Genomic DNA, 288,358 nt, shown 5'->3' with positions numbered 1-288,358 from the left:
CTGTGCCCTGGCCAGTGTGGGCAGCTGGCTGAGCGCTGTCCCATGCACCAAATGGTTCAAGTCTTCAAGTCGCAGTCAGAGCACATGCCCAGGTTTTGGGCTCCATCCCCAGTGGAGGGTGTGCAGGAGGCAGCTGATTGATGTTTCTTTCTCCCTCTCCCTTCTTCTCTCTTTAAAATTAATAAAAATATTTTAAAAAATGGTTAAGATGGTCAATTTTATGTTATATGTATCTTACCACAATTTAAGAATTTTTAAAGTTGCTGGATTGAAAAAAGTAATTCATATTGTAAAAAAAACACATAAAAATGTGGGATGTGGAAGTCCCCTATAGTGATCCCAACCACTATGAACCTGTACATATCCTCCCAGAATGCAATAAACAACACACATACATACCTGTATATATATTTTCTTATGTTCTCTATCTATAATCAAATAAATCAATAATATCACCCATATTGAACCAGTTATCCCACTTCTAGGATTATATCCCAAGAAATCAGAAACACCAATCAGAAAGTATGTATGCACCCCTATGTTCATAGCAGCACAATTTACCATAGCTAAGATTTGGAAACAGCCTAAGTGCCCATCAGCAGATGAGTGGATTAAAAAACTGTGGTACATCTACACAATGGAATACTACGCTGCTGTAAAAAAGAAGGAACTCTTACCATTTGCAGCAGCATGGATGGACCCGGAGAGCATTATGCTAAGTGAAATAAGCCAGTCAGAGAAAGATAAATATCACATGATCTTGCTCATATGTGGAATATAATGAACAACATAAACTGATGAACAAAAATAGATCCAGAAACAGAGAAGCATCAAACAGATTGTCCAGCCTCAGAGGGAAAGCAGGGGATAGGGGGTGGGAGGGGCTAAGAGATCAACCAAAGGGCTTGTATGCATGCATATGAGCATAACCAGTGGATGGAGACAGTAGGTGGGTGAAGGCATGTGCTGGGAGGTGGGAGTCGCCAGGGAGAGGTCAATGGGGGAAAAAAGGAGACTTATGTAATATTATATGTAATTCTTTAAACCATAATTTAAATGAAAAATAAAATAAAATGCTAAAAAAAAATGCTATCACCCATAAATCTTGCCAGAATGGGATTTTACTATGCATACTTTTCTGCAACTTCTTTTCAACTTAGTAATAGATCATGTTTATCTTTCCATGTTATTATTGGAAAACATGACTTAGCATGCTACTTTTAATGATGGTGTAATATTCCATAGCAGGATTTGGCAAACTTTTTCTTAAAGGGCCAGAGAGTAAATATTTAGGCTTTACAGATCAAATGGTATCTGTCGCAACTACTCAGGTATGCTGTTGTATCGAAAAAGCAGCCACAATGATATGTAAATGAATGGGCATTGCTGTGTGCTAATAAAACTTTATTTACAAAAATTGGCCCTTGTTCTGTGGCATCCCTGCATCATTGTCCATCAACTGTGAACACACACTTTACAGATGTAGAAACTGAGGTCTACAAAGAGATGATCACATAAGTGAGCATGAAATAATTAAATCATTGGGGTTTATTTGTTAGAGCAGCTAGCATTCTAATGCAGTGGTTCTCAACAGTGGTCATTTTGCCTCCCAGCGGACATTGGGCTAAGTCTGAGACATTGTTGACTGGGAAGAGGGTGCTACTAGCATCTGAAAACAGGGCCAGTGATGCTGCTAAACATCCTATAATGCACAGGCCCCCAATGTCAACCAAAACCCTGTCCTAACTTAATAAACTTCCCACTTCCAATCATTTTATCTGTTTACTAGAGGCCCAGTACATGAATTCGTGCACAAGTGGGGTCCAGCCGGCCTGACCCTGATCAGGGCAGATCGGGGCCGAGCCTATTGGGAGGAGGAGACCGTGGGAGGTTGGCCAGCTGGCCCCGCCCCGATCAGGGCCCAATCAGGGCCGGGCCAGCCGGGGGGAGGGGCTTCGGGCCAATAGAGGTGTGGGGGGCCAATCAGGGGTCAGTGGCCGGCTGGGGGAAGGGCTGCAGGAGGTTGGCCACAGTGGGCATCATAGCAACCGGTCATTCCGGTCATTACAATGTTCTAGTTGCTGGCTTTTTATATATGTACTAGTGGCCTGGTGCATGAAATTTGTGCACATTAAAAGGGGATTAATTAGAGGAAATAATTTAACATTGCTATTTGCCCTTTCTCTATAATAGAAGTGTCAGAGATGAAAGAAAATTAGTAAAATGTATATGAAAACCTTCCTCCTGTCAGAGTCTGGGGCGCACCACGGGACCCAGAGTCAAGTCCCCGCCCACCCACATGTGCCTCAAAATCACGTGAGACCCAGACCCACCCGGCCCCTGCCCCCATTGGGCTAGATCCAGACCTGGCCAGTCCCACCCTTGTCAAGCTCCGCTGGGCAGGGGATTTAGCCTCAGGTCCCCTGGCCTGGTGCCAGGATGGGGGGTATGGCCTGAGGTCCCCCATCAAGCCTCACCAGGCGGGGGGGAGGGGGCACGCAGCCTCAGGTCCCCCAGCCTGGCACCGGGGGGTATGGCCTGAGGTCCCCCATCAAGCCCCACAGGCCTAGCACTGGGGCGGGGGGTGCGGCCTGAGGTCCCCTGTCAAGCCCTGCTGGGTGGGGGAGGGCATAGCCTCAGGTCCCTGCTGATTGCTCGTTAAGGGTCCTTATGAGAACTTGGCCTCAGCTGTGGGTGCAGCCATCTTTGTGATGGAGTGATGGTCAATTAGCATATTCCCTCTTTATTAGATAGGAGGATATAGATTGTTTTCTCCACCATTGAGCAAATTCACATTTCTTAGCCAAGGAGAGAGAAGTGACTTTCATCACGTCAGGGCTGGGCATGGGAACTGCTCAGAATAGAGAGGGCTTATCAACTGCTGCTTGTTCTAGCCTTGCCTGATGGTGGGCAGAGTTTGGGTGACTTCCAAACTGACTGTGTGGCTGGCCGGGGTTTAGAACGTGCATCAAGGTGTCAGACAGACCCACCCCTTGGACTCTGAGGTCAGGTTACCTTGGAGAATGGTGAGGCTGAGGCTGAGTCCCAGGAGCTTTGTTGGCTGTTGATAACCTGGTGGTGATGGTGGGGGGTTGTTATTTTATTACCAGGGCTGCTCATGATGGTCTATTTTTCAAGATCCAGCCCCATGCACATCTTTGCTGTTCTGTCGGCATGCTGGGCACGGTTCTGCCTCAGGGCCTTTGCACATGCTATCCTCTCTGCCTGGACCAGTCTTCTCCCAGATGCCCACATGATTTCATTCTTGACTCGTTTGGGGACTTCTCTGACCACCTTATTTAAAATCTCACCATCACCCCCAGTAATTCTATCCCACTCCCTCTGATTTTCTTCAGTCTGGACATTTGAATAACAAAGATAAAGGAATATGCATGGGAAGGCAAGATGAATGGGGTAGCAGCAGTTTTTGTTACTTTCGGGTTGAAAGAGGATGGATTCCCACTTTCTAACGAGATGTGCTATGAACTGAACTGTGTCCCCCCCAGATTCATATGCTGAAGCCCTAATTCCTAGGACCTCAGAATGTGAGTGTATTTGGAGATTGGGCCTTTAGAGAGATAATTAAGTTAAAATGAGCCTGGCAGGGTTGGCCCTAATCTGACTGAGGTCCTTATAAGAGGAGATTAGGACACAAAGAGAGACAACAGGGATGCGGGTGCACACAAAGGAAGGACCATGAAGACCGGAGGAAACGGACTCTGCCTCCACCTGGATCGTGGACGGCCAGCTGCCCAGGCAGTGGTACTTGCTCACAGCATCCCAAGCTAACAGGATGGAACCAGCAAACACAGTAGTCAATGTATTGTTTATTGCACAGCTGGCCCAGTGTTGCCCTGTCCACGTGTTCCCTCTCGCCACCATCACTAGAGCCTGGCAAAGCCCCGTTGTACAGACAAGGAACTTGAGGTTTGGGGAGGTGGATCGGCCTCTCATTCAGGCAGAATGTGGCAGAGCCAGGATCAGGGCTGGATCTGTTTGAGTCCACAGTGGTGAGGGGGTGGGGGGAGGCGGGGATGGAGTGGTAAAGGTCAGAGGCACACAAAAGCTGGGCTGACTGAGGGATGACATCCTTCAGGTGTGGAGGGACAGGACCAGACGTGGGGAAGGACCAGCTCCAGATGGGAGCAAGGGGCCTCCAGGGAGGAGGGAAACAGGACTGATAGGCGCCGATGGAGAACGGGTACAGGCTGAGAGGGCGCGGGATGTTCTCCATGACTTCTTTCCCTTCAGGAGTGGGAGGGAGGGTCACAGCTGGGTGTATGTGTGAGGTGGACCGGGGGGCGGGGGCTGTGGGAGTTGAGGAGAATGAGAGGGCATGGATCCTGCTGTAAGGAGCAACTGAGGTGACAATTGACCAGGCAGGGGTCCTCAAACTTTTTAAACAGGGGGCCAGTTCACTGTCCCTCAGACTGTTGGAGGGCCGGACTATAGTTTTAAAAAAAAACTATGAACAAATTCCTATGCGCACTGCGGGCCCGGGACGAGTCGGCTGCTAAGCAGGACAGGCAGCGGCACCTGGCGGGCCGGATAAATGTCCTCGGTGGGCTGCATGTGGCCCGCGGGCCGTAGTTTGAGGACGCCTGAATTAGGGAAAGACTGTTCCCCAGGCCTGGAGATCTCATATGAAAGCTGGGTTGCTGTGTCTTATGTGTCTCAGCCAGTTGGAGCCTCTTTTCAAGACCTCCTGTGGCCCAGAGGTGTACAGAGACTGAGCCCACAGGAGGAAGGCCAGGCACCACAGTGGTTAGGGACATAGCTGTGGGGCACTCTGCAAGCAGAGAAGGAGCTGGGGCGCAAGGTATTTGTTAGGGCATACAACCAGATTTCAAAAGCAATACATGTTGATGGGCGAAGGACTTGACATGTCTCCAATAAGCACATACGATAGTATTTGATAAGAGGCCCACCATCACTAGTCATTAGGGAAATGCGCATCTGAACCACACTGAAGTGCCAGCTCACACCCATTAGGACTGGCTGTTATTAAAAACAAAAGAAAAATGAAAAGTCACAGTGCTGGCCAGGGTGTGGAGAAATGTGAACCCTTGTGCACTGGTGTTGTGAACGTGAAACAGTGCAGAGGTTGTGGAAAACAGCTAGTTAGGGCCCCCAAAAATTAAGTTAAGGATTACCACCTGACCTAGGAGATTGACTTCTGGGTATATTCTCAAAAGAATTGAAAACAGTTCCCTCTCCCACAATATCCTGTGCCCTTTCTTTCCAACTTGCTGGCACGATGGCTCCCGCAAAGAAGGGTGGCGAGAAGGGCTGTTCCGCCCTCATCAAGGTGGTGACCAGGGAGTGCACCCACGGCATGGGGTTCAACAAGCGCGCCCCTTGGGCACTCAAGGAGACCCGGAAAGTCGCCATGAAGGAGATGGGGACTCTGGACGTGCGCATGGACACCAGGCTCAACAAAGCTGTCTGGGCCAAAGGAGTAAGGAATGCCCCATAGCATATCCGGGCACGTTTGTCCAGAAAAAGTAGTGAGGATGAAGACTCACCAAACAAGCTGTCTACATTGGTCACCTATGTGCCTGTCACCACTTTCAAAAATCTACAGACTGTTAATGTGGACGAGAACTGCTGATGGTCAAATAAAGTTATCCAACTGCAAAAAAAAAAAAAAAGAATTGAAAACAGTGTTCAAACGCTGTACCTGCCCTGGCGGGGTTGCTCAGTGGTTAGAGTGTTGGCCTGTGCACCAAAGAGTTTCGGGTTCGATTCCCGGTCAAGTGCACATACTGGGGTTGCAGGTTCAATCTCTGGCCCCGGTTGGGGCACGTGTGGGAGGCAACCAAACAATGTGTCTCTCTCTCACATTGATGTTTCTCTCTCTCTCTAAAATCAATGGAAAAAATATCCTCGGGTGAGGATTAACAAAACACAAACAAACAAAAAACCCACAGTACCTGCATGCTTACAGCAGCATTATTTACAATAAGCGAATTGTGGAAACAAGTGAAATGTCCACTAACCAAGGAGGGAGTAAACAAAATGTGGTCCATCCTGACAATGAAATATCATCGAGCCACAAAAAGGAGTGAAGCACCGATACTCGCTACAGTGTGAGTAAATAATTTTTTTTCTTTTTTCTTATTTTTAAAAATATTTTTATTGAATTTATTGGGTTGACATTGGTTAGTAAAATGACATAACCAATTCTGTAATACATCATCTGTATATTGTTTTGTGCTTTCACCACCGAAGTCATACATCACCATTTATCCCCCTCTACTCTCTTTTATCCCCTCTCACCCCCTTTCCCTCTGGTAATCACCATACTGTTGTTTGTGTCTATGAGTTTTTTAAATTTTTATTTCTTTTAAGAAAGGGCTTACAATAAAAGAAGCAACAGAAGAGAGCCTAAGTGGGGATGCTTTGGTTCACTGAGAAGTCAAAGAAAAGGGGGCCTTGGAGATAGGTTCAGGGGGCTAGCCTGGGACAAGCAGCTGCTGCCCATTGCTCTCCTGGTTGCAAGGCTTGTGGGGTCCCTTAGAGTTTAGGAGATGCGTGCCTGACAGGGAAAAAGAGAGGGAAGGAAAAGGCGTCAAGGTTTTTTCTAAATCCCATCAGCTTTTCTCCCCAGCCCGCCAAACCCTCTCCCTTCTAACAGCTGTCAGTCTGTTCTCTGTATCTACTCCTAACTCTAACGCTAACCCTAACTGAAAAACCAAACCCTGACCCTCTCTCTAACACTAATCTTAATTTAAAAACACACACACTGTATATGTAGTATATGTAATATCTACACTAATAAAAGAGAAAGATGCAAATTGACTGTACATTTGCAACGCCCACCAGCCAATCAGGAGTGAGTATGCAAATTAACCTAACAAAGCTGGCAGGTTAATTTGCATATGCAGGCGTCGAGCAGCCAGGGGTGGGGTGTTCTGCACCGCCCCAGCTGCTCAGGGCCTCTGGGCTGCGTGGGAAGGCGGGGCCGGAGCAGAAAGGCAGTGCCAGCAGCCAGGGAAAGGAAGGGTCATTCTTGCATGAATCTTCATGCATCGGGCTTCTAGTAGTATATATAAAACTGCATACATATATACCTTGTATATATATTTAAAATACATATATATAACTTGATTCAATGTTCATCCAACCTTATGAGGTATGATTCAGATCATGCAGATTAAAAATTTTATTTTTAATTCAGAAATGATTGACATAATATTGTATTAGTTTCAGGTGTACAACACAATGATTCAATATTTATATATATTGTGAAATGCTCACCACAGTAAGTCTAGTTAACATCCATTACCTCACATACTCACAATTTTGTGTGTGTGTTATGAGGACTTTGAAAAAAATTTATTTCTTTTAATTTAAATTGTTTATTGTTGACACTATTGCAGATGTCCCCAATTAAGCCCCCTTTGCTCACATCCATTGAGCCCCTGCCCTCCTTCCTTGGCCCTTACAACACTAATGCCTGTGTCTATGGCCAATGCATATCCTATGTTTTTTATATTTATTTATTTTATTTTCATCACCATTTATCCCCTCTATTCCCTTTTTCACCTCCACCCACCTCCCTCACCTCCCTGCAGTGTTGTTCATGTCCATGAGTTCTCTCTCTGTTTAAAAATATTTTGCTCAATCATTCCATCCTCCCTAACAGCCCTCCCTCTGTGCTGTCTGCCTGCTCTCTATGAGTTTGTCTCTATTTTGCTTGGTAGTTCAATTTGCTCAGTAAATTCCACATAGGAGTAAAATCCTGTGGTACTTGTCTTTCTCTGGCTGGCTTATTTCACTTAGCATAATGTTCTCTAGGCCCATCCATGCTGTCACAAAGGGTGAAATTGTCTTTCTTTTTATGGCAGGAAGTATTCCATTGTATAAATGTACCGCAGCTTTTTTATCCTCTCATCTACTGATGGAAACATGGACTGCTTCCAAAAATTGGCTATTGTAAATAATGCTGCAACAAATATATGGGTGCATATATTCTTTCAAATTAATGTTTCAGGTTTCTTTGGATGAATTCCCAGAAGTGGAATCTCTGGGTCATAAGGCAGTTCCATTTTTAATTTTTGGAGGTAACTCCATACATAGTGGCTGCACCAATTTGCATTCCCACCAACAATGCTCTAGGGTTCTCTTTTCTCCACATTCTTGCCAGCACTTGTTGTTTGTTGACTTATTGATGAAAGCCATTCTGACAGGTGTGAGGTGACATCATATTTTAGTTGTCATTTGCATTTCTCTGATGATTAGTGAACATTTTTCCATATGTCTATTGGCCATCTGTATGTCCTCTTTGGAGAAGTGTCTATTCAGGTTTGTTGTCCATTTTTAAAAATTGGATTATTTGTTTTTTTGGTGTTGAATTTTATGTTTTTATAAATTTTGGAGATTAAGCCTTTATCAGATGCATCATTGGCAAATATGTTCTCCCATTCAGTGGGTTGTCTTTTCATTTTGTTGATGGTTTCTTTTGCTTTGCAAAAAATTCTTTCATTTGATGTAGTCCTGTTTGTTTATTTCTTTTGTTTCCCTTACATGAGGAGATATAGCAGAAAAAATATTGCTAAGAGAAAAGTCTGAGATTTTACTGCCTATATTTTCTTCTAGGATTTTTATGGTTTTGAGTCTAACATTTAAGTCTTTAATCCATTTTGAGTTTGTTCTTGTGTGTGGTGTAAGAAGGTGGTCTAGTTTCTTTCTTTCTTTTTTTTTTTTTTTTGCGCATGTATGTGTCCTTTTCCCCAGCGTCACTTATTGAATAGACTATCTCTAGTCCATTGTATTATTTTGCCTCCTCTCTGTTTCTTCTTCTTACAGCAGACCCTTTACATTTCTTGCAGTGCTGGTTTGGTGGTGATAAACTCCTTTGGTCTTTTTTTTCTGTCTGAGAAGAAAGGAAGAGAGGAACAAAGGCATAAAGAATAAAAATGGCAATAAATAAGTACCTATCAATAATAGCCTTAAATGAAAATGGATTAAACACTCCAATAAAAAGATATAGGGTAGCTGTATGGTGTATGATCTTTTCAATGTACTGCTGGATCTGGTTTGCTAATATTTTGTTGATGATTTTAACATCTATGTTCCTCAGGGATATTGGCCTATAATTTTCTTTCTTTGGAGTGTCTTTATCTGGATTTGGAATTAGAATAATGCTGGCCTTGTAAAAAGGGTTTCAAAGTCTTTCCTCCTGGCCCTCCCCCTTCCCTGTCTTGTCTATTTCTTCTTCTTCTTAAAGCCGTCTCTTTAGCATTTCTTCATTTCTTCATTTCTTGCAATGGTAGTTTGGTAGTAATGAACTTCTTTAGCTTTCTTTTTGTCTGGGAAGCTTTTATTTAGCCTTCAATTTTAAATGATTGCCTTATTGGATAGAATAGTCTTGGGTTAGGTCCTTAATTTTCATTACTTTGAACACTTCATTCCAATCCCTTCTGGTCTGAAGTGTTTCTGTTGAAAAATTAGCTAACAGCCTTATGGAAACTCCCTTGAGTTAACTATCTGTTTCTCTCTTGCTGTCTTTAAGATTCTCTTTTTGTATTTAGCCTTTGTCCTTTTAATTATGATGTGTCTTGGTGTGGATCTGTTAGGATTCATCTTTATTGGGGCTATGTGCTATCTGAACTTGTGTGACTTTTTTATTTATCAGGTTAGGGAAGTTTTCTGTCATTATTTCTTCAAACAGGTTCTTTAATCCCTTGCTCACTTTCTTCTCCCTCTGGTACCCTTATGATACATACAGATGTTGTTCTGTTTCACATTGTCCTGAAGTTCCCTTAAACCAGTGGTGGGCAAACTGCGGCTCGCGAGCCACATGCGGCTCTTTGGCCCCTTGAGTGTGGCTCTTCCACAAAATACCATGGCCTGGGCGAGTCTATTTTGAAGAAGTGGCGTTAGAAGAAGTTTAAGTTTAAAAAATTTGGCTCCCAAAAGAAATTTCAATCGTTGTATTGTTGATATTTGGCTCTGTTGACTAATGAGTTTGCCGACCACTGCCTTAAACTATCCTCATGCTTTGTATGCATTTTTTCTTTTGGCTGCTCTAATTGAATGATTTTACTCTACTTTGTCTTTCAATTGCTGATTTGATTCTCTGCTTCATCCACCCTACTTTTAATTCCTTCCAGTGTAGTCTTGATGTCAGATATGCTATTCTTCCTTTATGACTGGTTCTTTCCATGGTTCCTATGTCCTTTTTTATGCTGATGTAGTTACCACTAAGTTGTGTATAGTTCCCATTAAATTCCTTGTAGTTTCCAGTAAGTTCCTTGAGCATCCTTCTAACCATTACTTTGAACTTTGTGTCTGATAAATTGCTTGCCTCCATTTTATTTAGGCCTTTTTTTTAGAGTTTCCTCATTTTCTTTCATTTGGGTTTTTTTCCCTTGTCTCCCCATTTTAACTGTCTCTTTGTGCTTGTCTCTATGTATTAGAGTATTAGATACAACTACTATGATTCTGTGTCTTCGTGGGGAGGCCTTATGTAGAAAGTGTCCTGTGGGACCCAGTGGTGCAGTCTCTTTGAGTTCCTGAGTTGGATGCTCTAGGAAGGCCCTTTGTGTGGGTTATTTGGGCCCTCTTGTTGTAACTGAGTCTTAAATTATTGTTGTCCCATTCAGGCATGGGATCTCTCCTCAGGCTGGTTGACTGTGAGTCTCAACTCCAACCACATAGTGTGAGTTGTTGTATGAGTGCTGACAGAACAAAAGAAAAAAGAAAAGAAACAAAAACATACAAAAGAACCTAACAACAATAACAACCACACAAAAAAGAATTAGGAAAGAGAAAAGGGAACAAGAATAATAAAATAAAAAATATGAGAAGAAAAAAGATGAAGAAATAAGAATATGAAAGGAAAGAAGGGAGAGAAAAACAAAAATAAATAATAGAAAAAGAAAAATTGTAAAAAAGAAATGAAGAAAGAAAAAATTAAGAAAAGGAAAAAAGAAATAAGAAAATAAGTGAAAAAAGAAGAGAAGGAAAAAATAGGGTAAGAAAAGGAAAGAGAAACATGAGATGTTTAAGAAAAAAGAGAAAACAATAATCGTAAAGCAATTTAAAAGAACAAATAAGGAAAGTAAGGAAAAATAATTGAGCTGAGTTTGTCTCAGCAGAGTTTAGTGCATCCTGGGATCTCCCTTTGGCTCCTGCTTTTGTGTTGTCTGAGCTGACTGTTTTGTAGGCCAGCTTTGGGCCTCCAGGGAGGTACTTTGTTGCTAATCAATGCCAGAAGTTGTCCACGTTTTGCTCTTGGCAACCTGTTTGAAGCTTCAAGCAATCCACAGTGTGTGGCTGCCTCTGCTGGGCGGGGCTGTGCATAGGACGTGCCAAGAGGCACGCCAAGGCCAGCTTTCTAACAGCATGGGGCCCAGGGACGGGTCAGCAAATGGCCCAAGGCACCTCAGCTCTGCCTCCACCTGCCTCTGCCTGCTAGTCGGGCTGACACGTTTAGTCACTGAAAAGGCTTTTGGGGGAATTGGGAGGATGGGACCTCGGGCTCTTCCGTGGTGGGAGGTGCCATCCAGACTGCAGGGAAGATGTTGGGAGTGTTCCCCTGTCCCAGGGCCACATGTCTGAGTCTGTCCCAGGATATTTCCCTGACCTCGGCCATGTGGAGCCTCCGGTAGGCAGGCCACGGGGTCTGTGGGAGCCAGGAGAGTATATCAGCTCTCCCCTGAGGGAGAAGCACCAGTCAGGCTCCCCGGGAAAGTGGGGGGACAGGCCCTGCTGTGACTGCTCAGACCCAGAGGCCTGGCCTCTACCGCTGCCTTCTCAGCAGGGATCAAAATGCAGGGTGGGGCCAGCGGGATTCCAGAGAGGGGCCAGCGGGATTCCTGAGGGTGGGGTGAGCTGGGTTCCAGGGAGAGGGGGTAATCGCCTTTCCCCAGGCTGCTGCTGGGGGGTGGGGGTGGGGGTGGGGGGCTAGAGCCCACAGGAAAAGTGGTTGCTATGGTGTGGGGGAGAGATGACCAAGCACCTGGAGCTTGGCAGCTGCTCTCCATGCCTCTCCCCAGTGCCTCCCACCCCAGGCTCTCCTCCTAAGACTCCAATCCATTCCACTCCCCCTCCGCGAAGCCCCGGGGGAGTGGCTACCAGCAAAGATCCTGTGCTCTGGCCCTTTAAGAAAAGTCCTTTGTCCCCACAGGGCCTCATCTTCCCGGCAGATGGAAGCCCCGCCGCTAGATGCTAGGTGGGCGCTAGATGCTAGGTGGGCGGCCGTCCGGTCCCGCTCTGGTGCTCGGGGCTTGGCTTGGGGACCCAGCTTGGGGCCCCGCCTCACCCCTCCAGCAGCGAAGAGAGCCCTCCACAGCCTCGGCCGGCCTCCGTGGGTGAGGGCCAGCCCCTCTCACCACCCCACCCTTCCTTGTCTTCACTTGGTAATTAGGGTGAATGTTCCCCGATTTAGTTTTATTTCCAGTTTGGTTCTGGGAGGAGTTTACTCCGCTGCATTCTTGAAAACTCTTGTGTTGAGGACTTTGAAGACCTAGTCTCTTAGCAAGTTTCAAGTTTACAATACAGCATTGTCACCTACAGTCACATGCGCTGCATGACCTCCCAGAATTAGTTTATTTTATAACTGGAGGTTTGGGTCTCTTAAAAAAAATTAATCCTCATGTGAGAATATGTTTTTATTGATTTTAGAGAGGGAGGAAGGGGAGAGAGATCAACGTGAGAGAGAAACATTCATCAGTTGCCTTCTGTACTCGCCCCTACCTGGGATCAAACGCAAAACCTAGGTTTGTGCCATGACCAGGAGTCACACCTGCCACCTTGTAGTGTGTGGGACAATGCTCCAACCAGCTGAGCCATACAGCCAGCGCTATAAGTTTGTTTCTTTTGACCACCTTCACCCATTTTCCCAGTTCCTCTCGGCTGCCTGTGGCAACTAACAACCTGTCCTCCGCACCTAGGAACTGGGGTTTGTTCTGCTTCCTTGTGTTTGTTAGCTTCCTCTTATAATGGCATCATCCAATACTTGTCTTTCTCTGTCTGACTTACTTCACTCAGGTCCATCCTTGTTGCAACCGGTGGATGGGATTTCCTTCTTGTGGCTGAAAAGTGTTCACTGTATATATATTACACTAGAGGCCCGTTGCATGAAGATTTGTGCAATAGGCCTTCCTTCCCCTGGCTGCCAGCACCAGTTTTCCCTCAGCACCCAGGACCCAGGCCTTCCCTCTGGCTGGAGCCTTCAGTCTTCGCTTCTGGTGGAGCGCAGCTCCTGTAGCTCCCTCCGCCCCCACACTCCCCCTCATAGCAGGCGTCCCACCCTGCCCGGCCACTCAGTGCCTGCATGCATGCTGCCCAGAGGCCCAGAGCAGCTGGGGGGCGGGGCCGCCGCCATCTTTGTCAGGTTAATTTGCATACCCGCTCCTGATCGGCTGGTGTGTGTCGTGAAGTGATGGTCAATTTGCATATTTCTCTTTTATTAGTGTAGAATTTCCTTATCTATTTACCTGTCCGTGACACTGGGTTGTTTCCCTAGCCTGGCTGTTGTGAATAGGCTGCAATGCAAACAAGGTGCAGATATTGCTTCAAGACAGTGTTTCCATTTCCTTCAGTGAAACACCCAGGAATGGGTTTTGTTGGATCATGTGGTAGTTCTATTTCTATTTTTTGGAGAAACCTCCCTGCTGTTTTCCACAGTGGCTGCACCACTTTACAGTCCCACCAACAGTGTCCGAGGGCTCCCTTTTCTCCACATCTCGGCAGCACTTGTTATTTCTTGTCTTTTTGGTAATTTTAAATCAGAATGCAGTTTCTAGAAGCCAGCCGCCGCTCACCCTTTCACTTAATCAACTGTGCCTTTCAAGGGGCGTTTATAAAGCTCACAGGTGACAATTGGCATGCAAACATCCAAAGAGGGCCCTGGAAGGGTTCCGGGTTTAATTCCGGTTGGGGGCACGTGAAGGCTCGATCCCCAGAAGAGGGTGTACAGGAGGCAGCTGATCAATGATTCTCTCTCATCATTGATGTTTCTATCTCTCTCTTCCTCTCCCTTTCTCTCTGAAATCAATAAAAACATATTGAAAAACAAACCAAACCAAATATTCAAGGAGGTAACCAGATTGGAGTTGTTTCATTACAAGTTTTATTTATTTTTATTTTTTAAAAAGTTTTCTGCTGGTTTATTTGTCAGTCAAGCAAGGAACACCATTTACCGATGGTGAGTTAATCAAATCATGTTTAATTACAGCAGCTGAAGAAACGTGTCCAGAAAAACACAAACTTGTTTAAAACTATTAGCTGTTTGGTGTGAAGAGTTGCTCTAACAGTGGAGGACACTGGAGGCAATATCAATTAAACAAGAAGGCAAAAGATGTTGAGTGGTTTTCCTTAGCTCTTGATAGGTCAACAGATGTTATAGATACTGTATAGATTTTGATTGTTTGCGGTGTCAATACTGAATTTAAAATGCCTAAAGAACGGTATGAATAGTCCGACTCCCACTCCCACAAAGCAGTTCAATGGCTTAGCAGTGGTAAAGTTTTTATTGCAATTTTTTCAGGCTGAGATTGAAATTTTTCTGACAGAGAAGAACTTGCCCTCAACCTACTATTAATGAACACTAAATAAATAGCTTTGGAAATTAGCTTTTGCTGCAGACTTGATAATGTCTAATAAACTCAACCTAAAATTACAAGACAATACAGTGCTCATAGGCAAAACTTACAGTATGGTAAAGTCATTTCGATGACAACTAATGCTCTTTCAATCACAAGTCACATTCAGTTGCTTTACACATTGGTATATTTTCTGAGCTTGAACTACGGTTCCAGTAATTTTTTGAAACTTAATGCAAGTACAAAGGAATGTCCATATTTTGAAATTCATTTAACTGCAATTTATGAGTTTCTACCTAATCTTCAATTTTATTTATTTATTTATTTATTTATTTATTTATTTATTTGGCTGGGTACAGTGAACTTTATTGATGGTGCATGACAAAGTAGGGCTCCCTACACCCCTCCCCTTCTTCAAGGGGTCTGGGATGGAAACAGTGGTCAGGAGATTCTCAGTGTGTTGGGGATCATTCTGGGCAAGGACTCCCCAGCAGTTGAGGGCCTCTCTTCCTCTCGCTGGAGCTGGTGGTCCAGGGGGCTCTTACTCCTTGTAGGCCATGTGGACCATAAGGTCCACCACCCACCCTGTTGCTGTAGCCAAATTCATTGTCATACCAGGGAACGAGCTTGACAAAGTGGTCATTGAGGGCAATGCCAGCCCCAGCATCAAAGGTGGAGGAGTGGGTGTCACGTTAAAGTTGCAGGAGACAACCTGGTCCTCAGTATAGCCCAGGATGCCCTTGAGGGGGCCCTCTGATGCCTGTTTTACTACCTTCTTGATATCATCGTATTTGGCAGCTTTCTCCAGGCGGCAGGTCAGATCCACAACTGACACATTGGGGGTGGGGACACGGAAGGCCATGTGAGCTTCCCATTCAGCTCAGGGATGACCTTGCCCACAGCCTTGCAGCTCCAGTAGAAACAGGGATGATGTTCTGGGCAGCCCCTTGCCCATCACGCCACAGCTTCCAAGAGGGGCCATCCACAGTCTTCTGGGTGGCAGTGATGGCATGGACTGTGGTCATGAGTCCCTCCATGATGCCAAAGTGGTCATGGATGACTTTGGCCGGGGGGCCAAGTATTGGTGGTGCAGGAGGCATTGCTAACAATCTTGAGGGAGTTGTCATACTTGTCATGGTTCACACCCATCACAAACATGGGGGCATCTGCAGAAGGGACAGAGGTGATGACCCTCTTGGCTCCGCCCTTCAAGTGAGCCCCAGCCTTCTCCATGGTAGTGAAGACACTGGTGGACTCCACCACATCCTCAGCACCAGCATCACCCCATTTGATGTTGGCGGGATCTTGCTCCTGGGAGATGGAGATGGATTTTCCATTGATGACAAGCTTCCTATTCTCAGCCTTGACTGTGCCTTTGAACTTGCCATGAGTAGAATCATACTGGAACATGTAGACCATGTAGTTGTGGTCAATGAAGGGGTCATTGATGGTGACAATACCACTTTGCCAGAGTTAAAACCAGCCCTGGTGACCAGGTGCCCAATGTGGCCAAATGCGTTCACTCCGACCTTCACCATCGTGTTTCAGGGTTGTGGCTGCTGGCACAGCGCAGGAGGAGAGGCTATCTGATGAACAGGAGGAGCAGAGAGCCTAATCTTCAATTTTAAATGATTACTCTGCAATGTAATAATATGCTAAAAGGAAGCTATGAAGAGGAGTCTAATAGTATTTTCTCTCTTCCTGGTCACTTAATCATTACTGGAAATTTAAGTCATAAAATTTTCCTGACTTTCTTCTCTATTATTTTCTGATTTCTTTGTGCTGGAATTGATCCCTTTCTTCTTATGTTCCCCTGGGGAAAATGTTTAAACATATAGAACACTTCAGTGTGCATGAGAACCACCTAGAAGGCTTGCTAAAATGCAGATTCTTTAAAAAAAAATCTTTATTGTTGAGAGTATTACAGATGTCCCCCTTTTCTCCCCATTGTCCCCCTCCACCCAGATCCCTCCCCACCCCAAGCCTTTACCACGCTACTGTCTGAGACCATAGGTGTGATCTTTGTTTAATCTCTTTCCTCTCCCTCCCCACCACTTCCCGCTGAGATTTGTCAGTTTGTTCCATGTTTCCATGCCTCTGATTCTATTTTATTCACCAATTTATTTTGTTCATCAGATTTCTTGTTTGTTTATTTTGATTTTTAGATTCAGTTTTTGGTAGATACATATTTGTTGCCATTTTATTGCTTATATATATTTTTTTAAATAAATCTTTATTCAGATTATTACAATTATTTCTCCTTTTCCCCCCATAGCTCCCCTCCACCCAGTTCCCACCCCACCTTCTGCCCTTACCTCCCCCGCACTGTCCTCATCCATAGGTGTATGATTTTTGTCCAGTCACTTCATGAACCCCCCCATACCCCTTTCCCCCTGAGAATTATCAGTCCACTCCCTTTCTAAGCCCCTGATTCTATTATATTCACCAGATTATTCTCTTCCTCAGGTTTTTAATTCACTTGATTTTTAGGTTCACTTGTTGATAGATATGTATTTGTTGTTCATAATTTTTCTCTTTACTTTTTTCTTCTTCCTCTTCTTTAAGAATACCTTTCAGCATTTCATATAATACTGGTTTGGTGGTGATGAACTCCTTTAGCTTTTTCTTATCTGTGAAGCTCTTTATCTGCCCTTCAATTCTGAATGATAGCTTTGCTGGGTAGAGTAATCTTGGTTGTAGGTTCTTGCTATTCATCACATTGAAAATTTCTTGCCACTCTCGTCTGGCCTGCATAGTTTCTGTTGAGAAATCAGCTGACAGTCGTATGGGTGCTCCCTTGTAGGTAATTAACTGTTTTTCTCTTGCTGCTTTTAATATTCTCTCTTTGTCTTTTGCTCTTGGCATTTTAATTATGATGTGTCTTGGTGTGGTCCTCTTTGGATTCCTTTTGTTTGGGGTTCTGTGCGCTTCCTGGACTTGTAAGTCTATTTCTTTCACCAGGTGGGGGAAGTTTTCGGTCATTATTTCTTCAAATAGGTTTTCAGTATCTTGCTCTCTCTCTTCTTCTGGCACCCCCATAATTCTGATGTTGGTACACTTGAAGTTGTCCCAGAGTCTTCTTACACTATCTTCAACTTTTTGGATTTTTTTTTTTTTTGCTTTTTGCTTTTTTGGTTGAGTGTTTTTTGCTTCTTTGTATTTCAATTCTTTGACTTGATTTTTGTGTTCCTCTTGTCTGTTTTTGGGTCTCTGTATAATATTTTTTATTTCAGTCAGTGTATGTTTAATTTCTAGTTGGTCCTTTTTCATATCTTCGAGGGTCTCATTATATTTATCGGCCTTTTCTAGGATATTCTTAAAAAGCCTTATAACCGTGGTTTTGAATTCTATATCCAGTCGTTTGTTTTCCTCCATTTCTTTCGTTTGTGATCTGATTCTTGGACGCCGCATTTTCACTGCTTCCCTGAGTTGGTAAGGTAGAATTGTGTGCTAGGTTTCCAATATGGCCCAGTGGGTCTGCCTCCCCAGTTAACCTGAGGTGGACACTCTTGGTGCACCCCTTTGTGGACTGTGTGTACAGCCTTGTTGTAATTAAGTCTTGATTGTTGTTGGTATCACTGGGAAGAATTGACCTCCAGGCCAGTTGGCTGTAAGGATCAGCTGTGTCTATGCTGGGAGAAGTTCAGTGCTGGAGACAGCCTTATAGGATTAGACTTGCCAAATTGCAATAGCCTCTGTGCTCAGCTTGGATGGGGTGGAGTCTCAGTCTTGGCTTCCTGTCAGCCTTACCCTTGCGCTCAGGTGTGCGCTTTCAGTCCTCCGCCTTCCCCGGCTCCCGAGTCTCTGCCCGAGAGTCCAGACTCCCCCCACAAGAGCGTGGGTCCCCAGGGGCTCGCTTGGAACCGGGGTTCAGTGCAGTCAGAACTGGGGCCCAGTGCAGTCAGGAACCTCCGACTCCCTTCCACTAGGGAAAGCCTGTGGCAACCTCCGCAGCCTTTGTGCGCACTGGCACGCGCGCGCTTTCAGTCCTCCGCCTTCCCCGGCTCCCGAGTCTCCGCCCGAGAGCCCAGACTCCCCCCGTAAGAGCGTGGGTCCCCAGGGGCTCGCCCGGAACTGGGGTTCAGTGCAGTCAGAACTGGGGTTCAGTGCGGTCGGGGGCTTCCTTCCCCCTTCCGCCAGAGAAAGTCAGCCAGGCTCTCAGCCGCCCTTCCTCTCTGCGCGCACAAAGACCCTTTGCCGTACCTCCAATTCTCTGTGAGCTTTTCTCTTTCCTTCTAGTTGTAGAATTTTCACTCAGCCAGCTTTCCTGTGGTTCTGGATGGTGTTCGTTCTGTCTTTTAGTTGTAGTTTTGAAATTGTGCGAGGCAGCAGTTTAGGTGCTTACCTATGCCGCCATCTTGGTTTCTGCTTATATTTTTAATCTCTCCTCCTCCTCCTCCTCCTCTTCTTCTTCCTCTTCTTTTTCAAGAATACCCTTCAACATTTCATGTAATACTGGTTTGGTGGTGATGAGCTCCTTTAGTTTTTTCTTGTCTATGAAGCTCTTTATTGGACCTTCAATTCTAAACAATAGCTTTGCTGGGTAGAGTAATCTTGGTTGTAGGTCCTTGCTATTCATCACTTTGAATATTTCTTGCCACTCCCCTATGGCCTACAAAGTTTCTGTTGAGAAATCAGCTGACAGTCATATAGGCACTCCCTTGTAGGTAACTAACTGCTTTTAATATTCCCTGTCTTTAACCCTTGGCATTTTAATTATGATGTGTCTTGGTGTGGGCCTCCTTGGGTTCCTCATGTTTGGGACTCCCTGTGCTTCATGGATTTGTAAGTCTATTTCTTTCACCAGGTAGGGGAAGTTTTCTGTCATTATTTCTTCAAATAGGTTTTCAATATCTTGTTTTCTCTCTCCTCCTTCTGGCGCCCCCATAATGCGAATGTTGGTGTGATCACTATCTTCATATTTTGGGATTCTTTTTTCTTTTTGCTCTTCTATAGTTAAAGACACTTTTAGATCTAATTTTTAAATCCATTCATTAAAAATGCTATAGATTTCCTTCTCAAATTATCAGGCAATTATCTCACCCCTTTTTATTGAATGATGGTGTTAGAGAAAATTTTCTTCTTTACAACTGACTAGGAAGTACTTTTAAAAATAAATTACTAGCCCCAGCTGGCTTGGCTCAGTGGATAGAGCATCATCCTGTGGACTGAAGGGTCCCAGGTTTGATTCCTGGTCAAGGGCACATGCCCAGGTTGCAGGCTCGATCCCCAGTGGGGGGCGTGCAGGAGGCAGCCAATCCATGATTCTCTCTCATAATGGATGTTTCTCTCTCTCTCTCTCCCTCTCTCTTCCTCTGTCTGAAATCAATATATATATTTAAAAAAATAAAAAATAAATAAAAATAAATTACTAGATCCAGGATGGTGGCAGAGTAGGTGGATGTTACACCCATCTCCTCCCAGGACCAAACTAAAGTATAGAACAATCAACCTGAACAACTAACTAAAAATAGCTGAAGAGAAGTCTTATAACCATAGATTTAGAAAAGAAGCCACACTGAAACTGGTAGGAAGGGCAGAGATGCACAAAGGCCTGATCCCATTCCCATGGGTGGCAGCTGAGATTCTAGAGGGATATCTCAGCTGCAAAGGGCCCCCCTGTGAAGCGTGGGTTTTCAACCACCAGCTGGGCTCCCCAGGCCAAAGCACCAGAGCCGGGAAGAGGTACCCACATAACATCTGGCTGTGAAAATAAGAGGGGATTTTTGTTGGCCTGGGAGAGATGGGAGTCCGCTAGATACATAGGCACCCTCTTAAAGGGCCAATACACAAGCCATCATTCAAAGCCATTCACCCTGGGCTCTGGTGGAGCGAGGGTGGAGGAGAATAGAGTTGCCTGAGGAGAGACTGGCTTTGTGGCTACAGGGAAGCTGAAGAGACAGCCGCCAGCATTCCTGTGCTGAGTCCATTTCCCACACAGAAGACGCTACCTTTCTTGGGTGAAGAACTCCCCTCCATGCAGCATCAGCCTGGGGGAATGCAATGCCCATCCTCTTGCATCCCTGATACCCAACCTGAAGAGCGTGGGCCCTGCTGAGGAGTCAGCTGCCTGGGCCTGGGTGTAGAAGTCCTAGCAGACTCAAGGGGTATCAGTGACTGAGTTGTGTGGCTTTGAAGTGGGGGCCATTCCATCCACTTTTCAGCGAATCTGACTGGTGTCACCTCCCCTGCAGGGGAGATCCCCGAGCCCACCCTCCTGACTCCTGCTCTCCCCTGCTGAGGTCTGGACAGAAACCAGGACAGACTTGCTGTGTGGCTCTGGGGTCGGGGTCGCTCATGCTACCTTCCTTCAGGCCTGACCGGCCCCTTCCACTCACAGGAAATCTATCATCTACCAGCCCCACCCTCCCTTTCCCATCTGCTGTGATTGAACAGACTCTGGCACAGACTGAATTGTATGGTTCTAATAAGACCATTGTCCCCTGACACACCTAACCTGTGTGGAACCCTCCCTTCACAGGGCCAAATCTTGCTCTTTTTGGACCTGATATACTCTGCTGGCCTCACCCTGCCGACTCCCTAGACCAGGGGTGGGCAAACTTTTTGACTCGAGGGTCACAATGGGTTCTTAAACTGGACCGGAGGGCCGGAACAAAAGCATGGATGGAGTGTTTGTGTGAACTAATATAAATTCAAAGTAAAGGAGCGGAGGGGAGAGCAAGAGAACCGGACAGAACAGCCGGATCCGGCCCGCGGGCCGTAGTTTGCCCACGGCTGCCCTAGACTCTGCCCCACCATGAAAGTGTGTGAGCACCCAGTGGGTGGCAGCTAGACTTGGTAACCCTGGGACATTTGCTGAGTGGCCTCAGACCCAGCACTGGCACTGAGTTTGAACACCACTTGCCCTACCTGATGACTAACTGAGAACCTGCTTTGTCCAACTGGAGTATCACCAGAGTCTCTTTCAGTGATTCAGCCTGACAGGCAGCCGGCAAGCAGAGGCAGGTGAAGGCGGACCTCAGGGTGCGTTGGGACTTTTGCTGACCTGTCCCCGGGCCTGGTGCTAAAAAAGCCAGCCTTAGTGCACAGGTGGGTTCTACCACACACCCCAGCAGAGGTAGCCACAAACTGTAGTTCCCTTTGTTGCTTCAAACAGTTTGCTCAGGGCCAATCACAGGCAGCATCTGACATTGGACTGTGCCACAGTCCCTCCCAAGTGGCCCAGAACCATACATCCAGTGGCCAGATTCAGACAATATCAGCGCAGGATCCAGTTAGCTTTGCAAGTGGCATATCCGAAGGGAGATCTTGGCAGGCACCGGACCCAGCAGAGGAGAATTGCACTCTGTGTGATCAGCACTGCACAGCAGCTCATACACTGTGGTCAGGGTTGATTCTCATATCCGGCCAGCTTGAGGGTGGAGACCACCCATGAATGCACCAATAGCAATGAAGTCTCAATTACAAGAGGAGGGCCCACATAATCCCTACAAGGGACATTTGTGAAACACTCAGCTCAGGTGATCAAGTAGACTATACAACAGGTTCCCGCAGGACACATACTACTGAAGGCCACCCTACAAAGACTGGGAGCCATAGCAGATCTACCTACAGAAAGAGGCAGCCAAAATGGGAAGAAACGTGCCTCAAAAGAAAGAACAGGAGAAAGCTTTAGAAAAAGAGCTAAGTGAAATGGAGGCAAGCAGGGATAGAGTTCAAAAGAATGGTTATAAGGATGCCCAGGGAACTTAGTGAGGACTGCAAGAGCACGAAAAAGGACATAGAAACCATTAAGAAGATCTGGTCAGAAATGATGAATACAATATCCAAAGTAAAGAATACACCAGAAGGAATAAACAGTAGTTTGGATGAAGCAGAGGATTGAATCAGTGATTTGGAAGACAAGGTAGCAGAAAACACCCAGAATGGCAAAATAAAAAAAATTTTTAAATGAGAATAGTTAATGGGATTTTGGGGGCAACATGAAGTGTACCAACATCCCCATAATAGGGATACCTGAAGGGAAAGAGAGAGAACAAGGAATTGAGAATTTACTTGAAGAAATAATGACAGAAAACTTCCCTAACCACAAAAAGACACACAAGTTCAGGAAGTGCAGAGAGTCCCCAAATAAGATGAAACCAAAAAGGCCCACATCAAGACACATCATAATTAAAAAGGCAAAGGTTAAAGACAAAGAGAGAATCTTACCCTGGCTGATGTGGCTTACTGGATTAGAGCATTGTTCTGTGCACCAAAGGGTCATGGGTTCAATTCCCAGTCAATGCATATACCCAGGTTGCAGGTTCGATCACCGGTTGGAGAGCATATGGGAGGCAACTGATCAATTTATCTCTCTCACATCAATGTTTCTCTGTCTCCCTCTTCCTCCCTCCCCATTTCTTTCTCTTTAGAATCAACAAAAAACATGTCCTTGGTGAGGATTAAGAAAAAGAGAGAGAGAATATATTTTTTTACAAAATTATCTTTATTGTTGAAAGTATTACAGATGTCCTCCCTTTTTTCCCCACTGACCCCCTCTACCCGCATCCACCTCTCCCAGGCCTTCACCACACTATTGTCAGTGTCCACGGGCTCTACATATATTTATATAGGTTCCCGGTTAATCTTTCCACCCTTCCCACCCCTGCCTTCCCTCTGAGATTTGTCAGTCTGTTCCATGCTTCTATGTCTCTGGATCAGTTTTGTTCTTCAGTTTATTTTCTTCATTTGATCCCACATACGATTGAGATCATGTGATACGATTGAGATCATGTGAGATCATCTTTCTCTGACTGGCTTATTTTGCTTAGCATAGTAATATCCAGGTCCATCCATGCTGTTGCAAATGGTAAGAGTTCCTTCTTTTTTACTGCTGCATAGTATTCCATGGTGTAAATATACCACAGCTTTTTTTATCCACTCATCTACTGATGGGCACTTGGGCTGTTTCCAGATCTTAGCTATGGTAAATTGTGCTGCTATGAACATAGGGGTGCATACATTCTTTCTGATTGTTGTTTCAGGTTTCTTAGAATATATTCCTAGAAATGGGATCACTGGGTCAAATGGCAGTTCCATTTTTAATTTTTTGAAGAAACGCCATACTGTTTTCCATAGTGGCTGCACCAATCTGCATTTTTACCAGCAGTGAACTAGGATTCCCCTTTCTCCACATCCTCCCCAGCCCCAATTTGTTGATTTGTTGATGATAGCCATTCTGACAGGTGTGAGGTGATACCTCATTGTCTTTTTAATTTGCATCTCTCTGATGATTAGTGACTTTGAGCATTTTTTCATATGTTTCTTGGCCATCTATATGTCCACTTTGGAGAAGTGTTTATTTAGGTCCTTTGCCCATTTTTTAATTGGATTGTTTGTCTTCCTTTTGTTAAGTTGTATCAGTTCCTTATATATTTTGGAAATTAACCCCCTATTAGATGTATCATTGGCAAATATGCTCTCCCATGCAGTGGGCTCCCTTTTCGTTTTGTTAATGGTTTCTTTTTCTGTGCAGAAGCTTTTTATTTTGATGTAGTCCCATTTGTTTATTTTTTTCTTAGTTTCCCTTGCTGTAGGTAATATGTCAGCAAACATATTGCTAGGAGAGATATCTGTTTTTTCATGGTTTCATGACTTACATTTAAATGTTTTATCCATTTTGAGTTTATTCTTGTTTATGATGTAAGTTGGTTTTCTAGTTTCATTTTTTGTATGTGTACCTGTCCTATTTTCCCAACACCATTTATTGGAGAGACTGTCTTTCCTCCATTAAAGCTCTTGCCTTCTTTGTCAAATATTAATTGAGCATAACAGCTTGGGTCTATTTCTGGGGTCTCCGTTCTGTTCCAGTGATCTATATGCCTGTTCATGTGCCAGTACCAGGCTGTTTTGATGACAATGGCTTTGTAATATAACTTGGTATCTGGTATTGTGATCCCTCCACCTTTGTTCTTCTTTCTTAAGATTGCCACAGCTGTTTGGTTCTATATAAAATTTTTGGAGTATTTATTCTAGATCTGTGAAATATGCCATTTGTATTTTAATAGGGATTGCACTACGTCTATAGATTGCTTTAGGTAATATGGACATTTTAATGATGTTGATTCTACTAATCCATAAACACAATATATTCTTCCACTTGTTTATATCTTCCTCTATCTCTTTTTTCAGTGTCCTGCAGTTTTCTGAGTATAGGTCTTTTACCTCCTTGGTTAAGTTTATTCCTAAATATCTTAATTTTTTGTTGCAATGGTAAATGGGATTGCTTTTTTAGTTTCTCTTTCTGAGATTTTATTATTGGTGCATAAAAATGCCATAGATTCGTGGGTGTTAATTTTATATTATACACTGCCTAATTCATTTATTAAATCAAGTAATTTTTTCATGTGAATAATGGGAGTTTTACTTCCTCCTTTCCAAGTTGGATGCCTTTTATTTTTTCTTCTTGTCTGATTGCTGCAGCTAGCACTTCCAGGACTATGTTGAAAAGAGTGGTGAAAGCAGACATCCCTGTCTTGTTCCTGTCCCTAAAGGAAATGGTTTTAGATTTTGCCATTGAGTATGATGTTCACTGTATGTTTGTCATATATGGCCTTTATTATGTTGAGATATGCTCCTTCTATTCCCACTTTGCTGAGAGTTTTTATCAAAAAAGGGTGTTGGATTTTGTGGAATGGTTTTTCTGCGTCTATGGATATGATCATGTGATTTTTGTCTTCTAATTTGTTATGTGATGTATCACGTTTATTGACTTGTGAATATTGTACCAGCCTTCCATCCCTGGAATAAATCCCACTTGGTCATGGTGTATGATCTTTTTAATGTATTGCTGAATCCAATTTGCTAATATTTTGTTGAGGATTTTAAAAATATATTTTTATTGATTTCAGAGAGGAAGGGAGAGGGAGATAGAAACATCAATGATGAGAGAGAATCATCAATCGGCTGCCTCCTGCACACGTCTTACTGGGGATCAAGCCTGCAACCCAGGCATGTACCCTTGACTGGAATCAAACCCGGGATCTTTCAGTCCACAGACCAGTGCTCTATCCACTGAGCCAAACCAGCTAGGACTAGTTGAGGATTTTAGCACATATGTTCATCAGGGGTATTGGCTTCTAATTCTCTTTCTTTGTAGTGTCTTTATCTGGTTTTGGAATTAGGCTAATGCTGGGCTCATGAAAAGAAGATAGATAATCTTAAAAGCAACAAGAGAAAGACAGTATTTACCTACAAGGGAACTCCCATAAAACTGTCAGCTGATTTCTCACAGAAACATTTCAGGCCAGAAGGATTGGCAATGAAATATTCAAAGTGATGAAGTGCAAGGACCTGCAACCCAGACTACTTTGCCCAACTAGTATTTTTTTAAAATATATTTTTTAATTGATTTCGGAGAGGAAGGAAGAGGGATAGAGAGATAGAAACATCTATGATGAGAGGGAATCATGGATTGGCTACCTCCTGTAAGTCCCCCAATGGGGATCAAGCCCACAACCTGGGCATGTGCCCTCGACCAGAATTGAACCTGGGACCCTTCAGTTCACAGGCCAACGCTCTATCCACTGAGCCAAACCGGCCAGGCTGCCCAGCAAGTCTTTAAAAAAATTGAAGGAGAACCTGGCTGGTGTTGCTAAGTGGTCAGAGCATTGACTAATACCCAAAAGGTTCTTGGGTTCAATTCCTGGTCAAGGGCATGTACCTTGGTTGCAGGTTTGATCCTGGCCCTGGTCAGTGTGTATGTGGGAGACAACTGATTAATGTGTTTGTTGTATATCAACGTTTCTCTCTCTTTCTTTATATCTCCTCACCTTCCTCCCTCCCTTCCAATCTTTAAAAATCATTGTAAAAAATATCTTCAGGTGATGATTAATAACAATAATAAAAAATTGAAGAAGTAAAGAGCTTCCCACATAAGAAAAAACTAAAGAAGTTTGTTACCAAAAAACCCAAAACAGTATTATAAGAAATGTTAAAGGGTTGAAGAAGAAGAGGAAGAAAAGGAAGAAGGAGGAGGAGGCGGTGAAGAAGGAGGGACATAGTTAAAAGAATATAGTGGCAATAAATATGTACCTATCAATAATCACTTTAAATGTAAATGGCATAAATGCTCCATAGATAACTGAATGAACAAGAAAACAAGACCCATGAACATGGTCTTCAAGAGACCCATCTCAGAATGAAAGGTACACACAGACTGAAAGTAAAGGGGTGGTAAACAATATTTCATGCAAATGAAATTTAAAAAAAAATGCTGTGATAACAATACTTACATCTGACAAAAAGGACTTTAAAACAAAGGCTATAGTAAGAGGCAAAGAACACTACATAATGATTAAGGGAGCAATCCTACAAGAGGGTGTAACCTTTGTAAACATTTATGCACCCAACCTAGGAGCACCTAAATATGTAAAGCAAATCTTGATGGACATAAAGGGAGAGATTGACAGTAATATAGTCATAGTAGGGTATTTTAACATCCCATTGACTACCACGGATAGAAGTTCCAGACAGAAAGTCAACAATGAAACATCGGCCATAAATGACACACTAGATCAGTTGGATTTGATTGATACCTTCAGAACATTTTACCCCAATGCAGCAAAATATACATTCTTTACAAGTGCACATGGAACATTTTCTAGGATAGACCACATGCTAGGACACAAAACAAATCTCAATAAATTTAAGAAGATTGAAATCATGTCAAGCATCTTCTCTGACCATAATGCTATGAAACTAGAAGTCAATCACAAGAAGAGAAAAACTGAAAAACACACAAAGACATGGAGGCCAAATAACATGTTACTAAACAATAAAAGGGTTAGCAATGAGATCAGGGAAGAAAGCAAAAGATACTTTGAAACAAATGAAAATGAGAACACAATGATCCCAAATCAATGGGACAGAGCAAAAGCAGTTCTAAGAGGGGGAATTGATACCATTACAGGCCTACCTCAAGAAAAAAGAAAAATCTCAAATAAACAGTCTAACCTTACACTTAAAGGAACTAGAAAAGGAACAGCAAACAAAGCCCGGCGTGAGTAGAAGAAAGGAAATAATGAAGATCAGAGCAGAAAACAAAACAAAACAGCGTCTAACAAACAATATAAAAATCAATAAAATTAAGGTCTCTTTCTTTGAAAAGATAAGCAAGATGGATAAACCTTTAACCAGATTCATCAAGGAAAAAAGAGAGAGGATCCAAAATAAATAAAATCAGAAATAAAAGGGGAGAAGTAACAACTGACAGTACAGAAAAACAAAGGATTGTAAGGAACTGTTACAAACAACTACATGCCAATAAACTGGACAATTTGGAAGAAATGAACAAATTCCTAGAAACATACAATCTTCCAAAACTGAATCAAGAAGTATCAGAAAATCAGAATGGACAGATTACAACTAATGAAATTAAAGTAATAATTTTAAAGAATGAGCAACAAAAAAAGTTCTGGACTACATGACTTCACATAAAAAATGTTACCAAACTTTCAAAGAACCAACAATTATCCTTCTCAAACTATTCCAAAAAATTTGAAGAGGAGGGAAGACTCCCATGCTCATTCTACAAGGTCAGCATTATGCTAATTTAAAAACCAGATAAAGATTCTGCAAAGAATGAAATTTATAGGTTAATATCCCTAATAAACATAGATGCTAATATCCCCAACAAAATATTAACAAACTGAATCCACCAATACATTAAAAAGATCACACACCATGTTTAAGTGGAATTTATTCCAGAGATGCAAGTTTGTTACAATATTCTGAATCAATAAATGTGATTAACCCCAGAAACAAAAGGAAGAATATTAACCACATGATAATATCAATAGATCCAGTAAATTCATTTTATAAAATCCAGCACTGATTTATGATAAAAACTCTCAGAAAAGTGGAAATAGAGGCAACATACCTCAACATAATAAAGGCCATATATGACAAACCCACAGCCAGCATCATACTCAATAGGCAAAAACTAAAAGCGTTTTCTTAAATTGGGAAAAAGACTGGGATGTCCCCTTTTACCACTCTTATTCAGCATAGTACTGGAAGTCCTAGCCAAGAAGAGGAAATAAAAGGCATCTAAATTGGAAAGGAAGAAGTACAACTGTCATTATTTGCATATGGCATGATACTATGTATGGAGATACCTAAAGATTTCACTCAAAATCTACTAGAACTGATAAATGAATTCAGCAAAGCAGCAGGATACAAAATAAATATCCAGAAACCAGTTGCACTTTCATACACCAATAATAAAGTATCAGAATGGGAAACTAAGAAAACAATCCCATTTTCAGTTGCATCAAGAAAAATAAAACACTTAGGAATAAATTTAACCAAGGATGTAATAGACCTGTACTTGGAAAAAATTGTAAGACACTATATAACGAAATCAAAAAAATTCATGTTCATGAATAGGAAGAATTACAATCATTAAAATGTTCATACTACCCAAAGCATCCTACAGATTCAATATCTATCAAGATTCCAATGTTGATTTCACAGATCTAGGACAAATATTCCAAAAATTTATATGGAACCACAAAGACCCCAAATAGCCACAGCAATCTTGAGAAAGAAGAACAAAGTTGGAGGAATCATGCGATCCAATATCAAACTATACTGCAAGACTACAGTAACCAAAACAGTATGGCACTGGCATAAAAACCAACATCTAGATCAATGGAACAGAATAGAGAGCTCATAAATAAACCCATGCCTTTATGGTCAATTAATATTTGGCAAAGGAGACAAGAACATACGATGGAATAAAGATAGTCTATTCAATAAATGGTGTTGGAAAATTTAGACAGATACGTGCAAGAAAAAAAGTGAAACTAGACCACCTTCTTATAAGGATTAACTCACAATGGATTGAAGACTCAACTGTTAGATTTGCAATCATAGAAATCCTAGAAGAAACATAGGCAAGTAAAATCTAGGACATTTGTAGCAATATTTTTTTCTGATACATTTCCTCAGGCAATGAAAATGAAACAAAAAATAAACAAATAGGACTACATCAAACTAAAATTTTTGCACAGCAAAGGAAGCCAACCTACTTTGAAAATGAAAAGACAATCCACTGAATGGGAGAACATATTTGCCAATGATACATCTGATAAGGGATTAACAACCAAATTGCATAAAGAACTTATAAAACTCAACACCCAAAAAAACCCAAACAATCCAATTAAAAAATGGGCAAAGGATTTGAATAGGTACTTTTCTAAATAGGGCATACAGATGGTCAATAGACATATGAAAAATGCTTAAGGTCACTAATTATTAGAGAAATGCAAGTTAAAACCACAATGAGATATCCACTCACACCTGTCAGAATGGCTATCATTAATAAATCAACAAACAACAAGTGTTGGTTAAGATGCAGAGTAAAGGAAACCTTTGTGCACTGTTGGAGGGAATGCAGATTGGTGTAGCCGCTATGGAAAGCAGTATGAAATTATCTCAAAAAATTAAAAATTGAACTGCTTTATGACCCAGCAATTCCACTTTTGGGAATATATCTGAATAAACCCAAAACACAATTAAAAAGAATATATGTACTCTTATGTTCATTGCAGCATTATTTACAACTAGAGGCCCGGTGCATGATTCGTGCAACAGTGGCATCCCTCAGCCTGGCCTGAGCCCTCTTGCAATCCAGGACCCCTCAGGGGATGTAGGACTGGGGGGTTTGGCCTGATCCCTGCAGGCCAGGCTGAGGGACCCTACCAGTGCACGAATCCGTGCACCAGGCCTCTAGTATGCATATAAGATCTTTGGTTAATCTCTGCCCACCCTCCCCTCTCCCCACAGTGTGTGTCATAGCTACTGGTCTAATGGTCGAACAGTAGCTTAGGGTTTTATATATATAGACTAGAGGCCTGATGCATGAGATTTGTGCAAGAGGCTCGGCCCCTGCCACCACAGTGGCTGCCTTGGTCCCCGCCCATGGTGGCAGCCACCTTGGCTCTCGCAGCTCTAGCTTCGTCTGGAGGGTTGTCCAGAAGAATGTCTGGAAGGACGTTCAGTCCAATTAGCATATTATGCTTTTATTATTATAAATAGCCAAGATTTGGAAGCAGCCCAAGTGCCCATCAGGAGATGACTGGATAAAAAAGCTGTAGTACATTTATGCAATGGACTACTATTCAGTTGTACAAAAGAAGAAAATCTTACCTTTTGCAATAGCATGGATGGATTTGGAGAGTATTATGCTAAGTTAAATAAGCCAGTCAGAGAAAGACAAGTACCATAGAATTTCACTTACATGTACAATGTAATGAACAAAATAAACTAACAAACATTATAGAAATAGACTTGTAGATACAGAGAAGAGACTGACAGTTGTCAGATGGGATGGGGATTGTTGTGCTGGGTGCAAAAGGTGAAAGGAGTAAGCAAAAAACAAACAACAAACTTCTCATAGACCCTCAGCATGATGATTACCCGAAGGAAAGGGGGTGGAGGGAGGTGGGAGAGGGTAAAGGGGGGATAATTGGTGATGGAAGAAGACTTGACTTCGGGTGGTGAGCACAATACTATACACAGATGATGTATTATAGAATTGTACATATCAAACCTATATAATTTTATTAACCAATAAATTCAATTAAGCTCCACATACTTAAAAAATAAATTACTAAAAACTGGGGTATATACTGATATACTGATTCAACTGCCTATCCTTGTGCCTATTTACATTTATTTTAGCTTTATAAGATTTAAATATTTTTATATCTGGGAATGTTATTGCCTTTCCCAATTACCCTTCTTTTCCAGATCACTTTTCATGATGCTTATTTAGAAGCAATATTAGAATTATAAGCATTCTGGAAGAGAGAGGGAGCAGGGAACAGAAAGTCTATTCAAGAAAATAGTGGATGAGAACTTCCCAAACCTATGGAAAGAACTAGATCCTGAAATCCAAGAAGCAAACAGGATCTTCAGTTACCTCAATCCAAAGAGGCCCTCTCCAAGGCATTGGTTATTAAAACTGTCAAAAAATAATGAGAAAGAAAAAGTTCTCAAAGCTGCCAGGGAAAAGAAGGAAGTGACCTACAAAAGAAAACCTACCAGAATTTCATCCAACTTCTCAGCAGAAACTCTATAAGCCAGAAGAGAGTGGAACCAAATATTCAAATGTTGGAAAGAGAGAAATTACCAGCCATGAATAATATATCCAGCAAAATTATCCTTTAACTATGAAAGAACAATGAAGACATTCCTGGACATGGGATTTTATCATCAGAAAACCTCCATTGTAAGGGAATTATTCTACCTGAAAAAAAGAACATAAGGTCACAATATGAAGAGTAATATCACCAAAAAACTTACAGCATAAACAGGGATAATTTGTGACAACAAAAACATAAAAGTGGCAGGGGGTAAATTGTGGGGGAAGGTCTGAACTGGCAAAGGAGGATGAAGATCAGATGTACTCAAAAGAAAAAAAACTACTGTATATATGCAACTTTATTTTTTACTAGAGGCCTGGTGCATGAAATTCGTGCATAGGTAGTGTCCCTAGGCCTGGCCAGCGATCATGGCCAATTGGGGTCTTCTGGTTGCCAGCCGGGGCCTTCCTTCTGGCTGCCATCCGGGGCCTCCCTTCCCTGGCTGCTGGCTGCTGGCTGCTGGCCAGGCCTTTCTTCGTACTGTGCCAACCCCTGGTGGTCAGCGCACGTCATAGCGAGCGATCGAACTCCCAGTCTCCCAGTTGAACTCCTGAGGGGATAATTTTCATATTAGGCTTTTATGTATATAGATAAACCTAATGGTAACCACACACAAAATCCCCAAACCAGGATATATAGCTTAAAAAAAGAGGAAACAGAGGAAAGAAATATGGAATACCACCCAACAAAAAAAACAACAGACAGAAACACAAAGGAAAAGAATGAATGGAAGCTCATAGCTACCAGAAAACAAAAGATAAAATGGCAATAGGAAATCTTCATATACAAATAATTATCCTAAATGTAAATGGTCTGATTTTACCAACAAAGAGGCACAGAGTAGCAGAGTGGATCAAAAAACAAAAACCAACATACTAGTATGCTGCCTACACGAGACACATCTAAAATGCAAAGACAAAGGCAGATTCAAACTAAAAGGGTGGGAAATGATTCTCCAAGCAAATAACATCTACTGAAAAGCAGATGTAGCCATACTTATATCTGACAAAATAGATGTCAAGATAACAAAGATAACAAGAGACAAAGATGGACACTTTATAATGATAAAGGGAATACTGCATCAAGAAAACATAACACTTTTTAATATATATGCATACAACCAGAAGCACCAAAATATATAAAACAACTACTCACAGAACTAAAGGGAGAAACAGAACAAAACACAGTCATAGTTGGGAACTTTAATATTCCATTGACAGCTCTAGACAGATCAACCAAACAGAAAATCAATAAAGAAATATCTGCCTTAAATGAAACACTAGACCAAATGGACATAATTGACATTTACAGAACCTTTCATCACAGGATACCAGATTATGCATTCTTCTCCAGTACACATGGAACATTCTCAAGGATAGGCCATATGTTGGGTCACAAAACTAGCACCAACAAATTCAAGAAGATTGAAATTACATCTGACCACGATGCTGTGAAATTAGAAATCAACTGCAAAAAGGAAGTAAAGCCACTCACAAATATGTGGAGATTAAACAACATACTGCTAAAAAATGACTGGGTCAAAGAAGAAATAAAAGACAAGATAAAAATATATAGAGACAAATGAGAATGACTATACAACATATCAAAACATCTGGGATGCAGTGAAATCAGTAACAGGAGGGAAGTTTATGTCAATACAGGCCTATCTCAAGAAACAAGAGAAATCCCAAGTAAACTAACATCACATCTTAAAGAACTAGAAAAAGAAGAACAAAGGAGGGCAGAAGAAAGGAAATAATAAAAATTAGAGCAAAATTGAATGAAATAGAGAACAAAAAGGCTATACAAAAAATTCATAAAACAAAGATCTGGTTCTTTGAAAAGATTAATAAAGTTGAGAAAATCCTGGCTAAACTCACTAAGGAAAAAAGGGAAAGACCCATATAAACAAAATCAGAAGTGAGAGAGAAGTCACCACAGACATCACAGATATACTAGAATATTATGAAAGATTATATGCCACCAAATTCAATAACCTAGAAGAAATGGATAAGTTCCTAGAAACATATAGCCTTCCTAGACTAAATCATGAAGAACTGGAAAATCGAAATAGACTGATCAGAAGTGAGGGAATTGAAACAACTATCAAAACCTCCCAAAAAATAAAAGTCCATGACCAGATGGCTTCACCAGCGAATTCTACTAAATGTTCAAAGAAGATTTAAAACCTATCCTTCTCAAACTCTTCCAAAAAATTGAAGAAGAGGCAATACTTCCTAACACATTCTATGAGGCCAATATAATCCTGATACCAAAACCTGGCAAAGATAACACAAAGAAAGAAAACTATAGACCAATATCTCTGAGGAGTACAAATGCAAAAATCCTAAACAAAATACTAGCAAATCGAATACAACAGTACATCAAAAAATAATACATCCTGATCAAATGGAGTTCATTCCAGGGGCACAAGAATCATTCAACATATGCAAATCAATCAATGTACAGATCAATCAATTAACAAAAGGAAGGATTAAAAATCATATGATCTTATCAATAGATGCAGAAAAAGCATTTGACAGGATACAATATCCATTTATGATTAAAACACTCAATAAAATAGGATTAAAAGGAAAGTACCTGAACATAATAAAGGCTATATATGATAAACCCTCAGATAATATCATACTTAATGGTGAAAAACTGAAAGCTTTTCCTCTAAGATCAGGAACAAGATAAGGATGTCCACTCTCACCACTCTTATTCAACATAGTGCTGGAAGTCCTAGCCAGAGCAATAAGGCAAGAGAAAGAAATAAAAGGTATCCAAATAGGGAAGGAAGAAGGAAAACTGTCACTTTTTGCAGACGACATGATTCTGTACATAGAAAACCCTAAAGACTCCACCAAAAAACTATTAGAAACAATAAACAAATACAGTCAAGTTGCAGGATACAAAATCAATGTGCAAAAATCTATTACCTTCCTGTATACTAACAACAAAACTTCAGAAAAAGAAATGAAAAAAGCAATTCCTTTGGAAATTGCATCCAAAAGAATAAAATCTAGGAATAAACCTAACAAAGAATGTGAAAGACCTATATACTGAAATTTATAAAGCATTATTATCAGAGATTGAAAAAGACACAACAAAATGGAAAAATATCCCATGTTCATGGATTGGAAGAATCAACATAGTTAAAATGGCCATATCACCCAAAGCAATATACAGATTTAATGCAATCCCCATCAAAATCCTAATGTCATTTTAAAAATAAATAGAACAAGAAACATCAGATTTGTATGAAACTACAAAAGACCTCAAATAGCCAAAGCTGTCCTGAGAGAAAAGAACAAAGCTAGAGGTATCACTCTGCCTGACTTCAAATTATACTACAGAGCTATGATAACCAAAACAACATGGTATTGGCAGGAAATAGACACACAGATTGATGGGACAGAATAGAGAGCCCAGCTATAAAACCACATGTATCTGGATAGATAATTTTCAACAAATGAGCCAGAAATACACAATGAAGTGAAGATAGTCTCTTCAAACAAACGGTGCTGGGAAAACTGGAAAACCACATGAAAACGAATGAAACTGGATTATAGTTTGTCCCCATGTACAAAAATTAATTCAAAATGGATCAAAGACCTAAATATAAGACCTGAAACAATAAGTGACATAGAAGAAAATATAGTTATCAAACTTATGGACCTTAGTCATAGAGAACATTTTATGAACTTGACCCCAAAGCAAGAAAAGGCAAAAATAAATGAATGGGACTTTATCAAACTAAAAAGCTTTTGCACAGCAACAGAAACTGACAACAAAACAAAGAGGCAGCCAACCAGACAGGATGTGATATTTGCAAACAATAGCTCCCACAAAGGTTCAGTTTCCAAAACATATAAATAACTCATAAAACTCAACACCAAACAAACAACCCAATCAAGATGTGGGCAGAGGACCTACAAATACACCTCTCCCAAGAGACATATGAACAGCCTATAGATGCATGAAGAAATGTTCAACCTCACTGGCAATTAGGGAAATGCAAATCAAAACTACAATGAGCTACCACCTCACACCTGTTAGAGTGGCCATTATCAACAAGACAAACAATAACAAGTGTTGGAGAAGTTGTGGAAAAAAAGGAACCCTCATTCACTATTGGTGGGAATGTAGACTGGCACAACCACTGTGGAAAGCAGTCTGGTGATTCCTCAATAAATTAAGAATAGAGCTACCATATGACCCAACCCCACTCCTGGGTATACACCCAAAAAACTCGAAATCATGTATTTGCAAAGATATGTGCACCCCTATGTTCATTGCAGCATTATTCACATGGCCAAGACATGGAAACAACCAAAGTATCCCGCGATAGAGGACTGGATAAAGAAGATGTGGTCCATATACACAATGGCGTACTACTCGGCTATAAGAAAGGATGAAATAGCACCATTTGCAACAACATGGATGGACCTTGAGAACATTATGTGAAGTGAAATAAGTCAGTCAGAAAAAGCTAAGAACCATATGACTTCATTCATATGTGGGATAGAAAACTGAAACTCGTGAACAGACAGCAGTGTGGTGGTTGCCAGAGGGAAGGGGTGGGGGAGAAGGAGGTTCTAAAATATGGTGACAGGAGAAGATTTGACTTTGGGTGGTGGTCACAGGGTACAATATACAGATCTTGTAACATAGAAACCCACATCTGAAACCTATATGATCATGGTGACCAATGTCACTCCAATCTACACTAATAAAGAAGAAACATGCAAATTGACCATCACTCCGCTACACCCACCAGCCAATCAGAGAGTATGCAAATTAACCCAACCAAGATGGTGGTGGCCACAGAGCTAGAGCAAGCAGGAAGCCTGGGTTGCCCCTGGTGATGGAGGAAGCCAAGCTTCCCGCCCGCCCTGGCCTCCGCTCAAGGCTACAAAGTTTCAATTATAGAAGATAAATAAATCCCAGATATCAGGGCCTCCGCTTGGGTCACCGGGGGCATGGCCAGCCTGCAAACCACCACAGGCCCCTCTCCCAGGCTACCCCACACCCCAAGGGAACCCCCACCCTGATCCGGGACACCCTTCAGGGCAAACCAGCTGGCCCCCACCTGTGCACCAGGCCTCTATCCTATCTAATAAAAGAGTAATATGCAAACTGGCCGTCACTCCAATACACAAGATGGCTGCCCCCATGTGGTTAAAGATGGCTGTCCCCATGTGGACACAAGATGGCCACCACAAGATGGCCAGCAGGGGAGGGCAGTTGGGAGGGACCAGGCCTGCAAGGGAGGGCAGTTGGGGGCGATCAAGCCTGCAGGGGAGGGCAGTTAGGGGTGACCAGGCTGGCAGAGGAGGGGTGTTGAGGGGGACCCAGGCCTGCAGGGGAGGGAAGTTAGGGATGACCAGGCCTGCAGGGAGGGCAGTTAGGGGCAATCAGGCTGGCAGGGGAACAGTTAGGCATCAATCAGGCTGGCAGGGGAGTGGTTAGGGGGTGATCAGGCTGGCAGGCAGAAGCGGTTAGGGGCAATCAGGAAGGCAGGCAGGTGAGCAGTTGGGAGCCAGCAGTCCTGGATTGTGAGAGGGATGTCCAACTGCCCGTTTAAGCCCGATCCTACCGAGATTGGGCCTAAACGGGCAGACAGACATCCCTCGAGGGGTCCCAGATTGGAGAGGGTGCAGGCTGGGCTGAGGGACACACCCCCCGTGCATGAATTTTGTGCACCGGGCCTCTAGTAAATTTAATAAAAAAGAAGAATAAGAAAACAGTTTTCCTTTAATTATACATTTTTACATAATACTTTTCTACCTAGGTTTGGGCAGCTGTTACTCTCAGCCAGTAGGAAAGGGTCCTGTACATTGTTACTAAGGAAAGAAATGCTTTGGAGAAGTAGAAAAATTTTTCAAGGGCTTCATTACATCTTTTATCTTTATTGAAAACAATATTGGGCCAGGGTTAGGGGGGTGGGGACGGTGAGTAGGCAAAAATAGAGGTAAACTACAATAGTTGTATCTTCTGATAAGTTGGTGGTACTTCCTTAATATTTTTGTTCTATTTAGGTACAAATAAATAGTTCTCAACAGAACTATTTTTATCCGATGAGTTTAGTTGCTATCTGAATTATCTGAAACTTATGACGAAGCCTCAGTTTTGATAGAGGCCCCAGCAGCATCAGAAAACAGAAGAAGCCCATCACCCCTGGGCTGGACCTCAGCCACACTGCAGGCTTCAGAAAGTGTGGGTTCAAGCCCTAGCCGGTTTGGCTCAGTGGATAGAGTGTCCGCCTGTGGGTTGAGGGATCCCAGATTTGATTCTGCACATGCCCGGGTTGCGGGCTCAATCCCCAGTGGGGTCATGCAGGAGGCAGCCGATCAATGATTCTTATTCTCTCTCATCTTTGTTATTTCTATCTTCCTCTCCCTTTCTCTCTGAAATCAATAAAAATATATTTAAAAAATAAAAAAAGAAAGTGTGGGTTCAAGATACAGCTCTGATAATCCAAAGTCCAAATGGATAATGGAATGTCATTCAGCCATAAAAAAGAATGAAGTACTAATCCACCTACAAACTATGGCTGAACCTTGAAAACATTATGCTGAGGACTGAAGGTAGCCGGTCACAAAGGGTCACATATTGTATAATTCCATTTATAGGAAACATCTAGAATAGGCAAATCCATCAAGATAGAAAGTAGGTTAGTAGTTGCCAGGGGTTGAGGGGAGTGGGGAATGAGAAGTGATTGCTTAATGGGAATGGAGTTTCCATTTGGGGCAATGAAAAAATTTTGGAACTAGACCATGGTAATAGTTGCACAACATCGTGTGCTGAATGTCACTGAATTGCACACTTTAAAACGGTTAAAATGGCAAATTCTATATTATATGTATTTTACCACAATAAAAATAATCAAACAACAACAATAACCCAATGTATTTGAATAAGGGTCAGAAGTGGATATTTTATTTTTAAAATATTTTTTATTAGATTTCAGAGAGAAAGGGAGAGAGAGAGAGATATAGAAATATCAATGATGAGAGAGAATCCTTGATTGGCGGCCTCCTACGCATGCTTCACACTCGGGATTGAACCTGCAACTGGACATATGCCCTGACTGGGAATCGAACCGTGATCTCCTGGTTCATAGGTTGACACTCAACCGCTGAGCCACACCGGCGGGGCTAAAGTGCATATTTTAAGAGTAACAAAGCTCCATGGAAGTGTTGAAATATAGCCCTGTGGGGCGGAGGATGGACAGACATCCAGCTGTGTAAGTATAAGATGCCTGTACTTTTTCTTTTTCTTTTTAAAAAATTGTGATATGACATATAGCACTGTGCACCTTTAAGATTTACAGTGTGTTGGTTTGATACATTTATATATTGCAGACTACTACTGCGGTGTTAGCTCAAACCACAATTATGTCACATATTTATCATTTCTTTTTGTGTGTGTTGAGAACAGTTAAGATGTAGTCTCTGAGCAACTTTGAAGTTGATAATGTAGTATTATGGACTATAATTTACAATGTTGTTCATTAGGTCTCCAGATTTATCTACAAGTTAGAAGTTGTGATCTTCAACAACGTCTCCCCAATTCCACCCCCAATCTCTGGTAACCACCATTCTACTGTTTTTACAAGTTCAATATGTCCATTTTCTTATACCAATTTCACAGCCTGGCTTTGTATTTTCAAAGTTTCAAAAAGGGGAAAAATCCATGAAAAATATGAGAATATTGCACATTACTATAAGACTATGCACATCATAGGTGAGTGGTATCAGAGAAGAGTGAAAGAACAAGAAAAATTTGAACTATTTGAATTGATTAGGTAGTTTTTGAGGAGAATGTATAGGTCTCTCGGTTTCTTGGGGGGAAAAGTTATTTACATTGAATATCCTTGTGAATACTTCTTTAAAAATATATTTTTAATGATTTCAGAAAGGAAGGAAGAGGGAGAGAGAGAGAGAAACATCAATGATGAGAGAGAACCATCGTTCAGGGATGGAGCCTGCAACCCCCGCATGTGCCCTAACCAGGAGTTGAACTGCGACCTCTTGGTTCATAGGTTGACACTCAACCACTGAGCCACACCAGCCAGGCACCTGCTTCTTTTTTTTAAAAAAAATATTTATTGTTCAGATTGTTACAGTTGTTCCTCTTTTTTTCCCCCCATAGCTCCCCTCTACCTGATTCCCCACCCCACTCCATGCCCTTACCCTCCTCCATTGTCCTCATCCATAGGTGTACGATTTTTGTCCAGTCTCTTCCCACACCCCCCACACCCCTTTCCCCACGAGGATTGTCAGTCCATTCCCTTTCTACGCCCCTGATTCTATTATATTCACCAGTTTATTCTGTTCATCAGATTTTTTATTTACTTGATTCTTAGATTCACTTGTTGATAGATATGTATTTGTTGTTCATAATTTTTATCTTTACCTTTTTCTTTTTCTTCCTCTTCTTAAAGAATACCTTTCAGCATTTCATATAATACTGGTTTGGCGGTGATGAACTCCTTTAGCTTTTTCTTGTCTGTGAAGCTCTTTATCTGACCTTCAATTCTGAATGATAGCTTTGCTGGGTAGAGTAATCTTGGTTGTAGGTTCTTGCTATTCATCACTTTGAATATTTCTTGCCACTCCTGTCTGGCCTGCATAGTTTCTGTTGAGAAATCAGCTGACAATAATATGGGTGCTCCCTTGTAGGTAACTAACTGTTTTTCTCGTGCTGCTTTTAATATTCTCTCTTTGTCTTTTGCTCTTGGCATTTTAATTATGATGTGTCTCGGTGTGGTCCTCTTTGGATTCCTTTTGTTTGGGGTTCTGTGCGCTGCCTGGACTTGTAAGTCTATTTCTTTCACCAGGTGGGGGAAGTTTTCTGTCATTATTTCTTCAAATAGGTTTTCAGTATCTTGCTCTCTCTCTTCTTCTGGCACCCCCATAATTCTGATGTTGGTACGCTTGAAGTTGTCCCAGAGGCTCCTTACACTATCTTCATATTTTTGGATTCTTTTTTCTTTTTGCTTTTCTGGTTGGGTGTTTTTTGCTTCTTTGTATTTCAAATCTTTGACTTGATTCTTGCGATCCTCTATTCTGCTGTTGAATCTCTGTATATTATTTTTTATTTCAGTCAGTATATGCTTAATTTCTAGTTGGTCCTTTTTCATATCCTCGAGGGTCTCGCTTAATTTATTGGCCTTTTCTAGAAAATTCTTGAAAAACCTTATAACCGTGGTTTTGAACTCTATATCCAGTCGTTTGTTTTCCTCCATTTCTTTCATTTGTGACCTGTTTCTTTGTCTCTGCATTTTGGCTGCTTCCCTGAGTTGATAGAGTGGCTTTGTGTGCTAGGTGTCCTATAGGGCCCAGTGGCTCAGCCTCCCCAGTTACCTGAGGTGGACACTCTTGGTGCACCCCTTTGTGGGCTGTGTGCACAGTCTTGTTGTAGTTAAGCCTTGATTGTTGTTGGTATCACTGGGAGGAATTGACCTCCAGGCCACCTGGCTATAAGGATCAGCTGTGCCTACGATGGGAGAACTTCTGTGCTGGAGACACCATTATGAGGCAAGACTTGCTTCAGCGGGGCTTTGGTGCTCACTGAGTCTGCCCCCTGAGTGTATCCCTTATGTATCTGAAGAGTTGTAATCTGGATGGTCCCACTCTGACCCCTGGGTACACTGGCTCTTGGATCTCCAAGGAGGTGCAAATTTAGCCTCTGCCTGAGGCCACCCAGCAGGAGCTATGGAGAGATCTGCAGATTCCTCTTCTTTGTTTGGGTTTTGGAGGTTCCCAGATGAGGCCCAGCTGTGAAGCAATGCAAGCTGCTGTGGGGCCTCGGGCCTTCTTTTGCATGTTCTGCATCTCTCTGACTCAGCTGCAGTTTGATAGGTAAGTTTAGATTTCAAAGGACCAGGCCATTCATATGCAAAAGCCTCTGCGCACAGCTTGGATGGGGCGGAGTCTCAGGGCGGAGCACACAGCAATGGCTTTCTGTCAGCCCTGCCCTAAGAGGCCCCCGGGTCTCAGTGTCCCTTGGTAATAGCTGCAAGCACCTCTGAGAGAATGCTGCCCTCGAGTTCCGCCCACTGCCAGACAGTCCAGTTTCTCCCCGTATGAGTCTGGGTCCCCAGAGTCTCACCGGGAACTGGAGTTCAGAGCAGTTGGAAGCTTGTGTCTCCCTGCGGATTGAAAAAGCCAGCCATGTACTCAGTTGCCAGCCCTCTCCACACGTGCGCCTCGGTACCTCTGCACTTTACTTCCGCAGCTCCTCTGAGTCTCAGTGTGCTTTTCTCTTTCCTTCTAGTTGTTGAATTTTCACTTAGCCAGCCTTCCTGTGGTTCTGGATGATGTCCATTTTGTCTTTTAGTTGTAGTTTTGAAGTGGTTGTGTGAGGCAGCAAGTTCAGGTGTTTACCTATGCCGCCATCTTGGTTTCTCCTCCCAGGCACATGCTTCTTTACACACTCATGGGATTATATCTGTGCAGCATATAAATTGCTAGAGGTGAGACAAGTGGGAAAGAGGGTCAATGCAATTAAATGTTGAAAGTCAATGCCAAATTGTTACTAGGGATTGAGCTGTTTACACCAGCGATGCCAAGAGTGTCTGTTTTCTCACAAACCCCCACATTGTGTTGCCTGTTTTTCTGAGCATTGACAAACTCAGTGACACGGAAGGCTAAACAGTCTTTTCTATGTTTAAATACCTTTGTATTTCTTTTCTTTTTTTTATTTTAATTTTTTTAATTTTAATAAATCTTTATTGTTCAGATTATTACAGGTATTTCTCTTTTTTTCCACCATAGCTCCCCTCCACCCGATTCCCCACCCCACGCCATGCCCTTACCCCCCGCCACTGTCTTATCCATAGGTGTAAGATTTTTGTCCAATCTCTTCCCGCACCCCTCACACCCCCTTCCCCCTGAGAATTGTCAGTCCACTCCCTTTCTATGTCCCTGATTCTATTATATTCACAAGTCCATTCTGTTCTTCAGATTTTTTATTCACTTGATTTTTAGTTTCACTTGTTGGTAGGTATGTATTTGATGTCATTTTGTTGTTCATAATTTTTATCTTTACCTTTTTCTTCTTCTTCCTCTTCTTAAAGAACACCCTTCAGCATTTCATGTAATCCTGTTTTGGTGGTGATGAACTCCTTTAGCTTTTTCTTGTCTGTGAAGCTCTTTATCTGACCTTCAATTCTGAATGATAGCTTTGCTGGGTAGAGTAATCTTGGTTGTAGGTTCTTGCTGTTCATCCCTTTGAATATTTCTTGCCACTCCCTTCTGGCCTGCATAGTTTGTGCCGAGAAATCAGCTGACAGTCGTATGGGTGCTCCCTCGTAGGTAACTAACCGTTTTTCTCTTGCTGCTTTCAAGGTTCTCTCTTTGTCTTTTGCCCTTGGCATTTTAATTATGATGTGTCTTGGTGTGGTCCTCTTTGGATTCCTCTTGTATGGGGTTCTGTGTGCTTCCTGAACTTGTAAGTCTATTTCTTTCACCAGGTAGGGAAAGTTTTCTGTCATTATTTCTTCTAATAGGTTTTCAATATTTTGCTATCTCTCTTCTTCTGGCACCCCAAAAATTCAGATGTTGGTATGCTTAAAGTTGTCCCAGAGGCTCCTTACACTATCTTCATATTTTTGGATTGTTTTTTGTTTTTCTGGTTGGGTGTTTTTTGTTTCCTCATATTTCAGATCTTTGGTTTGATTCTTGGGATACGTTGATCTACAGTTGAGTTTCTGTGTATTCTTTATTTCAGACAGTGTATGCTTAATTTCTGACTGGTCCTTTTCCATTTTTTTGGCATTCTCATTAAGATTCTTAAAGGTCTCACTAAGTTCCTCAGCGGTTTTTAGAAGATTCTTGAGTAACCTTATAAATGTGGTTCTGAACTCTATGTCGTCCAGTAGTTTGCTTTCCTCCATTTCTTTCATTCGTGACATGTTTCTTTGTCTCCGCATTTTGCTGCTTCCTTGTGTTGATGGAGTGGCTTTGTGTGGTAGGTGACCTATAGGGGCCAGTAGCTCAGCCTCCCCAATCACCTGAGGTGGACACCTTTGGTATACCCCTTTGTGGGCTGAGTGCAAAGTGTTGGTGTAGTTAAGCCTTGATTGCTGTTGGTACACTGGGAGGAATTGACCTCCAGGCCAATTAGCTGTGAGGACCCGCTGTGTCTATAATGGAAGAATTGCTATGGTGGAGACACGCTTATGGTGCAGGACTTGTTTCAGTGGGGCTTTGGTGCTCACTGAGTCTGCCTCTTGACTGTGTCACTTATGGATGTGAGGAGTTGAAATCTGGTGTCTCACATTGACCACTAGGTACACTGGCTTCTGGATCTCCAATGGGGTGCAGGTCAGCTACTGTCTGAGGCCACCCAGCAGGCGCTACAGCAAGAACTACAATTTTCTCCTCTTTGCTTGGGGTTTGGAGGTTTTGGCACTGTCTGACCCGGTCTGCAAATTTGCTAGGTTAAGCTGTGATAGGGCAGGTCATTCATATGCTAAAGCCGCTGCTTGGAGCTCGGGTGGGTTTGTAGATTGTGTGGGGCAGGGTCTCAGGGCATCACTAGGCTAGGGCGTGGCAAACAGCGATGGCTGCCAGTTAGCCGGCTCTGCGTCTCCCACCGTGTCCCCGCGTCCTGCACCCCAGCACAGTAAACAATTATTCCTGCACGCAGCCCTGCAAGCAAGCCACCCTCACTTTCCGACCCCACAGCAGACAGTCCAGCTTCTCCCCGTAGGAGTTTGGGTCCCCCGCGTCTCCCCAGAAACTGGAGTTGGAGTAATCGGGAGCTTGTCTCCCTTCGGGTTGAAAAAAGCAGCGCTCCCAGTTGCCTGCTGCCAGCCGGATTCGTGCGCCTACCTCAGCTTTTCAGCACTTGTACACATCTCAATGCTCTTTTCTCTTTCCTTCTAGTTGTAGAACTTCCACTCAGCCAGCTTTCCTGTGGTTCTGGGTGATAGATGTTTTGTCTTTTAGTTGTAGTTTTGAAATTGTTGTGCCAGGCAGCAGTTTAGGTGTTTACCTACGCTGCCATCTTGGATCCTCCCTCTCTTTTTTTCTTTTCAGTGGTCTGTTTCTGTGAACTGTCTTTTCATATCCTTTGCCATTAAAATTTTGGAAAACAAGAGTCTTAATTATTTTTCTCACTGGAAAAAATTAATATTATGTATTATATATTATGAATGATAACATAATACATACCCTTTATCTGTTAAGTTGCATATTTTTTCTCACTTTAAAAATAACTTTTGTACAATTTTTTTCTATTGATATAATCTTAATGTTTACATAGTCAAGTGTTTTTAGACTTGGGATTTGTGTTTTGCTTAAAGAGATATTCCCTACTTTGAAATTATAAAAGAAAATTTCCACAGTGTAGAATCTTATGGTTGCAGTTCTGAATAGCGGCAGAATTCAACAAATACATTTTTATTTATTTTTAATTTTTTAAAATCCTCACCCAAGGATATGTTTATTGATTTTAGAGAGAGGAAGGGTGTGTGTGTGAGAGAGAGACATCAATGTGAGAGAAACATTGACTAGTTGTCTCCCATATGTGCCCTGACAGGGGATTGAACCCATAACCTAGGTATGAGCCCTGACTAGGAATCAAACCTGTAACCTTTTTATATTTTTTGGTGTATGGGACAATGTTCCAGCCAACTGAACCACCCAGCCAGGTCTATCAAATAAATTTTTAGTGGTAGGAACATGCCCCTGTGCCTTCTGTCCTTCGGCCTATAAGTCCAGGGATCTCAATGACTAGACTTCCTAGGATTGAGCCATCTTTGCCCTCCTGGTCTGAGTTTTGTTTTGTTCTTCTTTTTTTATTTTTTTAACATATTTTTATTGATTTATAGAGGAGAGGAGAGGGAGAGAGATATAGAAACATCAATGATGAGAGAGAATCATTGATTGGCTGCCTCCTGCACACCCCCCATAGGGGGTCAAATCCACAACCCTGGGCACGTTCCCTTGACCAGAATCGAGGCCAGGACCCTTCAGTCTGCAGGCAGACACTCTATCCACTGAGCCAAACCAGGTAGGGCATATGTTGTGTTTTTTTAATCTTCTGTCTGGTGCTGTTGTAAATTCTTTTTTTTAAAAAAAAATATTTTTTATTGATTTCAGAGAGGAAGGGAGGGGGAGATAGATATAGAAACACCAATGATGAGAGAGAATCATTGATTGGCTACCTCCTGCATGCCCCCCACTGGGGATTGAGCCCGCAACCTGGGCATGTGCCCTTGACCGGAATTGAACCTGGGACCCTTCAGTCCTCAGGGCGATGCTCAATCCACTGAGCTAAACTATCTAGGGCTGTTGTAAATTCTTGACACTGGGTTTTTGCACTATTATTCACATGTAATGTATTAAAACAGATTTCCCTGACAACACAGGAGTTAGTATTTACATTAAATTTCCTGCTTTAATGAAATGCAAAGCAGCTGGATGGAGGGACATTGTGCCAAAGGGACATGCTAAGGAAAGACCCCAGCAAGGTGGTGGTGGAGGTCCCCCCAAGCTCTCCTTGATGAGGAGAAACAAAAGCAGGGTATCAGGTGTTGATGTTCATGAACATGATATTGTTAGCATAGGCAGCTAACTATTAGTAAAGAAAGGGAGTAAAGAGAATCAGACATTGCCATGCCCAACCCACTAGGAGCTGCATTGATAGTAAGCCTGCTTCACTAGGAAACTGCAGCAGTCAGGAGCTCCCCACCCATGAATTCAAGGGGATTAGTGCCCTCCCTTCCCCCCATGGAGAGGAAGAGCCAGTTTTTCAGTCTCCCCAATATACAGCTGGTCCATTTGCCCAGACTACGGGGGGAAGGAATAAAAGGGAAATTGCTTTGCTAGGCACATGCCCAATAGAAGCCAAGATGGCACAGGAGGAGTGCTTCTACTACAAGGCATGTGCAGAGGAACCAAGATGGCACCATAAGGGGGCAGAACTTAGCCTGGAAAAAGGATCGGATTGGGTAGGAACGCAGAACCCCTGAAAACTAGGAAATGGATTGATTGTGGGGAGGACTAAAACCTAACCGAGAAGGACTGGGAAATTGATCAGTTAGTTTGAAAAACCACCTATTCCTTCTCAAGCCTGAGATAATATAATCCAAGCTTTACAAAGCGCCTCTCTCTCTCCCTCTCTCTCTCCAGCAGCTGCGTGACTCCAAACGCAGGCTCCGTGCCGGTGCATTGCCAGCTGGAGTGCAGCTGGGAAGAGACCAGACAAGGACAAGGACAGAGGCTAGGCCTTGGCATGGCACAGATTTTTGGACACTGGCCTTGGTTCTAGGCCTGATGAAGACAAGGCTGGACTTTCTTTCCACAGCGGGATGGATGGAGATGGACAATGGGAACCTGGGGTCAGCTATTTCTGTCCCAATAAATCTTACCACTACACCGCAACTTCCTATGCATGGGTCCCCAGAAATGCTTTTCTCGTGACTCTGTGAAAGGACCCATTTCCACTGGCAACAAAAGGATCTCTCTCTCTTTAGATCATACATCAGAGTACAATGTGTTTAAGTGTCAAACCAAAGGCAATAGAAGAAAAACAAACAAAACAAAAAGTCCCAAATGGTTTTTCAAAACTTTTTAAGCTTTTAATGTTGACATGATGACTCCATGAAGCTGCACAAATAGTACAGTGAACCCACGTGATCCTCTTCTCCATTCACCAGTTTCATCACTTTTATCACATCTGCTTTGTCCTCTCTCTTTCTCTGTCTCATTTTTTTTTCTGAAACATTTGGGAGTAAGTTGCTGACATTATGCCCCCTTTCCCCTACATACTTCATTCATATATATTTCCTAAAGCCAGGGACATTCTCTGACACCTCAGTACAATAATCAAAATTAATGTTGATACAAGGCCTTTTTAGTCTTCAATCATCCCCTTTGTGTCTGTTATTCACAAAAGAAGTCAGGACTAACTTTGATCACTTATTTAAGGGGTATCTGCCAGCTTTCTCCTCCACGAAGCTACCATTTTTTCTTTCTTTTATTATTGACAAATATTTTTCAGAGAGTTACTTGAAGACCATGGAAATATTCTGTTACTTCTTAAACTTCTAACCACTAGTTTTAGCATTCATTGATGGTTCTTGCCTGAATCAATTATTTTGGAGATTGCCAAGTGGTGATTTTTCTATTCCAATGATTTTAATAAAAGGCAGAGGTTGACTTTTAATTCCTAGATGCTTGCTTTTTTTTGAGGGATGGAGGGAGGCATCCAAAAGGAACAATGAGTGGTTCTGGGAAGAGGTGTCTTAATTTTCTCCCAGCAAGTCAGAACTGAAATGATTCTTTTGACTTTATACCCAACACGGAAGTCCCGTGTCATGAAGGATTTCCAGAGGACAGCATGGTCCCTTTCATGTCTTTTTCAGCACACACTGCCTGCCTGGAGCTGTGGTGGCTTTGGGGCCTCCTGTGGGTCAGAGGGAAGCCCACTGCTCTGGACAGGTTTGCACAAGAAGGAAGGGGCACAGCATTATCGAATGCATACTTCCTGACACTCTGACACTGTGTCAGCCTTTTATTTCTCCTCTGTTGGTCCTTTCTTGCCCTCTAGCAGATGGTGGGCAAAAAGCTGATTATGTTAACCCTTTTGTGTAAACCTCCTAAAGCCTACCCATTGCTTTTAGGATAAGGGTGGCATGGATTTTAACATGGTGTGTTTGAGGTTCTGCCCCTTCTAGTCATCATGCAGGAGAGGCCAACTCAGAGAGAGAGCCCATGAGTTCAGCTTCCTCCCTTCCATGCTCCAACTTCAGTGCCTGGTTCAGTTGCAAGAACACCTGTTTGTCCTCCTCTGGGCCTTTGCACATGCTGTTCCTTCTACCCGGAACACTTCTCTGATGCTTCCATTGGCTGGTTACTCCTCCTCTTCAGATTTCAGTTCAAAATCACTTCCTTGGAGAAATGTCTCCCCTCAAATGATTCTTTAATTAATGGCCCTCTTCCCGCCCTACACTGTGAATCTATAAGGAAATGGATTGGGTTATTTTGCTTACTGTAAATCCCCATTACTTATTGCATGTTAGTTCTTTTATTTGACAAATATTTGTTAAGAACAGAAGTGTCAGGTGCTGGGTATAAAAAAATGGACAAGATGGACAAGATTTCTACCTGCACGGGGAGAGGGGAAGACACACACATACAAAACAAATAAACATTTTAGGTAGGGATACAGGTGTGATGTAAATAACAGGGAAGGGAACAAAGGGACTGAGGGGGGTGGCATTTATCAAGTGTGGTCAGGGAAGGCTCACTGGAACTGAGGTGGAGCCAGGCAATGGGAGCTACAGGCAGGGGCGTCCTGGGGCTAAGGCCTGGAGACAGGAGTAGGTTTAGTGCCTTAGATGAACAGCAGGCAATGTTCCTGGCAGACTGGAAAGGCATGCCTTGGATCTAGAGCTGTGCTGGGTGGCTTCTCATGCTCTGTTTCTCCTGCCACTCACCAAATCCGACAGGCAGGTAATTGTTACATCCATCATGCAGGAGAGGCCAACGCAGAGAGAGTGAATGAAGTCATTGGTTCAAGGTTACGCTGGAAGTGAGGGGTGTGCCGGGTACCCAGGATGTCCAGAGCCTGGTTTGCACTTTGGCGAGGCCTGCACATTCTCCCAGCTGTCATTTTTCCAACTTGAACCATAGGCCGCCCAGAGGGGCCCAGGCCAGGAACACGTTGAGCGCGGGGGCGCACGTGGCTGTCCTCAGGGGCCTGGCGCTGAGCCGGAGCACTCGCGGGGCAGGACCTCTGGGGTGGGGTAGGGGCTCTAGGTCCAGACTCGCTGGCTGGGCTGGGAGGACATTTAAGAGTATCAAAAATCCAAGTAACCAAGATAAATAGATTTTAATGCAATATGTAAAAAATGAAAAGGAATGCCCAAAAGGCCACGAAGAACAATATAGCAAAATGTTAAACACGGGATCGGTCTCCCTGAGTTGGGCCTTTGGGGCGCCCAACCTCGGAGACGAGAAGAGCCGCTCAGGTTGGGCAGGGATGGGGGCGCCCCTGCGCAGGGCGTGCCCGGAGCCTCGGGCACGGAGCCTAGGAGAGCCAGGAGGGCGGGAGGGAGGGGCGGCACCTCCCTCGGCCCGGCCTCCCTCTACCCTTCGAAGGCCTCTCCGCGGGCGCCAAGTCCCTTCCGAGTTTGGATCCGCGCCGTCTTTTCTCGCCGCCTGACGGGCCCAGTTGACGCGCGGCGTTGTTTACGGGCCGAGCAGTCCTTGCTCCCGCCGCCTGCCCGCCAGCCCAGGTGCCCGCCCGCCAGTCCACCCGTCTCTCCGTCCGCCTGTCCGCTAGTCCGGGCGCCCGCGGATCGTGGTGCGGAGCCTTTCGGGCCGAGAGCGAGAAGTCCAGGGCGCAGCGCGGGGACCCAGGCCCTGCGATCACGGCCGCGGCCCGGGCTGCGCCGCCGGATTCCTAGCGGCCGAGGCCGCGCGCCGCTCCGGTGCTGGATCGAGGACCCTCCCCGGCGGCGCCTGCGTCCATCAGCTGCCCGCGAGGAAGAGGAGAACGCGCGGTGCCCCCCGGCGGCTCCCTGGGAGCATGAGCCCGGCGGCCCGGCGCGGTGCGCTCTGAGACGCCGGGACCCGCGCTCCCGCTGCCATGGGCCCTGGGGGCGGGCGGGGGGCCGCGGCCGCCCCGCTGCTGCTGGTGGCGCTGACCGCGCTGCTGGTGGGCGCCGCGGGCCACCTGTACCCCGGAGAGGGTAAGTGTGGGGCCCGGGAGTGGGTGGGGAGCAGCGCGTTGGGGAGGGGACTCCTTGTCAAAATGGAGACGCCTTTGGGACTCAGCCCTTCTCGGTGGGGGGCGGGAAGGCTGACCTTGGCCTCTGCCCGCTTGGGCTCGCGGCTCCGCGCCCCCTGCGCGGGCCCCAGACTGGAGGAACCTTCCCCCAGTGCCTGCCCCGCCGCGGGCCCCTCTCTCCGGCGCGCCTCCCGCCCGTGCCCAGTCCTCTCCGGGTCGCCGTTGAGAAGTGGGGTCCTTGGGTCCGGGCGGCCTGGGAGAACCCAGTGCCCGCGCGGCACACACACTGGGTGGTCCTTTGGGGTCCCCACGGGTAGGAGACGCTGCCGGGGCTGGGAAATGGTAACCTCCCCCCTCTTCTTGAGATCTAGGCCCTTGGCCACCTGGGACTTCGGGTCCATGTTTACCCTTTTGGCTCGTGTTCGTGTTTCCAGATGTCCGGAGGCAAACTCTAGCGCCGTGGCAACAGCACAGTTGTCCTGGCAGACGTAGTGGCGGCTGTTGCCATGCTTTATTATAATTAGCATCTCTCCCAATGCCACTGTGCTGGTCCATCTTATTTCTCTGAATTCTGCTAGTGGCCCCTGGAGGCAGATACAGTTGTTCACCCATTTCATAGAGGAGTAGACAGCTCAGGGAGGAGACATAACTTATTGCCCCAAAGTCAGTGCCAGAGAGAGGACTTGAACATCTCTGTGTGCTGCCGGGTGTCCCATTTCTCCCTGATAATCTTCCCCCTATAGCGCCCCAGGAGGTCTCTAACCTGGGGTGAGCCTTTTATACCACCTACGCCCCCCTGGCGTCCCTGTGCTGTCAGTAGACTGAGGCAACCCCCATCCTCATCATCCTCCTTGGTCCATGATACCAGGACTTTCTGGCTGTGGGATGACTGAAGAATCGTTTAAGAGGATGTAGCTGGGGTGTTGCACCTTGATGTCTGAGGCCCTGCGTTTAAAATATCAGTTTGGTTCCTTAGATTTGTCCAAAGGAAACCAGTTATGATGAGGAAGGGGTTGGGGAGGGAAAGAACAGAAGCTCCTGAGTTCCGTAATGGTGAATGAGGAATATGAGAAAGCACACAGGCTCTGGAGTTGACAAACTGGGCTTGCTGGGCACCTCTGCCAATTACACAATGTCTCAAAGCCCCTCAGCGCCTGGTATACAGTAGGCATTCCAAGAAGGGTTCCTGCTAAGAAAGTACAAGACGCATTGTTAGACCTACCCAGGTTTTGTTTCTGTGTGCACACACGTTCACGCGTGGTTCCCTGCTCCTCTGTTCCTTGCAGCTTTGGTAATTAATTGTGGGTTTGTGCCTGGGCTTCCAGGGGTCAGTAGGTGGCATTATCACTTCTTTACGGGATTAGTTTCCACAAGGCAGAGCTTTATGTTTCTTTCGTTCACTGCAGCATTTCCAGAGCCTAGAACAGCACCTTAGGTGTTTGGTAAATGTTTGTTCTTGATTTAGCTCCTATCCTTAGCTCTCCTGGGTACTCCTTTATCTCCAGGCAATACTGAACTAACAATCATAGCTAATGCTTTGCATATATAATTTCAGTTAATCCTCCTCACAACCCTATGAGATAGAGTTCATTATTCATTTTTCAGAAGGTGAGGAAATTGATTAGCTTACAGAGCCAGCAGGTAGCAGAGCTGGGATTAGAACCCCAGCTAGTCTCACTTCAGAGCACTGGTTTCTTTCTTCTTTCTTTTTTTTTAATCCTCAGCTGAGGATATGTTTGTGGTTTTTTTTTTTGTTTTTTTTTTTAAATTGATATTTAGAGAGAGTGGAAGGGGGCAGGGGAGAGAGAAAGAGAAAGAAATATAGATGTGAGAAAGAAACATCGATTGGTTGCCTCCTGTACGTGCCCCAACCGGGAAGTGAACCTGCAACCTTTTGGTGTATAGGAGGACACTTCAACCAACTGAGCCACCCGTCCAGGGTCAGAGCACTGGTTTCCTACAAAGCAGTTCTTTTGGGTCTGGGCCTCTGCACCCCAGCCCTGCAGTAATGGTTAACAAAACCCTAAGGAATGAATAAGAGCGTACCCCTTGCAGGTTGGGGACGGAGAAACTCTACAGATCACTCATCTCTAATGTCAACCAATGGGGCATTCTGGCTAGGGTGAGGGTGGAGGGAAATCATTGGGAGTGTTAAGGAATGAGGGACTCTTTCTCATAGTTGTCACCCCAGTTCATCTTCTGTGGAATCCCTTGTTGCTTTGCTGAACTGGCCACGGCTTCTCTATTTCTTCTTGGGTTAGCTGGCTCTGGCCCAAGAATACCCACAGCCATCGCCAAGTCAGAAAATGAAGATAATGTGGGATGAAGTACAATAAAAACCTACAGAGCTTTGCGGGGGTCCAGTGCTAACTGAGGTGGGAAACCCTTGCTTCCAGATCCCCCTAATTTTTCACGGCAGCATGAGATGTTTCTGGTGTGTCTTCTCTCGTGCACTCCAGGACCCTAGGAACAGAACGTCCTCCTGCTCAGTCACCTCTCTGAGGCTGTTCCTAACCTTTGCTTCTCTCCTGGAGACCTGCCCCTTGTTCCCGCCAACTCACTCATAGAGGTCATTGGGGTAAGCCCCCTGGGGTCCCCAACCTACTCCATCATTGACTTCCATCCTTATTTGATTAGAACACATCCTCTCAGTCTCAGTGGTTTTGCCATTGGGTTTGGATAGTCTTGGTTGTGGGGCTGTCCTGGGTGGTATAAGATGCTGAACAGCATCCTAGTCTCTACCCACTAGATGACAGTAGCACCTCTCCGCTCCAAGTCCTGCCAACCAGCAGTGTGTCTCCAGACATTGTGTCCAATGGAGAGCCACTGCATTGGGGGAGGTAACTTTTTTCTCCTCTAGTGCACTGGCCCACCTGGGTCCCTGCCATCTCCCCTGATTGTTCAGGGATCTCCATCTGCCTGGGAGCCTTAGTCTTTCCCCTGAACCCCATTACCCACCACCCACCTCTGGCCTTGCCCTGCCATCTCCCCCACCCCACCCCACCCCCAATCGCTGTCTAGACTTTAACCCAGTGCTCTACCCGCTGCACCTGGCTCGTGTCTCCATTGCTTTGTTGATGGCTTTAGAGATGGCAATGCCTCGTCCTAATTTTGCTTCCTGCAGCCTCACCCCAGTCGACCTCTGTGTTTGCCACCGCCCATTTCCTCCTGGAAGGCACTGATTCCTGGCAAATTTTCACCTGCTACGGGCTTCTCCTGGCCCTTTCTCTTCCCCCTCCTCCGTTCTCTTGGGCTAAGATGTCAGTGCTCTCTCCATAGTGAGCCAGTTCCCTACTCTGATCCTCTTTTTAAATTTACATATAGTCAAACTCTTTCATCTAGAACAGGAGCCAGCAAACTGAAACCAGAGGGCCAAATCCTGCCCACCATGCCTGCTTTTGCAAATAAAGTTTTGTTGATAGGAGCCACACTCATTCATTTATACATTACCTGTGGCAACGCAGAGGGTTTTGTGATCGCATGGCCTGCAAAAATGTTTACACTTTGGCCTTTTACAGAGAAAGTTTGCCGACTCTTGATTTGGGACAAATTCCTTGAGGATCAGGATGACATGCCTAATAGCTCTTGTGGTCTTTGGTACAACTTGAATGAATCCAGTTAAACGAATCACCCAGGAGTGCTGTGGTTTTTCTTTACAGAGCAGCCCTATTAAAGAAGCTTATGCATTTGCTTTGCTGAAAATATGGGTTCTGATGGTGAGAAAATAACAGTGATGGTCTCTCGCTAGCTGTTTGTGTGTGATCTTAGGATTTATTTATTTCAAGTCATCCTGGCATTGAAGGAGGATGACTTGAAATAAATAAATCCTAAGATTTATTTATTCTGCACCATCAGCTCTGTCTCCAGAGCCCCAAAGAAAGTGCTGTCTGCTATGAGGTTTTCTTTCAGGAGCCCTTGTGTTCATGTCTATTAAGAATAAGTCAGGGATGGTTGGTTTATGTTTTGCAATCAGACTGAACTTATGTGTTTTAGAATTAGAATAATGACAAGTAATGCATTCTCATTGCAAAAACAAAAGAAGTATAGAGAGGGAGGAAAAAAAGTTATTAGTTTTGCATGTATCTTTCTAAATTTTTAAAAATTTCATACAGTAAAATTGACTCTTTTTTTGGTGTGCAGCTTGTAATTGTAAACTATGCATAGCGTTGCGTGGTGGTCCCCACAGTCAGGATCCATAGCAATCTCTTCCATCACTGCCTAAACTGCCCTTGGGCCACCCTTTTGTCATTACACTGTCCCCACCCCTCATCCCTCAACCCTGCCAACACCGATCTGTTCATCCCTAGTTTTCTCCAGACTTTAAAACATATCTTATAATTGGTTAGTATTCTTAAAATTGAAAATTTTAATTTAAGTACTCATAAGATCCTCATGTTTCCTGGATTCCATAGCTGTGAATTCACTGTCTTGCTAGAATTTATTTGTAACTCTATAGTCAACATTCAGAGCACCTACGTGGTCACTCCCAGACACCTGGAGCCGTGGAGTCTCACTTGACAGTTGCCGCTGAGGTCAGCCATGGCAGGCTCTGCTTTCCTGTTTCAGCTCTCCTCGCGTGATTCATACAGTCCTCGAGAATTAAAACAAGTGCTCTTCTTGTGATAGATTGAGTGCTATGGTTTCCTCATTTTTGTGCTTTTCGTTGGTGATTTTGCTGTTTTAATGGCCCCCATGCACAGTACTGCAGTGCTGTCTGGTGTTCATAAGTGTGAGAAGGCTGCGGGGTACCTCACAGAGAAATTCCTGTGTTGGGTAGGCTTTGCTCAGATGAGCTATAGTGCTTAGTGCTTAAGGCGGAATCAATAGTGTCTGTGAAATAAGGTGTTTCGTGGAGGGTCTCCCTTCGTTCACTAGACCCTGGTCTTTTGTTTGGTGGTGGAGGTGGTGGTTTGCCCCAGTGGCTTTTGGGATTTTAGAAACATTTTATTTCCAACAATGAGCTTTTCTGTTTTGTGTTGCCAAACGTCAACAGGATATGAATTCCAATTTGAGTTTAAGGCAGGCTTGTGAGGATTAAAATTTGACTTCAAATCTGGGTTTTTCTTCCAATTCCATAAGGGTGTGTTGTCACATCACAGTTGTATAGTCACCTCTGTGTTGTGTTCCCAGGAGATGCTTGCTTCTCTCCCATGCCTTTGTGAGAATGTGGAAAACAGGTACTTTCCCCAAACTGCGTCCTTTAACATTGTGGGGAAAGATAGTGGTTGGACACAAAGGGATGGAGACAGTGGGGCCACTGTTCTCTGAGGCCTTTCCATGATTCTTTGTTGCCAATTGTTTTCAAAGATGAGTCCTCCCTTGCAGAAGGCCAGAGAAGGGATGTGCTTTGAGATGTTCCTTTCTAGTTGTACTCAGGACGTTGTGTCGAAGCACTCCTCTGGCACTCCAGCCACATGTGTACATGGGACTCCTGAAGATGGGTTGGGCCTGAGATTTGATGTGTGATGTCCTCAGGGTACAAAACTATGGTACTGACTGGAGGAGTTACCTTAGGTGTTCCTAGGTTTTCCAGAGTGTTCAGATATAGAAGGTGTTGGTGTCAGGGTGACTGCAGGTCTTTGGTCCCCTCTCTAGTTCCCTGTCCTTAAATATTGTGCTCCCCCAACCCCCACCTCTCGTCCTTTTCTCCTCTCAGTTGTTCCATCTCCTCCTGGTTATATCACCTGTTGTCACCACTACCACCAGCACTCACTTGCCCATTTCCCCAAGCTCCAGACCCACACCTTCCCAACAGCCAAGCATTCTAAAGCCCTCACACACTCAACATGCCCCCAAACTGAGCCTCTTGTCCTTGACCCCCAAAACTGGTCCTGTATCAGCCTCTCTAGGTTCATTAGTGACTTCCCTTCTTCTTCCTCTCTTCCACCTCTCCGAGGACCAAGTCCCATTGATTCTAGTTCCCCAGCCTCTCCACAGTCTTGCTCCTCTTCTTCTACCCACCTCTGAAGATAGACCACCTAGGCCAGGCCAGACAGAGTGGTGGCTCCAGCGTGCCCCTTTTATTCCTTCTCCACTCTGCTGCCATATCCTTGGTTCCTTCCGTAGCTCCCAGCTAGGTCCCTTCCCTTGGCATCTGAGTCTGGCCCCAGCTGAGTGCAGTCTTACTTCCTGAAGCACCTGGCTGCAGTTCCTGGGGTTCCCTGTCCTTCATGTCTCTGCATTTTCACTTGAGTTTTTTTGTGCTCCACACATCCTCTCCCTTTTCGCCCACAGTCACCTACTTCTTCCTCACAGAAGCTGTCAGAGGTCTCCTTCCATTCTTACCTGGCTTCCTTACCCACCCTTCTCATTCCCTTTCAGCACAGACTGGGAGTACCCCTCTGGGCCCCATAAACATTGGTCTGCCCACTGAAGATGTATCCAAGAACCCTCTGGTCATTGGCCACTCATTTCCTCTCCCCAAGGACAGTCTGTTTGCAATTTTCTATTTTGGTACATGTTTACCTTTCTAGAGACCAGTGTTTGCATATGTAAGCTGACATGTATCTATTTCCATATAAGTAATAGCATAGCACACAGATAGATCATCTTGTTCTTTACTATTAAGATCATATTCTGGAGATCTTTCTGTATCACCATAAGGAGCTTCCTTGCTCTTTTTTACAGCTGTGTAGTATTCCATCTCATCAGAGGCTGGCAAACAGCCCGTGGGCCACATGTGGTGCACCACCCGCTTTTGTACAGGTGTTCACATTTTTAAATGGTTGAATAAAAACTCCCAACTGTGATTTTGTGACACGTGTAAATTATATGAAATTTGAATTTCATTGTCTCTAAATAAAGTTTCATTGGAGCATAACCATGCCACGTGCTGTCATGGTTTAGCGCTACAAGGACAAAGTTGAGTAGTGACCGAGATGGTATTTCCCACAAAACCAAAAAGATTTGCTCACTGGCCCATTACAGGAAAAGTTTGCTGACCCCTGCATTCTATCATTGGTTCTTGGACCTGAGCTGCGTCAAGGTCACCTGGAGGGTGTGGTGCAATGCAGCTCCCTGGGCCCACACCCCTAGAGTTTCTGATCGAGCAGGTCTGGAGTGGGGCCTGCGATTTTGCATGTCTAACAGGTTGTCAAATGAAGCTAATGCTGCTGGTCCCAGGACGCTGCTTTGAGAACTGCTGCATCACGTGGGCGGATCATCATGGATTTAACCGGTCCCCTTTTGATGGACAGCTATGTTGTTTCCGTCTTTGGCCATATGGACTGTGCTGGGTTGGATGACCCGGCACAAGGCTCATATTGCATCTCTGCCTGCAGCAGATTGCCAGAACAGGAATCTTTGGGGACTGGAAGGCTTTCACCTTATCTATTTTGACAGTCCCGGTGCCCAGCACGATGCCCAGCAAACATTTGTTGAGTGAATAAAGGACGATTTCCACATGGCTGACTGCAGTTCCAGAACCGCCTCCTTTGCAGAAGTCAATTTTAAGAGCCAGTCTTTCAGGCAAGCAGAGAATCAGAAGGGCCTCTGATAATGCGGTGTGCCCAGGTTTTAATTTCTGAAGGCAAGAAATCTGGGAATTGGTTCCATGTAGCTCCAAGGGGACAACGAACCTCACTTCTCTTCTTCTCCTCATAGCTTTGATCATGCTGTTGTCATTTACAGCAATTAAGGATGTGACCCAGGCTCACACAGCTGGCAGGTGTCAGTGCTGGTGTGGGAAGCCAGGTCTGTTGGGTTTCTACTGTGCCCCCAAACTGGTACGGGTGGTGGCCTGAACCCTGAACCCAGGCTTATTGGTGAGGACCCTTGAATTTTGGAGAGAGCAGTGCTAAGACTGGAAAGAATGCAGAGAGGAACACGTGACCCAGAGTAGGTCACTGGGGCACATATTAAGAATGCTGATTCGAAGGAATGAGTGCATTCACGATTGAAAGCAGAAAGTGTAAAACTCTTAGCATTGTGAAGGATTTTCAGAACCTTCTAGATACCTTCTTTTGTGCCCCTTACACTTTCCCTTTGCTGCTTTCATGGTGGAGAGAAAACCAGGGGAGAGGGGATATTTTCCAAGACAGCTGTCATGTCAGTCTTCTTCTCTGGAAAAGTCTCAGATTCCAGAGGCCACGGGGGAACTCCAGCCCAGCACTGCCCAGCAGGCCATTCGGCATTGATGGGCATGTTCTGTGGATGCGCTGTCCAGGACGGCGCCACTGTCCACACTCGGGCTCTTGAAATTGTGGCCAGCGCCTGGCTGGATTTTTACTTTTATTTAACTTTAATTCATTTAAAGGCAAATGTAAAGTTTTATTTAACTTAGTTTATTTAAATTAAAAAAATCAATACTCGATTCTGTTATTGGAAAACTCTTTTGTATGTTTGGAATAACTTGAGGTTATGAACCTACATTTTCAGCGAGTCACTTTGTGAAATCCACCTATATAGATCAAGCATTTCTGATTAAAATTTAGCATCTGAATTGAGACAAGCTGCAGGTTAGAGTTCAATGGCATTTCAGAGGCATAGTGTGATTAAAAACCCTGTAGAGCAGTGGTTCTCAACCTTTCTAATGCCGCGACCCTTCAATACAGTTCCTCATGTTGTGGTGACCCCCAACCATAAAATTATTTTCATTGCCACTTCATAACTGTAATTTTGCTACTGTTTGAATCGTAAATATCTGTGTTTTCCGATGGTCTTAGGCTCTACAGCAGCGGTTCTCAACACACACACACAGGTTGAGAACCGCTAGCAGAGTTGCCTAAGACCATCAGAAAACACAGATATTTACATTATGATTCATTAACAGTAGCAAAATTACAGTTATGAAGTAGCAACGAAAATAATTTTATGGTTGGGGGTCACCACAACATGAGGAACTGTATTAAAGGGTCGCAGCATTAAAAAGGTTGAGAACCACTGCTGTAGAGGATCTCATTAATATTTTTTTAGTATTGCTTACATGTTGAAGTGAAGTTTTTTAATATACTGGAGTAAGTAAAATACATTGAATTTCATGTTTCTTTTTACAGTTTTAGAGAAAATTTAAAACGCCATATGTAGCTCACATATTTCTATCAGATATTGCTGCTGTAGATCCTACACACCCTGGTCATCCAGCATGTTGAGCTATAATTTGCCATCGCCCTTGACCTTTCAGTGAAGTAGGCAGAACTGAATACTCCTTATTGCATTGTTTGTTTAAGTTTCAGTCATGGCTTCGTCTCCTCCGGGAAGCCCTCCTTGATTGTCCCAGACCAAGTCAAATAGCTCATTTTTTTTTCTTTTTCTTTCTTTCTTCCTCCTCCTTCTCCTCTTCCTCCTCCTCTTCTTCTTCTTATTGTTTAAAGTATTACATATGTCTCCATTTTCCTCGATTGACACCTACCTCCGCCATTGCCACCCCTCAGGAGAAGCTCCCTCCACCCCAGTGTCTGTGTCCATTGGTTATGCTAATATGCATACATACAAGTCCTTTGGTTGATCTCTAACCCCCTCTCCCCTGCCTTCTCTCTGAGGTTGGACGGTCTGTTCAGTGTTACCTTGTCTCTGGATCTATTTTTGTTCATCAGTTTATGTTGTTTATTATATTCCACAAATGAGTGAGATCATGTGATATTTATCTTTCTCCCCCTGGCTTATTTTGCTTAGCATAATGCTCTCCAGTTCCATCCATGCTGTTGCAAATGGTAAAAGTTCCTTCTTTTTTACAGCAGTGTAGTATTCCATTGTGTAGATGTACCACAGTTTTCTGATCCACTCATCTGCTGATGGGCACTTAGGCTGTTTCCAAATCTTAGCTATGGTAAATTGTGCTGCTATGAACATAGGGGTGCATATATCCTTTCTGATTGGTGTTTCTGGTTTCTTGGGATATATTCCTAGAAGTGGGATTACTGGGTCAAATGGAAGTTCTATTTTTAATTTTTTGAAGAAACTCCATACAGTTCTCCACAGTGGCTGCACCAGTCTGCATTCCCACCATGAGGGTTCCTTTTTCTCTGCATCCTCGCCAGCACTTGTCATTTGTTACAAATGGCTCATTTTTATGAACTCTTCTAGCCCATGGAACGCTCCTCGATGGCATCCTTCTCCGTTATATTTTAAGTTGTTTGGGGTAGTTCATAGTGACCCGTAGTCTGTGAGATCCAGGGCAGCATCGGTCCTATTCCCTGTAGAACTTCCAGTACCTGGATCAGCATCTGGCCTGGAACAGGTCCTCAGCAGATATTTGCTGAAGGAGTGAATGCAGGGACTTCTCTTTCTCGGGCTTTCTCCAGGGTGTCATTGCATGACAACTATTTCATTGTTTCCTTAAGTCCAATTCACTTGCTTATTCATTAGGCATATTTTTGAAGAAACAATAATGGTAAAACTGTAACATGGCAGTTACAGCACAGACTTTGCATTTGATTGCAGGATTGCAATCCTAGGGGCAGCATCTCCAACAGCCTGTGTGAGTCTGCATGAAAAAGACACCTCCTCTGGAGATGATTTTTAAAATTCAACAAGAGAACATGTGCTCCAGGGCATGGGCCGAGTGTGCATAGAAGGTGCTCAGAAAATACTAGCTGTCACCAGGATCTCCTGCCTCCTCCTGCTTCTTATTGTCCTCCCGACCTGTGTGTGAGGCATTAGGTACCACTTATTAAAAACTTGAAGCATCCTTGGTGTCCAACCAGAGGCATTAAAAGCCAGCAAAGGCCCTACATCTATGTATTTCTGGCACCATTTCTGACATCCTCTGGGTAATTTCTGTCCCAGCAATAAATTTGTCTATTGTCTTAGACTAATAGGAACACATATGGCTTTAATGAATTGAGTCAGAGTTATTGGAAATTTACAAAAAGGCAATTCTTTATTGTCCCCTATAATTATAGTCATTTAATCTTTTTAATAAGTTTATTGAGCTATAATTCAATAGCATACAATTTACGCATTTCAAGTTTACAATTCAGTGGTTCTAAGTACATTCGCAGAGTTGTGCAACCATCACTACAATCAATTTTAGAACATTTTCACCTTTTCCATCCTCTAGCTGTCACTCCTCAGCCCCTCGAACCACTAATCTGTTTCTGTCTCTATGGATTGCCTGTTCTGAACATTTCATGTAAATGGAATCATACACCGTTGTGGTCTTGTGTGAGTGGATTCTTTCACTGAGCATCATGTTTTCAAGGTTCATCCATGTTGAAGTGAGTGTCTGCTTCATTCCTTGTTGTGGCTGAAAAACCTTTCACTGTGTGGATGTATCACATTTTGTTTATTCATTCACCAGTTCAATTAAATTGGAATGTCATATAATCAATGAGTACTTTCTTAGGATAAGTACCGTATATCCCACGCAATGTTTGGGATATACTTATCCTAAACACTTACTCATTGTTTTATCTGAAATTCAAATTTAACTGGGTATCCTGCATTTTCATTTGCCAGAGCTGGCAGCCATGCCTGTCACTGGCGGACTGTGTGCCCTTGGGTGATTGGCTTTGTCTCTTGGAGGTCTAATTTTCCCATCTGTGGGTGGGGATGGGCTTGTTGAGAGGTGTCAAGTGCTCAGTGCCTGCAGGGATCTCTGTATGTGCGTGCGGTGGATGTGACTGTAACAGGGAGCTTCCGGGCTGGGTGGTGTGAGTGCGGGGCTGGAACTGGCGTCCTTGTTGTCTGTGTCTGCGAGGTGCCTCCGACTTCCTAATGAGGGAGGGAGCGAGTGAGTACGTGTTTTTCCTGATCTAGCCTAATCTGTTCGGAATGTGACCCAGGAACATTGTTGCTTTGTTTTCCTCAAATTTTTGCTTGGCTGTTTTCTTTCTAATTTGTGCTGCTTTTGTTGTCACTTTCAGGGTGCATTTTCAAGAGGATTTTCTACTCTTCTCTAGAATAATCTGTTTGCCTCAGAGGTAGTAAGGGAAGGGTTAGTGTCTTGGAATACAATAAGTACGGGTTATGTTCCAAGCCTTATCGTCCAGGTGCTGAGAGGTGTGTGTGTGTGTGTGTGTGTGTGTGTGTGTGTGTGTGTGTGTGTGTGTGTGTGTGTTGGCAAGCAGAAGCTATATAAGAGTTTGATTCTGGTGAATGTTAACTCTAGTATAAGGGGCACAAGAAAAGGACTTGGATAGCCAACAAGGCAAGGTCTCCCCTGTCCAGTGCATAGCCACTAGCCTGTCTATTTACATTTAAATTAGCTAAAGTAAAATTAAATATTCAGTTCCTCGGGTCTTACCACATTTCAAGAGCTTGAGAGCCACAAATAGCTGGTGTCTTCGAAGTGGATAGTACAGATATAGGACATTTCAATTCCCGCAGAAAGTGGTTGGACAGCACTGGACTAGGGCGGGAGCGCCAAACTACAGCCAGAGGGCAAAACTCTGGCCTGCTGCCTGTTTTTGTAAATAAAGTTTTATTGGAACGGCCAATTTCATTCATTCACATATCATCTCTGCTGCTTTCAGGCTGTAATGGCAGAGTGGAGGAGTCTAAATGCAGACTGACTGCGAAGCTGAAAGTATTTATTTTCTGAGTCTTCATAGAAAACGTCTGCCCAGGCTTGGGTTAAGCCTTAACCGTTAAGGGAATGAAGACACAACGTCTAGAGACGGCTGATAATACTTGGGAGAAATAAACAATAACAAAATAGCTGACATTAATAAGCACCTACTATGTGCCAGACACTGCTTGTAGGCCTGTCCTGCATTATTTTACTCACAGGTTGGACACAGAGCCTTGGAACTGTGTGAGAGTGGTGGGCGGGTCTGTTTAGTGTGGTGCAGGGGAGGGAGGGATGAAATCTTGAAGGCTGCAGGAGGAAAGTACAGGGTCATGGGCAGCCATGGAGGGTGTCAGAGCCTGGGGGTGGGGACCCCCTGCAGGAGAATGGGCACACTGGGTATTTGTGAAGGAGAGATCAGATTTGCTGTAAAGCCCTTGCACTCCCAGGTAAAAGGCCTTGGCTGCCTGCCTGGAAGGAAGGCAAGTTGAGGGGAGTCCGCGAGGTGGGAAAGTGACAAATTCAGCTCTCCTGGTGAGCACCTGATCCCCATAAATCCGTTTCCTGAATATCTTCACCTTTGACTCAGTGGAGACGGCTCCCCTTGCCCCCTGTGCACCTGCCGCGTTACGCAGTCCCCTGTGATCCCTCCCAGTGTCTCCATTATGTCATATTCCACGTGATGACACTAAGGCTTCTAACAGGTACTGCCAAAGGAGTTACTTTCTTTGCCTTTCAAAAGTAAATTCTTAGACACAGACACTACAGGAAACACCACCAATCAGCGTTGGCTATGGAATTTGTAGGTCTCAGTGCAGAACGATGTAAGGATTTTAAGATGTATGGAAGAGGATTTAGCCAAGGGCAGGACCCTTCTGAGCAATACCCTGCCGCTAATTCTTATAACCCGCCCATTGCGTGTTCGCTTACCTGTCACGCTTTCTGCATATTTTTACTCTAGTGTGCCCCAGCATGGATATCCGGAACAACCTCACGAGGCTGCACGAGCTGGCTAACTGCTCGGTCATCGAAGGACATTTGCAGATCCTGTTGATGTTCAAAACGAGGCCCGAGGATTTCCGAGACCTCAGTTTCCCCAAACTCATCATGATCACTGATTACTTGCTGCTGTTTCGGGTCTATGGGCTGGAGAGCCTGAAGGACCTGTTCCCCAACCTCACGGTCATCCGGGGCTCCCGTCTCTTCTTCAACTACGCACTGGTCATCTTCGAGATGGTTCACCTGAAGGAGCTGGGCCTCTACAGCCTGATGAACATCACCCGGGGGTCTGTCCGCATCGAGAAGAACAATGAGCTCTGCTACCTGGCCACCATCGACTGGTCGCGCATCCTGGACTCGGTGGAGGATAATTACATCGTGCTGAACAAAGACGACAATGAAGAGTGTGGGGACGTCTGTCCAGGCACTGCGAAGGGCAAGACCAACTGCCCTGCCACTGTCATCAATGGGCAGTTTGTCGAACGGTGTTGGACTCACAGCCATTGCCAGAAAGGTACGTTGGGGTGTGCAGGGGTCTAAGCTTTTCTGGTGCCTTGTTTGTTAGAGAAGCTGGAGGCATTCCCTAGACCAGGAGTGGCAGACCTTTTCTGCAAAGGCTCAGATATGAAATGCTTTAGACTTTGCAGGCTGTACATAAATGAGTGTACATGGCTGTGGGTGAATAACTTTATTTACAGCCCTAGCCGGTTTTGCTCAGTGGATGGAGCGTCCGCCCGTGGACTGAAGTGTCCCGGGTTCAATTCCAGTCAAGGGCATGTACGTTGGATGCTTCTCTCTCTCCGTCTGTCCCTCTCCCTTCCACTCTCTCTAAAAATCAATGGAAAAATATCCTCGGGTGAGGAGTCTTTCCAATTGTCACAAAGAGAGGGATGAACAAAGCTTTATGGGGAATTTGTTTCTTTAAGCCTTGCTTTTCGAGAAGTGACATTTCTGGGTCAAAGGTTCTTAATCCCGATTGCCAAATTGCTTTCTGGAAATGCTGTACCAGCGGGAGCTCCTCTTAGCATTGGCACAGAGGGACACCTTGGCCAGCTCTGAGTGTTGTTTGAGAGAATCTTTCATAATTCACTGGAGGGAGGAGCTGTTCTATTTGCATTTCTTTGATTGTTATCAGGGTTGAACCTTTTAAAACATGTTTGTCCTTTGGGGTTTCTCTTCCTGTTCATGTCTTTTGTCCATCTATCTTTTAGGACCTTAGTGGTTTTTGAAAAATTCATCTGTGTGCAGTTTGCATAGATAGATGCAGGCTATTAACCCTTACCAATTGTGTTTTTAGGCATTTTGTTCAAATGCTCTAGATGTCAGTTCACAGAGAAACTTACAGGGTTTATTGAGTTCAGAGCTGGATTTGCACATGCCTCTTATGTTACTTTATGCTTAAAACGTTCCTTTCTATCCAAAAAGTAAATGTTTTTCCCCCAAATTTTCTATTTCCATTATCATCATTAAAAAATCACCCTGGACCTTTGGGATCTATTTGTGTGTATGATTTGAAAGGATGTCCATTTTCCCCAAAATAACAAGTTGGTGGCGGGGGGGGGGGGGGGGTCTTAATGCTGTTTATTGCAGAAATTTACCCCTTCATCGTTGATTTGGGATCTGATTCTAGGTATTCGTAAATACATCTGTCTTTCCTTGCACCAGGGCTGTAACTGTTCTAATCCCTGTGGTTTTATAATGTATTGCTATCCAGGGTGGGAAGTCCCACATAAACACACTTGTTACTTGTTTACTAGTATTGTCTCCTCTACCCCTTACTACATTGTGAAATTCCCTGGGAAGAATTCGTGAACATGGGAAGAAAGTGAGTGGAAGGCTTATGGGTTGTATCATAAAAGATAAGGCAAGGGAAAAAGGAGGGTCTTCTCACCTGGGCTCAAAGCTCCCATGAAGCCCTACAAGAGGAGTCCTGAGTAGAATCTGTGGAATTCTCAGTGAGGACTCCATCGGAGCCCCAGGGAGGAGGAGCCTTTCCACTGTACAGATGTTGGGTGGTAGGGAACATCTGTGAGATGGTGAGAGAGTGGGGACCACCACACCTCTTCCGAGAGGCTGGGCAGCGAAGGGAAAGAGAATCTGGAAGTTTGTGGTTGCAGGAAGGGATGATGGTTGTTATGTTGTAGAAAAATCTTGAGAATGTTGGTAGGTCAGGGACAGAGAGAAGCTAAACTATAGCTTCAAGGGGAGCTCTGTTATCCTTGATTTAGAGACCAGTGAGGTTACTTAACGTGCCTGAGGCCGCACAGCTAATAAAAGACAGCTGGGGTTTGCACCAACTCAGACACAAAAAAGCATGTATGTGTTTGTGTGACCCCTTCGTTCATAAACGTGAGAGCCACTTCTAGATGGGGCGGGGGAAGCAGGGAAAACAGTGAACACTTTTATCCCAAGGCTGAGTTCTCCAAATTTAGGAGCTTGTTTGAAATGCTCAGGGCTCATATGTCTTGGGATATAATTTAAGGCATGCTTCTGTGGGTTTATTTTTGTATCCATTTTAGTCAAAATATCTAGGACCGTATTATCAGCAAATGCCCCTGATATTTTCAGCAGGGTTTTTTTTTTTTTTTTTTTTTTTAACTCTTTTGCTCTTGAGAACAAAGCTTGTTTTTCAGCACTGGGGGTTGCATTGCTGTCACTGACACCTGCGAGGGTACTGAGCTCCTGGCATCTGGGCACCGTGCAGCTGGTCCTGGTTCATAATCAGTGGTGGGGTCCCCGGGTGAAGCATTGCCCTGTCCTGGGACAGATGTCAACAAGTGATGGTTCTTTGAACTGGTGCCCCTGTCTGTTGAGTACAATTCAGTTCTGGCTTTTTTTTAAAAAAAACAAACAACTTTCTTATTGTAATAAAATACACATAACATAAAATTTACAGTTTTAACCATTCTAAGTGCACAGTTCAGTGGCATTAAGTACGTTCACACTGTTGTGCATCCATCTTCACAATCCAGCTACAGAACTTTCTCATCTTCCCAAACTGGAATTCTGTCCCCACTAAACACTAACCCCGCCTTCCCCTCTCCCAGCCCCTGGCTCGCACCATCTACTTTCTGTGTCTGTGGATCTAACTCCCTTAGGAACATCCTGCGAGTTGACTCCTACACTATTTGTCCTTTTGTAACTGCTTATTTCATTGAGCATAATGTCCTCAAGGTTCATCCATGTTATAGTAGGTGCGGCATTTCTTTCCTTTTTAAGGCTGAGTAACATTCCATGGTGTGGTTAGACCCCATTTTGTTTCTTCATTCATTCACGGATCGGCCCTTGGGCTACTGCCACATTTTAGCTGTTGTGATTAATGTTGCTATGAATATGGTGCATGTCTCCGGCTTTTTAAATGCTGCTGTGGCTTCAGAAGATATATTCAATATTCCTTTGGATTTCTGAATGCAAAGCAGACTGAAACGAGCCCTTAGGAGACGCTCCCGGTCTCAGGAGACAGATACAGGCCTGTGAAAACTGACAGCTCATCTCGTCCCCTAGAACCCTCTCAAACACTTCCTTGAGCTTCCATTGTCCTTTTCTTGCATGCTTGCAAGGCTCTGGAAGCGTCTTGGGGCTAGGGTGCATTTGGGATGAAGGCGTTTGGCTGTCCTTCGGACCAAGCTTAAGCATTCTCTGCGGTGACCCTTCTCCCACCTGTCCCTGAAACAAGAATGCTTTAGGCAGGACAGCAGAGGAAGCTTAGGGTAATTAAAAAGAAAAAGTCACTGGCATGTGGCTCCACATTCTTCTTCTCCATCACTCTGTCCATAGATTTAGAGTGAAGATGCCAAGAGAGGCCAAATACAAGGAGCCTGCATGTGCGGGAGGAGAAGCCCGATCAGGAAACATGTTCATCAAGAGCTGACTGTGTGCTAGGCACTGAGTGGGGATGGTGTTTGGGGTCCCAGGTGGGCCAGCCCCTGCCTCCTTGGAGGGAATCTTCTGGTGGCAAATACACTGAGTGCGTGATTGAGAACCTTGCGGGGAGAGTTACAACAGTGTTATCTCTGCGGGTGAAGCATGAGTGAAGCCTAAACTCCTCTTTGAGGTCACAGAATTGGTGTGTCACGAAGGCCCTGATATGGGCCTCACTGGTCTGTTCCAAAGTGGTCACAAGAATGTGTGGGGTCTGGCAGAATTGCCTTGGAGTCCTGTCAGCCATGAACTGGTCGGGATCTGATCAAGCCTCGTTTCGTCATTTGAAAAATGGGGATAATGACGGGACCCGCTTGTGAGGGTTATGGTTAGGGGGTTAAATGAGATCCTGCAGGAGGTGCACTTAGCCCAGTACCTCTATGAGTGTTCTGGAAGCTTCTCCTAAGTGCCATTGGTCCACCACTCTTTCTGGGCAGACAAACCACTGAGTGAGTGAATACCTGCCAAGTCTTGGCTGTGTTTCTCACTTTGGTCTCGGGGTAGCAAAGGAGAGCCCACTATATGATGAGGGTTGGGTGCTGGGCCTACCCTGCTCCACTCCGCTCACCTGGCACCTCAGCTTCCAAAGCTCTGCAGACCCCACACTGAGCTTTTGGGGGAAACTAGAAGCCACAGGGTTGGCTTGACCAGCTGTTCTCGCCAAACTCACTGGCATTTTCCCCCCCCCGGGAGGCCACCCCAGCTGGTGCTGCCAGTCAGAGCGGTGGGTCAGGCTGGGGCATGCTGGGTGCCAGAAAGATGGCTGGCTATGCCACATGCAGACAGCAAGAGGGCAGAAGCTGGAGGCACAGGGAACAGGTCTCTCCTTCCTGGGTTTGCATTTCCATTTGTGTTTCAGAGCCTCTGAAAGTTGGGGGCTGTATTTACATCGAACAGTAAATATTTCTTTTTGTTAATCCTCACCCCAGGCTTCTTTTTCCATTGATTTTTAGTGTGGAGAGAGGGAAGGAGTGGGAGGGAGGGATAGAACCCGCAACCCAGGTATGTGCCCTTGACTAGGAATCGAACCTGGGACCCTTCGGTGGGTGAGCTGACACTCTAACCACTGAGAACACTGGCCAGGGCTGAACGTTAAATATTTAAATGCATGCCTGTTCTTGAAGGGTTTGCTTTTAGTCAGAAGTTTTAGCATCATGTTGAAACTTTTTATTCCTTCATTTATGCTTTAGTTCTGCCTTAGAATCTCCTTGGCAACAAATGCTTATTTTGTGCAGGGCACTGTTGTAAATGCTTTGCTGATGATACTGCATTCAGTCCCGTCAGCAATTCCTGTCACTGGTGAGGCCACCGGGGCCCTGAGAAATGAGGCCGCGTGCTCCGGGTCATATCCCTAGTAAGTACTAGAGATGGGATTCGAACCTGAAACCTGGATATTCTGGCTCAGAATCTGAGCTCTTCACCAGCAGAGAACAAAGAACCTTGGGGTGGGCAGTTCCCTAGAATTTGCCCCTGCCAACATTCTGGCTGCCTCCTCTTAAGAGCCCTTCTCATTCTGTCTTCAGTTAGCTGCTTCCCCCTCAGGCTAAGTTCCCTGAAATATAGGGACTGGCATTGATTGTGACCCAGCACCTGTCATGGAGACAGACATCCTTGACCATTGGTGACTAATATTACTGAGCTTTTACTATGTGCTAGGAACTCACGGAATCTTCACCACAGCCTATGAGAGGATGCTACTCCCATTTTTATAAAGAGAACACTGAGGCTTGAAGAGTAATTAATCTTCTAGCAGAGCTTGCTGGGTAATTGGTTGACCCTGAGCTTATCTGGTGCCCTTGACCAAAGGTCAGCAAACTGCCATGCGTGGTCCAAATCCAGCCTGCTGGCAGGTTTTGTATGCCCGCAAGCTAAGAATGCTATTTATATATTTAAAAGTTTTGGGGGGGGGGGAATCTAAAGGATAATATTTTGTGAGAGGTGAAAATGATATGAAATGAACATTTCAGTGTCCCTCAATAACGTTTCAGTGGTTCATTTATTCATTTAAGTATTGCCTGTGGCTGCTTCAGTGCCATGAGGAGGGAGTTGGTTAGTTCCAGTCGAGGCTGTATGGCCCTTTACAGAAAAAATATGGGGGCCCCTGTTCTTGGTCATGTACCTTATCAAGGGGGGAGGCTGTTTTCAGAGGAAGTTGGGAGCATCACAGCATTAGGCCAACAAAGTCCGCCTGCCCCTTTCTGGCCCCAAGGGGCTACAAACTATGGGATGTCATCCTTGACCCTCAGGAGCTCTTGATTTAGCTGGGGAGTTAGAAGGCAGGAGCAAATTAACCATTCAAGGCAGGTAGCCAGCAGATTCACAAGAAAAGGCAGGCCCCCTTTTCCCTCCAAGTGAGTCATCTGGCTGGTGGTTCCGGATACCTTTGGAGCTGGAACACCTGGGAATCATGATAGCCTCTGAGTCTAGACCAGGTGTCCTCAAACTACGGCCCGCGGGCCACATGCGGCCCGCCGAGGACATTTATCCGGCCCGCCGGGTGCCGCTGCCTGTCCTGCTTAGCAGCCGACTCATCCTGGGCCCGCAGTGCGCATAGGAATTTGTTCATAGTTTTTTTTTTAAACTATAGTCCGGCCCTCCAGCAGTCTGAGGGACAGTGAACTGGCTCCCTGTTTAAAAAGTTTGAGGACCCCTGCTCTAGACAATGTGGCAGAATATTGATAAGTTAAATTCCTTCGTGGGTGTGCCATTGTTGTCCTGCAGAAAATAGAAATCTTTAGCATGTGCACATGGATGCTGAATGGTAATAATAAATTTTAAAAGGACAGTAGATTGTATAGCATGATGGGCCATGTGAGTTTTTAAAATTTATATTTATTCCTTTTTGTGTTGTTACAGATCTTTTTAAGAATCTAGGCCAGAATTAAAAGCACTGTACTGAAAATACTCTGTGGCCATTGTAATTTCTTTATCATTAAGATAATTGGAATTTTTAAAGTGACTTTTAGTTTTGGAGATGATTGGATTTTGATAGCAGGAAAGAAGTGCTAGTGTGAATGTTTCTGAGCCTCCCTCCCTTCCCTTCCCCAGGACTGATGATAAATAAGATGTCATTGGCATATGTGGAAGGAGATTGGTCCAGATGGGAGTGGTTATAAAGATGTGGTTTGGATGGCAATAATGTTCAGAAAGAGTGTTCAGGTGGGTGGGACAAAAGCAGAGGTCTTTTGTGCACTAGAGTAACGAGGCTGCCTCATGTTGTGAAGAGAGGCTTGGACCATTTTGTGTGCTGAATGGCAGACATTTTCCTGTAGGTACGATGGGAAAATCATGCAGGTTATCCCAGGGCTGTGTTCAGGATGGGCTGTTTCCACTGATATTGATATGTGCTGAGCCAGGATGTTACTAGGACCTCAAAGTCCTTGTTGAGTAGGGGAGAAAGTCAAAGAAGTAGCTGTAAGGTTATAAGCCAGGTAGGCATAAAGTCTTTCAGTAGGCTCAAGGGTGCACTGAAGAATGATAGACCAGTTGGCCACATGGACTTCTGGGGGCAGTATTGTCCAAATCTTTAGTAGTGAAGACCCAGACTTTCAGTTCTAACAGGGGCCCAGCTTCTTGGATGGGGCTCAGGGATACCAATTTAGCTAACTTTTTGCTTAGAGAACTAAATTGGCCCAGGCCTTCCTTTGGCAGAAGGTGGGATAGAGTTAAATCCTCATTATGGAAAGGTGGCTGTCTGGAGACTTGGTAACTGGTCTGACGAGTTTTTCTTCTTCTCCCACATACTTGACAAAATTCATTGACATTTCCTACTGTGTCACCAGACCCTTTGTCAGAATTAAAATCTGTTCTTTGTGACTGACTGATCACCTGAAATGCCTCAGGGAGGTCCCTGGGCCTTCAGCCCAGGTGCTCTCTGTGGTCCTTCTCCTATCTGCATTCACCTGTACCTGATACAATGTTCTCTTTCCCAATAAAGAGAACTGGTGAGGTGCTGTAGTTTCCAAATGGTATCCCTTATCTCCTCTCCCCACTCCCTCTCCCCTATCTTTAGTTCAGGCTAACTGTCTGCATGTGCTTAGAAATAAATAATGTTGACAGTGGGAAACTAACAAGAGAATTGCCTTCCCTTTGGCCCACATTGTCTGCTGTGGGTGGGGCCATACAATTGGGCTCCTTTCCTCCAATTCCAGGTTTAGGAAGTGGACTGAGATCTCCCAACCCAGCCTGAAGCCACAGGACATTGAAGCAGGGGATGGAGCATAGTCTGGGGCTGTGCGAAGGCATCTGGTAGATAAAGCCCATAACCCTCAAGTGGCCGGAGGGTTTTGGGTAAAGGGTTATTGGACCTTTTATTACAGAAGCTTCTTTGCTTCTGGTTTTGTCCCTCAGGGAGGGTGTTTGGTCTTTAACGATAGCTGCAGTCTAGAAAGAGGGTTTGCCTAGGGGTCTTTAACGATGGAATGCTTCCAGGTGGTCATCTATGAATGAAACCGTTCTCTTTAGAAGATCTGATAAGAACAGGGTTTCAAGACCTGCTATTTAGTCACAATGGCACAGCTAGTGTGCAGCCCTGATGTTGATTATTGACCACTTGCCACGTTTGTCCATGCACAAACGGGATGCCTGTCACAGGCTACCTCACTCATGGTGAGGAGGTCAAGGGTTTTCACATTTGCAAAGCAATTGGATATAGCAGGAAATATGCAGAACACGACAAATTCGACCTGGAGCATTCAAGATTTCTGTAAAAACACAATGTATTTTTTTCCCTTTTTTATTGTTGTAAAATGCCCATAAGATTTGTTGAGTGACATTTAGCACATTTGCAGTGCTGTACAACCATTGCCCCCGTCTGGTTCCAGAGCATTCCATTGTTGTCAGTGGATGTGTGGAGTATCCCTTTCCCCACTGAATGATTGGGGTGGTGTCCTTATAATATCTCGAGAAAAACAATTTTCTGAGACTCACCTGGGAGGATGAGTGATTTTTATTTGCGTGGAATTACATCTCTGAGTTTCCCAAGTCCCCTTTTCCTTAATCCAGTCCTGGAAGAAGCGCGGTTGGGGATATTCAGTAGAGCTAAAAGCGAAGCCAGTGTGGAGAGTTTCCTTCCATGTTGCAGCTGGGTCCAATTCCGCATCAGGCCAGTTACAGTCCATTAGTCCATGGTGTGTGGGCGAATGCCGGGGAGCAGGAGTGTGAGGGCCCCGAAAGCCAGGAGCCAACCAAGAGGAACCGAGAGCCAAGAGTGCAAGAGCCAGGAGAGTGAGCCCCTTTGTTTAGGGGATTAAATATCTCAGATCTTCCTGCTTGGAGTGGCCACGCCTACTCTGACCAATGACCCCGGTGTGACTGACAGCAGGTACCTTCGCCAGTCCCCCCCACCTTTACTGGGCATGCGTCTGTCTTCCCCCTGTCCAGGCCCTTCCCTCATTGACCTGCGGGGACTAGACCCGTGGCTCCTTGGGGAGTGTAATGCTTGTTTCCTGGCGAAGTTGCCTAAATGATATGTCTATAATAATTGGCATTTCCTTTGCTCCTTTCCTGTTATTAATAACTAGGTTAATTACAAGGGTATCGTCATCACCTCACAGGAAACTATGCCCAGGAGCATCACTCCACACCTCCCTCCCTCCAGCCCCTGTCAACCACTAATCTACTTTCCTTCTCTGTGGATTTACCTCTTCCGGATGTTTCCTATAAATAGAATCATACATTATGCGACTTTTGTTGTTGTTGTTAATCCTCATCTGAGGATATTTCTTCCATTGATTTTAAAGAAAGTGGAAGGGAGGTGGGGGGCGGGGAGAGAGAGAAGGAGAGAGGGAATATATCTAGGAGTGGCATTGCTGAATCATTTGGTAATTCTGTGTTTAAGTATTGAGTCAAGGTTCCTTTCCTTTTTTTTCCCTTTTGGTTTTAATTTTAAAAACACCATTTTATTGTCAAAGAAACCACAGATGCAGAAAACCACAAACAAATGTGCAGCCTAATGAATTACTCTAAGGGGAACAGCCTTATAATTCCCACCTTGGTTGAGAAATAGCACTTTGCCAGCAGCAATTGCTGCCTGCCTCCCCCCACCCCAGCCCTTCCCAGGCTCCATCCCAGTCACAGCCCCCTCCTACCTCCCCACAGTGGTCACTGTTCTGTCTCTTCTACTGGTCACTTCTTTCTGTACAGTTTCATTACTCAAGTGTGAATCTCTAGACAGTATAGTTTAGTCTTGCCCATTAAAAAATTTGGTATGTCTCTTCAGATGTACAGCAGTGATTCTCAACGGGGGGTGATTTTGCCTCCCACAGGACATTCGGCAACGTCTAACGACATTTTTGGTTGTTCTAACTTGGGAGGGTGTGCTTCTGGCACTGAGTGAGTGGCGGTCAGGATTGCCACTCGGCACACTACAATATAGAGACACATTCCTTACCACCAAGCGTGACCCGGCTGCATAGCTCGGTGCCCAGAAGCTCTGGTCTGCTGGTTTCCTCTGTTCCTTTACCCTCGCCCCACTGTGAGTGTTGCTGGCTGTACCCTCCTGGCCCTCTGTCCTCTGGACCCAGAGGCAGGATCAGACCCCGGTTCTGTCCCTTTGGTGGATTTTATTTAACATTGGCTGCCCCACCCCAGCACTCTTTGCAATCAGCCATTTTCAGAGGTGATTCTTTTGCTCCTTCCCTTGAGCGTGGTTATGGATGGTGGTGTGCACTCTGGCTATTTTTCCTTTTTTTTAAATCTGCAAATTTTGTTATTCAACCTAGTGGTAGTGATGGACCTCCCTTTCTCAGTTTTTTTTTGTAAGCAAGGCACAGATTGGACGTCATAATGAAATGGTCTTCTTTACAAAGGCAAGTGTTGCTGAGAAAATTATTTTTTATATAGGCACAAGGTATGAGGGTGATTGCAAAGGAATTTTACAAGGGCAAGAAAAAACACACGTTCACCTCAGAGTTGGTGGTTGTAAGTAAGACAGAGTGGGCAGCCAACCTCGAGACACATGACAGAAGGAAAACAATAGATCTGGCAAAGGAAAGATGTCTCATGAGAGGATGAGTTTGATGAAGAAAGAAGTTGGAGAGTTGTCTTAAAGATGCTCATGCAGTGCCCTGGCTGGTGACCTTAGTGGTTAGAGCATTGGCCCACACACCAAAGGGTCATGGGTTTGATTCCTGGTCAAGGGCATGCACCTGGTTTGCAGGTTTGATCCCCAGCCCCGGTCAGGGCACGTAGGGGGAGGCAACCAATCAATGTGTCTCTCTCACATCAATGTATCTCTCTCTTCCTCTCTCCTTCCTCTCCCCCTCCCTTCCTACCTTCCACTCTCTAAAGAAATCTATGGGAAAAATATCCTCGGGTGAGCATCAACAACAACAAAGAAAAGATGCTCATGTAGTCCAGAGGAGGGCATAATGCGTCACACAGACTGTCTTCACTGTTTTGAAAGGATGCTTTTGAAAGAGATCCACAGCACTGCGTGACTTGATTTGGAAACTTCTTGCAGTTGAAAGTGTTATATTTACAAGTGTTTCCTGATGGGGATTGCAAATAACAACACCAGGCATTTGGTAGAATGAAACCTAGGAGTTGGGGCATGAGAGACCGTGAAGGCCCTGTGGCCACACTGGCTCTGAGTTCCTGGGAAGGAGGGGTAAGGATAGCTCAAGTAGACCCAGGTCCTAAGAGTTACAGATTCAGGATTGAAGAAGTCAGAAAATGACATCAGTTGTTTCCCCCTTGACCTAAAGTGCGCATGTTGCCTGCACGGAGGCAAACATTTCTAAGTTTTCCTAACTCTGCAAAGGCGATCTTGAAGAAGGTCTAGCCAGCCTGGAATGGTCAGTAGGAACCAGTTCTTCAGGACCTGTTGTTGCTAACTGAATGAGTGTAAGATGGCATGGATTGTCGCTTTATTTTATTTTAGATGACATTAGAATATTTATAGAGGGCTTCCCTAGGCTTCGTGGCAACCCTGCTTCCCTCATGCTATTTTCCCCTTAAGATCTTCCTTCTTTCAATTCCAACTTCTCCTGGGTGGGATTTAGGAGGGTAAGGATGTTGAGGGTTCCACCTTGGATGGCAGTGTAGAACCAACTTGATGACATTCTAGAGCTGCACATGTAGCTAAGTTTGCATGTATTACAATGAAATAAAATCAAACATTTGTTCCTCAGTTGCACTAACCACATTTAGACAATGCAGATGTGGAACATTGCCATCATTCCAGAAAGTTCTGTTGGGCAGCACTGCCCTAGGATGTTTCATTTCATGGTAAAAGATAGCTCTGCAGTCAGATGGACCTGGATTTGAATCCTGTAAATGTTGTGTGACCTTGGACCAGTTGCCTCGCTTTTCTCAACCTCTCTTTCCTCATCTATAATGAGGAAATTGTAGGAGACTCAGTCTCAGTGTTTTGTGTTTTTTTAAAAAAATATATTTTTATTGATTTCAGAGAGGAAGGAAGAGGGAGAGGGAGATAGAAACATCAATGATGAGAGAGAATCATTGATTGGCTGCCTCCTGCATGCCCCCCACTGGGGATCGAGCCCGAAACCCAGGCATGTGCCCTTGACTGGAATCGAACCTGCAACCCCTCAGTCCACAGGCTGATGCTCCATCTACCAAGCCAAACCGTTTAGGGCTCAATGTTTTTTTCTCAGCTTTTAACTGATATTCTCTCTTTTGATGAAAATAAAGATCCCATCCCCCTTATTTACTTTGAGTTTGATTTACCCCCTTAAATATAACAATGAATGTTTTCTTCCCAATCTCTGTACCCATTTGAGAGTCCCTGAAATAGACAGAGAAGTGTCTTGGGAAAGTTGAACAAAACAAAGAGGCTGTTATAGGTACATCTGAGCGAGAAGAGGAACAAGGAAGGGGAAGGTGTGTTGACTGGGGCTGAGTGTTATCATGTCTGTGGGTGACCAAGAATGAGGAATGTGTCAACTCCTTCCTGGCTGCTCCCCTCTCTCCGGGGAATAGGGGACAGAATGCTTCTCAGTGTAAGTGGAATAGAATTGCTGAGTTGAGAGGAAGTGGAGTCAAGATGGGCAAGGAACTGAGGGAGGGAACCTCAGCCTGAGTTTGTCTTCCTGGCTTAGCATTGAGCATCTCAGTCATCTTGTTGATTGCCAGTAATAGGAATCTGCTCAGACTAACTTAAACCACAGCAGGTGGCAATTTATTGGGAGGAAACAGGGCTTTCTCTTGGAACTTGTATCAGCTGCCTTTTGCTGTGTAACCATTCCTAGACACAATGGCTTTATACAGTTGTTATTTATTTTGCTCACGATTCTCTGGATCAGCTGGGGAGGTTTTCTGGGCTGGACCACAAGCTGACCACAGACACAGGCTTGGCTGTCTCCTGGGCCTGGGATAAGCTGGTGAGATGGCTGGTGGCTAGATGAGGTAGCATGGCCACACTCAGAAGGCTGGCAGTCGGTGCTGGCTGTCGGTGCTGGCTGTCGGCTGGTATGTTTTGGTTTTTCCCCCCGTGGCCGCTCATCCTGCAGTAGGCTGGCTTGTATTTGGATCTCATGATAGTTTTGAGGTTCCAAGAGCACGAGATGAATCCTTAGTGCACAAGCACTTTTCTCTGTATCAGGTGTTCTAATGTTCCACTGGTCAGAGCAAGTCACATGGCTAAGGCAAGCTTGAAGGAAGAGAGAGGATATAGACTACATCTACTGATTGGAGAGTGTCAGCTGGTGGTCTTTGGCATCAATACAACATCAACAGGAATCCCCAATTTGGAGTACCATGAAAACAGCTCAATTAGTGTTACAGCTCAATTATGAAGCAGCATGGCTATGAGGAGGCCCTGGGGCCAGGCCCCTCTCCAACTAGACAGCTCTGTTCCACTCTGCTGTGGTCTGCCCTGCTCTGCTCTGCCTGCTCTTCTCCACTCTGGTCCAGCGAGACATCTTTTGGGCTTCATCTTTGGTGTTTCTGCTCCAGCCAGGTAAATGCAGTCTGCAGTCTTTGGTGGAAAGGGAAAGTTAAGGCTTCCTGAGATAGAGGAGGGATGACTTATATGTACAGAAGTCTTGCCCCTGTTCCCTGATTGGTCTGTCCTCATGCAAATGAGGACTTCAAATCCTTGCAGTCTGATTGGTCCAAAAACCACTGCTTTGGGGTGGAATGCCCTGAAGATATCAGGTAAATCCATTTTTCATTTAGTTATTACTGCCTATGTTGTCTTCTAGGGTTTTTACGGTTTTGAGTCTAACATTTAGATCTTTAATCCATTTTGAGTTTATTTTTGTGTGCAGTGTAAGAAGGTGGTCTAGTTTCATTTTTTAAAAATACCTATCTGTCCAATTTTCCCAGCACCATTTTTTGAATAGACTATCTTTAGTTCATTGTATGTTTTTGCTTCCTTTGTCAAATAATAATTGACTATAAAGGCATGTGTTTATTTCTGGACTCTCTATTCTGTTCTATTGACCTATGTTTGTTTTCATGCCAGTACCATGCTGTTTTGATTACTACGGCCTTGTAATATAGTTTGATATCAGGTAGCGTGATTCCTCCAATTTTGTTCTTTCTCAAGATTGCTGTTGCCATTCAAGTTCTTTTATGGATCTATATAAATGTTTGAAACATTGTTCTAGTTCTGTGAAATATGCCATTAGTGTCTTGATAGGAATTGCATTGAATTTGTAGATTGCTTTGGGTAGTATGGCCATTTTAATGATGTTAATTCTTCCTATCCATGAACACGATATATGCTTCCACTTATTTTTATCTCCCTCAGTTTCTTTCTTCAGTGTCTTATAGTTTTCCAAGTACAGATCTTTTATATTGTTGGTTAAGTTTATTCTTAGTCATTTTATTCTTTTTGAAGCAATTGTATGATTGTTTTCTTATTTTTCCTTTCTGATAGTTCATTATCCTATGTAATAAAAGAGTAATATGCAAATTGACCGCACCTCTGCTACACCCACAAGCTATGCCCACCAGCCAATCAGGAGCGAGTATTCAAATTAACCCAACCAAGATGGCTGTGGCCACGGAGAGAGCAGGAGGCTTGGGTTTCCCTGGCAATGGAGGAAGCCAAGCTTTCCGCCTGCCCTGGCTGGCCCAGGCCTCCGCTCAAGGCTACAAAGTTTCAATTATAGAAGACAAATAAATCCCAACAAAAATGGCAGCAGCCACGGAGCTGGAGAGAGCAGGGGGCTTGAGCTGCCCCTGGCGATGGAGGAAGCCAAGCTTTCTGCCTGCCCTGGCCTACCTTGGTCTCCACTCAAGGCTACAAAGTTTCAATTATAAAAGATAAATAAATCCCAACAAAAATAGCGGCAGCCACAGAGCTGGAGAGAGCAGGAGGCTTGGGTTGCCCCTGGCGATGGAGGAAGCCAAGCTCTGTAGCCCTGGCCTGCCTTGGTCTCCGCTCAAGGCTACAAAGTTTCAGTTATAGAAGATAAATAAATCCCAACAAAAATGGCTGTGGCCACAGAGCCAGCAGGAGGCTTGGCTCTGCTCAAGGCTACAAGTTTCAATTATAGAAGATAAATAAATCCCAGATCCTGGGACCTCCGCTTGGGTCGCCGCAGGGCGTGCCGGCCTGCAGACCACCACAGGCCCCTTGCCCAGGCCACCCTATGCCCCAAGGGAACCCCCACCCTGATCCAGGACACCCTTCAGGGCAAACCAGCCCGCCCCCACCCATGCACCAGGCCTCTATCCTATCTAATAAAAGAGTAATATGCAAATTGACCATCACTCCAACACACAAGATGGCTGCCCCCATGTGGTCAAAGATGACTGCCCCCATGTGGACACAAGATGGCCGCCACAAGATGGCAAGCAGGGGAGGGCAGTTGGGAGGGACCAGGCCTGCAAGGGAGGGCAGTTGTGGCCCATCAGGCCAGCAGGGGAAGGCAGTTGGGAGGGACCAGGCCTGCAAGGGAGGTCAGTTGGGGGCGATCAAGCCTGAAGGGGAGGGCAGTTAGGGGTGACCAGGCCGGCAGAGGAGGGGAGTTAGGGGCAAGTGGCCTGCAGGAAAGGGCAGTTGGGGGGGACCCAGGCCTGCAGGGGAGAGCAGTTGGGGGGGACCCAGGCCTGCAGGGGAGAGCAGTTGGGGGGGACCAGGCTTGCAGGGGAGGGCAGTTGGGGAGGACCAGGCTGGCAGGGGAGGGCAGTTAGGGGTGACCAGGCCTGCAGGGGAGGGCAGTTAAGGGCAAATAGGCTGGCAGGAGAGCAGTTAGGCATCCATCAGGCTGGCTGGAGAGTGGTTAGGGGTGATCAGGCTGGCAGGCAGAAGTGGTTAGGAGCAATCAGGAAGGCAGGCAGGCGAGCAGTTGGGAGCCAGCAGTCCTGGATTGTGAGAGGGATGTCCGACTGCCTGTTTAGGCCCAATCAGACATCCCTCGAAGGATCCCAGATTGGAGAGGGTGCAGGCTGGGTTGAGGGACACACACCCCCGTGCACAAATTTCGTGCACCGGGCCTCTAGTTGGTGTAAAAAAAGGCAACTGATTTCTGGACATTTATTTTGTATCCTGCTACTTTATTAAATTTATTTACCACTTCTAGTAGTTTTTGGTGGAATCTTTAGGATTCTCTCTCTATAATATCTTGTCATCTGCAAATAATGACATTTTTACTTATTCCTATCCAATTTGGATGCCTTTTATTTCTTCTTGTTGAGTCTGGTTAAAGGTTTGTCAATGTTATTTATCTTTTCAAAGAACCAGCTTTTGGTTTCATTGATCTTTTTATTTATTTGTTTATTTTACTCTGTTTTATTTATTTCTGCTCTGACTTATTTTTTTCTTTCTCTTACTCACTCTGGGCATTGTTTGTTATTCTTTTTCAAGTTCCGTTAGAGTGGGTTTTTTTTAGCTTTTTCTTGTTTCTTGAGATTGTCCTGTAACACTATGAATTTCCCTCTTAGGATTGCTTTCCCTCTTAGTATTTTGGGTTGTTGTGTTTTCATTTTCATTTGTTTGAGGGTATCTTTTGATTTCTTCCTGGATCTTATTGTTAAGCCATTCATTGTAGTTGTTTTTTTAAAATATATTTTTATTGATTTTAGAGTGAGGGAAAGAGAGGGAGAGAGAGATAGAAACATCAATGATGAGAAGCACTGATCAGCTGCCTCCTGCACGACCCACACTGGAGATCAAGCTCACAACCAGGGCATGTGCCTTGACCGGGAATCAAACCAGGACCTCCTGGTTCATAGGTCCATGTTCAACCACTGAGCCATGCTGGCCGGGCAAGCCATTCATTGTTTAGTAACATGTTATTTAGTGTCCATGTCATTGTGTTTTTTTCTGTTTTCTTCTTGTGATTGATTTCATGTTTCATAGCATTTTGGTCAGACAAAATGCTTGATATGATTTCAGTCTTCTTAAATTTATTGAGACTTGGTTTGCGTTCTAACATGTGGTCTATCCTAGAAAACATTCCATTTATGCTTGTAAAGAATTTATATTCTGCTTTGGGGTGGAATGCTCTGAAGATATCAGTTAAGTCCATTTGATCTGGGTACATAAATGTTTAGAAGGGTTATACCCTCTTGTTGGATTGCTCCCTTTATCATTATGTAGTGTTCTTCTTTGTGTCTTACTATAGCTTTTGTTTTAAAGTCCTCTTTGTCGCATGTAAGTATTGCCATCACAGCATTTTTTTTCCATTTAATTTGCATGAAATATTGTTTACCATCTGGCATTCATCAAAATGTTCTCTTTATCTATGAGTTTGTTTCTGTTTTGTTTGTTTTTTATGACTGAGTCTTTCCATTGTATATATGTTTCACTTTTCTTTATCCATTCATCCATTGATGAACACTTAGGTTGCTTCCATATCTCAGATATTGCAAATAATGCTGCAATGAACATATGGATGCATATATCTTTTCAAATTAGTGTTTTGAGTATCTTTGGATAAATACCTAGTAGTGGAATTTCTGGGTCCTTCTAATTCAACTTTTGTGATTTATATTTTCTTAGGCATCATTTCATTGAGATTTTCAGATTTAATAGCATGCTATTAATCTTGTTGGTATATTCTCCTTTATGTCTATTTAGATTTGCCAGCTTTGCTTTTTTTTTTTTTTTTTTTCAGAAAAGTAGATCTTGGATTTATTTATCAATTCTCCCCCCTCCCCCTGCCCCCGCTGCTCCCCCAGCCACAATTTACTAGTTACTATTATAATCTTAATTCTTCCCATTTTGAGATTATTCTTAACTCCCTCCTCCCCCCATGTGAAGTGTTTAGATGACTCATCATACACTTAAATTTTTTTGGGAAGAAATTGGAAAATGAATGAATGAAGAATTTAATACCATTCTTTTAATACAATGAGAGCTTTTAAGACCATGAATTCAATCTGAACATGGCTTGGGCTACCCTCATAGATTTTGGCTATACTGTATAACATTTTCGTTTTCCTTGTTTTTTTAAAGAGTTTGTAAAAATAATTTTGATTTTGTTATTTTTGATAGTCATTATCTTGAAAACTGCCATTGAGTGCCCATGATGTTTCGATCACTTTTTAAATATATATATATATATATATATATATATATATATATATATATATATATATTATTGATTTTTTGCAGAGAGGAAGGGAGAGGGATAGAGAGTTAGAAACATCGATGAGAGAGAAACCTCAATCAGCTGCCTCCTGCAACCAAGGTGCATGCCCTTGACCGGAATCGAACTTGGCACCCTTCAGTCCGCAGGCCGATGCTCTATCTACTGAGCCAAACCAGTTAGAGCTGTTTCAATCACTTTATATTAACTTTCTCATTTAATCTTCATAGCAACCCTAGGAATTATTCTTGTTTAACAGACTGTTTTAACAGCAGATGAAACTGAGCTTCAGGAGAGGTTAAGTGACTTGCTCAAGGTCACACAGATAATGGGGGCAAGGGCAGGACTGGAAGTTAGACCATGCTCTGTTTTGATTCTAAACCATGTGCCTCTTTGACTATGCTACACTGCCTTTCTGGATGAGTGAATTTTAATCACTAGTTGTTAGGATTTAAAAAAATTAACTGTTCATTTTAATGAGTTATTTTAATCTCCAAGTTGATGCGGTTTAAAAATAATTAACTTGTGACCTGAAGAGTTCCTGTGTTTTAGACTTGCTTGTGGCTTCTTGTTTAGCTGAGTGACTATTTCATCATCTTCTGTGCATGTTGATGGAAGCTGGGAGAGCTGGTGGATTCTGAGTCAGAGCTCCACGAGGAAAACTTCCCCTGGACCCACGTGCATATGGAGTGTGAAAATAGAGGCTTAACTTTGCTGGCAAAATGTCTCTGCCCCAGCAGAGTTACGAATTGTTTCTGGCGATTTCTTACTCCACACTCGCTCTGTTATCCAGCGGCCCTGCCTCTTAAGATAGCTGGAACTGTTTTTTCCAAAAGCACTTGCTGTTTCTTTTCATCATTATGTGCTGGTGGTTTTGTGATGCTGGCTCATGAGATTGAGGGCCGGGCCAGGTAGGACTTGACCTGTGGGCTGACCTGCCTGTTAGCCTTTGGTTCTATTTCAGGGTCTTGCTTTCAGCATGACTTGCTGCAAGTCAGCGTGACTTGTTGTGACTTAAAGTGGTACAACCTTTCCCTTAAATTGGGCTGTGAGTCATCTTTATTTTTATGGGGCTGCATCACGTTAGCAGTAGTATTACAGTAGGCATTTTCGGCTGAAATCTAGTAAAGGTTTTAATCTGCCACCTGGAGTCTGTGTTCCCTGTACTTTTTTATTGTTCATGACTAAGAGTGCTGTTGGGCGGAGGGCTGGGAAATGGGTTTGGCTAGAGTGTTAACACCTGCCCAGAATACTGGTTCCATTACCCCACACCTCATTTTCTCTGTCTTGGCTGTGAGAGGAGACAGAGAGCAGGTTGCTGGTCCTAAGGGGTCCTGCCCTGGATTTCTTTTCTTTTCCTTTCTTTCTTTAGCCCAGACCTTTTTTTTTTTTTTTTTAAACATATTTTATGGATATTTCACAGAGAGGAAGGGAGAGGGATAGAGAGCTAGAAACATCGATGAGAGAGAAACATCGATCAGCTGCCTCCTGCACACCTCCCACTGGGGATGTGCCCGCAACCAATGTACATGCCCTTGACCGGAATCAAACCCGGGACCTTTCAGTCCGCAGGCCGACGCTCTATCCACTGAGCCAAACCGGTTTCGGCAAAAACTTTTTCTTTTTAATAGCTTTAGAGATACACAACATCCAAATGTTTCCAGAGTTACAATTTTATGTCATACACTTTGTCTTATTTAATATAAAATCATAGACAGGTTTAAGGAAATTTTTTAAATTAAGTATTGAGCCCTGGATGGTGTGGCTCCGTTGGTTGGGTGTCATCCCATGTACCAGGAGGTTGCCAGTTCAATTCCTAGGCAAGGGCACATGCCGGGTGTGGGCTTAATCCCCGGCAGTTGTGCAGGAGGCAGCCGATTGATGTTGCACCCTCATGTCAATGTTTCTCTCTCTCTCTCTCTCCCTCCCTCCCTCTTGTTTCCTCTCTCTCTAAAAATTAATAAACTATTCTTTTTATTTATTTATTTTTAAAATATTTTTTTATTGATTTCAGAGAGGAAGTGGGAGAGAGAGATGGAACCATCAATGATAAGAAAGAATCATTGATTGGCTGTCTCCTGCACGCCCCCCACTGGGGATCAAGCCCACAACCCCGGCATGTGCCTTTGAGTGGAATTGAACCCCGGACTCTTCAGTCTACAGGCTGATGCTCTATCCACTGAGCCAAACCAGCTAGGGTGATAAACTATTCTTTAAAAAAAAATTAAAATATTGAACACAGAAAGAACAAAATGGAGAATGACCATTTTTCTAAAGTTATCAATAATGAAAACATTAATTTTTACTTGCATTGGTAGGGAATAAAAGTCAGCATTTCTTCCACACCTCTCCTCCAAATTAATAATGTCAGACTTTTTAGTTTGGGTGAGAGTGGTGGGTGTGGATGGGTACATCACTGTGGCCTTAACATGCATTGTCTTGAATTCTAACAAAGTTGGTCATCTTTTAAATGTGTTTATTGACCATTCATGTTGTCTCTTGTATTTTTTTCTTTTTAAAATGTAATTACTTTATGGAGTGTTTCTCAACCGTAGCACTACTGCTGTTTGGGCTGAATGATTCTTTGTCCTGGGCCATCCTGTGTATTGTAGGATGTTGAGCAGCATCCCTGGCCTCATGCTCTACATGCCAGTAGCACCCCCCAAGTTGTGACAACCACAAACATCTCCAGACATCATTGCCAGAAGTCCCCTGGTTGAGAACTACTGTTCTAGGGTGAACACCCTCATTACTTGAACCAGTTCAAGAAATAGCACTTTGCTAGTTCTCACTTAAGTCCGTCCATGGGCCTTATCTGTTCTGAGTGCTTATCATTCTCACCAAATTAACCACTGTCCTGACTTTTATAGTGATTACCACCTTGCTTTTCTGTATAGTTTTATGAACCAAGTTGCACACTTTGTTCATAAACGCATAGACAAACACATGTTCATAAAAACATCAACGAAGACACATAGCTTAATCTTGCTCATTTAAAAAACATTTGTGTCTTTAGAAAAATGCATTTTCTTGGCTTCTAGTCAAGGTAGTGGAATAGGTAAACAGTATACCTGCTTTTCCCACAACCACATAAAAATTACAAGTAGACTATAGAACAACCATCATTGAGAACTACCTAAGATCTAGCTGAACAAAAATTCTATAACTAAGGATAGAAGCCACGTAGGGAGGGGATGAGATGAGGAAAGGGATGGTCCATACCCATGTGTGGTGGTGAAAAATTAGGAGGGATATCTCAGTTACAGGTCACCCCTTAGGAGCAAGGGGTTCCCAGGCCCCCCAGCCCAGGGTTCCATTGCTGGGAGAAGAAGTTGGGATTATGGCTGAGTGACATGGAGGCTCCTGGAGACCCAGGCTTTCCTCTTAAAGGGCCCACTCATGGATTCTCTTGGACTCACTTGTCCTGAGCTCCAGGCCTGGGGCAGTACCTTGTAAGGCTCCAGGGACATACATGAAGAACTGAATCGTCTGGCTTTAGGACTATTGCTGCAGCGGCCGATTTCTCCCAGACAGAAGTGCTGGCAGAAGCCCTTGTTTCTTTCCTGAGCCCTCCCCCTGCAGGCGCAGGTAGCCGGCATATCTGAGTAACCATCAACCTGGTTAACACTGTTTATCCCACCCTGGTGATTCTCTGAGATCCCACCCCACCCAAGCTGCTTCCACTGGTTTTTCCATACAAACTGCCTGTCCTGGCTCTTGCTGTGGATTTTCCTAAAATCTTTCAAAGGTTCACAAAACCCAAACAAGCAGTATCTGGTGTCGGCATGTCCGGTACTTCTTGCAAAGCACCACAAGCCATGCGGTAGCAGCAGCTGGCCTCAGTTCACAGCTCGGCCTCTCCTGGTCACCTGCAAGCCTAGCACAAATGGGAACTAACTGCACAGTGCTTTGTAGCTTATACCAAGTGGCCCTGGGAAAGGTATAGGCAGTGGCTGACCTTGGCCTATATGTCCCAAGAGGCCCCAGAACTAACACACCCAATGGCCAGCTTCAGACTTCACCAGGGTACCCCCTCTCCCCCCATTTCAACCAGTGACACACTCAACGGGCAGACTCAGTGGGCACCAAAGCTTCGCTGAAGTGGATCCTGCTCTATGGAGTCAGTCTCTGCATAGCAGCCCCTCCACTGTACTCACAACTGATCAGCCTGTTGATGTGCACACAGCAATCAAGGCTCAAATACAACAGGAGAGCATACACACAGCCCACACAAAGGACACACCTGGAGCACCTGGCTCAGGTGACCAGGTAGACTATGCCACTGGCCCCCACAGCACACCTGCTGCATAAGTCCACTCTACCAAGACTGGGAGATGTAGCATTTTACCTAATTCATGATAACAAACACAGGGAAACTGCCAAAGTGAGGAGACAAAGAAACATGTACCAAGTGAGAGAACAGAACAAAACTCCAAAAAAAGAACTAAACAAAATGGAGACAAGCAAGTTACCAGATGCAGAGTTCAAAACGCTAATCATAAGGTTTTTAATTATTCAGAGAGAACTTAAAGAGATAGAAAACATAAAAAGAACAGTCAGAAATGAAGAATACAATAACTGAAATGAAGAATACATTACAGGGAATCAACAGTAGGTTAGATGAAGCAGGATCATGTCAGTGATTTGGAAGATAAAATAGCAGAAAACACCCAATCAGAACAGCAAAAAGAATTTTAAAAAATGAGAATAGTTTAAGGGACCTGAAGCATACAAACATTCACATCATAGGGGTACCAGAAGGAGAAAAGAGAAAGCAAGGAATTGAAAGTCTATTTGAAGAAGTAATGACTAACCTGGTAAAGGAAATGGACATACAAGTCCAGGAGGTGCAGAGAGTTCCAAACAAGATGAACTCAAAGAGGCCTACACCAAAACACATATAATTAAAATGCAAAAAGTTAAAGACAAAAAGAATCTTAAAAGCAGCAACAGAAAAGCAGTTAGTTACCTACAAGGGAGATCTCCTAATATTATCAGCTGATTTCTAAACAGAAATTTTGCAGGCCAGAAGGGATTGACACAAAATATTGAAAGTGATGAAGAAAAAGAACCTATAATCAAGGTTATAATTTAGAATTGAAGGATAGATAAAGAGCTTTCCAGTCAAGGAAAAAGCTAAAGGAATTCATCACCACCAAACCAGTATTACATGAAATGTTAAAGGGTCTTCTTTAAGAAGAAGAAAATATGAATAATAAAATAGCAATAACTACATATCTATCAACAATTTTTAAAATGTATATGGATTAAATGCTCTAATCAAAAGACTTAGGGTGGCTGAAGGGATAAGAAAGCAAGACCCATACATATGCTGCCTATAAGAACAATATGGAGTTTCCTTAAGAAATTAAAAATGGAACTGCCTTTTGACTCGGCCATCCCATTTTGGGAAATATATTCTAAGAATCCCGAAACACCAGAAAGAATATATGCATCCATATGCTCATAGCAGCATTATTTACAATAGCCAAGATCTGGAAACAGCTCAAGTGCCCATCAGTAGATAAATGGATAAAAAAGCTGTGATACATTCACATAATGGAATCCTATATAATAAAAGAGTAATATGCAAATTGACCATCACTCCAACATACAAGATGGCTGCCCCCATGTGGACACAAGATAGCCACCACAAGATGGCCAGCAGGGGAGGGCAGTTGGGAGGGACCAGGCCTGCAAGGGAGGGCAGTTGGGGGCAATCAAGCCTGCAGGGGAGGGCAGTTACGAGTGACCAGGCCAGCAGAGGAGGGGAGTTGGGGGCAAGCAGGCCTGCAGGGAAGGGCAGTTGGGGGGGACCAGGCCTGCAGGGGAGGGCAGTTAGGGGTGACCAGGCCTGCAGGGGAGGGCAGTTAGGGGCAAACAGGCTGGCAGGGGAGCAGTTAGGTATTAATCAGGCTGTCAGGGGAGTGGTTAGGGGGTGATCAGGCTGGCAGGCAGAAGTGGTTAGGAGCAATCAGGAAGGCAGGCAGGCGAGCAGTTGGGAGCCAGCAGTCCTAGATTGTGAGAGGGATGTCCAGCTGCCCGTTTAGGCCCGACCCTACCGGGATTGGGCCTAAACGGGCAGTTGGACATCCTTCAAGGGGTCCCAGATTGGAGAGGGTGCAGGCTGGGCTGAGGGACACAACCCCCCCCCCCCATGCACAAATTTCATACACTGGGCCTCTGGTAGTACATGGCTGTGAAAAAGAAGGAACTCTTACCCTTTGTGACCTGGAGAGTATGATGCTAAGCAAAATAAGCCAGTCATAGAAAGACAAATACCATATGTCTCACTTATATGTGAACAAAATAAACTGACAAACAAAATAGAACTAGAGGCATGGATACATGGAACAGTCTGATAGTTCTCAGAGGGGAGGGTGTTGCAGGTGACTGGATAAAAGAAGATGAAGAGATTAGCTGAAGAACATATATGCATAACCCTTAGACACAGACAATAGTGTGGTGCAGGCCAGGGGAGGGGGCGGGGGCTGGTGGAGGTGGCCAAAGGAGGGGAAAATGAGGACATCTGTAATAGTGTCAACAGTAAAAAATACTCACTTCCGATAGAAAGACACACAAAGTAAAGGAATGGCAAAAGATATTTCATGAAAATGAAAAACAAAAGCCAGAAACAAAGCTGGGGTAGCAATACTAATACCAAACAAAATAGACTTTCCAACAAAGGTTATAAGAAGAGACAAAGAAGGACCCAGCAATTCCACTTCTGGGTATTTATCCAAAGACTAGAGGCCCAATGCACAAAGATTTGTGCAAGAATGGGCCTTCCTTCCCCTGGCTGCCGGCACCGCCTTTGCTCCGGTACCACTTTTGCTCCAGCCCGGAGCCGCCTTTCGGTCTTCGCTCCGGCCTGGAGCTGCCTTTCTGCCTTCCCACGCTGCCCAGAGGTCCAGAGCGGCTGGGGTGGTGTGGAACACCAGCCGCTCGGTGCCTGTGTATGCAAATTAACCTGCCATCTTTGTTGGGTTAATTTGCATACTCACTCCTTATTGGCTGGTGGGTGTCATGAAGGTACGGTCAATTTGCATCTTTCTCTTTTATTAGTATAGATACCCAAAACACTAATTTGAAAAGACACATGCACCCCATGTTCATTGCAGCATTATTTGCAATAGCCAATATTTGGAAGCAACCTAAGTGTCCATCAATGGGTGAATGGACAAAGAAGTGGTGCATATGTACAATGGAATAGACTCAGTCATAAAAAAGAATGAAATTTTGCCATCTGCAACAACATGGATGGGCTTAGAGGGTATTGTGCTAGTGAAATAAGTCAGATAGAGAAAGACAAATGCCATATGATTTCACTTATATGTGGAATATAAAAAACAAGAATTTGAACAAACAAAATAGAAAGAAACTCATAGATACAGAGAACATTTTGATGGTTGCCATTTTGGGGGAAAGTTGAGGGTTGCATGAAAAGGGAAAAAGATTATAAAGTAAAAAATAGTCACAGAGCTGTAAATTAGAGCATAGGGTATCGAGTCAGCAATCCTATGTAATAAAAGAGTAATATGTAAATTAACCATCACTCCACTACACCCACAAGCCATGCCCACCAGCCAATCAGGAGCGAGTATGCAAATTAACTCAACCAAGATGGCTGCAGCCACGGAGAGAGCAGGAGGCTTGGGTTTCCCCAGCAATGGAGGAAGCCAAGCTTTCCACACACCCTGGTTGGCCCAGGCCTCCACTCAAGGCTACAAAGTTTCAATTATAGAAGGTAAATAAATCCCAACAAAAATGGTGACAGCCACGGAGCTGGAGAGAGCAGGAGGCTTGAGGTGCCCCTGGCGATGGAGGAAGCCAAGCTCCCGCAGCCCTGGTCTGCCTTGGTCTCCACTCAAGGCTACAAAGTTTCAATTATAGAAGATAAATAAATCCCAGATACCAGGGCCTCCGCTTGGGTCACTGGGGGGTGTGCCAGCCTGCAAACCACCACAGGCCCCTCGCCCAGGCCGCCCCATGCCCCAAGGGAACCCTCATCCTCATCCCGGACACCCTTCAGGACAAACCAGCTGGCCGCCACCCGTGCATCAGACCTCTATCCTATCTAATAAAAGAGTAATATGCAAATTGACCATCACTCCAACACACAAGATGGCTGCCCCCATGTGGTCAAAGATCCTGCCCCCATGTGGACCCAAGATGGCCACCACAAGATGGCCAGCAGGGGAGGGCAGTTGGGAGGGACCAGGCCTGCAAGGGAGGGCAGTTGTGGGCAATCAGGCCAGCAGGGGAGGGCAGTTGGGGGGAACCAGGCCTGCAAGGGAGGGCAGTTGGGGGCGATCAAGCCTGCAGGGGAGGGCAGTTAGGGGTGACCAGGCCGGCAGAGGAGGGGAGTTGGGGATGACTGGGCCTGCAGGGAAGAGCAGTTGGGGGGGACCCAGGCCTGCAGGAGAGAGCAGTTGGGGGGGACCAGGCCTGCAGGGGAGAGCAGTTGGGGGGGACCAGGCCTACAGGGGAGGGCAGTTAGGGATGACCGGGCCTGCAGGGGAGGGCAGTTAGGGGTGACCGGCCTACAGGGGAGGGCAGTTAGGGGCAAATAGGCTGGCAGGGGAGCAGTTAGGCATCAATCAGGCTGTCAGGGGAGTGGTTCAGGCAGCCGTGGGCAAACTAAGGCCCACAGGCCGGATCCAGCTGTTCTATCCGGTTCTCTTGATCTCCCCTCCGCTCCTTTACTTTGAATTTATATTAGTTCACACAAACACTCCATCCATGCTTTTGTTCCGGCCCTCCGGTCCAGTTTAAGAACCCATTGTGGCCCTCGAGTCAAAAAGTTTGCCCACCCCTGGGTTAGGGGGTGATCAGGCTGGCAGGCAGAAGCGGTTAGGGGCAATCAGGAAGGCAGGCAGGTGAGTAGTTGGGAGCCAGAAGTCCTAGATTGTGAGAGGGATGTCTGACTGCCCGTTTAGGCCGATCCTACCAGGATTGGGCCTAAACGGGCAGTCGGACATCCCTCAAGGGGTCCCAGATTGGAGAGGGTGCAGGCTGGGCTGAGGGACACACCTCCCCGTGCATGAATTTCGTGCACTGGGCCTCTAGTACTGTAATAACTGTATGGTGTCAGATGAGTACCAGACTTATCCAGATGATCACTTGGTAAGATATATGAATGTCTAGTCACTATGTTTTTCTCCTGAAACTAATATAGTATTATATTTCAACTGTAATTGAAAAATAAAAAAGTTAATGCCCTGGACAGTGTGGCTCAGTTGGTTGGAGCAGCATCCTATAAACCGAAAGGTTGTGGGTCCCATCCCCAGTCAGAGCATGTATACGAGGCAATTGATCAATGTTTCTCTCTCACATTGATATTTCTCTCTCTCTTCCTCTCTCTCTCAGATCAACAAATATATCCTTGGGTGAGGATTAAAAAAACATTTTAAGAAAAATAAAATATTAAAAACAACAAAATGACAACAAAAATGCAAATATTCTTTATCTTTATAAGTTATCCATGTTTATTTCAGGAACATATGGATAATAGGAAATATATCAAATCATCCTAAAATTCACATCCCGAGAGCCTTGACTTCTTGATTTTTATATGAAATCTTCCATAATTATTCTTGCAAACATATGTCAATTGAAATCCTATTATGCATTAAAGAAAATTATGAGGTTTTATAATGCCAAATGATATCTAGGTTGCAATCTACTTTTTTCTTTTAGATCTACCAATACTATGTAAATATGAATCTATATCACCTTTATTTTCTTTTGGGGGGTATTTATTTATTTAAGCCTTTCCTAAGGAATTTTTTTCCATTGCTTTTTCAGAGAGAGTGGAAGGGAGGGAGGAAAGTGGGGGAGAGGGAGAGAGACATTGATGTGAGAGACACACATCGACTGGTTGCCTCCTGCTTGAGCCCCACCTGGGGCGGGGAGTGAACCCACAACCCAGGTACCTGCCCTTGACTGGAAATCGAACCTGAGACCCTTCAATGTGCAGGAGGACACTATAACCGTTGAGAAACACCAGCCAGGGCTATTTACTTATGTTGTTTAATTGACTTCATTGGGGTGACATTGGTTAATAAAATTATATAGGTTTCAGGTGTACAGTTCTACAGTACATCATCTACGTATATATTGTATTGTGTGTCCACCACCGAAGTCTAGTCTCCTTCCATCTTTTAATTTCTTTATTGGTGGACATGTTGAGGTGTTTCTAATTTATCATTGACATGAAAGACTGCTGTGACAAAAATTTATATGGATGTGAGAAACATGGATCGCTGCCTTCTCGCACACGCCCTGACTAGAAATTGAACCCACAACCTTTTGGAGTACAGAACTACACTCCAACCAACTGAGCCACACTAGCCAGGGCTTGTTCACTTCTGATTGTTTTCAACTTCTGTCTTATCCAGCTTCATTGATATACTAGTGGCCTGGTGCACGAAATTCGTGCACATTAAAAGGTAATTTATTAGAGGAAATATTTTAATATTGCTATTTCCCCTTTCCCTATAATAGAAGTGTCAGAGATGAAAGAAAATTAGTAAAATGTATATGAAAATCTTCCTCCTGTCAGAGTACTTTGTGTTGGTACATTTCATCTTCTCAACCACCAAAGAAGTAGGTGCTACTGTTATTCCCATTCTAGAGATGGAGAAACAAAGCACAGGGAGACTAAGTAGCTTACCCAGGATCACACAGTAATACATGGAGTCTTCCTTCTCACCTCTATGCTCTCCTGGTTCTGACACTTCTGAGATCTTGCATGAGTGAGTAGCTAAATACCCAGGAGCCTCGGTTTCCCTGTCTGTAAAATGGGATGGCAGCACTATTGCTAAGGTCAGTTGGTAATGTTGATGGTGCCAGCAGTTAGTTCTAACTCTGTGCTCCCTGACTATGGAATCTCGCCACTAAAAGCTTAGTGTCCCACCAGCCCCCATTCGGTTGTGGCCCCAAATCTCCAATACACTGTACCTGAGCGTTTCCACTTTTAGTGTCCATTTCCCCCTAAATTTTATATTCAGTGGCCATTCCCAGTGGTCTTCCTCTTTAGACAGTTGAGCTGGGGGCTGGCTCATTTCTCCTGGCAGCCCCTTCCCCCAGGCCATTTGGAGCTGGGCATTCCAGGGGCACCCGTGAGTGTTGGAATGAACTTAGTGGGTTAACTTTAGTTCCCCCTGGTTTATAAGACTGTACTTGTGTGAGTATTAGTGCTTTGGGGATTTGAAGGATTTATAGGGTTTGAAGTCAGAAGGAAGAGACACAGCCCAGGATTCAAAGTGTGACAGGTATTTGGTCCTTACTGTGTGCTCAGAGGCAGGCCAGTCCTCATGGCAACCTTCTGAGGGAAAAGAGTTTAGTCTCCCTATCTTACAGATGAAGAAACTGAGGTATGGAGAGGGCATCCTGCCCCGATTCACAGCTTCTGGACCACTCTGTGCCGTGTGGTGTGTACCTACCATGTGCAGCGCCTGGTGGCAACATTTACCCACCGTGAGTGCCAGCGTGCTGTCCTCCGTGTCCCCATTGGCCACGCCGCTTCACAGGCCGTCTTGCTGCCGGACTTGCAGTGTTGTTGCTGGACTCGACTGTGAGGTGGAGAGTGAAGCTGTTCTGTCACCTGTGAAAGGCTGTGGGACCTGAGAGTGGGTGTCATGGTTCTGCAGCTCTGCAAGGAGATGAAGCTTGCCCTGGCACGCTAGGCATGTGTCCTGCACAGAGCGGATTGGGCGGGTCTCTACTGCAGGGGCCCTCATCATTGGGCTTAGTATGTCACGTGGAGATGGGGCCCAGTTATTCTAATTACCATCTGCCTGGGGCTCTCCAGGGTGGATTCTCCAAGCCCTCGACAGGGCATGTTATCCAACACGTGTCTGCCTTGCTCTCCCATGCCCAGGGTTCCTTCTTGAGAAAATCAGAGCAACAGAGTCAGGAAGGTGGCAAAGCAAATGTCTGGTGGCCTTGGAGAGGTGTCTTAGTCAGAGGCAGCTGCTCTAACAAAATACCATAGACTGAGGGGCTTAAACAGCATTCATTGCTCAGAGTTCTGGGGGCTGGGAAGTCCAAGGTCAAGGTGCCAGCGGATATGGTCCCTGGTGAGGGCCAGCTTCCTGCTTATGGATGGGCCACTTTGTCACTGTGCCTCACGTGGCCTTTCCTTGGTGCCTGCTCTTGGAGACCTTTCTCTCTCTCTCTCTCTCTCTCTCTCTCTCTCTCTCTCTCTCTCTCTCTCTCTCTCTCTCTCTCTCAATGAGGGCACTAATGCCATCATCACAATCCCATCCTCATGATCTCTCCTAAACCTGTTTACCTCCCAAAGGCCATCACATTAGAGTAAGCCCCCCCCCCCCCCCCCCACCAGCGGGCTTCAACATATGAATTTTGAACATTCAGCCCATAGTATTTCAGGTGACAGTCTCATTTGGACAATGGCTTGATGCCAAAGTACAGAAGAAGCCACATGGGAGCAACCCACATGTCCATCAATGGATGACGGATAAACAAAATGTGGTCCATCTGTACAATGGAATAGGATTCAGCCTTAAAAAGGAAGGAAATTCTGACACCTGCTACAACATGGATGAACCTTAGGGGCATTATTCTCAGTGAAATAAATCAGTCACAAAAGGACAAGAGCTGTGTGATCCACTCATAGGAGGTGCCTAGAGGAGTCAGAGTCATAGAGGCAGGAAGTAGGTGGGGGGTGCCGGGGCTGGGCGAGGAGAGGGAGAGCTGGAGTTTAATGGGAACAGAGTCAATTTGGGAAGATGAGGAGGTTCTGGAGATGGAGGATGGGAATGTTGCACAACAGTGTGAATGTGCTTAATGCTACTGGACTGTGCACTTAAAAATGGTTAAGATGGTAAATTTTATGTCACGTATTTTACCACAGTTTAAAAAATGTTATCTATTTTAAGTGTACAGTTGGATGAGTCTTGGCAAAAGTGCACACGCAGGTAACTGCCACCACGACCAGGACAGAACATTCTGTCACCCTCCAAAGCTCCCTCCTGCCTTTGGCAGCCAGTCCCCCTTGCACGCTCCTGTGAGGCAGTGGCTTCCCTGCTTTCTGTCAAGATAGGTTCATTTTGCCTTTTAGAGCTCCACGTGAATGAAATACAGGGTGGGGCCAAAGCAAGGTTAAGTTGTTTGTATGGAGAATAATACAACCTATATATATATAAAAGCCCAGCGACCCAACGGTGGAATGATTGGTGGCTATGATGTGCACTGCGGTAGCCAACCAGCCTGATCCAGCCTGATCATTACCCCCCAACCCCCCCTTTGCTGGCCCCTCCCCTGATCGGCCCCCAACACCCCGATCAGGGCAGGGCCGGCCGGCCAACCACCTATGGCCCTTCCCTCCCCACCCACCGCCAGCCCTCCCGATGGGCCCCCATTGGGCTAGGCCAGCCGGACCCCACCCATGCACAAATTCGTGCACTGGGCCTCTAGTAATTAATAAATAATAATACAAGAGTAAACTCTGTTTCTTGTACTCACAACAGTAACCCTACTCTTGCCCCACCCTATATACTCCTATGTCTGGCTTCTTTTGTTCAGCATCATGTTCTGAGATTCGTGCACATTACTGTATTTATCAATAGCATAACCTTTTAAAAATTGCTGAGGAGCACTTCCTGTGTGGACATACAGTATGTTGTATTTACCTGCTGAAGGACATTTGGGTTGTTTTCAGTTTTGGGCTCTTGTGTACCAGCCTGCTAGGACCATTTGTGCAGGAGCCTCTGTGAGGACGCACACGTTCTTTTCTCTTGGATACACACCTAGGGATGGTATGGATGTTTCAGAAACTGCCGGACTGTTTTCATAAGTTTTCCACTGGCAGTGGGCAGCGTGCTGGTTGCTCCCTGTCTTCAGTAGTGCTTGTACTGTCAATCTTTTTAATATTAGCCATTCTGGTAGGTGTGAATTGGTGTTCAATGTGGCTCTAATTTGCATTGTCTGATGACTAGTGATGTTGCACACCTTTGATGTGTGTATTGGGATTTGAATATGTTTTGTGGAGTGAATATTAAAATCTTTTCTCTGTTTCCCTTTTTCTCTTTTGGGTTTTTGTCTCATTGTTGATGCAATTTGGAATAAAGAATGTTGTCTGAAGAAGTATTATGCATGTTTTCTCCCAGTTAGTGGTCTGACCCTTTCATTGTTCTTAACTGACTTTTTGGTTTTCAATTGAATTTATTGGGGTAACATCCTATCTAATAAAAGAGTAATATGCAAATTGACTGTCACTCCAACACAAGATGGCACCCCCATGTGGTCAAAGATGGCTGCCCTCATGTGGACACAAGATGGCCTCCACAAGATGGCTGGCAGGGGAAGGCAGTTGTGGGCGATCAGGCCAGCAGGGGAGGGCAGTTAGGGGTGACCGGGCCGGCAGAGGAGGGCAGTTAGGGGTGATCGGGCTGGTAGAGGAAGGCAGTTGGGGGAGACCAGGCCAGCGGGGGAGGGCAGTTGGGAGGGACCAGGCCTGTAGGGGAGGGCAGTTAGGGGCGTCCAGGCCTGTAGGGGAGGGAAGTTGGGGGCGACCAGGCCTGCAGGGGAGGACAGTTAAGGGTGACCAGGCCAGCAGGGGAGGGCAGTTAGGGGCAATCGGGCCAGCAGGGGAGCAGTTAGGCGTCGATCAGGCTGGCAGGGGAGTGGTTGGGGGTGATCAGGCTGGCAGGCAGAAGCAGTTAGGGGCAATCAGGCAGGCAGGCAGGTGAGCGGTTGGGAGCTAGCAGTCCTGGATTGTGAGAGGGATCCCAGATTGGAGAGGGTACAGGCTGGGCTGAAGGACACACACCCCCGCCCCCCATGCATGAATTTCGTGCACCGGGCCTCTAGTTGGTTAATAAAATTATATAGGTTTCAGCTGTAAAATTTTACAACACATCATCTATATATTGTATTGTGTGTTCAGCACCCCAAGTCAGGTCTCCTTCCATCACCGTTTATCCCCTTTACCCTCTTCTATCTTAACTGTCTTTTGAAGAGCAGCCAGTTTTTTACATGGTAAGGTTATTAATTTAATTAGCTCCAAGTTGTGGCTCTGAGAATTTTCCAGAAGCTCTAGCCCCAACACACAGACATTTGTGGAATTTTATTATTTTTTTGTTTATTACTAGAATTTATTTTTTTAAAACCAGTTTAGGGTTTACAGAAAAGTTGAGCAAAAAGTTAAAAAATATTTCTATAATTTCCTTCATTCTCCCTAACAGTTTCCCTTATTAGTAACACCTTTATTAGTGTTGTAATTAAAATTTTATGAGTGTAGTCTGTTATAATTGATGAGCCAATATTGACACAGTATTATTAACCACAGTCGGTAGTTTATATTAGGATTCACTTACTGAGTTGTATATTCTCTGGATGTCGACAAGTGTGTAATGGTACGTAGCTACCATCGTAATAACCTTCATTGCCTGTGCCCACCTGATCACTCCTCCCTCTTTCCACAATTTTATTCTTTAGTTAAATTGAGATATAATTGACATGTAACATTATATTAGTTTCAAATCTACAACTTTCAAATATACAATACATTGTTATTAACTACTAGAGTCCCGGTGCACGAAATTCATGCAGGGGGGGTCCCCTCAGCCCAGCCTGCACCTTCTCCAATCTGGGACCTCTTGGAGATTGGGCCTAAACCGGCAGTCGGACATCCCTCTCACAATCCGGAACCACTGGCTCCTAACTGCTCACCTGCCTGCCTGCCTGATCACCCCTAACTGCCCCCGCCCCCTGCTTGCCTGGTCACTCCCACTGCCCCCCCTGCCGGCCTAGTCGCCCCTTACTGCGCCTCCTCCCCCAGCCCGTGGGCCTGGTCGCCCCACACGGCCTGTTCGGTCGTCCGTTCAGTTGCGATGGTCACTTAGGCTTTTATATAGAGAGAGATAGTTAACATGCTGTGGATTACATATGTTACATCTCCAGGGCTTATCTGTTTTATAACTGGAAGTTTGTATCTTTGGATTCTCTTCACTCATTTTGCCCACTTCCCCACCCACCTGTTCTCTGTGTCTACGAGTTTGGTGTGTTTTTTTTTTTTAGATTCTACATATAAGTGAAATCATATGATTTTTGTCTTTCTCTGTCTAACCTATTTCATTTATAATAATACCCTCAAGGCCAGCCATGTTTTTGCAAATGGCAGGATTTCCTTCCTTTTTTATGGCTAAATAGTACTCCGTTATTTACATCTCTCTCTATATGCATATATATCTATATATACATTACATTGTATTTATCCATTCATTAATGGGCATTTAGGTTGTTTCCATGTCTTGGCTATTCATATACTTTTGAGCAGTATTTTTGTTTCCTTCAGATAAATACCCTGAAGTGGAATTGCTGGATCATATGGTAGTTCTATTTTTAATTTTTTGAGAAAACTCCCAGAATTTTATTCTATAGAGTAGTAGAAATTCTCTTTCATGTGTGAGAGAGTTTAGAGCAAAGATTTAAGGGTGGATTTTCATCCGTAAGGACAAGGACTCAGAATTTAAGTAGCTTACCACTATCTTTGAAGAGAGGGAAACATTTAGTGGTGGAATGATCAGCATCTTTCCAGGGTGTTTTGAAAAGCTGGCAGTCGAACCTTGCCTTGTTTTCAGACTGTTGACTGGGCTTAAAGTTCAGCGAGGCAAGTTAGGGCTAACTGACCAAGACTGATCTGATTCTAGCATGTGCTCTCATGAACATCTGTGAAAAATCAATTTCCAGAAATATGCTAAAGAAAGCAGTAAAAAAGAAACACCCAAATAAACTCTTATTTTCATGATTTGAACCCATGAATATGAGTATTTTGAAATCTTATCCATAGATCCTGACACACTGAATTGTCAGTTTTCTCAGTTCTTTGCCTCCTGACTATGTTCTATTGTGAGACATGCCTATAGGGCAGTGCGAAGAACTTTTCTACAATTTTGCAAGTAATTGTAAAGAGTTGGACTCGGCCAAGTATTGGAACCTTCTGGACTCCTTAGAAGACCCTCATGCATGTCACTTTTAAATCAGAACTCCCTTTGTCTCCCCAGAGATAACTGTATTTTTTGTTTTTGTGTTTGCAAGCTCAACTTTATTTAGATTACACATATAAGAGATACATATTTGTCTTTCTCGGTCTAACTTGTCTCACTTAGCACAATGCCTTTATGTTCCATCTACATTGTTGCAAATTGCAGGATTTTCTCTTTTCTCATTATTGAGTAGTATTCTATTGGACATATATATCACATGTTTTTTATCCACTCATCCATTAATGAACATACCTTGGCTGTTGTGGATAATGCTGCAATAAACATGGGAGTGCATATTTTTCTTCAATGTCCTGTTTTGATTTCCTTTGGATTTATACCCAGAAATGGGTTTGCTGGATTGTGTGGTAGTTCTTTTTTTTGTTTTTTGGGAAACCTCCATACTGGTCTCCATAGTGGCTGAGTCAGTTTGCCTTCCCACCAATAGTGTACAAGGGCTCCCTTTTCTCCACTTCCTCACCAACACATATTACTTTTTGTTTTCTTGGTGATAGCCATTGTAATAGGTGTGAGGTGAGATATTTCATTGTGGTTTTGATTTCATTTCCCTGATGTTTAGTGAAATTGAGCCCTTTTTCATGTACTTATTGACGATGTGGATGTTTTCTTTGGAAAAATGGCAAATTAGTCCTCACCTAATTTTTTAATTGGATTGGTTAGAGTTTTTTTTGTTTGTTATTGAGTTATGTGAGTTCTTTATCAGTGTTGGATATTAACCCCTTATGATGTACATGGTTTGCAAATATTTTCTTCAGTTCCATAGGTTGCGTTTTCATTTTGATTGTTTCTTTTGCATTGCAAATGCTTTTAAATTTGATGTACTAACACTTGTTAAATTTTTCTTTTGTGTTTTTGTGCTTTTGGTGTCATATTTTAAAAGTTTTTACCAACACCAGTGTAGAGGATCATTTTTCCTAGGAGTTTTATGATTTCTAATCTTATGTTTAAATCTTTGACTTTGAGTTAATTTTTGTGAGTGGTATAAGATAGGGTTCCAATTTCATTTTTCTGCATGTGGTTATCCATTTTCCCCACACCATTTGTTGCAGAAACCATCCTTTCCTCATTAGTGCTCTTGACTCCCTTATCAAATATTATCTGAATCTATGTATGGGGGATACCTGTATTTTTAAGTGACCACCAAAACTATATTTTTAACAACTAAGTGTTGACCCCCACAGAGGGCTGCATCCATTTTGAATGGTTCAACATTCTGTTAACTCTTCAACACCTTACAGCCCAATCAGGTGAATTTTACTGAATTTGTTCTTTTTGTATATCAGGTACTTGGGTCTCTACAAGGGTCCCATTTGACAGTGACTTAATATCAAACACAAAGCATGGATGCATGTCCAAAGGGTATATTGTGCTAAGTCCTAGGGAAACCTGGGGCGAAGATGGAAAGTAGTAAGCCTGATACTTAAAGGGGCTAATACATTAAGAATACGCAGCTATACTGTTAAAGGTTGTTCAGAAGTTTTCATTAACTGGGTTGTGTTCACAAACATCAAATCACCAAATTTAAAGGTTAAAAGTAAAACAACTTAGCAACCATGTTCAAGGGAACGCTCTGTCATCGTGATTAAGGGCTTACATGAATTTAAATCTCAACCCACTGTTAATTGACAACTGTGGGTAGGTTGTTCATCCTTTGGGGGCCTCTGCTTTCCCACCTGTAAATGGAAAATACAATCCAGGCTTCCTCCTGGAGTTGTAAGATAACGCACATGAGACAGCATGCAGTGAATAGTCATTTAGAGCCAGGGCAGAACGGTTCAGGTTAAGGAGCGTGAAGGAGAAAGCAGTCTACATCAACCATGTTAACAACAAATTAGGGATATGTACGCAGTCACTTCATAGCCTCCTCAGATATCATATCGACTGTCACGGTATCCGCAATGCTTGTGCTCAGATGACCGTTACTTTACGTCATAGGGGCCCAAAGCACAAGAGCAGTGATGCTGGCAGCTTAGAAATGCCAGAGAAGCTGTAAGTACTTCTTTTAAGTGAAAAGATGAGAACAATACAGTAAGATATTTTGAGAGTGAGCACATTCACATAACTTTATTTCAGTTTATTGTTATAATTGTTCTCTTTTATTATTAGTTACTAGAGGCTCCATGCATGAAAATTAGTGCAAGAGTAGGCCTTCCTTCCCCTGCTGCCGGCACCGGCTTCCCTCAGGCTGCCCGCAGGCACCCAGGACTGGGCTGGCTTCTCTTGGGCCGCCTGCAGGCACCCAGGACTGGGCTGGCTTCCCTCGGGCCCCAGCTTCGTCAGGAAGGACGCCTGGAAGACATATTATCCTTTTATTACTGTATCTGATTTATAAATTAAACTTTATCATAGGTATGTATGTATAGGAAAATTATAGTATGCATAGGATTGGGTTCTATCCGCAGTTTCAGACGTCTGCTGGGGTCTTGGAGCGAATCCCCCGTGGATAAGGGGAATGATTGTAGTCTTATTGTTGCTGTTGTGTTATTCTTTTAGTTAATTTTAACAGCCAAGACATTTAATACATAATAAAATGCACAGGTCTTAGGTGTTCAGTTCAGTGAGTTTTGACAAGTGTACACGCTTGTGTGACCACGACCAGAACCACGATAGAGAACATGACCATTACCCCAGGAGCTCTTTTGTGCTCCTTTCCAGTGAGCCCCCACCCTCTGGGCATGCTGTGTATTACATTATTATCATTATCCTATTGTCCAGTTTATGTTTTGAAGAAGAGAAGAGTGGGGGAGGAGTTGGTAAATAATGGGGCAGCTGGCCACCTGGGCATCCTTGGCACTCCAGCCGTGTCGCACTTTTCACGCACAAAGTGCACGAGAAGCCTGAGCCATGGCCTAAAATGTTTTGCTGAAAGTGGAAGAGATGTTGGCGTTTGTACAAATGAGGTTCAGGGCCATGAGCCATGAGGACTCGGGACAGGCCTGTGGCCGAGGAGAGAAGGATGCGTGGCAGATACACAGCCTGGACACCCAGCGACTTTGGACTTTATCAAGACTACACAAAGCGTTGGAACCAAAACAATGCTTGCAGAAGCCAGTTCAGGCCGAGAGAGTTAGAATGTGCCATGAGGATCCCTGCGTTCCAGGTTTCCTCGGTGCAGGCCGTGCAGATGAAGGGGGCAGTCTGAGTTTCTGCAGTTCAGCAGGCTGGTGCAGCTCTCCCAGCTCCCTGCGAGGTTCCAGAGGCCGCCTAAGGTCTGGGGCCAGCCAAGGGAGTAAGTTTCTCTGTGCCCCGAGCCAGGCAGGGAAGCTGGAAGCTTTTAAAGGCCACAGCTCTGAGTACAGACACGTGTTCCTTTGGCATTTGCTTTGTTGAAAACACATTCCCTAGATAGCTTTTCTTCTGCACAGACCTCTGGGCTTCTGCTGCAGGGCCTTGCTGTGTGAGGAGCAGCCTTATTCAAGCTCTCCTAAAGGAGGCTGTGAGCTAACATTTATGGAGGGTGGTGTGTAGTGCTGCAAGCCAGACACTGCGTGAATTATCTCACTGACCCTCAGGTGGACACCGTTATATTCACTCCCATGTCACGAAGGAAGAATTGAGGCTTAGAGAAAAATCAGGACTACGCTACAGGGACCCAGCTGCTACCAAGATGGGCTGTAGCTTTTGCTTCTCTCTCACAGACTGATCTGGGCCCAGAGCTGGAAACTTATCTCTCCCTCACCCATCTACCCAGTCAGTCACTGAGGCCTGTCTCTTTAATTCCTTAAATGGCCTTCAAACCCATCTTCCCTCTCCAAGCTGCTCAGTTCCCTTAGTAAGTGCCAGGTGCTGTTCTAGGTTCTCAGGACGTGGCAGAGAACAGTAGATACACGGGTTCCTGCCCTTGTGAGGCTGAATATCATCAGGGAAAGGGTAGTCATTAATGCCATTAATAAGCTGGAGGCCAATGAGGTGCCACTTTCACACCCACCAGAAAAACAGAAAATAAACAGTGTTGGTGAGGAGAAATTGTAACCCTTGTGCAATGCTGGTGGGAATATAGTAAAATGGTACAGCCACTGTGGTTCCTAAAAAGTTAAACATAGAGTTACCATGTGATCCAGCTCTCCACTTACGATTATATACCCAAAAGAAGTGAAAGCAGGGACTCAGAGAGATGTGTGTACACCCATGTTCATAGCAGCATTGTTCACAGTGGCCAAACGATGGGAACAACCCAAGTGTCCACTGACAGATGAATGGATAAACACAATATGGAATACACACATGCACATGCACACACACGCACACGCACGCGCGCACACACACAATATTATTCAACCTTGAAAAGGAAGGAAATTGTGACACCTGCTACAACATGGATGAACCCTGAGGACTTTATGCTCATGAAATAAATTAGTCACAGAAAAGACAAATACTGTATGATTTTACTTATATGAGGTCCCTAGAGAAGTCAGGTCCATACAGACAGAAAGTAGATGGTGGTTGCCAGGGGTTGGAGAAGGCGGGTGAAGGAGTTAGTGTTTAATGGGGACAGAGTTTCAGTTTGGGAAGTTCTGGAGATGGATGCTGGTGATGGTTGCACAATGCCGTGAATGTACTTAATACCACTGAACTGGACACTTAAAATGATTAAAATGATACATTTTATGTCATGGGTATTTGATCACAATTTAAAAAATAAACTAAAAAAGTAAAAGGAAATAAGCTGTAGGGCATGGGAAGAAGTTGGGATTTTATTCGTGTGATGTGAAGCTGTTGGCAGGCTTGGAAGTGTCTGGTCCCACTAAGAGAGCTTGTGACTTCAGTATCCATGTGGTGGCTATAATCAGCAGGTGGCATGAGGAACTTGGGTCAGAAGTGAGCACTGTTAAGTGTACTCAGGGCAAAGGGGCACTGTCAGACAGGAAAGTGGAGACGGGAGAGGTGGGTTCTTGTGTCTGTCACTGGTGGGCTCGCTGTGGTGCAGAGGTAGTGTTTGCCACTTCCTGGCACCCTATCCACCACTGTGGCCCTAACGGGCTCTGCTCTGGGTTGAATTGTGTGTGCCACAGAAAGATAGGCTGGAGCCCTAACCTCCAGGACCTCAGAATGGGACCTTCTTTGGAAACTGATTCTTGACAGAAGTGATCAAGTCAAAATGAGATCATTGGGGTGCGCCCTAATCCAATATGACTGGTGACCTTATAAGAAGAGGAAATTGGACACAGAGACACATATGTATAGAGGGAAGACGATGATGTGAAGAGAGAGAGAGAGGGGAGACCCATGTACGAGTGAAGGAAAGAGGCCTGAAACAGTTCCTTTCCTTATAACCCTCAAAAAGAACCAGCCCTGCTGACACACCTTGATTCTGGACTTCTGGCCTCCAGAACTGAGACAATAAATTTCTGATATTTTAGCCACTTAGTCTGTGGTGCTTTGTGGCGGCAGCCCTAGAACACGATGCAGAGCTCATCTCTGGAAGGAAGTGAGTTGCAAACCTCCAAAGGATTCATGTGGTTGGGGGTCTGGAGTTGACACTCGCATCTCCTCAATCGCCTAAATTTGCACCTGTCTCCCAGCCCTCCAGTTTATGATTTCACCATTGCTTCTGTTCTAAAGTTCTTTCTCATCCATTGTGTAGGAAACATCCATCTATATTTTAGTTATTATTTTTTAAACTAGTGGCCCGGTGCACGGATTCATGCACATTGAAAGGAAATTAATTAGAAGAAATATTTTAATATTGCTATTCACCCTTTATAATAGAAGTGTCAGAGATGAAAGAAAATTAGCAAAATGTATATGAAACTAGTGTATAAATTGTTTAAATTGATTAAAGCCAGCTTCTTTCAGCTTCAGAGGTATGTTGTGCCAATAGTTGGTCTTCAGACATATTCTGTCGATGACGCACTTTCTTTCAGCTTCAGAATGTCAACAAAAACAACCAAATTCACGATCGACAATGACACATCGAAACACATGTGTGCGATTGGCGCCAGCAAGAGCTTTATATGTATTGCGCATGTGTGAGTCAAAATTTATTTTTAAATTGCCAGTGCGCGTCATATGTACCCGTTGGTTGGCCGGTTGGATGGTTGGACAGAAGTATGGTCAGTCACTTAGCCTTTTATTTTTTAAGTAATAATACTATGCTTTTCACATGTGCTGGGAGATGAGAATGTGACCTCATCAAATTTGTGCAACATTGTGATTGAGTGGCCCACCTCATGGGCAGGAAGGTCAATTTCCTTTATTTATTTATTTTTGTTGTTAGTTGGATTCTTGTATAACAGAATCTGCTGTTAACCACTTACTCTAAACCATCAATCTTTGCACTTCTTTTTGCTTTCATGTCACAAGTAAAATGATCCTAACAGTAACGTCCAGATAGTTCTTCCTTTCCATATTTTGAAAGTGCACCCTTGCTTTGTTTTTCCTTCTTAAAATGCAGAAACTATAACAATGTTCCAAGAAAGAAATAGGAGAGAAAGAAAAAAATCCCAAAACAGACCTGGCAGCCAGTTGTGGGTTTGATTGTGGGATGGTAAACCTATAAATTGATTTGGAGAAGAGTGACATCTTGACAGTATTTATTTATACTTGGCAAATGCACAAGGGTTCTTTATTATTCTTAGAAATGTTTATATTTTCTTCAGACAGAATCTAATTGTGTGAGCATTGTTCTTAGGTTGGCTGGCTTTCTATCTATCCCTCCCTCCATCCATCTACTCATGCACCACCCACCCATTCATCCATCCATCAAATGAAAGATTTTAAAAAGCATTGAAAGTGGGAGTTTCCCAGGGATTTATTTTCTCTGTGTGATGCTACTTTGTTAAATGCTTGCACATTCTAGAGCAGCCGTGGGCAAACTACGGCCCGCGGGCCGGATCCAGCTGTTCTATCCGGTTCTCTTGCTCTCCCCTTCGCTCCTTTACTTTGAATTTATATTAGTTCACACAAACACTCCATCCATGCTTTTGTTCCGGCCCTCCGGTCCAGTTTAAGAACCCATTGTGGCCCTCGAGTCAAAAAGTTTGCCCACCCCTGTAATAGAGCCATGCAGTTGATTCCCTAACTCTATAATCATAGCACCTTCAGGTAATGGTGATTTGCTGCCCTTTACCAATAATTATGTGGCTATTGCTGTTACCTTGCTTTAAAAAATTTTTTTTATTGATTTCAGAGAGGAAGGGAGACAGAGAAAGACCAATGATGAGAGAGAATCATCGATCAGCTGCCTCCTGCACACCCCACACTGGGGATCGAGCCCACAACCCAAGCATGTGCCCTGACCGGGAATCGAACTGTGACCTCCTGGTTCATAGGTTGACCCTTAACCACTGAGCAACACTGGCTGGGCTATTGCTTTGTTAGCAGGAACTTTCAGAACAGTGTTGAATGATGTGCTTGAATGTGGGCAGCCTGACTCATTTCTGATTGGAGTGGAATACTTCAATTGTTTTACTGCAGAGAATCTATATATATAAAACCCTAATATGCAAATAGACCGAACGGCTGAACAACCGAACAACCAGTCGCTATGACGTGCACTGACCACCAGGGGGTGTGCACGGAACATGGTGGGTGTCAGCCACGGCGGGATAGTGGAACAGGTGAGCAGGGTGCCAGTCGCTGTCATCGGGGCGAGCCTCTGGTCGTTACTGAAAATTCTTTGCTCCCGTGCACCACGGTCCTGCCCGGTGCTCGCACCTACTGCTGGCACCAGCCCCACTTACACCCGCTGCCGGCGCCAGTCCTGATCGCTCGGTGCTGTCAGCGGGTGCAAGCAGCGGCTGCTGGCCCTGATCACCCCTGAGGGCTTCTCCACCTCCCCCTGCTCCTGAGGGGCAATTGGGGCAGCAGCCACAGCTCACACCTGCTGATGGTGCCGGCCTCGCTCTCACCTGCTGCTGGTGCTGGCTCCAATCGCTCCGTGCCATCAGCAGGTGTGAGCGGGGCCGGTGCCGTCAGCACGTGGGCGGTGGTGGGAGTTGGGCTGCCGGTAGATGGGACCGGGGACCACAGTGGGAGGGGCCAGGTGGGGGCATGGAGGATGGGCCAAGACCCGCCCCTGTGCCCACTGCAGCCTCGCGGCCACAGTTCCTTTCAAGGTGCACAAATTCGTGCACTGGGCCTCTAGTAACTTTATAATTTTTAAGACTCTTGACCTTCCTGTGCTAAGAGTTCACAACTGTGATCATGAACTCTTGACTCTCTCATATCCAAGAGATACAAATAGTATTTGTCCACTTAGAGGGACAACAGATTCAATGTGTTAAGCTGTTAAGTTGCTAAAATAACCTTTACACCCTGACCCCAGTTTTTGAGCAGAGTGGGTGTTCGTTTGTTGCCTCCTGCCAGATGGCTTCTTTCATTCACCTCATTCATTCTGGGCCAGCTTTTCTATGAACGGTCTGGTGGGCTCCAGGTCTGGGAACTCTCGGGACCCCATGTCCTTATTAAGGTTAGGGTCGGTTTCAGAACTGCCCTGCACAATGGTGGCCAGAGAAAAGCTGCCTTTGGCCGCAGGACCTATTGGGGCCCCCTAGATGTTTCTTGTGTCCTGAGAGAGGTTGCAGGTTTGGACAGTCTGTTCCAGGATTGCCAGTGCTTTTTGTAGGTCCTGCCACGCTAATTTCTGTGTTGAAATGGGACCCTCCTGTGAAGGTATAGGTCTCAAACTACTTTGTTAACAGCAGGAAAATACCTTTTAGGATAGAATGCTAGTAATTGGTGAAACATGTCAGTTTTCACACAAACAAAACCAAATGATTATACTGATGCTGTGGTTTTCATTGAGGTGGGCTTTTTCAGGCCATGGCCTTGTGAGGTGCGATGGGCATACTGCTGTGTAACTTGCAAGGGACTGTGTAGTAGCTGCTGGTCCTCTCGGTGAAAGGGGAGGCCGATGTCGGGAAGTGTTCGGAGCTGCTGTGACGGATACAAAACTCCAACATGCTTTTGAAATGTGATCTTCAGGCAAGAATGCAAAGGTCCCCTCGATTAAGAAGCAGCGACTTCACACACACTGCAGCCCAGAGGGGCTGTCTGGCAGCCGATAGTGAATGCATTCCTTGTCTAATCTTCGTTGCTTCTATTTCCTGGTCACCTCATCTTTCACACCAAGTCTATTGAAAATAAACGAAAAGTATATATGCTGGAAAACTCACGCTGTTCTAGAAACATCCATGTTTGCCAGTTCCAGCAAAACTTACAGAAAGTCTGATGCTTAGCATCGAGAGGAAAGGATTCCACACCCCCCTGTGGCTTGCTGTCCTTGTTTCATTGATTTCAGAGGTAAGATTTGAACTGTTTACTAAAGGAAATGAGTATGCTAAGTCTCCTCTGGCATAGATTTCCAGAGTCCAAGTGGAAGTGCTGAGGTGTTGCCCAAGAGCAGGGAGGCGGGCATTCTGTCAGGTTTAAGGGATTTTATCAGCGTGTTGTTGTTTTTGCCATTTGGAAACCTGTTTGGAGTGGGAATGGAATTGGAATGGTTTCTAAGAATTTACCTCCTTTCTTGGGCTTTTAGTTTTATTGTTTAGTTTTGCAGCCAGTTGTTTGAAAGAGAAGACTTTCCCCCGAAGCTCATGTCAGAGTTGGAGATGCCGCGATCTTGGCTTTGATGCAGTAGAGAGGGGCATCTTCTCACTCGGGGAAAGAGGTCCTCCGCCGTGACACTTGTGACATTCACAGTAGGATAATGCTCCATGGTGGGGGCTGCCCTGGGCATCTTGGGGTGTTGAGCAGCATCCCTGGCCTCTACTACTCCATGCTAGGAGCACCCCTCCCCACAGTTGTGTCAACCACAAATGTCTCCAGACATTGCCATTGTCCCCGGGGGGGGGGGGGGTGGTACAATTACATCTTTTGAGAGCCACTGGAACAAGATGACTGCATCTGGGGAAGGATGGGCACTCAGTCGTTCTCTGCTCCTTTTCATGGCAAAATGGAAAACAGGAGTCAGCTGTCGGCCATGTGTGTGCAGAATCAGTGGTTTGGCATTCCAGTGCTGCCTCCTGACAAAAAACACATTGCCACACTTGGATCTCAGGAAATGTGATTACAGTCCAAGGCAAGTGAGTGTAGAGGTTGCCTAGGTCAGTGGTCGGCAAACTGCGGCTCGCGAGCCACATGCGGCTTGCGAGCCGCGGTTTGCCGCTCTGTTGACGAATGAGTTTGCCGACCACTGGGATAGGGGCTTAATCGCAAGGAACAACAACAGCCTGTAATTATTGGAATCGAGAGTCTAGGTCAGTGGTTGGCAAACTCATTAGTCAACAGAGTGGCAAACCGCAGTTTGCCGACCACTGGCCTAGGTGCCTTGCTAGGAGGTGAGGAGACAGTCGCGGGGAGCAGAGCAGACGGGCCCGCCCTCTTGGATGTTGCCCTTTAAACCCCCGATGAGTGACGTTGTAGACTAGAAAAAAAAGCACAGGGCATACTCCGATTTATTTGGTTGGGGAAGGGGCTGGAAATTCGAGCACCCCTAAGGTGATCTGGAGGAAGTCAGGGAAAGGGACTCCCAGCATTTTCCCTCTAGTGCTTCATACACAGCGGGGAGGGTGCAGAATAAAAAGGAATCAGTCATCTGGTACCCATGATGGCAACGTGGATTGTCTCATTGAGGCTTGGCTACTCGCTGGTAAGTTAAGTAATCATGGGCAGGTTACCTAACCTCTCTGTGCCTCGGTTTTCTCATCCATAAAATGGGGATAACAGTAGCAGCTAAGGTTGTCAGGACAAATAGATGGTTAATAATTGGAACAGTGCTTGGCACGCGGAAAATCCTGAGTGTCTGCCAGCCTGTGGCGACAGACTGTCCTTTCTGCTGCTGCCTTGATGGAACTGCTCACCTCTCTCTCACTCCACTGTACTCTTTTCTTTCCTTGGTGGGCTGTGACCTCTTTACCCCCACCCATGCCCCCCAACTCCATGATTGCTCCTTCTCTCCCCGCTCCACTGGTACAGGAAGGCCTCCCTCAGCTAGCCAACTTGGAGACAAGCATCACCTGGATATTTAACAGAGTTTCGAGTCCTCTGCACAGCCCCCCTGTCTCGGTGACAAAGGCCCTGGTTTCTTTGTGCAGAAACCCACCTGCTTTTGGTTAGCCAGGCCCATCTCCACTTCAGAGGTGGACTTCATCAGAACTCCCTCCGCTGTATGTAACTACAATGCGTTCCTCGGGACTGCCAGTCTCAGGGCTCCCTTGCCCCTTGCATTGTGTCCCGTCCAGGACCTTTGTCCTCCAGCAGCAACAGTGTCTGCCTTTGTGCATTCTGTTTCTTTTGGTCGAGATGTGGCTTGGTTCCCTGGAGTGGGGCCGTCGGCGAGTCTCCTTGGCTTCACGGAGGCGCCTTGTCTCCAGGGCTGACGTCTCAGCCGCACCGCTGAGCTGCCTGACACCTTTGAGCTGTCCATGAAAAGGTTTTTAGAGCGTCTCTTGTTTACTTCACTGCACGCCTCTCTGTGGGCTCTTGTGCAATCACTGGGGGAAGAAAAACCAAGTGGAAAACGGCTCTGCTTGGTGTCGGGACGAGGGTGATGGAGAAAGACTGAAGTGGAGATTAGTATTCATTGGGTTGCATGTTACAAGATTTTATCTTATTTTTTACTTTTCAATTTGTGTGCTAGTCTGTTCAGGTGGTTCAAGGAAGGGAAGATGGGGTCTCATGGAGGACAAGGACAGGTAACAGAGCAGACTAAGGGCTCTGAAGCACTGGGGACATCTAATAGGTACTGTCTCTTAAGCCCCATCTATCAGGAACGTGGCCCTCATAAGATCTCCTCATAGAGCTAGGATTTAAACTAGAGTTTAAAACCAAATATTCAATTTTTCCTGCTATATTCTGCCTTACAGAGGAAGGGAGGCTTTTGTATTTGGTTTTGAAGGGAAATAGGAGTTTGTGGCCAATATTTGGAGACTTTGGAGACCAGAATTTGGCTACTAGGGTGACCAATGTGTTCTGGTTTTCCCAGGACTTCCTTAGTTTTAGGATTAAGAGCCCTGCTTCATGGAAAAACCATCCCATCCCAGGAAAACCAGAGAAGTTGGTCATCCTAGGTTTCACCCAGCAGCAGAATTTTACACCCCAGCCTGGAGACCTGTGGACTTCTTTTTTATTCATCCCTCCTCGTGGTCATCCAAAATGCTCCCTTGAGTCTTCATGCTTGGCTTCTCCTTTTAGACCAGGGGTGGGGAACCTTTTCTCTGCCAAGGGCTATGTGGATATTTATAACATCATTCACAGGCCATACAAAATTATCAACTTAAAAATTAGCCTGCTATATTTGGTCAAACATTTACTTAACTCACCCCTAATGCCTTGGCAGGGCCAGACCAAATGGTTTTGTGGGTCTTGTAAGGTCTGAGGGCTAGATGTTCCGCACCCCTGTTCTAGACCCTTCCATTTCTTGGTTTGGGTGAGAATTAAATGAGGTAATTCATGCTTGTGACAAACTAAGCAAAACACCTGACCCACACTAACCCCTTGAGTGTTACCCCTCTTCACCCTCTCTGTGTGGGAGCTGGCACTTCGGACCCTGGCGTGGGCTGGCTTTCCCGTTAGCCTCTTCTGAGGAAGCATAATTAGTCCAGCCCGGCCCTCCCCAAGGACATAGCTGTTTGCCCCAAAGAACTGTGGGTGAACATAATCCTCATCAATTAGGGAAGCACATGGGCACTTACTAGTGCTGCCCGGGTATCAGGTATCAAGTGTTAGGCCTTAGTGGAGTAAATAGGAAACAGATTCAGGGTTAGGATTCAGGGCCAAGGCAGCTCAAGGTCATCAGAGACCAGGGATTTGAGTGCAGGCTGCAGCCCAAAGGTCAAGCTGGGCCAGAGATTGGTCAAGAGTCCCTTCTCCTCTCAAGCACTGGTGCCACTTTTCCTTTCTCATTGCTGCTGTCAACTGAGCAGAGGAGGCCTGCCGACCATTCATGTAAAGCATTGCACTTGGAGGCTTCGAAGTCACAGCCAAGTGGAATGGGGAAGGACGTATCGTGTACGTAGATATGGGGAGTAGTGGCAACAGCGGGCTGCTCTGTCTGGATCCAGAGTGTAGAAAATCATTGTGGCGTTTCAGTCCTGATTCTTTCCTACAGATTTAGACAGTGACACAGGACACAGATGACCTCCCTGTGTCCTCCCCGGACTCATCTGACACTGGAAGAAGCCCAGGTTGCCTGAGCTGACCAGTGTTCACATTAACACAAGTAGAGAGGAGCCTGTAGTCCTGGGCTCAAATTCTGATTTCCCCACTTGCTTTCTGTGTGAACTTGGGCCTTACTTTACATCTCTGTTTCCTCTTTTATTTAAATAAATAAATACTGGAGTAAATCATCCGATCCGCCCCATCCTGTCTTTGATTGGATTTCATGAGACGGGCTTTGCAACCCAGTGCCTGCCACGGAGCTGGCCTTTGTTATTTCTCCTTGGGCTCTCACTATAGTAGGTTTAAGACCCCCAAACTTTTGCCTATCTGCAAGGGCAGTTCTATCCTGGGTGAACATAGTAGAGAGGAACAAAGCCTTCAGGCCAGGTTAAAGACCTGGTTCCATGGCCTTGGGAAAGCTTTTAACTTTTTTTTTTTAAGAGAAGGTGCCATTTTATTTAAATGTTGAATTTTTTGAGAGAGAGAGAGGGGGAGAGAGAGAAACATTGATTGGTTGTCTCCCGTACATACCCTGACCTACAACCTGGTTATGTGCTCTGACCAGGAATCGAACCTGAAGCGTTTGGGTGTACTGAATGACACTCCAACCAAGTGAGCCCCCGGGCCAAGGGCCCTTATTTGTGTCTTACCCCGAATGTCCCCCTTTGGATGAGTATGTAGTTTAATGATGGAGAAAACACCTTCATCAGGAGCTGATCCAGACAATGTTTGGCCTCGCTGTTAATAGTCCACCCTGGGTTTTAGGAAGGTCAAGTGCCTTTATCCTATGTATTAGGCATTGTTTCCTTTAAAAAACGTATTGTTATTCATTACCCCTGTCTTACAGCTGGGGAAACTGAGGGACAGGGATATTTATCGACTCACTTGCCAATTTCACATAAGGGCAGAGTTGGTCATTGAACTTGGGTCTGCCTGACCTCAGCTGAGCTGAGCTCTAGTTGAGTGTCAGTTCTGTACTGCTCCCCACTGGGCTGGGAGCCCCTGGAGCCTCTTGGCTCAGGCCAGCTGAACTAGAAGAGGAGTGTGTGTGGTCGGTTGGAGGTGGGTGGGTGAGGGGAGTGTCCTGTAATTATCACAATTCCCATGTGTGTCTTAGAGATCACAGACAGAGAGGCAGCAGCTGCTAGAGATTCACACAGGGAAGGGGAAGGAGTTTCCTGCATGGTAGGGGGTATTGGCAAAGACTGACAATGAGGAAGCCTGAGTTTGAATACTCTACAATGTGGGCATTAAAAGTTCTGACTTCAGCCGAAACCGGTTTGGCTCAGTGGATAGAGCGTCGGCCTGTGGACTGAAGGGTCCCGGGTTCGATTCCGGTCAAGGGCATGTGCCTTGGTTGCGGGCACATCCCCAGTGGGGGGTGTGCAGGAGGCAGCTGATCGATGTTTCTCTCTCATTGATGTTTCTGGCTCTCTATCCCTCTCTCCCTTCCTCTCTGTAAAAAATCAATAAAATATATTAAAAAAAAAAAAAAAGTTCTGACTTCCGAGGCAGACAGCCTAGGTTCAAATCTGGGCTCCATCCACCACATTCTCAATGTGTGACCTTGAGCAAATTACTGACCCTCCTGTTTCCTCATTTATAAAATAAGGATAATTTTGTACCTGCTGTGGTTAGCAGGAGGGTGAGATCCCCTAATACACTACTGGCATGGGGTTGGCTTCCATTGTTGCTTCTTTTATTATTTCTTTTTATTGTGGCAAAATATACAGAATGTGACATTTATCAATTTTAACCATTTTTAAGTGCACAATTCAGTGGCATTAAGTACATTCACGTTGTGATGCAACCATCACCCCCATCCACCTCTAGAACTTTCTCATCTTCCCAAACTGAAACTCATTCCCATTGAACACTCATTCCCCAGCCCCTGGCTCCCACCATCTACTTTCTGTCTCTGTGAATCTGGCTCTTCTTGGGACCTCATGTGAGTGGAATCACACATTACTTGTCCTTCTGTGTCTGGCTGCTCTCGCTGAGCATAATGTCTCCAAGGAATTTTCTTTCTTTTTAAGGCTGAATAATATTCTGTCCATTGTGTGGATGGACCACATTGTTTTTATTTGTCATCCGTTGATGGTGTTACTTGGGTGTTATTTATTTGATGCCTGGTGCATGGATTCGTGCACTGGTAGGGTCCCTCAGCCTGGCCTGCACCCTCCCGAAATCTGAGGCCCCTTGGGGGATGTCAGACTGCCGGTTTCGGCCCAATCCCCCGCAGTCTGACATCCTCCGAGGGAGGTAGCAGTGCATGAAGCAGCAGGTGGCCGGGGAGGAGCCCAAGCCGGGTCCAGGTGCTGCTCCTGCTCATCCTGGCCCCACTGCGCCTGCCGTTGCCACTGCTAGCGCTGCTGTGGAGGCGGGAGAGGCTCACACAGCCACAGCTGCTCTCACCAGCTGTGAGCCTGGCTTCTGCCTGAGTGGTGCTCCCACTTTGGAAGTGCACTGACCACCAGGGGGCAGCTCCTGTGTTGAGCGCATAGCAACCGGTCGTTCAGTCGTTCAGCTGCTTAGGCTTTTATATATAGAGATTTTTAAATTTATTTTTATTGTTGAGAGTATTACAACAATACTCCCATTTTTCCTCCTTTGCCCAACTTCACCTAGCTTCCTCCCCACCCCAGGCCTTCGCTGCACTAAGTCTGTGTCCACAGGCTATGCATATATGCATATAAGTTTTTTTTTGTTAATCTCTTCTTCCCCCAACTCTCTTCCCTCTGATATCTGTCACTCTGTTCATGCTTCCATGCCTCTGGACTCTATTTTGTTCACCACTTTATTATGTTCATGAGATTCCACATATAAGTGAGATCATGTGATATTTCTTTCTCTGGCTGACTTATTTCGTTTAGCATAATAGTCTCCAGGTCCATCCATGCTGTCTCAAAGGGTAAGAGTTCCTTTTTTACAGCTGCATAGTATTCCATTGTGTAAATGTACCACAGCTTTTTAATCACTCATCTACCAATGGGTACTTGGGCTGTTTCCAGATCTTAGCTATTATAAATAGTGCTACTATGAGCATAGGGGTGCATATATTCTATCTGATTGATGTTTCAGGATGTATGTCCTCTTTGAAGAAATGTCTATTCAGGTCATTTGCCCATTTTTAATTCTATTGTTTGTCTTACTTTTGTTGAGTTATATGAGTTCTTTGTGTATTTTGGAAATTAACCCCTTATTAGATGTATCATTGGCAAATATGTTCTCCCCATACAGTGGTTTCCCTTTTCATTTTTGTTGAGGGTTTCTTTTGCTGTGTAGAAGGTTTTTAGTTTGATGTAGTCCCATTTGTTTATTTTTTTTCTTTGTTTCTCTTGCCCTAGGCGATGTATGGGTAAAATTCCACTACCAGGTATGTGAGATGTCTGATATTTTGCAGCCTATGTTTTCTTCTAGGATATTTATAGTTTTGGGACTTAAATTTAAGTATTTTATAAAATTTGAGTTTATTCTTGTGTATGGTGTAAGTTGGTGGTCTAGCTTCATTTTTTTTTTTTTTTTGGTATGTACCTGTCCAAATTTCCCACCACCATTTATTAAAGGGACTGTCTTTTTCCATTGTATGTTCCTGCTTCCTTTGTCGAATATTAATTGACCATAATGGTGTGGGTTGATATATGGTATCTCTGTTCTGTTCCATTGATCTGTATGCCTGTTCTTATGCCAGTACCAGGCTGTTTTGATTACAATGGCTTTGTAGTGTATTTTGATATTGTGATCCCTCCAACTTTGTTCTTCTCAAGATTGCTGCAGCTTTTCAGGGTCTTTTTTAGTTCCATATAAATTTTTGGAATATTTGTTCTAGACCTTTGAAGTATGCCTTTGGTATTTTAATATGGATTGTATTGAATCTATAGATTGCCTTGGGTAGTATGGTTTCCAATATATGTTTCCACTTGTTTGTATCTTCCTCTGTTTCTTTTTTCAATGCCCTATAGTTTTCTGAGTACAGGTCTTTTACCTCCTTGTTTAAGTTTATTCCTAGGTATCTTATTTTTGTTGTTGTTGCAATAGTAAATGGGATTTTTAAAAAATTTCTCTTTCTGAGAGTTCATTATTGGTGTAAAAAATGCCATCGATTTCTGGATGTTGATTTTGTATCCTACTACACTGCCGAATTCATTTATTAAATCTAGTAGTTTTTTGGTGGAGTCTTTAGAGGTTTTCTATGTACAATATGATGTCATGTGTGAATAGTGACAGCTTTAATTCCTTGTATACCTTTTGCTTTTTCTTCTTGTCTGATTACTGTGGCTAGGACCTCCAATACTATGTTGAATAAGAGTACTGAAAACAGACATCCTTGTCTTGTTCCTGTTCCTAAGGGAAACACTTTTATTTTTTTGTCTACTGGGTATTATGTTGGCTGTAGGTTGGTCATATAGGGCCTTTATTATGTTGAGGTATGTTACTTCTATTGCCACTTTGCTGAGAGTTTTAATAAAAAATGGGTGCTGGATTTTGTTGAATGCTGTTTCTGTGTCTATTGATATGATCATGTGATTTTATCCTTTTTTATTATGTGATGTATCACATTTATTGATTTGCAAATATTGTAACAGCCTTGCATCCCTGGAATAAATCCTACTTGGTTATGGTGTATGATCTTTTTAATGTATTGCTGGATATGATTTCCTAATATTTTGTTGAGGATTTTAGCATCTATGTCCAGCAGGATATTGGCATGTAATTTTCTTTCTTTGTAGTGCCTTTATATGGTTTTGGTATTGGGATTATGCTGGCTTCGTAAAATTAGCTTGGAAGTCTTCCCTAGTTTTGAATTTTTTTGAATAGTTTGAGGAAGATTTTTTGAATAGTTTGAGGAAGATAGGTTTTAGTTTTTCTTTGAATGCTGGGTAAAACTTGCCTGCGAAGCCATCTCATCCAGGCCTTTGTTTGCTGGGATTTTTAAAAAATTTTTTATTCCTGCTTCAGTTTCATTAGTTGTTATCAGCTTATTCAGGTTTTCTGATTCCTCCTGATTGCGTTGTGGAAGATTGTGTGTTTCCAGGAATTTGTCCATTTTGCCCTTATTGTCCAGTTGTTGACATATAGATGTATATGGTATTTTCTTACACTCTGTATTTCTGTGGTGTCAGTTGTTTCTTCACCTCTTTCATTTCTAATATTATTTATTTGGGTCCTCTCTCTTTGTTTGTTGATGAGTCTGGCTAAAGGTTCATCAATCTTGTTTATCTTTTCAAAGAATCAGCCCTTGGTTCCATTGATCTTTTGTATTGCTTTTTTAATCTCTATGTCATTTATTTTATCTCTAATCTTTATTATTTCCTTCCTTCTTCTTCCTCTTGGGTTTTCTTGTTGTTTTCTTTATAATTGTTTTAGTTGTAGGGTTACATTATTTGAGATTTTTCTTGTTTCTTGATGTAAGCCTGTAATGCTATGAACTTCCCTCTGGGGACTGCTTTTTGCTGTGTCCCATAGATTTTGGGTTGTTGTGTGTTCATTTTCATTTGCTTCTTTCTAGGAAGTGCCTTATTTCTTCCTTGATCTCATTGGTAACCCATTCATTGTTTAATAATATACTATTTAACCTCCATGTGTTTGAATGTTTCTGAGTTTATTTTATTGTAGATGATTTCTAGTTTTATGCTGTTGTGGTCCTTGAAGATGCTTGACATGATTTCAGTCTTCTTGAACTTGTAAAGATTTGTTTTGTGTCCTAACTTGTGGTCTATCTATGGGACTGTTCCATGTGCACATGAGAAGAATGTATATTCTGTAGCTTTGGGATGAAATGTTCTGTAAATATCAGTTAAATCCATCTGATTTGTTGTCTTGTAAGGTTGCTGTTTCCTTGTTGATTGTTTTGCCTGGAAGATCTATTCAGTAATGTCAGTGGGATGTTAAAGTCCCCTACTATGGCTGTATTGCTGTCTATCTCTCCCTTAAGGTCCTCCAGGAGTTTTTAAATATATCTTAGTATTCCTCTATGGGCTATAGCTACATATATGTTCACCAGGGTTATATCCTCTTGTAGGAACAATCCCTTTACTATTATGTAGACTTAGTTGTCTCTTATTATGGCCTTTATTTTGGATTTTGTTTTGTTAGAGTCAAACATCCGTTCTTGAATGTCTTCCCATCTCGAAAATTTGGTTTTCCATCAAGTTGTTCAGGAAAAGAAATATTTCAGTTGTTGAACAAGCTGCAGTTTTCAACCTCACAACTGTTTCATGCTGATACATTAGCATGACAAAAAGTGCCTCTCAGGCCACAAGCAAAGGAGAGAATGTGCCAGTATGAGTTAGTTTACCACTAACATCTTAGGAAATTGTGCTGTGAATATCTTTGAGGGTTTTTTCTTTGTTGCTGGCCAAATGGACGATTAGATTAGCACACTTTTAAAACTTAAAGTGGCCATCAAGAGTGTTAATGCTGCTAATGGTGTGAAAGAAACAATGATCACAGTCAATTGAAGAGGTAGAAAAACTGTTGTTGATTTGGATAAAGGAAAAGCAGTTAGCAGTGACAGCAAGTGAAGATGCCACATGCTGACCTCCTGAAACACTTCCCTGGAAGGAATACTGAAAGTGATTTCAGTTTAGTGGGGGAGGAGGGCGGAGGTGGGAAGAGGGGGGATGGGAGATGTTTCGATAAATTTAAGAAAAGGAGTGTTTGTTTACAGATTAAACAGTACATTAACATAAGAAAGGTTAAAACAGGGAATCATTTGGTGGTCTGGAACAAATTAATTCAACGTACATTATTTCTAATGGGGAAAAGCGACTCAGTTTTTGAACAAATTGCTTCTAGAACAGCCTTCCGGAACGAATTAACTTTGAGAACCGAAGTTCTACTGTATATATATTGCTGCCTCCTTTTTTGTGTTGTTTATTGTTTCATTTACTTGGATTTTTTTTTTCATCCTTTTACTTTCTTCCTCCTGAGTCTTTTGTTCTGGAATTGGTCTGTGTAGATAGCATAATATATATGGGTCATGTTTTCTTAACCATTCAGGTACCCTATGTCTTTTGATTGGAGCAATTAATCCATTTATTGCTATTATTGATAGCTACTTATTTTTTGCCATTTTTTCCCTTTATACCTATGTCTCTCTCTATTTCTTCTTCTTACAATAGTCCCTTTAGCATTTCTTATAATGCTGGTTTGGTGGTGATAAACTCCTTTTGCCTTTTTTTTTTTTTTGGTCTGAAAAGCTGTTTATTTCACCTTCAATTTTGAACGATAGCCTTGCAGGATAGAGTAGTCTTAGTTTCATATCCTTGCTTTTCATTACTTTGAATATTTCATGGCCATTAGTGTTTCTGTTGAGAAATCACCTGACAGCCTTATAGGAGCTCTCTCTTTTAGTTAACTGACTATCTCTTGCTGTCCTTAAAATTCTTTGTCTTTAACATTTGCCATTTTAATTATGATGTGTCTTGCTGTGGGTCTCTTTGTGTTCATTTTTATTGGTACTCTTCCTGAACTTGTGAAACTTTTTCCTTCACCAGTTATGGAAATTTTCTGTCAGTATTTCTTCAAACAGGTTTTCTATCCCTTGTTCACTTTCTCCTCCCTTCACTACCGCTGTTATGTGGATGGTGTTATGTTTCATGTTGTCCCACAGTTCATTTAAACTGTTCTCATGCTTTTTAAATATTTTTTTCTGCTTTGAGTGACTTTTTTTTTCCTTTGTCTTCTCATTTTCTGATTTTTTTTCCAGCATTTCTAATGTACTGTTGATTTCTTCCAGGGTATTCTTTATTTCAGCTATGTCATTCTTCATTTCCTACTATTTCTTATTCATGATTTCTATGTCCTTTTTCATGCTGCTGTAGTTCCTACTAAGTTCCTTGTAATTATCATTAAGTTTCTTATAGTTCTAAGTTGTTTGAGCACCCTTAGAACCACTACTTTGAACTCTATAGCTGCTAAATGGCTTGCCTCATTAGTTGTTTTTCTAGAGATTTCTTCTGTCTTTTCCTTTGTGGCTTGTTTCTTTGTTTCCCATTATTGATGTTTCTCTGTGTGGGTGTTTTTCCATGTGTTTAATAGGACTGCTATGCCTCCCAATCTTGATGGGGAGGCCTTCTTGTGGGACTTGGTGCAGTCTCCTTTATCTTCTGAGCTGGGTGCTCTAGAAATATCCCTTGTGTGGGTTATATGGGCCCTCCTGTTTAATTTGGTCTTTATTGCTATTGTCCCATTTGTGGGTACAGTCGGCCCTCAGGCTTGCTGACTGTGAGTTTCAACCCTGACCATGTTGTGCTGTTATACAGATGCTGACAGAACAAAACAAGATAAACCAGATCAACTCAAAAACAGTGTGAAAAACAAACCAATAATTAAAAAAAAAACACTGTCACCATTAAAGATTAAAAAAAAAAATAGCAAAAGACAGACCAAAAGAAGTAGAGAAGAAAAAAAAGAGAGACTATGAAAGAAATGTAGAAAGAGACAAAAAATAGAATAAGTATAAAAAAATAAAGAAAAGAAACAAATGATATAATTTTTAAAGTAATAATAATGAATAATATAAAATACAGAATAGGAAAAGAAAAAGAAAAGATTAAAGAAAAATAAATAAAAAATATAAAGAAAAAGGAAAAAAAGAATAGACTAAGATAGAAATAAGAGAATATGATAGAAAAAGAGAGAAGAGGAAAGAAAAACAAAGCAAAACAAAAGCCAACAAATAAAAAACCCCTTTGGATTTGCTTTTGTGGAGCTTGCTGGATTTTGCTCTGATGTAATTGAGTCTGGCCCCTTGGTGTGTCAGTCCTGGACCTCCTGGGAAGTTTTCTGTTGCCAGCCAATGTGAGTCACTGTCCTTGCCTGGCCCTGGGCAACATGACTGACGCCAGGCAGAGCAGATCCCCATGTAGGTCCTTGGTAGCCTAGAGGCTGGGTCTGCCTGGGGTCTTACACCTTGAATATTCCTGTTCTGAGCTGCTCTCCCTTCCCCCATGGAAGTAAGCTCTGTGTGGGTATCTGGGTCCTGGTCAGGGTGGTTTAAACAGATTTGAGTTGGGGGTGGTGCCTGTAGCTTGCAGGAGGGGCGGGCAGGTATTGCCTGGGTCACTGTCACCACCTTGTTGCCACCCCAAGCAGGAGGGGATATTAAAAACACAACACACAAAACAACAACAACACTCCCTCCCTCCCCCCAAACAAAAAACAAAATACACCCCAGCCCCTCTTGGATCTCTAATCTTTCAGCATGGCCGGCCCTCGCTGGACAGGGTTTCTGCCCAGGCCCCCACCAGGCCAGATGTCCAAGCCCCGGGTGCTGCCAGGCCCAGCCACAGGGCCGCAGATTTCCAGCCCAGACCTGTTCCATAGGTGGGAGAAGAGGTGACTCCTCTTTGCTTGAGGTGGGGAGGATTGCTTCACTTTCCCAGGGCACTCTGTCCAGCCCACGTCCTGCTCTCCCGCAAAAGTTACTTCAGAGAATAAGTAGACCTTCAGACTTACTGCCGGGCGAACGGGTCAGACCCCTCCACCCATCTGGAACGCCGCTGCATGACTCCTGCAGACAGATGGGGTGAACGTCCCAGGCTGTGTTGTAACTAAGCAATTGCCTTTTGCCTGGGATGGTGCAGTCCGAGACTCCCAGATGGACCCAATCGCCACTGATTCCCACTTCCTGGTAGTACGGGGGCACCTCTTCCTGTCTGTTGCTCTGAGTTGGGGATCCCTGCGTGGCGCGGAGACCTCTGGCTCCCAGGGGTGGGGTTGTGCTGCCGCACCTGCCCTCTGGCTCCCCAGCCTCGCTGTGCAGCTGCTCGAGTTGGCTCACCCACTCCACGTCTTCTCCTGTCTCCTCTCCGTGCTCCACACCTTTAGTGTTTCAGATCAGCTACTTTTCAGCTGGTTTTTCAAGTCAAATTTTCTGCAGTTTAGCCGCAAGTCCAGTTACGGTGCTGGGAGGAAGCGGACAGAACTTCCCCAGGCTGCAACCATCTTACCTCCCACTCCACTCTTCACTTTTTAATTAAGAAATGTTTATTGTGGTAAAATACACATAGCATAAAATTTATGATCTTAACCATTTTTAAGTACACAGTTCACTGGGAATAAGTACATTCAGATTGCTGTGCAAAGATCGCCAACGTCCATCTCCAGAATTTTCTCATCTTCCCAAACTGAAACTGTCTCCATTGAACATTAACTCCCCATCCCCTGGCATCCACCATCTACTTTCCGTCTCTATTGATCTGACTCCTCTAGGGAACTCATATAAGTGGAATCACATAGTATTTGTCTTTTTGTGTCTGGCTTCTTCCATCCATGTTGTAGTAGGTGTCAGAATGTCTTTTCTTTTTAAAGCTGAATAATATTTCATTGATTGGATATGTGTGTCTCTATCTATCCATTTATTTATCTGTATATCTACCTATCTCATTTTGTTTATCCATTCAACCTATTTTTAAAGGTTATTATACATACAGTGGTCAAAACTATTATAAAGAGGCTTAAGACCTTTCCATGTCTGCCCTCTCCCCTGTTGTCTATTCACCCAGAGAGAATTCTATGTATGTGTGTGTGGATGCCACACACACCTGCCTGTCCCCCTTCAGCACAAATGTTTTCCTTGCTGCTCTGCGTCTTGGCTTTCTCCCTTAATAACATTTCTTGGGAGCTGTCTGGATCTTTTTCTCTTGTGACCACATTCATTTGTAATGTCTTTCTCTAGTCTTCAGTCCGTGGATATCTCCAGCTCTTTATTATAAACTAGTGGCCCAGTGCACGAATTTTTGCACATTGAAAGGAAATTAATTAGAAGAAATATTTTAATATCACTATTCGCCCTTTCTCTATAATAGAAGTGTCAACCAAATTCACAATCAACAATGACAGATCGAAACACATGCATGCGATTGGCGCCAGCGAGAGCTTTATATCTATAATAATAAAAGTGTAATATGCTTCTGGACGAAGCTGGGGCTGCAAGGGAAGCCTGGGTCCTGGGTGCCAGAGGGAAGCCGGTGCCAACAGCGGGGGGAGGAAGGCCTACTCTTGCGCGAATTTCATGCATCAGGCCTCTAGTATATAGATAAACTTGCTTAATTAGACCTGCTTTCTGATTTAGCTAAACTTTTTCCAGCCCAATGAAGCACCCTAACTTCTCTTTTAGGTAATTGTCAGCAACACAGCAGTAAATATCAACATGAAGCAGATTATTATTGTAGATCACACAGGGAGAACAAAGGGTAAAATACTTAACTGCAGCAGTGTTTGATTATATTCTGCGCAGTGAGAAAACCTGAAGTCATTTTTTTTAAAAAATATATTTTATTGATTTTTTACAGAGAGGAAGGGAGAGGGATAGAGAGTTAGAAACATTGATGAGAGAGAAACATCGATCAGCTGCCTCCTGCACACCCCCTACTGGGGACTTGCCCGCAACCAAGGCACATGCCCTTGACCGGAATCGAACCTGGGACCTTTCAGTCCACAGACTGACGCTCTATCCATTGAGCCAAACCGGTTTCGGCATGAAGTCATTTTTCAAGGTCCAGCATTTCTAACTTCTTTTCAGTTGGGTCAAGTTTCTAAGCTTTCTAAATCTTCATTTTCCAGCTAATGAAAAGAAAATAGGATTCCATCGAGTTTCCTATCTACCTGCTCCAGGACTTCTGTGAGGATCAAATGAGATGAGGCATGGGAAAACACTTCACAGACATTTGGTTAAAGTGTGAAATGTTTGCACCTGGCTATAAAGCAAGTCGTGTTTCTGGGCTGAAGAAACTGCAAGGAGGCTAATCGTTGCTAGGGAGAGGAAGCCGGATGTTGCTACGTGACAGCATTACCTGGGGCCTGCTGTTTCCGGGCTGGGCTGGGCTGTGGGCCACATTTTGCATCATGGGGTCTCAGCAGCATCAGCTGCAATTTGGTGGGCTGTCTCTCTGGTGTGGTGGTGGGGCCTGTGTCCCACTTGGGGGAAGCCGAGTGTTGCTTTGTGGGTGCCAGGTCCGTGGTGCCGTTTCTCTGTAAGTGGCCAGTGCGCGTCATGGCAGCTCCTGCATTGAGCGTCTGCCCCCTGGTGGTCAGTGCACGTCATAGCGACCAGTCATTCCTCTGTTTAATTTGCATATTAGGGTTTTATTATATAGGATGGTGAAGCAGTTGTCAGTTCTCATACTTGACATGCATAGAATTTTTTGTGGGGGGTGCCCTCCCTGAGTGCTGAGACTTTGCTGAGGGCCTAGACTTTGCTCTTGAACTAGAGTAGGCAGAGAAAATATTATTTAAAGATGGGGATAGGGCAGGATGTTCCACATTTTACTCTGTAAATTATTCACACATTACAGTAAACCCTCAATTTTTCAGACATCAATTTAACAGACTTCGCATTTAATGGACAAAATTTCTGGTCCGTATGTCATATGTGAAAATAACACCCTGTTAATTTTAAAATGCTTTTAACCAAGATTTGCTTATATTTAACAGGTTTTTTTTGGTTATTAATTCACCATTATTTTTAACAAATTTTAGTGAATAGGCCATATGTTGGGGGGAAAAACTGTAATAATTTCACCAACAAAATAAATATTACATATCTACAACTATATTCTCATATTTAAATCCAAGACTCACCACTGGTAACGATGTTCGGCGAATGATTAGCATGTGATCACACCTCACCAAGTTTGGTAATTGGTTCTGTTGTTGGGTGGTGTGACTTTCTACAGCAGTTTTAATGAGTGGGGCTGATGTTCTGACTGTGCGAAGCTATGCCCAGCGTGTGCATTTGTTTACTGGTGCTGACTGGTGAATGCCCGCATTTACTAGACCTGTTCAGTATAAATTTAAAAGTACTGTATTACATATAGAAAACTTTTCTGTGAAATTAAACTTTTCATACATATTTAATCTTAATTCCACAAATGTGTCTACATAAGTAAAAACAGGTAAACTAATTTGTCAGTTTTTTAACATACCTATTCAGAAAACCTACTATATAACAGACTTGCAGCTTTAATGGACACCCCCTTGCCCTAACTAATCCGTTATATCGAGGTCTTACTGTATTTTTATCCTCAAACCACACGGATCTTCTATGGAATAAAACATACGACTTTTACAGTGTTGATCTCAACATTTGCATACATGGAGAACAGAAGCCGGAGATTTCAAATGAATGTCTGGCTGATGCAGGCTGCTGCGGCGAGGTGTGCGTGATGCATGCCTTGCTCTCTGCAAGGTGTGCTCGGAGGAATTAAGCCTTCATTATTAAGGTGCTGCCTAGGCTCCTGCGGAGACCCACGTGGGCCTCAGGAAGGTGACTCGACCAAGCTCCAGTTGTGGGTCGTATCCTCAACGCTCCTACTTGCTCTGACCTGTTTCCGATTTTGTACAAATGCTGGATTTGAAGACTTGAGTTTGTTCCAACATGATGGTGGTGCTAAGGCACAGATTAAACCTGTAAATTTCACCTTTGCTTCTGGCAGTCTTGTCTCAGAGAAAAGTGGGTGAACTGAACTCAGAAAGCTGCCACCAGCTGAATGAACCAAGTCGTGTAGGCAAAAAGGATGCACACATCTGAAGTATATACCCTCTCTCGGACCCCTGCATGGGTTATGAGTAACCAACGCCTGCATCTGGGGTCTGGACTTTACATCCATTTTAGAGATCCCTGTCACAATCCCTCACGGCTACACCCCTCAGACACCCACTTCCACACAGGGAAGCTTCAGGCCCTTTGCAAGGTCACGTGTCTCAGATTTTGTGGTTGTGTGTTTCGGAACCATTTGGCATGTGCAGAACAACAGTGTTACTCTTATTTATTAGATTTATTTTATTATGTGTCACTGATGACGTGTTTGAGTGCTGTGACCTAACCCTGTTTTCCCCATAAATGCAGTGATTTTTAGGAATGCTTACGTAACAGAATGGACTATAGTTACTTCCCAGATAGTAACAGGGAGCTGAGACCCAGCACTGCCCTGTAACCCAGCGCATCCGTTTGGTCGGTCACCTTTAGACTCGGTGACCTACTCCCAAGCTCACTGGGGAGCTGGCAGGAAGTTCAGCCCACGTGAGGACATTTTTAAAAGCAATAGCTACTGTTTGCACAGCTCTTGGGCTCTGGGGTCTGGTGGTGAATAAAAATCACAAGGGCCCTTCTCTCCTGAAGCTCACAATCCAGTGGGCCTGGCACTCAATCAGCAGGTCAGCATTCAGATGGAAAGGCTAATTTCAGGTGCTGTTAAGTCCTACGAAGGAATTAAGTCAGGGTGACAAGATGAGGTGGTATGGAGGGGTCTCCTTAAACACAGAGATTGGGGGAACTCTGAGGCTGAATTTGAACTGAGACCAGAAGAATCAAGGAGAAGCTGCTGTGGGAGGCGCTTGGGGGCAGAGTGAATTCTATATGGCCAGAACTGCACGTGCAAAGCCCTGAGGTGACCTAGCGATTTTTCAGAAATGGGTTTAGTGCCGGCTATTCTGTGCTGCTACTGCTGAGTCATGGAATGAACCTCACAGCATCTCTACAAAGTAGGCGGCCTCATGCTCTCTTCCATTTTACAAAAGGGGAAATGGACGTTTGGTGAAGCTGTGATACCTGCCCAAGAGCTCAGAGTCAGGGAGTGGCAGATTCCACCTTGGATAGTATTCTCTGCCTTAGTTTCTAAACACTGGCACACTCTTCCCTAAATAGAAAACCAAGTGGGGTGTCAGGACAGCATTGCCTCATGTCCCCCCATTAGGCCACCCTCCCTCAGCTTAGCAGCTTCCTCCTCCACCTCTCTTGAAGGGGTTGCTGGCTCCAGCACCAGTGGGCCTGTGCTTATCTTAACGGTTCACCCAGCCCTATCTTCATGGTTCCATGTTCCAGCTGTTGGTTTCTCACATTCATGATAATTGTTCTCTGAAGTTGGTCAAGGTTATGACGCTAGTGTGTGTCAGACCCCATTTTTCTTTTTTTTTTTTTTTAAATATATTTTATTGATTTTTTACAGAGAGGAAGGAAGAGGGATAGATAGTCAGAAACATCGATGAGAGAGAAACATCGATCAGCTGCCTCCTGCACACCCCCTACTGGGGATGTGCCCGCAACCAAGTTACATGCCCTTGACCGGAATCGAACCCGGGACCTCCCAGTCCGCAGGCCGACGCTCTATCCACTGAGCCAAACCGGTTTTGGCGGACCCCATTTTTCTAATGCAAAGTTTCTATTGAGCTACCCAGTGTTTAGTTTTCCAAAAGTTTCCCTTTTTGTGGTGGTTGTTGCTCAGGAGAAGTGCATTACATTTTATCTCTGCACCCTGTGGAACTCTGTGAATAACGGGCAGTGGGAATGAGAACTGCCAAGGGCACAGGAAGGAAATTCGGGGGGAAGTTTTTGAGAACCAAGACGCATCTCTGATCTTCAGATTTCAAAGTGGGGAACTCAAGGTGAGGCGGGAGCAGGAATTAGGAATCTACAGGGAGGACAACCTTGCGGTTCCTCTTGGAGGCCACACAGGGTCACATGGCACAGGGTCAGTGACAGCTCACAGGGCTTTGCTGTCTTTGCTGTAGACCAGTACCAAGAAGCAGAAGTTTATGAGCCAAACAGATGGTTTTTTGGGGTAAAGAGCAGGAATGGAGGGAGGGGGGCAGGTCTTTATCATAAATCTTTTTACGTGCCCGAGGCCACGCTCCTTGCCCCTCTCCCTTCCTTAGCCAAGGCAGGAGATGTAACGGGGTGGATCATGTTTTACTTGAGAGCTTTCTTTCTGTTCGTGGAGATTTTTTCCCCCAACCTATTTGTGCCCCATCCAGCTTTCTCTCCATGTCTGTGTTTGTGTGGTGGGATTTAGCTACACCTCTTGCTTTGGGTTTCACTCATTTTAGTTTGAGCCCAAAGTTGCTCAAGGCCCCAAATCCCAACCTTTTTCAGAGTTGCATAATCACAGGCCTCAGGGAGGAATGCGCCCAATAGCCCTCCAATTATGGTTTCCCTAGGAGGCTATTAAATCTTGATTTCTGAGAGGAAAATTGGGCATCTCGTGTTTTCCCTTTCAGCCTGTAGTGTTCTGCTTTGGTGGGTCAGCTCTTCTAGAAACGTCCAAGTGGTTTCAAAGGTGCCATTGGGAAGTGTGGTTATTTTACGAAGTAGTTGGTCTTTAGAGAGCACATCATGTGTTTTATTTAACAGTGCCCTGGAAAATTCTTTCAGGCTGTTTCCTTTGGGGGAAGATGTGAGTGTGGGGTTGATGGGAACACAGAGATTTTGGACTCGGATAGAAGTGGACATGCAAACGTGTCTGGCTAGGGCCTTTCTGTGTCGGATTGTGGGCTCCTGGAGAGCAGGGACAACTCCAGTTGCGTCAGCATCCCGTGCCTGGCCTGCCTGGCACAGAGCAGATATTGACTTGCATTTGTTGACTTGAATGGAGCACAGCAATGGGCTGGATTTCCAGGACCAGCCATCAGTCCCTTGGTTATCAGCGATACCAACTCAGTCATCCTCCCTCCAAAACCTGCCAGATTTGAGGAGTGACACATAAAAGTGGGATGAACAGTTGCCCCAAGAACAAACACCTCAAGGGGAAAGAAACAAACATTTCTTGAGGCATGGTTTAAATTTGGTAATTTAAACCCTCCTCACCCCTCCCCTATGGCATGCAGGAGTTAGTTACTGCTGTTTTATGGAGTCCAAAGCAGAGGGATGAGGTGGCTGAAATTGCTGCTGGTGTTGATGCTTTTGAAAAATCCTTCTTGGGTTCTGCTAGGGGTCAGATGCTGTGCTGAGCTTGTTTGGGGCATCATTCCACCTGTTCCTCCAGCCAGACCAACGCACTATTACTGTCCCCATGCATACATGGGGAAACTGAGGCACAGAGAGTAATGTAATCAGGAAGTGATCTGCCTGACTCCATAATTCTTTGCCCTGCACACTTGGGTGATTTGAACTGTGTATCCCAGGTCTGATGGGAGAGCCTTGAGAGAATAGATTTGGACAGTACAGTTTCTCTGAGCCCTTCATGCTGTCCCCACCTCAGTCCTGGAGGCTGAAGGATTCGGGTGTGTGGCCAACTGTCCCTATGTCTCTTAGCTTCATTGCATGGCAGAGATGGAAAGGGAAGCTGAGGGACTAAGACTGGCAGAGGGTTCAGCCAGAAGGTGCCATTGGGCTCTCTGGGTGTTCAATGCAAGAAAGAAGCACTTTAGCTTTTACAGAACAACCTTCTGAGGAAACTAACAGCCTAGGCTTGTCACTGCTTCTTGTGAATTCACTCGGAGGATCAGCAGTTTGTACTAAACGTTCTTGTGCTGGTGAGCTGGTGTCTGTCTGTCTCCCCAGGAGGTGGTAGAACTGTATGTGCTTCTTACCAGCTTGTGTCCAGAGCTCAGAATGGTGCCTGCTACTCCGTGGGGTCTCAGGTGTGTGGACTGAGGGCACTGGCAGGAAGATGGTGATGGGACTAGTGACAAGATGTATTTTGCCACCTAGTAAACTTTTTCATAAAAGGGAGAGTTTGTAGTCAGAGAGCCTGCCTGAAAAGGTCGAAGAGGTTTCTAGGGCATCTCCATGGTGCAGAAAACAATCCACCTGTGAGTAAACATTGGCCAGAGAGAGAGGGTGTGGGCATTGTTGATTCTGGTGAGGAAACACAATTCCTCTGTGGTCCTCATCTATATGCAAAAGAGGCTTTTTACTAATAAGCTTTCTCCCCATCGGCTGGCTTTCTTTGGTGTTGAAATGCTACCCATCTTTTAAGATGCTACCCAGCATCCAGTCTGATGGGAAACATTTGCAGTTTTATTTTCCTTCATACATTTCCCCCAGGTGTGTGCAGGGGCTGGGCAGCTTCGAGAGAGGCGGAGCCATGGAGTTCCAGGGGGCACTCACTGGCTGTTTGCTCAGATAGATGGAGGGCTGCAAAGGGGGTCCGAAGAGCCAGTGAAGTCTGAAGACCCAGCCGCCAAGGGGCAAACGCATTCTTTTCTCTAGTCAAAATAAACATGGGCAGGAAATGGGTTTTCCCCCAAACCGGAAAACTCCATCTTTTCAGAATAGCATAGCAGTGTCCTGGAATAGCTGACCTGCAGGTGACACATGGAGTTTTCCTCTTTTCTAGATGGAAAACAAAGCAGCCAGACTGGCTTTAGAACGAACTCAATAAGGGAATAAGCCAAAAGGTCTCTCTCTTTGGTCACAATGGAATTTGAAATAGGTGTATTTTCATTGACATGCAGTTAGTTCTGTTTCATGGTGTCTCAGCAGAAATTTGGTACATTCTGGTGTTTACTCTTGTCCTTTATAAGTTAGGGGATTTTCTCTGTCCCCTGTCACTGTGCATAAACTCTGTTAGTTTGTGGGTGTAGCAGCTCCTGGGAAACTGACTTCTGTCAACCTTTGCACATTGAAGGCCACCACGTACTTGTTATTAAAAAGCCATTGCCATTGGTCATGTGAGTGGATCTTTTTATAGTTGAGATTATCCCCAGGGAAACTCTCCTTTCAATCAGACCTTCCACAGCAACAGATTTCACACTCTTGACATTTCCCATCCCCACTTCATTATTCCCATAGAGCAGCCGTGGGCAAACTACGGCCCGTGGGCCGGATCCGGCTGTTCTATCCGGTTCTCTTGCTCTCCCCTCCGCTCCTTTACTTTGAATTTATATTAGTTCACACAAACACTCCATCCATGCTTTTGTTCCGGCCCTCCGGTCCAGTTTAAGAACCCATTGTGGCCCTCGAGTCAAAAAGTTTGCCCACCCCTGCCATAGAGGCACCTCTCTCTTTCTCTCTCTCTCTCTCCAACTGGAAAATGGTTATACCTAATTCCAAAAATGACACAGAAAACTTAAACCTGTGGTTAAACATGAACAGAGAAAGAATGCAAATAATTTAAGGCAAAAGGCATCATTAAGGAGAAAAAAAAAGCATTGTGTGCACTGTGTGAAGAGGCAATCCTTAATGCAGGTCATCTCTAGTATAGAACCAAACTTTAGAGAGCAAATTGTAGGAAATACAGGGAACATTGAGAAAGCGGGTTCGGGGGTAGGGTGGTTGTGGTGGTAGTAGTGGGGACTCAAGCACAGCCTTGATGAGGTAGATAAACCTCAATTAGGCAACAAGGAGTTTGAATAATAAGGTTGTTAAATAAGATCGTAGTAACAGATATGGATGGAACTTTGTACTCTGCAAACAATGCACACCTTAAAGTGCTCTTGGAATATTTAGAAAAATTAATCATCTGTTAAATCTAAAAAAAAAAAAAAAAGGGCACAAAAAACAAAAACAAAAAAGAAACGAAACCCACTCCTCAAACCCAGTGCAATACATTCCAAAGAGCAAGTAAATATAACTGAAAATTTGTTTTTAAAAGCTTAACCAAACAACCACGTCAGACAAACTCCTACCATGTGATAATTAAAAACAAAACATGACTCTTAACTTTGGTCAAGGAGGATCTCAAAACTGCAAATGTAGTGGAGATGTGGCTGCAGAGACAAATGACAGTGTTAAATGAGTATATAGATAAATGACAAATGACACAGTGAATAATGAGATATCTATACAGGAAGAAGGAAGTAATGAATTAACAGGGACTAATTAGAAAACAAACAGAACTGACAAATTCAATAGCTGGATCTTTTAGAACTTCAGTGCCCAATAAGGAAGCCACTAGCCACAGGAAAATTCAATTTCTTGGTCACATTACCCAGATTTTTAGCACTTGGTGGCTACATGTGGTTAGAGACTGCTGAATTGGACAGCACAGATGGAGAACTTTTTTGTCAATTCAGAAACTTTGTGCTGTTTTAGCAGGAAGAATCTATATAGTACCTAAGAAAAAGGGAGAAAAGGGAGGGGGAGAACAAATATTGTGTGTAAAATTAAGAATGAAAATGGAGATGTAATTTAAAATCCATAAAAAATTGATAAAGATAGCTCTGATGATAAATCATTTGGAAATATTATTAAAATAATTTTGTTTACTGGTTTAAGTACTTATTTTATTTAATTATTTCCTTTTGCAAGAAATTAAGGCTCTGAATTTGCTCCCTCCCTCAAACAGCTGTGTCTGCATATTGTAAGGTGCACTCTTTGCCATCATTAATTTCTAAATGGGCTCAAGAAGCAGAAAACCTGAGGAGACTGACACTCAACAACTTTGAAAAAACTGTTGCTGTAGTTAATTGCCTAAAATGTGTGTGTATTATGTACACAAACGAAGAAAAACTTTAAAAATGTCCACAATGAACAAACAGGGACTCATGCACCTTAGCAAGAGTGGTTCGTGGGAGTGAACTGGGGTGTTTTGAGGCATAACTTAGCAACCACAACCACAATCGTGTGCTGAAGCCCTGACATCTGGACTCCACACCTCAAACCCAGATTCTCCAAGTTTGAGCTCCTCACTTCCTTGTCTGTAGTTTAAAGGTGGCAACTTGGGAGTCACCCAGGTGATAAGACTCCATGACCTCACCTCCCTGAGGGCTTCCAAAGCCAGCCTCTTTTCCTCCTTTCCCTGGGCCCTGGCCTTCCTCAGCCCTCCACCAGAAAACCAGAAAATTGCCCCCCCACCTCACGTCGATCTGGTGGTATCTTTTTTGGCTGGTTCCTCCTGTGGTGCAGTGTCCAGGTCTCTTTGCTTGCCCCCTAACCTTTTTGTCTGTCCTGGTCTCTCACACCTCTTCTCCCGTCCTTTGCCCTTCAACTCTGAACTGTTCAGAGTTCCCTGGGGATTCACGTATTTGCACGAACTGTCCCTCTCCTGCTGGGATAAAGCCAGTCACCTGATCCCCATCTTTTCTTTCTTTTTCTGAATGAGCCTTATTGTGCACCTACTGTGTGCCTTGCTTTGGGATGCAGTAATAAAACAGACAAGAGCCCCCCGCCCCTTCATAGGGCTTACCTGTCTCTTTTGTGCCTCCTGGGAGAGCAGAGCAATATCTCTCCATTCATTTCTGTATCCCAATGCCTAGAAGGGACCAGATCCAGGTGGGCCAGGGTGGGGGGCAGGCGAGTCTAACTCCATGATGCTACACCCAATCCTAGTTTCCTGGGGAGACCTGAGTTCGAGTTTTAGCACTGCTGCTTGCTAGCTGATCTGGCATTAGCAAAACAGCCCTCCGCTGCCTCCATTTCCACATCAGTAATGGATATGGTTAATTGAATAATAGAGTTAGTAACAGCATATTAACCGATATGTGTTGAACATTGTATTATGCAAATGGATCCACATTTCAAAGTGTATTCCCTGGGTGTGTGGGGGTTAGAGATAATGCCCGTTCGCTGCCTTGGTTTACTGGAATTGCAAATACACGTGCAGCACACAGGTTTGCCATATTCAAATGCACAGGAAACATTGGCTGGACTGGAGGACAGCCCAAAAAATATCCTATAAGCTTTCTTAAGAATATAATTACAGTATGGCCCTTGGTGCTCTGGGGAGTGGTGGGTGGAAACACTGGGGTGTAGGGTACCAGAGTGCACTGTCCCCGGAGTGCGGACCTTCACTACCGCTGATTTGGGTGATAATGCCATGTGACACTGGCGAGCCGCTGCCCTTTCTGGGCCCCACCAGAATGAGGCCTGGGACCAGGGCGCCCCTCGGCCGTCTCCCAGGAACTGCCAGCCGGGCAATGGCCCGACGGTGCCCCGATCTCCCTTGGGCCACTCTCCGCGTGCACGGCCCAGTCCGCCCGGCGGCTGCTTGGGGCAGCCTGCGCACTGGTTTCTCCTTTTCTTTAACTTCTTCCAAAGGGCCATCCGGAGGCACCCTCGGCCCCTGGTTCTGGTGCCCCGCGACTGCCACCAGCACAGCACCAGCGGGGCCAGAGTCCCGCGCGCCGGGGCGGGGCCAGCGCCCGGCAGAGCGCCCGCCGATTGGCTGAGCCCGAGGGCGGTGTTGCGGCCGCCCCTCCGCCCGGCCCGGAGTCCGGGAGTCCCGGAGCGGAGTGTGCGCTGGGCCTCTAAGCCCACGTGGCTGGCTCCGGGAAGCGGCCTCGCTGGCCCTCGTCCCCCGCCCCGCCCCGCGAACGCGCGCCCAGAGTTGCCTGGAACTGACCAATACTGAGGCTGCCTTAGTGGGGAGGCCCCCCAGGCACTCCGCCCCCTTCCTGGCCTTTGCATCCCTGTGTTTCGAAGAACTCGGCTACTCAATTCAAAACGCCTCTAGAAAGCAATTCTGCCCTCACTCGGGGGCCGGAGGGAGGGCATTGTCGCTGAAGGAAAACGGGAGTTTCCTGGCTTAAAGGATCCTCGCTCCTGCACTTGGGGATCCAGACTTGAGAGGGCATCTGTTGATCACCCAGCTATCAAAGGTTCACCCATCCCGCTCCCCACCCCACCCCACCCCACCCCACCTTTAACTCGATTACTGGATTCCAATTTCTGCAAGGTGAGGGACTCCACCCTCAAGCCCAGTGTCCAGGCTGGTGTGGGAGAGAAAAATCTTTGAATGCAAACAAAGGAAATTATTTTCAGGAGTTTGTAAAATTCACTCTTGGAGCGAGAGCTCTGACACCGTGGCGAATGTGTCTGCAGATCCACACGGAACTGTTCTGTTTGGAAATTTCTGGAAAGCCATAATTTTTGGAATACTATATCTCGAGTTTTTTTTCTTTTAAACTCCAGGCTTTGGAAAGGAATGTAACAATATGTTAATAACATATGTCATGCTATGGAAATCTCAATAGGAGTTTGTTTTTTGGTTTTGTTTTGTTTTTACCATACCGCTTAAGAAAAACCAAACGGATTGAACTTTAGAAGGCAAAGAAAATAAGGGGCTGTATTTTTTAGGCGCTACGTTTGTCTCTCCTGCTATTCCTGTTGTCCATCACCAATCATGTATTTTCCTGGTTTGGGTTCCCATCTAGGATCACACTTGGTATTTAGCTGCCTTGACTGTTGACTTTGTAATAAGGCAAAAATCATCCGAAAAGCTCCCGTGTGAAAGCTCTCATTGGTGCCTGTCAGCTATTCTTACACAGTCACTGCTGGAATATTAAAGGATAGAATTATATAATTGATCAATAACATTTATTATTTGTCTAGCAGCGGCTTTTAGAAAATGCATTTTCAAATATATGTCAGTTTTAAAAGGGTACTATATTTTGGTAATTAACCCCTTATCAGATTTTTCATTGGCAGATATGTTCTCCCATACAGTGGGTTCCCTTTTCATTTTGAGGCTGGTTTCTTCTGCTGAGCAGAAGCTTTTTGGTTTGAGGTAGTTCCAATAACTTATTTTTTTCCTTTGTTCCCCTGGCTCTAGGCGATGTATCTGGGAAAATTTTGCTACATGAGATTTTACTGCGTATCTTTTCTTCTAGGATTTTTATGGTTTCATGACTTACATTTAAGTCTCTTATCCATCTTGAGTTTATTCTTGTGAATGATGTAAGTTGGTGAGCTAGTTTCATTTTTTTGCATGTGTCTGTTCAGTTTTCCCAGCACCATTTATTGAAGAGACTGTCTTTACTCCATTGTATGTTCTTGCCTCCTTTGTCAAATATTGAGCATAATGGCTTGGGTCAATTTCTGAGAAATCTGTTCGGTTCCATTGATCTGTGTGACTGTTCTTGTGCTATTACCAGGCTGTTTTGATTACAGTGGCTTTGTAGTATAGCTTGATATCTGGTATTGTGATCCCTCCAACTTTGTTCTTCTTTCTTAAGATTGTTGCGGCTACTTGGGGTCCTTTTTAGTTCCATATGCATTTTTGGAATATTTGTTCTAGATAAGTGAAATATGCTGTTGGTATTTTAATAGGAATTGCATGGAATCCAAAGATTGTTTTGGGTAGTATGGGTATTTTAATTATGTTAATTCTTCCAATCCATGAACACAACATGCGCTTCCACTTGTTTGTGTCTTCTTCTATTTCTTTTATTTTAAATGCCCTATAGTTTTTCACGTACAGGTCTTTTACCTTCTTGGCTAAGTTTATTCCAAGATATCTTAATTTTTTTTGTTGTAATGGTAAATGGGATTTTTTTTTTTTTTTTTTTAGTTTCTCTTTCTGAGAGTTCATTATTGGTGTATAAAAATGCCATCAGTTTCTGGATGTTGATTTTGTATCCTGCTACACTGCTGAATTCGTTTATTTAATCTAGTAGTTTTTGGTGGAGTCTTCAGGGTTTCCTATATACAATATCATGTCATCTGCGAATAATGACAGTTTTCCTTCCTCACTTCCAATTTGGATGCCTTTTATTTCTTCTTGTCTGATTGCTGTGGCTAGGACTTCCAGCACTATGTTGAATAAGAGTGGTGAAAGTCGACAACCCTATCTTGTTCCTGTTCTTAAGGGAAACACTTTTAGTTTTTGCCCATTGAGTATGATGTTGGCTGTGGGTTTATCATATATGGCCTTTATTACGTTGAGGTATGATCCCTCTATTCCTGCTTTGCCGAGAGTTTGGCATTTCTCTTTAGGGACAGCACCTTTGGGTGGGGTCCTTGCACTTCATTCAGAGGGTCCAGCCAGAGTGTGCTGACACAGCAACCTCTGCCCATTTCACCAATTGATTTAGAGGTCAGCTATCAATCTTCTCAGCAAGGTGTAGTGAAAAGCCACTTGAGGTGAAAGTTTCAGGAGGGCAGTGGCTGCACCTGCTAGTGGAAATGGAAGCCGGGGCTTTTGGAAACTTTACGGGCGAAATGAGAAGAAATTAGGTCCAGCAGCCCAAGATAGCTTGGGGGTGGCGGAGGTAGGGGGCTGGATGGATGGACTGACGGGGAACCTGTGTGCTTGGAGGGGAAGGGCTGGTGCTTGCCATATCTGGGGAGGTCTGGGTACAGCTTCCCTATGCACACAGCACACACCTGGCCTTGGGAGGTTGGCAGCTCCTGGGTTGCTGGGCATTTTCTTGAAAAGGCTGCTCCCCTGTTTTGCAGAAACAGCACCGGGTGGTGGGCCTCTGAGGCTGGGACTCATCTGGTGTCTGGGACTGGACGCAAGGCTAGGAGCCTGGGGAGAGGAAATCAGCCCTGCCTTCATGGGGACTTTTTTCCATCTTGCATCACTCGTGGTTTTCTTAATTCAGTCTGAGAGGCCACCCTGATTAAGTACTTGGAAACAGAGTGGGAGAGACACACAGCTTATCATTTTCAACATTTAACTTTCTTCAAAAGTTAAAAACAGAATTCAGGCAAAAACACACAACACCCCAAAATGGGGAAGAATGCCTGTCATTTTTTTGTTAATCTTCACCCGAGGATATGTTTCCATTGATTTTTAGGGAGAATAGAAGAGAGAGGGAAAGACAGAGAGAAACATCTATGTGAGAGAAACACATCGATTGGTTGCCTCCTGCACGAGCCCCCACCAGGGCCGGGACCAGGGCCAGGGCCGGGGAGGAGCCTGCAACCAAGATACATGCCCTTGACCGAAATCAAACCCGGGACCCTTTTGTCTGCTGGCCGACGCTCTATCCACTGAGCCAAACCAGCTAGGGCACACCTGTCACTTTTTTAACCTTTTATGAGGGGTCAACAAGATGGTAAAGCCAAAGCTTTGCATTCACTGAAAGGGGATTGCAAAGTTAGATACAGGCTGCTAAATGTCGCATGAACAATAAAACTGCCATTGGGGGAGGTTATCTCTTCTCCTGGGTAAAATGATTTACAGCAGATCCATCTGTAAGTTGACATCTGCCTTCCCAGAGTCTAGGCCTAATAGAAACAGTCAATCAACCACAGGTACGTCTTACTGGGTAAAGGGTTGGTATCTGCTTTTGTAAATAAAGTTTTATTGGATACAGTGGGTGTGGGTGGGGCTGCATTCATGCTACAGCCACAGAACAGACTAGTTGCGACAAAGACCACATGGCCTGCATATTTGCTTTGTGATCCTCTGCAGAAACAGTTTTCCTGCTGCTGTGCTGGAGAATGAAATAATTCTCACGTGGGCCTTCTGGTCAGGCTGTAGCATGACGTATAGAAGTCCTGTGGTCAGCCTTCGGCCTGTTTGCTGCTGTTGCATCATTTTCTTAGTACTGTCTGGTCTGGAAGGCCTTGTGTTTGGAAGGTTCTTGTTAGGTCTTTGCTGATGCCTCCTCTGAAGTTAAGGACTGATCCTCAGATGCAGCCCCAGCTCAGGAAATAGGCCCTTCCTGCTCTCCCATATGACCTCGCAGAGGGTGGGGTCTCTGTGGGCCCTAGATCAGCAGTCGCCAACCAGTGGTAGGTGGACCACCCGTGAGGTCCAAAAGGTTGGCGACCGCTGCCCTAGATCATTGTTGTCTGCCTTCTATTTATTGCTTCCTGCCATTGAGTTTCAGCCCTGTGTCCTTGCAGACAAGACAGATCACTAAGGTTGATGATGATGATGATGATAACAGTAATACCCGTGATAGCTAACTGATATCACACCTACAGCATGTCTGTCCAAGAATCCAGTGCTTTACCCATATCATCGCACTTAGTTATAAGAAGGAGGCAAGGGACTTCTATAGACAAAACCAAGGCTGCTGTTGGTTCTTTAAAGAAACCTTCATGGTGTTCCTGTGTGGCAGCAGGTGCTACGTCACTAAAGCTAAATTCTCATCACTCTTCCCTCTGGACTGCATGGACCCTGGGGTTGACTTTGCCATTTTTTTTAGACCCAGGAATATCAGAGGCAGAGCCAAAAGAGTGAGGCTCCAGTTTGGGCTCTGCTGTATCTGTGAAATGGACATAATATTATTTATCCCCTCCCTGCTGGGGTCTCTGTTAGAATTAAGTAAAGAGCCTACGGATGGTGGTATGTGAACCCTAAAAACGACACAGATGTTGGTGGGTTAACCCCCATCCTGCTCCTGTTACAACTTCTTACTTCTTTTTGGATCCATGGAGAAAATCAGAATATGTACATATGCATAGGTTTTCCATATTTTTGCATGTGGTTTTTTCAGGATGTTTGTGGAGCTCCTGCAACTGGGAATTCTTGAGCCATCAGCTAAAATTGGGGACTTGGAACTGTCCCAAAGTCCTTCCTTTTGCCTCCTCTCTGTCATAATTGAACATGTGTCTACTGAGCTCCTGCTGGGTGCAAGGAGGGGCAGTACAGTGAATGGTGCACACGTGGCCCTGCCCCCTAAGCCTCTCTAGTCCCTCAACAAGCACCCAAGATCATTTCAAGAGTGGTAATGCTATAAGAAAAACATCACAATATGCTAGGATATGGTTTGAGAAGGAAGGAGTGACTTTCACTGGGGAGGTCAGGGGAGGTCTTTCTAAGGTGTTGAGGCCTGACAGATGAGAAGGAGCCAGTCATGGGAGGATAATGAGTAGGGTGCTCTAGCCAGCACATGCAAAGGTCCTGAGGTTGGACTGAGCCTGGGTATGTGAGCGCAGAAAGGAGACCGGGGTGGCTGCCGCCTCGGGCTGGGAGGACTCAGGCCGGCAGGCACTAAGACCACATGAGACCTCTTGGCCTTGACAAGGAGTTTATTTTTATTCTCTAAGCCTCTGCTGTCCAATGCAAGAGCCAATGGTCATAAAAATTAAAATGGAAATACAATTAAAGGTTTGGTTTCTCAGTAGAAACTGGAAACTGTGTGGACTCTTGGCAGGAATGTAAAATGATACAGCCACTGTGGAAAACAGCACGGTGGTTCCTCAAGAATTTAAAAATTGAATTACCATAGGACTCAACAATTCTACTTTGGGGTATAAACAAAAAAGCATTGAAAGTGGTCTCGAAGAGATAGTTGTACACCCATGTTTACAGTAGCATTAGTGACAATGGCCAAAAGGTGGAAAGCAACTTAAACATGTGGTTTCTCGTGGCATTAACCACGGTCAACAGCCACAGGGGAGAAGTGGCTCCCATGTTAGCAGACAGCACACAGATTGAGAACATTTCTGTCATCACAGGATGTTCCATCAGATGGTGCCACTCGTGTGTAAGCGGGGCTTCAGAGGTCACTTCCACTCCCTGGCTCCCGGGTCCACTCAGGCTGTTTGCTGCAGCAATAAAAAGCCTGAGGGTTTGGAGTGAAGAACACTCTTTGGTGTCCAAGCCATGTTTCGAGACATGCAGGGAGTGAGTGAAGCAAGCACCTCTGAGCACAGGCTCTGCACTGCCCAGGTCTGTCCAACGACAGGGAGGCCATTTGTCCATGACAGTCTGGGAAGGGAGGGCTGGCCATCAAGATCCAGGCCACATGCCGGGGGGCTGAAGTCCAGGGGTAACTGGGAAGCAGTGAGCAGTGAGACACTGGGAGAAAGGGGATGTGTAATGAACTGCTGGAGGAAGCCAGGCATGGGCCCAGCCTACAGTGGACAAGTTCAGTTGCCTTGAACCAGAAAATGTCTCCAGCCACGAAATCCATGTACAGCATCTGCCCCTGTCCCCAGGGCCTTCTCTTCCCTGCCATCCGTCATCTCCTTCAAGTCACAGCAGGAATGTTACCTCTCGTCACCTCTGGCACAGTGCGTGTTGCATATCCAATTACACGCTTGTGTGTTTGAGTAACTAGGATGCCTTCTTCATGAGACTGTGTGCTCCCTAAGGCAGGGCCTGTGGCCCTGCAGTGGCTGCAGTATCTAGATTAATGTAAGCTCATGTCTGTTGAAGCAGTATGTGACTGGTGTGCAATTTGCTTAACCTTCTTGTGCCTTAGTTTCCCCCTTTGTAAAATGGAGACAATCATATATCTGTTTATACCAGTACTGCAGTTGTGTGCTCGAGCTGGTTTGCTGGAGTCAACTGTTTAATTTTCAGGAAATTTGCGAACTGGTTGTTAAGCTATTAATTACAATTTAAATAATATAAACTTACAATTAAACAAATTAGGTTAAAACCAAAGTATTTCTAATAAATACTCAGAATTCACTGCATCCTAATGATCTCACTACAGTCTTCTATAAGTAGTCCCTTCTTATCCGTGGTTTCTCTTTCCATATTTTCAGTGACCTGTGGTCTGAAAATATTACAAAAAATTCCAGAATGAAGCAATTCATAAGTTTTAAATTGTGCACTGTTCTGGGTAGTATGAAATCTCTTGCTATCCCACTCAGTCCCTCCCGAGATGTGACTCACCAGTGTCTCCACCATTTATATGCTCCCTGCTCGTTGGTCATTTAGTAGCGGCTCGATGATCAGATTGACTGTCATGGTATCGCAGTGCTTGTGTGTAAGTGACCTTATTTTACTTCATAATGCCACATTCACATAACTTTTATTACAGTCTATTGTTATAATTACTGTTTTATTAGTTATTGTTGTTAATCTCTTATTGTGCCTAATTTATAAGTTAAGCTTTATCATAGGTATGTATGTACAGGAGGAAACATTATATCTATAGAGTTGGGTACTATTCAAGACTTAGGCATCCACTGGTGGTCTTGGAATGAATCCCCCATAGATAAGGGAGGGCGGCTGTATTTATGCTTTTGAGGTTATTTGTTACTATTCAGTCTATATGGTGGAAGTACTGTTTATGCTGTGGTACCATGTATCTCTCACCAGCTCCATGTTCAGTACTTTAGGTTGGTGGTATTTACATTGTGGAAATTGGCAGATGCTGTAGGTCAGATCCTGTCTTATCTCCTCCCCTCTCTCTGAAGTGGTTGTTAAACATTTATGGCACACCATGGTTTGGGGGCTTAAATGAGTTCGTGCTTTTGTTTATGTTTTTGTGCCTGGGGCCCAGCATGTGCTGTAGAAGTGAGGCTGTTGTTATTTTGTTTCGCTTGCTCTCCCTAATCTAGCACCGCTGTTCTTGCAGACAGGAACTGGGCAACCCATTGACCAGCTGGTTTTTTTCTCTCACCAGTCTGCCCGACCAGCTGTAAGTCGCACGGCTGCACTGCTGAGGGCCTCTGCTGCCACGGCGAGTGCCTGGGCAGCTGCTCTGAGCCCGACGACCCCACCAAGTGCGTGGCCTGCCGCAACTTCTACCTGGATGGTAGGTGTGTGGAGACCTGCCCGCCCCCGTACTATCACTTCCAAGACTGGCGCTGTGTGAACTTCAGCTTCTGCCTGGACCTGCACAACAAATGCAAGAACTCACGGAGGCAGGGCTGCCATCAGTACGTCATTCACAACAACAAGTGCATTCCTGAGTGTCCCTCTGGGTACACGATGAATTCCAGCAAGTGAGTCCCGGGTGTGGGTTCTTGGCGGGAGGGAAAGGAACATGGGGGCTGGTGAGGGGGTGCCACCTGTTAAAATCTAATGAACAAAATAAACTAACAGGCCCTACCCAGTTTGGCTCAGTGGCTAGAGCAGCCATGGGCAAACTACGGCCCGCGGGCCGGATCCGGCTGTTCTATCCGGTTCTCTTGCTCTCCCCTCCGCTCCTTTACTTTGAATTTATATTAGTTCACACAAACACTCCATCCATGCTTTTGTTCCGGCCCTCCAGTCCAGTTTAAGAACCCATTGTGGCCCTCGAGTCAAAAAGTTTGCCCACCCCTGGGCTAGAGCATTGGCCTGAGGACTGAAAGGTCCCAGGTTTGCTTCCGGTCAAGGGCATGTACCTTGGTTGCGGGCATATCCCCAGTAGGGAGTGTGCAGGAGGCAGCTGATCGATGTTTCTCTCTTATCGATGTTTCTAACTCTATCCCTCTCCCTTCCTCTCTATATAAAAATCAATAAAATAGAAATTTAATAAATAAATAAATAAACTAACGAACAAAATGGAACCGAAGCGAGGAAACATGGAACAGACTGGCTGGTGCCTGAGGTTGACTGGATGAGGAAGGTGAAGGGATTAGTTAAAGAACATACGTGCACACCCCCTGGGCACGGACAGTAGTGTGGTGAAGGCCAAGGGAGGGGGGAGTGGGTGGAGGCTGGCAAAGGGGGCGGAAAATGGGGGCAATTGCAATAATGTCAACATTAAAAATTTTTAATAAACAAAACAAAAAATCCTGTGTGAAAACCCAGACTCCATTGCTATGGGTAAGGGCGCTGTGATGACCAGGGGGTGTACTTGGGTACCGTGGATCCATGTCTGCCTCCTGTTTTGGTCCTGGCCTTTGCAGCCGAGTCGACAAACGGTCTCTGTAAAGGGCCAGAGTAAGTACTTTGGCATCTTGGACATGATTGTTAAAGCTGTCTGTGCTTAGCTAGCTTTGGGAATAGAAAGTACGCAGACAGCAGTCCTTGGCTTCCCATAGAATCCTTCACATTTGCGGGACTGTCCCCACTGCTGTGCCTTCTAGCTCTTACGCCCAAAGTGGAGCTCAGGTTTTTTATGCTTCTTCTGATCTGGAGCTGGACAGTGCGTTGAGATCAGCCCAGAGCACGAGAAGGAAGAGACTTGATTCTCGATTATTCGCAGGGCTTTCTCGTGCTTGGAAGCGGTTTTCTTTCTTTGTTGTGAGTCAGATGTCCTTTGCACACACATTGCAGACTCTTTGTTCATCTTGTTAGCTTCTTAGAGGAGCTATTTTGGTTTCTTGGGGCTGTAACCAAGCTTAAAAAATCTGGTTCCTGGATTTTGTGTTGCGGGTTTGAGAAAACCCTCCACAAAACAACACAAAAACAGATCAGAAACAGGCGCTCACCGAGGGGCATTGAGCTGACCTGCTCACCTAGAAAAGCTCCCTCTTCAGATCTGAGAATTAGCCAGATGAGAGTGTTCTGGTGGGAAGTTTTATTTCCCGAAAAACAATCTTTATTTCAGTTCTTATGAGGCTCTCTTCAAATATTTGTGAAACTTGCAAGTACAACATGTTTTATTGTTTTTTTTTTGTTGTTTTTTTTTTTGGTTTTTTTTTTACAAAAACCTGTTACGTGGCTTTGTTGACCAAAAATAGGCAACTATAAATCACTTTGCATGCCAGAAAGACCCTTTTCTTTTTCTTTTTTGGGCCAGTTCATCAGTAAGGTTGGGGAAATGACCATATTCCTTTTGATTCCTTTTTGTTTGTTTTTTAAATTAATCTTCTAGGAAGATGTGTATTTAAAAGACATTGGCTTTAAATGGAAGGTATTCTCTCTGAGAAGCCCAGCAACCTTCCTTAATGTTCTCCTGATGGTGTGGTGGCCCCTGGAGCCCACACCTCAGGAAATGGATGCTGTGTCCCGCAATGCTTGTGACCTTCGCTGCATGAGAGAGGGCAAAGCAAGCGGTGCTAATGACAACTCATTCAGGCACAATCTACTTCGAAGGTTTTGAAAAAAATTAATATTTTTTTCTTCTGAAGCTTTTAAAAATGAAAGATGTTCTTATGAAATACGTTAGTCCTATCACATTTTCTAATGTGGTTTTATATCAAATAGGACCAGATATGCTTTCTTCCATTCCGGTGGCTTATCCAGAAATAGTTCTTGGTGTTTCAGAGCAGAGGTCTGGGGGCACATGCAGAGTCATGTGGTCACTCTGAGATGCCTGCCGAGAGCAGTGTGTGCTCACCGAGATGGGGAGGACTCGGTGTTTGGGGTGAATGTCATGTGTCCCTGTTCCCTTCCCATCGAATGCTCTGCCCCTTGATCTTTGCCCGGCGCCCTTCTTCTTGTCCAGGTCACAGCTTGTAAGTCACCTCCTTTGAGTCCTTCCCCGTCTGCCCACTTTGTCTGGATTCGCTGTCTAGCTCCTTTTCGGCACATCACTCAGTTTTAACTCTTTTCATGGCTTACACCACAGGCTGATATTGTCATTGTCAATTTATTAATTTTCCTCAACTCCACCAGCGGCTTCCCCAGGGTATCAGTTAGCTCCTGCTGCCTGGTGGAGCACCCAGCACTTCGTACCTCACACTCACCTAGGATTGCTGATGGTTGATGGAAGGTTTGTCTGACATGGGCAGGGTCAGCCCTGACCGATGGCATAAGATAGCCAGCTGCTCATATCTTAGATGGGCAGCCGGGACCTCTCTCCGTGTGGTTTCCCGTCCTGGCAGCCAGGAAGGGCATGCTCCAATGTGCAAGTACTTTTCAAGCCTCTACTGACATCGCATTTGCTAATGTCCCATCGGCCAGAGCAGTGGTCGGCAAACTCATTAGTCAACAGAGCGGCGAGCCGCAGTTTGCCGACCACTGGGCCAGAGCAATCCATCTGGCCACGCCCCGATTCACCGGAGGAGGACATAGACCCCACTTGATGGGAAGGCCGAACAGCACGTGTGGCCATTGATAATGTCCCCAGGGATAGTCGGTTGTTTTGTTCCCTCGTGTGCCTGTGCCTTGGAGCCGGCATTGGCAGGGGCCAGAGTGTAAATATTTTTAGTCTGAAGGCCATATGGTCTCTGCTGCAGCTACTCTGACATGCGGGCATGAGGATAGCCACGGATGGTCCATAAACCAGTGGTTGTGGTTGTATAGAACGTTCTTTAAAAAACAGGTGGCCGTGGATGTGGCATGCGGCTATAGTTTGTGGATCTCTAGCTTAGAGTGTCACCTGTCACATAGTGCTCAGTGAATAGTTGTAAGACCAACAAAAGAACCAAACTTTTGGTCACAATTCTGCATGCACTGCAGCTGTGCTGGCGCCACAGGGTGCACACACTACCATTGGACACGAGCCACCTGGAGTCAGTATCAAACCACAGGATGAAGACTGTTCTCCATAGGACTGCCCTCGCTTCTGACACCAGCCACACTTTGGGGTCCTTAGGCCACCCACACTTCTGATCGATCGATTGGCTATAAATCTGGGGGTTCCCACAAACCCTTTGGGTTCAATCATTTTCTGAAACAGCTCTCAGAACTAAAACAAAGCTGTAACACTTTGTGGATCCCGAGCCTACTGATGGTACCCCCTCCTTTAGGAAGGCGCACTGCACACCCATTCCTTGGAGGGAGCTCCATAGACATTCCCCCACCAGGGCCCCTGCTGATGGCTTGACTGGCCCTCATGGTTCTTACTGTGATCACAGGACACACTTCAAAATGAAACCACGAGGGAACTTTGAGGAACAGACTTGTTAACTCACAGGTCCTGGAGGGGACATGGCACGCCCCAGGGCCACAGAACTAGGTCCTGGGGTGGCAGAGAGAAAGAGCGAGGGGGTGGGGCCCGGGGCTCTGCCTGTAATAAGTCTGAGAGTGAAGCATCTGCTGTTTCCTGGTTCTCTCTTTATTGTCGAATTTAAAGCATAAGAACAGGAATTAGGGTCCAGGAAGGGGGAAGCAGGGTCACCCAAGTAGTCAGGTATCTGGGTGACCCGGGGCTTTCTGCAAGAAGGGCCTTCATGGGTGGAAGGAGCTGATGCCCTCGCTGGTGGTTTTACTGCTCACTGTATCATAGGCTGGCGTTGTGTTTATTCAAGATGTATGTCCCCTGAAGTGGGTGCCTCGGCAATCAAAGCTTAATGTGCGGCATACTCTACATGCACTTACGGTCACAGCTTTGTTATTAATGGTGCTGGTAGGGTGAGGTCTGGTGACTCCAGGAGCCCATCCATTCGGGGTAAAAGTGAGTCCTGTCTCCACAGGGTAGAAGGAGATCCTGTCTCCGTGGGGTTCAGTGAATCCTCTCGGTCTGGAGTGCAGCGGGAGCCCTGCCGTGTGGGGGAAGAAGCGTTAGTCCCCTGGTAATGCTGGGGACCTGCTGCTGCAGGGAAGGGGTGTAAGCCTGCCGCTGTAGGGAGTGGTTTCTAGCTGGGCCCTTTGGCCTCTTCCTTCAGGGGACAATGTCTGGAGACATCTTTGGCTTTCAGTCCTTGGGTGGGAGTGCTATTGGGGATCAGTGGGTGAAGCTGAGGGGTGCTGCTCAACACCCTCGATGCTCAGGACAGCCCTCACAATGGAGCACTCTCGGGCCTCAGATGTTAGCAGTGCTGTGGGCGTCACTTGGGACCCTGTGCAACATGTGTCTGCTGTGTGGAGGGGGGTCCTGTGTACCCTGACCCCTGTTTCTTTGCTTTTTACTCAGCTTGATGTGCGCTCCGTGTCTGGGCCCCTGTCCCAAGGTCTGTCACATCCTGGAAGGTGAGAAGACCATTGACTCAGTGACATCTGCCCAGGAGCTTCGAGGATGCACCGTCATCAACGGGAGCCTCATCATCAACATTCGTGGGGGCAGTGAGTGCCGGGGGGTCCCGCTGGGGTCCACGGTCCCTGGGAGTGGAGAGGGAAAATGGTTTAGACTTTGCTTCCTGCTTCCTCGACGATTGTAAGACTATCTTGAGTGGTTTCCCAGTCAGTGGAGCCACCCAGCCATTTGTTACCAGACCTGTAATTCATAGCTCATCTGGTCCCACTCTCCCTGCTGAGATTCTGATTTTCCACATTCGTAGCTGGGACATCAGGAATTTGCATTTTTAACAAACGGCAACATTCCCTATTGCAGGTCTAAGGACTGTGTTTCCAGAAATACTGTCACAGGCAAATAGGCATTCCTTTGTTTATGTATTCAGCAAACATTTGCGAATATTCAGTGAACAAGGCAAAGTCTGTGCATGATGCATCTTGCAAATAAGCAGATCAACTTATGATGGAAACTCTGGCAGTGGTCCCACTATGAAGGGAAGCACAGTGTGGCAATGGAGGGAGTGGGATGGGTACCCTTTTCTTATAAAGTGCCATATAATAAATTTATTCAGCTTGGCAGGCCAGAGGGTGTCTGTTACAATTCCTCAACTCTGCCCTTGTGGAGAACATGTGAACAAATGGGTGTGGCTCTGTGCCAAAAAAACTTTATTTACAAAGCAGACTGGGTTTGGCCAGTGGACTGGAATTTGCAAACCTCTGAAGCGGAATAAGAGGTTGCTATTTTAGAAGAGTTTCTGGTCAGAGGAGCCATGCTTTGTGTTGGTAATAGAGCGAACCGGGCTAATAGATGGGAGAGTGACATTCTGGGCAAAGAGGCAGCCAGGCAAAGTCCTGAGGCAGCGTGTGCATGGTCTGCTGAGGGGACGGTGTAGAGGCCTCAGTGTCTGGAGTAGTGGGAGCAAGGTAGGATATGAGAAAAAAAAGCAGTAGTCACTTACTTAGGGATTTGCTGACCCCGTAGTAAGGACTTTGGATTGTATTTTAATTAAGTGTGATTCTTTTTGAGCAGGATATGTCAAAGTCATCTTCAGCTTGTAATTTAACTCCTTACTATGGGAAATTATAGGAAGATTAGAAGATATTTCATGCAGATATTTAAAGCATAAGAACAGGAATTAAATATCACTGGATATTTTCTCTTTTCCTTAGACAACCTGGCAGCTGAGCTGGAGGCCAACCTCGGCCTCATTGAAGAAATTTCAGGGTATCTGAAAATCCGCCGTTCCTATGCGCTGGTGTCACTTTCCTTCTTCCGGAAGTTACGTCTGATTCAGGGGAATACCTTGGAAGTTGGGTATGTGGGTCTGATTCTATGTCTATGGCCTGAGCACTAACTAGGAAGTGTGTGAGTTATAAAAAGTTAGGGGTTTTTGCCAAGACATGGAAACAACCTGAGTATCTATCTACAGATGAATAGATAGAGAAAATGTGGTGTGTGCATTTATATATACAGGGAGCATTATTTAGTCATATTATTCATAAAACAGAATGAGCTGCCGCCATTTGTGACAACAGGGATAGACCTAGAGGGCATTATGCTAAGCAAAGTAAGGCAGACAGAGAAAGATAAATACTGTATGATCTCACTTACATGTAGAATCTTAAAAAAACAAAAACAACAATAACCCAAGATCATAGCTATAGAGAACGGATTGGTGGGTGCCAGAGTCAGGGGTGGGGATTTGGGAGGAGGATGCAAAATGGATGAAGATGGTCAAAAGGTATGAACTTCCAGCTATAAGTCCTGGGTATCTACTGTACAGCATAGTGACTGCAGTTAACAATACTGTGTTATATATTTGAAAGATGCTGGGAGAGTGGATATTAAAAGTTCTCATCGCAAGAAAAAAAGTATTTCTTAACTATGTGAGGGGATGGATGTTAACTAAACTTAGTGTAATAATCATTTTGCAACATATAAATGTCACATTATTATATTGTACACCTAAAACTGATGTTCGATGTCAATTATAGCTCAGTAAAACTGGGGGAAGAATAGAAACACTTAATGATGTATCTATACTAATAAAAGAGAAACATGCAAATTGACGTACCTCTGCTACGCCCACAAGCCAATCAGGAGCAAGTATGCAAATTAATCCAACCAAGATGGCTGCGGCCACGGAGCGAGCAGGAGGCTTGGGTTTCCCTGGCGATGGAGGAAGCCAAGCTTCCTGGCCGGCCCTGGCCTCTGCTCAAGGCTACAAAGTTTCAATTATAGAAGATAAATAAATCCCAGATACCAGGGCCTCTGCTTGGGCCGCCGGGGGCGTGGCCGGCCTGCAAACCACCACAGGCCCCTCGCCCAGGCCGCCCCACGCCCCAAGGGACCCCCCCTACCCTGATCTGGGACACCCTTCAGGGCAAACCAGCTGGCCCCCACCTGTGCACCAGGCCTCTATCCTATCTAATAAAGGAGTAATATGCAAATTGACCATCACTCCAACACACAAGATGGCAGCCCCCATGTGGACACAAGATGGCCAGCAGGGGAGGGCAGTTGGGAGGGACCAGGCCTGCAAGGGAGGGCAATTGGGGGCGATCAAGCCTGCAGGGGAGGGCAGTTAGGGGTGACCAGGTCGGCAGAGGAGGGAAGTTGGGGGCGACCGGGACTGCAGGGAAGGGAAGTTGGGGGTACCCAGGCCTGCAGGGGAGAGCAGCTGAGGGGGGCCAGGCCTGCAGGGGAGGGCACTTGGGGGGGGACCAGGCCTGCAGGGGAGGGCAGTTAGGGGCAATCAGGCTGGCAGGGGAGCAGTTAGGCATCAGGCTGGCAGGGGAGTGGTTAGGGGGTGATCAGGCTAAGAGGCAGAAGCAGTTGGGGCAATCGGGAAGGCAGGCAGGCGAGCAGTGGGAGCCAGCAGTCCTGGATTGTGAGAGGGATGTCCCAGATTGGAGAGGGTGCAGGCTGGGCTGAGGGACACACCCCTGTGCACGAATTTCGTGCACCGGGCCTCTAGTATATTATATTAGTTTCAGGTATACACCATAATGATTCAGTATTTGTGTATATTCTGAAATGATCACCACAATAAGTCTATTTCACATCCATCACCATACATAACTACAAAAAGTGTTTTTCTTTATAATGAGAACCTTTAAGATCTGTTCTCTTGGCAGCTTTCAAATATTCAATACAGTGTTGCTAACCACAGTCACTCTACTGTAACTTAGGGATTTTTAAAGCCAGAAAAACATCTACTAGGAGAAAGTGCCTGGAGAACCTTGAGAGAGAGCAATGTGTGTTGGAACATGTCTGAAGACCCAGCCAAGAAAAGTGGTACCCATTTACAGTCATTCTTGGAAGTCATAGGGGTACAGCCTAACGTTGTGCCCTCCCAGGGTGCTAGCTGCAATGAAATGGTGTCTGGCCATCTTGGCTTCACTGTGAGTTGGCGTGCAAGCCTGACCAGGACCCTTCAATTGCTGCCTCCAGCGCCTTCTCACAGCCTGGTCCCATTCATACTGATTTCACCTGTTCCTTAATGAAATCTTATCTCTTCTGGCCTATAGTATTCTACCTACCCAAGATACTCTGCTGGCCTCCTGGGTTTTCTTCCTTATTTCTTGGATTCCCTACCCTTGAGTTTACGCTGACCCTATTTCAGTTAGTAAAATGATAGAAATCCAGCCCAGCCCTGTTTCATGCAGATTGAGATGAACTTATGAACAAGAAGTCTGAGGAAGGCCATCCACCAATGTCATCAAGGATAGGACTCAGGCTTTTTCCATCTTTATGTGATCATGGTCACAGAATGGCTGCCTTACATCTGTAGAACTGACAGGGAAAAAGGAAAGGGACAAAGATATATGACAATTGAGAATGTCTCTTTCAAAATATTGTCTGGAATCTCCCACATTCTCACCCCCAACATTGAATTCTGTTTATATCTCCTTGGCCAGAATTGATTTATGTGGCTGCTTCTAGATGCAAGGGAGTGGGAAAGTGAATATTTACATTTTCCAGTCTGTATAGTAGAGGAAGGCAAAGGAAGAGGGGCATGTGAATGGTTTCAAGAAACCAATCCATAGAATTGTTTAGACTACGTTCTTTAATCATTCACCAGCTCCTGTTTATTTTTCTGCCATACAACTGCTTTTTTTGTTGAAGTTCAGACTTTATTTGGATTATTCCAATGATCCTAAGCTGGGCATCCTAGAACTAGACCAGTGCTGTCCAACGGAAATATAATGCAAGTCACATGTGACTTCAAGTGTTCTAATAGCCACATTTTAAAAAGAAATAGGTGAAATGAATTTTAACAATGTATTTTACTTAACCCATTACATCTAAAATGCCATTTCAACTTGGAACCAATATAAAATATTATAAAGGAGATCTTTCATATTCTTTTATTTTGTATGCTAAGTCTTCAAGATCTGTGTTTTACTTCCAGTACAGTTCAGAATGGCCACATTTCAGGCGCTCAGTAGCCAGAAGTGGCTAATGTCTTCTGTATTGTACAACACAGACCTAGATGCTTTCATTCTCCCGTTTATTATGTGCAGGTGGCCCACAGGCACAGGTCTAATCAAGTTACTAAGTTGTTATAAAACCTTCAGTGGCTCCCCTCTGCCGACCCAGTATGGTCACATGGTCTTAGTCTTGGTTTGGTATCCAGGATACTAGAGGGTTTGACCCACTGCAGCTCTCCAGTCTTGTTTCCTATCACCTCTTGGACAGAGCAGGCTAATTTGCTCTTCCTTGGGCCCAGCCCAGGTGCCTTTGTTTAGTCTTTCCCCTCTGTGAAACCCATATCTCAATCCATTTAGTCTTACTCTCCTCCCCACAGGATGGAGTTCAGTTACCTTCCTGGCCATGAACGCTTCCTCAAATTCTCTTGGCCCTCCCACCCCCCATTTTATACTTACTAAGTACGTGCCAAGCAAATGGTTAGGGCTGGGTATGTACTGCTGGGCAAGATCAACTCCAGCCATGGCCCCACCATCCTATAGTTGGAGATTACAAGCCAATGAATGACTAGGTGTGTGTGTTTCCATAGGAACTACTCTTTCTATGCCTTGGACAACCAGAACCTAAGGCAGCTATGGGACTGGAGCAAACACAACCTCACCATAACTCAGGGGAAACTCTTCTTCCACTATAATCCCAAACTCTGCTTGTCGGAAATTCACAAGATGGAAGAAATTTCAGGAACCAAGGGACGCCAGGAGAGGACCGACATTGCCTTGAAGACTAATGGGGACCAGGCATCCTGTAAGTGGTGATGGCCCGGTACTTCTAGCCTATGGACCAGATAGTGTGGCTTCCCTTCTCTTTACCTACCACAGTGGCCCCTAGGGATTAGCACTGCCTCCCCTATGAGCTTACACAACTCTATGTGTGATAGGCTTTCTGAAAAACTGAGGACAGGTGTCTCTGTATCAGATACAGTGCCTGATACTGGAAGATGTTACATAAGCATTGAATGAATGAATGAATGAATAATACCTCCTTATATATGGCCTTTGATCAAATGTTACTACAGGCCCTGCATACAGCTGGAGACTGTCAGCTGACTGCAATCCTGTGATAGGTTCTCTCTTGAAGGAGTATTTGAGCACTGAGCTGCCAGGGCTTCCGTAATACTGTCATGCAGAGTTGATTCTTTACAGCAGAATGTGGTCCACACTGTGGGAATTCTGAGGTTGAAGAGTGAGGTTGGGGTGGAGCTTATGGGAAAACTTGCATTCCAGGCAAAGGAAATTACTTTCTCCAAGATACTAGAGAGTCAAGAAATTGTCTGTCCAAGGTATAATGATCTAAACTCACTTGGCATGTGCTCATTTGCACTAGAGTTACATCTTCTGACATGTCAGGCTTAAAAGTCCATGTGCATGTCAAAATTGTGTCAGGACTCTTACCTGTTGTCCAATTTTCCTTCTCACATTGGTGCAAACTGCTATTTTTCAGTTGAGCCTCTTGCAAGGTAATTGGCTGGCAGTATGGGCCAACTGCCATGACCAGTTATTGCCCTCACATACTGGGAGACACATGTGGGAGCAAGACCTGTCCATGGAACAGCAGGTTGACATCTCTTTTTCATCTCCTTTTCATGGACATTCTTGGGAGTGTAGGATCACTGCTTTGTGCTGAAATAAATGATGAAATACTGATACTGTTTGTTGGGTTTTGTGTTTTTTTTTTGGAAAAAAAACACTTTTCTAGGTGAAAATGAATTACTTAAATTTTCTTACATTCGGACATCTTTTGACAAGATCTTGCTGAAATGGGAGCCGTACTGGCCCCCTGACTTCCGAGACCTCCTGGGGTTCATGCTCTTTTACAAAGAGGCGTAAGTATAAAGTAAAAAGTTGTGGGTATTGCATGTGTGCTCATTGTTCCCCTCTGAGGCTGCTCTGTCTTCCTCCCACTTGTGGAATAAACTTGTGGAAAAGCCAGAAATTGAAGCAGATAGGTTTCATTTGGGGTCCAGATTGGCCAATCTCTTATAGCAATTATTTTATTTTGCCCTTTATATGTATATCTCACCAGATTTCTTCAGTGAAAGATCACTCAGTGTACGTAATAGTTTTTTAAATTTTTATTTTTTACCTATTTTATATTTGTCCATCATTTAAAAAGTTGTGGGAGGGAAATCTAAGATGGCAGTGGAGTAGGTGGATGTTACATTTACCTCCTCCTAGGACTAAAAACTAGAATTATAACTAAAATATAGAGCAATCAGCCTCAATAATCAACTGAAGACTAGCTGAAGAAAAGTCTTATAACCAAGGATTTTTAGAAGAAGCCACATCAAGACTGGTAGGAAGGGCAGAGACACAAAAAGGGCTGGTCCTGCTCCCATGGGCAGTGGCTGAAATTTTGGAGGGATATCTCAGCTGCTAACATCCCCCCTGAAAAGCATGGGGTCTCAACCCCAATCTGGGCTCTCCAGGCCAGAGCATTAGAGCTGGGAAGGGGTGTCCATATAACATATGGCTGTGAAAATCAGCAGTAAATCTGTCTGCCAGGAAGACACAGGCACCCTCTTAAAAGCCCAGTGCACAAAATCTTGTTCTCAGCCACTCACCCTGTGCTCCAGTGGAAGGAGGGTGGAGCAGATTAGAATCTCCTAAGGAGAGACTGGGGTTTGTAGCTCTGGAGAGAGAGAGATGAAGGGACAGCTGCCAGAATTCCTATGCTGAGTCCATCTCCCATACCACAGATGCCATCTTTCTTGGGGAGAGCATTCCCTTCCATATGGTATTAGCCTGGGGGAATGCAGTAAGACTACCCTCTGGACTCCCTGTTGTCCCACCCTGTGTAGCATGGGTCCTGCTGAGGAGTCAGCTGCCTGGGCTTGGATGTAGAAGTCCAGGCAGACTCAGTGACTTTCAGTGACTGAGTTGTGTAGCTTTGGAGTGGAGGCCATTCCACCCACTTTCTGGTGAACCTGACTGGAGGCACCCCCCCTGCAGGGGAGATCCACTAGCCCCACCCTTCTGACTCCTGGTGGGCAGAGTCCAGGACAGATTGAGTTGTGTGGCCTTGCAGTGAGGGCCACTCGTACCACCTTCCCCCAAGCGTGACTGACAGCTCCTCCTCATGGGAGGTCCACTAGACCTATCCTTCTGCTGTGACTGGACAGATTCTGGGACAGACTGAGTTGTGTAGCTTTAGTAGTGAGACCATTTTTCTTTACATGCTCGACTGGTACAAAGCCCTCCCTTCACAGGGCCAAATTTTGCTCTTTTTGGACCTGATAAACTCTGCTGGCCTTATTCTGATGACTCCCTTGACCACACTCCATCACAAATGTGTGTGAGCACCCAGTGGGTGGCAGGTAGACTTTCTATACACTGGGACATTTGCTGAGTGGCCTCAGACCCAGCATTGGCACTGAGTTTGAACCTGTATCAATCTGGCGAACACCAGTTACCCCTACCTGGCGATTGAACCTGCCTTGTCCAACTGGAGTACTGCCAGAAGCTCTTTCAGTGATTGAGCCTGACAGGCAGAGGTGGATCTGAGGGTGTGTTGGGACTTTTGTGGACCTTTTCCTGGGCCTGGAACTTGTAAAAGCCAGCCATAGTGCACAGCTTGTTTCTACCTGTGCAAAGCCAGGTCCAGCAGAGGCCGCCACAACTGTAGATCACTTTGAAGCTTCAAACAGGATGCCCAATGATAGTTAAAGGCAGCATCTGACATTGGACTGTGTAGAGTTCCTCCTAAGAGGCCCCAGAACCAACACACCCACGGCCAACTTTAGACAACATCAGAGCAAGATCCAGTAAGCTTCACAAGTTGCATACCCAAAGGAAGATCTTGGCAGGCACCAGACCCTGCAGAGGAGAATTTAGCTCTGTGTAGTCAGCACCTGCACAAAGCTCATACACTCTGGTTGGGATCGATCCTCACAGTCAGCCAGCCTGAAGACTGACCCCACCCATGAACGGGCCAATAGCAATCAAGACTCAATTATAAGAGAAGGGCCCACATAACCCTCACAAGAGTCATTCCTGCAACACCCAGATCAGGTGATTAAGGAGACTGCACATTGCAGTCCTGCGGGACATGTACTGCATAAGTCCACCCTACCAAGACTGAGAGTCATAGCAGATCTACCTACTACATTGAAACAACAGAAAGAGGCAGCTAAAATGGGAAGACAAAGAAACAAGCCCCAAGTGAAAGAATAGGATAAATCTTCAGAAAAAGAGCTAAATGAAATGGAAGCAAGCAATTGATGATATACAGAGTTCCAAAGAATGGTTATAAGGATGCTCAAGGAACTTAGAATTATAAGAGAAAAGGAATATAGAAACCATTAAAAATATCTGGTCAGAAATGAAGAATATAATGTCCAAAATGAAGAATACACTAGAAAGAATAAACATTAGGTTGAAGTAGGGGATCAAAAGCGATTTGGTAGACAAGGTAGCAGAAAACACACAGAGTGGCAAAATGAAAAAAGAATTTTAAAAAGTGTGAATAGTTTAAGGTACCTTTGGGACAGTATGAAGCCTACCAACATCCACATCATAAAGGTACCAGAAGGAGAATAGAGAGTGCAAGGGATTGAAAAGATATTTGAAGAAATGACAGAAAAATTAAGTAACCTAATAAAGGAAAAAGACAAGTTCAAGAAGTACAGAGAGTCCCGATCAAAATGAATGCAAAGAGGCCCACACCAAGACATATAATTAAAATGGCAGAGGTTAAAACCAAAGAGAGAATCTTAAAAGCAGCAACTGAAAAACAATTACCTACAATAGAGCTCCCATAAGACTGTCAGTTGATTTCTCAAAAGAAACATTTCAGACTAGAAGGGATTGGCGTGAAATATTCAAAGTGATGAAAAACAGGAATCAAGTACAACCAAGACTGCTATATGGAGCAAGGCTATCATTTAAAACTGAAGGAGAAATAAAGAGCTTCCCAGGAAGAAAAAGCTGAAGGACTTAATTTCCACAAAACCTATATTATAGGAAATGTTAAAGGGTCTTCTAGAACAGTGGTCGCCAACCGGTGGTCCACAGACCACTGGTGGTCCATGAGGTCTGAAAGGTTGGCGACTGCTGGTTTAAGAAAACCTTTGGAGCAGCAGTCACCAACTGGTGGTCCGTGGACCACTGGTGGTCATGAAGTCTGAAAGGATGGCAACTACTGTTCTAGAAAAGAACTGGGGGGGAGGAGGAGAAGAAGAAATAACAGAGAAACATAGCATAAAGAATAAAAATGGGGAGGATCCAAGATGGCGGCATAGGTAAACACCTAAACTGCTGCCTCGCACAATAATTTCAAAACTACAACTAAAAGACAAAACGTCTATCACCCAGAACCATGGGAAAGCTGGTTGAGTGGAAGTTATACAACTAGAAGGAAAGAGAAAAGAGCATTGAGACGTGCACAAGTGCTGAAAAGCTAAGGTACGGAGGCACGTGATCCGGGCTGGCAGCAGGCGTTGCTTTTTTCAACCCAAAGGGAGACAAGCCACCAATTACTCTGAAATCCAGTTTCTGGGGAGATGCGGGGGACCCAAACTCCTACGGGAAGAAGCTGGACTGTCTGCCATTGGGTCGGAAAGTGAGGGTGGCTTGCTTGCAGAGCTACGCGCAGGAATAATTATTTACTGCGCTGGGGCACGGGTCGCGGGGACGCGGTGGCAGCCATCGCTGTTTGCCACGCCCTAGCCTAGTGACGCCCTGAGACCCCGCCCCACACAATCTACAAACCCACCCAAGCTCCAAGCAGCGGCTTTAGCATATGAATGGCCTACCCTATCGCAGCTTAACCTAGCAAACTTGCAGCCCGGGTCAGACGGCTCCAAAACCTCCAAACCCCAAGCAAAGAGGAGAAAACTGTAGTTCTCGCTGTAGTGCCTGCTGGGTGGCCTCAGACAGTAGCTGACCTGCACCCATTGGAGATCCAGAAGCCAGTGTACCTAGTGGTCAGTGTGAGACAACACCAGATTTCAACTCCTCACATCCATAAGTGACACATTCAAGAGGCAGACTCAGTGAGCACCAAAGCCCCACTGAAACAAGTCCTGCACCATAAGTGTGTCTCCAGCACAGCAGTTCTTCCATTATAGACACAGCGGGTCCTCACAGCTAATTGGCCTGGAGGTCAGTTCCTCCCAGTGTACCAACAGCAATCAAGGCTTAACTACACCAAGACTTTGCACTCAGCCAACAAAGGGGTATACCAAGAGCGTCCACCTCAGGTGATTGGGGAGGCTGAGCTACTGGCCCCTAAGGTCACCTACCACACAAAGCCACTCCATTAACACAGGGAAGCAGCTAAATGCGGAGACAAAGAAACATGTCACAAATGAAAGAAATGGAGGAAAGCAAACTACTGGACGACATAGAGTTCAGAACCACATTTATAAGGTTACTCAAGAATCTTCTAAAAACCTCTGAGGAACTTAGTGAGACCTTCAAGGACCTTAATGAGAATGCCAAAAAAAAAAAATGGAAAAGGACCAGTCAGAAATTAAGCATACACTGTCTGAAATAAAGAATATAGAGAAACTCAACTGTAGATCAACGTACCCCAAGAGTCAAAACAAAGATCTGAAATATGAGGAAACAAAAAACACCCAACCAGAAAAACAAAAAGAAAAAAGAATCCAAAAATATGAAGATAGTGTAAGGAGCCTCTGGGACAACTTTAAGCGTACCAACATCCGAATTATGGGGGTGCCAGAAGAAGAGAGAGAGCAAAATATTGAAAACCTATTAGAAGAAATAATGACAGAAAACTTTCCCTACCTGATGAAAGAAATAGACTTACAAGTTCAGGAAGTGCACAGAACCTCATACAAGAGGAATCCAAAGAGGACCACACCAAGACACGTCATAATTAAAATGTGAAGGGCAAAAGACAAAGAGAGAATCTTGAAAGCAGCAAGAGAAAAACGGTTAATTACCTACAAGGGAATACCCATACAACTGTCAGCTGATTTCTCAACAGAAACTATGCAGGCCAGAAGGGAGTGGCAAGAAATATTCAAAGGGATGAACAGCAAGAACCTACAACCAAGATTACTCTACCCAGCAAAGCTATCATTCAGAATTGAAGGTCAGATAAAGAGCTTCACAGACAAGAAAAAGCTAAAGGAGTTCATCACTACCAAACCAGGATTGCATGAAATGCTGAAGGGTATTCTTTAAGAAGAGGAAGAAGAAAAAGATAAAGATAAAAATTATGAACAACAAAATGACATCAAATACATACCTACCAACAAGTGAATCTAAAAATCAAGTGAATAAAAAATCTGAAGAACAGAATGGACTGGTGAATATAATAGAATCAGGGACATAGAGAGGGAGTGGACTGACAATTCTCAGGGGGAAGGGGGTGTAAGGGGTGCGGGAAGAGATTGGACAAAAATCTTACACCTATGGATGAAGACAGTGGCAGGGGGTAAAGGCATGTGGTGGGGTGGGGAATCAGGTGGAGGGGGGCTATGGGGGGGAAAAAAAAAGAGGAACACCTGTAATAATCTGAACAATAAAGATTTATTTAAAAAAATAAAATAAAAAAGAATAAAAATGAAAATAAATACATACCTATCAATAATCACTTTAAGTATAAATTTCTTAAATGCTCCAATCAAAAGACATAGGGTAGATGAATGGATAGGATAAAAGGACCCATACATATTATGTCTACAGTGACCCACCTCAGAGTGAAAGATACTCACAGACTAAAAGTAAAGGGATGGAAAAAGGTATTTCATGCAAATGGAAATGAAAAAAAAGAAAAAGAAAAAAGCTGGGTAGCAATACTATATCTGACAAAATAGACTTTAAAACAAAGGCTGAATGATACTACATAATGATAAACGGAGCAATCTAACAAGATATAACCCCTGTAAAAATTTTGTACCCAACCTAGGACCATGTAAATATATTAAGCAAATCTTGATGGACATATAAAGGGAAAGGTTGACAATAATATAGTCATGGTAGGGGTTGTTAACACCCAATTGACTACAGTGGATAGAAGTTCCAGACAGAAACTTAAGGAAACAGTGGCCTTAAATAGCACACTAGATTAGATGGATTTAATTGATACCTTCAGAGTACCCCAAAGCTGAAGAATATACATTCTTTTCAAGTGCACATGGAACATTTCCTAGGATAGACCACTTGTTAGGACACAAAACAAGTCTCAATAAGTTTAGGAAGATTGAAATAATGTCAAGCATTTTCTCTGACCATAATAGCATGAAACTAGAAATCACAAGAAAAAAAAAGGAAAACACATAAAGACATGGAGGCTAAATAATAAGTTACTAAACAATGAATAAGGAAGAAATCAAAAGATACCTTGAAATAAATGAGGAAAAAAAAAATAAAACACAACCCAAAATTTTGGGACACAGTACAAGCAGTTCTAAATGGGAAATTGATAGCATTTCTGGCCTACTCAAGAAACAAGTAAAATCTCAAATAGTCTTGCCTTACACTTAAAGGAACTAGACAAGGAACAACAGCAGAGCCCAGAATGAGTAGAAGAAAGTAAATAATAAAGATTAGAACAGAAATAAACAAAATGGAGTCTAAAAAATAATATAAAAGGTCCATGAAACAAGATATTTTTCTTGGAAAAGATAAACAAGATTGACAAACCTTTAACCAGACTCATCAAGGAAAAAAGATAGAAGACCCAAATAATAGTAAATATAATCAGAAATGAAAAAAGGAGAATAGCTGACAGCACAGAAATACAAAGGGTTGTAAGAAAATATTACAAACAACTATATGCCAACAAAATTGGACAGTGTGGGTGAAATGGATAAATTCCTAGAAACATACAATCTTCTGGAACTAAATCAATTTGAATCAGAAAATCAGAATAGACAGATTGGAACTATGAAATTAAAGTAGTAATAAAAAACCTCCCAACAAACAAAAGTCCTGGCTCAGATGACTTCACAGGAGAATTTTACCAAACATTCAAATAAGAACTAACACCCATCCTTCTCAAACTATTTGAAAAAATTCAAGTGAAAGTCTCCCAAGCTCATTTTATGAGGTCAACAGTATCTTAATTTTAAAACCAGATAAAGACTCTACAAAGAAATAAAAGTATAGCCCAATATCCCTGATGAACATGGATTCTAAAATCACCAACAAAATATTAGCAAACCAAATCCAGCTATACATTAAAAAGATCATACACCATGCTTGAGTGGTGTTTATTTCAGATATATAAGGTTGCTACAGTATGCACAAATGAATAAATGTGATAACTACAGAAACAAAAGGAAAGATATAAATCACATGATCATATCAATAGATGCAGGAAAAGCATTTTATAAAATCTAGCATCCATTTATGATGAAAACTCTCAGCAAAGTAGGAATAGATGGAACATAACCACAACATTATAAAGGCCATAGCCAACGTCACAAGACAATGATGTCCACTTTTACCACTCTTATTTGATATTAGTACTGGAAGTCCTATCCATGGCAGTCAGACAAGAAGAGGAAATTAAAAGGCATCTAAATTGGAAAGCAAGAAGTAAAACTCATTATTTTCAGATGACATGATACTGTATGTGGACACCTCTAAATATTCCACCAAAAACTACTAGAACTGATAAATGAATTCAGTAAAGTAGAAGGTACAAAATATCCAGAAATGAGTTAAAATTTTATATACCAATATTGAACTATCAGAAATGGAAGCTAAGAAAACAATCCCATTTACAATTGCATCAAGAAAAATAAGATACCTAGGAATAAATTTAACCATGTATGTAGTAGATCTGTACTTGGAAAATTTTAAGACACTGTACTAAAAAATCAAAGAAGGTACAAATAAACTGAAGCATATCCTGTGCTCAGGAGTAGGAAGAATAAACATTGTTAAAATGTCCATACTTTGCAAAGCAATGTATAGCAATTCCTGTCAAGATACCAATGTTGTATTTCATAGAACTAGAACAAATATTCCAAAAATTAAATGGAACCACAAAAGACCCCAAATAGCTACAGCAATCTTCAGAAGAACAAATTTGGAGGCATCAAATTACCTTATATCAAACTATACTACAAGGCTATAGTAATCAAAACATCATGGTACTGGCATAACAACAGACATTTAGGTCAATGGAATAGAATAGAGAGCTCAGAAATAAAAGTGTATGCCTTTTTGATCAGTGAATATTTTGCAAAAGAGGTGAGGTAAAGATAGTCTTCTATAAATGGTTTTGGGAAAATTGGGCAGATACTTGAAAAAAATGAAACTAGACCATCTTCTTACACCATACATGAGAATAAACTCAAAATGGATTAAAGACTTAAAAATGTAAGTCACAAAACCATAAAAATCCTAGAAGAAAACACAGGTCTTAAAAGTTATGACTGTTCTTGTAGCAATATTTTTTTCTGATATATTTCCTCAGATAAGGGAAAGAAAAGCAAAAATAAACAAAAGGTACTACATCACAGAAAAACAAATCAACAAAAGGAAAAGAAAGCCCAAGGAATTGGAGAACATATTCATTAATGATATATCTAATAAGGGGTTAATATCCAAAATTTATAAAGAATTCATGGAACTCAACACCAAAAAACAATTCAATTAGGAATGGCAAAGGACCTGAATAGACACCTCTCCAAAGAGGACACACAGATAGCCTATAGATATATGAAAAAAATTCTCATCAGAGAAATGCAAATTAAGACCACAAGGAAATAACACCTCAGACCTGTCAGAATGGTCCATCATGGATGGACTTGGAGAATATCATGCTAAGGGAAATAAGCCCATCAGAGAAAAGCAAGTACCATATGATTGATTTCACTTGTATGTGGAATCTAATGAAGGAAATAAACTAACAGGCAAAATAGAAATAGACTCATAGATACAGAGGACAGATTGACAGCTGTCAGAGGGAAGAGGGTTGGGGAAATGGATGAAAACATTGAAGGGATTAAGCAAAACCCCCAAAGAGATCAACCGAAGGACTTATATGCATGCATATAAGAGTAACCAATGGATGCAAAACATTGGGGCGTGAGGGCATGTATGGAAGTAGGGGGGGGGGGCAATGGTAAGATATGTACATATATAATACCTTAAAAAATAAAATCTTATAAAAAGAAAAAAGAAAAACCCCCAAAACTCAGAGACACAGTCATCAGTGTTGTGATTACTAGAGGGAAAGGGGTTGGGGAGAGGTTGAAATGGGTAAATTGGGAATAAATGGTGATGGAAGGGGACTTGACTTGGGGTGGTCAATACACAGTAGAATATATAGATAATGTATTATAGAGCTGTACATCTGAAATCTATGTAACTTTATTAACCAATGTCACCCCAATAAATTCAATAAAAAATAAAATGAGAATTGTTACAGTGCTTCAAAGGACAGGATCATGGACAATTGACACATAGGTCAGGAAGGGCTTCCCTAGGGCAGTGGGGATGGACTGGAATATGAGGGAAGGGTCAGGGGAGTAGCAACTGCAAGAACTTGAGGTGGGGGGGGGTCACATTTGAAGAAGTGACAGATGTAAAAAGGAGGCAAGTGAGGCATGGTGGGAGAACAGACCAGGGGTGGGTAATGAAGGATAGTCTTTACATGGTCTTGTTGAATTGTAAGCATCTGAACTTTATTAAAACCACTAGAGGCCCGGTGCACAAAATCGTGCATGGGTAGGGTCCCTAGACCTGGCCGGCGATCAGGGCCTTCCTGCTGCCGGCCAGGGTCTTCCTTCATTCCGCGGGATGAAGGAAGACCCTTCCCCTGGTGATCAGCACATGTCATAGTAAGCTATCGGTCTCCCGGTCAAACTCCCAAGGGGACAATTTGCATATTAGGCTTTTATATATGTAGATTGAAGAGAGGGGGGGAAATGCGGGAAAAGTACATAACATAATATTGACCATTTAAACTAATTTGAAGCATCCAGCTCAGTGGCATTGTCTACATTTGTGATGTTGTGCAACCATCCATCTCAAGAATTTTCTATCTTCCCAAACTGAAATTCTATCTGCAGTAAACAACACCTAATTTCGAGGATACAACTGTGCTGAAATTTTAAAAGAAGATGGTGGAAATGGTGTTAGTGTTAATATCAACACTAGCTTCATTTCTCAAGATTATGTGGCATAATCTTGTGAGCTGAGAAGTTGCATACATTCTCTTATGTAATCTTATGAAGTAGCTGCTGATAGTATCATTATCACATTTGTTATCAGGAAACAATAATTATTTATTAAATATTATCAAACATTTAATATTTATTATAATTACATATGTAGTATCACACATACTATGTAATAAAGTTAAATATAGTACATCATGTAATCCTATATAATAAAGATGTAATATGCAAATTGACCATCATGCCCTCACACAAGATGGCCACTCCCATGTGGTCACAAGATGGCTGCCACAAGCCCTAACTGGTTTGACCCAGTGGATAGAGTGTCAGCCTGTGGGCTAAAGGTCCCAGGTTTGATTCCGGTCAAGGGCATGGTTGCGGGTACATCCCCAGTGGGAGGTGTGCAGGAGGCAGCTGATCGGTGTTTCTCTCTCATTGATGTTTCTAACTCTCTATCCTTCTCCCTTCCTCTCTGTAAAAAATCAATAAAATATATATGTATAAAAAAGATGGCCAGCAGGGGAGGGCAGTTAAGGGCAACCGGGCTGGCAGGAGAGTGTAGTTGGGGGCAATCGGGCCAGCAGGGGAGCAGTTAGGCATCAATCAGGCTGGCAGGGGAGTGATTAGGGGGTGATCAGGCTGGCAGGCAGAAGTGGTTAGGGGCAATCAGGCAGGCAGGCAGGCAGCAGTTGGGAGCCAGCAGTCCTGGATTATGAGAGGGATCCCAGATTGAAGAGGGTGCAGGCTGGGCTGAGGGACCATCCCCCCCCCCCACCAGGGCATGAATTTTATGCACCGGGCCTCTAGTTATATAATATTAAATAAATAAAATATTAAATATAATTTATCACTATTATTAAATATTGTTACTATTGAGAAATCAGGGGAGGTGGCTCCTTTCTCTTAGGCTGTTTCTGTGTCATTTTTCCTTGTGCATAAGGTTGTTGGTAAAGAGGATGCAACCCTTTAGGGTGTAATTTCCCCTGGCTGCATCTCTCTGGTCCTCAGAGTGATCATTGAAAATGGTAACTGTCTTCTCTTTCACCTTGAAAGCCCTTATCGGAATGTGACAGAGTTTGATGGGCAGGATGCGTGTGGATCCAACAGCTGGACAGTGGTGGACATTGACCCACCTCTGAGGTCCAATGACCCTAAGTCACAGAACCATCCTGGGTGGCTGATGCGGGGTCTCAAGCCCTGGACTCAGTATGCCATCTTTGTGAAGACCTTGGTCACCTTTTCTGATGAACGTCGCACATATGGGGCCAAGAGCGATATCATCTATATCCAGACAAATGCCACCAGTAAGTATATTATGTGACTTAGGAATTTGTGGGAGAGTCAGACATCTTGCCTTTAATATGACGACATTGTCTGAAGTTCGTGTTCGCTGCGTAAATGGATGGATGAATGCTCACATGATGTGCATGATCGGTGGTAGTGATGGACTGTGGTTTTGTACCTCCTGTCCTGGGTGAGCAATCCACATGTCTCCAGTTTTCTCTGACAGTAAATAGCACTGCAGCAAACACCTTCATGGTCCATCTAGCCTGTGGGTCCCCTCACACCCAGCCGACAGCTGGTTACCCTCCTCACAGCGGACCTGTTTCCTTTCACCTTTCCAGATCCTTCCGTCCCCTTGGATCCCATCTCGGTTTCTAACTCTTCATCCCAGATTATCCTGAAGTGGAAGCCTCCCTCTGACCCCAATGGAAACATCACACACTACCTGGTTTTCTGGGAGAGGCAGGCAGAAGACAGCGAGCTGTATGAGTTGGATTATTGCCTCAAAGGTGAGTGCAGGCTGAGTTGGGGAGCGGTGTGTTTCACACGCATCTGATCCACTCTCTTCCACGTCTAGGGAAATAACCTCTCTTCTTCCATTTCCCAGTGTTTGCACAAGAGCAGACTTGCACACACACTCTGTTCCTCATACGGAAACACACATACACATTTCTAAACATCACAACATAAGTACACACTCTGAAGTCTCCTGTGGAAACCAGATATTTCCCATGTCTTGGCACCATTTCCCTGTGGAATTCTCTCCTCTTCCCCCCCCCGTCTTCTTCCCCTTTTCCTCATCCTTCCCACACCCTGTCCCAATGGGGAAGCAGCTGTTACCCACAGGAGACTTCCTTGCTGGACTACAAACAGCTGAGCATGCTGAGAGGTGGTTGACAAAGTCAGGGAAAGATTTGGGCCCTTAACTTTAGACCCTTATGTTTAAGATAGCAGGAGCAACGATCTATTTCCTCCTGTACTTTCTGTTAGACATTTATACTGATGATTTTTTTTTTCAGTTTTTAATCTTATTTATGTAATGGGCTTCCATCTACCTACAGAAAAAAATATTTGAAGCCTCAAACCAGTTTGTATAAATTAGTTTAAGGTTATTTTTAAAATGGGTTTTAAAAGACCCTATCAGACCAGAGAAACCGGTCATGTTTTTCTTTAATTGGTTTTTGTTTGTATTTATTTTTCTTTAGATTTTGGAGGGATAGTGATATCCTCAGCCTTTGACCTTGGGCTGCTGGTGAGGCGTAGCTGAGGCCAGGAGCTCTTGGTAGGCACTTCACTGGACCTCCGACCTGCTATGGGGCTGTGGGCCCATCACTGAGCTTGCCACCAGCTGCCTTCTTTTCAGGAGAAGGGGCAAAAGGCCAGATGATCTCCGGGAGCTGTCCCAGTGGTAGGGTCATGGGCTATATGTATGCCTGTGACCTCATTCCCTGCCTGAGCCAAGGGTTGCAAACGTTATTTATCTCCTCGACTGCTTTATATAACTCGAGAGCAAGAAGCCGTGGGCTCAGCTCGAGCTGTTGGCCCTGCATTCGGGCAGCTGAACCTGGCAGCAGGGCAGTCAAGGCTCTCTTTTTTTTTTTCAAAAGAGCAACAACTTTAATTATTTAATTTATTTTACTTTTCATTCTGGAAGTCTAAATATATCATTACAATGTGACTATTTATACGGGGTTTGATTTCTAATGATCCCAGAGTTTATATAATTAAAAGGACCTTTCTAAGGACAGATAGTGTACAGTTCCACTCCTAGGAGGTCCCTTGAGGAGTCAGATCCATAGAGACAGAGGAGGTGCAGGAGCCAGGGGCCTGGGGAGCCGCAGGGGAGGGGCTTCGTATTTAATGGAAACAGTTTCAGTTGGGGAAGGTGAGAAAGTTCTGGAGATGGAGGGTGGTGATGATTACATGATAATGTGAATGTACTTAACGCCCCTGAACTCTACTCTTAAAAATGATTAAGATGGTAAGTTTCATGTTATGTGTGTTTTACCATAATTTTAAAAACCCAATGCAAGCAAAAATATATAAACTTACTAACACAATAAAATAAACTAGAGGCCCCGTGCATGAAAATTCATGCACTTGGGGGTGGGGGTCACTCAGCCCGGCCTGTGCCCTCTTGCAGTCCAGGAGCCCTCAGGGGATGTGCGACCAATGGCTTAGGCCCGCTCCTGGCCTCCCTCTGCGGGAGGCGACTGGGTGGGCCGATCAAGGGATAGCGCCAGCTGCTTGCCATCGCCCCCCCCCCCCCCATCACCCTCTAGTACAGATAGAACTTATGTAATAGAAGTTCTCAGACCTCTAGAATGCTGTTGGTCACCCCCCCGCCCCCGCGCATTGCCCCATGGCTCCTCCACCACTGATCACCACTGCCCCACGAACGCCGTCCCCTCCCTCTGCCCACTGGCACATGCCTTGGCTGGCCTGGCGCTGCCTGCTCGCCGGCCCTGCCCCCCACCGGCCCCACCCCCCGCCTACTGGTCGTTCCAAGGTTCAGTCAATTTGCATATTACGCTTTTATTATATAGGATATACTAACCATAACCAGTAGTAGCTTCCTATTAGTACCAATAGTGGGATTTTTTTTAGCTTTTGGAGGTATAATTGACAATTAAATTGTATGATATTTAAAGTGTATGTTGTGTTGATTTGATATATATATATCACATTGTGAAAGGACTCCTTCCATCTGCTTAGTTAACATCCATCACCTCATACAGTGATATTTTTCCTTTTTGGTGAGAACATTTAGAACATACATTAACTCTATTAGCTTATTTATTTATTTATTTATTTTAATAAATCTTTATTGTTCAGATTATTATAGGCGTTCCTCTTTTTTCCCCCCATAGCTCCCCTCCACCCGGTTCCCACCCCAACCTCTGTCCTGACCTCCCCCACACTGTCCTCATCCATAGGTGTACAATTTTTGTCCAGTCTCTTCCCACACCCCCCACACCCCTTCCCCCCTGAGAATTGTCAGTCCACTCCCTTTCTATGCCCCTGATTCTATTATATTCACCAGTTTATTCTGTTCTTCAGATTTTTTATTCACTCGATTTTTAGATTCACTTGTTGATAGACATGTATTTGTTCATAATTTTTATCTTTACCTTTTTCTTCTTCTTCCTCTTAAAGAAAACCTTTCTGCATTTCATATAATACTGGTTTGGTGTTGATGAACTCCTTTAGCTTTTTCTTATCTGTGAAGCTCTTTATCTGACCTTCAATTCTGAATGATAGCTTTGCTGAGTAGAGTAATCTTGGTTGTAGGTTCTTGCTGTTCATCACTTTGAATATTTCTTGCCACTCCCGTCTGGCCTGCATAGTTTCTGTTGAGAAATCAGCTGACAGTCGTATGGGTGCTCCCTTGTAGGTAACTAACTGTTTTTCTCTTGCTGCTTTTAATATTCTCTCTTTGTCTTTTGCTCTTGGCATTTTAATTATGATATGTCTTGGTGTCGTCCTCTTTGGATTCCTCTTGTATGGGGTTCTGTGCGCTTCCTGGACTTGTAAGTCTATTTCTTTCACCAAGTGGGGGAAGTTTTTAGTCATTATTTCTTCTAATAGGTTTTCAGTATCTTCCTCTCTCTCTTCTGGCACCCCCATAATTCTGATGTTGGTACGCTTGAGGTTGTCCCAAAGGCTCCTTACACTATCTCCAAATTTTTGGATTCTTTTTTCTTTTTGTTTTTCCGGCAGAGTGTTTTTTGCTTCTTTGTATTTCAAATCTTTGACTTGATTCTTGCGGTCCTCTAGTCTGCTGTTAGGTCTCTGTATAATATTTTTTATTTCAGTCAGTGTATGTTTAATTTCTAGTTGGTCCTTTTTCATATCCTCGAGGGTCTCACTAAATTTATCAGCCTTTTCTCGGAAATTCTTGAAAAACCTTATAACCATGGTTTTGAACTCTATATCCAGTCGTTTGCTTTCCTCCATTTCTTTCATTTGTGATCTGTTTCTTTGTCTCCATATTTTTGCTGCTTCCCTGAGTTGGTAGAGTAGCTTTGTGTGGTAGGTGTCCTATAGGGCCCAGTGGCTCGGCCTCCCCAATTACCTGAGGTGGACACTCTTAGTGCACCCCTTTGTGGACTGTGTGCACAGCCTTGTTGTAGTTAAGTCTTGACTGTTGTTGGTATCATTGGGAGGAATTGACCTCCAGGCCAATTGGCTGTGAGGATCAGCTGTGTCTACGCTGGGAGAACTTCTGTGCTGGAGACACTCTTATAAGACTGGCAAAATTGCAAAAGCCTCTATGCTCAGCTTAGATGGGACGGAGTTTCAGGGCAAAGCAGACAGCCTTGGCTTCCCATCAGCCCTGCCCTATGAGGCCCCTGGGTCTCAGTGTCCCTCAGTAATCGCTGCAGGCACCTTTGAGAGAAAGCCGCCCTCGAGTTTCGCCCGCTGCCAGACAGTCCAGTTTCTCCCCGAATGAGTCTGGGTTCCCAGAAACTTGCCCGGAACTGGAGTTCAGTGCAATCGGGAGCTTCCATCTCCCTCCCGCTTTAGAAAGCCAGCCGCGCACTCAGCCTCCCGTGCACTCAGCAGTTAGTCCTCTCTGCATGCGCGCGCTTCCAGACCTCTGCCTTCCGCAGCTCCCCTGAGTCTCAGTGTGCTTTCTCTTTTCCTGACAGTCCAGATTCCCCCCAATGAGTCTAGTTTCCCAGAGTCTTGCCTGGGACTGAAGTTCAGTGCAGTCGGGAGCTTCCTTCTCCCTCCCGCTTTAGAAAGCCAGCCGCGCACTCAGCCGCCCATGCACTCAGCTGCCCGTCCTCTCCATGTGCACATCTTCATACCTCAGCCTTTTGCAGTTCCTCTGAGTCTCAATGTGCTTTCCTCTTTTCTGCTAGTTGTAGAATTTCCACTCAGCCAGCTTTCCTGTGGTTCTGGATGGTGTCCGTTTTGTCTTTTAGTTGTAGTTTTGATATTGTTGTGCGAGGCAGCAGTTTAGGTGTTTACCTATGCCGCCATCTTGGTTTCTCCCTCTTAGCATATTTAAATTATACAGTGCAGTCTTACCAACTATGTGGCTTTTTATTGTGGTAAAATACACATAACATAAAATGTACTCTCTTAACCATGTTAAGTGTCAGTTCAGTGGCATTAACTGCATTCACACTGTTGGGCAGCTGTCACCACCCTCCATCTCCAGAACTGTCTCACCTTCCCAAACTGACACTGTCTCCATTAAACACGAACTCCTCAGGTCCCTCCCCCAGCCCCTGGCTCCTACACTCTACTCTCAGTCTCTATGCATCGGACTGTCCTAGGTGTGTCATTATGCTTTACAGTCACAGGAAACCATGGGATGCCACGTGTCATGTGTGCATGCTGGAAAGGGAACAGGTGTCGGCCTGCACCTGATCAAAAGTCCCTTCCCCTCCAGAAAATTGTCAGGAACCCACCCCCCACCCCCATCACTAAGGAAATCCAGTTCTTTTCTGCCCATAGTGCCATGACTAGCCCTCTAACAGTTACCTAGCCATGTTGTTCCATGTCTATTAATAAACATAAGAAGCATTTTTAAGAGTCCCCTGCAGGTTTTAAAGCTGTGTGAGTACTTGGGCTTCCGAGTAGACACTCACCGTTCACAGAAAGGTACTTAGAGCTTGTTGTCTACAGGATGCATTGAAGCGGGGAGGAGGGATAGAGCTTCCTTCGCTCAGTGGACACTCGCAGCAGGGAAGGCTGGTGGCAGGAAAGGGGACTCGAAGGGGCTGTCCTGAATTTTGCCCACAAGGAGTAGTGTGCATTCTCGAGGTCGTACCAGAGTGCGGCTGTGCGATTGGACCTCAGGGGTCAAGACACAGAAAACAGCTTTGTATTATTAAGACTGCTCCGATGAGAGGTTGTTTTGTTTTTTTCATTCCCTTTTCTAAGCTTATTTTAAACTTTTCTTTCCAATCTTTCCTCATGTCTTTAGTCCAGGGTTTCTCTACTTAAGCAGTATTGACTTTTAGGGCCGGTTAATTCTCTAGGATGAGGCTGTCCTGTGCTTTCTAGGACGTCCCTGCCCTCTGCCCTCTAGATGCCAGGAGTCCTCCCCCTCCCCCCCCCCCCGCCCCGACGACCACCACCACCAGCCCTGACAACCAGAAATGGCTCCTGACCTTGCCCAGTGTCCAGTTGTGCAGCATCACCCCTGGTGAGAGCCACTGCTCCAGCCCACTCCTGGATCCTGAATGAGCTGTAGAGTCTTTTATTTGTGCTGTACAATTTGATGGCTTAGTCCAGTGGTCGGCAAACTCATTAGCCAACAGAGCCAAATATCTACAGTACAACAATTGAAATTTCTTTTGAGAGCCAAATTTTTTAAACTTAAACTTCTTCTAACGCCACTTCAAAATAGACTCGCCCAGGCCGTGGTATTTTGTGGAAGAGGCACACTCAAGGGGCCAAAGAGCTGCATGTGGCTCGTGAGCTGCAGTTTGCCGACCACGGGCTTAGTGTAAATCATTGGGTCTCTAAGCCACACCCCTCAGAATTCCTGGTAGAACTCTGCTCTGCCCTCTGGTCTGTCTAGTTATGCAGTTGATTGATTGATTGATTCATTCATTCATTCAGTGGTGACTTGGCTCCCCTGTTCTTTTCTAATCCTACCTCCCACCATTCTCTGTACCTCATCTTTGCGTTACATTGTGTCCTTGGTGTCTTTTGACATGCCAAGGAAATTCCTACTTTGGGGCCTTTGCAAGTGCTTTGTGCTCAGTCTGAACTGCTTTACACCAAGATATGTGGATGTCTCGTTCCTGTACTTCATTCAGGACTGCTCAGCAGTCACTGTCTCTGAGACCACCCCCAGCCACCTCTCTTTTGACCCTGCCATCTGAGCCATGGCAGATTTATTTATTAGTTTATTGTGTATTCCTACCCTTCGCTGAAGCCTCTGTGTACTAGAAGTTTCATGGGGGCAGGGACAAGCCTGGTTATCTTACAATATCCAGTCCCATAAGGATCTGGTATCAGACAGTGTCTGGAACATGTTGACATGCATCTTCTCAGCTGGCACTGGCTGACCCCCCCGAGAAAGGTCTGACTTTTCACGATAGAACTTAAACTGAGACCCCAGCCCTGAGCTCTGTCCTGTGTGCCCAGCCGCTCTGAGCAGGTCCTCTTTGCTGTGTGTGTGTGTGTGTGTGTGTGTGTGTGTGTGTGTAGATTTGAGTCCACCTGCTCTGCCTTTCTGCAGGGTTGAAGCTGCCCTCCCGGACCTGGTCCCCGCCATCTGAGTTGGAAGGTTCCCAGAAGCACAACCAGAGCGAGTACGACGAGGCTGCCGGCGAGTGCTGCTCCTGTCCGAAGACTGACTCTCAGATTCTGAAGGAACTGGAGGAGTCCTCGTTCAGGAAGACGTTTGAGGATTACCTGCACAATGTGGTCTTCGTCCCCAGGTCAGGGGCTTCACTGGCTCGGGGTTAGGGGTCGTGACCTAGGGGATAAGATGAGGTGGGGACCCCAAGAATGCACAGAGTCCACACTGAGCCTCTTCCCCCGGGTGGAGGAAGAGACCTTGTGATTTCAACAGGAACTTACTAAGAAGAGCAAATATTCATCAAAGGGGTGGGGAGGGTGGGGAGTTTAAAAAGCCCATTCCCTGCCTTCCAACATCTCCAGAGCTCTTTATCCAGCCGCCCACACCCATCCGAGTTCTGAGACAAACTTTGTAAGGTTACTGATGCCAATCCTGAGAAATACCTGCCAGCCAGGCCTGGTATATCACCAAATCTCAAGCTCAGAGCATTCTCTCTTTTTAAGTTCTCCGTCAGCTTCTTATCCTTCTGGGACTTTGCACAGCATCTTCAGACCCGGAGACTTCTATTTAAATATGTAGTATTTTCCGTTAGTATGCGAGAGACTTGCTGATACGCATTTGATCTACCGAGAGGGAGATGTAGGCTTTTCATTCATCTTTACTTCTCTACAAGCAGACCTCTCTCAGTACCTCAGTTCACTCATCTTTGGAATGGAGATAGTAAGTTCCCATCTTTTAGGGTTCTGAGATGGCCTGAGTCATACAGGGAGTCTCCATCTTGGCACTATCGACATTTGAACCAGATCATTCTTTGTGGTGGGGCCATCCTGTGCGGTGTGGAGAGGCAGCATCCCCGCCTCTCCCCCTTGCGGCCTGTAGCGCCGTCTGCATCCTATTAGTTCATTAGTCTTCACAGTCACCCACTGAAGCAGGTGCCCCTCCCCAAAATGGGTCCAAAGCCTGTGTTTCTGAGCCGACGAGGACTTTCCCCAAGTTCCCCCAGCAAATGTACGATGCGCCTCCTGCCTTTTTACCCTTGACCTCGCCTCTTCACCCTGAAAGACTTCAGCAGCCAGCTGCCCAGAATGTCTGATAACATTGGCCATTTCCAAAGTGGGTCGACACCCCAAAAGGCTTACCTTGGGATAAAACAAGCTTCTAAAATGTGTCTCTTTGAACCCCCACCATCACTCCTCATCTAGTAGGCTAGATGTTTCCTCAGACCCATCAGCACGTGACACTTCTTCCTTTTTGTTTTCTTGCATTTTCCTCCCATGACCCTGAGTCCAAAGGAGCTCTAAATGGCACACAGGCATTGAGGCAGCTGCTGTCCTGCCCACTGAAAACAAAACACTGCCAGACTCGGGGAAATGGCAGCCCAGGGGAACCTCAGAAGGCCAGGGCCCGGGGGTTTTTTCTCTGATTTTTCCCCCTCGTTCTGAGTGCTCCACGTCTGCGGGGGAAGATGTGGTTCAGGTGATGGGAAAGTGGCCCAGGGGGCTACTCGGACAGAATGTGGCTTCCAGGGTGTTAGAAGCAAGAGGTCTGTCCAAAGAAGTTCTATCTGTACTCAAAGTGGTTGGTTTTGTTTTCACAGAAAAATCTCTTCAGGCCCTGGTGCTGAGGACAGTAGGTACGACTCACCCGTGGGACGTCCAGGTGGCCCCTGGCGGCCGCTCAGCGCCGGGCCCGTGGAGTAGGCAGAGCAGAGAGCGTGCTGTGCCGCCCCCACGACCCCGGGGCTTCTGTGGCTTGATGCATGCGAAGGGCCACTCTGCCAAGACTGGGCACTTCACCTGTTCACACCTTAAACGCCTTCACCCTGAAGTGGGATCTGGGCAAGAATGTGGGGGGAAATCGTTACTAACACACTTACTAAAACTTAGGATCAGGGGGGTTCTTTCTGGGCACCTCCCAGATGCCACATGTTTCCCCCGCATCCACTCACTGAACATTTATCCTCTGTGTATGCAGAGCAGAGCCTGGTGTCCAGAGTCTAAACCATGTGTGGCAGGTAGCGGGGAGGACTGACCTGGAAACAGAACATTTTTTTATTACTTCTTAAATCCTCACCCAAGGATATTTTCCCACTGATTTTTAGAGAGAGTGGAAGGGAAGGGGAGAGACTGAGAGAGAGAAACATCGATGTGAGAGAGACATCGATTGGTTGCCTCCCATGTGAGCCCCAACCAAGGCTAGGGATTGAGCCTACAACCGAGGTATGTGCTCTTAATGGGAATCAAATCCGGGACCCTTCAGTCCACGGGCTGAGGCTTTATCCCCCGAGCCAAACCAGCGAGGGCTGGAAACAGAACATTGTTATTAGGGGTGACAGGTGTGAGACGATAGGTGCAAACCAGGTGTGCCATGTCACTGAATTCCACTGAAGACAGGAAGGCACACTTCCCTTTGAATGAACTTCCTTTGTTCTTTTAGATGCAGTGTTGTCCTGGAGGTGAGGGTGGGCAGACGGAACAGGAAGGGAAGGCAAGCTGGTGGGACGAATTAAGGGCTCTTGGAAGGAATAGGAGGCAAGACTGGAGAAGGCAGGGTGGGGCCATGCGGTGGGATTTTTAATTTTATTTTATTGAGATATAACTGACATACAACATTCTATTAGTTCAGGTGTACAACATAATGATTTGCTATTTATATCTATTGCAAAATGGTAATCACAATACGTCTATTGAACATCTGACATAGTCATACATTTCTTTAGTCACAAAAAGTTCACAGTCACAAAAGTTCTTATGATGAGAACTTTTTTTTAAATATATTTTATTGATTTTAGAGAGGAAGGGAGAAAGAGATAGAAACATCAATGATGAGAGAGAATCATTGATTGGCTGCCTTCTGCCCACCCTGTACTGAGGATCGAGCCTGCAACCCAGGCATGTGCCCTTGGCTGGAATCGAACCTGGGACCCTTCAGTCCACAGGCCGACGCTCTAGCCACTGAGCCAAACCAGCTAGGGCTGGTGAGAACTTTTAAGATCTACTCTCCTAACTTCCAAATATGCAATTCAGCTTTATTAACTATGGTCACCATTTTGTACCTTTACACCCCAGGCAGTATTTATTTTATAACTGGAAGTTTGTACCTTTTGATCCACTTCACCCACTTTGTTCACTCACCTGGTGATTTTATTCTTTAAGCAGAGTGTGCGTTTGTTTGTTTGTTTGTTTGTTTGTTTGTTTGTTTATTTATTTATTTATTTATTTATTCATTTATGTTAAGGCATCTGTGTGGCCCCAATCTTCCCTCTAGTGGCAACTTGGAATATAATCTTACAGAAAAGAAAGGTCTAGAACTTTGAGGCCTTGGGCCAGACCAGGGTTTCTGGATCGCAGCTCTGTTGGCATTTGGGGCCAGATTGTTCTCAGTTGTAGGGACTGCCCTGGTCTCCATTCACTAATGCCAGTAGCACAACCCGTCCCCCAAATAGTGATAACCAAAATTGCCTTCAGATGGGCCAGTGTCCCCCTGGTCCTGGGACAGTGGGCAGAATCACCCTGAGAACCAGGCCCAGTGTGAGCCTGTGGGTAATAAAATGCTGTGTATGTAGGGAGTGGGAGGACCAGTTGATGTTTGATCATGGAGGTCTTTCATGACCAATTTGTGGTCTTTTGGGCATATACATATTTTGCCGCTTTGACGAGATCAGTTGCTGAGATATCAATTCCTCAATTATTCATGAGGCCTCAGCATCTTGGCACTATTTTCAGGGCCCACTTGTGACTATACAGAAATGTTTGAATCTTGCTAAGATGAATATATCCTTGGTTTCCATCTGAGGAAACCATTGGTCTTTTCATACAAAAAGACCACAATGAAAATTATAGTGAGTAAACCTAAAGTAGGGTTTGTTTCCTGACCACACATCTTGTGACCACAGTGCAGTCACAAAAAACTAAAAGTTGACTAAAAGTTTGAACAGGAATGTCTACTTCCTGGTAATTAAAAGTCAACTATTTAGCTCTGGTTGGTGTGGCTCAGTTGGTTGGAGCATCGTCCCATGCACAGAAGGGTCACAGATTCAATTCCTGGTCAGGGCACATAACTGGTTGCGGATTTGATCCCTCCGCTGGGCCTGTACTGGTTCGATGTTTCTCTCTCACATCAATGATTCTCTCTCCCTCTTTCTGTTCTTCTGTCTCTCAAAAAAAGTCAGTTACTTAGTTATCTATTGGGTCAAAGCAGAAATAGAAACTTTCACTAAAGTCTATTTGAAAAATAATGGAAATGCAAAACACATACCTTAACTTGTAGAATATTGCAAAGCTGGGCTTTGATGCCAATCAGCAGGCATACATTGTTTCAGAGATTAAGTACACAATAAAAATGTAAAAATATAAATGTATTAGAGAGGGAGGAGAAATCAATATGGCTAAACTTGTAAATAAAATCAAAGGGAAAAACACAAAAATAATTAGAAGCAAAGAAGGTGCCATAAAACTAGGATCTAAGGAAGATTTTAATATGTTGCATTCCATTGACAATCCTGTGTTAGGAAATTTGAAACTTTCCGTGAGGTGGGAAATTTTAACTCATCTGAATTGATTCAAGCAGAAAAATTAAATATTCTAATAACTCTGAAAAAGATTAAGAAAAGTTGTCAAGTTTAAAAAAAAAAAAAAAAAAAGGCCCTGGTCCCAGAGACTGTTACAGAGAAGTTCTTTGAGACTTTGAAAGAGCAACAACTTCCTATAATATGGAAGCTTTTCCAGAGCATAGAAATCTATGGAAACCTACCTTGTTTATTTTCTGAAACTAACATAATACCTCTTTGCAGAACCTGACAAAGATGCAACATTGAAAGAAAACCCCAGGACCAGCTAATATGGGACTTTAGGTCCAAATCCTATCTAATAAAAGAGTACTATGCAAATTAACCATCAGTCTGCTACACCCACAAGCCACGCCCACAAGCCAATCAGGAGCGAATATGCAAATAAACCCAACCAAGATGGCTATGGCCACAGAGAGCAGGAGGGAGGCTTGGGTTTCCCCGGCAATGGAGGAAGCCAAGCTTTCCATCTGCCCTTGCTGGCCTAGGCCTCCACTCAAGGCTACAAAGTTTCAATGACAGAAGATACATAAACCCAAACAGAAATGGCCTCAGCCATGGAGCTGGAAAGAGCAGGAGGCTAGGGTTGCCCCCGGTGATGGAGGAAGCCAAGCTTTCCCCACAGCCTGGCTGGCCCAGGCCTCTGCTTAAGGCTACAAAGTTTCAATTATAGAAGATACATAAATCCCCCCAAAAATGGCTGCCACCACAGAGCAAGAAGAAGGCTTGGCTCTGCTCCAGGCTACAAAGTTTCAATTGTAGAAGATAAATAAACCCCAGATACCAGGGCTTCTGCTTGGGTCGCCAGGGGGCATGGCCGGCCTGCAAACCACCACAGGCCCCTCGCCCAGGCCGCTTCATGCCCCAAGGGAACCCCCACCCTGATCCGGGACACCCTTCAGGGCAAACGAGCTGGCCCCCACCTGTGCACCAGGCCTCTATCCTATCTAATAAAAGAGTAATATGCAGTTTGACCATCACTCCAACACACAAGATGGCTGCCCCCATGTGGTCAAAGATCCTGCCCCCATGTGGACACAAGATGGCCAGCAGGGGAGGGCAGTTGGGAGGTACCAGGCCTGCAGGGGAGGGCAGTTAGGGGAAAACAGGCTGGCAGGGGAGCAGTTAGGCATCAATCAGGCTGGCAGGGGAGTGGTTAGGGGGTGATCAGGCTGGCAGGCAGAAACGGTTAGGGGCAATCAGGAAGGTAGGCAGGCGAGCATTTGGGAGCCAGCAGTCCTGGATTGTGAGAGGGATGTCCCTCGAGGGGTCCCAGAATGGAGACGGTGCAGGCTGGGCTGAGGGTCACCCCTTCCCCTGTGTACGAATTTCGTGCACCGGGCCTCTAGTGTCCTAAATAAAACACCATGTTGGCAATATTGTTTATCTCGGAAGTGCAAGGGTGATTTAAGATCCGGAGATATGACAATATAATCTAGTTCCAAGAGGCCCAGTAAGGAAAATCATATAATTCATTAGATAATGTTAAAAATATTCTAATTTAGAGAAGGGGGGGGGGGACAACAAGATAAATACTACCTAGCTAAAACCAATAACCAAGCTAACATCATTCTTAAAACTGTTCCTGTTAGAATTAGAAGGTGTCCAATGTCATGATTACTAACTAACATTTCTCTGGGTATCTAGCTAGTGCAGATAGATACAAAACAGAAATTAGAACTTAAAAGAAGGAATTATGGGAAATAAAATCATTGATATTTGCAGCTATTCTAGTGTAAGGCCGGACAAATGCTGGCCCATGACCCAGCTACCCGTGTGTTGAGGAAGTTTTATTTGGAATGTAGCCACACCCATTCGTTTCCATTTGTCCATGACTGCTTTCCAGCTACAGTGGCTTGAAAGCCATTGGAAGGTTGAGTATTTGTGATAAAAGCCACACATCCCACAAAGCCCAAAATATTCACTCTCTAGCATTTACGATAAAAGTATGCTGACCAGTTTACTGGTGTGTTCCTTGAAAACCCAAGGAAATCAACTATGAAACTCTTAGCACCAGAGTATGGGAAAGTAGGGACAATATGAATAAACTAAAGCCTGTGGCTGTACTAGCAATAATTAGTATACAAAACAAGGGGAAAGATCTCTTTTGTAATTGCCATAAAACCTAAGTAACCACATACACAATTACCTGTAAAGAAAAAATTAAAAAATTGGCTGAGATACAAAATTTTACAGATAAATGAGAAAGGCTGTTTCAGGTCATTTAGAAAAAGTTAGCTGGCAAACGAATGAATCATGCAACATGATTTGTAAAGGATTAACATCTTCAGTGAATGAACAACACAGGAGGGAGGACGTGGAAAAATAGGGTAAGGTGGACAGTTCCCTAGAGAAATACAAAAGAAGCAATAAAGGAAAGAAAAGCTCTCACTCAGCAGTACAAAGAGATACAAATAAAGCGGTAGAGGGATGCTTCAAAAAATCCCTCAGGTTGAAAACCTGAAAAACAAAGGAAAAGGAAACCCCACTAACCTCACTCAGTGTTACCTAATGAAACCAGTAACCAAGCTGGCATCATGCTTTCATGGGCCACTGGTGAGACCACAGTTCAATCTAGGGTCCAGACAGAAACTTAGCCGAATGTATTAAGAAGCAACCAGTGATTTCTTCTCCAGGAATCTACTTTTAGGATCTAATGAGACAGTGAGACAATGGTCAAAGCAATATTTATCATACCAAAAGAGAATTGGAAAAACACTCATTTAAAAATATAGGAGGATGGTTAAATAAAGTATGGCACATACGATAAATGGGAATATTATAGTTTTCCAACTTTTCTGCAATGAGCATGTGCTACTTTTGTAATGAGAAAAAACCTCGTTTCACGTTGGAAAAGAAAAAACGTAAATTCTGTTCCAGTTAGTATGTCTTTTTTGTTGGTTTTTGTTTTTTTAAATATGCTTTTATTGATTTCAGAGAAGGGAGAGGGAGGAAGAGATTGAAACATCGATGATGAGAGAGAATCACTGATTGGCTGCTCCTGCTTGCCCCCTACTGGGCATCGAGCCCACAACCCAAGCATGTGCCCTTGACCAGAATCGAACCTGGGATCCTTCAGTCCGCAGGCCAATGCTCTATCCACTGAGCCAAAACGGCTAGGGCTCTACTTAGTATGTTGTTGTTTTTAAATATACTTTTATTGATTTCAGACAGGAAGGGAGAGGGAGAGAGAAATGGAAACATCCATGATGAGAGAGAATCATGGATCAGCTGCCTCCTGCAGGCCCCCTCTGGGGATTCAGCCCACAACCCGGGCATGTGCCCTTGACCAGGAATCAAACCATGACCTCTTGGTTCCTAGGTCAATGCTCAACCACTGAGCCACGCTAGCCGGGCTTAAGAAAAATATTTGATAAATGATTCTAATACAAGTGAAGAGGATTATAAAACTACCTTGAGCCTCATCATAGTCATACATAATATTTCTAGGAGAAAACATTGCCCACAGGAAGCAATAGGCAGTGGAATGATGAGTAATTTGAATATCCTTTTAAGGGGAAAAAGTGTGTCAGTTGCGTAGGCTTTTTTTTGTGTTTTTTGGTTTTTGTTTTTGTTTTTTGTTGTTGTTACCTGTACCAGCCTGAGTGGCGCAGGATTCTTTTACCAATATTTGAAGTTGAACCACTCAAATTATGCAGGTGCCAAGCATGTCAAACTCACGGCTTGAGTCATAAAAATTAGAAGACCTGTTTCTCCTTTTTAAACAAATGGTGTTGGCCAGTAGCTCGGGCCATTGGGCAGATGCCATTTAGCAGGGCTTCCTGAAAAGCTTCTTACAGGCTTTTGGCATCTTATTTTTAACACTGACCCTGGGTGGTCTGTTACTCTGCAAAATGAAAACCTGAAATCGAGCAAGTTGAGGGCAACATTGCAGTATGTCAACAGCGATGGCCCTGCCCCTTCCCCCCTTCCCACGCCCCCCACCGGCCCTCTCCCCATCCTTCTGAGGCTTCGAAGGGCATCTTGAAAGCGGCTCTGTGTTGTAATTCCTGGTAATTTGCATTTTAATTTACCTGCTCCCTCATGTCCCCCTGCTCCAGTCTTTTATTTTAAGCCTCTTAGTCTCCAGCAGCATTTATTTAAAGATTGTAATTGCATGACCCTGTGTGTTCTGATGTCATGACAGGCCATCAAGAAAACGTAGGGCCCTTGGTGATGAGGGGAATGTGACGACGACTGTGCCCACAGCCCCGGGTTTCCCCAATACCTCCTCAACCATCGTGCCCACAAACTCGGAGGAGCACCGGCCCTTCGAGAAAGTGGTGAACAAGGAGTCGCTTGTCATCTCTGGCCTGCGCCACTTCACTGGCTACCGCATCGAGCTGCAGGCTTGCAACCAAGATTTCCCTGAGGAAAGGTGCAGCGTGGCGGCCTACATCAGCGCCAGGACCATGCCCGAAGGTGAGAAGGCACATCATAGGCCAGGATGCACACGCTGACCCAGGAGGGGCCCTACCTCTTTAACTGATCTGCCCTTACAACTTTTGATTTATTTTTAGCTTTTCCCAGCTTTATTGAGAAACGATTGACATATAACATCATGTGAGTTCCTGTAACACAGTAGACAAGGTGGTGATTTGATCCTGTGCTATGTGCACTGTGATTACACGGCATCTACCCCCATAACATCAGCTAACCCCTCCATCATGTCACATGATTACCAGGTCTTTTTTGTGGTGAACATTAAGTTCTCTCTCAGCAACTTTCAAGCATACAGTACAGTATGTTTGACTAGTCACCATCTGTACATCAGATACCTAGGAATTATTCATCTTATAGCTGGAAGTTTGTTCCCTTTGACCTACATCTTCCCACATCCCCTCCCCCAGCCCTGGTAGCCACCAGTCTATTCCCTGTTTCTGGGAGTTCTGCTTTTTCAGTCATACAGTACTTGTCTTTCTGTCTGACCTATTTCTTAGCCTACTGCCCGCAAGGTCCATCCATGTTGCCTTATTTTCAGTTACACTAGTCATGCAGAGCCATTATATCAACATTAGAAAATACACACAAGCCATAAGAAAAATAAATTAAGAAATACACACACACACACACACACACACACACACACACACACACACACGTATGGTATCGAGGCTTCTAGAATTAGTCTGGGTTCTCCAGAGTAACAGAACCAATGACAGACAGACAGATATGTGGACAGCTCTTTGAGGTGAGTTTTACATGTTCATTCTCCAGCGAGGGAAATGGAACATAGGAAAGTTATGTAACCAGCTCGAAATCAACAGCTGGTAAGTGGTGGAGGTGGGATTCAATCCAGGGATCAGGTCCCTGCATCTAACCACTGCCCCTTACAGCCAAGGCAGATGACATTGTTGGCCCTGTGACCCATGAAATCTTCGAGAACAACATCGTTCATTTGATGTGGCAGGAGCCAAAGGAGCCGAACGGTCTGATTGTGCTGTATGAAGTGAGTTATCGACGATACGGAGATGAGGTAAGACGCTGGACACCTGGGCGTGAACCTGCGAGGCTGTCATTGCTGCCTCTTTCCTGTTCTTAAATTCTGGCCCAAATGCTTCTCTCATTAGATGCTTCATTACTAGACCTAAAAACCTTGCTACATACCTTTCCAGGGAGCCGGGTCAGAAATGCTGTCCACAGACCACGTTTAGCAGTTTCTCATGTTGCCTTTTATCTCTGCCTACAAGTTGAATGATGGCTGCCTGCATTTGTGTCCCTCCTGCCATGACAGGAGACTCATCTCACTTTAGCGAGAGTTATCTGATTCTGGGAACAGATAACTTAAAACTTCAATAAGTGACTTTTTGTTGGGTGCCTGTCTTTACTACGAGACGCTCTGCAGGGTGATGGGTGAGCGCTGAGATGCACAAGACACCCGAGGGCTCATGGTGTGCCCTGTGCATGTTAAACTCTTTGCCTACAGTACCTCATTTATTGTGTTTTATTGCATCTAAGATGCCATGAGAGGCCCAGTTATTTTTATGGGCCGCTTAGAAGCAGAAAGACACTGCCACCCCCAGCTGTGGTCTCCAGGGTGCGTTCCAGTCTCAGAAACGTCAGATGTGAAGATGAAATGCCTCTTGGGTTCGATCAAGTGCAGTAACTCCTCAGAATAACTAAATGAGGTGGTGTGGGAGGCTTCCAGAATCTAAGCTGTGTCCAAGGTCATAAGAATAGAGTCAGGATTCAAACCCAAGCCTATCTGGTGTTCTAATCCAGGGGTTGGCAGCTTTTTTTGTAAGGGGCCAGATGGTCAGTGTGTTTGGCTTTGTGGCCAGACAGTCTCTGTTGCAAATATTCTACTCTGCCATTGTAGCTTGAAAGCCACCATATACATGATATGTAAATGAGTGGGCGTAGTGTGTGCCAATAAAACTTTATTTATAAAAACAAGCAGTGGGTCGGATTTAGCCTGTAGGCCATAGTTTGCCAGCACCTTACAGAGGTTATAACAAAATTGTCCAATTTCTTGGAACTTTGGTGATCCTGTAACCAGGTAGGCACAGCATGGCTTCCCCGAGCCAGAAAGGTCAGGTGGACCTCCCTAGGTGGTCCCATCACATCTATTCTTGGTGCCCAAATATTCGGCTTTGACAGTGATTTGAAACTGAAATCAGCAAACTATGGCCTGTGGTCCAAGTCTGGCCCGAGGCCTGTTTTTATGACTGCAGGGAGTTGTAAAAAGAAACAAAGAAGAATGTACATCTGCCAAGTACAATGGCCAACCCAGCCTCAGTACAGGAGGGCACCTCTCAGGGTTGCATAAAGGGAGGCATGACTCAGAGAGGGTTGCTATTGTAAGATTTATTACTATCTTATTCTGTATATATTAACCCCATATGTCCTAAGGAAATAATTCGGAATTGGAGGGGAGTGTGTAAACTTTATTCATAGTATTTTCATCACCATCAAAAAGTGCAGGCACGGGGTGGATGTCTGTTGGAAATGGACACATAAACAAGGGTATATCCATAAAATGGGTGGATGTGCAGCCTTTTATACGGGTGTTTGGGAAGACCTTTGTTAAGTATAATGTAGAGGCTCAGATTACAGTCTCTGGGTGTTAGATCCTCGTCTTACACCAGCGTTAAGAACTAGCTTATGGCAGAAGGGAAGCTAATTCGCTCCCTAACCGAACAGTTTAAGGAGTTCAGACATGGCTGGATCCAGAATTCCTTTGTACCAGTTGCATTGTAAGTGTCCTTGCAGTGAGCCCAGCAGCTCTTAGCTGTCCTTCTTTTGTTTCTGTGGTATCAAGTCTCATATCCTCTCAGTGCCAAGCGTACCAGCAGAGAGAGCATTGGTGTCCCAGCATGCCCATCCAGGCTGAGCCACGTGACACCCAGTGGCTAATCACAGGACCAGGGGAGTGCTGTGCTGATGGGGATGAGGATTATTTTTCAATCCTCACCTGAGGAGCTGTTTATTGATTTTTAAAAACTTACTTTTTTTAGAGAGAGAGAGGAAAGAGGGGAGGGAGAGAGAGAAATTACCTCCTGTATGCTCCCCAACTTGGAATTGGAATTGAACCTGCAGCCTAGGTGCACATAGAGGGAATTGGTGGACAGGACAATGCTCCAACCAAGCCATCCGGCTGGGGCCAGGTTATAAGGGTTTTTTAATAACAGCCTTATTAAGATACATTCAGCCCTAGCTGGTTTGGCTCAGTGGATGGAGCATCGGCCTGCGGACTGAAGGGTCCCAGGTTCGATTCTGGCCAATGGCACGTGCCCAGTTGCAGGCTCAATCCCCAGTAGGGAGCATGCAGAAGGCAGCCAATCAATGATTCTCTCTCATCATTGATGTTTCTATCTCTTTCTTCCTCTCTGAAATCAATAAAAAATATATATCCTATCCAATAAAAGAGTAATATGCAAATTGACCATCACTCCAACACACAAGATGGCTGCCCCCATGTGGTCAAAGATGGCTGCCCCCATGTGGACACAAGATGGCCACCACAAGATGGCCAGCAGGGGAGGGCAGTTGGGAGGGACCAGGCCTGCAGGGGAGGGCAGTTGGGGGGGACCAGGTCTGCAGGGGAGAGCAGTTAGGGGTAACCAGGGGAGGGCAGTTGGGGGTGACCAGACCAGCAGGGGAGGGCAGTTGAGGGGGACCAGGCCTGCAGGGGAGGGCAGTTGGGGGCAACTAGGCTGGCAGGGGGAGGCAGTTAGGCGCCGATCAGGCTGGCAGGGGAGTGGTTAAGGGGTGATCAGGCTGACAGGCAAAAGCAGTTAGGGGCAATCAGGCAGGCAAGCGGTTGGGAAACAGCAATTCTGGATTGTGAGACGGATGTCCGACTGCCCATTTAGGCCCGATCCCACCAGGATCTGGACTAAACGGGCAGTCGGACATCCCTCGAGGGGTCCTAGATTGGAGAGGGTGCAAGCTGTGCTGAGGGACACACACCCCAGCCCCATGCACGAATTTCGTGCACCGGACCTCTAGTATATAAAAAGATACATTCACATACCATGAAATACACCCATTTAACATGTACAGTTAATGGTTTTCAGTACATTTACAGAGTTGTACAACTCTTACCACAGTCAATCACAGAACATTTTCATAAACTCCAAAGAAACCTCTCCCCCCTTCAGCCATCACCCCCAATCTTCTCTGCCTCCTCTCTCGCCAGTTCCTGGCAACCACTTGTCCACTCTCTGCCTCTGTGGCTCTGGCTGATCTGGACATGTCATATGAATGGATCATGTAATATGGAGCCTTTTGTCTCTGGCTTTTTCATTAGCATAATGTCTTCAAAGTTCATCTACATTGTAGCTTATATCAGTGATTCATTCCTTGTTATGACTAAACACTATTCCATTATATAGAGAGGCCACGTTGTGTTTATCCAGTCATGGGTTGATGGACATTTGGGTTATTTCCACCTTTTGGCTGTTAGGAATCATGCTGCTATGAACACACATGTACACGTTTTTGTGTGGGCATATGTTTCCATTCTCTTGGGTGCATACCTCGGAGTGGAATTCCTGGGTCACATGGTAACTCGACATTTAACTTTGAAGGAAATGCCAGGCTCTCTCCCACAGCAGCTACACCCTTTTTGATGTCCACCAGCAGTGTACAAGGGCTCTGACTTCTGTGCGTCCTTGCCGACCTGTCCTGGTCTGTCAGTCCTATTATAGCCATGCTAGCAGGCATGAAGCGGCGCCTCACTGTGGTCTTGATTTGCATTTCCATGATGGCTCATTTGGGTCTGAGTTTTGTGTCCTTCCCTAACCAATGGGACTCTTCAGCTTCAGGCTGCCAGGGTGAGCCCTGGAACCAGGGTGGGGTTGCGGGTGGGAGGCAGGAGACACTCAAGGGGAGGTACAGCTGCCAGAGGAAGTTTGGGGTATTGTTGGGAGCAGGAGGAGAATATGGATTCTGTGCAGTGAGCAGCAAGTGTTTATGCTGCAGACTGTCCTGGTTTTATTCCTGCTGCTGTGACCAACTCTACCCCACCTGCCTGGAAATTTTTAGGCTTGAGACGAAGTCCTACATCCTAGGAACCCCTCGGTCTCTGTTGGCATTAGACCCACTCCTGTGTCCTCCAGCTGCCGTGGGCTGGCTTGCCTCTGCTGTTCCTGAAGCCCACGGGTCAGCAGTGGGATCCCCGTCATGAATCCCCATCAGCCTTTGCCCTGGCCCCCATCCCGGACAGACAAGCCCTATTCAACATGTAGGGGAGCAGAGGGATAGGGGGGAGTTAGGAGCGAGTGAGAGGTTACCGGAACGTCTTAAAAACTGGTCGGTGACCTCCAACATCTATCTTAGTTTTTGTCTAGCATCGCTTTGATAGAAGTTAAAAATGTTCTGCACCACTATGGCTTTGCCAGCTTTACAAAACTCTCACCGGCTTCTTTTTAATTTTTTTTTAATTTCTTTATTAAGGTATCACATATTTGTCCTCATCCCCCCATTCCCATCTCAAACCCCTCCCCACGCATGCCCCCACCCCCCTGTTGTCCGTGACCACTGGTTAGGCTTATATGCATGCATACAAGTCCTTTGGTTGATCTCTCCCCCTTACCCCCACCCTCCCCTACCTTCCCTCTGAGGTTTTACAGTCTCATCGATGCTTCCCTGTCTCCGGGTCTGTTTTTGTTCATCAGTTTATGTTGTTCATTATTTCCCCTAGATGAGTGAGATCATGTGATACTAGAAATACACTTATAAGAACCGAAAATGAGACAAGCAATAATGGTTATGCTGGGAGGCAAATGAATCAGTCTGTAGTGAATTTCTTTCTGGGCCAACAGTTCTTTTGAGTCCCAATTTCAATGTCAAACAGTTCCTTATGTGTACATGTCAGCGATGATATTTCAGTTTTGGATGGTGGACAAATGGTGGTAATGCAGGTCTGACTCTCTCTGGTTTGGTCCTGGGCAACCTGCCACGACGCACAGCTGCTGACTGCTAGTATGGCGAGGCGTTGTCAGCGTCTTCCATCTCTGGACTGTATCTCTTCTGTCTTCATGGCTGGAGCAGTCCTGTCAATTCCTCTCTGTTGCAGGAATCCACATGGTCTTGGAGGTGTTTTCTGAAAATATACAAACATATTCTCGACCAAAAGTTAATAAAGGAATCTTTTCTATAAATTTGACTTGGGATCCTTTTTCATTTTTTGCCCAAACAGTTTTCCTTTGGCTTGTTTAGACACCATGTGTGTTTTTCATGAGTGTCTTGCTGTTAGCATTACAAATGAAAGTTAATTTTCTAAAGTAAAAATTTTCTAGATGTAATTTACTTACAGGATATTTTTCCTTACATGTTATTCTTCTACTATCCCCCCCTTTTTTGATTTAAATATTAGGAGGCTTTTGGAAACATGTAATGAACCTAAAGCAGTCATATTTTAGTGCAAAAAATTAAAATTTAAAAGCTATCAAGGCTACATTATAAAATTTCTTTTTAATTTATTATGTTTATTTATTTTGGTGTCTGTGGGAGACTATCGAGTTCTAGTTCCTTCTACCATGCTCCCTTCTCAGGCCCCAGCCCTGAGGCATCTGGGGCATATGACTGAGGTAGGAGGTTGCATGTCCCCTTGTCCTGGATAGTTGCTACCTTTGGCTTCTGTGTTTACTTATTTGTCCCTTTCTACTTGGTGACTCATCCTTGTAAGAACCTTTGGACTGGAGCGCCCAGCCTCGCCCACAGCCCGTCTGTTTTCTGGCTGCTGTTGTCACGTGGTGAGCACCGGAGCTCTCTGTTCTTTCGCTCCTAACTTTTCCAGGCCAGTTCCCTGCGCGCACTGTGAGCTTGGAGTTGTTTGGGAAAGTTTTCAAAACTTGGCCCTGTGAGCCTCCTGCCTTTCCTAATAAGCTCTGGGTTTATCTCTAGTTGATTGTTTATCGCTGGGGTGTACATGCTTATCTTCTCTCTTTTATCAGACATTTAGGTAGATCCCCGCCTTTTTAAATGAAGTAGAAGAAAGGTAACAAAGGTCAGGAAGGGAGGAGAATTCAAATTTGTTAAGACATTAAGCCATGTTTCTGTTTGGTTCTGGTGAGGCCAAGGCCAGGAGGTGCAGGGGGGAGCTTGAAATGTGATTTAGGGGACAGGGGTTCCTCCTTTCCTGCCCTGCTGGGATGTCTGGAGGTCTGGTGAAAATATGCCACCAGGGGCTTGGCACTACGACAATTGATGGATCCTCTTCTACAACTTCCATGGAGTGGGACACGCAGGTGGTGAAGGGGTCCTCGCCGCTGGGCTCCGCAGGGCTGGGGACACAGTGTCCAGTGCGTGCGATGCCACGCTGTGCTCCCCAACTCGGTGCACCTCGCCTGGAACCTCTCAGGTCCTCGGGGCGTAGTCTTCTCCAGGGTTACACCTCCAGGGTTACAATAATGTTGTTTTGGAAGCTCCCGTCCTTGTTGGCATTGAAGGTTTGCTCAAGGGCAGCACTTCCAACCTTTTATTCTGTAGTTCCTGGGGGATTCCCATTGGTTTCCATCTGCATTCTACCCATGCTGCCTGGCTGCATTGAAAGGTCACTTCTGCCTTTCCAGTGACAAAATGGAATGCTAAAAGAGAAGATAATATTAACGCACACTCACTTAAGCTCCCTGATGAAGATGCTGAAGGAAGTGACGCCTGACCAGTCCAATGCAGAAAACTGATCCAGAACCAGAGCTTGAGTATCAGGGTCAGGCCTTACTGCCATCTTCAAAGACAAGTGCTGTTCGATCATTTCTTAAGAAAGATCAACTTCAAGAATGGATAGGAAATGTGGTTTATTATGTTTACATCTAGGCTGATTTTCCAAATGACTTGTGAAGCTCTTTATAGAAGATGAGAAATTAAGGAGCTCTCTGGCTAAGATTCATAGCTTTTGGACTTCAGAAATTATTTTAGCTTCCTTACCAGTTTTATAGTCATTTCTGAAAACACTTTAACTGAATATTTAGGGATTAAGGGGCAATGTGCCATGAATGATCTTATCTTAAGAAATATCCTATATAATAAAAGCCTAATATGCAAATCGACTGAATGGAGAAATGAACGGTGGAACAACCAGTCGCTATGATGCGCACTGACCACCAGGGGTCAGACGCTCAATGCAGGAGCGCCGCTCAGCCAGAAGCCAGGCTTATGGCTGGTGAGTGCAGCAGCGGTGGCAATGCTAAGGAGCGGCTAAGGAGCAGCCGAGCAGTAAGGAGCAGCGAGCAGGCAGGTGGTAAGGAACGAGGGGTCCCGGACTGTGAGAGGGCACAGGCTGGGCTGAGGGGGAAACCCCCCTCCAGTGCACGAGTTTCGTGCACTGGGCCTCTAGCATGGTAATAAAGTTGTACTTAATGTTGACTACTGTGATTCCTACATGTAGCAGTTATATGAATAGTTGTAACCGAGAATTAACATTTCAGTTAAGCAATAAAGGTTTTATATTCTGCATTTTCTCAAAAAGAAAATATCTCACAATGGGGGCAAGAAGTTTTGGAGCCAAAAAGTTTCGGGTTGAAGGGCTAGCCCTGCCACTCACCAGCTATGAGATCTCTGACTAACCATCTCACATCCTCAGTCAGGTGGGCAAACTATTTTCACATGCCTGGTTTTGTACACCTTGTGGGCTAAGAACTGCTTCCACGTCTTAAACGGTTGTAATCAAGTGGGAAGAAGAAGATTACTGCACGGTGCCTCCCCTGTGTTTGATTATAGATGCTGCAGGTTGGGGACTTGTCTCTGGCTGCTTTGGCTGCTGGTGACGGCAGGGTTGAGTTGGTGGCAGTGACCATCTGGCCCGTTGAAACTGAACAGATTTACTCTCCGGCCCTTTACAGCAAAAGTTCCGACTTCCCCCTAAGCCTCGCTTTCCTCGTCTCTAAGGAGAGCTGAGCCATGGGGTTGTTGTAAGAATTAAATGAAATGATCTGGGTCAGATGTTTGGCTGTGGTTTAGGAAGAGCGGCTGTTACCAACCACGATAACCTGTGTTTCTGTTTCCTTGTTGGTAGAGCTAAGGTTCTAAAATTCCAGAAGTCTCGAAGTTTCTTGCATGTTGCACTGATTGCGTCTTAACTCCTTATGTGTCGTTTCTGAGCAGATCCTGTCCATGACATTCCCACCCAGGTAGGGCGCTCCCACACGTACGGAGCACAGCCCCGATACTCCTGTCTCCTCCTGTCTTCCAGGAGCTGCACCTCTGTGTGTCCCGCAGGCACTTCGCCCTGGAGCGGGGCTGCAGGCTGCGTGGGCTGTCACCCGGGAACTACAGCGTGAGAGTACGGGCCACCTCCCTGGCGGGCAATGGTTCCTGGACAGAACCCACCTATTTCTATGTGACAAACTACTGTGAGTCTGCACGGTGACTTGGACTAGTTGGGGTTGTGCTTGCTGCTGGGAACAGCAGAACATTTCTGGGAATAGTTGGGGGAGGGTGGAGGCTATGCCTGCTGGCCCTGGACTTGACCTTTGGGTTTACCGGTGCTTGCCCTCTCTGAGCTTGGACTTCCTCATCTGTCCATGGGGGCCACCTCTGGAGATGAAGGGAAGTTTCAGTGGCAGGAGGTCAGATGGCTGGCACAGGGCAAGTCTGATAAGCACACCAGCTCCTGTGAGCTAGTGTTTCTGTCTTTGTTATGAGATGGGCCATGTCCTCCAGTGGAGTAGGTGAGAGCTTCCCTACTCAGCTGAGGGTGTGCTCTCGATGTCCATGCAGCAAGTGCTGCCACTGAGCCAGCTGGATGCCCTGTGGACAGTAGGGTTGGGAGGGGTGAGGAAGGCTGAGCTGGTCAGGGGGTGCTTCCTGGAGGTGGTGACATCTTGGCCGAGACCTGGAAGAATGTACAGGTTTGGGCAACAGATGATGTTTAGTCTGGCGTGTGGTATGAACCCAGACACTAGAATGGGTGAATAGACTGGTAACTTGGGAGGAGGGGAGATTCTAGACCAGGGGGAGCGGAATCTGGGTGGGCAGGGGTGAGCTGCGGCTTCTGCTTGGCTGGCTGGAATTTCACGTGCCTGGCTTGGTGGGAGTGTGGAAAGTGGGGTGATTCTTGCTGGGATGGTTGTGATCAGGGTCGGGACTAGGATGAGATTTTTGACCCCAACTGGATGTCTTGCACTGTGATTCTGACGCTGCCACTGGCGTTAGCACAGAACCCACAAGGTTAAGAGCAGTTTTCAACAAGACTGCTCTCACCTAGGTGGCAGATGCAAGTCTGGGGGTTCTCCAGGCCACCTGCACTTCTGACCAACTGGCCACAAAGTCGGGGGTTCCCACGACTCTTGCCTATTAGATCATTTGCTAGAGTGGCTCACAGAATTCAGGGAAGTGCTATAATTACAAACAGTTGTATTATGAAGGATGAGTCAGGACCACCCAAAGGAAGAGACAGCCAGGACCAGGGCCAGCAGGGTCCTGGGCACAGGGCTGCCGTGTCCTCTCCCTTGAGTAGGAAACATAATGTCACCCTCCCGACATCCACGTATTCATCCTCTGAGCTTTGCCGTCGGGGTTTTCCTTGGAGTTTCATTATCTAGGTGTGATTGATCGAAGCACTGAGTCTCGAGCCTCCCTCCTCTCTCGAGGTCAGGTTGGCTAAAGGTCCCACCCCCCCCATCACAGGCTTGCTCTTCTGGTGACCAGCCCCATCCTGAGCCATCCCCTCTCTTAACATAACTCTGGTGTGTTCCAAGAGGCTCATCAATAACAGACACTTGACTCCTTAGGATACCAAAGGTTTGCAATCTGCCTCTTAAGAACCAGGGACACCGTGAATAAAATTCAAAGGAAAAATATCAGAGTGGCAAAAAATGTTTGTAACATCATTGACAGAGATAATATCCTTAATAAAATGAATATATGGTTGACTCCATGGGTTTGAATAGCGTGGGTCCACATATATACAGATTTTTTAAAATAAATAAGTCTATGTTTTTCTTAATGACATTTTCTCTTCTCTAGCTTACTTTATTGTGAGAATACAGTATATAGTACCAATAACTTACAAAATATGTGTTACTCATCTGTTTATGTTATCTGCAAGGAGGCTATTAGTAGTTGAGTTTTGGGGGAGTCAAAAGATGAATGCAGATTTTCAACTCGGGGCGGGGTGTCGGCACCCCTCACTCTTGTGTTCAAGGGTGAGGAAAAGATAGATGTCCTAACAGAAACATAAGCAAAGAACATAGATAGCCCATTTAAAAGTAAATAGAAAACATAAAAGTCCAAAATCACACTAAAAAAGAAAAATGCAAATTAAAACATGTAATTTTTAAGTTATCAAATTGGCAAAGTTTTTATTGGTTTCTTTATTTTATAATTATAATAATTGGTGTAGTCCAAGAGCTCAGGCACATGGAATTGTTCTATGGGTGGTGAGTACTAACATGCTTAATAACGTGCATGAGAAGTATCAGGGATTTCATTCTCTGAGCCCACAGTTTGGGCTCTAGAAACGTACAGGAAGGAAACAGCTAAGAACAGCTGTTCACAGAAATTCAGCACCACGTTACTCACAATAGCCAAACATCTGGAGCGTTAAATGCTACACTTCGATTACAGGTGACCCTTGAACAACACAGAGGTGAGGGGTATGGACCCTCCTGCACCATCGAGAATCCTTGTAGAACTTTCAACTCCCCAAAAACTTAACTACGAATAACCTACTGTTTACAGGAAGCCTCACCGATAACAGTCTAAGTAACACATACAGTGTATTTTGTGTTATATATATGTTACATACTGTATTCTTATAATAAAGTGAGCTAGAGAAAAGAAAATGTTAAGAAAATCATAAGGAAGAGAAACACATTTACAATACCATGTGTATTTATTGGAAAAAAAATCTGTGTATAAGAAGGACCACACAGTTCAAACGCATGTTCAGAGGTCAACTATGCTTTCTAAAGAAATTCACATCCTATCACAGGGAGAGAGCAAGGCACCAGGATGCAAAACGTAAGTAAGTGCTCATGCTAGAGGCTGACCTGCTCTTGCACGACCCAGAGCAAGAGTTCCTTTCAGATTTTGCACCCCGGGGACCTCCCCTACCATCACCCTAGTTTTGGCTGCCACTGGATTCTGAGGAGAGAGCAGGACTGTGGTGTCTGGGAAGCAGAGATGGGGGTGCATCATGGCTCTCAGATTCTGCTCTGAGACAGGCTGAGTCCTAACCCCTCGTTAGCCTCCTGCTCCTTAGGAAAAAGGGAGGGGGGGGATATTTAACTGCACGAACAACTGCACAGAACCAGGCCATTTCTATTGCTCATGTCACATTCAATCACCAAACATCTGTGGAGACTCTCAGCCTGCCAGAAGCCACCGCACGCGGCACTGAGTTTGCTGTCAGCTACGGAGGTGCGGGAGGGCGAGCTCTCTCAGGATGGAGCTGGCCACCGAAGGCAGGATGGGACGTTGGTCAGAGCTTACTCCGATGGCCTGGATCAAACACATGCTGCTCTGTGGATCAGGTCTGGGGCTTTGGACAAGACCCCTCTCCTCCCTGAGCCTGTTTCCCAGTCTGTTAGCTGGCATTAGTCAGAGTACCTCCCGCCTTGTCGAATGGGACGATTAAATGAGGTCACCACACAGAGACTTCAAACAGTGCCTGGCCTTTAGTAAGTGTTCAGTGAGCTGCTATTATTAAAGGACCCAAATGACCAGATTCCCCCTCTGACTTCTCCAACCCATTTTTTTCCGGGGCTTGGAAGAGACTGAATAAATGGGCCTGTTTACAAGTTCTGACACTTGGCCTTACATGCAAATTTGAAAAATAAAGGCCACATAGCATTTCTTCAGCTAGTTTAAAAGAGGTTCTTTGGGAAAAATGCACTTTATCCTGCCTGGTACTCCTCCTGGCAACAAGGTCAACCACCAAGGTCCGCGGGCCTGCCGTCAAGTGAGAAGGGGCAGGACCCTCTAGCACACAGAGAACACTTCCTGGTGGATTTTTCATCTGCCAGAGCTGCTGTTTGGAATCAGGACAGGCTATTTAATTTGCAAGGCTCCGTAAAAAATGAAAATGCAGGAGCCTTGTTTAAAAATTAAGACTTTCAAGATGATGACCATGGAATATTAAACACAGAGCATGGCCCTTCTGAGTGTGGGCCTGGGTGGTGCCTGGGTTGCACTGCGAGGAAGCTGGCCCTGGGCGGGAAAGATAAGCTGGCGGCAGGCGGCAGGCAGGGGTCAGGGTGTGCTTCCAGAATGAGGTCCTCTGAGCCCGCTGCCCAGCCCCAAGGAGCCAAATGATGTTTCAGGACTGCTGGGAAACCAGCAGAGAGAGGCTCAGGGACAAGAAAAAGATAGGGACAAGTGTGTGGGGCCCACTGTTATATTTGTGATTGTGATTTGTGATGTGAACACATTTTGATACGAAACATGTATTTTCTTATTCTATTTTAGTAGACGTCCCATCCAATATTGCAAAAATTATCATCGGCCCCCTCATCTTTGTCTTCCTCTTCAGTGTTGTGATTGGAAGTATTTACCTATTCCTGAGGAAGAGGTTAGTGCATGGGGGATGCTTAACAGTCGGCTTTCCAGAAAAATTAAGCTGGTATATAGATATATAGATAGATAGATACAGCTGTATCTGAGCTTGTTATAAATTTTACTGATCTCAAGGATGTGTAGTATGCAATTTGCAGATAATGGTCGTAATACAATGCGGGGTTATCGTAAATTCCCTCACCAAATGTTTTCATTGATTGTTTTTTCTGAACCTTTGTATCTATAGCCATGGTTGCAATTGATAAACAAGTGTTCATGTTGAATAATATTTTGTTTATGTTAAAGAGTAGGATAAAATTGAAATAAGACATACATGTTCATCAGTCACAGGAGTGACTTTGCAGAATCAGATAATAATTTTTAAATAATATTTTCTCATTATTGTGTGCCATTTACAGCATCATGGCTACAGATGACACGTTTAAGTTTAATCTGCATTATTAACATTTTTTCCTGTCACTTTCTCAATTTTAAGCTACAGACATGATATCACTGAGTGCAGATTGGGAAGGGATGTGCTGTTGCTCACTATTGTGTAGTATCTCTGCCACACATATAGAATAATGTAAATAAATGAGGTGATGTAGATGGCCTTAAGAGCACTGATCAGCCCTAGCCCATTTGGCTCAGTGGACAGAGCGTTGGGCTGCAGACTGAAGGGTCCCAGGTTTGATTCCGGTCAAGGGCACATGCCCGGTAGGGGGTGTGCAGGAGGCGGCCAATCAATGATTCTCTCTCATCATTGATGTTTCTATCTCTCTCTTCTTCTCTGAAATCAATAAAAATATATTTTAAAAAAAGATCACTGATCATAGTAAGATGTAGTATGATAATGAGGATGTGGTGAATTTTGAATATTATTACCTTTGCTTTTAATATAATTTATTTAATTGTAAGCCTGTTTTGTTTGTTTGTTTGTTTGTTTAGTTAATTAGTTAATCCTCACTCGAGGATATTTTTCCCATTGATTTTTTAGAGAGAGTGTAAAGGAGGCAGGGAGAGGGGAGAGGAGAAACATCAATATAAGAGACACGTGGATGTGAGAGAGACACATCGATTGGTTGCCTCCCACATGAGCCCCAACTAGGGCTGGGCATCGAACCTGCAGCCCAGGTACATGCCCTTGATCGGGAATCGAACCCATGACCCTTTGGTGTGCAGGTCGACTCTCTAACCACTGAGCAACCCGCCATCACTTATTAACAGTTGTTTCTTGTGAGCTGGGATGAGATGGCTACAGAGCAGCACTAGTGGGTAGATGCTGCTGATAAAGGTGCTGTTTACACTGGGGAGGCCTATAGCCTGTAGTGACCCGTGAAGTCCCGTGAGAATCTCAAACTGGAATGCCTCCCTTTTTCTCGTCCAGGCAGTCAGATGGGCCGGTGGGACCACTCTATGCTTCTTCAAACCCTGAGTACCTCAGTGCCAGTGATGGTGAGTACCATCCTATTCCCTGTGGGTGGCCAGAGTTCTACTGTCTGGTTTCCTTTACCATCATTGTCAGGTGAAAGTCAAGGGTTGACACCCCAAGAGACTGAGACGAGCCTTTGTTCATTGGCGTGAAGACCTGGCCCTTGCTGCAGAGACACAGCACGGGGAGCCATCTGGGACCTGTGGGCCGGGCTGGGAGGCCGAGAACCTGGCGCCCCAGCTGTGGGGGTGGAGCTTGAGGACTGTGCCAGAGCTTGCTCAGGGTCGGAACCAGAACACTGTGTCTGACCTGGTGCCCAAGCTGGGAGGTGGGAATTGGAAGCCAAAATGGGAGATTGTGGAAGGGGTGAGGAGGACAAGAGAGAGAGGTTGGAGGCAGGGTGGATCAGGTCTGGGGCTTTGGACAAGACCCCTTTGGCCAGGGACACACCTGCTGTTGCTGCTGAGAATGGATGTGATGCTGGTGGTGGGAGCATAGGTCTGACACCATATTTTCCTTAACGGTACCGAAGGACAGTGAGTGGCCGCCGTGGACAGGGCCTGGCCATTCCCTCCCAGGGGAAGGCATCTGTTGCATGACAAGTTTCTAAACTACTTCATGCAGCAAAAGTAAAAAAGTGACTTTCAAGGCAGTAGCTCCATTGCCCAGCAGGACACGGGCTTGGGAGACGGGGCGGTGTTTTAGGGTGCCCAGGTTCGTTTCCATCATTTCTGATGAGACATGCAGACTCAGGTGACTCTTGTGAAGGCAGGTGCTTATCCTCATACCCCTAGAACAGGAGGCATGCACCCCACCTGGCCACCCGAGGAAGCACCGCGGCTGTCAGGAGCAGGGGGAGGAGTCAACATGGGGGAGAGACTTAGGATGCCTGCTGTGGGTCATTTCAGTGGACTCTGGGGCACAGGGGCTGCCCTAGTTGTCTGGCGCCTCGCCCTGGGGTGATTAATGCTTAAGGCAGGTGGATAGTGACCCTGAGTGTGAGAGCTCCATGAAGGAGATGGTTGGGGGTGGGGGCTGTGGATTGTTTGGGGGTTGGCGGGGGGCGGGGGGAGACAGATGTCACAGTCCCAAAACAGAGAAACTAGAAAAGGCAGGTTGTTGCAGGCGGGAATGTGCAGAGGGAACCGAGCGGGAGGGAATGAACCTCGATCAAGGAGCTCCTCCCCGTTTGGGAATGGCGTCGGTGTCGCACGCCAGAGCCAGGGAAGCTGATCCTCAGGGCTGCTGTTGGGCCCACAGTCAGGGTGAGGCCTAGGGGCACACAGAGGAAAGATCCAGGCTCAGGGCCCTGGGGGACAGGGTGCCCCTGGGGAGCATCTGTGGGCTCCTGTGGGTGCAGAGCTCTTGTGCGGGTCAGTGTCCTTGCATGAGCTTTTGGTGACTGTGATCCACTAGGGCTGCTCTACCGAGTACCACACACCGGGAGCCTTAGAAAACAGAATTTCATTTTCTCACAGTTCTGGAGGCTGAAATTTGGGGTCAGGGTGACAGCAAGTCTGTTTCTCCTGAGCCTTCTCTTGGCTTTCTCCTTGGCGTGTGGATGGCTGTCTTCTCCCCATGTCCACACATGGTCTGAGTGTCTGCGTCTAATCTCCTCTTCTTATAAGGACACCAGTCGTGTTGGACTAAGGTCCACCCTAATGACCTCACGTTACCTTGGTTTTCTCTTTAAATACCTTATTTCCACATATAGTCACATTCTGAGTCCCAGAGTTAGGGGTTCAACATATGAATTTGGGGAGGGACACATGTTAGCCCATCACAGTGATGGCACAGGGGAAGACAGGAACCGTTTGGGCTTTTCTTACCCGGCCTTCGTGCATTCGTCTGCGTTCATTTGCTGTGTAACAACCCCTCCCCCACCAAACAGTGGCTTAACCCATCATTAGTTAGTTCACAGTTTGGTGGGTCTGCTCCCAGCGCTGTGCTCGGCTGGGCAGTTCTGGTTTCACCCGCGTGGCTGCACCTGCCTGTGGACCAGCTGTCTGGGTTCACGGGCTGGGTGGTCCCAGCTCCTTGGCACTTTGCAGAAACAGCAGCCTTAGGTGGGAAGTAGCATCCCTGGACAGTGGGTCTCTGCATCAGACAGATGGGATGGGATGCAGGCTCAGCTCAGCACTTAGCGGGAAGGACCCTGGGCTGGGGTGGCTTCTTTCTGAGTCTCGGCCATGCCCTCCATGAGGGCAGGGACCCACACTTGGCCGTGTCCTGTTCTTGGCTGTGTGCCTGGCATAGGTCCTGGATCACAGAAGTCACTTAATGAACATTTGTCGGGGGGCTTGGGTGGGAGGTGGCAGGGGTCCCCTGAAGACGCTGTGTGGATAAGTGAGGAGTAGTGTTCCCATGTTCTGTGTATGTGCCGGACGAGTGGGAGGTGCCTCGGGAGAAGATCACCCTCCTGCGAGAGCTGGGCCAGGGCTCCTTCGGCATGGTGTACGAGGGCAATGCCAAGGACATCATCAAGGGCGAGGCAGAGACTCGAGTGGCGGTGAAGACAGTCAACGAGGCGGCCACCATGCGGGAGCGGATCGAGTTTCTCAACGAGGCCTCCGTCATGAAAGGCTTCACCTGCCATCACGTGGTGAGTCCCGGCGTGCCCTGGGAGCAGACAAAGGCTACTTTTGTTCCTTAGAGAAGAGGTTCTGGCAGTCATAGAGAACAAAAAGCATGTATTTGAGCAAGGAGTTGTAACCCAAGAGACCCAAATTCAGGTGGCAGCTCCACTCGCTCCAGAGAGAAGGAAGAAGGGCAGGCTTTATAAAGGCAGAAACTGCTGTTAGTTGCAGATGCCGTGGAAGGGTGGAAACTAGCCCATGTTGTTCCAGGATGTTCATGACTTGGCCTTGCGCTGAGTTTAGCAGCGGGTTAGCAAGTTAGCAGCAGCTCCAAGAACAGGCTTAAGACATGCAGAAGCACCACTTCCGTCAGAGCCTCGCAACCCTCTTAAGTGACTCTTCCAGTGACGCTCCTTCCTCTTACTTTTCTCCATCATCACTTTCATGTTGGTTCCCTTCTCCCACTCCGCTCTGCTGCTCTCTCTCCTATGCACAGAGCGTGAGGACAGTGGGTGTGGACCCCTGTCCCGCCCCAACCCTTCTCCAGTCCCACCTCACCTGGACCCAAACTCTTGTTGCCCGAGTGCTTTCTGGAATCTTCCATCTCATCGTCTTCTCAGCACCTTTTTAACCCTTAAACACACAGTGGTGCACCTTCCCGCTGCCCCGCCCCCACAAGCCGGCACTCACTCCTCCTGCCTTCTGCTTCCACGTCGCCTAGTTTCTCCCTGAACCTCGTGTCGCTTCGTCTTTGCCCCACATGTTCTCGCAGGGCTCCTGCTCTATGCCAAGTCCTGTTCCCATGTCTGTGATGAGTCAGCTTCTGCCCTTGTGGTGCTTCTAGCCCAGCGTGCGTGCGGCGCTCCAGCCCCACGGGGTCCATTGTTTGGAGGTGCCAGCCCCACGGGGTCCATTGGAGGTGCCAGCCCCACGGGGTCCATTATTTGGAGGTGCCAGCCCCACGGGGTCCATTGTTTGGAGGTGCCAGCCCCACGGGGTCCATTGTTTGGAGGTGCCAGCCCCACGGGGTCCATTGTTTGGAGGTGCCAGCCCCACGGGGTCCATTGTTTGGAGGTGCCAGCCCCACGGGGTCCATTGTTTGGAGGTGCCAGCCCCACGGGGTCCATTGTTTGGAGGTGCCAGCCCCACGGGGTCCATTGTTTGGAGGTGCCAGCCCCACGGGGTCCATTGTTAGGAGGTGCCACTGTGGCACAAAGGAGAGCAGGGCCCGGGGGGGGGGGGGGATTGGGGGTGGGGAAGGTGTATTTGAGCAAAAACAGAAAGGATATAGGGGTAGCTATGTGGACATGTGAGGGCACAGAGCATCAGGCATAGGTAACAGCTATGCAAAGGTCTGACAGTGGGAATGCGCCTTGTGGGCCAGAAGCACCAGGAACTACCCACTGATTTGCTATCTGCTCCCCCACCCACCAGACTGGGAGTTGTGACTTCTCCTTCCTGTCTCCCTCCCCAGGGTGTTGGCCCTGGCATTTGATCTGGACAGGCTAGGGTTTACCCAGGAGCAGGGTGCTATGTGTGACCAGACAGGGTGGCCTCCACTTGTTGAAATCTTCCCATACACCCTCACCCGAGACCTCCCTAACCCCCCACGTGCTTGCTCTGCAGGTCCGCCTCCTCGGGGTGGTGTCCAAAGGCCAGCCTACGCTGGTGGTGATGGAGCTGATGACTCACGGAGACCTGAAGAGCCACCTCCGTTCCCTGCGGCCTGATGCTGAGGTGAGCTGCCCCCGGTACTCCACAGGGTGCTCACTCCTGGCCCTGACCCCAGTGTCGCTGAGCACAACCTCCTGTTTTGGCTTTAGAATAACCCCGGCCGCCCTCCTCCGACCCTGCAAGAGATGTTTCAGATGGCAGCAGAGATTGCTGACGGGATGGCATACCTGAATGCCAAGAAGTTTGTGCACCGGGACCTCGCAGCTCGAAACTGCATGGTCGCCCACGATTTTACCGTCAAAATTGGAGGTTTGTCTGGCTTTCTGCTTGGGAATGTATGGCCCAGGCCACGTTCAGTTTCAGAAGTGATTGTCTGTCATGGGCTGTTAAAGCTTTTCCAGTGAAAAGGGCCAAGGTTTGGGATGGGCCCCTGATCCCCACACTGTAATTTTTTTTTTCAAAAGTTCTTTTTCTTTAAATTTTAAAATTTTGTATGTTTTAATTACATTTTACATTCATGTTCGTTTTGACAATCATATACTTTACAAAGTTCCACCCTGTGATTTAATTGCATTTGTTTACTAACTTACTCATTCACTTCTTTAAGTAATATTAGTGTGCCCTGTATGTGCAAGCCACTGAATAAGCCCCCCTGGTTTTTCTGCCCTCATGAGCTTGCAGTCCTTATCCACACCATCTAGCACAGTAGCCACTGGCCACATGTGCCCATCTACCTTTAAGTTAACTCACATTAAGTAAAATTAAAAATCCAGCTTGCTGGTCACCTGGGCCACATTTCAGGTGTCAGGTGCCACCTGGAGCCCAGTGGTTGCCATATTGGACATAGACCATGTTCATCACCACAGGGAGATCTGGACAGAGCTGTTCTAGATGAACACTAAGTAGTTCACACTCAGACAAGCTGAAGAAGATGGGAGAGGAACACTGAAGGAAATGGACTTCCTCTCTGAAAAGAGGCACCATTTCAGGACGTGGAGGATTAGAAGTTGACCTGAGTGACAGCATCCGGGGGTGATTACAGCACATGCAAAGGCCACAGGTCCGGGAGGATGGCTGGATGTGGAGGGTACAGAGCAGCAGGAGATAGGCGGGTAGGGAGAGAGGCAGGAGCCAGGCCCGGAAGGGTCTTGCAAGTCACGGCAAGTCACCTAGACGTTATCCTAGGCCGTCAGCACAAAGCGGGAAGTGATGTGATTCTCTTTAAGAACCAAAAAAGACATTCCCCTCCGTTAGCAGTCAGTGGGAAGCAAGAAATGCTTTTATTCTCTTTATAATCCCCAAAGATCTTATCCTATATCAGCAAGGGAAGCAGGAAATGGCAAAGTGATGTCATTCTATTTATGTAGCTTCTCTTGGTCAGTGGCTGTCAGAGACAGGATGGAGGGAGGGTCCTGTGGAATGAGAATGGGTAGGACTCCCCACTGTTTCACATTATGAGGAAAGGGGGTGGTCAAAAGAGGACCCAACTCTGGGTTTCTGGTGGGGCAGCTGGCTGCTCGGTGGGGCCATATCCAACGGGGGGCAGGTTGGCTGCAGAGAGTTAATAGTTTGATTTGGGTTACATGTGAGTCATGGGTGAGAAGGAAGTATTTCTGAGAATGGGATTCCCGGGCTCCAGCCAGAACATCACTTTTTTGCTACTTTAAATGGTGGCCCTCCCCTTCCTCCACATCCCATGAGCACCCTCAGAATCCATTCTCCTGGGATTTGGTGGCCACAGGTGAGCCTGTCTGAGGGCTCTGCCAGGGGTGGGGCTGAGAAGATGGTGGACACCTGAGCCACAGGGTGAAGGGTAAGAGTTTGTGAACTGTTTGTTGTCAGACTTTGGAATGACCAGAGACATCTACGAAACGGACTATTACCGGAAAGGTGGCAAAGGGCTGCTTCCTGTGAGGTGGATGGCACCTGAATCCTTGAAGGACGGGGTCTTTACCGCTTCTTCCGACATGTGGTGAGTTGTGCGTGGGCTGGCTGATAGGGCGCTGGGCTTGAATGCCAGGATGCGCCTCTAGTCTGAGGAAAAGGGGCAGTTAACACCTGTCTTCCTCCTGATCATCAACAAAATGAAGGGAAGGTCAAGTCTGAGGACCCTTGCACAGTTACTGCTACATTCCAGTTGAGACTCATTTTATAGGCATTTCTGGATGCAGCATAAATCTTTTTTTCATTTTTATTTATTTGTTTGTTTTTCGATTACAGTTCACATTCAATATTATGTTAGTTTCAGGTGTATAGCATAGTGGTTAGACATCTGTAATATTTACGAAGCAATCCCCCTATAAGTCTAGTGCATTGTACATACTTATTACAGTATTATGAACTATATTCCCTCTGCGGTACTGTGACTATTTTGTAACTACCCATTTGTACCTCTGAATTCCTTTACCTTTCCATCCAAAACCCTCAGTTGCCCTTCCCATGTTAACTCTCAGTTTGTTCTCTGTATCTAGAGTTTGTTTTTGTTTTGATTGTTAGCTTATTTTTTTTTTTTTTAGATTTCACATGTAAGTAAAATCACAATGTATTTGTCTTTCTCTGTCTGCCTTATTTCACTTGGCATAATACCCACTAAGTCCATCCATGTTGTTGCAAAGGATTAAAAAGATTTTGTTCTTTTTAATGGCTGAATAATATCCCATTGTACATATGTACTACATCTTCTTTATCCAATTGTCTGTTAATGGGCATTTTGTATCTTCCTCTCTTTCTTTTTTTCAATATGCTATAGTTTTCGAGTATTGGTCTTTTACCTCCTTGGTTAAATTTATTTCTAGGTACCTTTTTTGTTGCAGTGGTAAATGGGTTTTTTTTTTTTTTCTCTTTCTGAGAGTTCATTTTTTGTGTATAAAAATGCCATCAATTTCTGGATGTTAATTTTGTATCCTGCTACTGTGCTGAATTAATTTATTAAATTTAGTAAGTTTTTTGGTGGGGTCTTTAGGGTTTTCTGTGTATAATATCATGTCAGATGCAAATAATGACAGTTTTATTTTCTTCTTTCCAATTCAATATCTTTTATTTTTTCTTCTTTTCCAATTGCTGTGGCTAGGACTTCTAGTACCATGATGAAAAAGAGTGATGAGTGTAGACATTGCTGTCTTGTTCCTTATCTTAAGGGAAACCTTAGAGTTTTTGCCCATGAGGTATGATGTTGGCTGTAGGTGTTTCATATGTGGCCTTTATTATGTTGATATATGATTCCTCTATTTCCACTCTGCTGAGGGGTTTTAGCAGAGATTATAAACGGGTGCTGGATTTTGTCAAATTCTTTTATGTGTCTATTGATATGATGTAATTTTTGTCCTTGATTTTGTTTATGTGATGTGTCACACTTATTGATTCATAAATATTGCAACAACCTTGCATCCCTGGAATAAATCCCACTTGGTGTATGATCTTTTTAATGTCTTGCTGGATTCTATTTGCTACTATTTTGTTGAGGATTTCAGAATCTATGTTCATCAGGGATATTGGCTTATTATTTTCTTTCTTTGTAGTATCTTTATCTGGTTGTTGAATTAGGGTAATGCTGGCCTTATAAAAAGAGCTTGAAAGTCTTCCCTTCTCTTGAATTTTTTGAATAGTTTGAGGATAGTAGGTGTTAGTTCTTTGAATGTCTGGTAAAATTTGCCTGTGAAGTGTGGATGAGGACTTTTGTTTGCTAGGAGTTTTCTTTTTATTGCTGCTTCAATTTAATTATTTTTAATCAGTCTATTTGGGTTTTCTGATTCTTGCTGATTGAGTTTTTGAAGAATGTATGTTTCTAGTATTTTGTCCATTTCACTCAGCTTATCCAATTTGTTGGCATATAGTTTTTCTTAGTAATGTCTTACAATCTGTTGTATTTTTTTTTAATATATTTTATTGATTTTTTACAGAGAGGAAGGAAGAGGGATAGATAGTCAGAAACATCGATGAGAGAGAAACATCGATCAGCTGCCTCTTGCACACCTCCTACTGGGGATGTGCCCGCAACCAAGTTACATGCCCTTGACCGGAATCGAACCTGGGACCTTTCAGTCCACAGGCTGACGCTCTATCCACTGAGCCAAACCGGTTTTGGCACAATCCGTTGTATTTTTGTGATGTCAGTTGTTGCTTCACCTCTTTCATTTCTGATTTTATTTATTTGGGCCCTGTCTCTTTTTTCTTAATGAATCTGGCTAAACATTCATCAATCTTGTTTATCTTTTCAAAGAACCAGCTCTTGGTTTCATTGATCTTTTGTTTTTTTGTGGTTTTTTTGTTTGTTTCTGCTCTGATCTTTATTATTTTTTTCCTTCTACATACTCTGAAGTTTTCTTGTTATTCTCTTTCTAGTTCTTTTAGCTGTACAGTTAGGTTGTTTATTTGAGCTTTTTCTTGTTTCTTGAGGTTGGCCTGTAATGCCATGAACTTCCCTCTCAGGATTGCTTTCTCTGTGTACCATAGATTCAGGATTGTTGTGTGTTCGTTTTATTTATTTCCAGGAAATATTTTATTCCTTCCTTGATCTCGTTGGCAACGTATTCATTGTTTAATAACATGCTGTTTAGCCTCCACATGTTTAAATGTTTTTTATTGTAGTTGATTTCTAGTTTCATGCCATTGTGATCTGAGAAGATGGTTGATATGATTTCAGTCTTCTTGAATTTGTTAAGACTCATTTTGTTTCCTAACATTTCATCTGTCTTTGAGAATGTTCCATATGCATTTGAGAAGAATGTGTATTCTGCAGCTTTGGTTTGAAATGTTCTGTAAATATCAATTAAACCCATCTGATTCAGTGTATTGTTTAAGGTTGCTGTTTTCTTGTTGCTCTTTTCTCTGGAAGATCTATCCAGTGATGTCATTGGGTGTTAACATCATGATTGTATGGCTGTTCATATCTCCCTTAAAGTCCTCCAAGAGGTTTTTGTTTTTTCATATGCTTAGGTGCTCCTATATTGTGTGCCTGTTTGTTTACCAGGGTTATATCCTCTTGTTGGACCGATCCTTTAGTATCATGTAGTGACCTTCACTGGCTCTTGTTATGGCCTATGTTTTGAAGCCTATCCCAGCTTTTTTTTCTTTTCCATTTGCATGGAAAATTTTTTTCCATCCCTTCACTTTCATCCTGTGTGAGTCTTTGTTCTGAGGTGGGTCTCTTGTGGATAGCATACATATGGGTCATGTTTTCTTATACATTCGGCTACCCTATGCCTATTGATGGGAGCATTTAATCCATTTATATGTAAGGTTGTTATTGATAGATACTTATCACCATTTTTATTATTTATGCCTGTGCTCCTCTCTATTTCTTCTTCTTATAGCACTCACTTTACCATTTCTTGCAATGCTAATTTAGTGGTAATAAACTCCTTTAGTCTTTTTTTTTTTTTTTCCTGGTCTGGCAAGCACTCTATTTCACTTTAAATTTAAAATGATAGCCATGTTGGATAGAGTAGTCTTGGTTTCAGATCTTTGCATTTCATAACTTTGAATACCTACACAATTCCCATCTGCCTGTAGTGTTTGTTTTGAGAAATCAGCTGACAACCTTATTGGAACTCCCTTGTAAGTAACCTGTCTCTCTCTTGTTGCCTGTAAGATTCTCTCTTTGTCTTTAATGTTTGCCATTTTAATTATGATGTGCCTTGGTATGGTTCTTTTTGAGTTCATCTTGATTGTGACTCTGTGTGCCCTGAACTTATGTGACTTTTTCCTTCACCAGTTTAGGGGAGTTTCCTGTCATTATTACTTCAAACAGGTTCTCTGTCCCTTGGTCACTTTCTTCTCCCTGTCGTCCCCCTATGATGCTGATATTGTTATGTTTCATGTTGTCCCAAAGTTCCCTTAAACTGTCTTCATGCTTTTTAATTATTATTTTTGCTGCTCTGATTGATTTTTTTTCTTACTTTGTCTTCTAATTTGGTGATTTGGTTCTCTGCTTCTTTTAACCTACTGTGTATTCCTCTATTTAAGATATGTTATTCTTCATTTTCAATTGGTTGTTTTTCATGGTTTCTATGAGCATTCTTAAAACTATTACTTTGTACTCTGTTTTCTGATAAATTGCTTGCCTCCATTTCATTTAGCTCTTTCTGGAGATTCCTCCTGTTCTTTCATTTGGAACCTGTTTCTTTGTGTTTGTTTTGATATATTGCATAGAACTGCTATTTCTATCTGTCTTGGTGGGATGGCCTTCTGTAGTGGGTGTCTTGTGGGATCCAGTGGTGTAGTCTCCTTGATCTTTTAAACTGGGTGCTCTGTGAATGTCCCTTGTGTGGGTTATGTTGGTCCTCCTATTGTATTTGGGTCTTGATTGCTATTTTTTCACTCATGGCGGGCTCGACCCTCTGGCTGTCTGACTGTGAGGCTCAATCCCAACCACATACTGCCAACTGTTATACAGGTGCTTACAGAACAAAACAAGACAAAGTAAGTCCAAACTGAAAACAACGTGAAGAAAAAACAACAATCAGAACAGAAACAATAACAATAAAATAATAGAATAAGAAAAGAAAAAAGAAAAAGATACTAAAAGACATGAGACCAAAAAATTAGGGAAGAAAATAGAAGCCAAAAAAGAGAATCTGAAGGAAAAGAATAAAGACAAAAGATGAAAATAAGAAAAAAATAAATGAAGTATTAATAACAATAATGAAAAATAATTAACAATAATAAAATGAAAAATAGAATAGGAAAAGAAAAACAGGAAAAAAAGAAAAAAGTAAAGAATGAAAAAAATAGAATGGATCTGCTCTTTGTGGAGCTTGCTGGATTTGCTCTGATGTTGTTGGAAGTTGGCCACTTGGTGTGCTGATTCCAGGTCTTCTGGAGGTTCTCTGGTGCAAGCCAGTGTCAGTCACTGTCCCTGCCTGGCACTCAGCAACCTGTCTGAAGCTTGTCAGGGTGGAGTCCCAAGTAGTTTGGCTGCAATGCCTCCAGAGCCCAGGGCTGGGTCTGTCTCCGGTTGTGCCTTGAATGTCCCTGCTCTGAGATGCTCTCCCTTCCCCCATGAAACTGTGTTCCATGGAGGTATCCATGATCTGGCCAGGGTGGTTTAAACAGACACGCGTTGGGAGTGTTGCCTGTAACCTGGAGGAGGGGTGGCAGTTACTTCCTCTCCTTCCCAGGGCTATGCTGGCTGAACTCACTAGGGACCTCTGTCTGCTTTCCGTAATGCAGCTGAAAAGCCCAGCCCGTGCTTGTCTGTCTCCTGGACAGAAGCCCACCCAGGAGACACAGTTGCAGTACCACAGCTTTGCCTGGCTTTCTGGCACCCCCTCACCACCACACCAAGTAGAAGGGGATTTAAAAAATTCATCCTCACTTGGCACTTTAATTTTTCACATGGCTAGCCCCTGCTAAGTGGGGCCTCAGCCCAGCCTCTCCCCCTCTCCCCCTCACCGCCCTGGGCCAAATGTCCAAGTCCGTGGCACCATCAAACTGAGCAGCATTTCCAGCCCAACGCCATTTCCCTTTGTCTTGGATCAGAGCAGCATGGGGCAGACCTAGTAGTTTTGCAGGTGAGGGAACAGGGCACCACTGGCGTGCTTGAGGTAAGCAAGACGGGTCCTCTTTCCCAATTCACACAGACCAGACCCTGTCTGGCTCTCTGCCCAAAGTTCTTCCAGAGAAAAGAGGGTCCCTCAAGAATCACTGCTGGATACCATCTCACACCTGTCAGAATGGCTATCATCAACAAATCAACAAACGACAAGTGTTGGCGAGGATGCGGAGAAAAAGGAACCCTCGTGCACTGCTGGTGGGAATGCAGACTGGTGCAGCCACTGTGGAGAACAGTATGGAGTTTCCTCAAAAAACTGAAAATGGAACTCCCATTTGACCCAGTAATCCCACTCCTAGGAATATATCCTAAGAAACCAGAAACACCAATCAGAAAGGATATATGCACCCCTATGTTCATAGCAGCACAATTTACAATAGCTAAGATTTGGAAACAGCCTAGGTGCCCATCAGCAGATGACTGGATCAGAAAACTATGGTACATCTACACAATGGAATACTATGCTGCCGTAAAAAAGAAGGAATTACTACCATTTGTAGGCACTTGGATGGAATTAGAGAACATTATGCTAAGTGAAATAAGCCAGTCAATGAAAGAAAAATACCACATGATCCCACTCATTTGGGGATAATGAAAAACATTATAAACTGATGAACAAAAAGATAGTTACAGAGGCAGTAAAGCATCAAACAGACTGTCAAATTACAGTGGTAAGGTTAGGGAGAGGTGGGGGAAATAAGAGATCAACTGAAGGACTTATATGCATGTATATAAGAGTAACCAACGGATGCAAAACATTGGGGGGTGAGGGCATGTATGGGAGTGGGGTGGGGGTGGGGGGCAATGGTAAGATATGTACACATATAATACCTTAATAAAAATTTGAAAAAAAAAAAAAAAAAAAAAAGAATCACTGCTGGGTGCGCCAATCAGACCCCTCCACTTGCCCCCCAGCTCTGCTGCATGGCCCCTCCAGCAAGCACAGATTGAAGTTAACTTCCCAGGCTGGTGTTGAAACAAAGAAGTTGCTCTTTGCCTAGGATGGGTGTGGTCTGTCTCTCCCAGGTGGACAAAATCTCCACTGGTCCCCACTACCTGATACTATGTGGGCTCTGCTTCTCTTCTCTGTTGTTCTGGATTGAGGATCCCTGTGTCGGTCTGAGACCACGCTTCCCGAGGGCGGGGGCTTTGCTACCACCATATCCCTCCGGCTCTCTAGCTGTGCATCTGCGCAAGTTGACTCACCCTCTCTGCATCTTCTCTTGTCTTTCCCACATTCCCTGCTTTCAGTATTCCAGATCAGCTACACTTCAGCTGGCTTTTCAAGCTGCTTGCTCTGCAGTTTGGCCGCAAGTCCAGTCTACTTGGGAGCAAGCCGATGGAATTTCCAGCTACTCTGCAGTTGTCTTGGAATCCTATATTTATGATCTTTAAAAAACATTTTTCTTCTTAATGAAGTCCCTTCAACATTTCTTGTTACATGTTTTGGTGGCAATGAACTCCTTTATTTAACTTTTTCTTGCCTTGGAAGCTCTTTACCTCTCCTTCAATTTTTAAATGATAGCCTTACTGAGTAAAGTTGTCCTGTTGTAGTTCCTTACTTTTTATCTCTTTGAATATATTGTGCCCATCCTTTCTGGACTGTGAAGTTTCTGTTGAGAAATCAGCTGACAGTCTTAGGATTGCTTCTAGGTAACTAACTGCTTTTTCTTTTCTGCTTTTAAGCTTTTCTTTTTATCATTAACCTTTGCCATTTTAATTATGTTATACTTTGGTGTGGGCCTTTTTGGGTTTATCTTTGGGACTGTCTGCGCTTCCTCAACTTCAATGGCTATTTTCTTTGCCAGATTAGGGAAGTTTTCCATTATTTCTTCAAATAGGTTCTCAATTCCTTGGTCTTTCTCTTCTCCTTCTGGTCTCCCTATGGTGTCAGTGTTGTTATGCTTGATGTTGTCCCAGAGAGCCCTTAAACTGTCCTCATTTTTAATAATTTGTCTTTTTTCCTGTTTTGGTTGGGTTTTCTCTACTATCTTGTCTTCCAAATTGCTGATTCGATCCTGAGCTTCATTTAATCTGCTGTGATTCCATCTAGTGTAGTCTTCATTCCAGTGTTTATTTATTTCTGACTGGTTCTTGTTTATGGTTTCCATGTCCTTTTTTATGCTTACTATCTGTTATAGTTTTCACTGAGTTTATCTATTCTTCCCCTAAGTTCCTTGTACTGGTACATCCTTATAACCAGTGCTTTCAACTCTATATTTGGTAGATGGTTTGCCTCCATTTTGTTTAGTTCTTTTTCTAGAGTTTTTTATGTTCTTCCATTGGGACATGTTTCTTTGCGTCCCCGTTTTGGCTGCATTTCTGTGTTTGCTTTTACGTATTAGGTAGATCTGCTACGTCTCCCAGTCATGGAAGGGTGGACTTATGTGGTAGGTCACCGGTGGCACCCAGTGGTGCAGTCTCTCTGATTACCTAAGCTGAGTGCTCCAGGGGTGCCCTCCTGTGATAGTTGAGTCTTGATCACTGTTGTCATGTCAGTGGGTGGGATTGACCCTCTGGCTGACTGGTTATGAGGATTGGCCACAACCACAGCGAATGAGCTTCTGTGTGGGTGCTGACCTCACAGATTGGGAATTGCCTGAGTGGACTCGGATGCAAGCCACTTGTTTAGCTTATCTGGTGGGGTATTGTGGTCTGAAGCCAGCCATTGGGTATGTTGTTTTGGGGGCCTCTTTAGAGGGACTCTGTTTCAGGTCTATGTTAGCCACTGCCTGTGACTGGCATGGGGTTACCTGGTAGGAAATACAAAGTGTTCTGTGGTTGGTAGCTTCCTGTTCTGGGTCTAGAGGTGCAGGGGATGGGCCATGCTGTGAACTGAGGCCTCCTGCTACCAGTTCCGAACTTTGGGCTGCTCAGCCAAAGGCACAGGGTATCCTAAGGCCTATAGCTGCCGACCAGCTGCCCATATGACTCAGCTGCTGAAAGGCTCTCTGGGGTAGGTGAGTTGGGTGAGGCCAAATCTCAGGGAGTTGTCAGGCTCTGGCAAGTGAAGTTCATCAGAGTAATGCAGGAAGAGGGCTCAACTCAGGGACAATGGCAGCTATCCCTCCACCCTTGCCCTGAGGCCACACAACTTGCTTCTCCCTGTGTATCTCGGTTGCCCACCCTCACACACAACTCCCCAGCTGCTGTCTCTCTGCCAGAGCCCATGGTAAGTGCCTGAGAGCAAGTGAGTCTGTGCATGGGCCCTTTAAGAGAATGCCTGGGTTTTGCAGCAGCCTTTCATCTCACCTAGATGGATGGAATCCTTATTGATTTTCACAGCCATATGTTTTGTGGGCTCTTCTTCCCAGCATTGATGCTCCGGGCTTGGGAGTCAAGTGTAAGCCTAGGACTCCTGGCTTCTTGGGGAGACCTCTGTAGCTGAGATATTCCTCTGATTCTCAACCACCCCATGGGGGTGTGGGATCAGCCTGTTCCATATCTCTGCCCCTCCTTCAAGTCGCAACATGGCTTCTTCTTTATATCCTTAGTTATAATTCTGTTCAGCTAGGCTACAGATGGTTCAGCTAGTCTACAATTTAGTTGTAATTTTCATATGGTCATGGGAGAAACGAGCAGAGTTTACCTACTCCATCTTGATAGGAAGTGAATCTGAATTATTTAATTAACTGGCCAGCCAGTTTCTAGTAAACCAAGACAATTGTGTGTGTGTTTTAACGGCTTCTTGTTATTCCTCTCAACTATTGTTGGCAGGTCCTTCGGTGTGGTCCTCTGGGAAATCACCAGCTTGGCAGAACAGCCTTACCAAGGCCTCTCTAATGAGCAGGTGTTGAAATTTGTTATGGATGGAGGGTATCTGGATATCCCTGACAATTGTCCAGAGAGACTGTAAGTATACAAAGGGGTGTTCATTTAAAAGGCATTGCATTTTGCACACATGTTTGTTTTGCATGTCATGTCTATATGAATGTTTGTGTATCTTATTCTACATGCATTCTTGTGTTTGTATATCATGTCTACCTGTGTGCTTGTGTTTGCATATCACATGTACATGTGTGCTTCTCTTTGCATATTATGTCTAATGTGTGCTTGTTTTTGTATCTTATGTCTACATGTGTGCTTGTGTTTGCATATCATATGTTTACATGGATGAGTGCTGGTGTTTGTAATCGTATGTATACATCCATGCTTGTGTTTGCACATCACATGTGTACATGCATGTTGATGTTTGCATATCATGTGTTCACATGCATGCTCATGATGCTATATCGTATTTCTACATGTATGCTTGTGAAGGAGAGTTGTGTGTGAGCTGCATATTTTATCTTTGTATGATTCTTGTGTTTGCATATCATATCTTTGGAAGGGAACTGGGGAGCTTGGGTGGGAGACTTATGTTTAACTCTCTATTCTTTATACACTTAAAGTTCTGTCATGAATATAATACAATGTTATATTCAACTATATCTCAATAATACTGGAAAAAATAAGTTAGTAAGCATAAACATTAAAAAATATTTTGTTTTAAATATTAGTTTTGAGCCGAAACCGGTTTGGCTCAGTGGATAGAGCGTCGGCCTGCGGACTGAGGGGTCCCAGGTTCGATTCCGGTCAAGGGCACGTGCCCTGGTTGCGGGCACATGCCCAGTGGGAGGTGTGCAGGAGGCAGCTGATCGATGTTTCTCTCTCATCGATGTTTCTAGCACTCTATCCCTCTCCCTCTCTGTAAAATATCAATAAAATATATTTTAAAAAAAAGAAAGAAAAAGAATAAATATTTGTTATGAGACCAAATGGACAACACATACCATTAAACACTTGGAAAATTATTCAGCCCCACTAATAGGCCAATGAGAATAAAATAAAATAAAGGAAATACTCTCTTCCTTAATTAGCAAATAAAGAAAGGAAGGAAGGAAGGAAGGAATAGAGAGAGGGAGAGAGAGGAAGGAAAGCAGGGTGAGTCTTAACACTCAGTATTAGCAATGGCATGGCTAGGTAACCATTCTTACTGCCCCACTGTAAGAGCTACTCAGAGCAATTTAAAGTCTCAAAAAATTGAAATGATCTAGAAATTCAACAAAATGAAAATTGCCAAGTAAATTGTATATTAATATGATGTTACAGCAGTTGAAATTTCAAATGATGCTTATAACATGTTTTAAAGCCAGGCTGGAGTGGCTCAGTGGTTGATGGTCAACCTGAGCCAGGAAGTCATGGTTTGATTCCCAGTCAGGGCACATGCCCAGGTTGTGGGCTCGATCCCCAGTGGGGGGCGTGCAGGAGGCAGCCGATCCATGATTCTCTCTCATCATTGATGTTTCTATCTCTCTCTTCCTCTCCCTTTCTCTCTGAGGTCAATAAAGATACATTTGAAAAAATGTTTTATAACTCAGTGGATAAATCTATTAATACATTAAGTGAAAAAAGCATGTGTATATTACATTTCCAAATATGTCCAGGTAGAAAAGACAAGAGCTTATATATGAAGGAGAGTTGTGTGTGAGCTGCATTTTCCCTATATTTTGGGGTGTTTTTTAACTTTCTAGAATGAGTATTTATTACATATAAAATCTATTATCATTGTTTCTTAAGAAAAAAATTTGACCTGAAAATTTATGGGGAGAGGCCATTTCTTTGCTTCATCCCAATAGAAAAAGACATCAACTTAAAAAATCTAGTTTGAAGAGACCTTGTATGGGAAAAAGTATGATGCAGAGTCCTTTAGAGTCTCTGAGCAAAGTATTTTGAAACATTGCCTCATGAAGATCCTTTGCTAGTCAGGCTAGCTGTGGCTCCAGAACCAGGGAAATTCAGGAGGCCTTAGGGCAGGAGTCTGCACACTTTTTTGTAAAGGGCCATTTGTAAGCATCTTTGCTCTGTGGTCCATACTGCTCTCGGTTGTAGCTCCTCAAGGCTGCCATTGTAGTGGGAAGGCAGCCATAGTTATGTGGTTGTGTGCTAATAAAAGTTTATTTGCAAAAACACTCAGGGAGCCAGATTTGGTTCAGGGGTCAAAGTTTGCCAACCCTGTCCTAGAAGAAGTGGGGAAAGGGAGAGGTAAAATGGAAATCCTAAGCCCTCCGCCCCTGTCCTGTTTGCTGTTGGCTGAGTAAAGTTGTAATGCTTTCTGGCCATCCTCAAAAGAGTAACAGCTGGGCCTGCAGGACAGCCCTCCGGCTTTGAGCCATAGAGCTACAGCTGCCAGGTGTGAGGATACATCAAATGAGGAACTGTGGTCTTCAACATGTGGTAACATCAGGAGAGGCCCTTCTTTTTTAAAAAATACATTTTTACTGATTTCAGAGAGATAGGGAGGAGAGAGAAATAGAAACATCAGTGATGAGAGAGAATCATTCATCGGCTGCCTCCTACACGCCCTCCCCCTGTCCCCCCCTGGGGATCAAGCCCACAACCCAGGCATGTGCCCTGAGTGGGAATCAAACCTTGACCTCCTGGCTCATAGGTTGAGGCTCAACCACTGAGCCATGCCGGCCATGCTGGAGAGGCCCTTCTTGAAATGGTTCCGGAATAAGGCAGCCTCTTGGGCCCTTTTTTTAAAACCCCGTTTCAACACCAATAGAATTGCTTGCTTCTGCTTGATGGTTACCTGCACATGTAGCCACTGGCTGAAATGAACAGGTCGTCTGTGGGTGTGAGCCACTGGGGGTTGTGGGACTGCTTGGCCGGACCCCTGGACTCATTCCCAGCATGTCTCTCTGTCCCACAGCAGCGAATTGATGAGCATGTGCTGGCATTTCAATCCCAAGATGAGGCCGACCTTCCTGGAGGTCGTTGACCTGCTTAAGGACAACCTGCACCCCAGCTTTCCAGAAGTTTCCTTCTTCTACAGTGAGGAGAACAAGGCACCTGAGCACGAGGAGTTGGAGATGGAGTTTGAGGACATGGAGAGTGTACCCCTGGATCGGTCCTCACACTGTCAGAGGGAGGAGGATGGGGGATGTTCGCTGGCCCTAAAGCGGAATTACGAGGAGCCCATGTCCTACACCCACATGAATGGGGGCAAGAAAAATGGACGCGTCCTGACTCTGCCACGGTCCAGTCCTTCCTAACAGCACCTGTTTTGGGGAGGGGATCCCAACTTCACTCTCCTCTAGTTTGACGGTCTCCAGAAAACTCAGGATTTCCCCACAACTCTGCCAGTGTCCAGTGGAGCTAAGAGATCATTACTCTCCATTTCTGTTTGTGGTACAACTTAAAACACGTCTGTTTGATCACCAGTGTGACTAGTGATCAGAGAATGTGACCGTGAACGTAGAGAGAAGGGGTCCTTTCCAGCAACAGCAGGCTCAAGCCAGGGTGTTACTTCTTTTCCTAGTCAATTGAAAGAAAGCAGAAAGCACCTGTTTTTACAAAGGCTTTTTCTTTTCTTTCTTTTTTTTTTTTTTTTACGGACAGGGGGTGGTGTATGAGCTACAGTATAAAACATAAAACTTGTTTGTGGAACAAAAGTTTGAAAGAAAGACAAAAACATACAAACCCCGTGCTAGTAGAATTCAAAGCTTTATGGAGTGGATTTTAGGAAGGTTTTTCTCATCCAGGCTGAACTTTTTTTTTTTTCCTTCACAAAAGTAGTTCCTCAAATTGACCAATAGCTGCTGCTTTTGTACTTTTGATAAGATTCTGCAGTCCCAGGTGTGTGTGCATGTGTATTCAGAGTAGACACGGCTGGTGTGTGCGTGCGCGCATGCGCGCGTGCAAACACTCATGCTGAGATGAAGTTTGGGGATTGGCTCATGAAGGTTCCACTTTTCCATGTGTGTGAGCATCCTGGTTCCCCTCCTTCCTCCTTCCTCACTGGGAGACTGTGCCCTCGACAGGTTCTCATGTGCTCTCGTCTAGCCTCAGGAGTCTTCTCTCCCTTAACTTTGGTGAAAATGTTTCTCCAGGAGCAGAGGAGTGGTTTGGAGTGATAATGGATCTTTTCAAGACCAAACAAAGCCAGGACATAACAAAGCAAAGGAAAAGGAAAAAAACTCCCGAGATGATAAAGAGTTTTGAGAATATATTTGTAACATATTTAATTTTTTAACAATCTCCAATCAGCCTCATAAGTTATTGACTGTTTCCTTGGTTGGGGGAGGGCTGGTGTTGGTCTGCCTGTTGGGCCTGGGGAGCAAAGCACCAGGAGCCTCCTTGCTTGGTCTCAAGGCATAAAGCCACATTCGCTGCTAACCCTTTGGGGTGTTGTGAGGCCACGCTGAGGGGGTGGGCAGTTGGGTTTGATGAATGGTTTGCTTTCTGCTCGGGGAAGCTGGAAGCCACCTGGAGCTGAGCCCTGCCTTTGAACACACTTGTGGCTCCTGGATCTCCTGCTTCCCCGTGTGCACCTCACGTTCTCCCTCACTGGGTGTGCACATCCTCCAGCTATTCTGCAGACACGACAAATTCAGGTCCCAAAGTGTGATGGCACAAACGGACTTAGAGAACACTAAACAGTATGAAGCGAGAGGCCCCTGGCGGTCCGTTTCCTCCACCTTCAGGGCATCCAGCTGTCTGCAGAACTGACCTCCCAGATGCTGCTCCGGGCTGTGACCTCGGCTGGGCCAGATGTGGGGCCTGAGCAGAACTCCCAGGTGCCTTCGATGTTGCAGAAAGTAGAGCCGAGGGGAGAAACCGCTAAGGACCTTCACACTCCCCAGAGCTTCCAGCCCAGGGAGAAGCCAGCTTCTTCCCTTTGGGGAGAAGAACTACAGCTGCTCAAATAAAGAACACGGTGAACCTGTCCCTTGGGTTCATCGGAATCATCGCCCCGGTTACCCCTGAGTGCATTTTCTCACAAGTTTCAATGGCTTCCTTCTCCTCTGAAAAGTTGTGGGCTTAACAACAGATAGAGATGCAGTGGCAACTCCAAACTTCTCAACTCCTGGTCAGAACACAGGGCGACACAAATCCCTATTGTCTATTGCTTTCTTATCGGTAAGATTTGTGAAATTAGAGCATGTGAAATATTTCTGGGAGCCTCCATGATTGGGTACAAGGAACAAGAGTACAGAAATTCTTTTCACCAAATTTACTCTGTACATAGAAGAGGGTCTGGACGTACATTAAAAAAAAAAAAACAAAAAAAAACAACAAACACATGTAGACCTAGGTACTTAGTTCTTTTCGTAGTAAATTAATAGTGGCTGTAGACTATACTTGCAGCTATTTTCACATTTTTCTAATTCAGAAAGGTTTTCTTACATTAGGGGGAAAATAATTTATTTTAATATATAAAATCACTGTAAAAATCACTTTCCTAAAAAAAAAAAAAAAAATTGAGGGCACATAAATTTTTATCAAAGAAAAATAAACAGGTGAATGTGGGGCAATGATTCTTTTCCAGCACAGTCTACCTCAGCATTGTTAGGATGAGGTTCAAGAATGGACATTTTCGAGACTTCAGATTTCTGCCAGGATCCAATCCGAATCAGGGAAAATCTGTATCGGCTGATTCCGAATGCCAGGGACCAGTCAGAAATTTGAGGGAGGGGTTTGGGATAAAGTGTGGCCTTTTGTGAGCACAGATCCTTTTTTCTAACAGGTAATCATCTTCTCCGATTTTAATTTTCCTTTTTGTTTTGTTTTTTTAATCTCCATGGACACCATGCTTCCCAAACAGGAACCAAATGTGAGGTCATTGTTATGTATCTGATGTGCGGGGTGCCCAGACCTGAGCTGCCCACCTGTGGAGGGAGCTGTTGCCTGTCTCCCCCAGGGTAGAGCAGGCTTTGTTGCCGAACTGGCACCTCCTGGAAGTGAGCACCAACGTGCTCCATGGTTTATCCCCACCCCTTTCGGGCTGAGATGCTACTTGAGGGTGGACCCAATCACACTCATGGGCACCTCACATGCAAACGTGCAATGCACTGCCTCCTAGGAGGTATTTGAGAAATCTCAACCCCAAACCCACCAGCATACGGGACACATTTTTAGCAGCAAAACCTTGCGCCCCCTGTTGTAGTTTGATTTCAAGCTGATGCTGTTGGACCTTGTGGGGCTTTGAGAACCCGTGTGGCTGTCTGGACGGGGCCAGTAGGGCTACTGTCATAGTCACCAAGCCTTGCTGCCCTTGTACCTTTAGGCACTGCCCCTGCGGATTCGCTGGGCAGCGCTTGTCAGTGGGATGTGACAGGCTATTTCGCTGTCTCTGCTGTTGCAGTGAGCAGTGTGAGCAGCTGTGGGATCACAAACCTCTCGCACCAGGTTGACTCCAACAACAGACCTTTCTCCTAGAAAGTCATGGTTGTCCTGGGGGTTGTAGTGACGGCTGACAAAGCAGCAAAGCCAGCTTGGGGTGACACTTTTTGTTTGTTTTTAAAGATGTCTCCCTATTAGGAAACCGTTTCAGTCACGTGGTGAAATCCACATCGTTTCTTTTGGAAAGAGAACACCTATTGCTTCCTCCCTGGCCTGGTGACGCCAGCCCATCGGGGAGCCGTCCTGGGTGCTCTGTTCTTTCAAGCTGGTAGCAAGGGAGAAAGGCTGCTGTTCCCTTGGAGAGACTGTGAGCTGCTGAGAGAAAACTCGGGAACTGATGGAAGGGTCTGGGCAAGCCACCCAGGGCCACGCAGACTGCTGCCAGCATGGACAGAGCTGTCGCATTTCCCGCAGGAGCGGACAGGCTGCCGTGAAACGTGCTTGCTAGGCGGGAGCGTGTTTGTGTGCAGCCATGTAACATTGGTCAGTGGCATGGCCCCTGCCCGCCATCGGGGAACGTGGATGGGCTGTGGTCTCAGTGACAATCATTTTGCTTTGGTGGACGTTTGGTGTTAAAACCTTTTGAATGCTTTTTTGGCAAGTCCTTGACACCCCAGACTCTTCAGAAATGATGGTTTTGTTGGAGTTGGGGAATGAGGAAAGCCTGGTTGTATATAAGGGTGCATGTAGAAAGGTGTCCTTTGAGAAAACCTTCCAGAATGTTTCTCAGAATACTCATTTGCGCTGGAGGTGAGGTTGGAGATGGAAAGGAAATTGGCATGTGTTCGTTTCAAACACATAAAAGAAGTTGCAGGGGCTGCAACTGAAGGCGAGTGTTTCCTTCCGGTCACCCCACAAAGGACAACAATGACTGTGTTCTCTCTGTCACCTGATTCCAGAGACGGTCCAGAGCCAGCCTCCAGCCAGACTTCCATTTGGGCATGCGCCCTGTAAGTCCTTGTTAAAAACAGATCGTGGATCTGAGGCTCTTCATTCCATTGAGAAGGAAGGAGTAGCCCCCAAGAGGAGTGTGTGACAAATGGCTTTCGTTTTCCCACTTCGTGTGTCTGGGGAGGTTGGCCTCAGCTGTGTGTCAGCAGGAGACGCCTCCCATCCACCCTCAGCCTCACAGGATCAAATGTGCCTCGGCTTACGTGGAAAAAACTTGGAAACACAAAACACACCAAATAGCTCAATTATCGTTATTTTCAATGTTTTCTATAAGAGCCAAGTAATGCCATGTATAGAATATGCCTTTGCGGGGGTGGGGGGATTGAAATCGCTCTGCATGTAAGACATGGGGTAATTACCTGTTTATATGAAAATTCTGAATAAATTATCTGAGAATAGTCTTGTTTTTGTGTGGTGTCCAAGCAAGGATCTATGAACTGTGTGGTGTTGTGGATATGGGGTGGGCTGTGTTAAGGAAAACCTTCCCGGAAGTTGTGGGACAAAGCCCTAGGGCCGTGGTCGGCAAACTGTGGCTCGCGAGCCACATGCGGCTCTTTGGCCCCTTGAGTGTGGCTCTTCCACAAAATACCACAGCCTGGGCGAGTCTATTTTGAAGAAGTGGCGTTAGAAGAAGTTTAAGTTTAAAAAAATTGGCTCTCAAAAGAAATTTCAATCGTTGTACTGTTGTTATTTGGCTCTGTTGACTAATGAGTTTGCCGACCACTGCCCTAGGTCCTCAAAGCAATGAAGCTGGAGGTTAAATATTGTCGCTAGCAGGCCTGACGATGCACTGGTACCTGCCTGCACAGCTGAATTGGTGGTTTAAATCATGAACTCTTTCCATAACTGCTTCCACAAGGACCCTAGGTCTGCCATGATCCCAGCACTAAGGGATTCATTCCAGGGGAATACCAGGGGACCCCCAGGATCTTGCTCCATTTCAACATGCTAGACACTTACATGCTAAAGAGTTTAAATGTCATTCTGGGAACATGGCCTGTCCCCAGGGTGGGTGGCCAGTGTGGCATTGCAGATTGAACAGCCTTTCTTGAGTTGAATACAGAGTGCTGTGGGCAAGGAGACAGACTCCCTGCCTTCACCAACCTGTGTGACTTTGAACAAGTCACATTTCTCATGTTAGTTGTTGCCGTGTAACAAACAGTCCCGGAACTTAGTGGCTTAAACACCACATTTATTTCTCAGTTCTGTGTGCTAGTGAGGCAGCCCTCAGCACAGTTTCACTGCTGTGTCTGAGGCCTCTACTGGGGCAGGTGGGATGGCTCATCTTCCAGGAAACTAGCTGGGGGCTTGTTCATACGGCAGGGGTTGCAATGTATCCCTGGGTGAGAGAGCAAGCCCCAAATATGCAAGCACTTTCCAAAGTTTTGTTTGTGTAGTGTTTGCTACTGTCCCATTGCCAAAGGGTTGAGCCAAGTCAACATGGAATGGGAATGGGGAGGGGCCATAGGAGGGTTGGATACAGGAAGGTGTGAACCAACTGGGAGTCAATCCTGCAACAGTCACCTGAACTCACTTTATCCATCTAGGGTTGAAGGTGATAGACCCTACTTCATATGACAGCAGTGAAGTTCAACTGAGGGAAGGCTTATTCTTCATGCTTCTCCCAGGATGTCCTTCCCACATCCCAAAACCTCTCTATATTTCCTGTTCTCTAAGAAATTGATGCCACTACTAATTGGAAGTGGCAGTAGCCTCAACTCTGCCTCCCCGGGTGGGTGAAATTCAATAGGAGTGTCTTGGAAAATGAAAATGTTTTTCTCCCCAGGAAGGAGTCTCAAGGGATTCTTGAGTCTCAGGATGAGAAGGTGGGTGGATGGTCTGTTTGACCAGAGGGGCCATGCAGGCTCCTCAAACTCCTGGTCAAGTGGCATAGGTGCAGCTTAGCAGGGTCCCTGGGGCCCTGGCCTGGAGTGGCAGGTGTCTATCTGTCCAGGGGGTCCTGAAGCTTCAATCTGGGCCTTGGATCTCAGAGGGACTGCTTGTCAGCAACTCAACCTGTTAACAAGACAGGTATCCTCCTAGGCCACACCCAGGCCCCAGAGCACCTACAGGGCAAGGCCTGGCCCTGCTTTTTAATGACCGCCCTCCTCCCCCAGGGGACTTAGCTGGCTCAGCTTCTGTTTTTGCCTTCCTGCCACCTGAAAATTGTTATTTGTCTTAGTGATTCGGGCATCCTTTCCAGAAGCCCTCTGCCTGACTTTGAATCTCCACCATGAGGAGCCATAAGGATCTCCCTATGTCCCAGTTCCTCATCTGTAACGATCCCTGCTTCTTAGGGCTGTTGTGGGAGATAAAACAGTTTGTTTGTGTAAGGCATGCACACAGGCCTGTTGAAATTGACCTCAAGCCAAGGACAGGGACTCTCAGTAAGAGGCAGTAGCCCCTGTAGGAAGAGAGCCTAGAGTAGTGGTCAGCAAACTGCGGCTCGCGAGCCACATGCGGCTCTTTGGCCCCTTGAGTGTGGCTCTTCCACAAAATATCATGGCCTGGGCGAGTCTATTTTGAAGAAGTGGCATTAGAAGAACTCTAAGTTTAAAAAATTTGGCTCTCAAAAGAAATTTCAATCGTTGTACTGTTGATATTTGGCTCTGTTGACTAATGAGTTTGCCGACCACTGGCCTAGAGGAATATGCCCAATAGTTCAGAGGTTTCAGGAATATGGACTTACTTGGCCCTGCCGCCCCCCACACAACACACCCATATTGCCTGTTGAGAAACCCCACTCAAATGAGTATCAATTTGTACAAAATTTAGGACCATAAATGACATTGTACAGGACACTCACCCCACCACCCTGAATCCTTATATTTCGGTGAACAGTATACCCAGGGACAGCCTCTGGTGTTCAGTGCCAGACTGAAAAGATGCCTTCTTTTGCATTCTGGTTCAACAAGACTCTCCACCATTGTTTGCTTTTGAATGGCAGGACCTGGAATCTCGGGTCAAGACTCAGTGCTGCTGTGCAGTCTTGCCACAAGGGTTCAAGAACTCCTCCACGATTTCTGAGGAGACCCTGAGCCAAGGACTTAAAGGACCGAAACCTAGAAGAAGGGACTGTTCAATATGGAGATGGCCTCTCAATTGCTGGGAAGTCCTTTCAGCAATGCTTAACCCTATCGTTACCTTGAACCATCTGGCATCTTGTGGCTGTGAAGTTTCAGCACAGAAGGCCCGGATTTGCCAACAAGCAGGTTTCTTAGGTTCCTGCTCGAACCTGGCAAAAGGAGTCTTACTGGAAACAGAAAAGAACCCATAATTCAAATGGAAATTCCCATGACCAGGAAACAGCTAAGAGGATTCTGGGAATGGCAGGCTACAGCCACATTTGGATTCCAAATGTTGGGCTCATTGCTAAACCATTGTATGAAGCTCTGAACGGACCAGAACATAGCCCTTTAGAACAGACGAAGGAGGGCATTCTGGCTTCTGGGTCCCTGAAGGCACCCTGGCTTCTGCACCAGCCTTGGGGCTTCCAAACCTTGTAAAGCCCTTTCCATGACATATTCATGAAAGACAGGGCAGGCCCTAGGAGTCCTCGCCCCAAGGCTTAGCGACAGTACAGGACCCATCATATCCTTGTCAAAGAAACTAGATCACACTGTCCAGGGGTGGCCAGCCTGCTTGAGAGCTGTGACAGCCACCTGCAAGCTTTTACAGGAAGCTGAAAAGTTTTCTTTGGGGCAGCCTATCATCATTTATGCACCCCACCAAGTGCTGGGCCTGCTAGAGCAGAAAGGAAATCTGTGGGTCACTGCTGGAAGAATGGGCAGGTGCCAAGCAATTCTGAATAATCCCAGAGTCTCCCTCAAAACTGGAAAGAAGTTGACTCCTGCCTGCCTTCTCCCGGAGCCTGGCTTGGCTGCACTAAGGCAGAGTGCGCTGAAATAATTGATAAAGTTTGCTCTCGCAGAATCGATATACAGGACCCTCCTCTAGAAGAGGCAGACTGAACTGTATTTGCAGGTGGGAGCAGTTATATGGACAAAGGACACAGCAAGGCTGGCTATGTAGTTGTGACTCTTAAAGGAATAGCAGAGGCCAAGGTCTTACACTGGGAACCTCTGCTCAGAAAGCTGAACCGACTGCATTGATGAGGGCGTTAGAATTGTCGCACAAAAAGAGGGTGAATGTGTGCTTTCCTAATTTTGCATGCACATGGTTCTATCTGGAAGGAAAGAGGACAGTTAACCTGCAATAAAAAGGAAATGAAGCATGCAGCAGAAATGTTAAAATTATTAGAAGCTGTCCAGGTACCTTTACAGGTGGCAGCTATGCACTGCCCCAGAGCAGACACTGAGGTGGCTAAAGGAAACAGTCTGGCTGACGGAGCAGCGAAGGAGGCTGCTAATGGAACGTGTATAATGCCTTTGGTACCCGTTCTAGACTTGTCACAGTTTGACCCTCAATATTCAACTGCAGGCTTAGAGAAAGCTAAGTGTTGCGGTTTTGATGAAGACGATCCTGATAGGAGATAGGGAAGAATAAGGAAGGAGTTATACCGCCTCCTGAACCTTTAGGAGAGCCAGTCATGAAGCATTTTCACGAGAACATTCCCCATGCAAGGCATTCATTAACCACTTATATTAAACCATGGCTCACAGTCATGTGAAAAGTAATACCTAGGTGTGTTGTGTGCCAGAACAACCCCAACACAGATCCCCATAAAAAGAAAGAAGGGAAACAATGCCAAGGACCATGCCCGTTTGAGGACTGGCAAATAGATTTACTCAGATGCCAAGGGTCTGAGGGTGGAAGTATTTGTTAGTCTCTGTTGATACCTTTTCAGGATGGGTAGAGCCTATCCTACTAGAACTGAGACATCCTCAAATGTAGTGAAGGCCTTACTAAAGGAAATAATTCATCGCTTTGGCCCCCCCAGAAGCATCCAGAGTGATAATGGGCCTGCTCTTGTGTCAGAAATTACACAGAAGGTTAGTAAATTTTTAGGAATCAAGTGGAGACTCCACACAGCATGGAGGCCGCAGGCTTCTGGGAAGGTAGAGAAGATGAATCACACCTTGAAGAAAAATATGGCTAAACTGTGTCAGGAAACTCATCTCCATTGGAATCAAGTTTTACCTGTTGCCCTGCTCAGAATAGGGGTGGCTCCTTTAAGTGGGATTCAATTGAGTCCTTATGAAATTGCCTACGGGCAACCATTTCAGGCTATGATTGGGGTGGGAGATATGTATGTAGATCAAGAAGTGAAGGTATCCTGGCCAGTGTGGCTCAGTGGTTGAGTGTTGACCTATGAACCAGGAAGACACAGTTCGATTCCAGGTCAGGGCCCATGCCCAGGTGACAGGCTCAGTCCCCAGTGTGGGATGTGCAGGAGGCAGCCGATCAATGATTCTCTCGTCATTAATGTTTCTATCTCTCCTTCCTTCCTCTCTGAAATCAATAAAAATTTTTTTTACAAAAAGAGAAAAAATATGGCTGGTGTGCTCAATGGTTAGAGTGTCTGCCAGCACACTGAAGGGTCACAGGTTCAATTCCCAGCCAAGGGCATATACTAGTACCTGGGTTGCAAGTTCAATCCTCGGCTCTGCTTGGGGTGCAGTGGGAGGCAACCAATCAATGTGTCTCTCTCACATTGGTGTCTCTCTCTCTCTCTCTCTCTCTCTCTCTCTCTCTCTCTCTCTCTCTCTCTCCCTCCCTCCCCCCCCCACCTCCCTCCCTTCCACTCTCTCTAAAAATCAACGGCAAAAATATCCTTGGGTGAGGATTAACAACAACAACAAAAGTGAAGGTAAAAAACTATGCACAACATTTAAGTAAGACCTTAGCTGTAACTAATGACCTTGCTTGTATTAGAGACCTCTCCTTCACAAGCTCACTAAATTCCTTTGAGCATGGAGATAAGGTCCTGGCCCCCCAGAAGACCGGACCCCCAGACAGCCAACTAGAAGAACAGTGGACCAGGCTTTGGGACGTACTCCTCACTGTTCCAGCTGCAATGAAATTGACAGGAATAAAACTTTGGATCATCACACCAGAGTAAGAAAAGCATCAGAAGAACAATGAACTGCTAGAAGAACTGAAAATCATCTTTCAAAAACAGTGACTTACATTCTTTTCATTACTTTTTTGTCTAACCCTATGTTATGGAGAACTTATTCCTTTTAAATGAGATGAAAATATTTGGGTATATTTAGCAAAAATGTTCTAAACATCTCTGACTTTTGTTTTGCAGGAGGAATCTATGTTGAACAAACGTTCACTTCATGTCTTGTAGGTGTTTGTACTCCCCTGAAAAGTTATTCTTTGTTTCATCATATCAATAAGACCATAACCTACTCCAATATTTATAATTGGGGACCTGTGAGTTCATTGGTCTTTTATGTTGTTGGTTTTTTTTAGTTTCTGTGTCATTTATTTCTGCTCTGATCTTTATTATTCCCGTCTTCTACTTACTCTAGGTTTCCCCTGCTGTTGTTTTTTTTTTTTCTAGTTCTATTAGGTGTAGGGTTAGATTGTTTACTAGAGATTTTTCTTGCTGCATGCGGTAGTCCTGTAATGCTATGAACTTCCCCCTTGGGACAGCTTTCAATGTGTCCCATAGATTTGGGGTGGCTGTATATTCATTTTTGGTTGTTTCCCGATAATTTTTTATTTCTTCTTTTATCTCAGTGGTAATCCATTCGTTGTTTAATAATATGCTATTTAGCCTCCATGTGTTTGCGTATTTTTGAGCTTTTTTTTTTATCGTGGTTGATTTCAAGCTGTTTTATTTGGAGAAGATGCTTGATATGATTTAAACCTTCTTAAATTTATTGAGACTTCTTTTGTGTCCTAACATGTGGTCTATCTTTGATAATGTTCCATGTGCACTGGAGAAGAATGTATATTCTGCTTTGGGATGAAATGTTCTAAATCCATCAACTAAATGAAATATCAACAATATTCATCTGATCTATTGTGTCATTTAAGGTCACTGTTTCCTAGCTGATTTTTGGCTGGACAATCTATCCATTGATGACAGTGGGGTTTTAAAGTCCCCTACTATGACTGTATTGCTATCAATCTCTCCCTTAAAGTTCACCAAAAGTTTTTTATATATTTTGGTGTTCCTATATTGTGTGTGTGTGTGTGTGTGTGTGTGTATCTGTATACATACATATATATATATATATATATATATATATATATATATATGTAGTTATAAGGGTTATACACTCTTGTTGGATTGCTCCCTTTATTATTATGTAGTGACCTTATTTGTCTCTTGTTATGGCCTTTGTTTTGAAGTCTATTTTGTCAGATATAATTATTGCTACCCCAGCGGTTTTTTCCATTTCCATGGAATATTTTTTCCATCCCTTCACTTTCAGCCTGTGTGTACCTTTTGTTCTGAGGCAGGTCTCTTGTAAACAGCATATATATATAGGTCATGTTTTCTTATCTATTTAGCTACCCAATGTCTTTTGATCAGAGTATTTAATCCATTTACATTTAAGGTTATTATTGATAGTACTTATGTATTGCCATTTTTTAATGTTCTCTCTCTCTTATTCTTCTTAAATCAGTCCCTTCAGCATTTCTTAGAATGCTGATTTGGTGGTAACAAACTCCTTTAGCTTTCTTTTGTCTGGGACAGTTGTCGGCAAACTCATTAGTCAACAGAGCCAAATATCAACAGTACAACAATTGAAATTTCTTTGGAGAGCCAAATTTTTTAAACTTAAACTTCTTCTAACGCCACTTCTTCAAAATAGACTCGCCCAGGCTGTGGTATTTTGTGGAAGAGCCACACTCAAGGGGCCAAAGAGCCGCATGTGGCTCGCGAGCCGCAGTTTGCCGACAACGGGTCTGGGAAGTTTTCTATTTCACCTTCAATGTTACATGATAGCCTTGCTGGATAGAACAGTCTTGATTGCAGTGCTTTGCTTTTCATTACTTTGACTTCTTCATTCCAATCCCTTCTAACCTGAAGTGTTTCTGTTGGGAAATATGCTGACAACCTTATGGGAACTTCCTTGTAGGTAACTGAATGTTTCTCTCTTGTTGCCTTTAAGATTCTACCTTTGTGTTTTATCTTGGACATTTTAATTATGATGTGTGTTGGTGTGGGTCTCTTTGTACTTATCTTGTGCTTCCTAACATTGTGTGACATTTTCCTTTCCCAGATTAGGGAAGTTTTCTGTCATTATTTCTTCAAACAGGTTCTCTACTCCTTGCTTGCTTTCTTCTCCTTCTGATATCCCGATGATGTGGATGTTGTTGCATTTCATGTTGTATATATTTAGATGCTCCTATGTTGGGTGCATAAATGTTTACAAGAATTATATCCTCTTATTGGATTGCTACTTTTATCATTATGTAGTACTCTTCTTTGTCTCTTACTATAGCCTTTGTTTTAAAGTATATTTTGTCAGATATAAATATTGCTACCCAGCTTTTAAAAATTTTCATTTGCATGAAATATCTTTTTCCATTCTGTACTTTTAGTCTTTGTGTATCTTTTGTTTTCAGATGGATCTTTTATAGACAGCATATATATGGGTCTTATTTTCTTATCCATTCAGATACCTTATGTCATTTGATTGGAGCATTTAAGCCACTTACATTCAAAGTCATTAATGATAGGTATGTACTTATTACCATTTTATTATTTTAACTATATTCCCCTGTTTTTAAAAAATATTCTTCTTAAAGAAGACTCTAATATTTCTTGTATTACTGATTTGGTGGTAATGAACTCCTTATGCTTTTTCTTGTCTGGGAAGCTCTTTATTTTTACGTCAAAAGTTTTTAAATCTATGTGTTTATTGATTCCAGAGAGGGAGAGAGAGATAGAAACATTAATGATGAGAGAGAATCATTGATTAGCTGCCTCCTGCATACCCCACACTGGGGATTGAGCCCACAACCCAGGCATGTGCCCTGACTGGGAATTGAACCATGACCTCCTGGTTCATAAGTCAACGCTCAACCACTGAGCCACACCGGCTGAGCTCTACTTTAATTTTCAATGATGACTTTGCTGTGTAAAGTAGTATTGGTTGTAGCTCCTTGCTCTTCATGCCAATCCCTCTGGCCTCAAATATTTCTGTTGAGAAATTAGCTGACAGTTAGGAGAGCTCCCTTGTATATGACTGTCTTTCTTTTGCAGCTTTTACAATTCTGTCTTTAACTTTGTTGTTTTAATTATGATGTGTCTTGGTGTACAACTCTGAGGGTCCGTCTTGTTTGGGACTCTGCACTTCTTAGACTTGTGTGCTGTTTTCCTTCACCAGGTTAGGGAAGTTTCATTTATTATTTTTTCAAGTAGGTTCTTTTGTTTATTTGTTTGTTTGCTCTTTTCTCCTGGTACTCCTGTGATATGGATGTTGTTACACTTCATGTTGTCCTAAAGGTTTCTTAAACTATCCTCACTTTAGAAAAATTATTTTTGCTGCTCTAATTGGATGTTTTTTGTACCTTGTCTTCCAAATTGCTGATTTGATTCTCTGCTTCATCCAACCTACTTTTTATTCCTTCTAGTGTACTCTTCATTTCTGACTGGTTGTTTTTATGTTTTCTATATTATTTTTATACTGCTATAGTTCTCACTAATTTCCTTTAGAACTTTGTATCTGGTAAAATGCTTGCCTTCATTTCACTTAGCTCTTTTTCTGTAGATTTCTCTTGTTCTTTCATTTGGGACATGTTTCTTTGTCTCCCCATTTTGGCCGCCTCTTTATGTTTATTTCTATGTATTAGGTAGATCTGCTATGACTCCCAGTCTTGGTATGGTGGCCTTATGTAATAGGTATCCTATGGTACCCAGTGGCACAATCCCCTTGACCACTTGAGCTGGGTTCTCCCACAATGTCCCTTCTGTGGGTTATGTGGGCCCCCCTCTTCTAGTTGAGTCTTGTTTGCAATTGGCTTGTTCATGTGTGAGGTCAACACTCAGGCTGCCTGTATTTGAGGTACAACCCTGATTTGAGTGTATGACCTGCTGTTCAGGTACTGACTACATGGAGTCTGGCACCTGCTGAGATCTCTCTTTCGATATGCCACTTGTAAAAGTGATTGGCTTCTGCTCTGAGGTCTGAAGCTGACAGGGTGTTTTGGTTCTGGGGCCTCTTGAGAGGGACTCTATTTCAGGCCAATGTCATATGCTGCTGTGCATGATCTTTTGCAACCTGTTTTGGAGCTGAAAAGTGATCCACAGTTTGTGGCTGCCTCTGCTGGACCTGGATGTGTGTGGCAGGAGATCAAGCTGCACATGAAGACTGGCCTATCCCAGCACTGGGCCCCAGAACAGATCAGCAAAATTTCCAAGGAACCACAAGATCCACTTTTGCCTGCACCCTCCTCCTGGCTGCCTGCTAGGCTCATTCAGTGGAAGACCCTCTGATAGTACTCAAATTGATTGAGGTATACTCTCAGTTAGTCACCAGGTAAAGGCGAGTGGTGTTCACGAGATCTATACAAGTTAAAATTTGGTGGCAGAGCTGAGTCTGAGGCCACTCAGCAAATATCCCAGGGTATACCAAGTCCACCTGCTACCCCGGGGTGTTTGCACACATTTGTGGTTGGGCAAGGTCTCAGGGAGTCATTGGGATTAGGTCAGCAGAGTTTATTGGGCCCAGACAGACCAAGATTTGGGTATGTGAAGGGAGAGGTCTTCTCTGGTTGGGTGTGCAAGGGAAAAATAGCCCCTGTACTAGAGCTACACAACTCGGTCTGTTCCAGATTCTGCCAGGAGCCAATCTCAGCAGGGTGAGGATGCTGGGTATTAGGAGAGAGGAAGGTGTCAGTCAGGCTTAAGGGAAGGTTGGGAGAGCAGCCCCCACTCAAAAGCCACACAACTCAGTTTGTCCCAGATCCTGCCCAGACCTCAGCAGGGTGGAGCCACCAGGAGTTGAGAGGGAGGGCCTAGTGGACCTCCCATTCAGGGGAGGTGCCACTGGTCAGGTTCACTGAAAAGTGGGAGGAGTGGCCTGTATCTGAAAGCCACATAATTCAATCACTCCCACCCCCTGTGTCTGCCTGGAACTCTACACCCCGACCCAGGCAGCTGACTCCTCAGCAGGGCCCAAGCTCTGCTTGGGTGGGAGGGACTCCAGAGGGTGGGACAACTTTCCCCAGGCTTTTGCCATATGGAGGGGCATGCTCCACCCAAGAAAGATGGTGTATGCAGTGTGGGAGATGAAGCATAGGAATTCTGGTGGCTGTATATTCAGCTCTCTTCCAGACCTACAAACCCTAGTTTCTCTTCACACAACCCCTGGTTTTCTCTGTCCTCCCTCCACCGGAGCCCAAGGTGAGTAGCTACAAATGAGGTTTTGTGCAATGGCCCTTTAAGAGGGCCTTTGCATATCTAGCAGTCTCCTGTCTCTCCCTGGTGGACAGGATCCCCGCTAATTTTCGCAGCTGGATGTTATGTATTTACCAGGTCTGGTACTCTTAGGCTGGGGAACCTGGTGTGAGGTTGAAACTCCATGCTTCTCAAGGGGAAGCTTTGCAGCTGAGCTAGCTCTCCAGAATCTCAGCTGCTGCCTGAGGGAGCAGGGCCAACTCTTTTCATGTCTCTGTTCTTCCTAACAGTCTTGATATGGCTTCTTCTGCAAATCCTTGGTTATAAGACTTCTGTTCAGCTAGTCTTCAGTTGGTTATTCAGGTTGATTGCTCTATATATTAGTTGTAATTCCAGTTTGGTCCCGTGAGGAGGTGAGTGTTAACATCTACCTACTCTGCTGCCATCTTGGATCCCCCTCCACACATATTTTCAAATGTGTAAGTTTCATTCATTAACGGCACACTGATGAGTTCTAGTTAATAAAACAACACGGTGCTGAACAGAGCTTGCTGCTAGTATTTAGAACCCAAAGTCTTCTAAAACACTTTTCTATGTGCATCACAGAATATATAGCATTTTGTTCACTAAAAGAACAGTGTGTTGAACAGTTTATGAGAAAACTGTTATAAGAAGAAATTAAAAATTGTGTTAAAACTCGCCCTAACCGGTGTGGCTCAGTGGATAGGGTGTCGGCCTACGGACTGAAGGGTCCCAGGTTTGATTCTGGTCCAGGGCATGTACCTTGGTTACAGGCACATTCCCAGTAGAGAGTGTGCAAGAGGCAGCTGATGGATGTTTCTCTCTCATTGATGTTTCTAACTCTCTATCCCTCTCCCTTCCTCTCTGTAAAAAATCAATAAAATATATTTTACAAAAAGCCACGGGGCGGGGTGGCGGGGGAGGGGGAGGGCAGGGGACAAAACACAGTATACTCTCAAATTAATTGAACCCACACACAAGGCTTGTACTACACAAAGTTGAAACAAAATACTTTAAAGCAGGTGTTTTTTTTCACATAGTGTCCTTTCAATGAATGGAACTTATGTACCCACTTAAAAGTACATGCACGAAGTGTTTCACAAGGCTTGTAATGAAGGTAAATTTAACAAGACACTCGAAAAATCCTCATAGTGTTCTCTCTGTGAATGGGATGCATACAGGGTCTGTAATGAAGGAAGGAAAATTTTTTTTTAAGGTTTCTAAAAATGTTTCTAACAGGATAGCTGAATGTGGTATTATTAGTGTTATTTTAAAGGATAAATTTAATGCCTACTTTTAAATACATGTGCAGAAGTGTAGAACCAACCCCATAAAGTGAGTTTTTACAAAATTCTTGAAAATGGCTTGTCTAGGTAGTATTTCTTCAGTGCATATACTAGTACTGAAATGTTTGGCAAAGATTGTAAAAAAATGTTTTTAGCAATAACCTTAAAAAGGTATGTAGTATAGTGTTACTCAGAACTTGTAATAAATGTCATTTTAACAAAACCTAGCAAATCTTATCTCAGCATGTTGTCTTCTTTGTAACTGAATTAAAACACATTTCAAAGCATGTAGTAAAATGTGTTTAAAAATTGAAATAAATAATTTTTAACATAATAGTTTTAGCCTTTTCTGGCATAACCATCATTGATACTTGCCTAGCAGAATAGTGGCATACTACATTCGGCATTGTCTTTATTTTAGTGATTTATACTAAAACCAATCTGAAATGCATGTGTAGTATTGTGTTTCAAAATGATTTGTAATTTCTGTGTTTAACAAGATACTTGGAAGATATTCAGCCCACTACATGCTACTTGCAAGTAATACTACATTTTCTGTAATAACTGTAGTAAAACATTTTGCAAGACTTTGTTTTTAAAAGCTACATGCAAATTCCATTCAGGACAGTGATGTTTTAGTAAATAAAACACACAATGTGTGCTTTCAATGAATGAAAGTCATACACATTCCAGAACATATGTAGTAATGTGTTTGTACAGACTTGTAAAATGGTTTTTCAAGAAGCTTCTAGCACACTTCTAATTGTGTTCTTTTAGCAAAGTGAACTCAAACCAATATTTTAATGAGAAAGCTTTCTACACACTCATTATCAAACATTTATAATGAATACTTACTATGTAGTCTGTATAGGTCATAGTAAAATGTTTGACATGACTGGTAATTAATTTGTTTTTAAGCTGTTACTGGCACAGGTTATGTGTCACTGTGCTTGTTCAGTGAGTGCATGTATTAACATACTAGAGGCCTAATGCACGAAATTCATGCAAGGGGCTCAGCCCTCGCAGCTCTGGCTGCCTTGGCCGGCGCTTGGAGCCGCGGCTTCGGCTAGAACGGTGGTTCTCAACCTTTCTAATGCTGCGACCCTTTAATACAGTTTCTCATGTTGTGGTGACCCCCAACCATAAAATTATTTTTGTTGCTACTTCATAACTGTAATTTTGCTACTGTTATGAATCGTAATGTAAATATCTGTGTTTTCCGATGGTCTTAGGTGACCCTGCTAGTGGTTCTCAACCTGTGGGTCATGACTTCTAGACTCTAGAAGGTCGTCTGGAAGGACATCCAGAAGGTCGTTCGGCTGTTCAGTCTAATTAGCATATTAGCTCTTTATTATATAGGATGGTCTGAGTTGTCATGAATCCTTTCTAAACAGCTGCTTGCAACTTGTACATATCACAGTGTTTACTCATTACATGGAACTGTGGTGTAGTAATGTGTTGAAAAGAAGCTACCAGCATGCTGGCTCACTAGTTACACAGTAAGACACAATCAGTGCATTTTAAAGACAAACTATGGATGCCCTGGCCGGTTTGGCTCAGTGGATAGAGTGTCTGCCTGCAGACTGAAGGGTCCCGGGTTCGATTCCAGTCAAGGGCACGTACCTTGGTTGCAGGTTCCTCCCTGGCCTGTGCCCTGTTTGGGGATTCTGCAGGAGGCAACCGATCAATGTGTTTCTTTCACATCAATATTTCTCTCTGTCTTTCCCTCTCTCTTCCACTCTCTCTAAAAATCAATGGGAAAATACCCACGGGGTGAGGATTAAAAAACAAACAAACAACCTCTGGACAAACTGTTCAGCACAGTGTTGTTTTAGTCGTTCCATTACTACACGTCATGCCACACTGATTGCAATAGTTCCCCCATTTCAGCACGAAATGTTCTGTGTTTTTCTTTTACTGAGAGAACACAATATTGAAATCAGTGTGGCAATAGGGGGTCAAAACTGTATTTATAATTGTAACAGGGAATAAAAACTTTATACTACTGTGACTAACTATGAAATGGCGTAGGATAAAATGTACAACAAAAACAAAAACAAAAAATGGATAAAAGACACTCACATACTGACAGTTTCCTTACAAGCATATTGCAGGCATCCGCAGTTCCAGTTACCACTCGTACAAAAGACAGGACTTTGGTTGCTGCAGCTGCCTAAGTGCAGGGATCCGGCTCGCACTGACCAGCTCCAGGATGCTGATGCTACAATCCACATGAGGACCAGCAAGGACACTGCCTGCTCGGCACAGTCCTCCTCCTGACCGCGTTGTTCTGCTTCCCCTCTCCCTCTCTTTGAAAACCCCTGACTGCACGGAGATGCCAAGACTGACTTTGGACAAGAGTCCCCCATGTTCCAGAGATGCCGGCACGCAAATAAAGCTCTTTCCTTTCTCACCAGCATCTGTCTCGCAAGTTTGGTTTCTGTGGTGGCAGGCAGTTGAGCAGTTACATAACTAGTAGGCCACACACTACATATATTACAGAATGCAGGCGTTGCATTGACTGAGAAATCCTATGCTGAACAGAGTGTGCTACTAATATCATCTTAGAGCTATCACTCTAACAATTAATGAAAACAATTTACTGCATTCATTACTAAGTTCCATTCATTGGAAATCGCTGTGTTGAACACATTGCAAGTGCCTTTTTAGTTAATAGGTTTTTATTACCTCTAAAAGCATACACTTAACTACAATTATTACCTAATGAGCACAAGTTTTGGTCACTGAATGTACACTATGTTAAAACAGTTTCAAAACTTCCATTTGGTCTGTATTATTTACAAGTGTGTTCAAACTTCACTAAATTTGCATAATGAGTAGCTTAAACATGATGGTTAAGGTTATGGTTAGAGTAATTTTTTTATTGAGTTTAGAATTATTCTTTGGTTCAGTGTTATGGTGAGAGTTAACGCTGAGGTGAGGGTTTGAGCTTTTAAAATGGGTTAAGGAGAGGAGAGAAGATGGCAGCCGAATAGACAGACCTTTTACCTCCTCCCAGGGCCAAACTGGAAATAAAACTAAACTGAGGAACAGTCACCCGGAATTACCAACTGAGGTCCAGCTGAGGCCAGCTGAGAAGGACACATACCCAGAAGGGACAGACAATACCTGGAGACTGGTCGGGAGGGCGAGGCCACTAGAGAGGCTGCCCCAGCTCCCATGGGCGGCAGGCCGAGCGTGAGGAGGGATCTCTCGACTACGGGAGGGTTATTTCCCTGAGAAGACTGAGGGCTAGAACCCAGCTGAACTCCACGGGCCAGAACACCAGAGCCGAGACCAGCGACCCACATAACATCCAGCGGAGAAAGGCAGCAGGGCTTCTGGCTACCTGGGAGACGAGCTGTAGACTGGAGCCAGGGTTTTAAACCCAGAGCACAGGAGTTATGTTAGCAGGTACCACCCAAGGCTTTGATCCAGAGAGGGGTGTGCCAGCTCCAGGTGCCTAAGGAGCAGCTGGGGTGGGAAGCATTGCGGGGGAGGGGGAGGATGGGGAAAAGCAGCAACCCAGAGTCCTGCATTCAGTCATGCCCCCTCCTCCAAACCAAAAGGGCCATTTCCCTGAGAGACACTAGCCAGCCGTGGGCAAACTACGGCCCGCGGGCCGGATCCAGCCCGTTTGGCTGTTCTATCCGGCCCGCGGAGCCGAAAGAGCAGAGGGTTCTCTTGCTCTCCCCTCCGCTCCTTTACTTTGAATTTATATTAGTTCACACAAACACTCCATCCATGCTTTTGTTCCGGCCCTCCGGTCCAGTTTAAGAACCCATTGTGGCCCTCGAGTCAAAAAGTTTGCCCACCCCTGCCTAGCCCCTCAAAGAAGCCATGGCTCAGGAAAAGTGAAAAACCCTTCCCTAGGTGATACAGCCCACCACACCCTCAGGAACCCTCACTGCCATACCCTGCGTCTTGACCTTGGCAGAGGAGACAGCAGCAGAGGCCAAGCCTATAGGTTTGAACAGTCTTAGGAAGCATCAGTGACTGGATTGGGGGTGAAGCCACCCACCCCCTAGCCCAGGAACCTGACTGTTGCTCCTCCCCCGCCCCCGGAGAGCTGATAGAAACTACTGGTATCCTGCTGACCCCTCTGGATTGCATACGAGGATCTGCCCAGCCAAGGGCAGGGTACTATTCTTGGACACTCTCAGAGGAGTAGCTCTAGGATGGGGAAACATACCCACCACTTTCCCTGAAATCTGAACAGCACCTCCCCCTCACAGGAATTCCAAAGCTCTACACTGGAATTCTGCCTAAAGCCCTTTCAGAAACAGACTGGAGCAATTAAGATTGACAGCTGGCTGGCAGGTGAAGGCCGGCAGAGGTGGAGCCTGGGGAATCTGGAGAAGTTTTCTGACCCAGCTGTTGGCCCATGCTGCTAACAACCCAGCCTTAGAGGGCAGTTTGGCCCCTCCCAGGCACAGCCAACTCCTGTGGGATGGATACGAACTGTGGAATGCTTGGAGCTTCAAACAGATTGCTGAACACCAAAGGAGGACAGTTTTTGCCAGTGGTTAGCACCTACTAGTGAGTACCTCCCGGGAAGCCCAGAATTGGCAGACGGGTCAGCCACAGTTATCAGAGCAGCAAGATCCAAAGGGAGCTCCCAGGGGGCACTAAACTCTGCTGAGATGAATGCCACTTCCCCTTTTTATTTTTTTTTATTTTTTATTTTTCTTTATCTGTATGCTACTGATTTGTTATTATTTTAGTCTCTATTGTTTCCTTTGTATATCTAATTTATATCTTCATTTTCCTACTCTATTTTTTTCCTTTTTCTCCTGCTTTCTCATCTATTTTTCTTTTCTTATTTTGTTCTGACTTTTCTCTAATTTCCTTTTCAAATTATTTTCTTCCTCTTTCCTTTTATACTGTTTTCTTTCCCCTATTCTTTTTTTAATAAATCTTTATTGTTCAGATTATTACAATTGTTCCTCTTTTTTCCCCCATAGCTCCCCTCCACCCGGTTCCCTCCCCACCCTCTGCCCTTACCTCCCCCCACTGTCCTCATCCATAGGTGTACGCTTTTTGTCCAGTCTCTTCCCGCACCCCCATACCCCTTTCCCCCAAAGAATTGTCAGTCCACTCCCTTTCTACACCCCTGATTCTATTATATTCACCAGTTAATTCTGTTCTTCAGATTTTTTATTCACTTGATTTTTAGATTCACTTGTTGATAAACATGTATTTGTTGTTCATAATTTTTATCTTTACCTTTTTCTTCTTCCTCCTCTTCTTAAAGAATACCTTTCAGCATTTCATATAATACTGGTTTGGTGTTGATGAACTCCTTTAGCTTTTTCTTATCTGTGGAGCTCTTTATCTGACCTTCAATTCTGAATGATAGCTTTGCTGGGTAGAGTAATCTTGGTTGTAGGTTCTTGCTATTCATCGCTTTGAATGTTTCCTGCCACTCCCTTCTGGCCTGCATAGTTTCTGTTGAGAAATCAGCTGACAGTCGTATGGGTGCTCCCTTGTAGGTAATTAACTGCTTTTCTCTTGCTGCTTTTAATATTCTCTCTTTGTCTTTTGCTCTTGGCATTTTAATTATGATGTGTCTTGGTGTGGTCCTCTTTGGATTCCTTTTGTTTGGGGTTCTGTGCGCTTCCTGGACTTGTAAGTCTATTTCTTTCACCAGGTGGGGGAAGTTTTCGGTCATTATTTCTTCTAATAGATTTTCAGTATCTTGCTCTCTCTCTTCTTCTGGCACCCCCATAATTCAGATGTTGGTACGCTTGAGGTTGCCCCAGAGGCTCCTTACACTATCTTCAAATTTTTGGATTCTTTTTGCTTTTTGCTTTTCCGGCTGAGTGTTTTTTGCTTCTTTGTATTTCAAATCTTTGACTTGATTCTTGCAGTCCTCTAGTCTGCTGTTAGGTCTCTGTATAATATTTTTTATTTCAGTCAGTGTATGTTTAATTTCCAGTTGGTCCTTTTTCATATCCTTGAGGGTCTCCCTAAATTTATTGGCCTTTTCTAGGAAATTCTTGAGAAACCTTGTAACCGTGGTTTTGAACTCTATATCCAGTCATTTGCTTTTCTCCATTTCTTTCATTTGTGATCTGTTTCTTTGTCTCTGCATTTTTGCTGCTTCCCTGAGTTGGTAGAGTAGCTTTGTGTGGTAGGTGTTCTCTAGGGCACAGTGGCTCAGCCTCCCCAGTTACCTGAGGTGGACACTCTTGGTGCACCCATTTGTGGACTGTGTGCTCAGCCTTGTTGTAGTTAAGTCTTGATTGTTGTTGGTATCACTGGGAGGAATTGACCTCCAGGCCAATTGGCTGTGAGGATCAGCTGTGTCTACGCTGGGAGAATTTCTGTGCTGGAGACAGCCTTATGAGACAAGACTGGCAAAATTGCAAAAGCCTCTGTGCTCAGCTTGGATGGGACGGAGTTTCAGGGTGGAGCAGACAGCCTTGGCTTCCCGTCAGCCCTGCCCTATGAGGCCCTTGGGTCTCAGTGTCCCTTGGTAATCACTGTAAGCACCTCTGAGAGAAAGCCGCCCTCGAGTTTCGCCCACTGCCAGACAGTCCAGTTTCTCCCCGAATGAGTCGGGGTTCCCAGAAACTCACCCAGAGCTGGAGTTCAGCGCAGTCGGGAGCTCGGTCTCCCTCCCACTTTAGAAAGCCAGCCACGCACTCAGCCTCCCATGCACTGAGCAGTCAGTCCTCTCTGCGCATGTGCCTCCAGACCTCTGCCTTCCGCAACTCCCGAGTTTCAGTGTGCTTTCTCTTTTCCTGACAGTCCAGATTCCCCCCGAATGAGTCTGGTTTCCCAGCGTCTTGCCCAGGACTGGAGTTCAGTGCAGTTGGGAGCTTCCTTCTCCCTCCCGCTTTAGAAAGCCAGCCGCGCACTCAGCGGCCCGTCCTCTCCATGCGTGTGTCTCCATACCTCAGCCTTTTGCAGCTCCTCTGAGTCTCAATGTGTTTTCCTTTTTCCTTCTAGTTGTAGAATTTCCACTCAGCCAGCTTTCCTGTGGTTCTGGATGGTGTCCATTTTGTCTTTTAGTTGTAGTTTTGATATTGTTGTGTGAGGCAGCAGTTTAGGTGTTTACCTATGCTGCCATCTTGGTTTTCTCCCCTTCCCCTATTCTTTATTCTTATTTTTATATTACATCTCTTTCCCTTCATATTCTTTTTACTTCCCCCTTTTTTCTCCTTGTATTTTTTCTTTCTTCTACCATTCTTGCTCTCCATTCTCTTTCATAATTATCTCTTCTTTTGTGGTTGCTTTTGATGTGGTAGGAGTCTTGTGTATGTTTTTGTTTTATTGTGGTTTTGTTTTTTTTTTGTTTTTTTTTTTCTTTTTTCTTTCTTTTTTTTTTCTTCAAATTTTTATTAAGGTATTATATGTGTACATATCTTACCATTGCCCCCCCCCCACCCCACTCCCATACATGCCCTCACCCCCCAATGTTTTGCATCCGTTGGTTACTCTTATATGCATGCATACAAGTCCTTCAGTTGATCTCTTATTTCCCCCACCTCTCCCTAACCTTCCCGCTGTAATTAGACACTCTGTTTGATGCTTTACTGCCTCTGTAACTATCTTTTGGTTCATCAGTTTATAATGTTTTTCATTATCCCTAAATAAGTGAGATCATGTGGTATTTTTCTTTCATTGACTGGCTTATTTCACTTAGCATAATGTTCTCTAATTCCATCCAGGTGTCTACAAATGGTAGTAATTCCTTCTTTTTTTATGGCAGCATAGTATTCCATTGTGTAGATGTACCATAGTTTTCTGATCCAGTCATCTGCTGACGGGCACCTAGGCTGTTTCCAAATCTTAGCTATTGTAAATTGTGCTGCTATGAACATAGGGGTGCATATATCCTTTCTGATTGGTGTTTCTGGTTTCTTAGGATATATTCCTAGAAGTGGGATTACTGGGTCAAATGGGAGTTCCATTTTCAGTTTTTTGAGGAAACTCCATACTGTTCTCCACAGTGGCTGCACCAGTCTGCATTCCCACCAGCAGTGCATGAGGGTTCCTTTTTCTCCGCATCCTCGCCAACACTTGTCGTTTGTTGATTTGTTGATGATAGCCATTCTGACAGGTGTGAGATGGTATCACATTGTCGTTTTGATTTGCATCTCTCGGATAATAAGTGACTTTGAGCATGTTTTCATGTGTCTCTTGGCCTTCCTTCTGTCTTCTTTCGAAAAGATTCTATTTAGGTCCGTTGCCCATTTTTTTATTGGATCATTTATCTTCCTTTTATTAAGTTGTATAAGCTGCCTGTAGATGTTGGAAATTAAACCTTTATCAGTGATACCATTTGCAAATATGTTCTCCCATACAGTGGGGTTTCTTGTTGTTTTGTTGATGGTTTCTTTTGCTGTGCAAAAGCTTTTTATTTTGATGTAGTCCCATTTGTTTATTTTCTCTTTGGCTTCCATTGCCCTAGGGGCAGTATCACTGAAAAAGTTCTTTTGGCATATGTCTGAGATTTTGCTGCCTGTGGATTCCTCTAGTATTTTTATGGTTTCCCGTCTTATATTTAAGGCCTGTATCCATTTTGAGTTTATTTTTGTGTATGGTGTAAGTTGGTGATCTAGTTTCATTTTTTTGCATGTATCTGTCCAATTTTCCCAACACCATTTATTGAAGAGACTGTCTTGACTCCATTGTATGCTCATGCCTCCTTTGTCAAATATTAATTGCGCATATTGGTTTGGGTCGATATCTGGATTCTCTATTCTATTCCATTGATCTATATGTCTGTTCTTCTGCCAGTACCAGGCTGTTTTGAGGACAGTGGCTTTGTAATACAGCTTGAAATCTGGTATTGAGATCCCTCCTACTTTATTCTTCTTTCTCAGGATTGCTGTGGCTATTCGGGGTCTTTTTTTATTCCAGATGAATTTTTGGAGAGTTCTTTCTAGGTCTGTGAAATATGCTGTTGGTATTTTAATGGGGAGTGCATTGAATCTATAGATTGCTTTGGGTAGTATGGACATTTTGATGATGTTGATTCTACCAATCCATGAACATGGTATGTTCTTCCATCTGTTTACATCTTCCTCTATCTCTTTTTTCAGTGTCCTGTAGTTTTCCGCATATAGGTCTTTTACCTCCTTGGTTAGGTTTATTCCTAAGTATCTTAATTTTTTTGGTGCGATGGAAAATGGGATTGCTTTTTTAGTCTCTCTTTCTGTAAGTTCACTGTTGGTGTATAGAAATGCCATAGATTTCTTGGCGTTAATTTTGTATCCTGCTACCTTGCCGAATTCATTTATTAAGTCTGTTAGTTTTTTGATAGAGTCTTTTGGGTTTTTTATGTACAATATCATGTCATCTGCAAATAAGGACAGCTTTACTTCTTCTTTTCCAATTTGGATGCCTTTTATTTCTTCTTCTTGTCTAATTGCAATGGCTAATACTTCCAGTACTATGTCAAACAGGAGTGGTGAGAGTGGGCATCCTTGTCTTGTTCCTGTTCTTAGGGGAAATGATTTTAGTTTTTGCCCATTGAGTATGATGTTAGCTGTGGGTTTATCATATATAGCTTTTATTATGTTGAGGTATGATCCTTCTATTCCCACCTTGTTGAGAGTTTTTATCAAGAAAGGGTGTTGGATTTTGTCAAATGCTTTTTCTGCATCAATTGATATGACTATGTGATTTTTATCTTTCAATTTGTTTATGTGATGTATCACATTTATTGATTTTCGGATATTGAACCATCCTTGCATTCCTGAGATAAACCCTACTTGGTCATGGTGTATGATCTTTCTGATGTACTGCTGGATCCGATTTGCTAGAATTTTGTTGAGGATTTTGGCATCTACATTCATGAGGGATATTGGCCTGTAATTCTCTTTCATTGTGTTGTCTTTATCTGGTTTTGGTATTAGGGTGATGCTAGCTTCATAGAAGGAGCTTGGAAGTGTTCCTTCCTCTTGAATTTTTTGGAATAGTCTGAGGAGGATAGGTTTTAGTTCTTCCTTGAATGTTTGGTAAAACTCTCCTGTGAAGCCATCTGGCCCCAGGCTTTTGTTTGCCGGAAGCTCTTTGATGACTGCTTCTATTTCTTCCATAGTTACTGGCATATTGAGCTGTTTAGATTCTTCCTGATTGAGTTTTGGAAGGTTATATTTTTCTAGGAATATGTCCATTTCCTCCAGGTTGTCCAGTTTGTTGGAATAGAGTTTTTCGTAGTATTTTTTAACAATCCTTTGTATTTCGGCGGGATCTGTTGTTATTTCACCTCTTTCATTTCTGATTTTGTTTATTTGGGTCCTCTCTCTTTGCTTCTTGGTGAGCCTGGCTAGAGGTTCATCAATCTTGTTTATCCTTTCAAAGAACCAGCTCTTGGTTTTGTTGATCTTTTGTATTGTTTCTTTGGTCTCTATGTCGTTTATCTGTGCTCTGATCTTTATTATTTCCTTCCTTCTGCTTACACTGGGCTTTTCTTGTTGCTCTTTTTCTAACTCTTTGAGTTGTTGGGTTAGGTAATTTATTACCCCTGTTTCTTGTTTTTTTCAGTAGGCTTGTAGAGCTATGAACTTCCCTCTCAAGACTGCTTTCGCTGTGTCCCATAGATTTTGGATTGTAGTGTTTTCATTGTCATTTGTTGCCATGATGTTTTTTATTTCTTCTTTGATCTCTCTGGTAACCCAGTCATGGTTTAATAGCATGCTGTTTAGTCTCCATGTGTTTGATTTCTTTGGGTTGTTTTTATTGTAGTTGATTTCCAGTTTTATGCCACTGTGGTCTGAGAAGATGCTTGATATGATTTCTATCTTCTTGAATTTGAAGAGACTTTGCCTATGTCCCAACATATGGTCTATCTTTGAAAATGACCCATGTGCACTTGAGAAGAATGTATATTCTGTGGCTTTGGGGTGAAATGTTCTGAAGATGTCAATTAATTCCATCTGGTCTAGTGAGTCATTTAGGATTGATGTTTCTTTGCTGATTTTTTGTTTAGAGGATTTGTCCAATGGTGATAGTGGGGTATTAAAGTCTCCTACTATGATTGTATTGCTGTCAATCTCTCCCTTGATATCCTCCAGGAGTTTTTTTATGTATTTGGGTGCTCCTGTATTGGGTGCATATATGTTTACCAGAGTTATTTCTTCTTGTTGGATTGCTCCCTTTAGTATTATGAAGTGGCCTTCCTTATCTCTTGTTATGTCCTTCAGTTTGAGATCTAATTTGTCAGATATAAGTATTGCTACCCCAGCTTTTTTTTCAGTTCCATTTGCCTGGAAAACCTTTTTCCATCCCTTCACCCTCAGTCTGTGTGCGTCTTTTTTTCTGAGGTGGGTTTCTTGTAGACAGCAGATATATGGGTCATGTTTTCTTATCCAATCCATTACCCTATGTCTTTTGATTGGGGCATTTAATCCGTTTACATTTAAAGTTATTATTGATAGGTACTTATTTGTCGCCATTCCTATTCTTTACACCTGTGTTCCTTCTTCGCTTCCTATTTCTTTTTTTTTTACAGCAGACGCTTTAGCATTTCTTGCATTGCTGGTTTGGTGGTAATAAATTCCCTTAGTCCTTTTTTGTCTGTGAAGCTCCTGATTTCACCTTCAATTTTGATTGACAGCCTTGCTGGGTACAGTATTCTTGGATTCAGACCCTTCCTTTGCATGACTTTGTATATTTCATTCCATTCCCTTCTGGCCTGATGAGTTTCTGTTGAGAAATCAGTTGCTAGTCTGATGGGGGTTCCTTTGTATGTAACTTTCTGTCTCTCTCTGGCCGCTTTTAAGATTCTTACTTTGTCGTTGGTGTTTGCCAATTTAATTATAATGTGCCTTGGCGTCGGTCTTTTGGGGTTCATTTTGCTTGGGACTCTGTGAGCTTCTTGGATTTGTGTGGGTTTTTTCTTCTCTATATCAGGGAAATTTTCTGTCATTATTTCTTCAAAGAGGTTTTCTATTCCTTGCTCAGCTTCCTTTCCTTCTGGAACCCCTATTATGTGGATGTTGTTTTGTTTCGTGTTGTCCCAAAGTTCCCTTAGGCTCTCCTCCTGCCTTTTAATTTTTTTTTCTAGAAGTTGCTCTACTTGGGTATTTTTTCCCATCTTGTCTTCTAGCTCACTGATGCGGTCCTCTGCTTCTTCTAGTCTACTCTTGATGCTTTCTATTGAGTTCTTTACAGCAGCGATGTCATTTTTCATTTCTTCTTGGTTCTTCTTCATTTCCTCTTGGTTCTTGCTCATATTGTCGAATTTGTCTTCCATTCTTTTCAGCCACCTTATGACCATTTCTCTGAATTCTTTTTCTGGAAGGTTGCTTGCTTCCATTTCGTTTACTTCCTTTTCTGGTGATGCCTGCTTTTCTTTCATATGCGGGCTGTGTCTTTGTCTCCCCATGGTCTCTCTTCTCTGGGTGTCTGGTTATGTAGTTCTCTCTCTCCTGCATCGATTTAAAGGCACAAAATACAGCACTACCAGGTACAACACACAAGGCACTGAACAGAAATGTATTCACGATATTAATAACCTCCAATAAAGGTGACCACCAGAGAAAGGCAAATTAGGGGATAGTAGAGAAAGAAGAAAAGGAAAAAGAAAGAAAGAAGAAGAAGAAAAAAAGGGTGTCAAAATGAAATTGGGAAAAGGGAAAAAAAGAAGAAAAAAAGTAAGAGAGACAAGAAAGAGACTAAGAGAGAAAGGGAAACAGACTATATATATTGGGGATAAAACTCCAATAGAACAATCACTTATCCCAGCAAATGCCAGCAACAAGTACCTGGGGATTAATACAAACTACAACACCAACTAATATTGAGTGAGGCAAGGGAAAACAGAAGCACTAAACAAACAAAAAAATAAACAAAAGAAGAATAAGCAAAACAATCTCACAAAAAAGCATAAAAATTCGATATAATCTACATTCAAGCGAACAACAACAAAAGGACAGAGAGAAAAACAATTTTTTTGGATAGTTAAGACAGCGAAGAGAGAGGTGTGTATGGACTTGGAGCAGGGGATTGGAGATTAGATATATAAGTAGGGTGAAATTTTAAAAGGGGGTAAACAGAAAGAATAGGGAAAATCTAAAGCAGGAAAGGGGTAAGATAAACAGGACACTGAAAAGGGAAAAGTGAGGAAGAGAGTGATGGCATAAAGGTAGATTTGAGATAGAGTAAAATGATGCTAAAGGAAAGATAAAAATAGAATGTAGAACATTAATCCCAAAACAAAATAAAGAGAAAATAAAATGACACTTAAAAAAAAATAAAGATAAAATAGCAGTAGTAATAATACGGATTGAAAATAAAAATGTAATAATTAAAAAGGTAAAATCAAGTGAGGAAAAAAATTAGTTTCTTGAGTAAAAGATGCAAAAAATGAAAATAAAAAAATAAAAAATAAAAATAAAATGTGGAGTAGTGAAGGTCATTCACTTCCTCTGTTGTTCTGTTTGGCACGCCTGTTTCTCAGTCCGGACAGTATTGCAGTTCCCTGCGTTCCACTGCTCTTCAGTGATGTAAGCCAGTCCTGATTTTAAGCAGGCGGTGTGTCTTAATTCGTATTCCTTTATTTTTGATTACACAAGAGTCAATTTGTGATTCAGCCCCTGGGTGGCAGTGTTTCTGGATTGACTTCCGGGTTTATCTATGGCCTCTCTAGGGAGTGTTAGAGCCTTCTTTCCCTGTGGCACTCACTACCGGTTTGTGGGAGTGGGCTGCCTCAGAGCTGGCTCTCTGATGGTCACTCCCCACTCCGATCCCCAGGTTCCAGAAAAACAACTTTCCCCTGCAGTCTCCCAGGGTGTCCCCAACTGGGTGAACCTATGAATTGGGCTTAGTAATCAGAAGCAAGAATTTCAAGAGGAAAAAGCCCAAGTGTGCGCACTCCGTGGCTGCGCGTAAGTCTAGCACACCCCTGAAATTCTTAGGGTGTCCCTGCACGTCAGATCAAAATGGGTTGCTTTTTAGAGAGCCCTTCTGTTAGCAGCTCTGAGGACCCCCTTCCACATTCACAGATCACGCCAGCCCCAGCAGCCACCGATTTTTCTAGGCACAGACTTCCCTGGTCCTCCAGCTCCCGCAAAACGCGCGTTCCTCTCTCGCGCTGGGACCAGAGACCTCACCTTATCCTAGGCGAAATCTGACCTTTCCGTGGTGGAGTGTAGAGCTCCTCTGAACCCGTGTGTTTGCGCCAATTGGGGAGCGTTGTTCTGGGGCTCGCAGCTGTTCCGTGGGTGCCGCAGTTGTGGATTCTCAGGCTTCCGATAAGCTCCACTTTCTGGTTCCAGATGGCGGCGACTCCGCGTCCAAGCCCGCTATTGTGGTTTTGTTTTTGTTGCATTCTATTCTGTTCTGTCAGCAGCTCCACAATAGCTCACATGATGTTGTCTGGGGTGAGTCTCATAGTCAGCCAGCCTGAGAGGAGAATCTATCTACAAATGGGACAATGACACTCAAGATGCAATTACCACAGGAGAACCCAATAACACAAACAAGGGGCATTCCTAGAGCACCCAACTCAGGAGATCTAAGAGACTATACCACTGGGTCCCACAAAACACCTACTACATAAGGCCACCCCACAAAGTCTGAGAGGCATAGCAGTTTGATCTAATACAAGAAAAAAATACAAATGGGGCAGCAAAAATGGGGAGACAAAAAAAAGAAACCAAGTGAGAGAAAAGGAGGAATCACAAGAAAAGGACTAAATGAAGTGGAGGCAAGCAAATGTCAGAGAAAGAATTCAGAATATGGTTATAAGGGTGCTCAAAAACCTTAGAACTATAAGCATCTTAATGAGAAGTTTATGTAACTTAATGAGAACTACACCAACATAAAAAAGAGATAGAAACCATGAATAAGAAACAAGTGGAAATGAGCAATTACATAGCTGAAATAAAAATACCCTGGAAGGAATCAACAGTCGATTCAGAGAAGCAGAGGACCAAATCAGGAATTAGAAGACAAGGTAGGAAAATACACCCATTAGAGCAGCAATTGGAAAAAAAATTAAAAAGCAGGAGAGTTTAAGGGAGCTTTGGGACAACATGAAACATAACAACATCCGCATAATAGGAGTCCCAGAAGAAGAAGGAGAAGAATATGAGCAAGGAATAGAGAGCCTATTTGAAGAAATAATGACAGAAAACTTCCCAACCCTGGTTAAGGAAAAAACATCACTCAAGTTCAGGAAACATGGAGAGTCCCAAACAAGAGGAACCCAAAGAGGCCCACAACAACACACATCATAATTAAAATGCCAAGGGTTAAAGACAAAGAGAGAATCTTAAAAGCAGCAAGAGAAAAGCAGTTAGTTACTTACAAGGGAGCACCCATATGACTGTCAGCTGATTTATCAACAGAAACTTTGCAGGCCATAGGGGAGTGGCAAGAAATATTCAAAGTGATGAATAGCAAGGACCTACAATCAAGATTACTCTACCCAGCAAAGCTCTCATTTAGAATTGAAGGTGAGATAAAGAGCTTCACAGACAAGAAAAAGCTAAAGGAGCACATCACCACCGAAACAGTATTACATGAAATGTTGAAGGGTATTCTTTAAGAAGAGGAAAAAGAAAAAGATTAAAAAAAATATGAACAATAAAAAGGCAATAAATACATATCTATCAACAATTGAATCTAAATCAAAATAAATGAATAAGAAATCTAATGAACAAAATAAACCGGTGGAAAAATAGAATCAGAGGCATGGAAATGGAACAAAATGATGATTCTCAGAGGGAATGGGCTGGGGGGTGGGAAGAGATTTTAAAAAGATTGTATATGCATATATGCATTACCTATGGACACAGACAATAGGGTAGTGAAGGCCTAGAGCAGGGTGGGAACCAGGTGAAGGGGGGCAATGGGGGCAGGGGGGAAAGAGGGACATCTGTAATACTCTGAACAATAAAGATTTAAAAAATACACAAGTTCCAATAAAATTAATCATTCCTTCATCAAAAAACAACTGGAAGAGGCCTACAGGACTCAGTTTCTGGCTTTTAAGACCCTACATATGAAGATCTCACCCCATCTAATGGCTGAAGTCTGGTCGTATATCTCTTTTGGTCCAAATTCGTTGAGGTTCCACTACTGCCTTCTGCTTCTTCATGGCCAGCTGCTGCAGTTCTTCCCTCCTTCCTCCCCCCGCCCCCATGCTGTTGTCCTCAGGCATAACAGAGGCATGCAGCACACTGCTAGGCAGCTGGGCGCCTCGTCAGGCATCTTTATCACTGAATCTTCATCAGTGAAGTCCCCTGTGGTACTGTCGGGTGGGTAGGGAGTTGAAGATTTCCTCCCGGATGCAGCCAGACTCCTCTTCCAGAGCTTCCAGAACCTCAAGCAGCGTCGTGGGCTTCAGCTTTGGGCTGGCACCTCACCCAGCAGCAAGGCTGCTGCAATGACAGGAAACAATGGGAGAGGCCATGTAGAAATAGAGTTTCAGCAGAAAACCCTGAGAATGCACTGCCTCCGAGACAGTCACTCCCACTGAACAGCACCTGGACTTAAATAGCATCTCGAATGGACACCCCAGGCCCAGTGTCAGGTAAGTGAATTTTCCATACAAACTCAGATTAAAACTATTTTAATAATGGAAAGCATTCTAAAGAGGCATTCCAGACTTCTTTCCTTCTTAAATAAGGTGTCCAGAGTAAAGGATGCCCTCTAATAGTGAGTCCGGGTGTCACTGTCATCACCCAGATAATAGTAGTCACTGGACAGCTGAAGTGATACCCACTCATGTCCCTTGACTCAGCAGCCCCAGCAGCTATGCTTCATCCTCTTGTCTTACATGACTTTTCCCTTTTTCTTATTCATTTGGCAAATACAAATTTCCTCACTTCCCAAATTCTCAAAATCTCGCTACTTGAACTCTCACTACCCAAGCTTAGGACCTGGACAGACTCAGACGGATTTTCATATGGCTACTCAATACCAGATATATCACTACACACTCACTGCAGTGCAGAACCCAATACGTTTAGAACACATGGAAACACTGTTCTCCAGCTCCCCCTTGGCAGGCAGGAGCCACTGTGTCATGAGCAGGCACTGCCCAGAGGCAATGGGCACACTGTTCTCCTGACCAGCTCAGGACTTGTTCTAATTTGAGGAGACAGATGACAGATCAACCAGCAAGTAGCCCTACTGAGTGGCATCAGGTAGTGATGAGGGCCATCCTGGATAAGGACAGAGAACAGCAAAGGAGTAGGACTGGGGGTGCTACTTTAGGCAGATGGTTTATGGAGGCTCACAGGGAGGATAGCCTGAACGCGAGGAAGTGAACCTCGCAGAAACCGGGGAACAGGGCACCCAAGCAGAGAGAAGGGACTGCAGGCTCAAGGTCCTGAGCCTTCAGACTTGATATCAGTAAACGGCAAAAAGGCCAGTGAGGCTACAGATGCAGAGAGGGGAGAAGAGCAGAGGCCCTGCTCAGGACTTCTGGTTGTGTTCAGCTGTCACAGGAGGTGAAGCAGGGTAGTAAGGGCTCAGACACATCACTCCAGCTGTGAAGACAGACTGGATGGGGAGGGTGGGCACTGCCACTGCCCTGTGCCCCTTTCTGAGCTCCATATGTACATGAAAGAGCCCTGCCCCAGAGGGAGGGTGCAAGTTTTACCACAGCGGCTATTCCTCTGTAGACGTGGAGTTCAGGTGGCATTGAAGATTCACTGCAACCTCACTTCCCAGACACTGACTCTGCCAACCCCCATGATGGAGGCAGGGACGAGGTCTGACCTCCAGGGCAGTAAGGTGTTCTTCAAGAACTGCGTGGGCCAAGTTCTCAGGGGCCAGTAGCCATCTTCATGCCTTCCCCAGCCTCGCTCAGTCTGTAGGAACAGATTCCGGCCTACCCAACCGGGGTCTCTGCCAGTCTCAGTAACTGAGCTGCAGCTCACCCCCAAGGCCTTCAAACAACTTCTGCCCATGTTTGTTCTAACTCTTGGAGTGGGAAAGGATTCAGGGACTGAGGTGGCCCCAGGAGCAGCCATCTTCTGTCTTAAAAGTAAATCCCTTTTTTTAATCAAGTGTAGACATTGGAATAACACAGCCGTACCTGTACCACACACACTCCCTTGTCTGCCTCTTTGCTCTGATCTTCTTCTTCTCTCCTTGCTCTTCCTACTTTTTTCTTCTTAGACACCAGGTGCTTAGTGAGGCCAGCAGGATGAAAGGCTAAAATATTATGAGCTTGGCCTTTCAAAAACAGAGGGATAACTACTTGTATAAAGTCTTCCATCAAACTGCACTCCTACCTGGAAGCTGAAGCCATGGTGAAATGGGAACACGGGTTTGTCTTTAAGTGCAGAGTCTAAGAATCTGTAGGACAACAGAAGTTGATATTTAAAAATGAGCCTAGCCAGAGTGGCTGGGTGGTTGAGCATCGACCTATGAACCAGGAAGTCATGGTTCTATTCCCATTCAGGGCACATGCCCAAATTGTGGGTTCAATCTCCAGTAGGGGATGTGCAGGAGGCAGCTGATCAATGATTCTCTGTCATCATTGATGTTTCTATCTCTCTCTCCCTCTCCCTTCCTCTCTGAAATCAATAAAAATATATTTAATTAAAAAATGTACCTTAATTAACAAAGTATTAAGATCTCTACCACTTAGGGAAAAATATCTCTAGCTTCAAGTTCATGACCAGCCAGAGGGAAATGGATTGAGAATACACAGGAAATGGTTCCTAGTTGGCTAGTCAGAAAGAAAAAGAACAAGCTCCCTCAGCTCACACATCACCACAAAATACACTCTATGGTAAGGTTTCCTATTGTCAGAGACATTGGAATTTGGGGCTAGATGAGTCCTTGTTGAGGGAGGCTGTTCTGTGTATTATGGGATGTTTAACAGCTTCCTAGGCCTCTATCCACTAAATAGCAGTAGAACATTTCCCCCACAAATTGTGAAAATGAAAAAAAAAGTTCCCAGGCATTGCCAAGTGTCCCCTGAGGGCAAAATATGCCCTGATTGACAACTACTGCTCTAAATCAGCACTACCAATACAACTCACAGTAAAAAAGGAAAGTGTTCTGCATCCACGCTGTCCAGCATGGAAGCCATGAACCACACCTGGTTATAAATTAAATATTTAATATATGGCTAGTGTGACTGAGAAACAGAATTTTTAATTTAATGTAATTTTAACTTAAATACTCATATGTGGCTGACTGTTGACTACTGTATTATACAGTGAAGCCCCAGGTGTATTAAGAACTAATTGTGAAAAGGCAAAACTGTTAAATTTTTAAACATATGAATGACCATAGAATAGGGTCTTATAGAAAACCCAAACACTTGAAGATGGATAAATTTATTTTTTTAAATATATTTTATTGATTTTTTACAGAGAGGAAGGGAGAGAGATAAAGAGTTAGAAACATCAATGAGAGGGAACCATCCATCAGCTGCCTCCTGCAACACCCTTTTCTGGTGATGTGCCCTCAACCAAGGTACATGCCCTTGACCGGAATCGAACCTGGGACCCTTCAGTCCGCAGGCCGAAGCTCTATTCACTGAGTCAAACCGGTCAGGGCAAAGATGGATAAATTTAGTAACAGCAAACTTCCAGCAATCTGTGGTACACAGTCTCTAAGATGTCCTCCAGTGATCCCTACCTCCATGTGTTCACTCCCTGAGATTAGGCTACAAATAGACTGGGACTTCCATCTTGTGCACCCTATCCTCCCATGCTCTCACTCACTGACTCCGTAGAAGGCTAGCTATAATGTTCTCAACTCGCCCAGGGAAAAGCCTGTGGGCCAAGGAACTGAGGGAGGTCCCCGGCCAGGAGCCAGAGGGCACTGGGCCCTCCGTCCAACAGTCCACCATGAACTGAACCTTGAGGAACAGATCCCTCCCTGTCCAACCCCCAAAAGAACACAGTCCCTACTGACAGTTTCACCACAACATCAAGAGACAGTAAGCCGTACCATCTCACACCTGTCAGAATGGCCATCATCAACAAATCAACAAACGACAAGTGCTGGAGAGGATGCGGAGAAAAAAGGAACAGTATGGAGTTTCCTCAAGAAGTTAAATAGGAACTCCCATTTGACCCATTAATACCACTTCTAGGAATATATCCCAAGAAAACAGAATCACCAATCAGAAAGGATATATGCACCCCTATGTTCATAGCAGCACAATTTACAATCACTAAAATTTGGAAACAGCCTAAGTGCCCATCAGCCGATGAATGGATTAGAAAACTGTGGTACATCTATACAATGGAATACTATGCTGCTGTAAAAAAGAAGGAATTCTTACCATTTGCAACAGCATGGATGGAACTGGAGAGCATTATGCTAAGTGAAATAAGCCAGTCAGTGAAAGAAAAATACCACATGATCTCACTCATTTATGGATAATAAAGAATATTATAACCTGATGAACAAAAATAGATACAGAGGCAGAGAAGCATCAAACAGACCGTCAAACTACAGCAGGAATGCTGGGAGGGTTGGGGGGGCGGGCGGGCAGGTAAGAGATCAACCGAAGGACTTGTATGCATGCATATACGCATAACCAATGGACACAAGACACTGGTGGAGGGGGGGGGGGTGAGAGCATGTGCAGTGGGGTAGGGGAGGCAGGGGGAAGGTCAATGTGGGGGGGAAGGAGACATATGTACTACTATTTGTAATACTTTAAACAATAAAATAAAATTTTAAAAAAAGAGAGAGAAAGACAGTAAGCCCGTGGGACTCAGCTAAGTCATACCCAGATTCTTAACTGGCAGAAACTGGGAAATGATAAATGTTTGTGATGCAGTAAAAAGGTAACTAATATAACAAAACACCAGGGGGAAAAAAAAAAGTCAAAGCAATAGCTGTCTCACCATAATCAAAATGTATATAACCAGCAAAAAACAGTATCCAGAATATGTAAAGAATTCCTACAAAACAATGAGAAAAAGATAAACAACTCGAGTGGGCATTCACCATGAGGAGCTCTCAGGAAGTCTGGTGATACTGAGCTTTAATTTTAAAGATGACATTGAATGTGAAGACTAGAGGACACTAGGAACAGACCTGCATGAAGGGCTAATGAAACAGAACTGCATAAAGCTCCTGCAGAGCGCTGCATGCGGTCTAACAATGAATGACAACCCCGCTGTGCAGAAAGGGCCCGCCAGTCTACATGCTGATGTTACCTTCCCGGGAACAGAAGGAGGAGGGAGGGGAGAGTTTTCTAATCATGAAGGCTCATGAAGTCAATTCACACTTCTTAGAGGTCCCAACAACCTCAAGTACAAATTCACCGGCGCCAGCCCACGCAGGAGACCCACTAACCCCACCCTCCAACTCCTGTCACTGCCTTGCCGAGCTCACACCATACAGAGGGGCCAGCTGGCTGTGGCCAGCGTGAGCCCTTGGTGCAGGTTCTCCTGGAAGGCTCTGAAGGAGGAAGAGACTGTCATGTGGCTCTACGGCAGGGGCTATTTCCCCCTCACAAGCCAGACTGGCACTACTGTCCCTGTACAGAGGCATCCCTTCACACAGCCAAATGTTGGGTTGTTTGGGCCTGATGAACTCTGCTGCCCTCACCCTGCTAACTCCCTGAAACCCCACCCCATCACAGAGGTCTGCAGGCACCCATGGGACATTTGTTGAGGCACCTCGTCCCAACACTGGTGCCAGGTCTGAATCTGTACCAATCTGTTGAACTCTATTGGTCCATCCCTGGTGACTCCTGAGAACCTACCTGACACACCTTGCCTACCACCAGAGGCTCCTTTAGTTACCGAGTCTAACAGCAGCCGGCAAGTGGAGGCAGGTCTCAAGATGCCTTGGGCCTTATGCTGACCTGTCCCCGGGCTCAGTATTAGTGGAAGCTGACCTTGCTGCACAACTTGGCCCACCCCATGCACACCCAAGCACTGTAGAGACAGCCAGACATTGTGGATTGTTGTAGTTCTAAGCCAGTAGCCCAGGGCTGGTCACAGGGAGCGCCTGACACTGACCTGCACCAGAGTCCCTCCCAAGAGGCCCCAAAGCCAACACATCTGGTGGAAGAATTCAGAGCACAACACAGCATGGCCCAGTTAGTTCCATAAGCAGCACATCCAAAGAGAAATCTCAGAAGACACCAGACCCTGCTGGCATAAATCTGCGTAGCAGCTATGGTCAGGGCCTATCCACATAGTCAGCTAGCCCAAGAGCCAGTCCCATCCACTGGCAAGCCAACAGCAATCAAGACATAACTACAGCCAAAACCGGTTTAGCTCAGTGGATAGAGCGTCGGCCTGCGGACTCAAGGGTCCCAGGTTCGATTCCGGTCAAGGGCATGTACCTTGGTTGCGGGCACATCCCCAGTAGGGGGTGTGCAAGAGGCAGCTGATCGATGTTTCTCTCTCACCGATGTTTCTAACTCTCTATCCCTCTCCCTTCCTCTCTGTAAAATATCAATAAAATATATTAAAAAAAAAAGACATAACTACAACAAGAGGGTTCACATAACCCCCAAAAAGGACATTTCTGGAGAAACTAGTGCTGGTGACCAGGGAGACTGAACCACGGAGTCCCACAGACACCTATTACATGAGGGCACCATACCAAGTCTAGGAAGAATGGAAGATGTACCTTCTACACATAAACAATTACAGAGAAGCAGTCAAAATGGAGGAGAAAACATCCCACTAATGAAAGAACAAGAGAAATCGCAAAAAAAAAAAAAAAAAAAAAAAAAAAGAACTAAATGAAATGGAGGCAACAAGTCTACCAGACACAAGTTGAAAACAATAGTTATAAAGATGCTCAAGAAACTTAGGGGAAAAAAATGGATGAACTCAGAAAAAAAAAAAAAAAAAAATTAAAGAGATATTGTACATAGGAAAGGATATACAAACCATACAAAAAAATCAGTCAGAAATAAACAATACAATATCTGAAAAGAAGAGTACCCTAGAAGAAATCAACATCAGGTTAGATGAGGCAGAGAACTAAATCAGCGATTTGGAAGGCAAAGTACCAGAAAACGCCCAAGCAGAGCAACAAAAAGAAAAAACATTTTAATGAGTATAGTCTAAGGGACCTTTGGGACAACATCAAGCTAACAACACCCACTTCACAGAGATGCCAGGAAGATAAGACAGACAGCAGGAAATTGAGGACCTATTTAAAGAAATAAAGAGGTACTCTCTTTGTGGGCAACCTAGAAACTAAAGTGACTGAGGATCTCCTTTTCGAGCCTTTCCACCAGGCTGGGCCAGTAAGAGAAGTGAAAATCCCAAAAGATAAGGATGGTAAACCAAAGCGGTTTGCATTTATGAATTCCAAACATGAAGTGTCTGTTCCTTATGCCATGAATCTACGTAATGGAATAAAACTTTTTGGAAGGCCCATCAAAGTTCAGTTTGGATCAGGAAGCAGCCATGCCTCGCAGGAGGTTAGTTTGTCATAGTCCCAGCATCATGTTGGAAATTCAAGCCCTACCTCTACATCTCCTAACAGACATGAAAGGACTGTGGATAACATGACTCCATCACCACAGATCGCTCAGAGATCTTTCTCTTCTCCAGAAAATTTTCAGAAACAAGCAGTGATGAACAACGCTTTGAGACAGATGTCATATGGTGGGAAATTTGGTTCTCCACATCTTGATCAATCAGGATTTTCCCCATTAGTTCAGTCACATAATCATAGTTATAACCAGTCTCCAAGCTCCCAATGGCGTCAAGATACACCATCATCACTGCGTAAAGCCAGGCAGAGTCCTCATCTCTCCCTAGTAGACAGACACTACAGCTGTGAGCAGCAGCATTACAGAGGACACAGAGGTGATGACTTCTATGCAGACAGGAATCGCGATGGCTGGAGCCATGACCACGATAGTAGAAGAGACAGCAGTAGAGCTGGGAAGTGGCATTCATCTCGAAACTAACAAGTGTTCAAAGGACTTTGTTTTTATAGGGTCATCCTAGGTCCTTTGGACTAAGTTGGTCTGGGAATGTTTTGTTAAAACTGTACAGAGCCACATTTCTTTATAAAACTTTTTAAACATATAGCTATAGTCTAATACAGAAATGAGAAGACTTGTGATTACAGTTTTTACATTGATAGCCTTTCACCTCAGGGTTTCATGAAGAGGAAAGGGTTTTATGCAAAAGAAAGTCCCACAATTCCTAATCATTTTAGAAATTGAGGAAGGCACGTGTTATATGTATGGTTGTATCATAAAGCAAATATTTCAATGATCTAGTATCTATTGTATTGCAAGAACCTGCTTATTAGTGAATCACATTTTGTGTATATAATAGAGAACGTTCAAGTTGGTAGTCTAAAATACAGTAGTATTTTGTTAACAAATGAGAAAATGGAATTTCAATTATTCGTTTTATTAATATTTGAGAAAGATTATTGGTAAAGTTTGGGAATAATCATATTGTTTAACTTCACAGAGATCTGTAAGTTCTGTGACATGCTCTTTGAGTTTTGCCCTAATTGGATACCAAGTGTAAATCTACACTTCCTATTTCATTATACACTATTAGAATTTTCTCATTAAATCATGTTTGACTGAATAACTGAAGTCACTCAGGAAGTTAAATATCTCTAAATGTATTTTTTAATTAAAAATTCAGTGTTAGTGTAAATTCTCCTTTTCAGGAAGAACAAAAATGAAAATGCAGAGTCAGATAAAATGATTTACTGAAAGTATGCTTGTTTGGGAAAGGTTCACAAAGCCTTTAAGTGCTGCCTCTATTACTCAAACTTTAAAAATTGTAAATTTTTAAAGTGCCCAGGGTATGTGTACAAGGACACATTTTATTATAGAGATTGTACATGTTGTCTTTTTGTTTGAACATTTGAAAAAGTTAAGTCTTACACACTTTCTGATTTTAAAAATTTTAAATCCTGTTAAAACTTTTATGTATCAAGATGTTTCCCTTTAATTGTAGAACTTGTTTATACAAATTCACTCCTTGATATATTTGGATCCTTTTTAATAACTATAGCATTTTTGTACTGTTACTTTTTAATATATTGAAAAAAAAAAAAAGAAAGAAAGAGTGAAGTCCTAGCTGGTTTTTCTCAGTGGTTAGAACGTCAGCCTGTGGACTGAAGGGTACCGGGTTCTATTCTGGTCAAGGGCACATGCCCAGTTGCAGGCTCGATCCCCAGTAGGGGGTGTGCAGGAGGCAGCCAATCAGTGATTCTCTCTCATCATTGATGTTTCTATCTCTCCCTCTCCCTTCTTCTCTGAAATCAATAAAAATATATTTTTTAAAAGAAATAAAGAGTGAAAACTTCTCTAACCTATTGAAGAAAAAAGACACACAAGTCCAGGAACTACAGAGTCCCAAACAAGTGGAACCCAAAGAGGCCCGCACCAAAACATGCTATAATTAAAATGGCAAAGGTAAAACACAAAAAGAGAATGTTAAAGCAGCTAGAGAAAGACAATTAGTTACCTATAAGAAAGTTCCCATGAGACAGCTGATTTCTCAACAGAAACATTTTAGGACAGAAGGGATAGGCATGAAAAATACTCAAGTAGATATAAAGCAACAAATTACAACCAAGACTACTCTACCCAGCAAAGTTATCACTTAAAATTGAGGAAGATGCTCTAACCGGTTTGGCTCAGTGGATAGAGCATCGGCCTGTGGACTGAAGGGTCCTAAGTTTGATTCAAATCAAGGGCATGTACCTTGGTTGCAGGCACATCCCCAGTGGGGGGTGTGCAGGAGGAAGCTGATCGATGTTTCTCTCTCATCGATGTTTCTGACTCTCTACCCCTCTCCCTTCCTCTCTGTAAAAAAACAATAAAATATATTTTACCAAAAAAATTGAGGGAGAAATAAAGAGCTTCCCAAGAAAGAAAGAGCCAAAGGAGTTCAATATGATACCAAACCAGTATCAGATGAAATGGTAAAAGGACTTCTTTAAGAAGAAGAAAGAAAAAGAATAGGTATAAACAATAAAATGACAATAAATATGTACCTTCAATAATCACTTTAAATGCTCCAAACTAAAGACATGGGTAACAGGAGAAGGAAGGAAGATGGCGGCATAGGTAAACACCTAAACTGCTGCCTTGCACAACAATTTCAAAACTAAAACTAAAAGACAAAATGTCTATCTCCCAGAACCACAGGAAAGCTGGCTGAGTGGAAGTTCTACAACTAGAAGGAAAGAGAAAAAAGCATTGAGACGTGCACAAGCGCTGAAAAACTGAGGTACAGAGACGCGCGATCCAGGCTGGCTGCAGGCATTGCTTTTTTCAACCCGAAGGGAGACAAGCCCCCGATTACTCTGAAATCCAGTTTCTGGGGAGACCTGGGGGACCCAAACTCCTACGGGGAGAAGCTGAACTGTCTGCCATTGGGTCGGAAAGTGAGGGTGGCTTGCTTGCATAGCTACACGCAGGAATAATTGTTTACTGCGCTGGGGCGCGGGGCGTGGGGACGTGGTTGGAGACTCAGAGCGGGCTAACTGACAGCCATCGCTGTTTGCCACGCCCTATCCTAGTGACGCCCTGAGACCCCGCCCCTCACAACCTACAAACCCACCCAAGCTCCAAGCAGCAGCTTTAGCATATGAATGGCCTGCCCTATCGCAGCTTAACCTAGCAAACTTGCAGCCGGGGTCAGACAGCTCCAAAACCTCCAAACCCCAAGCAAAGAGGAAAAAACTGTAGTTCTCACTGTAGCTCCTGCTGGGTGGCCTCAGACAGTAGCTGACCTGCACCCCATTGGAGATCCAGAAGCCAGTGTACCTAGTGATCAGTGTGAGACGACACCAGATTTCAACTCCTCACATCCATAAGTGACACATTCAAGAGGCAGACTCAGTGAGCACCAAAGCCCCACTGAAACAAGTCCTGCACCATAAGCGTGTCTCCAGCGCAGCAGTTCTTCCATTATAGACACAGCGGGTCCTCACAGCCAATTGGCCTGGAGGTCAATTCCTCCCAGTGTACCAACAGCAATCAAGGCTTAACTACACCAAGACTTTGCACTCAGCCCACAAAGGGGTGTACCAAGAGCGTCCACCTCAGGTGATTGGGGAGGCTGAGCTACTGGCCTCTATAAGTCACCTACCACACAAAGCCACTCCATCAACACAGGGAAGCAACCAAAATGCGGAGACAAAGAAACATGTCACAAATGAAAGAAATGGAGGAAAGCAAACTACTGGACGACATAGAGTTCAGAACCACATTTATAAGGTTACTCAAGAATCTTCTAAAAACCTCTGAGGAACTTAGTGATACCTTTAAGGATCTTAATGAGAATGCCAAAAAAATGGAAAAGGACCAGTCAGAAATTAAGCATACACTGTCTAAAATAAAGAATATAGAGAGCCAAAACCGGTTTGGCTCAGTGGATAGAGCGTCAGCCTGCGGACTGAAGGGTCCCAGGTTCGATTCTGGTCAAGGGCACGTAACTTGGTTGCGGGCACATCCCGAGTAGGAGGTGTGCAGGAGGCAGCTGATCGATGTTTCTCTCTCATCGATGTTTCTAACTCTCTATCCCTCTTCCTTCCTCTCTGTAAAAAATCAATAAAATATATTTAAAAAAAAAAAAAGAATATAGAGAAACTCAACTGTAGATCAACGTACCCCAAGAATCAAAACAAAGATCTGAAATATGAGGAAACAAAAAACACCCAACCAGAAAAACAAAAAGAAAAATAATCCAAAAATATGAAGATAGTGTAAGGAGCCTCTGGGACAACTTTAAGCGTACCAACATCCGAATTATGGGGGTGCCAGAAGAAGAGAGAGAGCAAAATATTGAAAACCTATTAGAAGAAATAATGACCAAAAACTTCCCCTTCCCCCACCTGGTGAAAGAAATAGACTTACAAGTTCAGGAAGCGCACAGAACCCCATACAAGAGGAATCCAAAGAGGACCACACCAAGACACATCATAATTAAAATGCCAAGGGCAAAAGACAAAGAGAGAATCTTGAAAGCAGCAAGAGAAAAACCGTTAGTTACCTACAAGGGAGTACCCATACGACTGTCAGCTGATTTCTCAACAGAAACTATGCAGGCCAGAAGGGAGTGGCAAGAAATATTCAAAGTGATGAACAGCAAGAACCTACAACCAAGATTACTCTACCCAGCAAAGCTATCATTCAGAATTGAAGGGCAGATAAAGAGCTTCACAGATAAGAAAAAGCTCAAGGAGTTCATCACTACCAAACCAGGATTACATGAAATGCTTAAAATTCTTTAAGAAGAGGAAGAAGAAAAAGGTAAAGATAAAAATTATGAACAACAAATACATGTTTATCAACTAGTGAATCTAAAAATCAAGTGAATAAAAAATCTGATGAACAGAATAAACTGGTGAATATAATAAAATCAGGGGCATAGAAAGGGAGTGGACTGACATTTCTCGGGGGGAAAGGGGTGTAGGGGTTCGGGAAGAGACTGGACAAAAATCGTTCACCTATGGATGAGGACAGTGCGGGGGAGGTAAGGGCAGAGGGTGGGATGGGAACCGGGTGGAGGGGAGCTATGGGGGAAAAAAGAGGAACAAAGTGACAACAAATACATATCTATCATCAAGTGAATAAAAAATCTGAAGAACAGAATGGACTGGTGAATATAATAGAATCAGGGACATAGAAAGGGAGTGGACTGACAATTCTCAGGGGGAAGGGGGTGTGAGGGGTGCGGGAAGAGATTGGACAAAAATCTTACACCTATGGATGAAGACAGTGGCGGGGGGTAAGGGCATGGGGTGGGGTGGGGAATCAGGTGGAGGGGAGCTATGGGGGGGAAAAAAGAGGAACACTTGTAATAATCTGAACAATAAAGATTTATTAAAAAAAAAAAAGACATGGGTAACAGAATAGATTTAAAAAAAAAAAAAGACTGATATATATGCTGCCTACAAGACTGACCTGAGATGAAAGACACAAGCAGACTGAAAGTAAAGTGATGGAAAAAGACATTTCATGCAAATAGCAATAAAAAAAGCAAGCTGGGGAAGTGATACTTGTGTCAGACAAAACAGATTTTAAAGCAGAGGCTAATGAAACAAAGGTCTGGGGGCGGAGCTGGTGGGCTTGTAATGTGGATGGAATGCTGGTGTGCGGATCAGGGGCCTTCAGGACAGTTTTCATTCCTTGTGTGGTCTGACTCCCGGTGTCCAGCGAGTTTTTCCTGGTCTTTTGTTCTCCTGTGGCCGGAAGCTTACAAATGGCTGTTAAGGATCGTATTCCCCTACAGTCCAAACAGTAGTCACTCCTGCAAAAGCATGTAGCATCCGCTGCAGCTGAGCCCAAGGACCTGGGAAGCACACAGTCAGGGGGTGCCGCTGCGGGCAGGAGGCTTTCAGGCAGAGAGACAAAGCCAGGGAGCCCTGCTGCCAAGTGGCCTCCCAGAGCTGGCCTCCCTTTGCTCTTGGTGTGGGGTTGCAGAGCACATTACCTGCAAACCTGAGAACTGTTACTAAAGAATCACTTCCTTCCCTGAGCACAGGGTGCACTCTGTGATTGGTACCAGTGTTGGGGTGCAAAGAGGACCCCGTAGAGGTCCGACATCGCCATTATGGGGAGGGCAAACTGACAAAGAAGCCCACCGGAGCCAACCCCACCCACACACATCGGGGCTACACTGATGGCAGCATCGGGCAGCGCGGGGCGGGGGCGGGGGGCCCGCGGGGCGCGGGGCGCGGGGCGCGGGGCGCGGGGCGCGGGGCGCGGGGCGCGGGGCGGCGGGGCGCGGGGCGGCGGGGGCGGGGCGGGGGGCGGGGCGGGGGGCGGGGCGGGGGGCGGGGGGGGCGGGGGGACAGCACTGGACTATCACAGAGCTAAAAAAGTTGTGATTAAGTGCCACCTACTGGAAAATAAGAGAAAAAACTCTTCATATTAATCTGCAAGACAAGTGCAACTGATACATAGGTGTCTAGACAGAGAAGAAATTCCTCAAATATAATGAATAAACAAGGCAGCGTGGCAGCACAGAAAATGAAAAATCTCTAAAAAGCATACTTAAAGACATGGAAATATGTGATATATATCAGCAGTCGCCAACTGGTGGTACGCGGACCACTGGTGGTCCGTGAGAAAATTTTGGTGGTCTGTAGAAAAATTTGGACATTATTTGCATTTTTTATGTTTTATTAATCCTAATAAATAATAATAAAACAAAACATATTCTAAGAAATTCTTATATTCTGACCGAATGACAATTTTCGCCTTGCACTAAATTTTACATTGCACTAAAATCACAAAATGTACTAGAGTCCAGTACATTTCATGAATTCCCCTTTCTAGGAACTAGAGAGGGGGAAACGAGAGAGGTGCAAGCGGCTTCAGTGTTGTTTCGACCTCGACAGCAGTCACCCGCTCTGTGATTACCGATTCTCATCCGATTGTGTTATTTGTGTATCGTGTGTAACTGTATTTTCTTTAACTGTTATATTTAATGGCATCAAATAGACTTTAATAACTATCATTTCTTGTTTGGTTTTAGATTCGAATGAAATAAACCTATAATGGGTGGGGAAAAAGCAAAGGAATATTTTGCATTTCTTTAGTAATACAAAAGATAATGTAACTAATGATAATAGTAACAACAGTAATATGTGTACTTCACTTAACCTCGAGCTGATCAATGAATCATTCTCCACAGTCCTCGTCAGGCACCATTAGGAAGAACATTAGAACTGGAGGCGGAGAAAAGAAAAAACTCAACGTATCAAGAAAACATGATTCCAACTACTTGAAATTTGGATTTGTTCAAGAGCCTGGTCGTGAGCTGGATCCACGGCCGCTTTGTGTTGTGTTCTGAGAGTTTATCCAATGATACCCTGAAACCTTCCAAATTTGAAAGACACTTGCAATCAAAACACCCGGATTTAGCTAAAAAACTACTTGAATATTTTCAAAGCATGCATGAAAATATGCAAAAGCAAGTAATTGCTCTAACAAAAATGACTGTTGGAGATAAATCCTTATTAAAGGCTACTCATCTGATAGCACTTCAGATCGCAAAAAATAAAAAGCTGTATGTGATTGGAGGAGAGTTCATTAAGCCTTGCATGTTACAAGCCTGGGAAGAGGGTTTGGGAAAGGAGGTTGTCCAGACACTGAAAGCAATTCCTATGCCCACTAACACCATCAAACGCAGAGTTGAAGACATGGCTGAATATAGTGAAAATCAAGTTATAAAAAGGGTGGAAAATTCACCATTTTATCCAATTCAACTTGACGAATCAACAGACGGAAGCAGCAAGGCACTTCTCCTTTGCTTTGTGAGGTCTGAGTGTGCAGGGGAGTTGCAGGAAGAACTGCTTTGTTCGCCCAGCTTGCCAGGTGGAACAACTAGCTCTGAGATTTTTGAAGCACTTAATAGTTATTTCCTGGAACACGGGATTGAATGGAAAAATGTATTGGGAGAGAGAAACCAAGATGGCGGCATAGGTAAACACCTAAACTGCTGCCTCACACAACAATATCAAAACTACAACTAAAAGACAAAACGGACACCATCCAGAACCACAGGAAAGCTGGCTGAGTGGAAATTCTACAACTAGAAGAAAAGAGGAAAGCACATTGAGACTCAGAGGCGCTGCAAAAGGCTGAGGTACAGAGACTCGCACGCAGAGAGGACTGGCGGCTGTGTGCATGGGTGGCTGAGTGCGCAGCTGGCTTTCTAAAGCGGGAGGGAGAAGGAAGCTCCCAACTGCACTGAACTCCAGTCCTGGGCAAGACGCTGGGAAACCAGACTCATTCAGGGGGAATCTGGACTGTCAGGAAAGAGAAAGCACACTGAGACTCGGGAGCTGCGGAAGGCAGAGGTCAGGAGGCGCGCGTGCGCAGAGAGGACTGACTGCTGAATGCACGGGCGGCTGAGTGCGCAGTTGGCTTTCTAAAGCGGGAGGGAGACGGAGCTCCCAACTGCACTGAACTCCAGTTGTGGGCAAGTTTCTGGGAACCCCGATTCATTCGGGGAGAAACTGGACTGTCTGGCAGTGGGCGAAACTCGAGGGCGGCTTTCTCTCAGAGATGCTTGCAGCGATTACCGAGGGACACTGAGACTCAGGGGCCTCATAGGGCAGGCCTGAAGGGAAGCCAAGGCTGTCTGCTCTGCCCTGAAACTCTGCCCCATCCAAGCTGAGCACAGAGGCTTTTGCAATTTTGCCAGTCTTGTCTCATAAGGGTGTCACCAGCACAGAAGTTCTCCCAGCGTAGACACAGCTGATCCTCACAGCCAATTGGCCTGGAGGTCAATTCCTCCCAGTGATACCAACAACAATCAAGACTTAACTACAACAAGGCTGAGCACACAGTCCACAAAGGGGTGCACCAAGAGTGTCCACCTCAGGTAACTGGGGAGGCTGAGCCACTGTGCCCTAGAGAACACCTACCACACAAAGCTACTCTACCAACTCAGGGAAGCAGCAAAAATGCGGAGACAAAGAAACAGATCACAAATGAAAGAAATGGAGGAAAACAAACGACTGGCTATAGAGTTCAAAACCACGGTTACAAGGTTTCTCAAGAATTTCCTAGAAAAGGCTGATAAATTTAGCAAGACCCTCGAGGATATGAAAAAGGACCAACTAGAAATTAAACATACACTGGCTGAAATAAAAAATATTATACAGAGACCTAACAGCAGACTAGAGGACTGCAAGAATCAAGTCAAAGATTTGAAATACAAAGAAGCAAAAAACACTCAGCCGGAAAAGCAAAAAGAATCCAAAAATTTGGAGATAGTGTAAGGAGCCTCTGGGACAACCTCAAGCGTACCAACATCTGAATTATGGGGGTGCCAGAAGAAGAGAGAGAGCAAGATACTGAAAACCTATTTGAAGAAATAATGACCGAAAACTTCCCCCACCTGGTGAAAGAAATAGACTTACAAGTCCAGGAAGCGCACAGAACCCCAAACAAAAGGAATCCAAAGAGGACCACACCAAGACACATCATAATTAAAATGCCAAGAGCAAAAGACAAAGAGAGAATATTAAAAGCAGCAAGAGAAAAACAGTTAATTACCACAAGGGAGCACCCATAAGATTGTCAGCTGATTTCTCAACAGAAACTATGCAGGCCAGACGGGAGTGGCAAGAAATATTCAAAGTGATGAATAGCAAGAACCTGCAACCAAGATTACTCTACCCAGCAAAGCTATCATTCAGAATTGAAGGGCAGATAAAGAGCTTCACAGATAAGAAAAAGCTAAAAGAGTTCATCACCACCAAACCAGTATTATATGAAATGCTGAAAGGTATTCTTTAAGAAGAGGAAGAAGAAGAAAAAGGTAAAGATAAAAATTATGAACAACAAATACATGTCTATCAACAAGTGAACCTAAAAATCAAGTGAATAAAAAATCTGATGAACAGAATGGACTGGTGAATATAATAGAATCAGGGGTGTAGAAAGGGAGTGGACTGTCAATTCTTGGGGGGAAAGGGGTGTGGAAGGTGCAGGAAGAGACTGGACAAAAAGCGTACACCTATGGATGAGGACAGTGGGGGGGTGGTAAGGGCAGAGGGTGGGGTGGGAACCAGGTGGAGGGGAGCTATGAGGGAAAAAGAGGAACAACTGTAATAATCTGAACAATAAAGATTTATTAAATTAAAAAAAAGAAATCATGGGCATATCTTATTTTCTGGGCAACTCCTTTTCGCAGGTGCCACAGATCAAATGTCATTGTCATCATCGCCACAATTAAACTGTCATCAATTATAAATATCAAGGTAATAATGAAGTATCCCAGTTACCCTGAGTTGTGTTTTAGAAATTGCTTGAAATAAATTGTTTAGGACTTTTAAAAAAAAGAGAGAGAGAGAGATTTGATAACTATCCTTTCTCAAACTCTTCCAAAAAATTTAAGAAGAGGCTAAACTTCCTAACACATTTTGTGTGGCCAACATAATCCTGATACTAAAACCTGGCAAGAATAACACACACACACAAAGAAAACTGCAGACCAATATCTCTCATGAATAGATGCAAAAATCCTAAACAAAATACTAGCAAATTGAATACAAAAGTACATTGAAAAAACAATACATCATGATGAAGTAGCATCCAGTCCAGAAGCACAAGGGTGGGTCAGCATATGAACATCAATCAATGTAACACACCACATTAATAAAACAAAGGATGAAAAGCGTATGATCTTATCAACAGATGCAGAAAAAGCATTTGGTAAGATACAACATCTACTTATGATTAAAACACTCAATGAAATGTGTATGGAAGGAAAGTACCTCAAAATACTAAAGGCTATATATTACAAACCCTCAACCAATATCATACTCAATGGAGAAAAACGGAAAGCTTTTCCTCTACGTTCAGGAATAAGACAAGGATGCCCACTCTCACCACTCTTATTCAACACTAGAGGCCCAATGCACGAAATTCGTGCAAGAGTAGGCCTTCCTTCCTCCTGCTGCTGGCACTGACTTCCCTCTGGCACCCAGGACCCGGGCTTCCCTCCAGGCCGTGGGCAGGCACCTGGGACCTGAAGCCCCGGCTTTGTCCAGAAAGATGTCTGGTCTAATTAGCATATTATGCTTTTATTATTATAGATAGTTCTGGACGTCCTAATCAGAGCAATCAGGCAAAGAAATAAATAAAAGGCATCCAAATTGGGAATGAATACGTAAAAGTATCACTCTTTGCAGATAGCATGATTCTTTATACAGAAAACCATATAGACTCCACACACACACAAAAAAAAACTGTTAGAAAAAAATAAATGAATATAGTTAATTTGCAGAATAAAAACTAATATAAAAATTCCATTGCTTTCCTATATACTAAATGAAATGTCAGAAAATGAAGTGGGGGAGAAACCAAGATGGCGGCATAGGTAAACACCTAAACTGCTGCCTCGCACAACAATTTCAAAACTACAACTAAAAGACAGAACGGACACCATCCAGATCCACAGGAAAGCTGGCTGAGTGAAAATTCTACAACTAGAAGGAAAGAGAAAACCTCACAGAGAATTGGAGGTACGGCAAAGGGGCTTTGTGTGCGCAGAGAGGAAGGGCGGCTGAGAGCCTGGCTGACTTTCTCTGGCGGAAGGGGGAAGGAAGCCTCCGACCGCACTGAACCCCAGTTCTGACTGCACTGAACCCCAGTTCCGGGCGAACCCCTGGGGACCCACGCTCTTACGGGGGGAGTCTGGACTCTCGGGCGGAGACTCGAGCTGGGAAAGGCAGAAGTCTGAAGGCGCACACGGGCCAGTGCGCACAAAGGCTGCGGAGGTTGCCACAGGCTTTCCCTAGTGGAAGGGAGTCAGAGGCTCCTGACGGCACTGAGCCCCAGTTCTGACTGCAGTGAACCCCAGTTCCAGGCGAGCCCCTGGGGACCCACACTCTTGTGGGGGGAGTCTGGACTCTCAGGCGGAGACTCGAGCTGGGGAAGGCGGAGGACTGAAAGCGCACATGCGCGCAAGGGCAAGGCTGACAGGAAGCCAAGACTGAGACTCCACCCCATCCAAGCTGAGCACAGAGGCTATTGCAATTTGGCAAGTCTAATCCTATAAGGCTGTCTCCAGCACCGAACTTCTCCCAGCATAGACACAGCTGATCCTTACAGCCAACTGGCCCGGAGGTCAATTCTTCCCAGTGATACCAACAACAATAAAGACTTAATTACAACAAGGCTGTACACACAGTCCACAAAGGGGTGCACCAAGAGTGTCCACCTCAGGTTAACTGGGGAAGCAGACCCACTGGGCCATATTGGAAACCTAGCACAAATATCTACCTTACCAACTCAGGGAATCAGTGAAAATGCGGGGTCAAAGAATCAGATCACAAACGAAAGAAATGGAGGAAAACAAACGACTGGATATAGAATTCAAAACCACGGTGATAAGACTTTTTAAGAATATCCTAGAAAAGGCCGATAAATATAACGAGACCCTCGAAGATATGAAAAAGGACCAACTAAAAATTAAACATACACTGACTGAAATAAAAAATATTATACAGAGACCCAGAAACAGAATAGAGGAACACAAGAATCAAGTCAAAGAATTGAAATACAAAGAAGCAAAAAACACTCAACCGAAAAAGCAAAAAGCAAAAAAAAAAAATCCAAAAAGTTGAAGATAATGTAAGAAGACTCTGGGACAACTTCAAGCGTACCAACATCAGAATTATGGGGGTGCCAGAAGAAGAGAGAGAGCAAGATACTGAAAACCTATTTGAAGAAATAATGACCGAAAACTTCCCCCACCTGGTGAAAGAAATAGACTTATAAGTCCAGGAAGCCCACAGAACCCCAAACAAAAGGAATCCAAAGAGGACCACACCAAGACACATCATAATTAAAATGCCAAGAGCAAAAGACAAAGAGAGAATATTAAAAGCAGCAAGAGAAAAACAGTTAATTACCTACAAGGGAGCACCCATACGACTGTCAGCTGACTTCTCAACAGAAACTATGCAGGCCAGACGGGAGTGGCAAGAAATTTTCAATGTGATGAATAGCAAGAACCTACAACCAAGATTACTCTACCCAGCAAAGCTATCATTCAGAATTGAAGGGCAGATAAAGAGCTTCATAGATAAGAAAAAGCTGAAGGAGTTCATCACCACCAAACCAGTATTATATGAAATGCTGAAAGGTATTCTTAAAGAAGAGGAAGAAGAAAAAAGTAAAGAGAAAAATTATGAACAACAAATACATATCTATCAACAAGCGAACCTAAAAATCAAGTGAATTAAAAACCTGAGGAACAGAATAATCTGGTGAATATAATAGAATCAGGGGCATAGAAAGGGAGTGGACTGATAATTCTCAGGGGGAAAGGGGTATGGGGGGTTCATGAAGAGAATGGACAAAAATCATACACCTATGGATGAGGACAGTGGGGGGAGGTAAGGGCAGAAGGTGGGGTGGGAAATGGGTGGAGGGGAGCTATGGGGGGGGGAAAGGAGAAATAATTGTAATAATCTGAATAAAGATTTATTTAAAAAAAAAAAAAGAAAGAAAATGAAGTGGGAAAAACAACTCATTTTGCATTTACAACATAAAGAATAAAATACCTTGAAATAAACCTCACAAAAAATTGTGAAAGGCATATATATACTGAAAACTACAAAGCATTTTTAAAGAGAAAAAAGACACAATGAAGTGAAAAGGTCTTCCATGTTCATGGACTGGAAGAATCAACATAGTTTAACTGCCTATGTTACCCAAAGCAATATGCAGATTTGATATAATCCTCCTTCAAAATTCCAATGACATTTTTTAAGGAAATAGAACAAAAAAATCATCAGATTGGTATGGAACCACAAAAGATCCCAAAGAGCCAAAGCAATCTTGAGAAAATAAAACAAGCCAAAGGTATCACATTCTCTGACTTCAAATTATACTACAAAGCAACAATAATTGAAACCGATGCAGAAAAAGTATTTGGTAAGATACAACATCCACTTATGATGTTGTTTCTGCATGATATTGGCAGAAAAAAACAACCTGATTTATGGAACAGAATTGAGAGCCCAGAAATAAAACCACATATATGTGGGCAAACATTTATCTATAAAGGACTAAAAAATATACAATGGAGAAAAGAAAGCCTCGTCAATAATGCTACTGGGGATATTAGAAAGCCATAGGCTTTCTAATGAAACTAGACTGCTATTTGTCCCATGTACTAAAATTAACTCAATATGGACCAAAGATCTAATATAAGTGCTGAAACAATACATTACTTAAAACAAAACCTAGTTACTAAACTTATGGGCCTTGGTGTTAGAGAAGATTTTATGAATTTGATCCCAAACTCAAGGGGAGTACAGGCAAAAATAAATGAGGGGAAATTATATCAAACTAAAAAGCTTCTGCATGGCGAAAGAAATAGCCACAAAAACAAAAGTGCAACCAACCAAATGGGAGAGATATTTGCAAACAGTTCTGTCAAGAAGTTAATATCCAAAATATATAAAAACCCGCACTACTCAACACCAAACAATCCAATTTTAAAAGAGCAGGGGACCTGAACAGACACTTTCGCAAGAAGACATACAAATTGCCAACCGATATGTGAAAAGACGCTCATCTTCACTAGCTTTTAAGGAAATGCAAATCAAAACTACAGTGAGATATCACCACACACATGTTAGAGTGGCCATTATCAACAAGGTCAGTAATAACTGTTGAAGAGGTTGTGGAGACAAAGGAATCCTCATTTATTGCTGGTGGGAATATAAACTGGTATACTCATTATGGGGAGCAGTATAGAGGCTCCTCAAAAATTAAAAATAGAGTTATCATATGACCCAGCAACCCCTCTTCTGGTTATATACCTGAAAATTTTGAAAACATTTATTCTCAAAGATATATGCACCCCCATATTCACTGCAGCATTATTCATAGTGGCCAAGACATGGGAACAACAAAAATGTCCTTTGATAGATGACAGAATAAAGGAGATATGGTGCATACATACAGTGGATTATTACTCAGCCATAAGAAAAGATGAAATACTGCCATTTGTGACAACATGGATGGAACTTGAGAATATCATGCTAAGGGAAATAATTCATACAGAAAAAGTTGGGGACCATATGGCTTCACTCAGATGTAAAATATATAACTGAAAGGAAGAAATAAACAAAGAAGAACAACAAACAAACAAAAACTAATAGACACAGATGACATGGAGGTTACCAGAAGCAGGAGGGAAAGGCTATAGTAGCTGAAATATATGGTGATGGAAGAAGATTTGACCTTGATAGTATTGTACATTTGAAACCTATATAATGTTATCAACCAAAGTCTCCCAATAAATAGAATAAATAAAAAAGATGACTGGATAGAAATGTTGTGATACATATATAAAATGGAATATTAGTCATAAAAATGAATAAAATCTTACCGTTTGTAACAGCATGAGTGGACCTAAAGGATTTTATGGTAAGTGAAATAAGTAGTTAGAGAAAGACAAATACCATATGATTTCACTTGTATGTGGAATCTAAAGAACAAAATAAATGAACAAAGAAAACTGAAACGGACTCATAGATACAGAGAACAGACAAATGGTTGCCAGAAGTAAGGGGGGGTTGGGCAACTGGGTGAAAAAGGTGAAGGGATTAATAAGTACAGATTGATAGTTACAAAACAGTCATGGGATATAAAAACAGCATAGGGAACCATCAACAAATTACAAGTGCTAGCCAGGATGTGAAGAAAATGAAACCCTAGCTCTAGCCGGGTTTGCTCAGTAGATAGAGTAGGCCTGCGAACAGGTTCGATTCTGGTCAAGGGCACATGTCCCGGTTGCAGACTCAAACTCCAGTAGGGGGCGTGTAGGAGGCAGCCAATCAATGATTCTCTCTCATCATTGATGTTTCTCTCTCTCCCTCTTCCTTCCTCTGAAATCAATAAAAATATATTTTTTTAAAAAGGGGTGTGGGGACCCTAGTACACTGCTGGTAGGAATGCAGACTGGTGCAACCATTATGGAAAATAGTATGGAGTTTCCTCAAAAAATTAAATATGGAACTAACATTTGACCCAGTGATCCCACTTCTAGGAATATATACTAAGAAACCAGAAACACCAATCAGAAAGAATGTATGCTCCCCTATGTTCATAGCACAGTTTGCAATAGCTAAGATCTGGAAACAGCCTAAGTGCCCATTTGTAGATGAGTGGATAAAAAAGCTGTGGTACATTTATACCATAGAATGCAGTAAAAAAGAAGGATCTATGCAGCAGTAAAAAAGAAGGATCTCTTACCCTGTGAGACAGCATGGATGGACCTGGAGAACATCATGCTAAGTGAAATAAGTCAGTCAAAGATAGACAAGTATCATATGATCGCACTCAGATGTGGAATCTAATGAATAAAGTAACCTGATGAATGGAGTGGATCCAGAGACATGGAAGCATGGAACAGAGTGCGGAATCTCAGAGGAAAGGTGGGGAAGGGTGGGTGGGTGGGAGGTAATCAACCAAAAACCTTGTATGCATATATGCATAACCCATGGGCACAGACAATAGGGTGCTGAAGGCCTGGGGCGGGGGGGGGGGGGGAGGGGGGGCGGGAGGAGGGCAGGCTGGAGAGGATCAATGGGGAAAAAAGGGGACATATGTAAAAAATAATAAAAATAAATAAAAACAGCATAGGGAATGTATTCAATAATACCGTAGTATATAATAACTATATATAGTCAGGTACTGAAAATATTAGTGGGAACACTTTGTAAAACATAGTTACTGCACACCTGAAACTGATACAAAATAATATTAAATGTTAACGGTAATTGAAAAATAAAATTTTAAAAAACACTAAGGAAAATAAAGAGACCTAATAAGAAAGCAGAAAAATATTACAAATTACCTAAATACCTAGTAAATAACACCAAACAAATAAGAGAAAAATAAGCAAAAAATGGCCAAATAAAATTTAAAAGAATAGCATAGAAATAAAAACTACAAAACAGCCTGGTTGGTGTGGCTCAGTGGTTGAGCGTGGACCCGTGGACCCATGAACCAAGAGGTTTGGTTTCAATTCCCGTTCAGGGCATATGCCCTGGTTGGAGCTTGATCCATGTCTCTCTCATCGATGTTTCTATCTTTCTATCCCTGTCCCTCTCTCTCTCTAAAATCAATAAAAATATGTTAAAAGAAAATACAAAACCAATTAAAAATTCAAATAAAAATCCCAACTTCATATATCAAGGAACATGGGGGGGGGGGGGGTCGGGGGGCAGGGGGAGCAGAAGCCCAAAGTCAGCAAAAGGACAGAACTAAAAGATTACAGCAAAAATAAATGAAATTGAAAACAGAAAAACAATAGAAAAGACTTAAAACACTAAGAATTGGTTCTTTGTAAAGATGAAAATTGCCCAACCTCAAGGGAGAAGACCCAAATCAACAAAATGACAAAAGAAAGAACATACATTATAAATTATACCACAGAAATACAAAGAATCATAGAAGCTACGATGAACAATATGCCAACAAACTGGAAAAACTAGAAGAGATGGGTAAATTCTTAGAAACATACAACCTGCCAAGACTGAATCAAAAGAAATGGAAAATTTGAGCAGTCCAATTACTGGTACAGAGATTCAATCACTAATAAAAAATCTCCCAATGGGGGGGGGGGGGGGGGGAAGCACAGGATCATATAGATTCACTAGAAAATTTTACCAAACATTTAAAGAAGTAATGCCAACCCATGTCAAACTTTTTGGGGAAAAAATCAGAGAAGAAAACGCTGTGAAACTCATCTTAGTTAAGACAGTGTAGAAATAGAACAACGACTAACACATAGTGGAAGCTCATTAAACACAGTAACGCTAACCTCTGATAATAACTTTCTTCCCGAAGAGAAAGTTATCAAATATATTTTATTCTTTTAAGGTGAGGGAAAAGAAAAAGACTCCTTCCCTGACCGGGAATCGAACCCGGGCCGCGGCGGTGAGAGCGCCGAATCCTAACCACTAGACCACCAGGGAGGTAGTAGCAATGCCTTCTCTAATAAACTAAGTTCCTGATATGTGACGCAAATTGTAGGTGTGATTACGATTGGATGGATTTCAGAAGTTTTAGACCGCCTCCCTCTCCTTCCCTGGCGGCCTCCCAGCCACCGCAGACCCGAAGAAACAAGCAGTGAATAGAAAACGCTGGTTCTTGAGGGGAAAGGACTGGGAATGAGGGAGCAAAAAAGTCGTGTGTCAGAAGTGGGATTCGAACCCACGCCTCCATGCGGAGACCAGAACACCCGTAGGTAAGGGAGTCCCTTGAGTCTGGCGCCTTAGACCACTCGGCCATCCTGACACCTCTATTGCTGCCTCCCCATATAGCCTATTAGTTGTGGACACACGACGGGACCGTGGGGAACAGAAAGGGTGACGGTGTTTCTTGTCCAGACCGTGAGGAAAACCCCAGGGCCGGGTCAGCTCGCAGGGGCCTAACCCTGCCCGGCATTATCCAGCCGCTGAGGCCGACAGGGCCAGGCGACAACCAGTGCTGATCCCTCCGCGTCTCATCGGCTGGGACCCCTGGCTGCAGGGAAGTCGCGGGCACTGGGAGAGCAGAAGGGACGCAACTCTTCGGCGGTCCCGCAGGCTCGAGTCTCTGGCCCCAGGACTTCGCCAGTGCGCCGCCCCGGCCCCCGCGCCCGCACCGGGAGGGAAGGGAGACGAAGTCGGCCGCAGGAGCCCGAGGTCCGCAGAGCAGGCTGGAACAAGCAGTTTCGTCCAGGCAGCGATGAGTGCAGCGATAACGCAGGGAAGGAAGGTACGGGGTGCAGGCGGCCCCGAGACCCTCCCCACGCGCCTTTGCAGCGCAGCGGTGAACGGAGTCCGAGAGCCGTGGGAGAGAATCCCAGAGGAAGAGGCCCTATGAGCGGAGCCTGCCGCGGAGTGCGGGGCTGAAGCGGGACCTCAGCTGAGACCGCTGCAGCCCCTAGCTGGGCCGGATGGCAGTGGACCTGGTGGTGACAGTAAATTTTGAAGGTGGAGCCAACAGGATTTTGGCTCCATAACTCGAGGATTTTTGGCCCGCAAAAAACAAAACTTATACTTCTTCCTTTTCAGTGTGGATGCCTTTTATTTCGTCTACTTGTCTGTCCATTTTTCAAATTGAGTTGTTTGTCTTTTTGTTCTTTACATATTCTGGATACTAAACCTGTATTAGTTATATGACTTGCAAATATTTTTCCCATTCTGTAGGTTGTCTTTTCGCTTTCTTTATATTGTCCTTGATGCTCAAAAGTTTTTAATTTTGATTAAGTACAATTTATCTACTTTCCTTTGTGCTGCTCAGACTTTTGGAATATCTAGGAATCCATGGCCAAATCCAAGGTCATGAAGATTTACCCTTATTTTTTTCCTAATAGTTGTATCATTTTAGCTCTCATGTTTAGGTCACCTGTCCATTTTAAGTTAATTTTTGTATATGAGTTAGGAGTACAATTTCATTCACTGCATTCTTTTCCAGTTGTGCCAACACCATTTGTGAAACTATTTTCCTCCAGTGTTCAAAATCAATTGACCGTAGATACATGGGCTTATTTCTGGGCTCTCAGTTCTATCCCAGTGAGCTATGTGTCCATCATTGTGCCAGAACCACACTGTTTTAATTACTTTTGTTGTAGCTTTGTAGTAAGTTCTGAAATCAAGTAGTGTGAATCCTCCAACATTTTTTCCCTTCAAGAATGTTTTGGCTATTTGAGGGCCCTTGCAATTCCAGATGCATTTGAGAATTAACTCTTCCACATCTGAAAAAAAGAGTTCCCTGGGATTTTGTTAAAGATTGCATTGAGTCTGTACATCACTTTGGGTAGTATTGGCTCTTAACAATATTGTGTTCCAGTCCATGAACAGAGGTCATCTTTCCATTTATTTAGATCTTTCCTTTATTTCAACAATGTTTTATAGTTTTCAACATACAAGTGTTTCACCTTCTAGGTTAAATTTCTGGACAGGTAGTTTATTATTTTGGGGACTATTGTAAATTGAATTGTTTTCTATTGTAAATGCAATTGCTGGCGTATAGAAACTGTACTGATTTTTTTGTTTGATCTCATGACCTGCTACTTTGCTAAACTTGGGTATTATCTCTAGTAGCTATTTTTTTGTATGGATTCTTTGGGACTTTTTACATACAGGATGATCTTGTCATCTGCGACTAGAGAAAGTCTTATATCTTTCTTTCCAATTTGGATAACTTCTATTTATTTTTCTTGCCTAATTTCTTTGGCTAGAACTTCTTAGTGCAATATTGAATAACAGTGGTGAAAGTGGACATCTTTGACTTGTTTCTGATCCTAAAGGGAAAGTTTTTAGTCTTTCCCCATTGATTCTGATCTTAGCTCTGTGTTTTTCATACATGCCCTTCATATTCCCTCAATATTTTTAAATGCATAAGATAAAACATATAGGATTACAGAGGAAACTAATTACCTAGTATGTTGAAATTCTGTTACCAAAAAATTAAAATTAATTTGTGATATTGTAATATGTATACTTATTAACACATTAAATAAGCTATAGTACCATTTGAATTAGTGATAAGTATAAATGACATTCTGAAATGTTTACAGCTGTAATGTGATACTACTGTGGTTTGCTATCTCCATTGTTAATGGAAGGAGATACTCAGCTAGAGGTTAGTGAAGATTAAGATGTAAATTATTTCCATCCAAGTTCATGGGACCCTGAGTTCTATCCACTAGAATCCCAGGCTAAAACCCCTGAGGTCAAGAGAAAATTGGTGATAGAAAAGATGGCCAGGGCATGGGAAGGGAGCATGTCGTTGTGCCCAGTAAACAGTTGGCCATCTGAGAGATAAGGACAGTAGCAAAGGCTTCCTGCCAAGTGAATAAGATGCAGGAAGAGGGGATAAAGGTGTGTGCCAGGGGTGTGACTGCTGTGGTAGAACCTGGACTGGAAGGGCAAGTTGGGGAGGGAGGACAGAGGTGGAGTGGGTCAGTGGGTGGAGTGCCAGGGGGTCAAGAGCGGACCAGAAGGAGAGCACTAGAAAGACAGGTGATGTTAGAGAACAGGATGCTTTTGAAATGTTGTCAGGCAGCAAGAAGACACAGCTTTTAGGACTGCCTCAGCAGGATTGGGAAAAGCTTTAAAAGATGACATTGCACAAAATTATATACTGATGAAATGCTTTATTTCCTAGATTCATTAACTCTGGATTTTCAGTGTTAAAAATGTTCAAATTCAATAAAACATTTCATGCATAAACTAAAATTTCTACTCACAAATATATTGCACTTGGCAGTTCACACTTTGTTTCACTGTTTGGCTTCCTAGCAAGTGGCTATGAAGAATGACAGCACTGTTTAACCCAAGTTGATCTTCTGTCTTCTCAGCACTGTGCTATGGTTTCTCTCAAATCCACTCAGGTTTACATGGTACCTTCAGTCTGTGCCAAAATGAGCTCAAGTGGTTCCAAACCAAACTCTTAGAAACTTGCTTTGGAAGTGAACATGTGTAGCTGAGTGGGGCCTGTGTCCAGAGCTGACTCAATAATGGGAATTCTCCAAATAAACCTCCATTAAAATATGCTTATTAAAGGATAAATGATAATGTGCTAATTGAAGTATAAGGATCTTGGGATAGACAACCTAAACCAGGGGTGGGCAAACTTTTTGACTCGAGGGCCACAATGGGTTCTTAAATTGGACCGGAGGGCCGGAACAAAAGCATGGATGGAGTGTTTGTGTGAACTAATATAAATTCAAAGTAAACATCATTACATAAAAGGGTACGGTCTTTTTTTATTATTATTTCAATAGTTTTGTTCATTTCAAACATTTTAACAAGAAGAATGTAAACACTAATTATTATAATTTGAAACTTCAAAAAATGGAGGAATCATAGCACAATAACATACCTTATATTGAAGATGGCAAAGGCAAAGTAAAATTGCCTAACAAAGGAAAGGTACAAAAGCCTTTCAAATTAAACTTAAATATAATAAAATAATTTAAAACTAAAACAAATAGAAAAGGACAAAATGTGTAAACAGTAAATTAAACATTTTCTTTAGTGCAACTTCCAAATTATGCCCGGGACGTAGATGTAGATGGCAATGTACACTGGGTTGAAAGGTTTTTGGTCTTTAAAACATCAACTTCAGTGGGAACAGTGTCGTTGGTCTCCTTTTTTAGCTAATGCATCAAAGTCTGGAGTTAGTTTTGTTGTGGCTATTCTCAGGATAGATCTGAGGTGTTCGTCAGTTAAGCTGGATCTGTGAGGGGCTTTGTTGATGTTCATGACGCTAAATGTCTGCTCACAAACATAGGTTGACCCAAACAGCACCAGTATCTTCTGTGCCATCCTCCAGATGTTTGGAAAAGTGGCTTCATTAAGTGAAGCATAAAAGTCTCTTAGTTCAAGAGAGCTGAATTTCTCCTTTAGGACAAAGTCAGACTGAAGATCGATGAGTTCCAGTTGCACCTCTTCTGGTGCTGTTTCAGGGTTTTGTGACAAAGGACAGGCCACCAGTTGAAGTGACTAAAAGCTGAAAGTCTTTGTTGTTTTATTAACAAGTCATTGTGATGTACAGAATGTGGGAACAGGAAAAAATTGTGTTTGAGTAGAGCTCTTAATCTTACCTCAGAAAGGCTCTGATACTGTGCTCTCCAGGGGCGTGTCTCCCTACATCACCACGATAATGTGTCTACGCATTCCCAGGGTGATGTCGGGAGACGCGTCCGCGGGCATTACAAGGAGCCTCTGGAAGATTGAGAGGTTGTTCCTTCTACTGAATGGGCGGATATAAATCCGCCCACTCAGAAGAAGGAGCTGCAGCCGTGTTTCCCGACGTTGCCATGTTAACACTGCTGCTGGTGAAGGAGCAGAGGGGAGAGCAAGAGAACCCTCCGCTCTTTTGGCTCCGTGGGCCGGATAGAACAGCCGAACGGGCCGGATCCGGCCCTCAAGCCGTAGTTTGCCCACGGCTGTGTCCTAAACCGTTATTCTACAATTGTTTAGAACTTAGACTACTGGATGGTTTTACCTGGGAGAAGTGTTTTAACACTGACATTGTTTACAATTGACAGGGACTGTTGGTAATAAAACACACACTGAATTGTTCAGTTTTATTTATTTTTAATATGTTTTTATTGACTTGAGAGAGAGAAAAGGAGAGGGTGAGAGAGAGATGGGTCGCTGTCTCTATGCATCCCAACCTGGAATCAAACCCACAACCTGGGTATGTACCCTGACCAGGAATCAAATGGGCAACCTTTTGGTTTGATAATGGGACAATGCCCAATCAACTAAGCCCAACTGGCCAGGTGGTGTTTGGTCTTATTTTTATACAAGAGGCCGGGTCCCTCGGCCTGGCCTGCAGACATTCCCTGAGGGGTCCCGATTGTGAGAGGGCATAGGCCAGGCCAACAGACCCCACTGGTGCACGATCGGGGCTCAGGAGGGACGCATGAGGTTGGCTAGCCAGGGAGGGACCGCGGGAGGGCTCCAGGGCATGTCCACCCATCTTGCCTAGTCCGCATCGCAGGACCCCAGCAGCAAGCTAACATACCAGTCAGAGCATCTGCCCCTGGTGGTCAGTGCATGTCATAGCTACCAGTGGAACAGCCGAACGATAGCTTAGCCTTTTATATATATAGATTTAGATTCTTTCCAGGCTCTGGCCCTGGCTCTGGTTCTAGTGTGCTGGGCTGCTTTCTTGCAGTTTCACTTCCTGGGAGTATTTGCACATGTATGAGATAACAGTACCCATGGATTTATGTCAAGGGGTTTTTTACCTTGTAGGGAGTGGGTTGGGGAGAGAGGATGGGCAGGGCAAAAAGTAGGGGTGGCTGAAGAGGTGGTGCAGGCAAGGTAGGAGTTGTGGGGTGGAGGATGAAATGAGAGTAAAGAGGAAGAGTTTGAACTGAGCCATCTGATTTGGACTTAGAAGTGGTCCTTTCTTCCTGCTCTCAAACCTTTTGTCCCATGTCTCGCAGTGGTTCTCAACCTTTCTAATGCCGTGACCCTTTAATACAGTTCCTCATGTTGTGGTGACCCCCAACCATAAAATTATTTTCGTTGCTACTTCATAACTGTAATTTTGCTACTGTTATGAATCGTAATGTAAATATCTGTGTTTTCCGATGGTCTTAGGCTCTACAGCAGCGGTTCTCAACCTGTGGGTTGCGACAGGTTGAGAACCGCCAGCAGGGTCACCTAAGACCATCGGAAAACACAGATATTTACATTACGATTCATAACAGTAGCAAAATTACAGTTATGAAGTAGCAACGAAAATAATTTTATGGTTGGGGGTCACCACACATGAGGAACTAAACTGTATTAAAGGGTCGCGGCATCAGAAAGGTTGAGAACCACTGCCTTAGTGCCTCATGGTCCTTCTCTCGAGTATCCTAGTTGTTTCTCTGCTCTTCTTTGACCATCCCTCTCCCCAGTTCTGCCCTCCCCCAAGACAGAAATCCCCCAAGATAAACTGAACTTTGATAGGTCAGCAAAGCCCAGACCCTCAACTGGTGGTGGCCTTGGACATACTCACACAACATCACATCTGCCATCTCCTAGGCCCCAATATATGGCGTTACTAGTGGAGTGGGAGACTCAAGAAGTTTAAATGCTCAGATTACAAAATGAGGGTCTTATAATGGCCCCTAAAATGCCTCCCATAGGGCTTTGCCATCCACCCTCCTCTCTCCATAGTGGATTGCACTAGTGCATGCGGCGGGAGAGAGGGTTTCATTCCCCATGACCACTCCCATATCATTGTTCATTCTAGTAAAGCTCTCCAAGGAAATACAGACTTACTTTTAAGTCTCAGTGGAAATAGGAACCACTTCACTTTAACACCACTTCTTGCTACCAAGCAACTTTCAGATCCCACCTACTCCCAGTGTTCATCCAGATCTCAGTTCTGCTCTAGTCTGAAATTATTGCCTTCAGAATATTAAGACTTCTGTTAATAAACCTGAAACTGTAGTCACCTCAATACATGCAGTGGCCAGACTTGGATTTTCCTGGTGGAGAGGGCAGAGGGGCAGGCATTTGTCTTTGGGCATTGTGCTGGGTGTCTTCAAAGTCGAGAGAGAGCGGGGGGTGGGGGGGAGATGGCATAATCAGGAGTGGGCCTTACAACAAAAGTCCTTCCCAATCATATCCTCACTAAACACTTTTCTCACTTTATTTTACTGTTGGGGCTGTTAACATGTTATGTCCTTTCCCAGGCATTCCAAGTAGGGCTATGGGAGGGACACTGATGGGGACCATTTTTACACACAACTATGGCACGCTTCTGGGACTCTTAGAGATGTTATGTGATCAAGTCCAGCCCATTTGGGTCTATCCGGTGGAGCATCTTTCTTTAGAATTTTGATCTAGGAGCAGAGGGATGGGATGGTTAGCCTCTGTGAGTTTAGGAGAAAGCCTAAAGGGTGTCAAGGCTAATGAAGCCCACCACTCTGATCCAGCAGACTACAGTCTCTGCTCAGGGCTCCAAACAGGAAGTTTAGCTACAAGCTGGTGTAGGTGCTCCTAGAAAGAGTAAATTGAAGACTGACAACCAGAAAGTTACAGCATGTTTCCCAGAACTCACTGGTCAAAGGGGTTTCAGTTCTCACCAGCTGAATTGCAGTCTTGGGAGGCTAAGATTCACCAGACCCTGGGAGGTGCAAGCAAGGAAAGATGGTCATTTGGGGAACCACCCGAATACGGTCTGCTGAATGGACTGAGTGAACCAGGAGGGGAATGCAACAAGAACATAATTAGGAGGAAGAACTTAGAATGTTGGTGGCTCGCAAATTCTGTATTAAAAGCCCGATGCTGAAAGATGGCGGAAGATAGGTTGGATCCCTTTTTGGCTGAAATGTAAGACTTTCTAGGTACAGAGGAAGAAAGCTGAAAGTATGAGGCAAGGAAAAGGGAAGACACAGGAAGGAAAGAAAAAGGAGTCAAGAATATACAATGAGGGCCAGAAAGGAAGGAAATGGGTATAGTTAGATGCGAAATGACAGTAAATGGAGAGAAAAGGAATGAGAGAATAGAGATGAGAGGGAAAGAATAAACACAGAAGTGGAGGAGAATGAGCGGAAAGCTTAGGGAATTCCAGTTGGAGTCCTAGCCCGCCAGTATGTAGCAGAAGAAAAGGTAGAGGGCGTAGTAGGCCTGACTTAGGGGACTAGTGTTTTGTCAAGACCCCGTCCTTGCCAGTCTGGCTTCTTCGTCTTTCATCTCTTCCTGTGAATGCACAGAGGTGCCACAGTACATAGGCCGGGCACAGGGGGTGAAATGACTATGAGGAGAAATACTGAATTGGGGGAGGGGTTAGTGAGGGGGGCAGGGGCTAGGGGGAAAGAGAGGCACTCCCTTTACTAGAGGAACTCCATCTTTGAGCTCTCCTCACCCATCCACCCACAAAAAGCCAGGTTTTACTGAGACCAAATCTCTTCATTTTCGTCTTCACCAGAGGTGGAGGCGTAAGGAGTGGTCCAGGAACTTGGATTCTAAGTGCCTGAGACACCCCTGCCTGAGTCCCAGTGTTTGATTTTTTCCTTCCCTGGACATTTATTCTGGAAATACCTTTACTTCTTCTGCAACACACCCAAGGCCAGGTGCATGGATCTCTGCCACAGCCTGGGTGATAACTGATTTATACCTGTAATGTTACCAGACAGGGACCAGGTCCGGAGCAGGTCTGCCTCAAGCCGGCCGGTAGTATGTGGTTCTTGACTTTGTGCAGGAAAGATTTCACAACAGGAGTCCAGGTGATTTTGAGAGCACATTTATTTAATGTACTGGGGACAGTGAGACAAAGGAAGGACTTAGGGTAGAAGCAGCAGCAGGAGAGAGCGTAGGCGGGGCTCTGCTTGGCTCCCTAGGAATGTTACAGGAAAGAAGTGAGCCTGGGCAGGGCTGCTATGAGCTCACTGGGAAGGGCAGGTCACAGTGACAGAAGTGAGCCTGGGTGGGGCTGCTTTAGCTCACTGGGAAGTCAGAGAAAAAGAGGACCTTGGAGACAGGATCAAGGGTGAGCCTGGGATGTCCTGCCGCTGCCCTTGGCTCCCCTGGTTGCAAGTCCCTTGGGGACCCTAGAGTTTAGGAGAAAGGAAGTAAAAAGTTCATGCCTGAGCAGGGCATGGGCGTGCTCCCGAGAGAGCCCACGCTGGTATGCTTTGTCTTGAGGGTTTTCTCTCTTAGGTGGAGGGTCCCCAGCAGAACGCTCACCAGCTTCTCAAGTGCATTTTTAATGCTGCTGCTGCATCCGAATGAGTATATAGGGGAGTTTGGGATTATTCTTTGGTCGGGTTTACTGTTCTACTTTTATCATGGGTCTATCTGGCTCTTATCAGGTTTTTGTTATTTGTTCCCTTGACTTCATCCGTCCTTGGGTTTGGCTGGCACAGATGGCATTATCTGGATCTCTCCTCTCTCTTACCAGGGTGATTTAAGCTATTATTCTCTGAGCAGGAAGGAGAGGTATTAACTATTTGTTCTCAAGTATCCTTGTTTAGGGAAGATAAGTTCTTATGATTCACTGGCTGGCTGTAAATCGGACAAATTGTTAGGCTTTGTTTAATTATCTTGTCACAGTTTCCCCATCCTACATGCCAGGAATTTTCCTAGCTTCTTACTATCCTGCCTCAGTAAGTCCACAATAGTCCACAAGCAGGTATCCCTATGTACACCTATGCCCAGGGACACCTGGGCAGGAAGCACAGCTGGGGGGAGGGTGCAAGAATGACTAGAAGGGAGGCAGCAGTCAGATTTGCCCTCAGAAATCTGACAGCAGGGGTGCTGCCTGAGACCTAATCATGAGATAGGTGCTCATGTGGCAAAGAGAAACTTCTTGGACCAGATCGTGTGTGAGGTGACCCAGTTCAGGCCCATGCTCTAGGTTTTTGTTCTGTGCAAGTGGGTGGCTGAGATAGGAAAGGGGGGTAGGGGAGGGGGACAAGAATGATTAGGTGTTATATGTTGGCCAGAGTCGTCTGTGAGAAAATATCAAGTAGTATGTATCATGCTAAGTCCATGGAGAGTCAAGCGAGCAATTAGCTATGAGTGTGGAGCCAAAAGAAGGCTCGGTTGGAAATATAAATCTGGGAGTCATCCGCTGTGTTTATTTAAAGCCATGGGACCAATTCGATAGCCCAAGAAGAGAGAAGACTTGGTCCAGGGCCTGAGTCAGGGGACACAATCTGTGTTTCAGTGGGACAGCAGAGGGTCCAACCAAGGAAAGGCGCCAAAGCGGAAGAACCGCAGGAGCGTGTGCAGGCACAGCAGCTAAGGGGGTGGTGTTGAGGCAGGCAAGATCTACATCGTCAGATGTTGTTCCAATGGTGGAGTGTCAGAGAACTGACCCCTGCATTTGGCCACGTGACCACCGCCAGTGGCCTTGAGAAGCGCGTTCCAGTGGCTTGGTGGCAAGAAAAGTTCCGTTGGTCTATTGTAGAAAGAACGGCAGCTGATTCTGCAGCTCGCGTTTGTTGGTGGCAATAGGGGAGGCGGAACTGAAGCAGAAGTACAAACTAGGAATAACGAGGCGGGGGTGGGGGGGTTGCAGGCTGGAGGGCTGGGTCCGAGCATGTTTCCCCAAGCCTTTGGAAACCCACAGCAGGTGCACGCCACGAAAGAAACAGACCCTAACCCGCGCCGGCCCCGCCCCGCACTACGCGCGTGCGCCACTGGGGGGCAGGCGGCAGGCGGCAGGCGGCTAGCGGGCGGCAGTGCGCAGGCGCGCGTCGTGCCCGCCCCTTCCTCCGCGGCCGGCCCAGTTCCGCGGGGGCCACTCAGGAGCCAGGAGACGGGTTGCTCTTAAAGGAGAAACGGCGGCGGGCGCGGAAGGTGGGCCCCGTCCTTCCACCGCTGTCCCGCCCGCGCTTGGCGGCGGCGCAGGCGCCGTGGGAAGCTGGTAAGGCCGGGCCGGGCGGGCGCTCGAGGCGGCCCCGGGATGGCCTGTGCAGTGCCCGGTTCGCTCACTGTACGTGTTAAGTGCTGCGGCCCGAGACTGGGTGGGGCGGGCCCCCGGCCCCCAGCCCCCAGGACGCGTCCTTGCAGTTGAAGCTGTTTCCCACCCGGCTCCCCTTCCGGGAGGAGCTCCCCATGGAAGAATCACGCCCCCGCCCGCCGTTCCTGCCCCTCGGTAGTCGGGTCCCCTACCTCCCGCCGACTGCAACGGTTTGGTCCTGCCCATCCCCCGCTGAGACCGCGGAGGCCGGCCGGCGAGTGGCGGGTCCGGCCGGCCCACGCGCGTCCTCTTCCTTGCAGGGCCCGGACCCATGGCTGCCTCCCCGGCAGAGGCAAACGCATCCCACAGGCGGCGGGAGAAGCGGCGGCAGCTGGATGCGCGCCGCAGCAAGTGTCGCATCCGCCTGGGCGGCCACATGGAGCAGTGGTGCCTCCTCAAGGACCAGCTGGGCTTCTCCCTGCACTCGCAGCTCGCCAAGTTCCTGCTGGACCGGTTAGGGCTGGACGGGGATCGGGGGTGAGGGTGGGGCACTCAGAGTCCCCCATCCTCACCCCAAGTGCGGGCCCATTGCTCACTTCTGCGGTATGGTATGGACTGAGTGATTTGTGGCCTCCCAGGGTCCTGCCCCACCCTCTTCGCCCCCATCGCATAGGGGCCCTTAAAGCTTGCCCCCCTAAGTGTGTGAGTGCCCTTAGTTGAGGACACTTGTCCGACTGGGGCCCGACTTGACCTGCCTCTTGTCCCTCTGGCAGGTACACTTCTTCGGGCTGTGTGCTCTGTGCAGGTGGGTAGGCAGCAGCTGGGGGAAGGGGCTCAGGTGCCATAGAGGGACCCAGGAATACTCTCCCTAAGGGGACTGGATCAGAGGGAGCCCTGTGGGAGTTTGGGAAGAGGTAAGGCATTGGGGAGCCCAGGGCAGTTAGATGAGAGCAGACTGTGGGGAAGGGAGCCGTTTCTCAGGACCTTGCTGTCTGGGCTCTGAAGAATGGTGAACTGGACTAGGGACCAGGGTTGCTCAGGGGTGTTACCAGGCAAGGCTCTCTGGGTATGGCTCTCAAGGGTGAGAATAGGGGGCAACCCAGCTTGCTCTGACTGTAACCTTCACCCCTTTAGGTCCTAAGCCTTTGCCCCCCAAGGGTCTGCAGTATCTGGTGCTCCTATCTCATGCCCACAGCCAAGAGTGCAGCCTGGTGCCTGGGCTGCGGGGGCCCGGGGGCCGAGATGGTGGGCTTGTGTGGGAGTGCTCAGCGGGCCACACCTTCTCCTGGGGCCCCTCTTCAGGCCCCACACCTCCAGCGGAGCCCATGCCAGCCCTCCTTCCAAGTACTTCCCAGAGAAGCTGGTGCCCAGAGGCCAGGGGTGGGCAGGAGCCTGCAGGTAGGCGGGGGAAAGAAGAGTTGTGGAGAATAGGAAGGGAAAAGGGTTTCCATCTCTGGAGCTCAGCACCTTTGGCTCTAAAAATGATCTGTTCTCAATGGAAAAACTATGCTGTCCAGGAAATATATCCTTAATATATTTTAGGTTTAAAGAGGAAAGTACATAATAGGATATATGGCATGTGTTTTGGTGGGAAAATAAGGGGAGAAAGCACTTTTGAAAGAACCATCTCTCTGGGAAGGCAAGTGGAAACCAGATTGCCTGTGGGGAGAGTTAGGCCACTAGGGGGCAGTATTGGAAAGGAGACTTCACAGTGTACCTTTTTATACTTGTGTGTGCTATACTTGTGTGTGCTTTTTTTAACCATGTGAATGTGTTATCTTTAAAATAAAATACCCTTTCCCACTGTAGTAGCCTCTGCCCCTTCCTAAGAGTCCTCCCATGAATTCAGACCTTAAAGTCCACCTGCCCTCATCCCTCCAGCCAGGGTTTCTTCCCCCTTAACCCCACCTGTGCCAACAGGTTTGGAATCTGAACATGAGGAGAGGACTCAGGAGGCGAGGCTGCCCAGGTGAGGTTGGGTGAAGGAGGGACAAGCTAGGTGGGTGAGCAGTAGGGGTGAGGGATCAGAACCTCAGGCTTGCCTTCTTTGCCCCTGCAGGGGAATGGGACCCCCACCGGAGTCCTTCCTGCCTCCAGGAGAAGACAAGGGGGAGGATGAAGATGAGAGTGAAGAGGAGATGCTCAGTGATGCCAGCCCATGGACCTACAGCTCCTCCTCAGACAAGCAAGTTGGGGCTGAGGGGGGACACTGAGCAGAGCAGGAGGGTGGGGGCAGCTGACCAGGGATGAAGCGTTTGCAGACTTGGTGGGAAAGGCAGAAAGAACTAGAGGCTTGGAATTGGGTGGAAAGGGGTTAAGTTAGGCTTCAAGGGAGAATGAAGGCCGAATGCAGATATGAGTAGAGGCCTGGGTGGAGTTGTTCTGAGTTTGGGATCGTCTCGATTTAGGGGCTGGGGTGGGGCTGTGGCTGGCTGAGGGCCCAGGGAGTTAATGTCCTCCTCTTCATTCTTTCAGTTGTGAACCAGATGCCCCCAGACCACACCCTTTCCCTGTCTCCCATGCACTTGAGGGAGAGACACCTCTGGCCTCTGCAGCTGCCCCCACTTCGCTTGCTGTGCCACCTTCATCAGCATCCTCATTGGGTTCTGGAGCTCCTCTATCTGTAGAAGATGAGGGGAAACCGGAGCTCAATCGGACCCCTCAAGTGGCCCAGCAAACTGAGCCCCTGGCCAGGTAACCTATTGGCTGAGACAGAGGGCAGGGGTGTCCTGGGACATGGCCCTTCCTTGAGGCCCTCTGCTCCCTCTTTGCTGCTTGTAGCCCTGGGAGTCAGGTCCAGTCTGCTCTGGCGGTAGCCTGGGATGAGGACAGTGCACAGATTGGCCCCAAGAGAATTAGGTAAGTCTTGGGGAGGGGGCTAAGGGAGGGGGCTGAGAGGAGAGCCTGCAGGAATCTTCATGCTCCTCCCTCTTCTGCTTCCCCAGGAAAGCTGCCAAAAAGGAGCTGCTGCCTTGTGACTACCCTGGCTGCGGAAGGATCTTCTCCAACAGGCAGTATTTGAATGTGAGTGTGTAAAGGGCACAGGTTGGGTTCCATGTGGCCTCGGTGGAGAAGGGCTGAAGGAGAAGCTGAGGCAAAGGAACCTGGGGTGTGGGGGGATTGGAAGTCAGGAAAAGAAGGGTTGGGGTGGACATGCAGAGCTTACCTGCAGTTAATAATCACTAAACCAGGTGACTGATAGGAAGGCAGAAAACCCAGCCTTGGACACACTACCACTGCCCACTACTGCTTGTTGCATGGCCTCCAGGGACCACAGGAGATGACGGTAGCATCCTCAGGTTCTCTGGGTGATAGTGACTGTTATAAGCACTTGACCTTTTGATCTTCGAAACGTCCTTAGGGAGTAGATGCTGATACTGTTTCCACTTTGCAAACCAGAAAGCCAGGGTACACATGGTTAAATGCTGTCCAAGGCTCCTCAGCTAGTGTGTAATAGTGCTGGGGTCTCCAAGTTTTGTCCCCATATTCAGGAGAAGTTTGAGGCACAGAAAGGGCAGAGCCCTCAGGGAATGTCTGGGGTCTAAGGAAGGCTCACACAGGGCTGGTGAGGTATGGGTGTACCAGGAGCAAGTAGAGGGAGAGAGTCCTCAAGTGGCAAGCAAAGCTCTGGGCTGTGGACATTCAGCAGGGCTGGGCAGATACACTGAGCCTGTTCAAGGAGGAGACGGAAACAGCCCCAACAGCAGTTTAACTCAGAAAGTGGACAAAAAATAAAACGAGAATTCATGTACTGGACAACAGTGGGGTGACTGGGGGGGTACGGAGGAGGGTGGGTGGAGGTGGAAGAGGGCATAGAGGGGATAAATAGTGATGGAAAAAATAAAATGAAATCAGAAAAAAGGAAAGAATGTGGGATCTTGGAGGGGGAAGCCCATGGGATTTAATGAGATGGGGTGTGAACCTGGGTCACATAAGAAGAGAAATATATTCCAGAAGTACTTGGAAGTCAAGGTCGAAGAACACACTACCCTTAAGAGTGTTCCAGGTTGAGAGTATGTGTATCCAAAACAGATGTCAGAGAAAATCGTATAACATATATCTGTGGTGATCTTTTGCTGAAAAGTAGGCCATCTGGGTGATGTTGTACTTGAATATTGACAGTGAGGAGGGCAATCATG

At 44.6% G+C, this 288,358-nt stretch overlaps 2 protein-coding genes and 4 pseudogenes across 15 annotated transcripts in view; 5 read left to right on the top strand and 1 right to left on the bottom strand.

Moving 5' to 3' along the window:
* The first annotated feature begins 5,257 nt into the window (after positions 1 to 5,257).
* On the top strand, positions 5,258 to 5,611 carry LOC308251800 (large ribosomal subunit protein eL31-like; annotated as a pseudogene). Its single transcript has one exon. The product of its transcript is annotated as a large ribosomal subunit protein eL31-like (transcript).
* A 9,485-nt stretch (positions 5,612 to 15,096) lies between these two features.
* Positions 15,097 to 16,093, bottom strand: LOC308251219 (glyceraldehyde-3-phosphate dehydrogenase-like; annotated as a pseudogene). Its single transcript has one exon. The product of its transcript is annotated as a glyceraldehyde-3-phosphate dehydrogenase-like (transcript).
* Positions 16,094 to 49,898: 33,805 nt separating this feature from the next.
* Positions 49,899 to 217,447, top strand: INSR (insulin receptor). Of its 3 annotated transcripts, none has more exons than XM_080671539.1 (22): positions 49,899 to 50,426; positions 63,874 to 64,425; positions 142,180 to 142,501; positions 147,229 to 147,377; positions 148,497 to 148,641; positions 152,348 to 152,562; positions 153,514 to 153,640; positions 164,975 to 165,225; positions 165,547 to 165,714; positions 172,413 to 172,614; positions 174,073 to 174,108; positions 181,190 to 181,464; positions 182,379 to 182,518; positions 190,682 to 190,841; positions 194,902 to 195,001; positions 196,373 to 196,440; positions 198,775 to 199,019; positions 200,620 to 200,730; positions 200,817 to 200,976; positions 202,510 to 202,639; positions 211,937 to 212,071; positions 214,914 to 217,447. In XM_080671539.1, the coding sequence occupies exons 1-22, from the start codon at positions 50,324 to 50,326 to the stop codon at positions 215,254 to 215,256; spliced, it is 4,137 nt and encodes a 1,378-aa protein (XP_080527665.1). In that variant the 5' UTR covers positions 49,899 to 50,323; the 3' UTR covers positions 215,257 to 217,447. The 3 variants fall into 3 exon arrangements, with proteins under 3 accessions (XP_080527665.1, XP_080527664.1, XP_080527666.1); XM_080671538.1 differs by having other exon boundaries at positions 194,899 to 195,001; XM_080671540.1 differs by lacking the exon at positions 174,073 to 174,108 and having other exon boundaries at positions 194,899 to 195,001.
* On the top strand, positions 188,643 to 189,173 carry LOC308250617 (protein Mis18-beta-like; annotated as a pseudogene). The gene has a single exon. The product of its transcript is annotated as a protein Mis18-beta-like (transcript).
* Positions 217,448 to 253,899: 36,452 nt separating the features above from the next.
* LOC308250616 (RNA-binding protein 7-like) lies at positions 253,900 to 255,746 on the top strand (annotated as a pseudogene). Its single transcript has 2 exons — positions 253,900 to 253,907; positions 254,996 to 255,746. The product of its transcript is annotated as an RNA-binding protein 7-like (transcript).
* A 28,244-nt stretch (positions 255,747 to 283,990) lies between these two features.
* Positions 283,991 to 288,358, top strand: part of ZNF692 (zinc finger protein 692) — an 8,061-nt gene continuing 3,693 nt past the window's right edge. The window contains exons 1-9 of one of the 8 annotated variants that reach the window (XM_080676086.1): positions 284,040 to 284,183; positions 284,540 to 284,732; positions 284,993 to 285,024; positions 285,354 to 285,617; positions 286,140 to 286,188; positions 286,279 to 286,404; positions 286,695 to 286,913; positions 287,001 to 287,078; positions 287,165 to 287,243. In XM_080676086.1, the coding sequence (XP_080532212.1) occupies positions 284,551 to 284,732; positions 284,993 to 285,024; positions 285,354 to 285,617; positions 286,140 to 286,188; positions 286,279 to 286,404; positions 286,695 to 286,913; positions 287,001 to 287,078; positions 287,165 to 287,243 (1,029 nt within the window). In that variant the 5' untranslated portion in view covers positions 284,040 to 284,183; positions 284,540 to 284,550. Of the gene's footprint in view, positions 284,253 to 284,539; positions 284,733 to 284,992; positions 285,025 to 285,353; positions 285,618 to 286,139; positions 286,189 to 286,278; positions 286,405 to 286,694; positions 286,914 to 287,000; positions 287,079 to 287,164; positions 287,244 to 288,358 lie in introns of all 8 variants that reach the window. The other 7 variants (XM_080676087.1, XM_080676091.1, XM_080676092.1 and 4 more) reach the window with 7 other exon arrangements.

Source organism: Plecotus auritus (assembly GCF_963455305.1).
Source record: "Plecotus auritus genome assembly, chromosome: 6".
Lineage (NCBI taxonomy): Eukaryota > Metazoa > Chordata > Mammalia > Chiroptera > Vespertilionidae > Plecotus > Plecotus auritus.
The sequence above is the reverse complement of the archived record's forward strand: the minus strand, read 5'-3'. Positions and strand labels throughout refer to the sequence as shown.

Excerpts from the sequence above, each read along its gene's own strand:
- INSR (XM_080671538.1), top strand. The coding sequence starts at position 50,324 with ATGGGCCCTGGGGGCGGGCGGGGGGCCGCGGCCGCCCCGCTGCTGCTG. Across the intron at positions 165,226-165,546 it reads TATCCAGACAAATGCCACCA|ATCCTTCCGTCCCCTTGGAT; the intron begins GTAAGTATATTA and ends TCACCTTTCCAG. Across the intron at positions 190,842-194,898 it reads TTTCTATGTGACAAACTACT|TAGACGTCCCATCCAATATT; the intron begins GTGAGTCTGCAC and ends ATTCTATTTTAG.